This window comes from Mus musculus, chromosome 18, assembly GCF_000001635.26.
Source record: "Mus musculus strain C57BL/6J chromosome 18, GRCm38.p6 C57BL/6J".
Taxonomy (NCBI): domain Eukaryota; kingdom Metazoa; phylum Chordata; class Mammalia; order Rodentia; family Muridae; genus Mus; species Mus musculus.
The window spans coordinates 16962560-17217820 of record NC_000084.6 but is presented as its reverse complement, the minus strand read 5'-3'; the positions used below and the strand labels follow the sequence as shown (position 1 = coordinate 17217820).

The 255261-nt window shown below is 37.6% G+C and overlaps 2 long non-coding RNA genes and 1 other non-coding gene across 4 annotated transcripts; all 3 read right to left on the bottom strand.

Moving 5' to 3' along the window:
* Window positions 1–80261: 80261 nt before the first annotated feature.
* On the bottom strand, window positions 80262–182313 carry 1700001G01Rik (RIKEN cDNA 1700001G01 gene). The gene is made up of 8 exons (NR_130158.1): window positions 181957–182313; window positions 181531–181629; window positions 179167–179256; window positions 172375–172451; window positions 95474–95568; window positions 91981–92090; window positions 88114–88426; window positions 80262–80682 (listed from the first exon to the last, which is right to left on the bottom strand). It is a non-coding gene; the product is annotated as an RIKEN cDNA 1700001G01 gene (long non-coding RNA).
* Window positions 159524–167250, bottom strand: Gm41674. 2 transcript variants are annotated; one of them, XR_877202.1, is made up of 3 exons: window positions 167024–167250; window positions 160238–160337; window positions 159524–160127 (listed from the first exon to the last, which is right to left on the bottom strand). It is a non-coding gene; the product is annotated as a predicted gene, 41674 (long non-coding RNA). The 2 variants fall into 2 exon arrangements; XR_001782539.1 differs by having other exon boundaries at window positions 159524–160122.
* Window positions 182314–183029: 716 nt separating the features above from the next.
* Gm22470 lies at window positions 183030–183159 on the bottom strand. The gene has a single exon (XR_003952691.1). It is a non-coding gene; the product is annotated as a small nucleolar RNA SNORA17 (small nucleolar RNA).
* Window positions 183160–255261: the final 72102 nt, after the last annotated feature.

Here is a 255261-nt window from a genome sequence, read left to right as displayed (position 1 = left end):
TAACCTCGGGTTGCTCCAACATTTCTCTGGAGATTTTGTCTGGATGACCTGTCCATTGATGAGAGTAGTAAATTGAAGTCTCCCACTATCATTGTTTAGGGGACAGTATGTTATTTAATCTATAATTTCTTTCACAAAGATGAGTGTCCTTGTGTTTGAGGCATAGATGTGAAGAATTGGAATGTAACCTTGGAAGATTTTTCCTTTAATTAATATCTAGTGTTTTTCCCCATTTCTTTTGATTAATTCTGGTTTGAAAGTGATTTTGCTGGACATTAAAATGGCTACATTACTTTGATTATTAGGTCTGTCTGCTTGAAATGTCTTTTCCTAATCCTTTACTCTGAGGTAATGTCTATCCTTGATGTTCACATGTTTTCCTTGTATTCAGCAAACTAATGGGTTCTGGTTTTGTATCTATTATGTTAATCTGTGTCTTTTATAAAGGAATTGAGACCATTGATATTGAAATGTCAATAAACAATGACTGTTAATTCCTTTATTTTAGTGTTGTTGTTGGTGGTGGTAGTTTGTATGTGTCTGTATTTGTGTGTGTATAAGAGGGAGGTAGATGGGGGATGGTGAAGAGAGGTGAAGGGAGAAAAGGAGGAGAGAAGGGGAACAGAGAGATAGAGGGAGAGGGAGAAGGAGAGGAAGAGGGAAAAAATTACCTTCTGCTTTTGCTACTCTGAGATTATTTCCTGTCTTTCCATGGTTTTAGTTAACCTTCTCACTTTAGAATTTTCCTTCTAGCACATATAGTATGGCTGAATTTATTGATAGATATTTTTAAGTTTGACTTTATTATGGAATATCTTGTTTTCTTCACTTATAGTGATTGAAAGTTTTGCTAGGGCTGTGATATGGGCTGTGGTCTCTTAGAGTTTGCAAACATATCTGTGGAAGATCTTTTAACTTTTAGTGTTTCCATTGAAAAGCCAGATGTAATTCTAATAGGTCTACCTTTATGTCTATTGGTCTTTTTACTTTGTATCTTTTAATATTCTTTCTTTGTTTTGTATGTTTAGTGTTTTGTTTGTTTTGTTTTGTTTTGTTTTTTGTCTTTTTGAGACAGAGTTTCTCTGTATAGCCCTGGCTGTCCTGGAACTCACTTTGTAGACCAGGCTGGCCTTGAACTCAGAAATCCGCCTGCCTCTGCCTCCCGAATGCTGGGATTAAAGGCATGCACCACCACGCCCGGCTTAGTGTTTTAACTATTACATTACAAACAGACTTCTTTTTTTTTTTTTTTTTTTTTTTTTTTTGGTCCAAGGTATTTGGTATTCTGTAAGCCTCTGCTACCTTTATAGGCTTCTTCTTCACATTAGTAAAATTCTCTTCTATTATATTATTAAAAATATTTTCTAGTCCCTGAGATGATATACCTCTTTCTCTATTCTTATTATTCTTAGGCTTAGTCTTTTCCTAGTGTCCAACATTTCTTGGATGTTTTCTGTCAGGAATCCTTTAGATTTAACATTTTTCCAACAAATGTATCCATATCTTCAGTGGTTGAGATTGTCTCATCTGTCTCTGTTTTCAGTTGGTGAAGCTTGCCTCTGAAATTTCTGTTTATATTCCTAAATTTTTCATTTTCAGGAATCCTTCAATTTTTTTTTTCTTTATCCTTTCTCTTTCTACTTTCATGACTCAGACAGTTTTCTTTCCTTCAACTGTTTGTTTCTTTTTCTTTGCTTTATTTAAGGGATTTAGTCATTTCTTCTAAATGTTTGTGTTTTTCTAGTTTTCTTAACAGGATTTATTAATTTTCTGTTCTTCATATAGTTGGTGTGGTGGTTTGAATATACTTGGCCCAGGGAGTGACACTATTAGGAGGTCTAGCCTTACTAGGTTTGTCACTGTGGGAATGGGCTTTGAGACTCTCCTTATAGCTGCCTAAGAGACAGTCTTCAGTTTTACTTCAGAAAATGATGTAGAACTCTCAGGTCCTCTAGTGCCATCCTGCCTGGATACTGTCAAGCTTCCTGCCATGATAATAATGAACTAAACTTCTGAACTTGTAAGATAGCCTCAATTAAATGTTGTCCATGCCCCAGTGCTCCCACAGACAATTCCTTCTCCTCCTGCCTCATCTCTGTAACTCAAGCCCCAATCTATAGTTAACCAAAGGCCACACATGCCAGAAGACAAGGTAGGCTGAGCTAGGACTTTCCCTACTCTCTTTTATCTGAGACCCAATTCTTGCCATTGACCCTAGCACTGCAACAGAACACCAGGAGCAGATGTACCTCTTTTGTCCTGTATATACATTCTGTGGATTCATCAGACAATCTCTACCTAATCCCTCCTGCCGCTACCTCGCTACCTCCAATATGAACAAGCATTCCCCCTTGAACACGGCAGCAGAGCAGGCCTATAAAACAGGCAACATACAGCCAACACCCTCTGAAAATAAGGTGAGGGAAGAAAAACCAAGTAGCCAAGAAAAACTCAGAAATCATCCTCATCTAGATCTATAATCATCCTGACCCCAGATGCTAAGATGCCAGCATAAGAAAACAATCAAAACAGCCAGGGCAATAGGCTTCTACCAGAGCCTAGCTATCGTACAACAGCAGATCCCAAATATTCGAACACAGTTGAAGCACAAGTAAAAGAGCTTAAAACCAACTGTCTTAGTCAAGGTTTTACAGCTGTGAACAGACACCATGACCAAGACAACTCTTATAAAGGACAACATTTAATGGAGATAGCTTACAGGATCTGAGACTTAGTCCATTATCATCATGGGTGGGAAGCATGGCAGTATCCAGGCAGGCATGTCACTGCTGGAGCTGAGAGTTCTACAATGAGTCAGAGACAACCTCTGCTTCTACTGTTAGGAGTTATACAAGAAGATCAACCTACACAACTCTTACATATCTGCAGAGGGCCTCAGTCAGTCCCATTCATGCTGTCTGATTGACAGTTCAGTCTCTGTGAGCTGCTGTGGGCCCAGGTCAGTTGATTCTGTAAGTTTTCTTGTGGTGTCCTTGACCCCTCTGTCTCCTCCAATTTTTCTTCTCTCTCGTCTAAAGAATTCCTTAAACTCTGCCTAATGTTTGGCTCTGCACTGTTTCCATCAGTTGCTGGGTGAAGCTTCTTACAGATGTGTAAAAATATAAATGTTCTGAGGTATATGTAATGTTCAAATGTTTACATTGAATAATTTCATTATGGCTTGAGTATATTCCATCTCTCAAAATGTATCACTGCTTTTAAATGTTTTATTTTAAGGTTTATTGAGTTTATTCCAGTGTGTCTAGAATGGGGAGTGCACATTTCCTGTAGCACAGTTATGGGGAGTTAAAAGCATAACTCTTTGGAGTTGGTTCTCTCCTTCTACCTTTACATGCAAGTTCCATTGACCTTGGGTCATTGTGCTTGCTCAGCAAGTACTTTACTAGCTGATCCTCCACACCAGCCCTTCAAAATTTATCATTCTTTTGTAATGAACACATTTAATCTTTTTTTTACTTTTAAAACTGAAATGTAGAACGTATCCTTGCCACCTATAGTCATCACGAAGCAGTGCCCATGGAAGGAGCCTTGCCTGAGATGCACTCTGGGTTTAATACTGTATTCACAACATGACTTGACTGCTTCCTGTGAAAAGGGTGGAAAGGATCATCAGATCAAGTACATTGTGTATGTCTTCTACTCTAACACACATACCCTGGTACTCTATCAGGCTTAATAAAGAGGAAATCAGACTGACCATTAGCCATGGGGATCCATACAAGCCATCTGTGTAATGGCACAGATCACATGCCCATGATGTCAAGCATGTTCAACCTTCACTGTGTACAGCATGTCTGTGTCACCTTTAGTTGAACCTCCTTGTCAGTCTTGCTCATATTTACTTCCAGGAATAAATACTCCCTTTTGTAGTAGAATGGCTTATGTGTATCCATCACACATTTGGTGTCAGAAAATAAAGTATTACCTCCTCCCCTCACTAACACTATAGGTTTTGTGACATGCTAAATTGGGGAGTTGTGCTCACACTAACCCTCCCCCTTTCATATTTAGGTATGAAAACACTGCTGCCATTAATCTATACCAGTAGCTCAGCTCTTCAAAGCTACTTAACCTACTGCATCCTTTAACTTTCATTTCAATCCAGTGCATGCAGAATGTCCATGGCCTGATTTTTAGAGGCTATGAATATGCCACATTACATGGCAAGAAGTAATTAAAGGAGCTGATGCAATTAAGTTTGATCATAGCATTGTTGGGTGACTCCTTAGCATAAGGGTTTGTAAATGAGGGAAGGGAGATGGGAAGGGAAGACTGGGGAGATTTTTTATGGGATATGCTCAAACAATGTTAACTGCTTTTGAGAACAGAACCATGAGCCATGCAATATGGTAGCCTCTGTAAGCTAGAAGTAAAGGACACAGGTTTACCCAGTTACCAGAAAGAACGAAATCCTGACTATATCACAGGTCTAATTCCTGAGAAAATGTCTCATATGGTATTTTATTAAGTGTCTATCAGATAGAGCTAACACAATATTGTTTATGCTGCTTTAATAAATGTTTTCAAAGAAATAACCTCTGAAGAAAATGCTGTTCTTTTCTGAGAAATGTCTGCAGTGTAACTTATGACCTCAATAGTTACTGCTCATATTTACTTCCACTAAGGAAACATTACTAGGCTCAGTGAACAAACATGTCTTCTAAAAAAAACCAGAGAATTTAGCAGTGACCTCAAACAGACGCATTTCTTAGACATTTTTTATTCCCCATCTGTTGTGCTTTTTTCAAGTGATACCCCAAAAGAGGCTGTATTTATCATTCTATAACATGAAAAATCTATGTCAAAGATAGTATCAAGGGGCCACATAAGTCAAAACGGCATTTATTTGCTATGTTCTACATTACCACCTTTCTGTTGCACTGCTAACATGTCTCTAAGTAAGGATTTTAATTTCTGTAGCAGGAAAGTAAACACAGAACTAAGTACTCTGTGGCCCAAGCCATTAGATTAGATTGTTCACTAAGCTTATTATACCCGCAACATTGTAGCTCAATTCCGGGGATACATGAAATGTGTATCTTTCCTACTTCTAGCTCTCAGGTTGCAGTCCTCTAGGTCCTGTGATAGTGAAACTTTGTTAAGACACTCACTCCTTCTTTGCTTCTCAGCCCCTCTCCCATGTCTGCTAGGCCTGGAAGCAAAAAATGCAGTTTTCACTACAGTAAAGCCACCAATCCAATATTCTCTGCATAATTTATATGTGTAGCAGGGGGAAATTACCAGCATAATTCTATCATGTCACTTACACAGTTATATTCAATTTCTCTTCCCTAGGGGCAGACCCATTTTTATTTTTAAATATCATCTTTTTCATGTCTGTCTTTCATTCTATCGGATCACCAGGCTGTGTCCTCAGATCCACAAAGACAATCAGAAAAACTCTTCTAAACTGCACCTTTCTACTCAGTTCTTCTGCTTCTGTAACATCACAGGTCACCATGAAATGTAGAAGAAAACACGTTGCTCTTAGAGGATAGCTTTGTTTCCTGGGAAGATCTGGAAACTATGCAAGCTCTGAACTGTATACTAAAAGACTGTTTTACTCACACTCATAGTCCACGGCTTTGACTCTAGATGCTGATTTTCAGTATGCCATCACTGTGACTAGTCACCAGGCCAAGTGCAGTTTAAATAAACCCAGATCCACAAGGAACTGATTGCATTGTCTCTGCCTCTTGCAATCTTTTTAGTTCAGTCTTCCCCCTTTGCCTTTGTTAGGTTTGCATACTGAGAACCTAACCTGCATGCTACTCTGGGACTAAGGGTCATTTCCAGCATTTCAGCATTGCCAGCATACAGCATCTCAGGGGCTATTTTATGTCTCTAAGTTTTGGCATACTTTCTGCTAGTTCTAAAACACGCTGTTTTTTAATATTCCATCTGACAACTTAAAAAAATACTAATGAGACTAGAATACAGGGCTTGCAAACTCTACACAACAGTTGTATGGATTAGCTATATTCCTGCCTTGTTAAGCTTTTATTTTGAAGCTGTTTCCTGGGTTGATCTTGAAATTCCCATTTTTACCAAAGAGACCTCAAATTTCCAAACTCTGTCCCCTGACTCCCTGAGTAGAGAGGAACATGCGTGTGTGCCATCACACCTGGCTAACAAATTCTTTTATGGTTAGCAACCCAAACTCAGATTTCCTGGCTTATGAGAAAATAACCCATAAGTACATCTAGATTAGAAAGAATTTTCTTTTAGGTTTCCCAGCTGAAAACCCAGGATTCTTTTTACATCTGGTCTCTTGATCCCTCGGTAAATCAGGAGTTTTACAGGAATCAATGCATGTAACTAAAGTGCTTTGGTTACAACGAATGAACTTGCTCAGAATTGGAAGAAAAGCCAATTAAAATGACTCAGAGACCCACTTTGTTAACCTTTCTGTCAAGAAAAAATGGCTGGAGGTCTCTTTTATTACCCCAGAGTCCCTACTCCATGGTGTTTGGGCAAAGTCTCATATAGAACAAATACATATGAAAATGTGATACCTAGAAGGGTTGAGAAATTAGAAATAATATACTCCCAGGGTATTTACAATTTAGTGCCTCAGTCATTTCTCTAAATTCTGCCTGTGTAGTTTTAGGAATATTAAAGCTATACTTTAGAACATCTTGTTACCTCTGAGAGAGAGAGAGAAAGAGAGAGAGACAGATAGACAGACAAATAGACAGACAGATAGACAGACAGACAGACAGAGACAGACAGAGACAGACAGAGACAGAGACATAGAAAGAAACTATGCATGCATAAACTAGGAATGCAGAGATCAGTGTTGTTTTTTCATGGCACAGGTTCAAGACAGTGTAGAATGTGCTCCACTTATGTACTATTTCACCAGAAATGCCCAACACATGAAAAACACACAAAATACCTGAGAAATGTACTGACATGATACCTAAACTAATCTTATATACCCCACCTGCAACTGAACACATACAAAAAGGTCAATGATAGTTTTTATAATAACATAAGTGAATGCTATAAAGCAGAGAAAAAAGATAAGTCCTAACTCAGACATAGGAATCTTATTCTAACCATTTTGAGAAGAATGGTTGAGTTGGGTTGACAGAAATCGTTTTTTGAAAAGTTGTTTATTTGTAAAAAGTGACCTTTATAAATAAATAAGGCACATTACCTAGAGAAACCCATGAAACACATTACCAAAAAGTCTGAATTTCTAGTTATCCTGGCCAAATGTTGGTCCTTATTTTTCTCAGCTACAAAGATAGAATTAAATTTGTAGAAGACTTTTCAAGTTTTTTGTTATAGCTGATGATGGTCTAAGTAGGAACAATACTTTGTGTGTCTACATCTGGGATACAAGTGGGTTAGATTTCATTATTTAAATTATCAATGCCCCAGGAGTTTAAGATAAAGTGACTCTCCTAAAAGAGCTGTAGGTCTTAAGAATAAACCATGAGCTAAGAAAAACAATAGTTTTCCTTAAGCTTTTGAAGAAGTTCAGCAAACATTGCTTGTATATCTTTGCATCTGTCCCATTCTATGATGGTTACTGGGACAGTTTAACAGAATCTGGAATCTCTTGAGAGTGAACCTCTGACCATGCTTGTGCACATGGCCACATTAATTTCCAGGGAAAAGCCATCATAATTGTGGTGGGATCGTTATCTGAGCAGGATATCCTGGCCTGTTTAAAATGGAGAAAGCCAGCTGAGAACTGGCATGCCTACACCCACTATGCTTTTCTGGCTGCAGAAGTATTGTAAGCAGCTGCTTAAAGCTCAGGCTGCCCTGTCTTTCATACCATGAGCTTTGAAATAAAATAAACCCTTTCTCCCATAAGTTGCTTTTGTCAAAGCATTTTATCATAGCAACAGAGAAAGAAACTAGGCCACTTCCACATATATTTTATCCCTTAAATTTGTAAGCTGTGCTTTGAAGAAATCCTGTAACATGACTATGCCCTCTTGACAAAAAGCATAGGTTTCATTAGCAGTGTTCTTAAGTCTACTCTTCGCATTCCATGACTATAATTTGCTAGCAAATTGTCTTCTTCTCCTTCCTCTTCTTCTCCTCCTCCTTTTTTCTTTTTTCTCTTCCTCTTCTTTTATTTGCTTACTTGTTAATATAAATATTCTGGATATAGAGCCTTTCTGATGAGTAATGAGCCTTTGAATCCTAAAATGACTTTCTTCAAAGTGCAGTTAAGCATAAAGTTGCTATGCACTAAACAGAAACTCATTAAATCTGACCCCACTGATAGAGGTAAGACTTTTTTTTCAGACATTTGTAATCATGTATTACTTCTAGGCCATGGGCTGTCACATTTAGTCTCTCCTCCAACTAATTTCATATTGGCCAACTTGAAACAACAGAGATTTATGGCATGGAAAATGTTTTAAAATTAAATCAAGAAGATAATTTGGGTACAGAAAAATCTACCAAATATTTTAAGGCTGCCTTTTCAATTTTCCAAAGTTATTATAAAATTATGAGTAGATATTTTGTAATAATTGGAATATCTTCTAATTTTCAAATTTTGTAATCTTGTCTATAATTAAAACAAAATAAAATGAGATAGTCAAAAACTTCCACCATGAAGGGACTCAAAGCTGAAACAATGTACATCTAAAACATTTACATCGTTGAAATACATTTTTCTCACTAATTCCAGACATTTGCATATTATATTAATTTTTAAACTATTCATGAAAATTAGAGAGAATGAAAAAACAAATACATTTGAATAGAGCTATGAACATCTCTGGGACAATATTTTATTAAATTTGCTTAATATTTTAAGTAATGAATATTATATGTTTAATCAGAGTTCCTAGATAGCTATCTCCAATTGCATCCTATTTCCTCTTCCCCTGGACAAAAATGCTCTTAATATTTTAGGGAAGTAATCCCTTGTGTTTATTTCAATCTCACTATTTAAAACATTTAAAATGTCAAAAATGTTTATGGCCTACTTACAGAATTTTGCTTTCTATGCCAAGCAATACAAATTTGGTTACCTGTAAAAATATAGTGGGTTGGTGTTTTTGATGTTCATGCTGTCTGTGTTATGTAGTGTGGTGCATCTGAGAACCACGCATTACAATAATAATACCTATCCATTTGTCTGAGTGGCTGTGTTATGTGGTACTTTAAATGTACAGAAATGTATACTCTGTTTAGGATCAAGACAATGTCAAAATAACATCCTTTTGAATTTCTCCCTGCACATATATAATACAGATATATACCTGGCACCAGAATCTGAAATCTAATAGGTCCTGCAAATGTGTTTCTTCATGAGTAAATGAAACAAGTTATACTATAAAGGCATCCTCTAGCATTCTGTAGTAAATTTTGTGAGAAAGGGAGAAAGTACCTGAGGAGTATGAAATGCTGTTTATTGTTTTTTACTTTCATCTCTCCCATTGCTAGGAAAGATAAGCATATATTATACATAAAATGGATGGTTGCCTTTCCAGCTCTAGCCAGGAGCCTTCATGACTACTTTGCCATATTCCCTAGCTGTATTGCAAACTTTTAATCTATGTTTTTACCTAATGACTATCTAACTTTGTGAATACTGATTAAATTAGATATTTTATATAATTCCATTTGGTAACATATATGAGGAATATATTCTTCTAGCTTAACATGATTAGTTACCTACTAAGTTGGTTGATAGTGCTTTCTGTTGAAAGAGCAAACTTAATATTTATTTTAATCAATCTAGCAAATCAATTCGGTGTTGCTTTTATGTCTTGTTAAATGTGTATTCCCATACTTGGGACTTTCTAGAAGAGTATTTTAAATATTAACATTTGGAGTTTTACTTATGTATCATTGTTGTCCTAGATTTGCTTTTGTGTCCTACTATGATATATAATTGCTTCATAGTCTGCAATGATTATATTAGTTTCTCTTACCTGTCAGCTTCCCATAGAAGTGGATTTATACTTTGCCATTTTCTGACCTCTTGCCTTTGTTTGGATAGTCTATTTGTGTCTTAGTATCAAAAATATGCAACCTTAATTAGAGTTACTTTATATCTTTAAAAAATGGTGCTGAGGATTAAATTCTGAGTCATGAAAGTACTCTACCAATGAAGCACACCTTCAGCCCAGTTGCATAACATTGGTTGAGATTTATGTTTACTTGAAAATGAGATTATATTTACAATATTATTGTCTTTCTGGTGAACCTTTTTATAAATCATGTTTTAATTGGTTCCTCCTTATGTCTCAGAGAAATATTCTGTAATCTTAATATGAGAGGTTTGAACATCTATTACTAAAGTTACTCCTGGGAAAAATATAGAGTATTTGCATTATTTTTATAACTCTTACAATATATGTACTAATTATTTTATTAATTTTAATTTGCCACTTATCTGTATACAAAGTTAATTTCTTTTTCTTCTTGTTTCATAAGGTGATCCATTTATTTTGTCTAGCTTTGGTTACTAGTTAAAATCACTAGAATTATGCAGAATTGAGGTATTATCAGAAATTACCCTGCCTTTCAGCTGAATTCGATAGTTCTTACATTATTCAATCAGTTTGCTGTTGTCCAATATTTGTAAAACTACACATATCTTTTTCAGAGTATGAATATTTTTCCAATTTTCTAAGCACAATTAATGATTTGAAAGTTCTGTTGTGAAGATGGCCTAATCGGCCATCACTGGGAAGAGAGGCCCCTTGGTATTGCAAACTTTATATGCCCCAGTACAGGGAAATGCTAGGGCCAAGGAGAGGGAGTGGGTTGGTAGGGGAGCAGAGTGGGGGAGGGTATAGGGAACTTTCGGGATAGCATTTGAAATGTATATAAAGAAAATATCTAATTAAAAAATTACAGAAAAAAAGAAAGTTCTGTTGTATCGATGCATACTAAGCAATGTGTAAAATTAAGTGACCTGTGACATTATCTACATTCTTCTGTATCCCATGGGAATAATTGGAATAATTACAATTAGGCTCACATAAAAGCATATATGCATACATAAAAGATACAGTTTCCTTCATTATTTGTTTATTTATTTACTTGGTGTGCATGGGCACAAGTGTAGAATGGAAAGGGCAGACTGTGGGAGCTGGTTCTTTCAACCCACCTTGTGGATCTTCAGGAATGAACTCAGGATAACCTGGCTTAGATACTGCCACAATCCTTTCTCCACTGAGCTCTGCTGACTCCAGGGAGATCAAATTTTAGTTTCTCAATATTTGTCACAGTGATAATGAGTTTTAGCATTACTGAGCTGTGTTGTTTTCAGTAGTGCCACAGCCATTTGTGACATATTTTGTTTCCAGGAAACTCCTGTCTAGGTTAAAATGTTCAAGTAAGCGTGGCTTAAAATCTAACTTCCTAAGTCAAGTTTTATATATTTCATTCACCAAAAATTAGAATAAATTTGAAAAAGCAAGATCTAATAACTACACTTCATTATATAAGTCACCTAAAATGTAATAATTGAGCTCATAAAAAACTAAGGAAAAGACCACACTGGGAGGCTGTTTTCCCATCACCCTTTAGGCTCTTCTAAACAATTTTGGCAATACAGGAGTGCTAACTTCAATCAAGCTAAGATGATGATTTATATTTTATTAATGAAAGGGGAAATGTGAATCACTGAAATGATAAAAAGATTCCACATTCCACGTTACTATTGTTCCACAGTATTTCTTTTAGAAGAGTCTCTGAAGACTAACCAAAGGGCGCTATTTGAGTAAACTAAGTGTATGAATGCCCTACAGAGCTGTTAGAGAAATGAAGGTAATTTCCCTTTGCCCTTTCCTGCCATTCTTTCTATTACAGCTTTATGGAACATTATAATATTTCTAAAGAAAGAGCAAGATGCTCTTCATAGCTTGAATTACTGTGCACATAAAGATTTAAAGGTTAGCCTTGAGGGACATTATTACACTCAGGTCAATAATACCAACTAACCTTCCCCATATCTATCAGAAATAAATAAAAGTTCTCCAATGCTGATTTTTCCTCTAACTAAAAGTTTTTGGAGAACTGAGGAACTTGGTATTAAGCTCCCTGGAGGGAGGCTTTTATATAAGGAGAACAAGAACATATGGGAAACCAGCAGTTCCCCCCACACTGTCTCTGGCTTTAATTTAGAAAGAAGGTGCTGATAGGGCTTTTCCAATCCAAAGAAATTTCCAGAATAACCAGGCTGCCAAACTGGTTGCTGTTGTTTTCTAGAGTGGGCTGCTTGGGGACTGGCTCTTAATAAAATTGTTTAAGGGCTTTGAAAGACAGGTTTAATAAAATGAACTTTATTGTACTTGTAATGAGATTCCTTCTCCTTCATTCCATAAAACAAACAAAAAGTGGAGCCTTCTATATAAAGATGAAACAAGTTCTATTAATCATGAAGGTCCACACCACCAATATGCTCGACCAGAGGAAGGCCCTTGATATTATCAATGGAATTTATGCTGACTGATGAGATGATTAGGGACTCTGTCTTATTTTTAACTGATCATCAATTCTACCTATTCGGGAGTTTTAATTCCTTTAGTTCCTTCAGCCCTCATAGGTCCTTCCTTAGGTCATAAGTTACAGACAGGTCAACAAGGTGCTCTACCACAGGTGAAAATCTAGTTCCTGTCAAAATATGATCTCCGAAATATTCTGACCCCCACAGCTGGATAAAGAAACTCACTGGGTCTGGTTTCCAGAAGAACCAAAAGGACAGGATTGTCTATACATTCAGGTACTTCACAAGTTGCTACCTGGCTCAAAGATCCAATCAAACCAAAGATCAAATCATTGGGCAGAACGTGTATCAATGAGAGAACCTCTACCACCTCAGCAAGGATACAGTCAGACGTAGCATGAACTTCTGTAGGCATATTCAAGCCTAAGCATTTATTTGAGAGAGAAGAGATGTGACAAAGGCAGATGTTTCTTGTCCTGTAACCAGAGAAAGAAAATTTAGCTGTGCTGCAGAGTAGCATGGGTCCTAGTGTCTAGCAGAAAGACAGAAGCATTACTTCAGTAACCCCAATCTGAAGAAGGTGGCTTTAGATGACCACCATTACATGTGCCTGCCAGTCAGACATGATAGCCTAGCGCACAAGGGAGAATATCTACAAGTACATGACCCACCACTAATGGACATTCTCCAGCATGATGAACACAAACCATCAGTGTTATAGTCAGAGAGGTATATTGCCTCCAGGAAAATAGCAGAGCATACTTAGCACTTATATGGGAACTAAGAAGTTTAGCAACTTTTTTGTGTTACTTAATGTGGGTGGTACATCTTGAACCAAATAGAAACGGAGTGCTTGAATGTGGTCAACAGATTTGCTTATATGTGTAATAAAATTATTGGGTTTGTAAGTACTGACTACAAAGTGCAGAGCCTGGTGCATGCTACTTGAGGAAAATATATGTCACATACTTCCCAACAGATCTGCAAGTGGGCTTTCTCTCTATAATGTCTATCATCTGATAATTTGTTTTAACCTTAAACACATGTGTAAATGTGAATACTATATTCAGTGTTGCAAACCCAGCAGCCAAGTGGATTAGACATCAGTGGGTGCTCTTCTCTTCCTACCTTGGTTCCTTTCCAGAATTAAGAAATCAGGCTGACAGTGAGGCAGTAGAGCATATCCATAAGGTGTGGCATTTGCTATCATAACTGCCAGGGAACATTCAAGGAACTTACTTTCAAGATGGATGTTGGCTGAGACAACTGGCATTGGAACCAGAAACCTAGTCAGGAGAAAAAAAGGCCCCAGTGATCCCTGGGATTCTCTTCTTGTCCCCATTGATTCATAGCTTATAGACTAAAAGAAATTTCAAGGGGAAAGGATGGAATGGTGATAAGATAGATAAAATAGATTTTAAAAATTTTAAAAAAATGTTTTAAGTATTGTGAGAGACTTGACCCTCAGTCCTACAACCTGGGAGCTTCCCAGGGACCTGATGGGGAAATGAACACCAGAAAAGACCGATGAAGTTTTAAAGAATACCCCCGCCCCTCCCAAAAAAAGTGAGATTCTCTCCCTGAATCCCACCTTTGTGCACGCTTGAGAAACTGTACAGGAGTCCTTCCACTCAGGAGCTCCTGTTCAGTCTAATGTAAAATCTTATGTGAGGACTAAAAGTAGAAAAACTCTGTGTTTTAAAGAAGAAATAAGAGGCTAGAAAGATGGCTGGGAGGTTAAGAGTAATTTTGCTCTTTTAAGGGAACTAGTCCAGTTCCCAGCACCTTGGTATTGGTTCTCAACTCTCTGTAACTTCAGTTCCAGGATATCAGATGCACACCTCTGACCTCCTTTGCCACCAGAAATCTATGTGATGCAGAGATATACTACAAGTAAAATCCCTGGACACATAAAAGAAAATTTAAAACATTATTGAGGAAAAGAACATGATTTCTAGGCTAGAATCAATTTCTAAATTATAATTATATATCCACATACATAGATTATTTTGGGAGAATTTATTCTTTTCTATACACTAACATGGTTACATACATACACACATGCATACATACATACATACATATATACATACATACAATAGAACATATGTGGAACACCCTCTTTCCCCCTTTTATCTCTTTCTGTGTCCCTTAATGAAGAGTTTATATTAAACTACATAAGTTCAACTCTCTTTACACTTAGTACTTGTGTTCACTAAAATGTGGATTTTTTTTTGCCTGGATTAAAAAATATTTTGTTATATAATTTTCTAAAATTTTATACTATTGTTTTTTTTATATGCAAGCCCTCATTGCCCCCTGGAAGTGACATATGGTCTTGTATAAAGTGGAATATGAAACCCAGTCTGTTTTTTTCTCCATGAATCAACAATTACCTGGCACCCCTTTTTGGTCTGCTATATATTAGTTCATAATCAAGTTCCTACATTATCAAAAATTAGTTTCTGAATTTTTGTTTGCAATTGGTGAATTTGTATGCACCATTGCAACATGAAAGTATTTTAAGTATCATTGCTTTGTAGGAGTATAAATTGATATAGTCCTATTGCACTCTAATCAGGTATTATGTAGTAAATATAAAGGTAGGCATATTGTACAATCCAACAATTGCATTCAAAAAGTACATCCTAGGAAAAATCTGTGTGCAATATTTACATTGCATACATTAATATACATACATAGACTATTGACTAAAGAAACAGAATACATACAGAAGGCCTTCAGTTATGTTAACTATAATAGCATGAATAGTAAAGTATGCACTATGGAAAAACGTAAGTGTTTAAATAAAAATGAAAAGCAGGAAAATGGTATGTGAAAAAAATTTAGGACTCTGGTTTCAGAATGAAACACATAAATGCTTCAGAAGAATTACCAACACAATCAGATAAACATGCACATATATGGCAAGTCAACTATAAAAAAAAATAAGTGAATGGTGAAAAATTCCAGACTCCAAATCCAAATGAATCCCTTATGTTAGATTGACTTTATAGTGTAATCAATTTTCAAATATATTTTCCATAACAAAATTATAAAGCTATTCATTGAATAGATGCTATGTACTTTACAGAATAGAAAGGATTTTATAAATATCAAATATATTCTTTATTCTATTATTTATATAAAGTAATAAAATCCCAGGACTGTGACCCAAAGATCAAAACTAGTAGAGGCTCTTAAAATATTTCTCTCTCCTCTCTCACATGGATCCTGAGTCTTGAAAGGAGAGATTTGATGGAGTCAACCTTTCACTCTCTGCACAATGTCTTATTGTGGGTTTATGTGTTAGTTCCTATCCACTTCAAGAAGCTTATTTTATGAGGGATTATTAAGAAACTGATTAATGGGAACAGTGATGTGTCATTAGGAGTCATTTTGTTTCAATGTTCCTCTAGCTGAATAACAGCAGTTGATTTTCTCCTAAGCCTGTGACCTATCTAGCCTCAGGTGCTTGGTCATTTTAGCTTGCTTTAGTCAGGGATAGATCTCTCTCTTGGGTGGGTCTTAAACACAGTATTTTAAAGAGTGGTTGGTTCCTCACATACTATCTGTGCTGTGATTGCACCATTATATCTTGCAGGCAGGTCATTGTAAGTCATGGGTTTTGTAATCCCATACCAAGTACCTTCTATTACCATGAATGTTAACAGCAGGGGTGAAGCTTGTAGTGGGGTAAGCTAGACATTGGAAAGATTTTAAGAGCCAGATGAAGTAGATGACCTGGAGGTAACATGTCTTCCTCATACAACAGAATTGATGCACAGATAACATCACACAGAATTGTATCAAACATAGGACCTGCACAGATACAGTCCAAGGCATGCCCCAGGACCAGGAGTAGTTGGCCAGCAAAAACAAAACAAAACTAAACAAAAATTAAACAAAAACAAAACAAAACAAAACAACAACTTCACAGGTTGCAGGGATTTTTTGTTCTATTTGTTTGCCTTTGAAGGGGTGTGCGTTTTGGCATCCTTTGTCATATTGGCATTTTATTTTCATTATTTGATTTTTGGGTGGTTTTTGTTGTTGTTGTTGTTGTTTGAGGGGAGAAACACATGAAGTTGCTGGAATCACAGAGGGGTTGGAGAGCGAAATAACACATTCAAAATATATTCTATAAAAAATTAAAATATTCTAGTGAAGGGAATGACTGTCTTTTAATTTATATTCAGATTCTCAATCATGTGCCATTTCAACGGGACATTATGAGAGCTTGGGACACAAGGGTCAGTCTTTCTATATTACTGTGATCTGTAATGTGAAATGTCTATGAAACTTTCTTTAACGTCAACAGGAACTTTAGGAAACATTTCATTGAAATTAGAATCTAAACTGCATGATCTGCTCTCAGACACTTCCCTCTGAATCAACCTTGCAAGCTCATGACAGAATGATAATTAGTAATATTCAAAAATTAATTTTTGGTTGTCAGTATATGCCTAATATATACTCATCTCTACCTTTCAGTGCATTCTTTCTAGCTACTAACTTAATTGTTCCTGAGGACATTTCTACTGTACCTTAGCCAATTGTGGTAAGAAAACCATGCTCTAAACTCAAAGTGAAATATAAAATTTATGAGACTAAACATGTTTTATTTGTCTCAAGTCATCCTTGGAGATGTATTAGTGAGAAAGCTTTAGGGATATAGAGGACATCTGTATAGGATCATAATCTATAAAATAGGAATGAGCACACGATATACTCAGGAAATCAACCATTTAAGTAAATGACTTGATAAATAAATTTAATAAACTCTTTGATAACCTCTTTTAACTCCATGAGTTGAATATTTTCAATTCATGTTTATATTTGTGAGAATCGTGAGTTTCCCTATAAGTTTCATATTGATAATGTTAGGGTCAGGGAATAAATCAAACTTTGCATTTTGTACATATATGTTGTACCACAACTTTAATTTGGAACTTTCTAAATATGCCATTCATGATACCAGGACAATAACCAGTAGCTGATGGGTTTCTTCCACACTGAAAATGGGGGTAGAATAAGTTGATTCTGCAGGTAATATCAGATACACAATGGACATCAAAAACTTCAGTGCAGAAAAAGAAAAAAATAGACCATGAAATAATGTTTTATATTAAATGCAAATTGCTTCAATAATTCAAAGAATAAATTTAAGCTACAATTGTAAAAATATATGAATTTTTTTCAAAATTATTGCTATTAATAAGGCATAAAATTACGCATGTAAATTTTGTTTCTTGTGTACACCATTGATTAGACAGTTCTTTAGAGGGCCAGGGTAATACAGTTCTGGGTGAGATTTTTGTTCTATCTTGGTATGTTAGCAAAATTCTAAGATTTACTGAGCCATGGTTTTCATCTAACAAATGTTTCCTATCATGGGCCTGCAAAGGTTGACATTAGTATGAGAAGTAAAGTCTGTACTGAACACTCTAAGTGTCTGAAAATGGTGGCAACTTGCCAAGAGGAAGTAATAATCTCAGTGAAACCTGAGATGCTACACTCAGAAGCTTGTCTTATATTCAATTCACTTGATTGCAAACCAACTAGATGACTGGTGAGACAGCTCTGTAGCTGTGCCTAGGAGAGACAATCCAGAGAGGATTACCTGAGCAGGTTAGGGCACACTGTCCAACAGGCTGAAGGCCCCACTAATAGAATAAGGGGGAGGAGGACATGAGCCAAGCACAGTCATGCTTGTGCCCCTGTGAGAGAGTGAGAGCCAGAGCTAAAGCCAAATAAGCATCTCTTAGGATTTTTCTGTTAGGCCTTTTTCACAGATATGAGGCAGGGAAAAAACCCATAATGCTTTTGGGCTTTGGAAGCTATGCATAATTTACTCTTTACTTTTTGAATAATAATAATAATAATAATAATAATAATAATAATAATAATAATAATAATAACAACAGTTTCTTTTGTTTGGTTTGGTTTTGGTTTTTTGAAACAGGATTTCTCTGTATAGCCCTGGCTGTCCTGGAACTCACTTTGTAGACCAGGCTGGCCTCGAACTCAGAAATCCGCCCGCCTCTGCCTCCCAAGTTCTGGGATTAAAGGTGTGCACCACCACATCGGCATAATAACAGTTTCTTGTACCTCAGTATTAGGAGACCTCAAATGAAAGAAACAGAGATATTATATTAACGACTTAAAATTATGATACAACATGTATGTTAGAAGAGAAAAATGATAATAAAAGAAACCTGTATTTTCTCTGAGAATGTTTCTACTTTGGTAATAAAATTTTAGTCACTATCTCCATAGATGACACATTTATAGGTAATTATTATTTACCATTTTTCTAATAGATATCTCATTTAGTTAATTATGTGCAAATCTTCATATGCTTAACTTTTATCATTCGTAGTAGAATAAATACCTTAGTGCTTTAGAGTAGCTCAGAGCCACAAAGGCACAATGAGACAAACACCTTAGATGGAAAGGTCAACTCGGGATAGAAGTAATTCCTGAAATCAAGATTTGGTGTAGCAAAGATTGAGAAATGTGGGAACACTCAGTTCTAAATTGCATGTCTCAATTAAACCCCTCCTGACTCAGGTCTCAGGGATCTATATGGAAGAGAAACTAGAAAAATGTAAAAGGCAAAGGGGATGGAGAACCTCAAGGAGACATGTTCTCTAGACACAACAATATGCACTCGTTGAGTCTATAGAAGCATGCCCAGGTTAAGCTAAAAAGGGTCCCATCACTGACGGACGATATAAACATGCATGGATTCCCACACCTAAGAAGCAATCCGCAATTGGTACTTCACTACAAAAGAAAAATTATTCCATAGGATATACTGAATATATTAACTACACTTAATGATAGGCCCCATGCTCAGCAGTAGATAGTCAACTCAAAATGAAGTGAATTATCATTTGCAGACTCTTTGTCTATTATTGCTTTGTTTTGATTTTTTAAGTCATACTGAGATTTTGCTTATATATTATTTTTTCTCACTTTCTGTTTTTATGGGATTTAGTTCTATGTTTATATTTGGCCTTTGAAAACCAATTCTGATTTAAGTTTTTTTGTTTGCTTGCTTTCAAGAGAGGGTATGGAGCCAATTGGGCAGGGAGGGGAGAATCTTGGAGGAGTTGGAGGAAGGAAACAATGATTAGAATATATTGAATGAAAAAGACTTTTTCAATTGAAAGAAATTATTGTTAATATTTAAAATCTTATTCTACAACTGCAAATATATGTATGTGTTAGCACACTACAATTTAGTAAATTATAATACTTTGTATTGATTGATTGTATTGTATTTGTATTTGTATTGATATATTGACAAATTCTGATACTAATTGGTACTGTCTTTTACCAAAAACTTCATGGTGATGTTAAACCAACATTATCAGGCAAATATGTTTCACCTGGATGTTCCTCATGGTTACCCTGATGTAAGGAATTCCTACTGGCAATGACTGCAGGCTATCTGCACAGTCCAGCAAAGCAGAGTATTCACTGTGAGCTTTGGCCTCACACTGATATACTTCACCACACGCTCTCTAACTTTCTTTGATCCAAAATCATCTTAGAGTTCACCAAGATATTTTCTCAGACCCAGTGATGGTGTATCTGTCTATCTAATGTGTGGCTTCTATGGTGTTCAGGAGAAATGTTAACCAACTGCTTATGTGGAATGATTTTTCACTGTAGTGAGAATTTCTAGAATTTTTGTTTCCATAAAAAACATAAAAATATTATAAGAATATGTTTTCTTTTTAATCCCAGGACATGGGGTTGCTGAAGACTGTCTGCAGCAGCTGACTATGATTTCCCTCATGCTCTAGCAGAGGCATGAATTTGCCAGGTGCAGATATTTCTGTGATTCTCTGATGTTTGGAATTCAAAGGACTTATCAGAGGGTACATAAATGTGAGGGCTCTTAGAGCCATGGTTGACGATTGTTGATCATTCAGGAGGGCTGGTTGTGGCTTGTAGTCATGCTCAAAGAAGAAACAAGAAAGAAATTAGATTCAAGTACTTCTATTCCTTTTTCTCCCCTCAATCCTTCCTTCCTGTCTAGTGATAGAGGGTAGAATCAGGGGGATAAAGGGTAAGAAAAAGAAGAACCCATGAAATTTTGAAGAACAGCTACAAGCAATAAAAAACAAGAAGGAAAGAAATTAAAGTATCTCCCTCTTTCTCCTCTCTATCCTCCTTTTCCTCCTATCTAGTGATAACATAGGGTAAGGGGTGGGGAAGTAAAGAATAGGAAAATGAAGAACCCATAAATAGCAAAGATCAGCTACATTTCACCAAGCAGAAAGGGAGTCCTATAATGTTTCCTTGTCTATGGTGTGAAATTCCTGGTCTAAAATGCTCAGGAAATCAATAGCTAATGATTTTATAACCAATATTGTGCATCTTAACATCTGCAAACTCCTATTTTAGAGAAATTATGATTGCTTTTACTAGCTGTTTCTAGTCTTTATTTTTTTCTAGGATTATAGGTCTCCCTCTAGACTTTGACTGATATGAACACACCAATTGCACTACTAGCCCCAGATGTTTGCCTTACTGTAGTTTTTTCTCATTAAAATAGCTAAATTCTGTATATGTGACTATATATACTTCAACCATATGTATTTTAAAACTGTATATGTTGGTTATCTAATTATAAACATATACAAACTAACAAAAGTTCACTACCAACAAAAAACTCATAAGAGTAGTAACCTCAGCTTTTGGCATGCTTTCTTCTCTCTCAGGAGAAAACAAGAAAGAAGCTCTCTGGTTTGGCAAGAATTCCCAAGACTAATAGCATAGTGTGCTCTGCTTCCTGCAGAGAAGCACAAGGTTTCACTGATGAGTACAAGTGTTTCTGATAGCTTATCCCTTAAAAGGATCAGGTAGAACCAACCAATTGTCTGAGTTCCCATCCTGTGCCTGTCAGTTCCATCCTGGCAGTACCCAGCAAGAGCACAGAGTTCTCACCCCTCACTTACCCTCATGATTCCTTTCAGGACCTGCCTCTTGCTCATGTCATTTTTCATTTTTAGCATCTAAAAAAGTCTTAAACATGAGTTCAATATTGAAAAACATACATCTCAAGGCTCTTTCCTATTACCAGGTCAATCATGTCTCAGTATGAAAATTCTATATCTGCATTTACAATTAAAATAGTAGCATGCAGAGAGGGCCTTCATCGCCCCAATCTACACGAACACACCTTCTGATATATTTTTAGCTAAGTAAGAAATCAAACTACTGACTATTTTCAGTGTTTATGGAATTGCCATTTTTGTGTGCTTTTTATAAACCATACTTTCTAAATATAGCAATGTGAATTTGCTTCCTCCAACATCCCTTGGCTATCATAAAAAGTAGTGAAATTGTTTTTATTCTTCTTTTTCTACAGCTCTTGGTTGTGAACTCTAACTGAATACGTCCAGTCATAATCTATAGCTTTCCTCCAGTGGTTATTCTAATCAGAAACCACATTACATGGACTGTAATTTTCCAGGAAGAAAATGCACCATAGGAGTCATACCTCATTCTCATTTAACTTCAGAAACCACAGTAAACAACCAAGATCTGGCAGAAACTGATTCACTATTTTGTGAATAAAGAGAAGTTAAATGTATCATTTTCTATGCATGCATTTATTTCATTTATGTCAGGAAAGACTGAAATAGCAAAGCCAAGTAAAACAGAAAAAAATATTTACCAAAACAAGAAAATGCATATTGCATTGCTAGCCATCCTAGGTCCTTGTCTCAAGAGTGCAATCTTTATGATTATATGTGCATTTTCTAAGCTAAATCATCTGTGTGTTTATTCTTAGTCTATTCCTTTTGTGGGATATACAGGCTTTCAAATACATGCCTATGAAGAAACATGTGGAAAGTTTTCAGAGAACACTATTTGTTGACAAGCACTTTGGGAAATTTTATAGGCAGAATTCAACATTCAATGTATTGATCCCCATTCTATTAGGCCTTTGAAAGGTAGAGGCTATTTCTCATGCTGCTGCAAAATCTCAAAGGTTGTGTATTATGAAGTAGATGTCAAACAAAGGTTTCTAATACATTCTAGATGTCATAGTCATCAATTGTCATCAGGACACTTGTCCAGTTTTATGCAGCCCAGGTAAATAAAACGGCACACACGAATGTCTAAATAAATATCAGGCAGGATTTCATGCTTCTAAACTCATGAGTCAGAGCCCTAGAAGGACTGCTTAGAGAGGCACTGTGGAGAATCCATCAGCATGCTATTTTATTTTTATTATAATTTTGTAAGTAATTTGGAATGCGATTCCTTTCCCTCCCTGAGCCAATTTTCTTTCCCACTATACATACTCATTTCCTCACTCCCAAGGTACACATCATGGATTTTATTGTTTTCCTTCTGAAGGATGTATCTAAACTTTACTATATATGCAAGCCTTTAATATATAAATAGTATGTGTGCACATGTGCATGCACACACACGCACTCACACAACATGACATGGTAAAACTTCCCTGACTTCTTCTTTCTCTTTAAATGATCTGTGTATCTATATAAACGTAATTTGCATCTATACTTTTATATTTGTAATTCATTTCCCTACCCAAGTGTTGCCTTACTTTTCCACTGTCTTCCTAACTGAACATATGGTGGTGCTCTATTTTGCTTTCTGGCAAACAATTGTGCATTGTAAACATCCTCTCAGCTGCCTTTTTGAATACATCATGTTAGAGATTTCTAGGTTATACATCATGCAATAAAATTGAAAGCATATATATTCTTTTCTTGATCTTGAAATAGACTATTACTTAAATTTGTATCTACACAGCTATTTTCTTAATCTTTAGAAAAGTTAATGCTATTAGGCAGGCTGGGTATAACATGATATTTTATACTGACTAGTGACTTTGGTCTTTTATTTCCACTTTTCCATGTTCTTTTAGTATTCCTTAAATAAAAAAAGCATTTATTTAGAAAAATCAAGTAATTTGATATACATTTTCACTTTTACCAATTCATTTCACTTCATTAGTATTAGTTGTAATCTTGGATTAGTAGCTATAAATACCATGATCAATTGAATTGTTAAAAAGAAATATAATATTTGCCATCAAAGAATTTACAATTTAAAAAATAGAACGATATGTTCAGAAAAACCAGATGATTGATTGGCATCTACAAAAATGAAATAGCATGAGGTTCTCATGAGGGCCTTTCCTGAAAACCTTTATAGGTGTGGATGACAAACTCACAAACATAAAAATGTGAAAAATAATGGCAGATTTTCCTTAAGGAAATTTTAACATTATGATTTCTACTAAGAAACAAGGTCAGAAAAAAATCTTGTGAACATTTTGAATTAGAATGGAATTGACACCAAGGATGCATAAGTGTCTAGCATGCCAAATCCTTGGGCTACATGTACAAGTAGGATAAAGTTGAAGAAAGTCAAATGATAGTCTGATGCTTCTGATGTGGAAATGAGCATGGACCTGGCTGCATACCTCCATAGCCATGAGAGCAGATGGCTCCATAGCCATTGGGAGATATGTTCATAGCCATGTGAGATCCCTGCATAGCCATGGGAGATACCTCCATAGCTATGGGAGTTACCTTCATAGCCATGAGAGATGATGTTTCCATCCTATGGCAATAATTGAGGCTGTTTTGTCGTTCTGCAAACTCATCTAATGCCCCTTTTTATTCATCTTCCATAGTTTTGGTTAAGAAGGTAAAGGGGTCTCAAAATATTTGGGATCTTTGAAATCATCTACATAGCACTACTTTTGTACTTACCACAGCAAAATACCTGAGCTTGGGGAAATTTTACAAGAAAAAGGTATACGTAACTTAAGCTGAAAGGCTGTATGTGTAATGAAAGCTTTCTTTTGGTTTGAAATTTTCTCTTTATTAAAAATAAATTCTGCTCTAATGCAGGACCACTCAGGAGCTCACAGGCCACAGAAGCAGCAGAGCAGGTGAACAGCTTCGTATGGGCCTACATCTGCACCCAGGAGGTGAGGCTGTTCCTCAACTCTCTGTGCACCTTCCCTGCCAGGGTAGAAGAGCTTGCCTCCAGGGTGTGCTCTGACTCAGGGAAGATCTTAATTTTTCTCTCTGGTGACTTTCTAAGGAGGGTGTGTCTGTGATGATAAGTCTCACCGGAGAGGACACACACACAGGACACACTCAGATCCTTCTGCAGCATAGCTTTAATCCATCTCGAGAGAAAGATGATTAGCTTCTGGGGGAGGAGGCCCAGAACACAGGAAACTCGGTCCTTAAATAGACCACAAGAGGGGTTGGAGACGTATTTCACCCTGACTGGCTGCTCACTATCAGCCCCGATGACGCCACGGGACAGGCAGGGCACAAGGAATGGAAAAATACCCCAGCACATATGCAAACTATTTGTTTACCAGTTAGAACACCGGATATCAGCGATATCTTGTAATGGCGATTGTAAGGGCGGCTCCTCACAGGAGGGTACACTCAGGAGCACACAGGCCTCAGAAGAAGCAGAGCAGCTGGGACTGGCTCCTATGGGCCTACATCTGCATGGAGGAACTGGGGCTGTTCCGCAGTCCTCTGTGCACTGGGAGGAGCTGGTATCCCAGGAGTGCTCACACAGGCTTATAAGCTCACGGGAGGAATAAGCTCCGGCCAGAGACAGAAAGAACATCTAACACCAGAGATTACCAGATAGCGAAAGGCAACGACAAGAATCATACTAACAGAAACCAAGACAACTTGGCATCAGCGGAACCCACTACTCCTACCACAGTGAGTACTTGATACCCCAACACATTGGAAAAGAAAGTTTCCGATTTAAAATCATACCTCATGATGATGGTAGAGGATATTAAGAAGGACATTAATAACTCCCTTAAAGAAATACAGGAGAACACAGCTAAACAGGTAGAAGCCCTAAAAGAGGAATTACAGAAATTCCTTAAACAATTATAGGAAAACACAACAAAACAGGTGAAGGAATTGATCAAAACCATCCAGGATCTAAAAATGGAAGTAGAAAGAAAAAATAAATCACGAAGGGAGACAACTCTGGAGATAGAAAACCTAGGAAAGAAATCAGGAGTCATAGATGCAGGCTTCACCAACAGAATAAAAGTGATAGATGAGAGAATCTCAGGGGCAGAAGACTCTATAGAAAACATTGACACAACAATCAAAGAAAAGGCAAAAGGCAAAAAGATCCTAACCCAAATCATCCAGGAAATCCAGGACACAATGAGAAGACCAGACCTAAGGATTATAGGTATATATGAGAATGAAGATTTTCCACGTAAAGGGCCAGTAAATATCTTCAACAAAATTATAGAAGAAAACTTCCCCAACCTAAAGAAAGAGATGCCCGTGAACATATAAGAAGCCTACAGAACTCCAAATAGATTGGACCAGAAAAGAAATTCCTCCTGACACATAATGATCAAAACACCAATGCACAAAACAAAGAAAGAATATTAAAAGCAGTAAGGTAAAAAGGTCAAGTAACACATAAAGACAGACCTGTCAGAATTATACCTCACTTCTCCCCAGAGACTATGAAAGCCAGAAGATCCTGGGCAGATGTCATACAGACCCTAAGAGAACACAAATGTCAGCCTAGGCTACTATATCAGCTAAACTCGTAATTACCATAGATCAAGAAACAAAAGTATTCCATGTCAAAACCAAATTTACACAATATATTTCCACTAATGCAGCCCTTCAAAGGATAATAAAGGGAAAACTCCAACACAAGGAGGGAAACTATGCCCTAGAAAAAGCAAGAAAGTAATCTTTCAACAAACCTAAAAGAAGATACCCATATGAATAGAATCTCAACTCTAACAACAAACATATCAGGATGCAACAATTATTTTCTTTAATATCTCTTAATATCAATTGACTCAGTTCCCCAGTAGAAAGACATAAGCTTGTTAGTCTATGTCTTTCTACTGGGGAACTGCTTGACTGGCTATGTAAACATGACCTAACATTTTGCCTCATATATGAAACTCACCTTAGTGACAAAGACAGACACTACCTCAGAATGAAAGGCTGGAAAACAATTTTCCAAGCAAATTGTCCCCAAAACTAAGCTGGACTAGCTATTCTAATACCAAATAAAATCAACTTTCAACCATAAGTTATCAAAAAAGATAACTCATCATACTCATCAAAGGTAAAATCTACCAAGATGAACTCTCAATTCTGAACATCTATGCTCCAAATGGAAGGGCATCCACATTCAAGAAAGAACTTTACTAAAGCTCAAAGCACCCATTGCAATGCCAACAATAGTAGTGGGAGACTTCAACACCCCACTCTCGTCAATGGACAGATCATGGAAACAGAAAATAAATAGAGACACAGTGAAACTAACAGAAGTTTTGAAATGAATGGATTTAACAAATACCTATAGAACATTATTTCCTAAAACAGAAGGATATACCTTCTTCTCAGCACCTCATGATACCTTCTCCAAAACTAACCATATAATTGGTCACAAAACAGGCTTCAACAAGAAGACTGAAATAATCCCATGCATCCTATCAGATTACCAGAGACTAAGACTAATCTTTAATAACAACATAAATAATAGAAAGCGCACATATATGTTGAAGCTGAACAACACTCTACTTAATGGTAACTTGTTCAAGGACAAAATAAAGAAAGAAATGAAAGAATTTTTAGAGTTTACTGAAAATGAAGCCACAACATACTCAAACATATGGGACACAATGAAAGCAGTCCTAAGAGGAAAACTCATAGCTCTGAGTGCTCCAAAAAGAAACTGGAGAGAGCACACACTACCAGCTTGACAGCACACCTAAAAGCTCTAGAATAACAAGAAGTAAATACACCTAAGAGGAGTAGAAGGCAAGCAATAATCAAGTTTAGGGCTGAAATCAACCAAGTGGAAACAAAAAGAACTATACAAAGAATCAACCAAACCAAGAGCTGAATATTTGGGAAAAATCAACAAAATTGAAAAACTCTTAGACAGAATAATTAGAGGGAACAGGGAAAGTATCCTAATTAACAAAAACAGAAATTAAAAGGTAGACATAACAACAGAAGCTGAGGAAATCTAAAACATCATCAGATCCTACTTCAAAAGTCTATACTCAACAATACTGCAAAACCTGGATGAAATGAACAATTTTCTAGACAAATACCAGGTACCAAAGTTAAATCAGGATCAGATTAAAGATCTAAATAGTTCCATATTCCCTAAAGAAATAGAAGCAGTCTGGGCTGGAGAGATGGCTCAGCCGTTAAAGGCTAGGCTCACAACCAAACATATAAGAAATAGAAGCAGTCATTAATAGTCTCCCAACCAAAAAAAGCCCAGGGCCAGATGGGTTTATTGCAGAGTTCTATTAGACCTTCAAAGAAGACCTAAATCCATTCTCCTCAAACTATTCCACAAAATAGAAACACAAGGTAATCTACCAAATTTGTTCTATGAAGCCAAAATTACTCTGATACCTAAACCACATAAAATCCCAACAAAGAAAGAGAATGTCAGACCAATTTCCCTTATGAATATAAATGCAAAAATACTAAAATTCTTGCAAACTGAAGCCAAGAACACATCAAAACGATCATCCATCATGATCAAGTAGGCTTCTTCCCAGGGATGCAGGGATGGTTCAACATACTGAAATCCATCAAAGTAAACCACTATATAAACAAATTCAAACAAAAAAACCCACATGATCATCTCATTAGGTGCTGTGAGACCATTTGACACAACCCAACACCTTCCATGATAAGTCTTAGAAAGATCAGGAACTCAATATATTTAAAACATAATAAAAGCAATATACAGTAAACTAGTAGCCAACATCAAACTAAATGGAGAGAAAATTGGGGCAATCCCACTAAAATGAGGGAGTACACAAGGCTGTCCACTCTCTCCCCACTTATTCAATATAGTACTTGAAGTTCTAGCCAGAGCAATTAGACAACAAAAGTAGTCCAAAGGAATACAAAATTGGAAAGGAAGAAGTCAAACTATGACTATTTACAGATGATATGATAGTATATATATAAGTGACTCCAAAAATTCCATCAGAGAACTCCTAAACCTGATTTTTAAAAAATTCAGCAAAGTAGCTGGATATAAAGTTCTTCTACTTAAAGGATAAACAGTCTGAGAAAGAAATTAGGGAAAAAAAACACCCTTCAAAATGGTCACAAATAATATAAAATACCTTGGCGTGACTCTAAGAAAGTGAACGATCTCAATGAAAAGTACTTCAAGTCTCTGAAGAAAGAAATTAAAGAGGATCTCAGAAGATGGAAAGATCTCCCATGCTCATGGATTGGCAGTATTACTATAGTAAAAATGGCTATCTTGCCAAAAGCAATCTACAGATTCAATGCAATTTCCATTAAATCTCCAATTCAATTCTTCACAGAGTTAGAAAGGGCAATTTGCAAATTCATCTGGAGCAACAAAAAACCTAGGATAGCAAAAATTATTCTCAACAATAAGAGAACCTCTGGTGGAATCACCATCCCTGACCTCAAGCTGTATTACAGAGCAATTGTGATAAAAGCTACATGGTACTGGTACAGTGACAGACAGGTTAAAATCAATGGAATAGAATTAGAGACTCAGAAATGAACCCACACACCTATGGTCATTTGATCTTTGACAAAGGAGCTAAAACTAGTGGAAAAAGACAACATTTTCAACAAATGGTGCTGCCTGAAATGGAGGTTAGCATGTAGAAAAATGGGAATTTATCCATTCTTATTTCCTTTTACAAAGCTCAAGTGGATTAAGGACCTCCATATAAAACAAGAGATACTGAAACTAATATACAATATAAATGAAAGTGGGGAAGAGCCTGGAACACATGGGCAGAGGGACAAATTTCCTGAACAGAACACCAGTGGCTTGTGCTGTAAGATCAAGTATTGACAATTGGGACCTCATAAAATTGCAAAGCTTCTATAAGGCAATGGGCACTGTCAATAAGACAAAAAGGCAACCAAAAAATTGGGGAAAGATCTTTACCAATCCTAAATCTGATAGAAGGCTAATATCTAATATATGCAAAGAACTCAAGAAGTTAGACTCCAGAGAACCAAATAACCCTGTTTAAAAAATGGTATACAGAGCTAAACAGAATTCTCAATTGAGGAATAACAAATGGCCGAGGAAAACCTAAAACAATTTTTTAGCATCCTTAGTCTTCTGGGAGATGCATATCCAAACAACCTTAAGATTCTACCTCACACCAGTCAGAATGGCTAAGTTCAAAAATTCAGGTGACAGCAGATGCTGGCGAGGATGTGGAGAAAGAGGAACACTCCTCCATTGCTGGTGGGAATGCAAGCTGCTACAACTACTCTGGAAATCAATTTGCCAGTTCCTCAGAAAATTGGACATAGTACTACCAGAAGATCGAACAATACCACTCGTTAACATATACCCTGAAGATGCTCCAACATGTAATAAGGACACATGCTCCCTATGTTCACAGCAGCCTTATTTACAATAACTGGAAGCTGGAAAGAACCCAGTTGTCCCTCACCAGAGGAATGAACTCAGAAAATGTGGTACATCTATACAATGGAGTACTACTCATCTATTTTTTTTTATTTATTTATTACATGTAAGTACACTGTAGCTGTCTTCAGACACACCAGAAGAGGGCTTCAGATTTCGTTACAGATGGTTGTGAGCCACCATGTGGTTGCTGGGATTTGAACTCTGGACCTTCGGAAGAGCAGTCGGGTGCTCTTACCCACTGAGCCATCTCACCAGCCCCCCTACTCATCTATTAAAAACAGTGAATTTATGAAATTCTTACTCTTTCTTCATAAAATTTCTTTTATTCCATCTATTAGAGTTTAACTCTCAGTACAGATTTTTTTGCTGTAACTTTATATGATCATTAGATGGTAAATAAACAATGGATAGATTATAGGGGGATGACAAATAAATAGTGGATAATTGATAGAGATAGATAGATAGATAGATAGATAGATAGATAGATAGATAGATAGATAGGCAGGCATAAATGGTAGGCAAATGGGTAGATGATTAAATAAATAATAAGTACATAGTTAAATAATGGATTAGTGAATGTATGGATAGATGATAGATGAGTGGGTGGAGAGATAGATGATAGACAGATATATAATTAGGAATAGGTTCATGAATCTTCTCTCAGTGATAAATATTATGAACAATACGAAAATTGGTCTCAGAAATATATAGTATTAATTTTATCAGGAGATTATTACCCACCTCAATGGCTTATCTTCTCAAATGAAAGAAACAAGCAAACACACAGCCGTTATATTTTATATGTCTTAAGCATCACCATAATTGGGCAACTGTCTAACCTCTATGCTGCTTGAATCTCCTTTTCACCAATAACTTCGAGTTACTACTTACTAATTTCTATGTTCCATCCTGGCTGCACTTAACTCTAGTTAGTAGCCTCCTGGGACATGTTCCTTTAGCCCCTTTAAATGACAACTCTGCTTCTCTCTCTGGCACACACCTCAGGCATCATCTCTCCCCCATCCTTCCTCCTCAACAGTCCCAAGCCCAGAAATCCTAAATCCTGCCTCTGTCTCTCCTCTCCTTCATAGCTATTGGTTGCTGGCAACTTTATTTACCAATTAGAATTAACTAGAAGCAGGTTCCCAGAAGCTACATGCAGACTTTCTGAAAACAGTTTTGGTGGACCCAATTAGCATTCAAATATAATCAGCTACAAAAATATGCCAAAATATATACATTCCTATCTCTTATGTTTTATGTTTGAGTTTACAGTTTGGAATTTGTAGGTAAAAGCTATAATTTAGAATACTAAGTTCATTGAATAAAATTGATGATTAAAAATCACTTCAGTAAGTAAGAAAGTCCAGTAAAGTAATAAAGGTAACTGACAGAGGGAAAATGTCATTAATCCTTGTAATCAAGTGATTTCATTATGAAGCATCACAGGAAGAATTATCCAGGCATCCATTCAGCAAGTATTTTTGAGCTCTCTCTAGCTGCTAGTAAAACTATATTTTGTATAACTTGTTTTATGCCACTCATAGTAGTTCTATGAGACTGAAATTATTAGCTTTCTTTTCAAAGAGTAGGGAAGGAATGAAGACAATTAAGCTATATAAGAGAGGTCTGAATCATCTTTTAATCCATCTCAGGGATTTATTTCTAACCTATTATTCTGTATTAGCACTTTTGTTCTGTTTATTTTTAGGCTCGTTGATTGATTTTACACCAGTAGTTCCTTGAAGGGTTTTTAAAAGGATTTTCAAATTGCTATAAATCCAAAAGTTAAGAATATTGAGTAATACGCTGATAAATACCTGCAATTCTGTAAATAATTAAAAAAAATACATAGTACTAGAGACATCCCATATATTTAGATGAAGAACTGTGTTTGGTACCTGTGATGATATGTGTTGTAAAAGTTATTGATCAAGTATTTTTTTAGATTTCTCACATAATTGGGAGTTCATAAATAAAACAAACAGTCCTGATTTCACTATATTATAAACTGCTACTGTGTGAGCCTTTATGGAATCCAGTTTATACACATAGAAGAACAAACAACTTGTAAAACTGAGGAATTGTAGTCAAGAATAACATTTATTTGACTCCCTTGTTCAATCTCGATGTTGCACAAATGCAGACTTACAATCTTTTGCAGTTTTTAAATCAGATCCACTGGTTATTTGAAAAGGTCAGCTTCCTAATTGGTATTATGAAGCCAGCTGGTGAGCCATCTCCTGGCTAGATCAGGTCTAGCCCAGCAGGAGCAGGGTGAGGAATGTGTTTAGTGGAAGAGATAGATTCCCCTTTGTGTCCTTTATTTCTTGTAGTGGTAACTATAGTCACCAATACCTACTTACTTTTGTTTAAGCAAAGTATCTTTGGATGCCCAAATGATTTTTTCTGGATCCTGTGTCCCCATGCTAAACAAAAAATTGGGCAGCTTATCACGGTGAATACGAAAGGAAGTAATTGATTCTTTGGGCTGAAATTTCTTCTTGCTTAATAAATATGTCCCTTTAGCAGCAAAGCAAAATAAGAAGGAGTCATTGGAGATAGCTTGAGCACAGCCAGGGCTATGCTGCCTGTCACCACAGGCTTATCTAACATCCCCAGCACTCTCCACATTTTCCTCAGCACTCCACAAACTCCTTCAGGTCTGTGTTTGGAATAAGAAGTCTTCTTGCTCCACAAATGTTAAATTTGTCTTAGAACAATTAAATAAATAAAATTTGCCGTAATGCAGAACTCTTTATTTTGCTTTGCTACATTTACAAAAAATGTTATGTAAGGATATGCCTTTAGAGAGAAATATGCTGCTAACTTTTAAATTATCCTGCATGATTATAAATATAGCCCTGCATCCACATCAGATAGAGTCTAACATTACCTGTCCACAATATGCTGAAGCAACACATCGTGGCACACCAGTAGATTCATTATCTTAATATTAATGTCAAAGTCCTTAGACAAGGATGAAGATATGAGATGACACCACAATCTGCTTCTGTGAAAATTTGTGATTTTTAGGTTTTTGGAAATGTTTTTCTATCCTACTGCTATTGGCAAAATGTGAATGTGTCTAAAAGGTATAATGACCCTTACAAAACAGAATATGATTCAAATAGAGTTATAAAATAATACTTCAGACAAACTTTCTTTTGTTCATTGGATATTGGCTGTCTTCTATTTGTGTTAATTTATGCAAAATTCTATGGCACATCATAAGAAAAAGGCACTGGATTTGAATAGAAATTTAGTTTATTTTTTATTGCAACAAAAAAGCTATAACTAAAAGATTAATATCCAAATTATTTTCATCAACTTAAATATTTGTTAAAATTGTTCTGTATTACTCCTTAATCAAAAATTAATTAATAATTACCTCATTGACAAAACATTTGATATCTGAATTCCAACTTTGCTTTCACATAAGCTGTATTTTTTGTTTTAATGTAAAATGTAAAGAAAATGGGTTAAGATTTATAACACCTACATCAGTGGCATTTGCTGTATAGTAGAAAACACATTGGAGTATCATATTAGCCCACATATTATACATAAAAACTTTATGCATATGTATAGTATGTATATATGATCTGGCATTCTTCAAAGGCCTGGGGAATCTGTTATGGTAGTGGCAAGAGGCTTTGCTGAATACTATATATGCTGAAACCTTGAAAGTCAAGATCTTAACAATAATGAATCAGAATCCTTAGAAAAGGCTAATGTTTACAATATCATTCTCTTCTGTACAGGGGTTTTAAGGTATTTGGATGTAAATAAGGTCAGTACAACAATTAATATTCGATTTCGTATTCAGATATGTCCATTTAAGTGCACATAAGAGATAGAACAGTAAGTAGAGCAGAGATCAAGATGTGTAAAGGATTATCAGGGGTGAAATCAAACATAGTAGATCATATATAACTTGGAAGCAGACAAAAGGCTAGAAGGGTAAAGAAAGATAGATGATGTAGAAATAACATAAGAAATACCTAATCAAGGAATTAATTTTAAATAAAAAATTATTACCAAAAGAGAGGCCATAATACTGTTCTAACAGAAATGTGACTGTACCACAAACAAAACACAACCGTCTTTGAAAGCAATAAGCCATAGATTAACAACAGAAAATTATAACTTAAGCATGTTAGCAAAACCTATTACATGCATGTAGGACTTAACGGCAGTGATCTCTGGTGGTTGGTACTCATACCACCTGTGTCAACATTTCCCACTGAGTGCTGAGTTACCTAGACTTTGGTAAACAGAATATGGGAGGTGATTGCTATGTGACACCTAACAGGAAGCTATTCAAAATACCACCTGGATGTGATTGTGCACACTTGTGTTCCCAGAGCTCTCCAGATGCCCAGGAAAAGCAGGATCATGAGTTCCAAATAAGCCTGCAGTTTAGAATCATAGAATGCTCCCCACTCCTCTCTTTCTCTCTCTCCTTTTCCCCCTCTGTCTCTCTCCTTTTTTCCCTCACTCTCTCCCTCTTTCCCTCTCTCTCTCTTCCTCTTTCCCTCTCTCCCTGTCTCTATCCTCTCTCTCTTTCTCCCTCTTTTCCTCCATTTTTCCCTCCTTCAAAGCTTTCCTCCGTCAGTCTCCCACTACCTTCTCCACCTCCCTGACCCTCATCTCTCTTTCCCTGCCTACTCCTCTCCTTCCTCATCTGCAGACATCACCAGTTAAGAATCATCAGCTATCCTGTTGTATTCTACTCATAGATATAAAGAAGCATGTATGAAACAACCAGTCACTGAAGCCTCCTGTCATCAGTCAAGTGAATCTTGCAAGTCGATCTAGTCTCTTAAATGACTGCAGACTTGTTTGGCACATGTTTCTGGATCCTTATGGACCTCTATGAGCCATTGTCCTCCACTGAAGGCACAGTCACACCACTGATTCTCAGACAATGTTTGAGATGAGAGCTATTCATAGCTTTACATTTTAAAATTTAGAGTAATTTCTCACAGTGTAAAGAAAATTAATATAAAACATAAAAGAGCCATACAATGTGCTCAATATGTAAGAAAGTCAATGAATGGCAACTCAGAGACAGGACATTTTGTAATAAGTAAACTTCTAAATAGTTGTGAATGAACAAAGCAAACATGACCAAATGGATATAAGGAAAGAAGGGGAAAGGATATAATAAACAATAGAAGGAATTTTATCAAAATTAGATATTATAAATAATATCAAATATTTAGTTATGGTTCCTATATGAGTATGTATATGTCTACAGAGAAAACACACAAATTGTATGTAGGGTTGGAGATCAAACTCAAGCACATTGGCATAACAGGCAATCATATTACAACTGAACTACATGCCCAGCAGAAAGAAAAATTTTTAATTAATGCCAATTATACATTTCTTCTGTTTACTGAATATTTTATGATTTGTTTGCATTGAATATTTTTAAATTTTTAAAAAAGTTTTGCACTATGTACTTTTTCAATAATTCACAAAATTTTAATTTGTTATCTCCTCAATACATAGAGTCCTGAAGATGACATCTTCCAAAAGCTGCAGCAGTAATAGAGAAGACATTTAAAAGTGGTCTTCTCTATGGAGGAGACTCTATGAAGGAGTCTTATTGTTTTATTCATTCCACAGGATATTTACATATCAAAAGTCATAGCATATACTTAGCTGAGCAAAATGCAGGACATCATAACTAGAATATATTTTAGTTACAGAGTCAGTGTTGCTGTAACATTTTATTCCTTATAAGTTATTAAATATCCATCTAGGAAATGTTCGAAGTTTATTTTAATATGTGTGTGTGTGTGTGTGTGTTACTTATTTGTGGGCTCAAAGATATGGAGGAATTAGTTGATCTTTGTCAAAATCAACTGTTTGTTCTACATACTCATAGACTTTCCTTTTTAATGATTAAGATCGTCATCTGTTATACACCACTCCAAGCATGCATTCACACTGCAGTTGTTGAAATGTGATACATTAGAGAATATTAAGTGGACTATTTGGTTTCCTGGAGAAGATTTTCCCAATGTTAGGATTATGTAATACAATTTCTGTACAACAAATATAATTTAAATAATATTTAAATAAAATACATTAAAAGAAAATCAATGGCAGAGAATTCAGTGAAACAAAGCCTAAATTGGAGATCCACTGTGGGAAAGAGAAGGATCTACCTTTCTGAGATATTGCTTTACAACCTCCTTCAGCCTATATAAAACCCAAGTCTAGGACATGTTCTTATAAGAATCATGGTATTTACCGTAGTCACTCTACAGCATTTCTTTAAAATCATGTCTGTGATAAAAGCAAAGGGGCTGTGTTTTATTTGACATTTTCATAATTTTATTTTTTCACTCATTCTTTTATGAAAAATAGATTTTTCACACAATATATTTTATTTATGGTTTGCTTTCTCCAAATTCTAGCTTCTACCCACCTCTCTTCCCATCCAAATCCATTCTCTGTCTGTCTGTCTGTCTGTCTCTCTCTCTCTCACACACACACACACACAAAACAAGCGTATATCTTTCAAAACCTACTTTAATAAGGATTCTTAAACATTTCAGCCTCCCTTATATCTTACCTACCAAAGGTAGGAGAGAAAAGCGGTTAATATGACAAGGTGGGTGTGGACCTGTTTAGATATATTTCCTTGGAGCAATTCTGATCTTTTTTTTTTTAAAGTCCAGTCCACTAGCAAAACACCAAATACTAATCAGCAGCAGTTGATCAATCCAGAAGAAACTGCAAGGCTCAGCTACTCAGCACAAGTCCATTGAAGCAGCTGGAAGCAGTAGAACACGAGAAATTCTTTAGTAGATTTTTATGAAGTTATGACAAGTAAAGGTCAGAAAACAAGAGGAACCCATGCCAGAGCCTCCTCTGCTGTTTCTTGGGTTATACTTCTACTATTTCCAAACATCATGCGTCCTCTCTAGCACCGATTCCAGGAAAACATCACTTACTCTTTCACCAGGCAGCTCCTGGAAAAACATCTGTGTTTGTTTCTCACAAGACCATCCCCTCATGTGTCTGCTTCAGCAAAACATCCTCTCATAACACAGTTTCAAGGAAAACTTCACAAGACACAAGTGAGTCTCCAATGGAACCAGAAACTCCCACTTCACACACATGCATGCACATACACATACAGACCCACTTTAACTTACATATAATTAGCAGCATTAGGAATGGAAATGGAAACAAAACTACTAGCATAAACCTAAGTAACACAGTTCTACCATCTTTTATCCCATAATTTCCAAATTAGTTCTATGATTATGGTACCTCTGATTTCCTCATAAAACAGAACTCTTTAAGTTAAGCATATTACACGACTAAATGAATTAAGCCTTCCAGAATATATTATAGCAGTAGCCACAGAAAACAGATAAAACAATAACCGGATGAGAGTAAGGGTGAACCCAAAGGGGCAGCTGGACATGTAGCCTTTGTGCAAGACCATGAGCTTCAGTCTGAGATAAAATGAGGGAATAACAGAGGATGGGAAGGCAGAGAAGGAAGGGACGAAAGAGTGGGAGGATAATAGGAAGAGGCAGGATCAGGGAGGAGAGGAGGCTGAGAAAGATATTTGATTTATGACTTTGGTAGCAATCAGTAAAGGCGTGGACAGGTTAGACATTTCCTGACATTCATGTCTGGTAATTTTGATGGAATGCAGTGACTTCATTGGTTTTACAAATGTGTCTGGCATAGAAGATGTCCTCAGTCTTGTTCACTGTTAAAGTTGAGTTGTGCAGAGGAGAAAAATGGCACTGACTCCAAAGCCAGACAATTTTCTACTCAAACTATGACTCAATAATTATATCTTTAAATTTAGTAAATCAAAATTTGATCCTCCAAAAAAACATGAGCAACATAGATTTATCAGGTGACTGCTTTAAAAATGTTTATAAACTGCTCAGCCCTGTGCTAAACACAAAGAACGCTCTTTTTAACAACTTTGTAGTACAGTGTGAATTTCATCATAGGTACAATGTAAAGTCTTGCTACTTCTCATTTTTTCCCCATTTTAATATTTTGACAATTCCTTGCCTTCCTTCAAGGAATTGTTCATGCCTTTATCCTCTCCCATCACCTCCCTTAACTCCTGCTCAACTCCTTTCTTTGTAGTTCTATTTTCATGTGTTTTTAGTGTGATTTTTATGCAGGTATCCATAGATGCTGTGTATCCATGATTGCAATGCCCATGCTGTGTGTGTACTCATGATTGCAGTGGCCAAGTTGTAGGTATGTGTATCCATAATTGAAATAGTCATGTGGTATGTGTATCCATGATTGCAGTGACCATGTTCTATCTAAAGGACAGTTGTTCACCGTTCTGCTTCTACTATAGTCTTTCCACTCTCTTTGTTTCCTGAGCCTCAGAGCAGATGATATAAATGTCCCATGTAGGGAAAGAATTCAATAGTCACCGTTCCTCATACTTAACCAGTTATCAGTCTCTGCATTAATGGCAACTGTTTTAGTTATTGTTCTCTCACTGTGAAGAAAACCATGACCAAAGCAAGTCTTGTAAAATAAAGAATTTAAGCTGAAGGCTGGCTTAAAGTTTTAGAGAGTCAGTTCATGATCACTATGAGAGAAAGCAGACAGGTATGGCACTGGAGTAGTAGATGAGAGTTTACATTCTGATCCACAAAGAGACAGCCACTGGATATGACATGGTCATTTATTGTCTAGCTCTGTGACATAAGACCCTAGAAAGTATTAAATAAAAGTTTGACTCTATTAACTTCACTGGGATCCACCAACCAACAGATAGTTAAAAATGCCACCAGATAGTACCTAAAACCTCTAACGGAGTTATAACTGCCTTGCAATAAACGGTCGTCACATGCTTTCCCACTAATGTATTTATGGAAATACCTGTATTCATGAACTTGAGTCTTTAACTATAAAAACTTTAAAAAACCATTTATACTTTGGAAGATGTTATTTGAAGCAATTTGAATCCATGTCGCTGCTGGACCCTAGTCACTCATTTCACCCAGAATAAACTCTTAAGCCCTTTGATTTGAGAGCTGTACTTTTTTTGTTTGTTTCTTTCTTTTCTATTATTAGATATTTTCTTTATTTACATTGCAAATGCTATCCCCTTTCCTGGTTTCCCCTCTGAAAACCCCCTGTCCCCCACCCCTTCCCTGCTCACTCCACTCTCATCAGTAGACAGAGCATGGAAACAGAAACTAAACAGTGACACTGGTGAGAGCTGTACTTTTATATAAAGGAGGAGAAGAAGGAGGGAGAGGAGGGGAAGGAGGAGGGGGGAGAAGCGGGAGGAGGAGGAGATTAACAACAAGAACATGAAGAACAAGAAGCAGAAAGAGAAAGAGAAAAAGAGAAAGAAAAGAAGATTACTATGTGGTTTTTCTAAAATTGGGCAAATCTTCAAAAGTTAGGTGTTACATTCAAAAGGCTTACATTATCATAGAAGTTGTTTTAAAAACAGTGTATCCCTCCAGCCTAGGGTAGCCTAGGATCCACAATCCTTCTGTGTCAGCCTCTTGGATTGTGGAATTACAAGTGTAAGACTTCTCCCTTTGCTCAAGAGACCACTGAACAGAAATAACTCTATGTTCAGGACCTTTCCTTGTAGTAGAAACTTCCAAACTTTATACTATTTCATTTACAGACCAAGTGAAAAATAAACATAAAAACCTAAAGTTAACAATTTAACAAATACAGTTTTAAAAATCTTGATGATTGCAACTGTCTTCTGTCACTCATTATCAATTAAGATTCATCAATTAACCAGAAGGTTCATTAAGTTTCCTCAATGGTAGAAGTAATCCCAACAAACATTTGCATGATTTTCTGTGAAAATTAACCTATACTAAAGGAGTTACATGTAAATTGAAGTGGGATGTCTAGAGACACCAGAGAGTACAGAGTAACAAAACAAGCAATTGTAACATGAAGGAGAAATGAAGGGGGGAGGGGTGGAAAGAATGGAAGGAGTCAGTAAAGATATTCAGTGTTTTCCTTGTAATTACTCATCATAGAATTCTGACAATTAAAAATTCTTGAATTTAACCTTCATCTCTAACATTTGTTTATCTCTCGAATATAAATATGGTTTTAAACATATGCTTATATATGAGCCTTCAGCTGTACTTTTTTGAGGTAAACATAGCACTCACAACTTTCTGTAGAAGGAGGTAAATAAATAATAGTCATGGATGTGCAAATGTATTATAAAAATAGCCTACAGATATGAAACTATGTGGTGTTATTTTCTTATGAGTTCTATGATAAAATAATAACCAGTAAGTGTGTGCAATCATTTTTATCTTCCACTGAGTTGAAATTAATTATTGCTCCTAATTGATTACAATTTTTACTAAATATAGATGTGGGAAGCCACATGTGCCGTTGCAGGGTGGTGTTGGCTATCGCTGGCCACCACGCATACATAGGCAGTAAAGTTTTTTTTTTGCCAAAATGAGGTTTTGAGAGTTAACCAATCAGATGAGAGACAAGTTAACCAATCAGATGAGAGACAAGTTAACCAATCAGATGAGAGAGAAGTTAACCAATCAGATGAGAGACATGTTAACCAATCAGATGTGAGACATGCAAATGAGGTGGTAAGCATAACCCATGCATAACCAATCCGGGTGTGAGACACACCTCTCCTAGGCCTATATAAGCAGCACCAGTTCTGGGCTTGGGGTCTCTTCGCCTCTGCAATCAAGCTCTCCCAATAAATGTGTGCAAAAGGATCCTGTTGCAGCGTCATTCATGCTGGCGAGCCAAGGTGCACGCAAGATATAGACACATAAATATGATTAACTATAAATGTATGTAGGCATAGAGACTTATTTTCACATGCAAGCCTTAGGTTTCATGGCCAATCCTTAATCTTTTTCTTACAGATAAATATATTTGTTTTCATCAATTATTAATTTTTAGAGAATGCATTCAAAATTGTGTGTTTGATATTTCCTATAACTGTTAAAGGTATCAATGTTATTATTTGACAAGCAAAGCAATTGGCAAGATTAAAGAGGTTACCTATTGTTTTATGTCCATAAAAATCGAGCTAAGGGCTTGTAGGTTCTGACAGTGTTCTTGGCAGAATTTCCACAATAACATTCATAATTATGAATTGTTAGAAGTAGCTCTATGTTCACAATAAGGGTTTAGAAAAAATACAATATATCCATGAACAGAAAATCATTTAAGCATCCAAAAGGATCATGAAGAATGACACAGACACTTGTAGGCTAGGTACATTCATATATACTTTATGATGATTGTGATTATCTGTTAGAAAACCAGCTTCAGGTCAAAAATAATATTAGATTTTTAAAGGTTACCATAATGTTTTCACCTTGTTCTCTCTATTTTTTCCATTTCTCAGTACTACTAGAACAGCTTTGGTGTTTATACCTATAAGTTTTCAAATTAGACATTTTTCAAGAAAATGTCTATTCTTGGCTCATCTCAAATTTTAGTAAACCATCTTCCCTATTCCACCTGTGCTTTGGCATTTAGAGAAAAATATATTGCTGAAGAATCCTAGCAGGAAATAGTTCTTCAAGACAGCGCATTACAGAGTGATGTGAAATTAGTCTTCTGGGAATGGCTTTATGAAACGAAGGCACGGGAAAGGAAATGTTCTTTTATGGTTAATCAAGTTGTTTCAATAGCTGGATTCAATGCATATTTCAATAAAGTCTAAAACCCTGCCCTTAAACAGCTATTATTTGATCTCTCAACCGATTATTTCTAATAGGCCTGTATTTTTATTAGAATGACCATTCTACTCATAGCTGATATGTTTCAGAATATATCTAATTAATACACATCTCTTCTTTGCACCTTTATCATCCTTCTTACTCTGGCATTTCTCTACCTACTAAAAGTTCACAATTGACACTATGAATTGATATTAACTTTAATAGTGGGATTGAGTGGCACACAGAAGATAGCCTGGTGAGTCAACTGATAAAGTAAAATAATAAGGACCTGGATTTGAATCCTCAGAACCCACATTAAAGCTGGGTATAGAAGAAGATGCCAACAATCCCAGACCTTGCAAAGTTGAGGAAGGATGATTCCTGGAATTGCGGCTGGCCTGCCGTTGTGCCCTAAGTTATGAATGCTGGCTTCAGTAAGATGGAGGCAAGCTGCAGAAAGGGCTCAGTGAGTAGGGTAGTTATGCAAGTATACCTACTTAAGTCAGTAACTCTAGAATCTGTGAAAAAATCTGGGCCATGTTCCTGTCATACATGTACTGACGTAGCAGAAACAGGAAGCTTCATGGAATTCACTATTCAGATTATCAGGCCACTTAGGCAAACTTCAGAAAAAGGAAGAGAAACTGTCTTAAATGCAAGGTGGAGAAGAGAATGAAAAAGGTACACAATATTAAGCTCTGGCCTTTACACTTACACACACTTAAGTATAACTGCATTCCATTCACTTACACAAACATACACACATACATCTACACATGAGAATGTATATAAACATATATGATGCATACAACACAAACAACACAACAACAAAGACACAAACAACAGACATACACCAAGTAAATATAAATAGATAATAGATAGATGAAGATGATGGTGATAGATAGACAGAAGATAGATAGATAGATAGATAGATAGATAGATAGATAGATAGATAGATAGATGGATGGATGATAGAAGATACATGATGGGTAGATAGATGATAACGAATAGACAGCTGATAGATATGATTTAGAGATAGATAGCTACATAAATAGAGATAAAGATAAAAATAGAGCTTGGATAGAGATATATAGATGATATATACACATAGACATGTCATAGAAAGCAATTGAGGCAGATACCTAACATTGACCCCTGGCCTCCACATGCACACATAAATGAGGTTGAGTGTTAACAATCATTTTTTTAGATTTAAAAAAGGTCGCCAGGGAGGATTCTCTCTGCATTATGTATTTAAGGTGTTCATTTAATTTTGTTTCTTTGTCTTTTGAGACCTCTACCTGGAATAACAGAAAGGAAAAGCAGGAGGGTAGGAAGCATAGGCCGCTTCAAGGGTCTTTGAAACAGATAGTACTTGATTTTGCAGCACATATAATGATGGATAACAGAAAATACTCTGGTCTTGTGAATTCAAATGGGAAAAGTGAAGTCAGTCCTTTTAAAATCTCTGAATACAAACTGTTCACCCAATTAAGAAGGAGCATTTGCTTTCAGGCAAGCACGTAGGAAGGGACAGATAATTGCAGCTGTCTATGTCAACCTTGCAAAAAGCTTTCTAAAATTATTAAGCATTCAGAATTTTTTTTTAGCCTGCAAAATTTTCATGAACTCTACTCACACTTATTAAAATCACTCCTTGGCCATTTTCACCCACTCTTAGAATCTTCCATTTCATTAATTCAACACCTGGCAACCACTTTCTTGAAAAAGATAATGGTTTCTTTTTCTCACCAACATAAATTTCCATCAAAATTAAAATGAAAGATGCTAGAAATCTGTCCCAGGGTATGTTAAGTTTCCCTTAGGATTGTATCTAAAATGTTATTAAAATAGCCATCCTTTTTATATTTTTCAATGCTTTTACTACATATGTCAAGAAACAGATTGTACACAGATTGTCAGTGAAATGATCATTTACTTTGGTGTCATATAGACACACTGCATAACTAATATGTGTTTTGAAGCTGTATTCCCCCATTGCTAGGACTTTTTCTTACAGTTTAGAGTGTTTTTCATGGCTCAGCCACACACAGGAAGAATTTGTAAGGAATCATAAATAAGTATGAACAAATACCTTCTCATATTGCTTCATGTACACTTTGCTGATGTCCCACAGAGACTGGACAGTTTCCACAGTGGTAGCCTTTGAGAGTCAGGTGCATCTGTGCTTTTCATATTTGTTGTTGAGAGCTTTACTCCTCATGGAATTTCCATGTGTTTGTGCTTCCAGCCATACTCTATCCGGAGACTGACAGATATCAATTGCTACAGGAATGACTAGCAGACTTCAACCTCATGCCAGTGTCATCCTGAAAAGGTAATTCACTCCTAAGACATTTCCACATTTATATTTCCCACACCAATTTGGAAGCTAAACTGAGCCAGAAAGCACTAGAATTCCTCTTATTGCAAATCATAAACTTTAAAAAAGAATTGGGACCATGGCAGTGGCCTTGAAATTGGCTTTGGTTCAGTTGCCATTGTATGCTATTTTATTCTCTAACTCTTAGTGCCAACCAGACTCCTACTGGGGACTGGCACAGTCCTCTGGGTATTCCTGTGAGTAACACATTTAAAATTCACACTCTGGCCTGTCCATTAGCCATTGCTGGAAACAATTTTTGCACCAGAGAATGCAGCAAACTATAGTAATGAGAAATCTCCTTCCAACTGGAAGTGAAATCTGAAAGGAGCTTTGGTCACCATTTCTAAAGAGATTATAAAATAAGGCAGTCCTAAGACTCCTTAGCAATTCATTTCATTGGTGCCAATGCCCTTATAAAAGTCAAACCTCTGGCAGGTGATATGCAGAGCTCAAGTCAAGGATGACTTCTAGCACAGGTCTTGTATAATATGTGAGAGGATGCTGTGCAGTAACAATGGAGCTGATAGTGATGATGGTAGCTCAAATCATAGTCTTCTGTGGATATCTAAGGTGAGCTCCTATATTTTAACACATGGCCAGAATATATGCATGCCCTGGTCATAGTTCTGTCTTTGTACGAAATACATTTTAAAATGTTTCGGTTAGTCATTTCTTATGGTAGCTACATAATAATTTGCAAAGTAACTTTAGGTCTGGTGGCATATAGAAAGTACATCTGAAGACAGTTGAGAGTAAAGAGCACTCAGTATATTTAAAAAGTGACAAAAGCCTTCTGATACTTTGGGCAAAAAATTCTATTGAATATTCTCCTATCTGGAATGTAGATCACTATGTAACCAATATTACAAAGTAAAGAAGACTCAAAGATTTAAGCGCAATTAATCATACCTCTGCTCTGTTCGTAGCTAAAACCAATTTGATGGCACTTTGTTTTCAGAGATAAGCCAAGTATACAACTGTCCAACATGATTTCATCTTTCCTTGACCCTGGAGTAATTGTGGTGTGTGTGTGTATGTGTGTGTGTGTGTGTGTGTGTGTGTGTGTGTGTGTGTGTGTGTTCATGTTGGGTAATGCACATATGTGTCTATGTTCCCGGAAGCAAGAGATCAATCCCAGCTGATCTTGTTGAAGACAAGGCCTCTTCACTGATATGAAGTATTTTAAGCCAGAGTAGATGTCACTGAATCTGAGGACCTGCGTATCTCCTTCCTCCCATTACTATGAATACAAGCATCTGTGCTTGGCTTCCAGGAATCAAACTCAGAATCTCATGCTTGTGCTGGAAAACACTTTATAGAATGAGATACCTCACCTGCTCTTCCTTACATTTTTTTTTTTTATGGCTCAATTATGGTTGCTTGCCCTGTGTACGTTTCGGGGCCTGGAAAGTTCAGAAAATACTCTTTAGAGGGTTGTTGTGAGGGACAAGGTAAAGTTTATAGACTTTGGACCATGTTCAATTCTGCAGTATCACCTAACCCATTCCTTTGCCACCAAAAGCAGCCAAAAAATGAACCCTCCTACCTGCAGGAGAGATGTCACATGGCAAGATCAGCAGCAACCTTGTTCCTCAGAGGCCAGCTGCTGAGTGGGCTATTTCTGGTAGCAGTATGAAACAGGAGGCAGGCAGTGCCAGAGTTCATTATGGAAAGTGCATGCCAAGAGAAAGTGGTACACAACAGCTGGAAAACATGGGAGAGGTTCCGATGCACATTCTGGAAGTATTTTGAGAAGGCTCCTTAATATCAAAGGCAAAGCTGAGCTTTGAGCCTTAAGAGGAATGGAGGCATAACAGGCTATGACAACTAGAAACCTTACCTTCCAAGAAACTTATGTGAGGAAAGATGTTTAATGGTATGGTCTCTTATGCTGCCAGGATCTCCTATCCCTTTGAACTTGACATATTCTGATATCTATTTCCATCAGGAAAAATGACTGACTGGACAGTAGAGAAGCAGCAAGAAATCTAGAACCACACGGAAGTTGGTAAATACTCACATCACATTGCTATAAACATTGAGAAAGTAGGGATGAAGCATCATCCCTGATTTAGAGTCCTTGAGCTGGCAGTGAGTTCACAGTCTCAACAGATATATGGGCCTCAGCTTGCATGCTTGTAGAGGCATGTGACAAACTACCCATGGACAGACAGACACACACAAAATTATAACTGTACAAAGACACAATACAGCACACAGAAACAATGCATTTTAATACAAATTTGGCTCAGTTTATGGTATTTATCTATCTATTTATTTATTTATTTATTTATTCATTTACTTATTTTCCTTTCTCTAAGAGTCTGGCCTAACTATTCCATATGCCAGAAAGATTTTGCTGACAGGACCCTGACATAGCTCTCTCCTATGAGTCTATGCCAATGCCTGGCAAATACAGAAGTAGAATCTCACAGTCATCTATTGGATGGAACACAGGGCCCCTAATGAAGGAGCTAGAGAAAGTACCCAAGGGTCTAAAGGGGTCTGCAACCCTATGGGAGGAACAATGATATTAACTGACCAGTACCCTCCCTCCAAGAGCTGTGTCTCTAATTGCATATGTAGCAGAAATGGCCCAGTTGGCCATCAATGGGAGGAGAGGCCCTTGGTATTGGGAAGATCATATGCCCCAGTACAGGGAAATGCCAGGGCCAGGAAGCAGGAGTGGGTGGGTTGGGGAACAGAGTGGGGGGAGGGTATAGGGGGCTTGGGGGATAACATGTATTATATAAATGAAGAAAATATCTAATAATAATAATAATAATAATAATAATAACAATAATAATAATATATATTTTTATTTTTTAATTAATATTTTTTATTACATATTTTCCTCAATTACATTTCCAATGCTATACCAAAAGTCCCCCATACCCTCCCTCCCACTTCCCTACCCACTCATTCCCATTTTTTTGGCCCTGGCGTTCCCCTGTACTGGGGCATATACAGTTTGCGTGTCCAATGGGCCTCTCTTTCCAGTGATGGCCGACTAGGCCATCTTTTGATACATATGCAGCTAGAGTCAAGAGCTCTGGGGTACTGGTTAGTTCAAAATGTTGTTCCACCTATATGGTTGCAGATCCCTTTAGCTCCTTGGGTACTTTCTCTAGCTCCTCCATTGGGAGCCCTGTGATCCATCCAATAGCTGACTGTGAGCATCCACTTCTGTGTTTGCTAGGCCCCGGCATAGTCTCACAAGAGACAGCTACATCTGGGTCCTTTCGATAAAATCTTGCTAGTGTATGCAATGGTGTCAGCGTTTGGAAGCTGATTATGGGGTGGATCCCTGGATATGGCAGTCTCTAGATGGTCCATCCTTTCGTCTCAGCCCCAAACTTTGTCTCTGTAACTCCTTCCATGGGTGTATTGCTCCCAATTCTAAGGAGGAGCATAGTGTCCACACTTCAGTCTTCATTCTTCTTGAGTTTCATGTGTTTAGCAAGTTGTATCTTATATCTTGGGTATCCTAGGTTCTGGGCTAATATCCACTTATATTGTTATAATAACAATAATAACAATAATAATAATAATAGAATTTTTTAAAAGAATAAAAAAAGAGTCTGGCCTAGGACATTTTTATAAGTAAACAGTGCAGTTTTAGATATTTGCTTTCCTTTCACTGTGGCCATTTGGAGCTGCTTTAATGAGCCAGCGATCATAATAATAGTTCATTTGTTAGAACACCAACTGTAGTCAAAGGTAAGGATGTTAGGCCCTCTAATGTCCTAGCAGAGCTAGCTATAGCTCGGGGTTTCCAAGCCAGGGGTAGCAATGTCACACTTGGAGAACTCATGAAGCTGGATGTTTGAATGTTCTGCTTGAGGCAGCCCAATAGTCAGCCTCTGGATAGTTATATCCATCTGCTCATATTGGATAAAGGAAAGGCATAATGTCTCTTCAATGAAGAGTGTGACAATACGCGCTTGAATTCTCACACCCAGCTCTCCTGTATTGCATTACCAGCTCACAGTACGTGTTAGTGGAAGTATGACTAAGGCTCAACTTAATCTGTTGTCATTTGTTTTTCTGCAGTGTAAAGCAACAGAGGACTAAGTTCAAATGTCAGCTGACCTGTGTCCCTCCAGTGCATGTGTGAAGGGTAGACCATTCTCACATCTTCCAATCTTGAGTGATACCAGGAAACACCTTAAACCTGGGCTGCATGACTTCAACCATTGACCTCATTTTCAAATGACTTTATTTCCCTATACCTGTCTAGGACTCTCACCCAAATTTCTCTCTTGTTTTAAAGATACCAGTGATGAGATTAAAGATTCTGTGTAACTCAGTACTCTCATTGAAACTTCATTGGAATGCAAAAACTTTATTCCAAATAAGGTTATATTCACAAACTGATGAGTAATCTTATATTGCAGTTTGCTTCTAAAAATGGCTGAGCTGGGCAAAGAAGTATAGAGGAAATAAACCAATCATTTATTGAAATAAATGAAATAAACGAACACATTACCTCAGTCAAGAGAAGATGACTAAGACTAAGCTTTGGTGTGGCATATGACAGAACAAAACATATTCACACATAAACATGTATTTGTCTGAATATATATGTATATGTATACATATATATACATATATATGTATAATATATATGATATTTCTAATGAATATAATATATATTTATATATATATACAATCAGTAATGCAAAAAATAGATTTTCTTTTCTTTTTGTAATGGACCATGTTGCAATTGATTTGGAGGCTTAGAGCATCCTTCAGAATTCTTATTGAATCTTGCTCATAATCAAAATATTTGGGACACTCAGATGTAGAAATATCATCAGCCTTTTGTGGTTTGAAGTCTAGAGACATATTGCTTTGAACTTTCCCTATTTGTGCAGACTTATTTTTCATTAAGAATGATGTCAAGGGACTCAGGAGATAGTACACAAAGTCTAAACAGTGCTTGCAAGACGCCCATGTAAAAATGCTTAGCTTGGTGTCTTGCACTTATAATGTTAGGACTAAGTAGACAGGAGCAGCAGGAGCCTTCAGCTCTTTAGCTAGCCTGTCTTACCTCATTGATGAGCTCCAATAACTAACATGTTTATCTGAATGAAGGTATGGACCATTCCTGAGAGTGATACAAAAAATTGTTCTCTGAACTCATACAAACAAGTGTATGTACATGCACACACTATTAGAAAAAGGGATAGCACATTTCCTGAGATAATATAATTGTTGAACAGATAATTTTGAATCCCACAAACGAGGAACTGTACATGCAGCAGAAAGGGAAAGGACTAAATCAGAAGCCATGCTACTTAGTTTCATAAAGGTAGGAAAAATACAGGAATGCACAGTATATGCCAGTTAGTGTACAAATATAAAGATGGCCCCTTAATCTTAATCCTTTATTTGACTAGGAATGTTTAAAGCAGTAACAGGCAACTTTAACCATTCTTTCACCTTCTCTTGAGTCATTTCTGTCTTTTCATGGCACCTGGACTCTAGGATGTTTTGCCTCAAAAATCTGAGCAAAGAATTCACCTCAATTCACTGATATCAAAGTGCCGGTCCCTTGTCATATTTACATATACACATACACATGCACACACACACATGCACACACATATATATATCCCATCCTTAAATCAAATCCATCTTGTTTCAAAAGTAAGGTTTAAAATTTGGAATTTAAAATCTGCTTATCACTTAAGTTATTCTTAACCAGAAATAAGCTCTACCTCCAAATTCATGTTAATAAAACAATTTAAAAATGTAAATATAATACTACACTGAATGACACAATTTGTATCTATGTATTTAAGAGTATGTGTGAAGATGTGTGTAACAACAATTAAAGGAAAATAGTGTATGAATTTAAAATGGAACAAGGCAAGCTGAAACATGGAAGAGTTCAGAGGCAGAAAGGGAGGGAAGAAATGAGGTAATTTATAATTACAAAAATATCTTATATCTTGAAATATAAATAAAAATCTTGAAAGTAGAAAAATCAAAACAAAAGCTCTCAGTGCAATGAAAGATTTCCATGGTGGCCACTTTAACTTAGGGACAAGGGAAAGTGTTTCCCCTTTGAATGTACCGAGTCATAAGCAAGGTTGTACAGTACTTGGAGCAAGCATATTGTTTATGCACAATGATATATATTGCTTATGAAGTTAATTATGGGTTTTTTATGTAAAATGTTGTGTTCTCTCACAGATTTTTGGTACATGTGATCAAGAATATTAAATATGAAAATAAGGAAAAAGCATTTAACATTGTTGAAAAGTAATTAAAAATATATTTTACCATATGGTTCTCTGTTATTAGTTCAGTTTGGCAAAGAAAATTCTGGAAACATCTACTATACTCCATCATTTTAAAAGAGGTCTAATGTTCACATATGCCACTTAAGCCATGAACAAAGTAAATCAGTTTGAGAGACTGATTTGTCTGAATTTAACCTAGATACAAAATGAGACAATGAGAATGTCCTTACCCATGTGTAAAATGATGTTAAAAACATTTATCTCTCCTCAAACATTACACAGGCAGCACTTTTTCAAGGGCGCAGTTAAGGACTACACATGTTCTTTCCTGATTCAAAAAGTTGAATTTCCAATGAGAATTTAGAGGCATGGCCACTGTAATTAAACTTGAATGCAGTCCTGAGGGTTGTAGACTCATAAAGACAAGAATTTCCTTAGGTTGTGTGATGACTGTTCCTAGTTATCACCTTGAGTATATCTGGAATAAAGTGCAATCCAGAAATGGAGAGAACACATGTGACTCAGATCTTGAGACTGGAAGACATATGCCTTCAATCCAGATCTTGGGACACACCTTTAATCTGGGCCATGCCTTCTGCCAGAGTCAAAGGACAGTGGAAGAAGATAGGATCTTCTTCCCTTACCAGCCAGCACCCCTGTTGGAACTCCTTCATCAGGATTCCAGCTTATACAGACAACATGAAACACCCAGCCTCATAGGATACTTGATACTACTAGATACTTGGATATCACATTCACAGCTGGATATTGTTGGGTTAATTGGACTGCATTATGTAAACCACTCATATATATGTTCTGTTACTTTAGAAAAGCCTAATGCAGATGGATGGAGAGTAAGAGACCAGAGCAGCCTTTCTGTCAGGTAAGGAAAGAGTTAGCAGACTGAACCCAGAATAAAGTGTTTCTAAAAACCTGACCATGCTAATATGATTTCAGACTTCCAACCTCAAGAACTCTGAGGAATACATATTCGTTTATAATGTGTTACAGCAGCTCAAGCTAAGGAAGTGATTTAGAAGGTAACACAATCTGTGTTATTCCTTTAATGATATGAAACATGAGAGTTTTCTGCTTAATTAAAAGAAGCAAATCAAACACATGGTTTTTTATTTAAAATCCTATGTAGTTTGTATAAACTAGAGATGTTCATTTTTGTTTATTCAATATGATTTATGAATTCATGACAAATATTCAAAGGAAACATTTTTCTTTAGGTGACACAGAGCTTCTTAGTGCAAGAATATACTGTTTGAAAAATAAAACAACTAATGGGAAAATACAAAAAGCAGTGGCTTCACAGCCAATAAACACCATAGCTTTCCAAGTGGCAGTAACATCTTCCACATTGTCAGGGGCAATGGTCCATTCCGATAGATAAGTTTGTGCTCTGTTTCTGTGTTGGCCTTTGCCTCCCACACTACTGTAGGTGGAAAGTGCTCTTATTCAACTGGTTTTCTCAAGATTGCATGTCAAATGTAAGTCCCAAAAGATCAGGCACAAAATGTTGACCCTCTATTTATATTGATCAAGTGTTAAGTAGTCAAGTAAGGGTAAAGGTGGCTGCAGAAGTCATAGGAGAACTTACTAATTTTATTTTGTTAACAGTCATACAGGCAGCCTGCCTTCTAAATGTTTATGTCGAGACTGTAGATTTGAGCTGCCCTTGATATTCTACCACCCGAGTCATATGTAGATAAATGAATGGATGCATGTGTGCATAGATGGTTAGTCAGGGTTTTTATTGCTTCAATGAATATCTCTATGACCAAAGATCCAGTTGGGGAAGAAAGGGTTTATTCAGCTTAGACTTCTATATTGCTGTTCACCACCAAAGGAAGTCCGGCCAGAATGTCAAACAGGTCAGGAACCTGGTGGATGGAGCCACGCAAGAGGGCTGCTTATTGGCTTCTCCCCCTGACATATTCAACCAGCTTTCTTACAGACCCTAGGACCACCAACCCAGGAGTGGTACAACCCACAATGGGCTGGGCCTTCTACTTATTTATTGATAATTAATAAGTGTCTTACATATAGCTAAATCTCATGGAGGTATTTCCTCAATCGAGTCTCCTTCCTCTCTGATGACTAGTTTATGTTAAGTGGACACAGAAAATTAGCTATTCCAGATAGATAAATAGATAACAATTAGCTGTGCAAATGAATGGGTATATAATTCTGTGACATTAATAGGACAGCAGAAAATTTCGGCAATAAATTATTTGTTTTAAAAAAGATTGCGATGAATTTTAGCATTAAAAACATAAAATATAATCTCAAATGATGAATTTCGTCTGAGAAATCAAATTATAGAAGCTTCTTATTGATGTTGATAATAGTTTATTTGGAAGTTCATAACTGGTCAGAGTACTAAGAATAAGCTACTATGAGTGCTCAGCTGTGAATGCGACATGGATATCAGCACCTGCTTAGGTAAGGAGGATAGAAAGAATTAATGTACCAAAAGGAGGGGGGTTGTGAAGTTCTGGATTGTGGATATGATGTGGATGTTGTACACATGGATTCACAGCACATGTGGTCATTACACAAAACCTATACAACAGCAAAACACTTGAAAAATGTAAGATAAAGGTGTAAGAATTCTCATAATCCTAACTCTGACTGAGGAATCTGACATCTGCTACGAAGAGAAAATTACTTTTTACTAGGTGGGTTGCTATTAGTAGGCTGTCCATGCACCAGTATAGATGACTGAACATCTTATTTACTGTTCATATAGGCAACACTAACTGGACTGAGTGGCTTATTTATGTATTGTATAAGACCTGAAGTTTGGAAAGAGAAATGAGGAGGAGCAGGGAGAGTTGGAGACCAAGAGTGAGGTGGATATGATTGCATACATGCATGAAATTTTTAAAGAACAGAAAGGAACCATGCATCCAATCAGCATTCAGATGTTCAGAAACCCTAAGGCTTTCTTTGTATGTGGAACTATGTCATTGTGAATAATCATACCCATCACAACCTGACTTCACAAACTCTCCCTTAATTGTGTTCTAAGACAGCCAGGATGGCCCATTGGCTGTACACTGTGTAGTAAGTATTCTTGATTGACAACTTGGTGACATCTGGAATTAACTAAAACCCCAAAGTGGTGGTCCCACCTGTGAGCGATTTGTGCTTAGGGTGAAATAGAAAGATCTGCTTCGAAGCTGGATCTTTGAGGTAGGCAGACATATTGTTAATTCCGATCTTTTGAACCTAGTAAAACACACCTTAAATCTGTACCTTGTGACAGTAGGACATAACTTTAGTCTTGACCAGAACTTCAGCTGGAAGCCTATATAAGAACATAGGAGAAAGAGGCTTTTTGTTCTTTGTCTGCTTGCTCTTAACCTTGGTATCAAATCTATTTCTTCACTGGCTTTAGAGCTTACTTCTTCAGAATCCCAGTGTATAGAAAGACAAGCTGAGACATCCAGGTTTGTGAACTGATCAACTTCTGGATTCTTGGACATTCTGTGCACAGCCAACCATTGGAGGATTAGTTGGACCACAGGCTGTTAGTCTCTCTCTCTCTCTCTCTCTCTCTCTCTCTCTCTCACACACACACACACACACACACACACACGCACTCACACACACACGCGCGCGAGAGAGAGACACAGAGACACACACACACACACACACAGAGAGAGAGAGAGAGAGAGAGAGAGAGAGAGAGAGAGTCATTCTGTAAGTTCTCTTAAAAACCCCTGGTACAGAACGTAAGATCAGCAGTAGGTCTCAGGGTCAGTCATGTGGTCTAGGATAATGGAATTTCCCTGTGTGTTTGTCCAGGGTCTTCTGTATTATTTGAAGTCACTTGTGTATCTGCTCAAATTTCATGTCACAAAACTTGTCTGACTTTTATAATTAAATTGTGACCCCTTGTAGCCTCCCCCAGCCTTGAAGCAGACTGATTCAGACCTCGCTGTCACTGAGTATGAGACCACCTTGGGTGGAACCTTCCGACTTAGATGGCTCTATTGTTCTGTCACCTGCAGCTGCTTTTCTCCAAGACACTGCTACTTGCTGAGAGGCCCTTGAGATATTCTGAAGACAGCAAGCAATCCAGTAATTTACACCTACTTGCCAAAACAGTTCTGTCCGGCAAATCGCCTACAGGCTGGCGATGGGCATCAAGAGGGGATCTGCAGGGGATGGCCCTCCCTTCCTTATAGGCACAGACTCTTAGTAAACTTTGGGTCCTTGAACAGAAATATGTCTTGGCCTCCATTATTTCTCTCGTCGTTCTCTCCCATACAGCTCCGGCCTCCCACTCAGGAACCCAGTTAGTGTGGCCGCAGGTGGCTAAAACCCCTGACTCTTTCTCTGCTATAATTTATCTATGTTTATATCCTTTGAACATTTTGTCCCCTATATTACTGATATTACTGAGTTCCATGAATGACAAGAATTATAACTCTCTTGCACACTCATAGGCTGTGATCATCATTTGCTTCTACATATTTTTTAAATGAAAGAATGAAAGAAATGTGTCCCCCCAAATGGAATTATAAGAAACTCTACTCTGCTGGACAGGCTCTACCACTCTGACCCTAAAAGGCATACCTCACGCCAAGTAGCAGCATCCCAGATTTAGCACCACAGCCATACTGTCTAATGTTTTATAAATCAGGTACAAAAAGAATATCTCCTCTAGTACAATGTTCATTTTAAATAGCCAGAGAAGACTTAACCTCATCTTATTCACCTATCAGAATAATTTCAACTGGGGATAAGTCTTACTAATGCTACACATATCAATATTTACCAAACTTTATTGCAGGTAATGCTTGTTTTGGAAAAGAACAGGAATATGTATGCATGTAAACATACACATACATACATATACATGCACATATACGATATACATATGCATATATACATCCATGCACACACACATACATATATATATATATATATATATATATATACACACACACATATATATACATATACATACATATGGATGTACATACACATATAATTTTGATATAATATATAGTTGTTAGGCAGGTTTAAATTTACATATTTATACTTCTTATAAATGGACATTCCTACAAGTCCTATTTTTACAATTTCATTGAGATATGATCAATGTGCAATAAGCTGAATATTTTTAAAATATGCAATTTTGTCAGTATTGATATACAGATAGCTCATAAAACCATTGCCAGAAAAGAAGTATGATTTTCCATTATCCTCCAAACTGTGTCTATAACAATTTTTATCCAATTCTAGATAACCACTAATCTGCTTCATGTAACCAGTTTGCTTCTGAAGAAACTTAAATAAAAGAAATAAGATATGTGCTCCCTTTTGTACAGCTTATTTTTTATTATCATGAAAAGACATACAAAGATAGGAAAAGTACAGTTTTTAAAAGAACAAAATTAATTTGCAGGAACTATTCATAGGAAAGTCTATTCTTCAGCATTACAGGCACAGACTTTGAAACCATAGAGTTAAATATGCCCAAGTATAAGAACAAAGATGTAGCATCTGGGTGTGGTGGTGCAGGCTGCGACCCCAGGACTTACAAAGCAGAGGCAAGCTGATCACCACACCTTTGAGGTCAGCCTTGGCTACCAAAGAAGGTCTTGAAATAAACAAGTAAATAAAATCAAGCACTAAACAAAACAATAAAATGGTATAGGTATAAGGTGAGGAGAGAGAATATTTTTAAATTAAGAATCAAGTTGCAACCATAGCACGAAGAAATGCAATTGCAGTCATAAAAAAAAACCCAACAGAACTTAAGATGTGAACAAGTAAAGAAAATATTCAGCAAATTTATAAGGAAATTTAACACTCAAGAGTCTGATATATAGGAATAAAATTAAGAAAAGAAATTAATATTTCCTAGAGAACACATACCATGCTATCAAGTGTACCTACATATGCTCATTCGAATCCAAGGAGGAGAAGAGGAAAAAAAAAAAAGGAAAAAAAAGAAATACTTGAAAAAATAAAGGCTAAAATCTTTCTATATTTGATGAACACATGCGCGCGCACACACACACACACACACACACACACAATTAACTCATCCAAGTATTTAATCCAAATACTTCAATCAGCTTCAGGAAGGTTAAACCAAAAGATACACACTCTCAAGGCACATTATTGTCAAAAATCAAAGAAAAAGCATGAAAAGAGCAATAGCTTGTCAACAAGCAGACTTCTAATTTTTCATCAGAATCCATGGAGAACAGAAAACAGTGAGATGACACAATTCACTTGATAAATGCTGAAAAAAGGAAAACCATCAACCAGAAAGCCTATGGAATAACAAAATTGCTTCAGAAAAGAGGACATAATAAGATAAAACCAAATGTAAAAAGGCAGTGGGAGTTAATTCACCCAGGACTTCTTGAAAATAGTGACAAATTTGGTAGTATACTTTCACTTAATTTTTAAAATTTATAATTTCTGTGTGTCAAATGGTGTGATGGAGAAAGTGAAAAAAATAGCCTTCAGAAAGAGAAAACAATGTATCTGCAGCTCCCATACTGTTAGGGACGGTTACTCAGCATCTGTTAGGATCTAGCATCTATTCCTATCATTCAACAAAAGGACAAAATACACTTCACAATCTGTAAAGTGTCCAAATAATATATTCATTTAGAGCAAGAAGGAGAGTAGCCATTAAGCCTATGAAAGGTGCTTGAGGTTGCTAAGTATGCAAATATGGGTCTCAAAGAGATATCATGCACATTATAAGAACAATGTATGTCAAAATATTAAGAAATCCCAAGTGTGATGACACTGCTGGAAGCCTGGCATGGTGGACATTGAAGCCAGTGTGATGCAAAGGGCTTGGTATTTTCTCTCAAAGCTAACATATCACCCACGAAGCACATCATCCATTGTCACTTCTCAAAAAAAAAAAAAGTCACCAGTTTTAATGAGTTACTCTTTTTTTTTTAAGATATAAAAGAGCCTGATATTGGAAGAAGAATTGGTTGTATTTATATCATGTCTTTTGCATGAATTTTATGTGAAACTTTGAAAAAGTAGAGAGGGGCCAAGTTAATTTAGAAGAGCTACTAGAAATATTACATATTGGTATATTTATTCTTACTTGACATAGCAAAAGCATGTAGATTGCTGTTCCTAGTTTAGACGTGTGTGAACAAGGACATGACCTGGACTGTCTCAGAATCTGTATTGCCTACGTTCTATGTTTCTTGAAGTGCTCGGAGTTGATCTGAATGTTGTCCTAGTGCAAGTGACTCATTCCTTATCATGAGAAGCACAGTGAAGAAATAATGACATGATAAGGAATCCTTTCTGCACTCAGGCAAGAGTTCTGCACGTAGATACGGTTTACGGGAGTTCTGCTTGTAGATATGGTTTACAGGTTGCGTGCTGGATTTAGTTTTGATTTTTTTTCCCACACAGACTTGTTTCTGGACTTTACATCCAGTGGGGGAACGATGCAAAGGGCATCATGTTTCAATGCAGCTTTTTCTCCAAAGTAAAATGGTAAAATACAATTAGAGAAGGTGGTGGTTTGACTTAGAAACGTCCGTCACAGAATCACGTATTTGAATACTAGCTCTCTCGTTACTAGTGCTGTTTAAGGATGTTATAAAATGTTTAAAACCTGGAGTCTTGCTAAAGGAACTACAACTCTGGGGTGTGGGATAAGTGTTTATAGCCTAACCCCATTGTAAGTCCATTCTCTGTCTCCTGTATGTAGATATAAGATGCGGTTAGATGGCATCCTGGTCAGGCTGCATACTTCCATGCCTCCCCTGCCACTACAGACTCTCTCACTAGAACCATAAGCCAAATAAACACTTTCTTTTATAAGTAATTTTGGCCATGATATTTATCGTAGCAAAATAAAAGAATAAATACAGATAGAATATAGGCAAACAGAAGAAGTCAGTTCTAGCTACATTTTTAGCTACAATAGAAAGAAGAAAGTGTAGATGTTTTTCTCACTTGACCAGACATGGCTGAGGAATTTAATCAACATATAAGATGGTATCTGAATGGGTCAATGAAAAAATGTAAACTTCTTGAAGTAGGCTGATTAAAAGTTCCCAATTCTACCCATATTTATTGTTTGTCATAGAAGCCTCTAGTGTTCTCCTTTAATCCTGGAACTAGAGTTCTCAGACAGTAAGGACAGATTATAACCAGAAATGGAAGCAGGTATGTCTGTCTTTGGGTTCTAAAAAAAAAAAAAAAAACCAGCAACAAAGTCAGTGTAGTAGATTCTTTTGGGTGTTAAAACATTTAATTTGCTTCAACGAAAGTTAATACTGAATCTTCTGAATATGAAGTAACCAGTAACCCCCGGAGCTCATGTCACTAGCTGCATATGTATCAGAATATGGCCTAGTCGACCGTCAGTGGAAACAGAGGCCCATTGGTTGTGCAAACTTTATCTGCCTCAGTACAGGGGAACGACAGGGCCAAGAAGTGGGAGTGGGTGGGGGAGTGGATGGGGGAGCATGTGGGGGACTTTTGGGATAGCATTGGAAATGTAAATGAAATAAATACCTAATTAAAAAAAATGTAATTGTTTAAAAAAAATGTTTTTGTAAAACTTGAAGCAGACATGTTCCTTCTTTTCTCAGGTACTCCCCAAATAGGCACAGTTTGCCTCTGACCTCCACTGAATACCTGTGTGAATTTTACTGTTCAAGAGCGTACACCCTTTTCTGAGGCATGGGTAACTGTTTTTGCAGAGACATTTCTGTACTAATTAGATGAATGTAACTGATATCATGACAGATATATACTTCAAATATAGTCTACATTTCTCTAAATTGAAATTAGTTTTTCTACCACTTGTACTAACCAGACAGAATTGGACTAGATTTCAGACTAAAACTTGTTCTTGAAAAGTTAGTAAGTTCTGAGTTCCTGTATCTATATGTTCAGTAAATATATTTTAATAAATGGTATATTTACTAAGATGGAAGAAAGACTGATCTGCAGCTATTCCTAAAGTGTGTATAGTAGTCACTAGACATAGGTGGTTACTTATTTTTTATTAGTTTTTTTTTTTTAATTTTGATTAACCATGTTGTTTTTGGTAGTTTAAAAATAGTAACTTAAAACATTACATTCCCAGAACATAATTACTGAGTAAGCTGGTCCCCAGACCTGTGATATGTCAACTACCAGATGTTAAGGGAAAGCATGTTTTTCATCTAAAATTTTAATGTAAAGTGAAATCCCTTAACTGTGTATGATTTTGGTATACAATCTTAAGGCAGGCTACAGACACACTACCACTCATGTATTATGAAGTACCTGCAGAGACTTTTCCTTTTAAAGAAAAGCCTTTTGTTGTCCTTTGCCATAATTAGAGAAAAAAATCTGCATTGTATTTGGTTCTCAAAGCCATGGATTGCTGAGTTAAAGTTATGTGTACTCCAATTATATTTAAAATGATTTCTGATTATTTTGTGTTTTGCCTATATATACTGTGCCTGGAGACCCATCAAGACAGAAGAGAGCATTAGGCCTCCTGAAACTGGAGCTATAAGAAGTTGTATTTGTATCATATTATTATATTTTATTTCTTTTTGTAATTTAGTGGCTTTTTTGGGGGGTTTGTGTGAGGAGTGGGTGTGGCAGCAGTCCCAAGATGGCGCCCGGGACTGTAGCTAAGTCTTATGACTTGCACCTGACTTCTTCATACACCTGAAAATAAGCCACAACCATCGTGAGAGCTGCGCAGGTGCACCAGGATATTGGCGAATCCATATTTGGTGGAGACATGCCCCTGCGGCTCTGATTGGCCAAAGCTGCGTGCCTGGTGAGGTGAAGTGGCCTGCAGTAAGTGGATGGGGGCTGTGAGTATATAAGAGTGAGAGGCCCAGGTTAGAAGAGAGAGAGAAAGTTGAAGCGAGAGAGATGAAGACTGAAGTTTGCTGAATAAACTGTTGTTAGAAGGACTGGTGGTCATGTCGTTCTTGCTGGTCGAGAGCAGACGCGACAGGTTTGGATTTTGACAGAGTGTCATGGAGTCCAGTATGGTTTAAACTCCCTAATGATGACAGGAATCTTGATTTTCCTGCCTTCATCTCCAAAGTATTCAGAGTAGGTTTTTGCCACTTTGCCTGGCTTCATGATATTATCTTTTCTATTATGTGACTTAAAAAATAGTCTAGAATCACTTAAGCAATACATATAGTAAATGGCCTAATATGCTATGGTCACTAAAAGAAAACAAAGCTCTTAGTAATATTTAATACCGTATATTATACAAAAACTTTTGTTAAAATAAGAGCAGATTAAATAATTTATGCTATTCTGAACCTCACATCATATCTCTGAGTGTTTGGATCGGTTAGAAAAAGGCATACTCAAAACATTACCAATATCTTTCCCTGTGATAGATCAGTTGGTTCAAATAAAAGAAAAAGATGGTAAGAATGGATAGGCCAAAGGAAAGTGTCTTTCCTACAGTGAAAAATAAAGGCTTTAAATTAACAAATTTATTTTTTAATGGGAAAAACCATAACAAATAAAAATGAAAATATTTAGATAACTTACAGTGACATTAATGTTATATTGTTTATCTCTATTTGATTACTTTATCTTAAACCTAAACATAAATTTTATAGTCATAATATACAGGTAAGTGTGCCAGGTAGACCGCAAGGGGTTTCAAGTTTCAAGTTGTACCATTTTCTCAATGAAGGTTTTCTTGCAGTTCTCTTCCAAAATCGTTACCACTTTGTTCCACTTTGTTTCTCAATGCTTGGGACAATAAAGATGTTGCCTCGGGATGGTAGACACAGTGCAAAGCCCAGGAGTTTCATTTTAATGAACATTACACAGATTGCTGCCTTTCTCTTTGGTGTTTTCTTACTGTCCCTTCCTCTCGCAGGAGACTACAGCCAGCCATCAACAGTCTTGTTCTGAGCAATGTCTTGATTGCTGCTTCTAGAGCATGGCAGAAGAACATGTTTTAAAAGCTGTGGTTGACAGAGTTTATACCTCACAACATCATTTATAAAACTTTTCAACAGCAGACTGGACCTCTGATGGTAAAACCGTGCTTAGTGATTAGCAGTGGAGGTACTGGACTTTAAAAGGCTTTTCAATTATACTCTGAAAGGCACTGATACAATGGGCTTTCATTATGCAGGGTGAAGTCCACGTGTTCCACCCATTTATCAAGCTCTTCTTTTAGAGTCACTCACAAAGATTGACAGCTGGAAATTTGCTAGACTCAAGACTTACAAAGTAATATATTTGTAAAGGGAAACCCGATGTCAAATGGAAATTGCCTTTTTTATTTTTGCTTTGAGTAGCCTAATGAACAAACTTCAAAAAGTTCTTTAAATTTGACTCCAGCTTATCTAAAGTAGATCCAAGGGCATCCATAGCTCTTTGAACTGACAAAAAGCAGAATTTTTTCTTCTGTAATAGGCCCGAAAGGACTGGGAAGCTCAGAAGTGCAGAAGTGGTACCAGTGCACCCTGGGCAAGGAATTACGTTAAAAAAAAAAAAAAAAAAAGATAGGCATCTCAACTCTGAACTGCTCTCTAGCCAAGAACAGAAGTAGATCACTATGAATCATTTCCAAGTCAAGCCAGTTGCTTTGTACTCTGCCATTGTCAGAGATTCTCAGTCTCAGTGGAAAAGGGAAGAGGCTTGGCTCTGGTAGTGTGTGTGTCTGTGTGTTTGTGTGTGTGTGTGTGTGTGTGTGTGTGTGTGTGTGTGTGTGTGGAAAGGAAAATGGATTAGCTTATAAACATAAGTCTGAGTTATTTTCTACAGTGGTGATTGCCACTGTGCTGTTTGGAAGAAAAGTAAAAGCAAGTATTTAGGACATGGGAAAATATGGGGCGACAGCTCAGTGACTAAAGGGCTCACTTCGCAGGTTTGAGGACCTGTGTTTGATCTCCCGAATCCACACTTAGTAATCAGGCATAATGAAGTGCCTTTGTAACTCCAGCTTTGAGAAGGTGATGGCAGGCGAAATCTTGGAGCTGGCTAGCCAAGCACCCTGTCCTATTGGCAAGCTTCAAGCCAGTGAGAGGGGTAAAATTCAAGCAAGACACGTGAGACTGTCCTTTGGCTTTCCAACAAAGATACACATTTGTGTACCTGTACCCTCCTGAACTTCATACACATACACAGCAAAATTCAAACACACAAAGTAGGTAGAAGCTTTCAGTGTTGCCAGTATAACAGACTTAAATTTGTTAAGGACTGTGAACTTGTTTGCAAAGGCAATACAGTACATCAGTCTGACAGTGGGCATTCTTCAGAAGGAATAGTTAAATAGTAGAGGTCCCATGCTGTCAGCACCAAAGACTGCTTTATCTCAGTGGAATCTATCCTAGAATCTAGTGTCATCATCTGGGAATAGGCTACTAAAACCTGAATGACCCTCATTAGTCTTTACTCAGAAGATGAGCTCATGTGCAGACAAAGCATCTAACCCTCTGCTGCCCGCTTCCAGGGCTGAGGCGATTCCCCCACCGCACCCTAAACACATACAAGCTAACTCATCAAAAGAACTTTTCCAGTCCAAGAGAATCTCTGAGTTTGATTGCCTTGTTGGGTATATAAACCCAGTTAGCACACTTCATTGACATTTCAGGAGATAAAGCTTGCTGCTGTGTGAGCATCTCTGAAGTCCTAAGGGTTTCTTCACAGATCCACTGATAACAATATACAAAACTTAAAATTTTCAGTCAATTTTCTCTTATGATTAGATGGAAATTATTGCCCTTTTCTTTTTTAGTAATATAATTTTGATAATTAGCTCTACTGTTCAGTTGGCTAACCTTGTGGAAAGGAAATACGTCATCAACACTTTCCAAGCAAACAGTTTTGTTTTGTGTGGTCTCTGCCTGCTCTTCCTCCCTGCTGTTCTCCAGTGTCTGTGTGTCCGCCATTCACTTCTTATTTACTGCCTTGTAACAACTCAGGAAACAATAGTTTGGAATCCACATAATATGAATGTAATTGTCAGAGAGTAGATTATTTCAGTTCTTCTCAGAAGCATTTTGCTTGGTTGCTGACCTTCCACAACCTTGCATTCAGACCTTTTGGATGCTCCTGGTGCTTCTGGAAATAAAACCCCTCTGTGGACAGAAGAAAGGGCTGTCTTCTGGGCGACTCAGCTTATGCAGGCTTTGTGGGGGAAAAACCCTCCCAGAATAAATACAGGTTTCCCAGGGCACTGGGATTGCACAACCACTGGCATACTTCCACCTTCCCATAAAAAGAACTTCCCACTCACCCCTTTTTTTTTCTGAAGAGAGTAAAAGAGGACTGCATGTCTTCTGTCTTTCACACACAAGTTTCCCTGCCCTTTCGACTCCCCACTTTTATTGCCACCTGACAGAAGGAGATGGAGGCAGGCCACGGATCAGCAGCCAGTGGCACGAGTTTCTGCTCCTGAGAGAGACACCATGAGCCATTTAGACTTAGATGAGTCACTAGAACTGTCTTATATCAGTTTTCTCATTTATAACCTGGACACAATGACTTAGACCATTCTCTTCTCAATGTCACTAAAAGCTAATTTTTCAATTAGTTTTAAATATAACATAAAATTCCATTGTATAATGACACATAACTAAAAGCTAAAATTCAGACTGGTGTCATAATCATGGAATGAAACAGTTCACCATGGTGATTAATTATTAATAGGGGAACATACACCTTTCTGATGCTTATAAAAGCTCATAAAATATACACTAAAACTGTTAACCTGCTTTTTTTATTAGATATTTTCTTTATATACATTTCAAATTTCAAATGCTATCCCGAAAGTTCCCCATACCCTCCCCCGCCCTGCCCCCCTGAAACCTCTACCCACCTACTCCCAGTTCTTGGCCCTGGCATTCCCCTGTACTGGGGCATATAAACTTTGCAAAACCAATAGGCGTCGCTTCCCAGTGATGGCCAACTAGGCCATCTTCTGATACATATGCAGCTAGAGACACGAGCTCCTGGGGTACTGGTTAGTTCATAATTTTGTTCCACCTATGGGGTTGCAGATCCCTTTAGCTCCTTGGGTACTTTCTCTAGCTCCTCCACTGGGGGCCCTGTGATCCATCCAATAGCTGACTGTGAGCATCCACTTCTGTGTTTGCTAGGCCCCTGCATAGCCTCACAAAAGACAGCTATATCAGGTCCTTTCAGCAGAATCTTGCTAATGTAAGCAATGGAATCAGCATTTAGAGGCTGATTATGGGATGGATCCCCGAGTATGGCAGTCTCTAGATTGTCCATCCTTTTGTCTCAGCTCCAAACTTGGTCTCTGTAACTCCTTCCATGGATGTTATGTTCCCAATTCTAAGAAGGGACAAAGTGGACACACTTTGGTCTTCATTCTTCTTGAGTTTCATGTGCTTTACAAATTGTATCTTATATCTTGGGTATCCTAAGTTTCTGGGCTAATAGCCAATTATCAGTGAGTACATATCATGTGAGTTCTTTTGTGATTGGGTTAACTCAATCAGGATGATGCGCTCCAGGTCCATCCATTTGTCTTGGAATTTCATAACTTCATTCTTTTTAATAGTTGAGTAGTACTCCAATGTGTAAATGTACCACATTTTCTGTATCCATTCCTCTGTTGAGGGGCATTTGGGTTCTTTCCAGCTTCTGGCTATTATGAATAAGGCTGCTATGAACATAGTGGAGCATGTGTCCTCCTTACCGGTTGGAACATCTTCTGGATATATGCCCAGGAGAGGTATTGCAGGATCCTCCAGTAGTACTATGTCCAATTTTCTGAGGAACCGCCAGACTGATTTCCAGAGTGGTTGTACAAGCTTGCAATCCCACCAACAATGGAAGAGTGTTCCTCATTCTCCACATCCTCTCCAGCATCTGCTGTCACCTGAATTTTTTATCTTAGCCATTCTGACTGGTGTGAGGTGGAATCTCAGGGTTGTTTTGATTTGCATTTCCCTGATGATTAAGTATCCTTAACATTTTTTCAGGTACTTCTCAGCCATTCTGTATTCCTCAGGTGAGAATTCTTTGTTTAATTCTGAGCCCCATTTTTATTGGGGTTATTTGATTTTCTGGAGTCTACCTTCTTGAGTTCTTTATATATATTGGATATTAGTCCCCTATCTGATTTTGGATAGGTAAAGATCCTTTCCCAATCTGTTGGTCTTACTCATTGTGTCTTTTACCTAGCAAAAGATTTGCAATTTTATGAGGTCCCATTTGTCGATTCTCAATCTTACAGCACAAGCCATTGCTGTTCTATTCAGAAATTTTTCCCTTGTGCCCATATCTTCAAGGCTTTCCCCCACTTTCTCCTCCAGAAGTTTCATTGTTTCTGGTTTTATGTGGAGTTCCTTGATCCACTTAGACTTGACCTTAGTACAAGGAGATAGGAATGGGTCAATTCGATTTCTTCTACATGATAACCTCCAGTTGTGCCAGCACCATTTGTTGAAAATGCTGTCTTTTTTCCACTGGATGGTTTTCGCTCCCTTGTCAAAGATCAAGTGACCATAGGTGTGTGGGTTCATTTCTGGGTCTTCAATTCTATTCCATTGGTCTACTTGTCTGTCGCTATAGCAGTACCATGCAGTTTTTATCACAATTGCTCTGTAGTACAGCTTGAAGTCAGGCATGGTGATTCCACTAGAGGTTCTTTTATCCTTGAGAAAAGGTTTTGCTATCCTAGGTTTTTTGTTATTCCAGATGAATTTGCAGATTACCCTTTCTAATTCATTGAAGAATTGAGTTGGAATTTTGATGGGGATTGCATTGAATCTGTAGATTGCTTTTGGCAAGATAGCCATTTTTACTATATAGATCCTGCCAATCCATGAGCATTGGAGATCTTTCCATTTTCTGAGATCTTCTTTAATTTCTTTCTTCAAAGACTTGAAGTTCTTATCATACAGTTATTTCACTTCCTTAGTTAAAGTCATGCCAAGGTATTTTATATTATTTGTGACTATTGAAAAGGATGTTTTTTCCCTAATTTCTTTCTCAGCCTGTTTATCCTTTGTGTAGAGAAAGGCCATTGATGTTTGAGTTAACTTTATATCCAGCTACTTCATTGAAGCTGTTTATCAGGTTTAGGAGTTCTCTGGTGGCATTTTTAGGGTCACTTATATATACTATCATATCATCTGCAAAAAGTGATATTTTGACTTCTTCCTTTCCAATATGTATCCCCTTGATCTCCTTTTGTTGTCGAATTGCTCTGGCTAGGACTTCAAGTACAATGTTGAATAGATAGGGAAAAAGTGAGCAGCCTTTTCTAGTCCCTGATTTTAGTGGGATTGCTTCCAGCTTCTCACCATTTTTTACTTTGACATTGGCTACTGGTGTGTTGTAGATTGCTTTTTATCATGTTTCGGTATGGGCCTTGAATTCCTGATCTTTCCAAGACTTTCATCATGAATGGGTGTTGGATTTTGTCAAATGCTTTCTCAGCATCTAAGGAGATGATCATGTGGTTTTTGTCTTTGACTTTGTTTATATAGTGGATTACGTTGATGGATTTCCATATATTAAACCATCCCTGCATCCCTGGGATGAAACCTACTTGGTCAGGATGGATGATTGTTTTGATGTGTTCTTGGATGCAGTTAGCAAGAATTTTATTGAGGATTTTGCATCGATATTCATAAGGGAAATTGGTCTGAAATTCTCTATCTTTGTTGGGCCTTTCTGTGGTTTAGGTGTCAGAGTAATTGTGGCTTCATAGAATGAATTGGGCAGGGTACCTTTTGCTTCTATTTTGTGGAATAGTTTGTGAAGAACTGGAATTAGATCTTCTTTGAAGCTCTGATGGTGCGCTGCACTAAACCTGTCTGGTCCTGGGCTTTTTTTTTTTTGTTGGGTGACTATTAATGACTGCTTCTATTTCTTTAGGGGATATGGAACTGTTTAGATCATTACCCTGATACTGATTTAACTTTGGTACCTCGTATCTGTCTAGAAATTTGTTCATTTCATCCAGGTTTTCCAGTTTTGTTGAGTATAGCCTTTTGTAGAACGATCTGATGGTGTTTTGGATATCTACAGGATCTGTTATGTCTCTATTTTCATTTCTGATTTTGTTAATTAGGATCCTGTCCCTTTGTCCTCTAGTGAGTCTGGCTAAGGGTTTGTCTATCTTGTTGATTTTTCTCAAAGAACCATCTCCTCATTTGATTAATTCTTTGAATAGTTCTTCTTGTATCCACTTGGTTGATTTAGATCCTGAGTTTGATTATTTCCTGCCTTCTACTCCTCTTGGGTGAATTTGCTTCCTTTTGTTTTAGAGCTTTTAGGTGTGTTGTCAAGCTGCTAGTGTAAGTTCTCTCTAGTTTCTTTTTGGAGGCACTCAGAGCTATGAGTTTCCCTCTTAGAAATGCTTTCATTGTGTCCCATAAGTTTGGGTATGTTTGGATTCATTTTCATTAAACTCTAAAAAGTCTTTAATTTATTTCTTTATTCCTTCCTTGACCAAGCTATCTTTGAGAAGAGTGTTGTTCAGTTTACACGTGAATGTTGGCTTTCTATTATTTATGTTGTTATTGAAAATCAGCCTTAGACCATGGTGATCTGATAGGATGCATGGGACAATTTCAATATTTTTGTATCTGTTGAGGCGTGTTTTGTGACAAATTATATGGTCAATTTTGGAGAAGGTCCCGTGAGGTGCTGAGAAGAAGGTATATCCTTTTGTTTTAGGATAAAATGTTCTGTAGATATCTGTCAAGTCCATTTGTTTCATAACTTCTGTTAGTTTCACTGTGTCCCTGTTTAGTTTCTGTTTCCACAATCTGTCCATTGATGAAAGTGTTGTGTTAAAGTCTTCCACTATTATTGTATGAGGTGCAATGTGTGCTTTGAGCTTTACTAAAGTGTTTTTAAAGAATGTGGCTGCCCATGCATTTGGAGCATAGATATTCAGAACTGAGAGTTCCTCTTGGAAGATTTTACCTTTGATGAGTATGAAGTGCCCCTCCTTGTCTTTTTTTATAACTTTGGGTTGGATGTCAATTTTATTAGATATTTGAATGGCTACTCCAGCTTGTTTCTTCAGACCATTTGCTTGGAAAATTGTTTTCCAGCCTTTCATTATAAGGTAGTATCTGTCTTTTCCCCTGAGATGGGTTTCCTGTAAGCAGCAAAATGTTGGGTCCTGTTTGTGTAGCCAGTCTGTTAGTCTGTCTTTTTATTGGGTAATTGAGTCCATTGATATTAAGAGATATTAAGGAAAAGTAATTGTTGCTTCCTATTATTTTTGTTGTTAGAGTTGGCATTCTGTTCTTGTGGATGTCTTCTTTTAGGTTTGTTGAAGTATTACTTTCTTACTTTTTCTAGGATGTCGTTTCTGTCCTTGTATTGTTTGTTTAGGGTTTTTTTGTTGTTTTTGTTTTGTTTTGTTTTGTTTTGTTTTGTTTTGTTTCTGTCATTATCCTTTGACCGGCTGGATTCATGGAAAGATAATGTGTGAATTTGGTTTTGTCGTGGAATACTTCGTTTTTTCCATCTATGGTAATTGAAAGTTTGGCTGGGTATAGTAGCCTGGGGTGGTATTTGTGTTCTCTTAGTGTCTGTATAACATCTGTCCAGGATCTTCTGGCTTTCATAGTCTCTCGTGAAAAATCTTGTGTAATTCTGATTGGCTTGCCTTTATATTTTACCCAACCTTTTCCCCTTATTGCTTTTAATATTCTATCTTTATTTAGTACATTTGTTGTTTTAATTATTATGTGTCATGGGAAATTTCTTTTCTGGTCCTGTCTAATTGGAGTTCTGTAGGCTTCTTTTATGTTCATGGGCATCTCTTTCTTTAGGTTTAGGAAGTTTTCTTCTATAATTTTGTTGAAGATATTTGCTGGCCCTTTTACATTGAAAAATCTTCATTCTCATCTACTCCTATTATCTGTAGGTTTGGTCTTCTCATTGTGTCCTGGATTTCCTGGATGTTTTGAGTTAAGATCTTTTTGCATTTTGCATTTTCTTTGATTGTTGTGCTGATGTTCTCTATGGTATCTTCTGCACCTGAGATTCTCTCTTCCATCTCTTGTATTCTGTTGCTGATGCTCGCATCTATGGTTTCAGATTTCTTTCCTAGTGTTTCTATCTCCAGGGTTGCCTCACTTTGCGTTTTCTTTATTGTGTCTACTTCCCTTTTTAGGTCTTGTACAGTTTTGTTCATTTCCATCACCTGTTTGAATGCATTTTCCGGTTTTTCTTTAAGGACTTCTACCTGTTTGGTAGTGTTTTCCTGTTTTTCTTTAAGGACTTATAACTCTTTGGCAGTGTTCTCCTGTATTTCTTTAAGTGAGTTATTAAAGTCCTTCTTGATGTCCTCTACCATCATCATGAGATATGCTTTTAAATCTGGGTCTAGCTTTTCGGGTGTGTCAGGGTGCCCAGGACTGGCTGAGGTGGGAGTGCTGGGTTCTGATGATGGTGAGTGGTCTTGGTTTCTGTTAGTAAGATTCTTATGTTTGCCTTTCGCCATCTGGTAGTCTTTGGAGTTAGGTGTAATAGTTGTCTCTGGTTAGAGCTTGTTCCTCTAGTGATTCTGTTATCCTCTATCAGCCGACCTGGGAGACTAGATCTCTCCTGAGTTTCAGTGGTCTGAGCGCTCTCTGCAGGCAAGCTCTCCTCTTGAAGGGAAGGTGCACAGATATCTGGCGTTCAGATCTGCCTCCAGGCAGAAGATGAAGCCCGGAAACAGGGCCTGTCCCAGAAGCTGTGTGGCTTTTGCCTGTCCCAGAAGCTGTTAGCTTCTGTAGTCTCCACTATCACATGTGCAGACTAGTCTAGGAGGGATATGGGAACCAAGATGCCTCCCCAAGGTGCTCCTGTAAAGCCCTCCTGGGATGACACCTCTCCTCTGGCAAGGAATGTGTTGGATGTCTGAAGCCAGAAAAGGGGTCTGCCTCAGAAGCTGTCCTCTAGGGATGTTGTGGGTGTCTGAAGATTCTGTGTCCAAGGTTACCTGGTGCTGGCGAAGACCAGAAGGGACTTGGGACCCTGGTCAGGCTGGGTTTTCTGCTTCCCTAATGTTGTCTCAGGTCTCGTGAGATTGGAGTGGAACAGAAGTTGTGTTCCACTCACTGGTGGTCCTAAGATTGCGTGGAGAGTCCTCTAGGGACCTTAGGGGTGTCTGCTAGACACTGTGCCCATTAACCTGGTTTTTAACATTGAAACAATATATCAAAAATAAACATGAAAAGTATTCCTTTTGATTACTTAAAACCACTACATTCCTTAGGGAAGAAGAATGGCATGGATAGATATAGCATGACAATAAAAACACAAATATAGTAAATTCCCAACACATGCAAATAATCATTTTTGTTCTGAGTTGGAAACAGCCTGATATATGTGTGTGTGTGTGTGTGTGTGTGTGTGTGTGCGCGCGTGTATGTGTGTGTATTTATATATCATATGTATATATATATATATATATATATATATATACAATTGTTACATATAATATTATGTTATATATACTATATCCCACATAATTATATATCAAATATTGTATAGTATATAGCATATTACATATAATTATATATGTATATATTTCATATTATATATTGTAATATATGATTATGTTACATGTTTGTGTGTGTGTGTGTGTGTGTGTGTGTGTCTAAATGTATATATGATCACTTGCCTACTTTAGGAAAAGCCTATACCAATTACCTCACTCCAGTGTTTAGAGTATGTCCTCCTTAAATTTCATTTATTTCTTTTAGGAGATTACCATAAACTATAAATAAACTGGTCAGGTTAAGATGACCTAGCAACTCTAGCATATTCTAATGTAAATTATCAACATGTTGGTGTATGATAGATGTTACAATTCACTTAAAACTTATATGTAGAAAAGATCACAAAGCCTGACAATATCATAGGGGGAGAATTCTATACTGAAGAATTCCCAATTCATCTTTGCTTATGTTTCACATGATTTTATCATGTCTGTCAAATAATTTTATGACCTTCCTTGAATTTGTCCTCCCAGATAAAATGACAGTCTCCAGCTCATCTGTTTTCTGTGGTGTCAAATTGAGGTCTCCAAAAACAGTTGTTTCTTGGCAGGTGCATCATTGGAAAGTGCTCACTCACCATGGCAGGAGCATGGACCTGAAGCACAGTGACAGCGAAGGTGATGTCCAAGGACAGCTCACAGCAACAGTTACTTCTTTCCTCAGACATGGAGGAAGGAAATATAAACAGGGTGCAGATAAACAGGAAGAGCAGATAATAATAATAATTCAAAATTGAATAATTGAATCAATTCTCCATTGGATTTTACAATACCACTTTGCCTCCACACCAAGGCAACAAACCAAATGCAACTAAGCTATCCATATATCTGAAAGCTGCATTTGATTTTGAGAAGCCCAAGATACAATTATTCTTTTCAAACCCAAAATAGTACATACACTCTTCTTTAACTGCTTATGATTCTTGAATGTTAATCCTTGAAGATACCATGGATAGTCAATATTACTTTCTAGGTAAATACACTAAACAATCAGGTTACCTTCACACAGTAATGGGAAATATGACAGAAATAAAGGGTTCCAAAGTGTGAAGTCTGACCTTCACTAAAGCAAATACCATGTTTAAATGCAATAAGAACTTATTTTATATCTCTGAAGGACTGATTATATGATATAATCTTTTCAGCATACTCCTTCTTTACATATTTCTTCAGAATGTCTTTAAACTTTCAACAACTGATGCTTCCAAATCCTGGAGTTAGAGAGGAATACTGGAGTCATATTCTAAATGGCTCAATGACATAGCTCAAGTGCTATGGAAATCTTGTCAAGGAAGACATCTAGCAATTTCTCCCCCCACCCCCCATCCCACATGTTTTGTTTTGTTTTGTTTTGTTTTTTACCAATGATTTAGAAAAGTGGAAAACTGTGCTATATACTCAGTCCAGTGATCACCTGAAGATAGGGGTTAGAAATCTCAGTACCTGTGAGGTAATTTCTAACCTGAGAAATGAAGTAGCTCAGGAGGAAGCAAAATGATATTTTTGTTTAGTGAAATGCCAACCACAAACCTTGGAACTCTTTACTTGTGGCACATTTCCATGGCTGTTTGGAAAGGACCTGAAGGTGTACTATACTTCTGTGGGAGTCTACCTCAAACCACTTCTGATGTGTGAGCACCACAGAAACTTTACTGGAATATGCATCTCCTGGATCCCAGGGAGAATAAGTTCTGTAGGTCCTCCTAGAGCTTCTATCATGGATGAGCAACACCCATGAATGACTCATCACAAAGGACAAGAATTTCAAAGCCCAGCATCCCTTACCTCTGGCAGTTTTCTTAACCCATAATCTGTACTGGAAACCTAGACATATTACCTAGACCAAGGAAAATGGCAGACTAAGTTCCAGTTTGGCCTATTTATATATGTTGTTCCTGTAACTACAGAAATGACAGGGAATATAATCCTCTGAAATGCCAGAAATGAATGCATTACAGAACTCCATGTGCAGGAGTCAACATGGCAGAAAGACTTATGGTTGAAATAGAGAACTGATCATAGAGAATGCAAATTGGCCTGAGATTTGTAAAATATAAATAGTAACTATTCAGGTGGATGAAGTGATAGGTGATTCCAGCAGAAAGAAGATGATATGGAAAGCATTGATAATGGTTTGGGGCAAGACAAATACCTGTGGGTAATAAGAGGCATGAGGTAAGAGAGAGGGGCAAGAAATGATGCTAAGGAACTACAGTAGAACCAAATGTCTTAACTTTTATGAGGTGTTTGCTGAGGTTTTTAAAATATTTTTAAAATAATGATGATATAATGCTATCTATACTGTATAATGATAATTCCATGTCCTGTTTGAATAAAGTAAATAGCCAAGAGATATTTGAGAATAGGAAAATAAGCAAGATAATTTTTGGACAAGTGAAAGGACACAAACACTAGATGGACTGGCAGAAGGGTGGCCATAGATTTGAAAGATGCCATAGTCAAAACCAGAAGAACCCAGTTGTTAGTGTGAAGACAGAGGGGTGCAGAGGCCTGTCTTAAATGACTTAAGGAAAAGCATCAACTTAGCCTGAATTTTTCTCCAAATTGCTTTGTTTTTATAATGACTCCTGAGAGATCTGATATCCTAATTATACAGACTTTGATGAGGGAGGAGGGGAAGGGTGAAGGGGAAAGGGGAAGCGAGGGGGAGGGGGAGATCGGAGGGGGAAGGGGAAGCGAGAGGGGGAGGGGAAAGGGGGAGGGGGAAGTGGGAGGGGCAGGGGGAAGGGGGAGGGGGAACGGGAAGGGGAGAGGGGGAGGGGGAAGCAAAGAGGGAGAGGGAAGGAAGGGGAAGGGAGGGGGAGGGAGGGGGAGAGCTGAAAGCTGAAAGCTGAATATCTTCTCTTAGTTTAGCCCAAGTCAGATTTCAATGTCAGCTAGCAAACAAGGAGAAGGAAGAGCAAAGACTCTCTCAACTTTGTCTCATAGAATTTAGGTTACCTAAAAATATTTCTTGCTTTGCTTGGAAAACTGGTGAAGGCAAACATTAACAGCGAACCTTTGATATGTGATCTATTTGATGTCAAACTATCAATAGTAGCATACTTTTCAAAATTTTTACTTAAAAGTTCTTCTATGATAGAAAGCAGAAATCATTTCATTAAATATGTCATATACAGAAAGACACAAAGCATAAGAAAAGAGAAAGAACCTAACCAGTGTTATATTTTGTTACATTCCGTTTTGGTACTAAAATGACTCTTGCTTATGATACTTTTTCTTGTCAGTGTTCATTAACATTTGTTTGCTAATATTACTGAATAGAATAAAATTTGTCCAAGCCTTCAGTTTGCAATCCCTTTCTCTCTTTCAATCTAAAATTGGCACAAATATCAAAACTTTTATGGTAGGTATTTATGAGTATTTTGTATATTTATGGAATTGTTTGTGTGTGTGTATATGCATGGATGTGTACTGTATTTAGGTGCATACCTGTGTATCCATGTAGAGAACAAATTGAACAGTGGTCCTGATTTATCACAATCCATCCTCTTTGAGCCAGGGTCTCTTACTGAATCTGGACCTATGCAGTCAGCCAGACAAGCCCATGAAATAGTCCTCTCAGTTACAGAGCAGGGATTATAAACTCATGCAAGGTTATCCCCAACTCTGTAAGCATGAGGAAATCCACTTCTGATCCTCATGTTTCAACACCAAGCATTCTTCCCCTCTATGCTACCTTTCTAGACTCTGTTTCTGTAATGTCCTTAAAAGTGTGTCTTCTTCTAGGTTTTAGATTCTGATTTCATTGAATTCTTGATGCCATCTTTGTATGTCATCACTGTTAGGTATATCAATTTTCCAATGTTGAGGTGAACAATATCTAAATTTATTCCACAATTTATTAGCCCAGAGACTGTACATATTCACTTTACTAAAGTTCTCATAAAAGCAAAGCAACATTATTTTCTTGGCATTACACAAAAGATAAAAAAATTGAGTAGCTGATCTTTTTCTTAAAATGTCATCATTCCTCATATTGTATTATTAATCTCACATCATTTTCTTCTACAGTAGAATTCTGCTTGTTTTAAATAATATTTTCACAGTCTATACAAAGGTAAGTATATCATGTTTTCTTTAGTGTAGAATAATAACAATATACTGCTCAGCATACAGAAAATATAAGTTTACACATAGTTCTAAAAATTCAAAAACTATGTTTTCACTTTTGTGTTGGAAGAGATGTACTATGGAAAGCCATATCGTTCATCTTAATCTGGAAGAAAAAGTAAATGGTGAACATCTCAGACTGAAATCTTTTGGAAGGAATGGAATTTAGGCAGAAAATTGGGAGTATAGTCCAGCCAGGTAGAGAAAGTAAGTAGAGTCATGACAGAGTAGAGAAACATGATGGAAAGGAAGAAGGTGGTATGGTAATAAAAGAGCTACTTTATCACCTACTAGAATCTGTGAGTTACAATTGATAGGGCATGGCAGAATATCTGACTGTAAATGACCATAACTGTCCTGAAGTAAATCAGCTGTGATCAAGCCTGGAAAACTGAGCTCATCAATATTCCTTGTGTAATGAGAGTAGCTTACTGTGTTTCCTACCTTTGCCTCTCCTCTTGGGGTGTCCAGGGAAACTGGTATACAGGCTTAGGGAGGACAAGACAGAGATGTTATTCTAGGTTCTTCCTCTCCTGTCAGAGTTATACTGGGCTACCAGCCAGACCAGGAAAGGATGGAGTCTAAAACAAACAGGAACCCAGTCAGGTTGGGAGCAAGTGGGAGGCAGGGGCAAGGAGGGAAGACCTTCTCTGATGATTTTTAGTGAATATCTTTGAGACCATCTTAGCTTGTTTGTATTTCTTTATTGTGGTGTGTGGGTTTGAACATGCACCTTTAATTTTGGATGAACCTAGGGTTGTATAGTTTTGAGGAAAGGATGTGAGAATTTCCAGGGAGAGGAAGGTACATTGGCTGAAGGCTAAGGCTGTAGAGATGCCTCATTAGCATGGAGAGGCATTCCAGGTGCTTGCTAGATCTTTTGAGCTGAGAAAACCCACCTCTAATCTCAGCCACACTTTTGCTGGAAGCCTATATAAGTTCATGGAAGAAGGAAGCTTTGCTCTTTGCCTGCTTGCTTTGCCTTGGTAGCAAGTCCATTCTTTGACTGACAACACAGACCCAGCTTCTTCAGGATTCCAGGATATTCATAAAACCAACTAAGACATAGAGCTTCATGGATGGAGCTCCTAAATCCTTCGATCTGTTCATAGACAGACATTATTGGATTAGCTGGACCACAGTCTGTAAGTTATTCTAATGTATCCCTTTTCTGTATATAGATGAATTCATTCCATAAGTTTTGTTACTCTAGAGAACCCTGATTAATGCAGATAATATGATAGGATTCCTTCCTTGAAAAGAGAGTAGCTGGCATAGACAGATGTTTTCTTACATCTCTCAAGTAAAAGGCATGCCACAAATAACCACTGGTAAAGAAAGACTGGCATGCTTGTGTGTTAGATGGTTTTCATGTCCACATGATAAAGGGTGTATCCTATAGAAAAAGGATAGAAAGTTCTGGAAGACAAGAGAAGAACTAAGAGCATTCATATAACATCCTGAAGTTGACCAGTATTGACACAAAAATGGAAAGTCAAATTCACAAGTAGTCTGATAAGTAAACCTGAAAATTCTTGCTAATGGAAATTCAGTTATACTTTATGTAAGACCAGTGGGTAGAGGGGAAAATCTGAAGAAATAGTGGTAAATTTCCTTTCTTGGTCAGCAAAGTGTACAACAGACCTGGAAGACATCTTTATTTAAAACCTCCATCCAAGCAACTGAAATCAAGTTAGTTATTTATAATTCTCACAGGCAATTTTGAAGCCCTTTTCAACTATTTTTAAAATCATTTTTCACTTAATGTTGGAGTTCACATACACTTTCCAAGGCAGCATGATTAGGTAGAAAGGAGTGAGCATCCGTTTGGTTCCGTAGACTTTCATACTTAATCCTGTCTGTTTCTGTGACACCACACGTGATTGATGCTGCTAGGCATCCTTGGGGTGACCTCACATAGTTAAGGTGCTTTTATTCTATCCCAGCTTTCATCACCTCTAATGGGACCCTCAGTTACACATTCTCTTTCATTCTTCGTTTTTTTTTTTTTTAACAGAAGATACGCCTGAAGCACTTTCTGTGCTCATACAATCTCTCCTTTCAACTTTCTCTCTGAGAAAGAACTTTCACAAACTAGGTTAGATAAGAATATCTCAGCTGTAAATGTTGACAGAGAGAAGAAGCTCTGCAAGTTGAGAAAACAGCCTTAAAATGCCCAGTATGGTTCCTTTGAAAAGCACGGGCTTGCTGTCAAACTCCAGGGTCACTACTTTTCCATCTCACTTTTCAGAAAGGAAGCTCTTCAACTAATTGTCATATAAAGAGGACTCCAAGCCTATAATACTCAACAAAGTACACCTTAAAGCATAATTACCCTACAAAATGGTGCTGAAAATATTAGAGAAGTAAAATGCCTATCCTGCTATGGATACAAGTTGGTAGAATTAGGGGCAACTTGTCTCCCTGGGAATGTTGACTCTTACACTATTATGGACATTCTATCAGGTGATCTGAATAAATACACACATATCCCATGACTCAGAATTCATAAATATGCCCTTGCCAAAATTTATACAACAAAGCTCTCAGCTGTTTATCCAGAACTTGTGCTGGTAGGGTATCTAGAATATCCTTGATGTACCAAACTATAAGTAGATGGGTAAAATGTAGTCTGTTCTCTTCTATAATTATAAGAAAAATAGACACACATATGGTTGGTACTCAGATGAGTCTTAAGAACACAATGTTTCATGTGAGCTAAAAGGGTATATCACAACACTGTTTATGTAAACTGAGCTACATTGCAAATAAAACAATGTACATTTTGTGAAAATGAATAGCATAAAGGCCAATTAAACACACTGGAAAGTTAACTATGTGAAAAATGTAATGAAATTTTAATTGGACAAGAAAATAAATTTATCACATTTTATGTGATAAATGTCAATTACTTTCTTTCACACTTTATTCCTGGTTTCTCCTCATTAGTTCATTTTTTACTTAAACAATTTTTATACAATATATTTTTTCATAACCCTTCACCTCCTCCAAATTCTTCCAGATCCTCTCCATCTCCCTACAAATTCAAGTTCATGCTCTCTCATTTTTGATGGTATTTTCTTTTCATTTGCTCTCTTCTCCATTATACCCAGTTTCAAAATAAAAAATAAAAATTCCCAGGAAGTAGATATCCAAAATATAGGGCAGGACTGGGACATGACTCAAGGGGTAAACTACTTGCCAGAAAGCATTAGCATGAGAATTCATACCCCCAGAACACACATAATTGCTGAGTGGTCACATCCGCCAATTTGTAATCCCAAACCATGGTGGGCTCAGACCAGAGATTCCTAGAGTCGGTTTTTTATTGGGCTTGCTGAATCGGTGAATTCTGAGTTCAATTGATAGGTTATGCCTCAATACATAAGGTCAAAAGCAATTGAAAAGACATTTTACACCATCTTTAAGACCATACATGCATGTATACACCATTTGCACACTCACCCACATATATGTGAATACACAAACACAAGTCCACATGACACACATATACACATGAAATGTGCAAGGTGAAAATCTTTGAACTAATAGATGGTAGCCATGGCTGCCTATAAAGTGGCAACTATATAATCACAGGTAAGATTCATTTTAATGCTGAAGCACTATGTATGCTGCCATGATTTCCCAAACATTTGACTAATAGAACCATTCAGATGTTCATTTAATATGTACTCCAAACACTCCAAATCCTTTAAATGGTAAAAAAAAAAAAAAAAAAAAAAAAAAAAAAAAAAAAAAAAAAAAAAAAACCACTAAGTCTAGTGTATGGGCATATCACAAAAATATAAAAATGGTACATTTTATGAGAAAATTGTTATTGGCTTTCCCATGAGCAAACAAATAAAAATGGTTTTAACTTGTTTTCTGTTGACTAGAACATTGCTTTTAACTGGGATTTTTATAAAATAAAGGGTCATCCTATCATACCTAAAAATGAGGATGCATAAGCTACAGGAGTAAATATGACTTGCACAACTGTTCAAATTAATTAGTGGTAGAAATAGGTCTTGAAATTGAGTTGGCCAGATGCCTGATTGTACACTCTAAGCCATAACAGCATGTGTTGATATTTATTTATTTTTAAGGTAAATGGTAGATTTTAAAGTATATACAAAGTCGTTGTTTTTGCTTGTTTGTTTTCTTTCTTTTTCTGTCGAACATAATCAAGACTTTAGTTTTTAGAAAATAAAACAAATAGATAACTTGGACCTGGTCACTTAAATGGAGAAAAAAAGGATCCATTTCCAAATCATAACCTCCATTTTCAAATCATAACCTATATCTTGTTTGACCTCATTTGACTGTGTTTACTTATTGCTTAAGAACAGATTCATTTCCCATGTGAAGGATCAGATCACCCAGATATCTGAGAAAATTGTCACAACCTTCCATTTGCTTAAGGCTGTAATTATCTCAAAAGCCTGAATTCAAAACTAGTGGAGCAACTAACTGTCCTTTGGGAGAAAAAGAAGTTGATCCTTGTTACAGTCAGTGGCTAGACTATGTGGAAGGATCTCAGGTTAAAAATAACATTGTCTATTCTTAAATGATGCTCTAGAGGTTTCTATTCTCAGAAGGACTCTGAATAAAATTGTTTTCAGAGTAAGTTCAGTTACTAAAGCATAACTAGATGTACTGAGGATGAGTTTGACTGAGGAGGGCATAATATGATAAACAAGAAATATTAAGATCTATTTCCAAAGTGGAAGAAAATAGGCAAGTTTCTTATGAACTTCTTTTGTTTAATGTCTCAAGTAAAAAGATATCAAACATAATGTAGTTTTCTTATTCAGAATGACAGATAATGAATCATAAATGATTCACAGGAAGTTATTTTGAATTATAAATAAAAGAAGATATGATGATATGTGTGATTCAGATTTAAAGGATGGTATATAAGAGAGCTTCATCATTCAGCATTGGGCAGTATTGGCTGCAAACTGAAGGAGATTTTTCAGTTGAAATCAGTCTCTATGTACAGCTATTTTTACTTAAATGTGCATCAAAACTTTTACTTCCATCCCCATCCCTGTCCCCCCCCCCCAAAAAAAAACACAATGGTCAGAAGATTCTGAAAATAAGAAATTGTTTATGGACTCAGGGAACTAAAGAAGGTGTTTGTCAATTTAAATGAGATAAGATAAAGAGAGAGGTGAACCAAAGAGACTATGAGACCAGAGACTATTCGAGATCTTTTTAAACACTCCTTCCTTTAAAAAGCACACAGGTACCATGACACTGCCAGGAAATTCCAGCACAAAACCCCACATCTCTGAACTGGAACAACTGTTTATTTATCTTCACCTGTTTTTTTTTTTTTGGCTTTCATGGGATGGGTGGCTGGATACTTAAATTCATCATAATGGCAAACCAGTGGACTTCATTCTGCCCAGCGTTCTGTCTGGAGTTCTTCATTGAGATTTTTTTTCTTTCGTGGAGACTATTTTTTACCCTGAAAGGAAAAGCAGGATTCCATCTTCTCTTATTTTTCAAGAAGTGAGCTGATGCACCCTCCAAAATGCCTTGACAATGTTGCCTTTCGTGTCCTTTGCATGATGTTTTTAACACGCAGTATGTTCTAATCAGTTTTCCATTTCAATGTTCAAGTGACAATGTAGACCAGGAATTGTTTCTTTGAGCAGTCTTTAGTGTTTTCTTAGTACATGCTGCATTGGAATGCCTATTTGCATTACAATCTGCACCAAAACAAATTAAAAAAAAAAAACATAAACAAAAAACTGCATTTCCAATGAAACACCTAAGAGCACATTGAATTTGCAGAAGCATTTTATAAAAGACAAGGGTCTTCTTTAAGATAACGAATGAAAGTTATAAATTAAAATGCAATACAATGTATATACTTATAATGGGATGCAAAATTGAACATTAATTTAGAATATTTATGTGGGATGACTAAATAATTCATAATAAACTACAATGTTGTTAAATTACAATGTTAAAGTAAGCATTCTATAAGCATCCCAAAATCTAGAAAAGATGCAATACATTTCTCTTCACTAGCATTATAAACACTTTTACAGTTGTCCTCACATTTTGTCTAAATTCTTTTTATGTGACAAACTTATAATATCTTCTAAAATTATAGACAATTTTATTTTTCCTCAATAATGGGTACAGTAAAGTTTACTTATTGTTATTAAAGGATGTTATCAATTTGTTGAAAACTGTCAATTTCTTTCATAATTAGACTCCTATTTGGAATAATTTAATATTTCAATATAATAATTAATACATTAATATACATATATTAACATTTATAACTCTTTACCATTTTTATATTGTCATGATTGGGAAAGGATTTTCATAACCTTGGTCTTGAACCTTCTAGTAGCATTGATTGGCTATGTGGAGTATGTTCTAAGTGAGAGGAACTATAGTTAAAGGGAATGGTAAAACGCTTGAGTTTATTCCAGTCTGTTTTCAGATTTCCCTTACCACAGTCTCCCAAGTGCCAGCAGCTAATCAAAATCAACCAATGAAAGAAGACATGCCAAAGAGAAAATCTGAAAGTGAAAGTTGTGCCAAAGTGAAACTAATTCCAGTGAAAACTATATCAGTTTGGAAGAAGGAAAGTATTACCATGGAGCACAGAGCTAAGGCCCTTTCCTGAAATTTAGTAGGGCTTCATGCAGATAAGGAGCCTTGAAACATGTGTCTTTGCAATCATAGGTCTACCACCTCAGCCAAGAGCAATAAGTTGGTTCCAGGACTTAGTGTCTGTGGTTGAGACTTGTTCACTACAAAGTTGCTATTGCTTCTGATGTTTCCACTAAATTAGAAAATAATATGTTTAAATAAAGAAAACATTGTTCCTTGCACTAATGTTTGAAATTCAACTGTGAAATAGCATAGCCTTTAAATTCTTTCATTTATACTTAAAAGTCGGTTTTAATGATAAAAAATCTTTTCATACATATTTCTTATTTTTTTGTAGAATATAATTACATTATTTCTCCTTTCCTTGCTCTCTCTCCAATCTCTACAGGATATCCCACCTTGCCCATGGCCTCTTTTTCATTCATCATTGTTACATGCATATGTGTGTGTATACATATGTACACATACAATCCTAGATACATAAACACAAAAACAATCTGCTCAGTTTGTATAGTATTACTTGTATGTAGCTGTCAAGGCTGACCATTTGGTATTGGATAACCAACTGGTGTGCTCTTCTCAGTGAAGACTATATCTCCCACTCTTGTCTCTAGTTCTTCATGTAAGGTTGAGGTTTCCCGGACTTTCCCGGATCTATTCTTGCATATCTATTGTTGAGGTCCTAATTCTACTAAAGTTTAGGCAATTTTCTTGATAGAAATTTATGAGTGTAGTTTTATTAGGAGAAAAAAATCTCACAGCACATTCCCTGATCTTCTCTCTGGCTCTTATACTTTTTCTGCCTCTCTTCTGTAAACTTCCTTGAGCCTTATGTGGAAAAGTTGTATTGTTGATAGTTATGGAGACAGAACTCCACATGGATATATTCTACTTGGTGGTATTTTTTTCTGTAATATTCTACATTTTTCACAAAGAAAGTTTTCTGTATGTATGCAGTGGTAAGTATAAGAACATACATTTATAACACAGGTAGGTATTATGCTAGCTTATTTTCCCCATTAATTAATTAAATTATTCACTTTACATCCCAATTGCAGTGCCCCTCCTCCCAATACCCCCTCACATAGCCCCTTCGCATCCTCCTCCCCTTCTCTGAGAAGTAGGAGACACCCCCATGCGTACTAAGCCACTCAGGCACATCAAGCCACTGCAGGACTAGGTACATCCTCTCTCACTTAAGCCAGAAGAGAAAGCCCAGTTAGGGGAACAGGATCCACAGGCAACCCTTACCAAAAATTGGGCTTCTATTGTTTACTGTTGGGAATTTGTTAGATTATCTTTGGCTTTTAGAGGCAGCATTGTGAAATGGAAACTTCATTTAAACTATATATACATATTTATACACAGATTTACATGTATTTTAAGTATTTTAGGTAAGTAATATCCTTATGAGTATTTCAGACATCCTTACTGTTATTTTCCATCTTTTATTTTCCATTTGAATTTTAATGATAGAAATCTTAGTCCCCATGGTTACATTCAAGATAGATGACTTGCTTTTTTTTTCCAAATTAAACATAATGTACACTCTAAATAACAACACTAATAATAAATTTAACAAAAATTCAAAAACCAAGTAAAAACCCAAGATGAATGTGGTGGTTATAGATTAACAACATGTACAAATTCTAGGACTCAGTTTAACTGTAGAAAAGAATATTTTTTTGTGAGAAAATAAACAAAATCAAATGTGAAATTTGTAGGGTACTACATTATGCGGTGCTTATATTATTTTGAGAATCTAAAGAGCTAACACTTTTTATTGTTTTATAACAATGGTTTTATTAAATATTTAGGAATTTCATATAATGCACCCTGATCACATTCACTTAGGAGTCATCCAGGTCCCCGTACACATTTGCTTTTCCTCTCCTCCCCCCAAGAAAGGAAAAATAGAAATAAGAGGAGAAGAAGAAGGAGAAACTAGACACTGAGTTCAATTAGTGTTGCCCATGTACATCTTTATCACAGTCTTTAGAGCTCTCTTCTATGGCTTCCTGTCAAGAGTGTTTTAATTTGGGGGAGAAGGGGAAGTCCTCACAAAATCCTTCAGTGTCTCTAATACTCAACTGAATTTGTAGTCATCTGCACCACTGCAAAAGAAGTTTCCTTGCCTATTACAATCAGCTGCAGCAAAGCTCACACTTATCACAGGGCCTCAAGAGGTGCCATAGATCATAGATGTTAACATGGCCTCCTATAGGAGCACAAACCATGCATATCCACATGAACCACAGGCACCAATATGACCTGGGAGAGCAGCATGGATAACTGACACCTATATGGCCTCTGGTGGCAACATGGACCGTGGAAGTCTTTCCAGGCAACCCAACTCAGAAAATGAACAAATCTCCACTTCAAACATTCTGTCATTGCCCAAGCCAGTGCAATTGTATGGCTGGACCTGAAGTTTAGTACTAGAGCCTGCACAAGCTTCTGTTGGCCCTACTCAACAGGAACATGGTCCTGTACCTCTTCAGCATCACTCCCACACCTGTCCCCAAGTGGTGGTGGTGGTGGTGGTTGTTGTTGCTGCTGCTTGTTGCTGTTGTTTGATTGATTGGTTTTTGGTTTTGTTTGTTTAGGTTTTTGTTTTTGATTTTTTTTGTTTGTTTTTTCCCAAAGAGCTTTACATGCAAATACTTATTGCAATGAACCATTGGTCTGGTTCAAGATTGTGGTTTCTGAAGCACCATAAATACTGGATTATCATTGAAATTCACCTTGGATACCCTGTTTTTTGGCCAGAATCAGAGTGATGCTGTGGCTAGGCAGGGTATCGGGAGGCAGAACCCAAATACACTCCAAGCTGCTACATATCTCCCTGACCTTAGTACCAGCTGCTTTGAGGCTCACTAGGTAAAGCAAATTTGCTTGCACCCACTTGCCAACACCAGAGCCCTATATTCTCCCCATCCCAGATGAGTGAGTAGCTCTGGCTGAGTGTGGAGTGTGGTTTCCTGCAGAGGAGGGGAGAGCACGCAGGTCTCGGGGACAGGTGTGGAGTGTGGTGGCACACAAGGATAAAGGACTTGCCCTATTCAGTAAGGACATGTTCTTTGTCTGTTATGGTCTGGTGGGGGAGAGGCGTCCATATCACTCGCATCCTCTTCCAGGCTGTTTCACTGGTTTTGCACCCATGGCTCTGCTCTGCTCTGCTCTGCTCTGCTCTGCTCTTTCCAATTTTGTGAATTTCCTGAGTCCACTTTTCAAAAGCATCTTTCCATAGGACCTACTTATTTTTAGTTGTTCCAGAGGTACTGTGGGCAGTGCAGAGTCCTGTATGGGTCTTTCAGGCTCCTTGGAGCCCAAGTGTGCCTATGGTCACTGACATCTTACCTTTTGTCCACTTGTTTTGACATGGACAATAAAATTATCTGTGTTGAATTTGATAAATAAAAAAGAAGGAACCAAAGAAGAAACAAGCAGATGGAATCCTGTGTGGAAAGCACAAGGGAGAACCTTGAATAAGGGTGGAAATTGAAAACCCACCCAGGCGCTGTGGGTGTTCCCTGGGCTCACAATGATATAGTTAAGGAACAATGAAGACTGCTGTAGGCAATGACTGAGCTCATTCACACATTTAGGCAATTGTGAGAAAATGATCATTGACAAGAAAAGAGTGAAAAATAACCTTGTTTTGTTTCACCCTGTTCTGTTAGTCAATAAAGAATTATTGAGCTTTTTTACATGCCAGAAACCTGGAGGAAAACATAATAATGAGACAAGCCCACAGTTTTGCAAGAATAAGTCAGTAACTAAAAACCAATGAGTTGCTAAAGCAAACTAAGATAATGGTCAGTCCTAGTGCTGTACTTGTCATGATTATAACACTACATTGCAAGTGACTCATCGGTCTCAAAATCACACATTGCTACTGAGTCTAAAACCACCAGGCTTGAATTTATTGGAAATGACTATAGAAATTATTTAAATGACAATATGTAAAACCATTGAACAAATTCTTGTAATGCATACTCAGTGTAATTATGTTTTTGCCAACTTCTATTTGTTTATTTAAATTGATTAAAAAAAAACAAAATGAATGAAACCAGGTGAGATTAAGATATATTAAGATCCAATGTTGAAGAGAGGTCTTTCTTGGGAAATCTGATAAAGAACACTGGAAATACCTCACAGACACACAAAAGTGCTCAGAATATCAACAGAATTGAGCTGCTACTAATTCTTCCCAGAGTATCATATTGTTCACCCTGAGAACTTACTTGCTTGCCAACTGCATGAGTCCACTCAATCCAGAAAAGGTTTTTATTCACCTTAACCTTCCTTCCCTTGGTTATGAATGGCCAGCTCTTCATCATAATCTTACTAATCATTGCCTCAGAACCTGGGATATAATCAGTCCCCGAGATTGATAAGAGTTCACACTTGGAGTACAGAATAGAAGAGAAGTTATCTTCTGCAAAGTCATCTGCATTATTCCTCCAAAGAGTACAACAATATAAGAGATTATTCTTTTTCAAACTCAGTGTGGAACTAGCCTGACTGTATTTTTGTGGGTTGTATAATTACCTTACATCTTAGATATAATTCTTTATGATTGGCTATTATTTTAATGAAGGTGCACCATTTTAAAGTACTAAATTTGCTTTCTAAAAACTAAATATATGTATAAAATTGAGTTACAAGATGATGAAGAGTATTTGCTTAGCTCTCCCACTTGACATATTGTTAAGTTCAAAAGCAGAATAAATAAAAAATTTGCATAACATAGCTGTAAATCATGAGGAAAATTAGTCATCTAAGGAAATATATTTATCATTTTGAGGAGCAGAAACTATGAATCTCTGTCTCAAGAAACTGGTATACAGTAACAGTTACAGATTTGTAAATTATAATAACTAGAAGGGATTGATCTATGCCACAGAAAGTGATGCAAGGAAGGTGGAGATCCCATGGTGAATGCAGAAACCTGGAAGAAGTAACTGTTAGTATTTCCTGAGCATTCAAACTCTGTAAAACTCTATGCTAGGGCTGATCATGTATTATCTAGTGTACTCATAGACAACCAAGGTGATAGGTATTAAGATAATGTACAATTTCAGCAGAGTTTAGCTACCTATTCAAAGCCATACATTTTGTCTTGTCTTGAATTCAAACAGGGCCCTGGCTACAATTCCTGTTCCTCACTTCTTGCTCTGCTCTCTGAGCACACAAGATCAAGCTAGAAGGTCAAAAGCAAGCATGAGAAATGGAATTTCATAAATATGAAGCTAAAGCTGAGAAAAATGAATATAATGTATAGAACTGAACAATAGCCCACACACATTATCACGAATCCTTCAACAAGTATTTTTTAGACACCAGTCACCCATGATCGGAAGTTAGGTTTTAAAGAATTTTAAAATCACAAAACTATTCTTAAAAGATGGTTTATAGAAAGCTGGCAATCCCAGCATTTGGGGAGTTAAGGCAGAATTATAAATTCTAGATGGCTACAGAGTAAGTGTCTCAAATGTGCATCAATAACTGTATAGAAAATAAATAATTAAAAAGAGCCAAACTCTTCAGGAACATATATGTGTTTTTAAACTGCATTATTTTTGGCTGGAAATGGGAATTTGTGGTTTTTTTTATTTATTTCCTTTTTTCCCCACATTTTCACATTTTACATATTTTTCTCCTCTTATAGATTTCCACCATAGTAATTTCTTTTAGCTTACCTTGTTATTTTATTCCTGTGTTTGAATTCAATACTTTTATTCTTGGTTGGGAAATGTTAACCAGTATAATCCTGTTAATTATAACTTATTGAATTCTGTCTAAGACTATGAAATGTTCAGAAAAATCAACTGGACAATTATACTTCAATATCTTTGTTTCACCTACAATTATATGTAACTGCACAAAATAGGTCACTCTATAAAATATTAACCATGATGCTTGTAAGAATGAATTATAGGAATCTTCTTGTCTGATAAGGAATAAGTTTGTTTGTTTGTTTGTTTGTTTGTTTGTTTGTTTTCTGGATTGCCAGTGTCCCCAAGGATAACTTTGAAGAGCTACAAAGTCTCATATGTCTTTCTTCTTCCTGGGTAGGGCAGAACTCCTTAATGTGGATATAGTGATAATATAGTGGATTATCAGTTAGTATCATGATTATTACTCCTAGGTTGAAAATATTTGGTAGTGGAGTCATCTTAGTTATCTTTTCATCACTGTGCTTAGTACGTTGCCTACCATGGAGTTCACAGTCAGGAACTTTTGCTTTTCATGACATTGTTATTAATTATTTTGGGAATTCCACTACATGAACCTTGATTCCCACTCACTTCCAAGTCCTCCCAAGTCGGCCCCCACTCTGCTGGCCTCTCCCTGCCCCCCAAAAGAAGACAAGAAGAAGAAGGAGAAGAGGAGGAGGAGGAGGAGGAGGAGGAGGAGGCAGGGGACAAGAAAAAAATATGTCTCTGGAGCATGGTCAAACAGTAGGTGGCTAGATCCTTAAAGAACACTGAGGATTTCCTCACCTGCACCTCTTCAGAATCCATCAGCTGTGGAGAACTACACTTTAGGATCCTTATCACAACTTTTAGGATTCCCCTTCAATAGCTTTTTCTCTAGGCTCTTACTTATTTGGATCAGCATGAGGGTTGTCACAGAGGTCTTCTAAGTCCTTCTTTGTCAACTGTGATTCTGTAGTCAGTAATAACAGCAAAAGTAGCTTCTTTGCCCTTTACAGTCACAGGAACATGATCATGAACTTCTACAAGGTTTCTGGTGACAGTATGGATTTCAGACACCCACATGATCTCCGTCATATGCCACATACCTCAGCATGATCTGCAGTGGCAATAGAAACCACAGACATCAATACAGCTCTATGCCTCAGAATTGGCCACAGATACCATCATAGTCCTCAGTGGCAACACAAGCCAAGAACATTAATATGACCTCAGGTGGCATCTGGCAGCACAAACCACTCATATTAATATGTCTTTGGGCAGCAGATAGAACCCAGATATCTGCACGGCCTTCCATAGTAACATGAGCTACAGGAATCAACATAGCCCCAGGCTGCAGTAGAACCATGGACCCAGATATAGCCCTCTGCAGCAGCATGAACCATGTGTATCAATGTAGCCTCAAGAACTGTTCAACAATTGATGGGATGGAAGAACAATTACTAGTCTAACATGTTTATGACATTCAACAATAGCATAAAATACTATATAAAATATAAAATTCTATTAATAACAGCTTATTTTTTTCTTAGTTTGGTAAGATGAATGTTGATTGTTTTTCATAATTAGACAAATAAAATTGGCATAGTCTAAAACAGTCAAAAATGGTCTTATTATTGGGAAGAAATTAAAATGTTCTTGTGATTACAGAAGAAGAACACTTGATGCTTTTCTTTTCATGCCCCCCACCTGAGAATAAATAATTGAATATACAGATGAGATGACAAATGACAAAGTGGCAGATGATAAATAGGCAACTGGAGGTCTATAATTAAAAGTATATATAGACATATATATATATAAGTATGTCTTTTTCTGTATTTACTAATTTTGAAAAATGTCTAAGAAACATTCCAAGATATCTTGATCATCAAGTTAATATTTGCAGAGGCATATTTCATTTAAAAATATTTGCAAACATCACCCTTTTATTTTATACTCCAGTTAACTTGCAGTGTCGAAATATTTTCACAGGGTAGAAATTTTCTCACTACTTTTGTAAAAGAAAATTTTAGGGTAGTTTGTGACTAAGTCACACTTTAGGCAATTTCACAACTATTTTGCAACTGAAGGGTTTATTGAAAAAATTTTCTTTATAAAGTGTCAAAAATGACTAGATTAAATTATTAATACACATGATCTACATAAGAAAGTATGGAAGTCAACATTTTTAAGATTTATTTGTATTTGTGTGCATGTGTACACATATGTGTATCACATGTGTTCAGGTACGTGTGAGAGACAGAAGTTTCAGATACCCAGAAGCTGAGTTACAGGAAGTTGTAAACTGTCTGCTTTGGTATAAAACTCAGGTCCCCTGGTAGAGCAGTCACTGTCTTAACCACTGAGATTCCTCTCCAACCCAATAAACTAACATCTTGCTGCTATGTCAGAATTGCTCAATAAATTGATAAAATAAAATAGAAAAAAAAGAAAATAGAAGTCCTGGACCAATTCTAGATTCACTATCAAGGCAGTGATCTTGGAATCCATATTCTAAGAGGAAAGCAGTTGATTCCTAAGTATATTTGACCTACAATAACTAGCTGGCCATAAAATGTTTGCCTTTAAATAACATCAGAAGCAGAAAAGGAACTAGCTGAACTAGAGACAGAACAGATGATATTTGTCACAATTTAAGATTTATGTTGGAAACTTAAGCGCAGGCTCCTGGTACAAATTTAGAATATTCCATTTTACCTTGAGAAACAACTCATGTCTGAACACAAATTTTGGAATCAAAACTCAGTAGTAAGTGAAACTTTGGGCATATATATTTACAATATAGAGAATATACAGGACAAAGAGATGAGAACTAAGGTTAAAATCAAATATGAAGAAGAAAAGATAACTAAATCAAGGCAAGGGAGGATCCCCAACACCAAGGTTTTTTTTTTTTTCTTTTTCTGAGAGCTCTTACAAGTCAACTAAAGATATACTTTCACTGTGATTTCTAAGTAGAGAATAATTTCAAATTACTATTTATTATCTGGAAAGCATTGCAAATATACAAAACCAAGTTCAAAGTTTCTGGGAGCATTTGCTTCCTCATCAGAGTTTGAAACTAGAAATAAATGAAGAATAATAAAATTGAAATACCCAGCTAAGTATTCATTACTATTACCACTGTTGCTATACTACTGGCATGCTCCACATTTTGCGAAGACTGTACTTATACAGAAAACAGTGCATTATTTCAAGTTCAGATTTAATTGGATTATATCTGGCTGCTCCAGTTATAAGTCTTCTTCAACTTTTCCCTCAGCCTGGACATACATGAACTTTGGATTAAATAATCAGCCCTCATAGCAAGTCTTATAAGAATTTGATAGGGAAGTTAATTGATAAAATGATTAAGTAACTGAACAAAGACCTAATAAATTTTGTCAACTACAAAGAAATCGTTTTTCTTTTATTACTATTGGCCAACATATGACAAAATAAATAAAATTATTTTTATTCCATTTTATGTTCTGATTGTCAGTGATTTTATAACTAGTGATGTTTAAGTTGTTGAAGAGCAAGGTCATTTGGGAAAATAGCAAAAGAGTAACCATTCTTTCTGAAAATACATTGAAAAGCAGATGTTAGGGCCACCTGGCAACAAATGCCATTTCCATGTCACCAGGCAAGAATAAAGTATCTAGCTTGGTCGCACATGTTCCCTTTCCCTATCCTCTCTCATTACACTAGGGCCCCATGGGTGTTCCTCTGGAATATGCACATTCTTTGGAAGAAGATTACCTTCCCCAATAGAGAAAGACTGTTCTTTCATTGAGGGTATAGAAGGAGTTATCAGACCCTACTAGAACCTCCTCCAAGCAATCTCTTGAAGTCTTTTTTTTTTTTTTAGGAGAAAGTGGGTAGTTAAGGCTCCAGGCACAGACAAATGAGATGTTACATCAAGCAATCTGACTGTCTTGAATGAATGGAAATAAAGAAGGAAGGGAGGGAGAAAAGGAGAGAAGAGGGAGGAGGGGGGAGAGGGAAAGAAGAGGCAAAAAGTAGAAAGAGGAAGGAGTGAAGGAGGAAGAAAGAAGTCACGAAATAAAGTAGGTTGAAAATCCTATATTTCAGATAGTGAGTCAGAAGAGAGTGCCATTCACCAGAGACCTAGCTCAGGTTACAGTAGAAGAGGAATGGATCCTTGATCAAAGAAGTTGCCTGAACTTGCCAAGAAGTTCCTAGACTAGCTTTCGAAGGCTTCTACAGGAATTATCAGAAATACCAGGAGTGCACATCAGGCAGAAACTCATTTTCATCTCTTGAGATTTCAAGGTTGGGCTTCACATTGAGTATTTAATTTCAAATCTAACTGGATAGTACTCCAAGCTGAACTAAGTAGAATGGAATTGGTACCTAGCCCAGTATTGGCCTCTTCCATAAAGCACTGTGTGGTCTCTGTACCATTCAGAGTCCACTAAATGGTAGGGATGCTTCCAGAAGGTCTTCATTGGATGTCATCCCTCCCAAAGGACGAATCCAGCTAAAGAAAAATGCTTAGATAAAATTACCATTTATTCTCAAACATACTCCTTAGCCAGTCCTAAGTTACTTAGGTCCATCTCAAGGCAACTCAGTTCTCAGTTTCCACAGCTCCCTCCATGGGAGTGAGCCATGTCAGAGCCTATTCTCTTCCCCAGGTTTGGTTACCTTAGCTCTTCCCCGGGTATATATCCAGATATTGTCCTTCAATAAATGTCCCAAATGCTATCTTCTATCTGAGTATGCATTTCTGTAAATCCAACCTCTGAAAATGTGGCCTGAAAAACAGGACAATTAGCGCACACTGTGCAGGCAGGTGAGCTAAACAAGAAACCTAAGTGCATAAACAAAATGTAAATATCTCATTGTTTGCATTGATATTCAAGATATCATATACCAGGAGTTTATACTTGCTATTGCTTGGATCTAGAATACACCATCGATCATGTCTTGAAGGTGTGATCCCACCATGTGGTGCTGTTTACAGCTGGTTGACCCTTTAGAGATGGGTCCAATTATAGGAATTTTGACTATTGAGACTGTGCTCTTAAAAGAAGTCCTTAATCCTGTGCCTTTTTTGCTCACACTTTGTTACTTAGCAAATCAGACATAAATTAGGTCTCCTCTACATGTTCTTGCTGCAATATAAAACAAGACCAAGTGGCCACAGACTGAAATTTCTAATGTACTTTTTTCTTTATTTATGTGTTGCTTAAGATATATTACTACAGTAATAAAAATATCAGAATGTAGGGTAATACTAGTAAAGTATCTTGTATTAGGATTTTACAGGTATATATAAGAATGTTTAATACATAGGTCTGCTTAATTGAAATCTTCACTTAAATCAGACACATAGTCAAGTTATTGATAATTTTCTTAATTATATACAATTTCTTACATTAGCCATCTCTTCTCACTGTCAGAACTTACTTTGCAATACTTTAGTATTGATATAATTATAGAAATACATATTTATTTAATCTTTCCCCTGAGGTCTCTTACTTAATATTTAAGTTTTAATTACATATCCACACTACAAGGAAAATGAAAAGGGCTTTAAAAGATTCTAATTATAAGCCCATGTGTTAGAAGCAAGAGGCAATTTAGAGAAAGTGTTCATATTTCTGTTTCTATAGAAGCAGTAAAAGCATTCTGACTTTCCCATTCCTGGTGTGTATCAAAAGGAAATGATGCAAGAGTACAAAAGGACACCTGCACACTCATATGTATGCAGCACTATTAAAAGTCACAGCTGCAGGTAGCTATCAGTGAGTGAATGGCTAAACATGTACACTTATTTTAAATATCTCTATCTCTATACAGACATAGATATAGATAATAGATAGATAGATAGATAGATAGATAGATAGATAGATAGATAGATAGATAGATAAACACACACAATGAATATTATTCAGCCACAAAGAAGATTAGCATCCTTTAATTTATGGGGAAATGATTAAACACTAGGGATTTTCATGTTAATAAAAATAAGCTAGACACATAATGACAATTATCAGGTTTTCTCTCACATGTGGAAACTTATGTAAAGAAGAAGAAAAACATTCAAATGGAAGAGATTCTGTAGGATACTAAGAAGGAGGAGCAAGGAGAGGACTGGACAGTAGAAAGGGAAATGACAATGTGTGTGTGAGGGTTGGCAATAGCAAGGCAAGTCTATTATTTTGTACATTAATAATAATTAGTATTTCATATGACAATTATAATATATATTATAATAATATATATAATATATGACATATAATAATATTATAATATATATGCTAGAGATTTTAGTGAATAATTTAAAATTTCAAATATTTCTTCTTGCATGTGCCTTTCAAACCACACTCTTTTCTAGAAGTAGAAGAAAATTGTGAGAGGCCCTGCAGCTTTAAACCTGAAATGGGGGCAGTTCCATCCTCTCAATATTGTACCAGTGGATGAGGTTCACTTTAGTCATGTCTGTGTTGTGGCAGCTGATGCAGCGTCCCTGTGTCTGCAGGACCTCCTGTGAGTAGCTGCAGGCACTGCTCTGGTGTCTATTCACTCAGCCTCTTCATTAACCTATTTTCTAAATATTCTGGCTCTCTCTGCATAGCTTTCATTGTCTGTAAAGATTAAAATCACTTTATCCAATAGGCCTATGATGCTATTTCATACAATTATAAGTAGAAAAATACATGTATATTTACATGTTCTATATAGTCCAAGTTATTACACAATGGAGCATTACTTAGCCATTAAAAGAAAACTTCATGAAAAATGCAGTTAAATGGATGGAACTAGAAAAATATCATCTAAAGTGGGAGATCTCAGCTCAGAAAAACAAATAATGTATATTTGTTTCTATGTGGATACTAACAGTTAACTCAATGGTAACCCAGTGACAATCCATAGAACTGCAGAGATTAGGTAAAGAGTAAGGGACTTGGGGTGTAGGTACAGATAGATCTCCTAAGGAAAGGTTTCCATATAGTTATGGATGGGTACAGAGGGCTAGAATGGTAAGATCAAGTGGGGAGGGGGTGGAAGATGGGTAAAACAAAGAGGATACAGAAAGAGACAGCTAAAATTAAGAAATTTCTTAAAACATATATACATATGAAAGTGATCTAAATGAAATAGTCAAATAATGGAAAAGACAGAGAGCTAACTGGCCATCTCTTATCACCAAGGTTTCTACTACTGGGATTGTATTATATCTATTTTGTTTGTTTTCCAAATGGTTCCCATAAGAATATCCAAACAACTCAGACTGTTTCCAAGACTGTAGGTTGATTTCCACAAACTGAATGCAAGGTATGACTTACGAAGACAACACATACATAATTCATAGAACACCAAGAAGTCAAGCTGATACATGGTTCTACACCAGATAGAGCCCTAGAGCTGAAATAAGTGGACACATTCCCCAGTTCTTAACCCAGAGGCAATCTCCAATTGATAATCACTTGCAAATGAAAATGTAGTTTTCTCCAAACAAGTTTCATTGGGGAAACAAACTTTATGGGCAGACTGTATGTGCCGCTTACACGACCAACAGGAAGTGGACTCAGTGGTATCTTTGGAGATTTCTTGTTTCACAGGGTCATCTTAGGACATTTTTAAAATCTCATTTTTAATTAATTTAATTTTATTTATGTATTTTCTCTTTTTGCTTTTAATATACACATCCTCTGCATATATTATGGCTTTCAGTTGAAAGTTTTTATGGTATTCTTGAGTATGCAAAACCAGCGGGCCTCTGTTTCATGAGCCTTCTTTTAGGATCTTTGCCTTCTTTTGTCCTAATCTGATGTGTTTTTGTTGTCTATTTTATTTATCTTATTACTATGCCTTAGAAGCCTCTTTATAAAAGAGAGAGAGACATAAAGGGAGTGAATCTGGCTAAGAGAGGATGTGGAGAGAAGCTGGGAGGAGTAAAGAGAGAGCAAACCATAATCTGTACTCTTAGCCTGCGGGAGTTAAGGCTTCTGATTAAGCCTGAAGAGTGATTAGACTTAAGAAACCGGCACTTGATTATGGAGTAATAATTATAAGGACCTTCTCATATAGTCCAAGTCTCTTTTCTTTTAATCCAAAATAGATTATTTTCATTTATTATTTGTCTGTTAGATGAGCTCTTCAATCAAAACAAACAAAATTCCCAGCTCACCTGAACAATCTGTAGAGAGCTTGGCTCCTCCATTTTTTGAGCTGTTGCTTGAAATGAAAATTTCACATAAGCTTGCCTGCATCGTCTTACAGATTCTGAAAAAGAAATACAAACAGTTTCAAATATGCTCAGGATGCCACAGAAAGGTGAACATCCATCACAAAAAATAAATAAATACGTAAGTAAAACCGAGTGTTTGACCAATTCCCATATGCTTCACAAGATAATGAATGTGTTGAAGCCTGAGGATAATTAATGTCAGCTTTTTTACACAACTGTTTTTACACCTTCATGAATTCTACTTTTAATCATTCTTGCATATTACAAGTGATGTGTGTTTCCTTGGTTACACCACAGAGAATAAATATGACCTCCACTGAAAATTTAATTAAGGAGCATAGTTCATAGGACTCAGTCCTTAGCTTATATCAATCCATTTATCACCTAAAAGATCTTAAGCCATGGCACCTAGCCCCTGAGAATTCCTTTACAGGGTGTAGGTCATATAGGTCACCCACTCCTTCATTGGCTGTGCAGAAGGACTCCACTGTATGGCATCAGGGAAATCCAGAGAAATGTCCATGTCCTCAGGTTTAGTATCAGGAAATGTCCTCATGTGTAATGAAATTATTCAAGGAATTGTGGATTTGACATGGTATAATAAATACAAAACTGTTATATCAAAATTTTATATATGTTTACATATTTAATTTTATATATGCTTACATCCATTATTTAAATGGATGTGGGTAAGATACCAAATTCAGAAATTATTCCACAATAGATAAATTATGTTTCAAAGATTGTACTTAAATTCTCATTTTACATTACTTTTATTCTACGACATGGTGATCTGTCTTTCTTACTATCTACTTTCTCATGTGTTTGACCCCAAGAGAGCATAGAACAGTACTTTAAAGCTATAGCCTGCAGCCTCCCTACCTCTAGTCTTACATTTTCTTATCTCAACCAGAGTGTGCATCATTCTTAATTCTTTCCTCTTCCATGTCTTTCATGACCTATTCTCATGTCTATCTTACTTATCATATGCTTATTCTCTCTATAAACTCTGCGCCACATCCAGTGCTATCTCTAGTCCATATTTCTGTGATCTTTTATATGGAAAAAGTATTTGTTACTAGTCTATAAGTTCTGTATTGTGCCAGGTTTCCCATGAATGAATTTTACCAACTCCAAAGCTAAGTAACTTTGTGACTGTTGAATTTGTCTAACCTTACTTCCTATTTACTCTTCCCTTTGACCTTAAACTCTGCAAAGAGTAGATTGTCTTTTTCTCTGAATACAGCAATACCTGTTCTGCTCTACAAACTTTAAACATATAGTACTTTTCAGACATATTACTATTTTAACATGACCTCAACTACATAATTCTTATTACCACAGTTGGCTGTTATATATTTCATTTTTATAGCATTTAATAAAACAATTATATCTATTGACTGCAATTTTTGATGTTAGGAATGACAGATGTTGGTTATATCAACTGCTAACCTATATATTGGGTTTTTATAAACATAAAAAATAACCCATAACCATAAACCATATATAATGGTTTGCTTATCAGAGCTTGTGAAACCTCTTTTAGCACAGAGAAAAAACTGTCACATTTTAAAAATGATAACATATGAAAAAGTTTTGAAATACTTGCAAAAAATATACTATTTATGCAAGAAGGAAAACAGAAGGAAGCAAGGAACAGAATAAAGAAAAAAGGAAAAAAAGAAAGGAAGAAAGAAAAAAGAAAGGAAGGCAATTCAGAGAGGGAAATGATGTAAGAAGGACGGAAGGAGAGAGAAAAGTCATTGCTCATTTGAAAATCAAGTGTAACAGATCATGTTACATTTTATCCAAAAAGTCAATCAATATTCAAGTTAATACAACATGGTACTTACTTCATCAATAATTGCTAAGTAGGTGAATGTAGTAATATTTGCTTTTTATATTCATAAATAAGCATTCTTTTTAAATTAAGGTATATCTAATAAAGACAATTTTCAAGTGTAACTAAGAAGGGCTGTAAAATTAAAAGAACTCACTAGTATTTGGAATCAAAATAATTATAATCAAAGTTACTAAATCTGGTTAGAAATGTGCCTTTAATGGTGACCCCAGGATGAATCTTGATCACTCCCATATTTATAACATATTTACATGATTTCAAACTGACTTAGCAAGTCAGTAGTTGAAGTTTCCTTTTATGTTGCAAAAAGAAACAAGTGATTTCTCATGCACGGTCATTTGTTGAACACACAATATCAGTGAGGGGATGTGATTTTCTTTGATTGTCAAATTGGACTGAAAAACTCCTGGGAGGGTCATAAAGCACACATTTGTGTGTCTGGAGAAAGTTTCCAGACATCATCGACTAAGGGGAGGCCTTCCCTGAATGTGGGTGGCAGCATATAGCAGATGAAATAAAGAATGAAAGAAGAAAGAAGTCAGCTTGCAAAAATGTTACCCTGCCTCTCTCTCCCTCTCGTGTGTGTGTGTGTGTGTGTGTGTGTGTGTGTGTGTGTGTGTGTGCTGTGTAACAAGAAAAGATCAGAGACACAAGGTGTTTCATAGACACTTGAGAGTCTGAAGCTGGAATACAGAGTCTTTGTATTGCTAAGATAATGAATCTAAGGAACCGTCAGGAAAGAATGTGTACTTAAGAATATCACTTGAAAACGGGAGACAGCACATACTAAACGGGAGACAGCACATACTAGCAGCTTGACAACACATCTAAAAGCCCTAGAAAAAAAGGAAGCAAATTCACCCAAGAGGAGTAGACGGCAGGAAATAATCAAACTCAGGGGTGAAATCAACCAAGTGGAAACAAGAAGAACTATTCAAAGAATTAACCAAACGAGGAGTTGGTTCTTTGAGAAAATCAACAAGATAGATAAACCCTTAGCTAGACTCACTAAAGGGCACAGGGACAAAATCCTAATTAACAAAATCAGAAATGAAAAGGGAGACATAACAACAGATCCTGAAGAAATCCAAAACACCATCAGATCCTTCTACAAAAGGCTATACTCAACAAAACTGGAAAACCTGGACGAAATGGACAAATTTCTGGACAGATACCAGGTACCAAAGTTGAATCAGGATCAAGTTGACCATCTAAACAGTCCCATATCACCTAAAGAAATAGAAGCAGTTATTAATAGTCTCCCAACCAAAAAAAGCCCAGGACCAGATGGGTTTAGTGCAGAGTTCTATCAGACCTTCAAAGAAGATCTAATTCCAATTCTGCACAAACTATTTCACAAAATAGAAGTAGAAGGTACTCTACCCAACTCATTTTATGAAGCCACTATTACTCTGATACCTAAACCACAGAAAGATCCAACAAAGATAGAGAACTTCAGACCAATTTCTCTTATGAATATCGATGCAAAAATCCTCAATAAAATTCTCACTAACCGAATCCAAGAACACATTAAAGCAATCATCCATCCTGACCAAGTAGGTTTTATTCCAGGGATGCAGGGATGGTTTAATATACGAAAATCCATCAATGTAATCCATTATATAAACAAACTCAAAGACAAAAACCACATGATCATCTCGTTAGATGCAGAAAAAGCATTTGACAAGATCCAACACCCATTCATGATAAAAGTTTTGGAAAGATCAGGAATTCAAGGCCCATACCTAAACATGATAAAAGCAATCTACAGCAAACCAGTAGCCAACATCAAAGTAAATGGAGAGAAGCTGGAAGCAATCCCACTAAAATCAGGGACTAGACAAGGCTGCCCACTTTCTCCCTACCTTTTCAACATAGTACTTGAAGTATTAGCCAGAGCAATTCGACAACAAAAGGAGATCAAGGGGATACAAATTGGAAAAGAGGAAGTCAAAATATCACTTTTTGCAGATGATATGATAGTATATATAAGTGACCCTAAAAATTCTACCAGAGAACTCCTAAACCTGATAAACAGCTTCGGTGAAGTAGCTAGATATAAAATAAACTCAAACAAGTCAATGGCCTTTCTCTATACAAAGAATAAACAGGCTGAGAAAGAAATTAGGGAAACAACACCCTTCTCAATAGTCACAAATAATATAAAATATCTTGGCCTGACTCTAACTAAGGAGGTGAAAGATCTGTATGATAAAAACTTCAAATCTCTGAAGAAAGAAATTAAAGAAGATCTCAGAAGATGGAAAGATCTCCCATGCTCATGGATTGGCAGGATCAACATTGTAAAAATGGCTATCTTGCCAAAAGCAATCTACAGATTCAATGCAATCCCCATCAAAATTCCAACTCAATTCTTCAACGAATTGGAAGGAGCAATTTGCAAATTTGTCTGGAATAACAAAAAACCTAGGATAGCAAAAAGTCATCTCAAGGATAAAAGAACTTCTGGCGGAATCACCATGCCAGACCTAAAGCTTTACTACAGAGCAATTGTGATAAAAACTGCATGGTACTGGTATAGAGACAGACAAGTAGACCAATGGAATAGAATTGAAGATCCAGAAATGAACCCACACACCTATGGTCACTTGATCTTCGACAAGGGAGCTAAAACCATCCAGTGGAAGAAAGACAGCATTTTCAACAATTGGTGCTGGCACAACTGGTTGTTATCGTGTAGAAGAATGCGAATCGATCCATACTTATCTCCTTGTACTAAGGTCAAATCTAAGTGGATCAAGGAACTTCACATAAAACCAGAGACACTGAAACTTATAGAGGAGAAAGTGGGGAAAAGCCTTGAAGATATGGGCACAGGGGAAAAATTCCTGAACAGAACAGCAATGGCTTGTGCTGTAAGATCGAGAATCGACAAATGGGACCTAATGAAACTCCAAAGTTTCTGCAAGGCAAAAGACACCGTCAATAAGACAAAAAGACCACCAACAGATTGGGAAAGGATCTTTACCTATCCTAAATCAGATAGGGGACTAATATCCAACATATATAAAGAACTCAAGAAGGTGGACTTCAGAAAATCAAATAACCCCATTAAAAAATGGGGCTCAGAACTGAACAAAGAATTCTCACCTGAGGAATACCGAATGGCAGAGAAGCACTTGAAAAAATGTTCAACATCCTTAATCATCAGGGAATTGCAAATCAAAACAACCCTGAGATTCCACCTCACACCAGTCAGAATGGCTAAGATCAAAAATTCAGGTGACAGCAGATGCTGGCGAGGATGTGGAGAAAGAGGAATACTCCTCCATTGTTGGTGGGAGTGCAGGCTTGTACAACCACTCTGGAAATCAGTCTGGCGGTTCCTCAGAAAACTGGACATAGTACTACCGGAGGATCCAGCAATACCTCTCCTGGGCATATATCCAGAAGATGCCCCAACAGGTAAGAAGGACACATGCTCCACTATGTTCATAGCAGCCTTATTTATAATAGCCAGAAGCTGGAAAGAACCTAGATGCCCCTCAACAGAGGAATGGATACAGAAAATGTGGTACATCTACACAATGGAGTACTATTCAGCTATTAAAAAGAATGAATTTATGAAATTCCTAGGCAAATGGATGGACCTGGAGGGCATCATCCTGAGTGAGGTAACACATTCACAAAGAAACTCACACAATATGTATTCACTGATAAGTGGATATTAGCCCCAAACCTAGGATACCCAAGATATAAGATATAATTTGCTAAACACATGAAACTCAAGGAGAATGAAGACTGAAGTGTGGACACTATGCCCCTCCTTAGATTTGGGAACAAAACACCCATGGAAGGAGTTACAGAGACGGAGCTTGGAGCTGAGATGAAAGGATGGACCATGTAGAGACTGCCATAGCCAGGGATCCACCCCATAATCAGCCTCCAAACGCTGACACCATTGCATACACTAGCAAGATTTTATTGAAAGGACGCAGATGTAGCTGTCTCTTGTGAGACTATGCCGGGGCCCAGCAAACACAGAAGTGGATGCTCACAGTCAGCTAATGGATGGATCATAGGGCTCCCAATGGAGGAGCTAGAGAAAGTAGCCAAGGAGCTAAAGGGATCTGCAACCCTATAGGTGGAACAACATTATGAGCTAACCAGTACCCCGGAGCTCTTGACTCTAGCTGCATATATATCAAAAGATGGCCTAGTCGGCCATCACTGGAAAGAGAGGCCCATTGGACTTGCAAACTTTATATGCCCCAGTACAGGGGAATACCAGGGCCAAAAAGGGGGAGTGGGTGGGCAGGGGAGTGGGGGTGGGTGGATATGGGGGACTTTTGGTATAGCATTGGAAATGTAAATGAGTTAAATACCTAATAAAAAATGGAAAAAAAAAAAAAAGAATATCACTTGAGTCTAACTGCAGAGGAAAAGGCAAAGCCAGAGCAGACAAACAGACGACAGGTCCAGATTGCCTTTCTCTCAGAGGAAAATAATTTCAGTTCAAAATGTTGAGCAAATTGATCATCTTGCTAATGAAGCCCACTCCTGTGCTTCCATTAATGTAATAGGCTTCAGGTCAAAACAAGATCTTCTCTTATTCTTTTAGAAGTACTTATTGCTTGCCAAACGTTATGCTAAATGGGATTTTAAAATGACTTGGCTAGCTTGATTTTATTTTTCCAAAATGAAAATTAGTGGATGTCTTTGAATGCCCTTGACCATATAGAACTAACTACGTTTTCTATCTCATCAACTAAGATGAAGAAAAAACTTATAGACATAGCGGATCTTGTGGCTTCAAGAAGGGATGGAGATCCTATGTAAAAAGTGTCACCTATCACAAAAGAACTGATTCACACTTCTTCCAGTCCAGCAAAGTTACTGTTATATATGAGCCAATAAGAACAAAAGACAGTTAGTACTTTGAAACACCATGAATCAGAAGAACTTCCTTGAAGGTGAAATTCCAGAACTTGTAATAATTGTTAACCATGGGCACTTAGATGAGTTCTTAAACACCCTGTCTTATTTCTTGAGGTAAGAAATAAAACCAGACAATAATAATATACACTCTAGATTAATGCAGTTCTACTGAAGATAAAGGGGTAATAGAATGGAGAGGCTCTTATAACCTGTGAAATTGGAATATCCACACAATATGATACAATGAGACTCAGTGGTCTTCGAGGATGTAAAGCAAGATAGCTGGAGCATGTAAGTTATTGTTCCTATCTGACAGAATCGTGTGTCTGCCTTCACGTGTGTTTGAAATCCTTGTAAGAAAAATATAATAATATTTTATTGGGACTTAAATCAGGAATTCATAGTTTTTCCTAATGAAACTCTTCTTCACATCTGTTGTTCTACAAAGCATGAAGAAGTTAAAGAGTAGTTGCATAAATAAATAAATTTGTACATAACATTAGATCTGTGTATAGGGTTAGTGAGATATATATATATATATATATATATATATATATGGAGAGCCACTTGTATTAATTTGTTTACCTAAGTAATTGTGAATTGTACCTACTCCTGAGAAGTATGAACTAAGAACCTGTACGCAGCTCATCTGATTTTCCTCAGTGGTTAAATTGTGCAAATTTCTGCTATAGTTTCATTTTCAAGTTATTATTAGCCACCATCTAGCACCGGAAATGATACTAGGAGACCTCATCAACCCCTTACCACTTTGCAAATTATGATATGCTATCTATTTTAGTCATTTTGTTTCTAGAAAGTGCTATAAATTACATTGATATGTAAATTACAAAATGAGGTCTTCTACCATTGATATCTGAGATGCTTATTTTGAGCCCTTACAAACAATACTGCTATAATCTCTGGTGGAAAAATTTGGAAGTAAACGTGAGATCTCAATTGCTGGAATTCATTCTACAAGTATAATTGCTAGGATGAGCTAGAGGTGCATGTTTAACACTTTGGTTTTCTTTTATGACATCTGTTTTCAAAATGGCTGGCACAGCTGACAGTGCCACCTGCAACACATGGGTGTTCTAGTTTCTTTACATTTTTAGTAACATTACTGTTTTCATTTCTATAATTAGACATTATGATAAAATATAGTTACAGCTGAGCATGTTCTTATTTGATATTTTCTTTTGGCCAGTCAAAACCCACACTTAGGTGCCATCCATAGATTTTCTTCAAAAGAAAGTATCTTTATGCTTTTGATATATTCTCCAATTGCATTGCTATATTTTTTCATGTTGAATGAGATTACATGTATGAGACTTTTCCTCCCCTCTTTGTATTTAAGCAGTGAGAAAATATGTTTAAGAGACAATGAGAAAAAGTTAAAAGACTGGAAAAGGTTAAAGAAAGAATTTTGTGTGGATTCAACTTTTCAAGTTTCAAGCCCTTTTCCTAGTTTTAAGTTCTAACAATTTTCCTATTCCTTTTAAACATAAATATTTTAGCCTTTTGTGTTTATCAATTCTGTTTTGTGTTAGCATTCATTTGAGTTGTGTGATTACTTGTTTGCTTTCTATTTATTTTTAAACTATGGGCATCTACCTAATGCCAAGTTTCCCTAAGAACATTTAGGCAAAGATAATTTTTCTCCATCAACCCAAAAAAATTGTTGAAAGATCTGAAGAAGAATTTTTATAGATCTATTTCTGAGTTTGTTATTTCAAATCAGCTTGTCAACCAATGTCACATAGTCTTTATTACTATAATTATAGAAGCATTTAAATGATGACCACTGCTTAGTTCACTGGCCAAATATCTACTCCAACATAATGTTGAGTACCAGTGGTGAGGTGGAGCTAACTCAATTTCATTACTCTGAGCAATGATTTCTGTACCTTTTCAATAGATATTATCAAATTAAATGGTTCCCCTCTTTTCTATCTCACCGGAAACTTCTTATATATATATTTTTTATACCTATCAATATCAGCATGGCTTTTCTTCATCTCTGGTTATTGAGATAAATAACTTCATTGACTTCTCTCATCTTCAGCTAACTGCATATAGATCTTAAACCTCACTTTACAATCTTGTATATAGCTTATAAAGTATTAAACTATATTTACTTCTATTTGATTTGTTAATAATTTGTTTATGTTCAGTAGTTTATTGGCTCTATAATTCTTTCTTTTTTGTTTCTCTTTCTCTCTCATTTGGCTTTTCCTCTTTTTCTATTTGTATATTAATCTCTATCATTGACTTTGGATAATACTAGTTTCCTAAAACAAATGTGAAAGTATTGCTTTTTCTTCTAAATTATCTAAAGCTGGCGTAGATTTCTTATGTAAACAGTAGTAGTAATTAGTGGAAACATCTATATGTTATAATAGATTTATACAATTTAAAATTGTAAAATTAATTAGTTTTAAATACAGTGAGATCTCCTGTCTGATGTACTGCTAGACATTTTTTTTAATTAATTGATCCCTTTGTTATACATTGCTTTAATAACTGCTTGATCATGGTATCAATTAACAATGTCTTTCTCTGACTATATCAATTTTTTTTACTACGTTATCTGAGAAGTATGCAAATTCTGGGATTTATTTTGATTTTTTAAAATAATTTATTTAATTTTCATTTTATTTAGTGGTTTTGCCCCTATTCATGTTTGTGTGATCATGTTAGATTCCTTGGATCTGGAGTAGCAGACAGTAGTGAGCTATCATGTAGGTGCTTGGAATTGAACCCCAATCCTCGGGAAGAGCAGCCAGTACTTTTAACCACTGAGTCATCTCACTAGCTCCCTTATTTTGATTTTTGCTAGTATATTTTTCATATTATTTTATTTTATTACTACACTTTCAAGTTCATTTTTATACATCATGGTGTTACACGGTATTTTAAATTCAGTTTTCCATGCAGTATAATAACTATTAAATTTAAAAACATATGTATTTACTGCAATTATTAGCATAGTAGGATTACAGCATGCCATGGGGGCATGCTCTTACTTCTTTGTTATTCTCCCTTCCTATAAGCCATTCGATCATTTTTAAAGTTCTGCTTTCAGTCTTTTTATTTTTCTTTATATGTACATTTCCATTGGATGTTTGTGTGAATTACTATATAAAGATAATTATTCATCATTAAACTATCTATTTTGTCAGCCAAATACTATGATATATACCTTTATATTCATTTATTCTTTCATTGGTAGTTATCTTAAATATTCCCTCTATATAAAATTAGACCCACCTCTAACAGGAAAACAATTCTTAGAGAGCCATGAACCATGTATTTAAAACTAGAGAGATGTAAAATCAACCATGTATTTTTTTTTCACGTATTGTGAACTTTCTGATATGTTGAAACTTCTTTTTTATCATGTCTTTGCTTGCAGAGTGTTTTTAGTCATTTTGCCAGAGTAAATCTGCTGCAAAGCTGTAAACAATTTTGTTTTACTTCAGCTGAAAGATCTTGATTCCCCCTGCATTTCTAAGTAACATTTTCATGTTACATTTTGTTCTTGGTGGATTGGTAGGTCTTTGCCTTCAGCTCTTGATAAATGTTGCTTCATTCCTTCTGTGCTGAGGAAGTGTTGTTTCTCTCTTACTGCTCAGGAGGTACTTTTTCTTCATGACTAGTTTGCAGAAGTTTTACCATAGTGGGTCAGAGACTGAATTTCTTTGGATTCATTATGTTCTTAGCTCATTCACCCTTAGCATTCTTTATGCTTATATATTTTGTCCAACTTGGAGAATTTTAATCTCACTTCTTTTAATATATTTTCAGCTCCCCCATTTTTTTTAACCTCCTTGAGCTCCTGAGGTAGAAGAATAAGGAATAAGGTGGAGAAATAGATCAAACAAAATCCACACACAAAGTGCAAAAGTGGAGAAAGTCTAGAAGCCCTTCCTCACCTGGGCTTCATAAACAGAACCTGCACTAGGAAAGTTGAAGATGCCCAATTATGGGAGCAGTGAATCCTATGCAATAGCTCATAAAAGATCAGGAGGAGCCCTTTCTTTTCTATCTTGCTGTAAGGCCTTGGCCTAGGTTTGGCACAGTTACATTCTCATCTGTCTCTGTCCTTTAGTAAACCCTTCTCCTTTCCTATAACTACTTGTGTGTTCTCACAGCTCATTGTAAAAGAAAACAAGAGCTTCGAAATTCAGCTAGAGTCTTTGGATTCAAATCCATTCCAGTAACAATTCCATGCAGTAGGCTGTCCTTTGTTGCTTTCTATATTATCTGCTAACGTCATATCAGAAAACCAGGAAGCCAGCAATGGAGGTTGGCACTATTTGAAGGACTGACATGGATTTGCAGTGGGGGTGGTGGAAGAATCAATGGACAGAATAAAAAACCTAAGAAGCCACAGTGCTGATAATCAAGGATGAGGATAGGTAGACACCTCAGCTCGGGTCCAGGAGCAACCTTGCCCGTTCTCTGTCTCTCTGTCTTCTGGAATGGATGATGTACACACACCTACTCTGAAAAAGGAGACCTTCACTTACTTTCCATTCAAATTTCCTTTGCAGACATCTTCAGAGATACATCCCCAAATGATGTTTTGTAGTGTGTATTATTTAGCCCTGCCAATATGACACACAAAGTCACTATTACTGATTTCTTTCCCAACATAGAAATGTATGCAAGATGAATATGCTCTAGAGACAAAAATGTAGTATAATAACCGTAGGTGAGAATATTGAGCTATGCAAGAAGGTAAGTTCCTAAATGAGTCTCAGCAATTAGCTTTCCCTGTCATCTTCCCTGCAGTTCCAATCAGAGTGTACCAAGAATAAAGTAGTGTGAGATAGTGAAGAACCATTAGAAACATCCAAGCTTCATTTCCTCTAGGATGGAATGTCCGCTTAGACATCTGAGCAGTCTCTAAGACCCATCAGAGTAGAAGGCTGAGAAAAGGGTATATTGTGGTCTCTCCACTGAAGCGCACTGAGGTACATGGTAGAGATGCATCCTTACCCACCTTCTGTAGCTTCTTTGAGCTACCAGGATTTGGTTTATTAGAATACAGTTCTTTCTGCCTTTCTATGAGTTATAAAGTTGTTTCAACTGTAGGAGTGGCTCATCTTGTTGCATGCCTACAGTAGCAGCTAAATTTATGTAAAACCAACTAACACAGTGGTTCTCAACCTGTACATCACGATCCCTTTGGGATGGGGGGGATGGGGGGTCACCTGTCAGATTTCCTACATATCAGATATTTATATTATGATCCATAATAGTAATCAAAATACGGTTAGGAAGTAGCAACAAAAATAATTTTAGCGCTGGGGTCACTACATTAGGAACTGTATTAAAGTGTTTCGGTACGAGAAAGGTTGATAAACACTGTCCTAGAAGATCTAGAACTCTATGCAGAAAATTCTGCGGTATTTACCATCATCCTGTACATCTGGCAAGGGATGGTTGGTTTTCCTCACAGGTATTGGCAGTAGTGCTTAACATACTGTAGAATTGAAATTTGCTAAGCAGGTCAACTACAGCAAAAATAAAGTCAATGCGCAGGCTGATGAATATGCAAATTATCCTGATTTGGGTGATTAGTTTACAATAAATATGTTTATGAAATCATCAGGTTCTTTAAGTATATACAGTTAAAAAAATCAGTATCACTTTGGAAGCGGAGCTTCTTGGGAAATGAAGGCATCACTATAATCAAACAGCAAAATAAAACTAGTTTCTATTTTTAAAAATGCTTTATCTCTAACTCAAATACACACACACACACATATATATGCTTGTTTCTATAGAACTCATTCTTAGTGAATCTTATATCTCTGCATGTCTGTATTCATGAAACATACACACACACACACACACACACATACACACACACACACACACACACACATACACACACACACACACATACACACACACACACACACACATACACACACACACATACACACACACACACATACACACACACACACACACAGAGAGAGAGAGAGAGAGAGAGAGAGAGAGAGAGAGAGACTGCACTGATCAACTAATATTATATTAGTTTGATGCTTATCTTGTTCTTCTCTCTGCTACATATGGAAATTGAGTCTTATATAGAATGAGGTATCATGGGTGTTGGCTAATACTAATGTACTAATGCTGACTTTCCACAAAAAATCTTTCTATATTCAGTGTGTTCAGAGAATTCAAACATTGTAAGAGTAGTCACTTTTTCAGAAGTATATGCAGCAACTGTAGAAACACCAATCTGTGCTACCTCTTCAGGCTAGAGTTGAGTAAAAGCAGTAAAAATCTCTAAAGCAGAATGAACTGGCAAAGCCTGAAATTACTGTTTACTTGGCTTCCAAAAATGCATCTGTGTCCTATGTTTGGCTGTAATTTTTCCTTCAGTTTTGGTATAAGAAACGTTTTTTGATGAATGCTGCAGGGCACATTTTAGCAAATAACTCTAACAAGAAGCAGTGACTTTTTGACAGAACTTGTGACTCCATAGAGAATACTCTTAAAGTAATGAAGAACAGTTTGACCTTTCATGGAAAGTTCACAAACAGGCTGTAAGTAACAACAAAGTCTTCACATCAGAGAAACAGCATCTATGATGGAGATTCAAGGAACTGCCTGCTTCCTCAAGGAGCCTTCATTTTGCATAAACAAATGTATCTGTTTTCTCACTGTTAGTTCCCTGGCTGATAAAGCTAAAGTCACTGTGTTTAAATCCCATTTCTGTGGATATTTTTCTTTCATTTTAGCAAGTTCTTGAGTAATACTCATGAGTTGAAATTGGTTTTGAAAGAATGCCAGCAACCAAATTTTTCAGCTAGCAACCATACAAAAAATATTTTAAAAAACGAAACATTTGATTCTAATGCTTTTCATGAGCCACCAAGCTTCTTTTTGTCACTGATTATCAAATCAATATTTGTTTTTAAGATGAAATTTTGAAATTATGTTGACATGGTAAAATTTAATCATTTTCTCCTTATTTCTCCTTTCTCCTTATTTCAGTAAACAAAGAATTTTATTTGTGGGTGATCAAAATGAAAATTAATGTCTATTGATATAATAGTGCTCTATAGCTATGAAGCAGCAGACTGCTAAATGAAAGGAATATACCTTTCAAAATTCATGCTGGAAATACATCTGAAGGTTTGAATTTGTACAAGGGTACAAATGTATTATTTATTTATTTATTTATTTATTTACGTATTTATTTATAAGACATTGCAAATCAATCCCAACATGTGTATTGTTCTGTCTCCAGCTATCATTAGGACACATCAGATTGCATCCTGGCAGGATAAGCAAGAGAGAAAATGAGCTGATCAGTGACTGAAACATTATGACAATGGACAAAGAAAAGGTTCCCAGATATACTATATTTTTCGTTCAAAAGGCAGTTATTGGCCACATTTGAAAAGATTGCTCATGGGTTTCTTAGGGATAGCTCAGCACTTTTCACAACCCCAGGATCACAGAAAGATCACCATGCTGTGATAGGTGGTTTTTGACGGAAAACAAACTTCTATAAAATGCATTGGCTTCTAGTAGCAGTAGTCATGAGTTACCTCAGTTCTTGGGATCAGACATTACTCTGGAAAGAATGGCTCAATGCATTCTGGGATATTGTGGGGAGAGACTTGTACTGGCCACACTGATGAGTAATTGGCACAAAGATTCTCCCACAGTGGAAGAATCGTAGCCAACCAGTGGATTCTGGCTGTTGTGGGGAACTTCAGCTACTCTCCACTGGCTTCTTCCCTGTGGGTGTTTTAGTATCTCTCTAGTATATATTTTTGGGTTCTCTCCAGAAATTGTGACCCAGGAGGTAAGACCAAGAATTCAGGTCCTTTAATGATCTTGTTTCAGAATTCACACAATGTTACATTAATTGTGTCCTACTGATCACCAGTTAGCAGTGATCCACTGAGTAAAAAAGATTGCACTATGTAAATATATTTAGAGAGACTCCTTGAAAGAAGGAACAGGTGTTGTTTAAGTATGGTAACCATTTTATATGTCCCATAATTTCAATTTATGTTTTCACTCAAGAAAGTAAAAAACTGTAGACAAAGCAAGACATCTCGACTGCCATTCTGTGGGGCTGACCCAGCCACAGTGGCCAAAGAGTTGCACTCTCAGAAAGGGAGGAGGGCACTCAGTCTTCCGAGTCCATTGCTGCTGTGGAGTACAGAGGCATGAGCAGGGAGGGGCAGTCAGGTTTAGGCAAACTGCTCTGGAGTCAGTGTGGCACAGTGGCTAGGAGTCACTCTTGACAAGTAAGATGACAATAGATATAAATTTTCCCTAAAAATATATTGCATGTTTTAAAACTTAAATTTTATTTAGAAAGGAGAGGTAACATTAAAGTTCATACAAGTTTGAGAGAAGTTACCATTCACAGTAGCATATAATAAGTGTTCCTTCTTAGGAGCTCAAAAGTATTGTTCACATGTACAAATGTATTGTTGATATGGTCACAGTAATTTTTTATTCTTACTTTAAAATATATTGTTTAATGTTTCCCAGGTTTTATTATACTAGCTGCAGAAATCTCAAAATAATGGAAAAGCTTATTGTGGTCAGATTAACAAACCTGTCTTAAAATATTTACCAACAGAAAATAAGTTTAAGATCAAGCTACTTGCTAACTACTCATTTTAATAACACAACTTGTGATTTCCAACAGTTATAGAAAAATACTTTGACATCATTTAAATGTGTAATCAAATAAACAGTTACCTAATCAGGTACTAATATAATTTTCTCAAATTGTTACTCCTTAATAAGTGTCCTTATTTTCAGTTGTTGAAATACTCATTAAATATGGCAATGTTTACTTCATAGCATTCATACCTATTTTTATGCAAACACAACTTCTAAACCATAAGCATATTTTAAGTGAAATGAATGATAAAAGTTTATCAGACTAATTGAAAAGAGAAAGAGCACAAACTGCAGACAATCAAAGGGAGGTGCGGGGAGGAGAGACCCGGGCTAGAAAAGAAGTGATGTAATAATGAACAAAACTGACAGCCTTGTGTGATGTGCAAACCCCAAAGCCTTAAGGAGCTCTAAGATCCAATCTTCCTCATTATTTAGAGTGAAAGGAGACAAAATTTGAGAAAATAAAATGCAAATGAGCAGATTTTTTTCATTTTTCCCCGTAGGTAGCACTGCAACTGCTTCTCTAATAACCTTTATGAAGTTAAATTTAGAAAATAATTTTAAGCCTTGTCCATGAGTAAAGAAATAAAGGTGATTGGAAGGCATACTTTTTAAAACCATATAAAGATTAAATGAAAGAACAAATGGATAATTATCAGAACTCAAAAAAGTTGAAAATTAGATGTTGCAGCTGGTAAGATCTGTTATTGTTATTGGTTTATGTACCTTCTTTTCTCTATTAAACCTGCATTTCCACTGGGGAATGCTTCATCTTGCAATCCTGTCATAAGAACACAGCCTGGAACATAAACACTCAAGAAACACTTGCTAAATTAATTTTTTTAATTGTCTCATAATTTGCAAGGAAGTAGAGAGTCTCAGGTGACTGAATATAAAATTTGCCTATCTTTGCTAAAAGCTATTTTGTGAGTTTGGTGTTGAGTGGTCTAGTTTTCTCTTACTGTTTACTTTTTTAAGGTTCACCTATCTTTTCTTTTTCTTATGGGTATATGCACATGAATGGATGTGCCTGGAGAAGCCAGATGCTTCAGATGCCCTGGATCTGGAGTTAGTTCTGGTTCGGGGCTGTCTGACAATGGTGCTGGGAATCAAACTTGAAGCCACTGCAAGAGCAGCAAGCACTAATTTTGTAATATACTTTGATTAGTTTGCTGGGAATTTGATGCATGTATATAACCCACACCTTCCTAGCTTCTCCCCCATCAACCTCATGACCTTTGTCTTTCTTTTTCCTTTTGGAGCCTCATTGATTGAGTTCTGGCGGCTCATCTGCTCCTGAGTGTGGAGCTATGCACTAGAGCATTGCTGATCTACCAGAAACCACACTCTTCAAGCATTTGCCTCTCCCTCCCCACAGAAGCCATCAGCTGCCAAGAGCTGTTCAGCTAGAGATGTGGACTGGCGAGCCCCTCCCACCTCAGTGATGGAATATTGGTTTATTTGATCTTGCTCATGCAACTGTAGCAGCTAGGAGTTCAGGAGTGCACCAGTCTCTACAGCCCAGGAAATCTTTGAACTTTTGATCCCCTGTCTAAGCCTCCTGAGTAGCTGAGATTACAATCCTGACCCACCAGGCCCAGCTTTTTAATTTGTTGTGCTTTTGAAGTATCTGCATCCACTACTGGGAGGTATTCACAGGCTGCAGAGGGAATGCATTTGCTGTGAACTACTTTTTCAGTCCAAATCCACAACTAGGCTTTAGTGGTATAGAGAAGAGCATAGCCACTCTTCTGATGACACCCCTCCCCACTTTCCCATATCCATCTCTTAACTCCTAGATCACCTTTAACTCCACAACATGCAAACATGCTATGCTGCCTCTCATGCCCCTTTCCTAGAAGTTCTTGATCCTGCTATTTAGAGCATGATTTCTGCAGATCACTTTAAAAAGGAATCGGTTCTAACATTTGAGAAAAACCCATACCTAGGCACATAGCCTATAGGCATTTTATGTACAGTGGCACCACCCTCCTAAATGTCCATAGTTTTCAAGATGGGTGTCTCCATTTCTCTAGATAGCAAACTTTCCTTTCCATACTCAGATTCCCTAATTTCCTTAGTTTGTCATTGTGAGACAATGGAGTTTGTTACAGAACAGCTATAGTGTTGCATATTCGCTTTCTTCATCCTATTAGCTACATTTGGAACACTGGCTGCTACACTTGTCTTTCTATTTTTGTTTCTCTGCCACTGGTATTGTTACTTCCTGTTGAGCACCACGGGTTCCTCATATCACACCTATTGGCTGTACAGTGGAGCATAGCACTGACTGATCTTTACCAAGGTTCTATTTTCAGGCAGCTATCCCAAAGGCCGCATCTTCTTCTAAACCAGGAAGCATTTTTGCTTAATGCCTGCTATAAAAAATGTTGGACTGGTGAGATGGCCCAGGTGGTAGAGGCAGGTGCTACCAAGCTTGATAGCCTTCATAATCTGGGGTCAATTTTCAGGACCCACATGGTAAAAGGAGACAACTGATTCCTACAAATTTTTCTCTGACCACTCTACATGCTTCATAGTACATGTACACCCAGAGAGATGCATGCATAATAAATATTTTAAATGGTAGTCACCAAGTGTACTTCCCTGTACATGCAGTTCCTCATTAGATTTATTGTGCTGGTTAAATTTGTGGGACCAATTGTTACCAGAGTTCCTGAGCTGCTAGCTCATGTTCAGCACAGCAACATGAAGCCTTAGAGCTTTCCCTGCTCCAGAGACTTTGATAGATAATCTTACTGCCCAGGATCCCTGAAGGGTAAGTTATTTTCTTGTTGTATCCCTGACTCACTTGGTCCTTTATAGAATCCTGTAATATTCCCTTAACCTTCAGTACTCAAGAGTTCCCCTGATTCGTGTTCTGCAAGGATACTTTGTCTCAGAGTTAGCTTCATGTGAACCCAACCTCCAGTATGTGACTATTACCTCTCACATATCTAAAATTGTACTAGAGATTTTATCTGTTATTGCAGATTAGGTCAGTCATGTCCCTCATCATCTATATGGATACATGTAGATGCTGCATGCACACTTAGTCACTTAACACCTGAAAATGTGTTATGTGTGTGCATAAGGTTTCTAGAACCTCACATGCATCCTAATCCTCAGATCCAGCCAAGAGTATGTTTTGTTTAGAACTCAATAGCCACTGTACATGTCTACATCTACACCAAAGACTTTTCTTTAATATGTTTTAGATTTACTCTATTTTATGTATTTGAGTATTCTAACTATATTAAAGTATGTGTGCCACATGTGTGCCTGGTCCTCAGTTTCCTAGTAGTGTCTTCTTGATATTCTTCTGTTGTGTATTTGGCATACTAGATCTCTGCATTTATATTTCAGAGTGTTCCAAACATGAATTAAGAGTGAAAATACCTAATATCTTACTCTAACCTGAAACTGCTTGTTCAATTTAAACACTACTCTGCTTGAATGAGATTTCATTTTTATGTAAATTTGAAAACATATAATAAAGTCTCCAGGATATCATGGAAGTAAGTTTTCATTTATAATTCAAGTAATTAACTACCTGACATCGCTTTGTCTCGCCCGAAATGTTTTCTAAGAACTACTTAAAGATTGAGCAATGCAGAGGGTGGAGAGACATCTTATTTATAAAACTCATTTTTCATCAAATTTTGGAACCTGAGTTCCATCCCAGGTATCCAGTTTATGGAAGAACATAGTGGACTTTCACAAGTAGTCCTCAGACCTCTCGAGGCACACCATGGTATGCTGAAGTTCTCCCCATACTCACAAATAAATAAGTGTAAAAATAAATAAATAAAATATAAAAGGAATGTGCATCTAAATATTTGGAAGAACTTCAAATATTGATACAAAGCAATGATGGAAAGAATAATGCAAAAAGCTAAACTTTAGGATTTTGTGAAAACTAGTAGCTTGTGTTCAGTTCCTTCAGTGCTTTGACAGATCCTGCATTCAAATACCTTTATATGGTAACCCAGAGACTTTAATTTCACTAGCAGCATCAACGTAAAAATTGGAGTTCGCTTTTCTTTGTTGGAGAAATAACTTCTATATGTTGGTCCTTTAAATTTTCGCTTAACTTTTCTTTGTGTGTCTATCAGCCATTCACTGGCATATCCCATGGTGTTCATAGCCTGTCACTGGGCTGTATTGGGGGACTTAGCCTTCCTTAGGGTATCTCTGCTTTTCTCCCACAAGTGTCTTTATGCAGTAAAGCAGAGAATCCATAATCGTCATTTACTCTGAATTTGGGCATCTTAAAATGCTCTGGTTACATTTCCCTACTACATCCCAATTAAGATTCCTTTGCGGAATGTAATCATAGACAATCAGAGTTGATGTAGTGATAAAAAGAGTTCCACACATCCAGTATTCACATAATCATTGGCACAAAGTCAATCTTCAGTAATACTAACTGTCATATGGTAGTCATGTCCATGTGAATGCAGAACACTTATACATTTTTCATATTGCTAATTATTTACTAAACCTACCTTGGTCATTTTCATTTCAAAATTAATACTCTGAAACCCTTTGAGAAAATCCAAGGTTTTCAAATATTGAACTAACTTAACTTTATGCCAAGTCACAGTCATTTGAAGAAGCCTACCTGTGAAAACTTAGAACATTGTAAGAACATCCTGCTGAATATGGCATTCTTGCAGTGCAGGAGCTTGAAATTTACAAGACATTCAAATAAGGTTGTTAGACATTTTCTTACCTTCAATGCAAAGGTAAACACAGAGGGGGAGAGAAGAAAATGACACTAAACTGTTGAGAAAAGGAAGAGAATGTTCGACAGGCATTGGAGTATATGTATAATTTCAAGAGACAGAGATTTGAAGAAGGCTATTCATGCAAAAGATAATGTGTAATGTGTACATATATGCCTGTGAAAACTAAGAAATTAGAAAGTAAAAGAACATTAGGTTGCCTATTCAAATTTGAATGCAGAAATACTTAAAAAAACATAAGTTACAAAGTTAATTAAATCCTTACTTAAATGATATATACACATGATGAAACCAATTTGACCAATCTCTATTATCATTTTTATCCAATTATAAAACTAAACAGAAGTCATAGGTTAGTAAAGGATATAATATCTACTTGGTTCTGATACATTAATGCAATTTGCAACACAGTCATTATAGAACATGTGTGCATAGAAGAATGGGAAAAAAATCTCTATTAGCTTCATCTGTGAAGTGGTTACTACCCCCCCACCATTGTTCTTCCTGTCACATACATCTCTACCACAAGAGGGTAGAGAGACCATCTTGTGATCATGTCTCAGAACAGATACAAAACACAGAGAGACCATAAAAATGACCCAACAGGACACTCATCGTTCACACCAATGACCATTGCCAAATCAACTCGCTTGGCTCCTCATCCTCTTCCACACATATCATAAATTAAATTTATTATGGTACCAGATTATAGAAATATCCACATTCTCCACAACAAAACATCCTTAAGCTCTAATAGACTTTCCGTAAAGTCTGAAGAAAGAGCCATTCATATCTCAGTCCTTCGTTACTAGCTTCCCACATGGTTGCACTTACTGCAAAACATGAATGATTGTGATTTTCTTGAACTAAGTATTTGTCCCTTACATCTTTGATGAGTAGTCCTTAACCATGGATTTGTATTCCAAAGAATATTAAAGCAACTGCAAAAGCTAATTTCTAATCTGAATGGCACATGAGAAAAATTCCAACTAAAGAACTCTAGGTCATTTTGTTCCAAGGTCAAATGTAAGTTATTGTAAGTTTGCCATTGGAATATCATCAAGTCTTCAACAGGATTCATTTGCTTTTTTGACTTGTAAGAGTCTGGAGACAAAGAGTAAACCAATGACCTGCCCCAGTCAAGCATGTTTCAAAATTCTGGGGTTTCTCTGGTATTCCTAAATGAAAGAGTTTATGATTACATTTCTCTTTCATATTGAGATACAAGTAGGTTATAAAATACCACCTACAATATATCTTGTATAAAATACTGACATATATCTCTTGGCTGAACACAAATGACTCTAATATAAAAGAACCATTTTATACTTTGGATGCTGAAATCGCTTATAGAAAAAAGTAGAATTTAAAGTAGACATGGAAATGAATACTGGATTATTGATAAAGAACATAATGTTTCCATGAGTAATTTGATTAAATGATTAACCTGAAGATACATCATCAACCCTCAAATATCCATTTATTGGAGCAGGAGGAAAAAGGAGAAATCTATTTGCCTGAATCAGTACTTGACTAAGAGCCAATATTGTATTATAAACAGGAATGCACTGGTAACTACAGAAGATTAAGTGTCAGAGTATCATAGTAAAACCAGATATGTCTGCATCTTAAAGTTCTAGTACTGGGCACTGAAAACAAAGCAAAAGGTTCTAAGGAAATAAGCATTTCATTAAAGGAGGTCAGCATGGCAGCTATGCTAAAACAGAAGTATACTGACTCCAGACTTATCATAGGTACCTTGACCTTGAGTTAGTATTCATTTGAAAGTCTTAAAAGCTAGAACAAATCTACATAAGTACATCCAAATATAAAGGTGGTCCTGTCCATGAGAACCAGGGGAACGGAGGCAAAAGCAAGCATATCTATAAAATAGGTAGCAATTTGTATTTGAACTTAAATAATTTTGATATAAAATAAAAATAAAAATATTCTACAAGTGTAAACAGCAAAAATTAATCTGCATAACTCAAAGTTACTAGATTTTTTCACATGTCGCTTAATTAAGATAGCCAGAACATTTACCTGGATCCATTTCAAAGTATGTTTTTATGTTATTAAATAGTCCAGATTTTCTCTGCCTCGTGTCTTCTAATAGCAGTGACATAAATTTGGGGAGGACTAATTAGTGAAGGCATCAACATATATCTCAGAAGAATAACCTTACCACTTCATTTTCTCAGCCATATGGCTGAGAGATCACACTAGGCATGACCTTTCCAGCAGTGAGGTCAGAATTTCATTTATAAATAGATAATTGGAAATTCATCCTTCTGAGCTTCTATGGTGCTGAAGAACTAAATTTTTCAGAGGGAGCTATTTAAAGACCAAAAGAAGAACGCTCTTGATTGAAAACTAAGCCTGGAGAATTCTGAAATAAAGTAGAAATTACATGAAATTATGTGTTTGTGTGTGAGCTACTTTCTACTCCTTGAAATATAAAAACGAACTGTAGAAGAACCAATTCAAAAGTATACAGACAAGGTATCACAATTGAATCAAATCACCCACAAAGCTTTTGAAATACTACAAATGTTTTCCTTTATTTTGGAGGTTCCAAAAAAATTACCTGTTTTCCTGCACCAGCTGTCAATCCTTGCTTGAGGACTGTGTCATGATACTGATTTTACATGTCTCACTCTAAATAATTAGAATTAATTAGACTAGGATAGGATTTAGCTCTCTATCTATTTTTCTATGATGTTCAGCCAGGGTTGAAACCTCATCTGAATAATGGGTGTGATAGAACTGAGATCTTGATGAAGAAAGGACTTCTTTAAGAAGCAGGTAGCCCTGTGCTGTGAGTTCCCCTAGTACCCCTAACCTGATAACACTTAAAAACCTAACATGTTTTTAAATTTTTTTATTAGATACTTTCTTCATTTACATTTCAAATGCTATCCCAAAAGTCCCCTATACCCTCCCCCTGCCCTGTTCCCCTACCCACTCACTCTCAATTCTTGGCCCTGGCGTTCCCCTATACTGGGGCATATAAAGTTTGCTACACCAAGGGGCCTTTCTTCCCAGTGATGGCTGACTAGGCCATCTTCTGCTACATATGCAGCTAGAGACACAAGCTCTGGGGCTACTGATTATTTCATATTTTTCTACCTATAAGGTTGCAGATCCCTTCAGCTCTTGGGTACTTTCTCTAGCTCCTACATTGGGGGCCCTGTGTTCCATCCTATAGATGACTGTGACCATCCACTTTGGTATTTGCCAGGCACTGGCAAAACCTCACAGGAGACAGCTATATCGGGGTCCTTTCAGCAAAATCTTGCTGGCATATGCAATAGTGTCTGTGTTTGGTGGCTGATCATGGAATGGACCCCCGGGTGGAGCAGTCTCTGGATGGTCCATCCTTTCATCTTAGCTCCAAACTTTGTCTCTGCAACTGCTTCCATGGATATTTTATCCCCTATTCTAGGGAGGAATGAAGTATCTACCTGTTGGTCTTCTTGATTTTCTTGTGTTTTGGAATTGTACCTTGGGTATTCTAGGTTTCTGGTCTAATATCCACTTATCAGTGAGTGCATATCAAGTGACTTCTTTTGTGATTGGGTTACCTCACTAAGGATGATATCCTCCAGATACAACCATTTGCCCAAGAATTTCATAAATTCATTGTTTTTAATAGCTGAGTTGTACTCCATTATGTAAATGTACTACATTTTCTCTATCTGTTCCTCTGTTGAGGGACATCTGGGTTCTTTCCAGCTTCTGGCTATTATAAATAAGGCTGCTATGAACATAGTGGAGCATGTGTCCTTATTACCAGTTGGAACATGTTCTGGGTACATGCCCAGGAGAGGTATTGCTGGATCTAGCGGTATTACTATGTACAGTTTTCTGAAGAACCACCAGACTGATTTCCAGAGTGGTTGATAACACTCACTTTAACCAAAGTCACTCCCGTCCCAAGCTAATCCAGTGGCTGGGTGAGGACATAAAGTCTTCCTGGATCCTCTAGAGCTTCCTCTAGTTGAACAAGAGCTTTTCAAATTACTTATCAAAGTTTGACTTGTTACCCCACCATTCACATGTGTTATCTCTACGAATAGAATTCCTATTTCTTCTGCTTTAGAGGAACATCTATGGCAACAGGCTTACATGTATATGGGGGTCTTTTATATATGCCTGCTCCCTCATCTTTTATTTTCCTTTTGTGGTCAAACAAATGACTTGTTACTTTGGTATTCATTTTCTGGAAACTTGTTTAAGTTATGTCAATAACGTTGTTACGTCAATGTATAAATACATATGCAGGTTTCACATACATACATATATATTTATATATACACACATATAATATGCATATATATAATATATTATATATACACATATGTATATACACATATATTATCTATATACATATATATATATATATATATATATATACATACACACACACATCTACATCTTCACAAGGACTAAGAACTAAGGATCTGCAGATAAATGAAAATGCTTTTCCTGGCCTTTTTATTTATTCCTTGCATAGTAGAGTGGGCATAGTCTCCAAGGTAGAGGGCTTGATTTGATTCAACTTCAGAGAGAGAGAGAGACAGAGAGAGAGAGAGAGAGAGAGAGGGAGGAAGGGAGAGAGAGAGAGAGAGAGAGAGAGAGAGAGAGAGAGAGAGAGAGAGAGAGAGAATGTTCAGTGCTCACAGAGCTTCAGTAATCTTGGGACCATGGGGCCTGTTTGATAATTGGAAAAGTCATAGATGGCAGACTACAAGGAGTCAATGTTTTCTCACACAACAGAGTTGTTATGCATGTGAATTCACAGTTTTCCTCCATTAGCTCTATATAGACAAAATTCCAGCATTGAGAAATGGGCATGAAGTCTTTTTGTTTGTTTGTTTGGTTGGTTGGTTGGCTTTTAAGTGGATATTTTCTTTATTTATATTTCAAGTGTTATCCCCTTTCCTGGTCTCCCTGCCTCTCAGAAACACCCTATGACACCTTCCCTCCCCCTCTTTTATGAGGGTGTTCCTCTACCCACCCACCCACCCACCCTCCCACTCTGACCTCCCCGACCTCAATTCCCCTATACTGAGGCATCTATCAAGCCTTCATAGGACCAAGAACCTCTCCTTCCATTAGTGCATGACAAGGCCATCCTCTGCTACATATGCAGCTGGAGCCATGTGTACCCCTTTGTTAATGGCTTAGTCCTTGGGAGTTCTGGGGGGTCTGACCCTAGAAAAGCAACTATTGATAGTTGATAGCTACTAGAGAGAGAAACAGAGAGACAAGGAGTAGTTAACACATCCACAAATATACAGGCAATAAAACTGTACTTGATGGGTTTTCGGAAAATGACGAAGAAAGGAATTTAAATTGGTAGAGAAAGAGAAATGGATCTGGAAGGAGTGCAGCGAGGGATAAACATATCAGATATATTGCAGGAAATTCTCAAAGAATTAATAAAAATGAGGAGAATATAATGCTACTATGTTTGAAAATAGAACAATACATACATACACACATACATACATACATACATACATAATAGATAAACTGAATGTCCCTCCCTTAAGATGTTGTTGTCATAGTGATAACGAACATGGGCACACATGTGGAATATAGTCTTTTCACTCTCATAGCCAAGTACAATTGGGTTAATATTATACAAAATGTATATATGTAATGTATTTCTCCAAGCTGCCTACAACTATAAGGTTTTAAAAGAGTTACAGCTTTCAATGCTTAGAATAATTCTGCTCTTTCAGGGTTATTTGCAAATATTTCTCTAGTCATATTAGGTACTCTTTGAATGGAGGTCACTGCATTGCTATGTATCCATAATGCACAGGAAAGCATCCACAACTAAGGACAAACTGGCCCAAAAGGACAGCAGTGCTGAAGTTCAGTCAACTTGGCCTTCAACATGGGACCTATACACAGTGAGCATATCTGAGCAGGGGAGTGAGAGGGATTCAGCTGTTCATCCATTTTTTCAATGTGTGAAAAACGTATTCTGCATACTTGTTCCAATTAACTAAGTCTAATTATATATACTTTTTAAAGTGGGAGGACAAAGACATCCATTAAATAAAACCTAAAGACAGCTCTTTTTTGATAAGAAAGATTAGATTTAAGGGAGAAAGACCTATATCCTAAGAAGAATTTTATCAACAAAATTATAAACCCATATGACAAATACATCGTGGCATAATAAAGCTAGCTCTACTGATTACTCATTAAAGACAATTGAACAGTCATAACTGACTTGAGCGCCTCAAGAGCTAGCATTCATGTTTAAATGAAAATAAATGGCTCCAGGTCCCTCTTTGTAAAGAAAAGACGACGCACTGCATGCTATTGTGAGTGTGGAACCTGTTACACAAGCCAAACCTTTACAATATATTCAGTTCATTCAAAGCATTTTAGACTCAAACATATTATCTACATCTGTTCATTTAAAATTCTTTCTTTATTTAGTCATTAAAAATATATTAAAACACGTATATACACTCCCACATCAAATCCTAACCAAATGGTTCCAAGAGAGATGGGTTCTGTCATCCATAGAAAATTTATGATTCCATTCTGAGGCCCAAGGTAACACAAGATTAGAAGAGCTATGTCTAAAAGAGCTGAATTCAAATTTTCAGTGCACTAGTGAATAAACTTGACTACTTTCTATTATCTAGGTAAATATTGTGTTTGTCTTTTAAACAGCAATTGTCTATTTGAACTTGTCTGAAATTTAAGACAGTATAAATAATACTATTTCAACAAATTACAGGTGATCCACTATTAGGGCTAGAAAGAGAGATGGGGGTTAAGAGCAGTTACTATTTTTACAGAGGATCTGAGTTCAGTTCCCAGCACATTTGTGAAATGGCTCGCAACCACCTACAACTCCAGTTCCAGGAGATCCAATTTCTCTGGCCTCCACAGATTCCTACACCCAAATGCCTTTATCTGAAAACAGATACTGACCTACACAAATAAATATTAATTTAAAAACTTAAATCCATCAAAACACCCAAAAACAAATAAACAAAAAGCACTATGAGGAACTACAAATGCATGGGTTAGAACAACCCAAACTCAGTAACTACAAATTCACCCCTTACCTTCACACATTCTTGTCAATCCTATTCTGATTCTGCTTTCACTATTTACACATTTTATGGAAACAAATAATTTATTTAAAGTATGACAACAAAGTACTCTTACAGCTTGGGCAGTTGCTTGTCTTGTCACCATAAAGGAATGAATGATGTTGGTTATTATTTGAGGTAAGAAAAAAAGTTAGCAGAAATTGTTAATTATTTAGCAAATATCTCTCTGAGATATGATAATATATTTTTGGTTAGAATATGAAAAGATACTATAATTTATTATATTTTATTTAAAAATCAGTCTAATAAAATCTTAAAAATTTCTCAGTCTATATTTTTATTCAATCATAAAATTTGGAGATCTATTAATTGGATAATTCATTTAGAAGCCTATGTTAAGAAGTTTTATGTTTTGAAAAACTGATTACCTCCTGACAAATCTGATCACTGAGCTAAGTGAATTAAGCCATTGGTTGATTTATGATCTCATAGCATCATGGGAGGTGATGGAGATCTTCAAATGGTAAGGCTAGAAGTAGATAGCTATAAAGTTAACTTCTTGGGTTCTACATTTAGTCCTTCTCTGTGTTTCTTGGATGCCATCACATAGACAGCTCTTATCCATCAGTGCCCTTCAGGCATGATGCTTGGACCTCATCACATGCTTAGAAACTATGGAGTCAGTCAGTCATGGACTGAAAACTCTGAGACTGGTCCAAAGTAACTCCTTTCTCTCTTGAGTAATGTTATTGGATGTTTTGTTCCAGTGACATACATCAGAGTACTACAGTCTGTAATTTTATTTTCCACATTTTCTACTTTTCTACTTATGTTTCACTGTCTAATTGTATCCTGAGCACTCTGAAATATCTTTCCTTTACTTCTAAATTGCACCTATATAAGAACAGGACATGTTTATGATACATAACAAAATATATAGTCAAAACATTTTAAAGTAATAGAGAAATCAGACATATGAATATATTATTTCCAAAGAAAATTAACTTTAAAAACTTAGATTATCTTCACTGAAGCATATAAAGAGTTTCCCTTATGGAAGTACTTGGGTTAAATCAGTAGACAACCTTATAAAGTAGCGTGTCTCTGTATGATTTTTAAAAGTGCTTCTATTATGGACCTTGTCAGGATAATTTTAGAACAAGATGGAAAGATGTTCAAGGGACAACTTTTCTCACTATGCTCCCCATGAACTTATATTGAGAGGACAAAGATGCTACTGAGAGAAAAGTTCCAAAGTAGCAAAGCACAAAGTCAAATCTTCTGCGAATAAAAATGATTCTTTCTTCAAGAGACTTAAAGAGACTTGAGATGTGTAAATGGGTTATGACCTGCACTATCATTCATGACTCCATTTGAAATCATGACTCTCACAGAAATTAAAGTTAATTTTTGATGCCTACAAATATATATATATATATATATATATATACATACATATGTGTGTGTGTATACATATATATGATAATTAGGTGCAATTCCATGTTTCAACAACAAATGTTACAACACAGAGATGTGAGTCCGTATTCTCTTTTATCTATGAAAATAGATACATCCATAGGTATAAAATCTATATGAAAAAATAGGTTTAAAAAGATAAATTTTGAGAATGGGACTGTTCCAATGCAAAAATTAAAGCACAAGCTCACAAAAATTGTTTAAAAAACTTAATCTATTTTTTTATCTCAAAGTTATATTATGCTTTTTATTTAGTATAATACTTCAAATATCCAGTTTTCCAGTGAAAATATCTTCAGTATTTTCAAGATATTGTGTTTATGCACTTAATATTTACTTTTCACTTGGTTATTTCTAACATCAGAATATTTCTAATTATTTACTTAGAAATTCATGTTATACTAAATTCTTCATACTTATGCTTCTTTTTTGCATCATGTTTATTTCAATAATAAAACTGTCTAAAAGCCTAATAAATGAATCAATGCTCACAAATATCTTCAATATTTCAATATGTATTACCTGACTACTTAGAAAAGGTAATTGAAACTTATTTACATTCTAGGTGTGATGTGTAAATGTTACTGTGTTGCACATGGTATTACTAAACTATAAATATCTGTGGTACAATTTAGTTATAGAATACAAAGACTGTAAGTTTTACCTGAGCTAAAACCTCCCTTCCTGCTGACTAGCTTTCTTATTGCTGAAAGGAGCTATGTAGACTGCTTTAGGAAAATAGACACCTTTGTTCTTACTCAGTTGTCAGACAAAATGTTCCTATTGATGTAATAGTGTAATGACTAGTGTAAAGGCGACCAACTAGATTCTGGTTTGCTTTGAAGCCAGATTCATTGAAGGTATGAAATATTCTAGATACCATAAATCTAGTCAAGAGCCCATTCTAGAAAAACCATATGCCCTAAGAAGAAATATACTCCTGATGTTTTGATGTGAGTGGATTTACAGACAGGCAGCCTGCTAAATTACACAAACAGATTAGTGCATCTTATAGTTTTCTTCAGAGAAGCTTCTTGTACAGTGAGTAACTATTGAAGCAGGAGCACAGTGCAGATAAAAATCATGGGAACAAGTGACTATTGTATTCAGCCCTAAGTAGGACATCTATCTATGTCACCCTTTGAAAGGTGATGGAAAATTGAAGAAGAGGAGTGAAGAAAAACTTAAAAAAAAAAAACAAAAGAGAACTGTTATGAACTATTACGAACTATTAAGAACCACTATGTGTCTTTTAGATACAGCATAGTTATTGTATCCACAAATGCACAGCCATAATGGTTCCATAGTAAAGGTTTGTTCAATGTAGGTGTCATCAGCATTCATCATGGATGAGTGAGGAACTTGTGGTATCCCATATATCCCTGAATGGCTATTGCAGTTAATTGTTGATGAGAAAGGGAAGGCATAGATCTCAACTATAAAGCCATTGCACATTTCTCTTGTTAAGAAAATAACCCAGTCACCCTTGCATCTGAAAGAAATTTTGATTGAACAAATTGGGTCACTAAAAACTGTGATAGTTTGATATATATATATATATATATAAACAATCTTCAAGGTTTTGACAATGTTAATACTTTTATCAGAGAATGTAGAGAAAACGTTCTATTTTCTCACAGAGCGAAAGAAGTAGTACACCTTCCTCACTGAACATCATTCACTTGTTTCTCTTATGAATTTTTCACCCTAAATAAAGAAGTCATGTAGTTACATATTTCAAGACAGGAGAAAGCATAGACAGAAAACAAAATAAGACATGAATCCATGCTATAAAAGTACAGTTGCCTAGTTTTATGAATTACTTGAATTATCTGAGATAGGAAAATTAGTCTAAATATCATTACAACTTCCTAGGTGATAGTGCTAATTTATGAAGTGGGAAATGAATGGCTAGGCCGTTATTTGCTTGAAACAATCTTTGAAAGAGTTATTTATATTTTCTGTACTGTGAATTTCAACATTTTTTTTTACCTTCTCAAGTTCTATACAGAGAAATTTAAGATATTGCATAAAAGTTTTTGATCAGCAACATATTCAATTACATGTGTAAAACTACCATAGCTTAAATAAGAACAATTAATGTTTCTTGGTAATAGGAATTCTAGAACTATACAGATGTTGAAATTTGTTCATTACTGAACCAGGGGCTGGAAACTAGGTCACATTAACCGAATGCATTGTGCAAAGTATCCATGTAACAGAAAAGGCTGAGGACGGAGATGGTATCATTCCTCTCTGCTGAGCAAGGATGAAGTGCCAGTCCTGGTGTCAATCTTTGACTGACTACTAATAAAGAAACACTCCTCCCTTCATGCTACAATGAAAAAAAAAAAAGAAGAAGAAGAAGAAGGCTGACTTTTATCACAGATCTGCAGTTGGAAAAACCACTTTTCTCAGCAGTGCCACAGGAAACTGCCGAGTCAGCAAAAAAAAAAAAAAAAAAAAAATCTAGCTACCTATGCTTCTCTTAATCACTATTACATCAGGAGAGACCTAAGAGAACTGAATCATTTCTTCCATTTCTAGTAAAGGCCACAGTTGTCCCTTCATCACTGTTATTATAGACCAAAAATGGAACCTGAACATCTATCCTTATATATCAATATCCCCCAAATAACAGCCTAAACCCGTAGATGCCTAGATCCTTGTGCCAGAACAGAGTCAATCAGCACACAATCTGAAAAAAATGACCAACAATAACAAAATTTCATCCTCAAAACAAACAAAAAACCACAAGAACATCACAATCTGAATGAGGCAGTCAATCAGCAAATATTCACAGTTTGTAAACTACCTAATAGTCTGTGTTGTTTTGGCAGCTGGATTAAAAAATGCTTCAATGATCATTTTAAACTATAGTTTTCACAAATGAACATACAGGAGGTCTTAAAGTGAAAATAACAAAAATGTTAGTAGGAACCAACTAGAAATTAGAAATCAAAAGGACAGTGTTTGAGCTCTTATGTAAGGGACTCAACAATAAAATGGGGGCAAACAGGAGAGAACTTGTGAACTGAGTGTAAAAGAAAAAAGAAACAAAGAATAATCCAAACACAGCAATGCAGAAAACTTGTTCAGGGAAAATTTAAAACATATATTTATGAGTCTATCAAATAATCTGATATTTGTACTTTTTGGCTCTCAGGAAAGGAGGATGAAGATAAAATTTTAAAAAATCAAGTAAATGGTACATTTTTTTCAAGTTTGGCAAAAACAGTAACAAAGTAAACTTGTCAATGTAAGGTTCTGACTTTATCTTCAACATGATAAACCAATAATTACAGATCAACAGAAGTCCCATACCTGTAGAAGACAAAAGAAATACTGTTAGAGTGTCTAGAAAAGTTAGGAAGAAAAACAATCCACCAAACCAAAGGCAAAACAAAAATCAAAAGTTCTATACATTTCTTGCCAAAAACTATACAGAGTAGAAAAAAATGAAAACATATTTTCAACAACTGAATCAATCAATATTCTGTCAACCCATGATTTTATTGTCAGCAAGACAGTGTTTAAAGTAAAACCAAAATAAACATACTTATGGAGAAAAGAAAAAGGAGAGAAAAAAAAGGAAAAGGAAGTATTGACTGGTAGTCTGCCCTAGAAGAATAGTTAAAGAAGTCCTTTAATAATGAACAAATCTTAAAAGAGAAAAACTTGGAATATCTGAAGAATATTCTACTTTGCTTTGTTACTGTGATAATCATCATAACCAAAATCATCTTTGAAGAGGAAAAAGTTTATTTCATCTTAGAGTTGTAACTATCATTGCAAGAAACCAAGGTGGGAACTTGGGGCAGTTTGATGTAAGCAGTAGCAGTAAGAATGAACTGAAGAAGAGAACACAGATGAGTGGTAATTACTGGTTTGCTTCTGCTGACTTGCTCAGCACTTTTCTTATACAGTCCAGAAGTATGTCTAGGTATGGTACTACCAACAGTGGGCTAGTCCCTTCTACATCAATTGGCAAATAAGAAATTCCTCCACAGTCCAGGCTGATGAGATAATTCAATTGTTTTCTCCTCTTTCCTGGTGACTTGAGTTTGTATCAAGTAAAAAAATAAAATAAAATAACAACAACAACACAAACACAAAAACATAACAAAACAAAAAAGGCAAATAAATGATTAAATAAGATGTATTTTCTTTGATCCTTTGAATTTTCTAACTTATACTTGACTTTCCAATAAACTATGGTAAATTCTGCATATATAGAAACCACAAAAAGACAAAAAATGCCCAGTAAAATACAAAAATATCAAAAGTTAATTCTACATATAGGTTAAACTTCCTTCAGGAAGGGAAAAAGAACATGGGGGAGAAAAGTAGAAAAAAATAACACATTGCAAACATAAGAATCAAATTATCACATCAATACCTAAAAGTAATTGTTCTCATAAAATATATGTTTTTAGAATAGTAGGCTTAAGCAAAGATCTATGTTCTACTAGAAATTCACTTCAAATATATTTACAAAACTAGTTAGATTGAGAAAAAAACTATGAAAAAAAAACTGTAGCATGCAACTGTGAATCAAAAGAAACACAAGGAAATCCAAGGATAACTGTGTAAATATAAGAAACAGTACAAACCAGAGGAAAAAATAAATCTTACAGGCAGAGGGATATTATAAAATATCTTAAGATGCCAGAATGCAGAGAAAACATAGCAACCCTAAAATATATGTGTAGGAAACAATGATATTCAAAGTTTGTGAAACTCCGTATTTTAAATTTTTATTTAAAAATAATATATTTTGATATTTTTCTCCCTAACAACTGCTCTCAGATCTTCCTGCCTCCATCCCCCCTTAAATTCATATTCATTCTGTTTCTATCAAAATAATTTAAAGTCAATACCAACCTAAAAAATAAAATGAAAAATGAGACAAAAAACACTGAAACCAACAAAAACACACACAAAACAAACACCACTGAATTTTATGTTGTCAACTACTTCTATGGAGCCTTCCTTGCAATATGGTTGATATGCCCAGTTGATACCCTACCAGGTTTCAACTGCTAGCATCTTAGTGGTAGGAATCTCTACACAGTTTCTCTTCTCAGTGCTGGGATTTTGTCTTGTTTGAACCTGTGCATGACTTGTGCTTGTGGTCATGATCTCTGTAAATTCATATGTTTATCAGTCCTGTTATGTCCTTGGTCACTACTTCAGGCTCTTCCAATGTTTATTTCTCTCCTTTCTCTAGATCCCCGAGCCTTGAGGAGAGACATTTAGTAAATCCTTGACCAGATATAACCTACTCCTGGTTTTAGAATTATTATTTGGTGGCATGTCTTGTTGGCAGCTGGGCAGTGGTGGCGCACGTCTTTAATCCCAGCACTTGGGAGGCAGAGGCAGGTGGATTTCTGAGTTCAAGGCCAGCCTGGTCTACAAAGTGAGTTCCAGGACAGTCAGGGCTACACAGAGAAACACTGTCCAAAAAAAAAAAAAAAAAAAAAAAGATGTCTAGTTGGGTCATTGTCTCTCTTGTTATATGTTAATTGCATTTAAATTACTTTCATTTATGTATCTATTTTAAGAAGCTTCTATGGTAGTCCACTTGCATATAGCTTCTCTAAAGGCATAGTGGTAGTAGTTATTCCCTACATTTCTTCCACACCCTTCTCTCACATCCCTCTGCGTTATTATCCTTCTAGTTTCTCATTTATTTCTATCACACTACACTAAGATACAGATCCAATCCTTTCCCTTGGTCCTTTACTAGCTACATATCCTCTTTGTTTATTAAGAGTGAAATACACATATGTAAAGCATAAGAGATAATAGCCATGCTTAAGACAAAATACACATTTGCCTTTTGGCACCTGGGTTACCTAGCTCAGGTAGAGCATTGCTAACTCTGTTCATTTACCTTCAAATTTCATCATTTTCTTGTTCTTAATAGCTGAATAATATTCCATTATGTAAGTGGACTATCTTTTCAAAAATCCATCCATCAGCTGATAGACATGTAAGGTGTTTCCAATTTCTTGCCATTATGGAATAAGCAGCAATAAAAATGGATGAGCAAGTGTGTTTGTAGTAATGTAACAGGCCCTAAGACCAAAGAGCAACTGACTCTATAATGCAAGTCTCATTTAGGCCATAAAGTTTAGCATACAGATGGCATCACCTACCAAATAAAAATAAAGACATAATTTAATCCATTTAAGACTGTAGCTCAGAGTGTTTTAAATATATTGACCTTGAGCTTTTGTTGTTGTTGTTTTATTTTGTTGTTTTTGTTTTTGTTTTTTTGTTTGATTGGCTTCTGCAGTTCGGCTTTTGGTTAGCTGTTCTTTCTAAGTGAAGTATGTTACACCAGAACAAGATTTTTGTGCCTAAAATCTCACTCTGACTAAGACCCAGGGCTATTCTGGGACCCCAATACTCAGTGTAGTTGTATCTGGCTAATAAAATTTTTTTATTGGCTTAAGTGTTGTAGACTAGTTGGCCCCTCAATCCGCGGGAGAATCAGGTAGTCAGTGAAAAAGTGACAAACAGACGCGAACACAAGGGAGTGTTGTATCTGAATGTAATTTTTCAAAGCGAGCATCAGACTTATATTACAGAAGGAGACAAGGAAGTTAAGTGATACATTAAGATCATCCAAGGTACACTGAAGTTATCTGATGCAAAATGACTTTTACAAAAAAAACAAACAAAAAACAAAAACAACAACAACAGCAGCAGCAGCAGCAGCAGCAGAGGAATGCATACATAAAAGCTATCAGGAACCAATTGGGGTAAAAATCAATGTTAACAACTGGGATCAAAAGCAGCCTCACCTAAGGTCAGCTTAATCTTAGAAGCCAGGGGCAAGGGCTTCATGCTCTTGCCATAGTTCCAATTCTAGTCTATTGTATAGTCTATTTCCTCCCTAGGACATTGTAAATTCCTGTGTATGGGAGTGATTCAGCTATCTATTGTTCTAAGTATGCTATGTAGACTAGCCCTGAGATTACTAGCTCTATTCTAGTAGAATGGAATGCCTGATTTCCATCAACACTGTAGGCATTTTCTCTGAATGAGTAATATTCTTACAAAGGTCAAAGCCCAAGGTTGGCTCAACAATTTCCTAGGATATTGGAACACTAGTAAAGGCTAATCTAACTTAGCTATATGTCAAAATCAATCCTAAGAGGCACTTATTGAATATTGCGAGGCAATATTGAAGGAAAGCACACAGATCCATTCACCAACTGAAGCAAAGACAGATTTGGAGCATTTTTTTTACAGGATGCCTCCGGGAGACTAAGTTTCCATGAACTTTTCGCCTTGGGACTGCGTCCAAGCTTTGGGGCCTGTCAAGCAAGTCACTACTGGAGTGGGTATAGCACTTAAGCCCATGTCTGAGTAGTGTTCTCTGGTGGACACCCCACAAATGTAAGATACAGATTCCTTTGGGTATATGCCCTAGAGTGGTGTAGCTGGATCTTGTAGTAGATCAATTATCAGATGTTTGAGGAACTTCACAGTGATTTCCGTAGCTGTACCAGTTTGCACTCAGCTAGCAATTAATAAATGTTCCTGTTCCCTGATCACTGCCAGTATATGTAATCATTTCTTTTGTTGATCTTGGCCATAATGACTGAATAAAATCTCAAGATATTTGAATTTGAATTTCCCTCATAGCTAAGGATGTTTAACATTTTTAAAATGTTTATCAGCCACTTGTGTTATATTTGGGGGGAACTCTCTTTTTAGTTATACTCCAGTGTTTAAGTTATTCGTTTCTCTTGATGTTTAAGATTTTTCTCTTATTGGTTTTTAAATAATATATTTTAGATACTATCAGATATGCACTTGGTAAAGCTTTTTTTCCTCATTCTGTAGGTTGCTGGTTTGTTCAAATGATAAGTATTTTGTTGTTGCTAATGGTGGCTTTTATTTGTTTGTTTGTTTGTTTGTTTGTTTGTTTAGGTGGGTGAGACCTCACCTTTACCAATTATACATCTGACCTCAATATTACTATCTTGGTTATTATTTTGGTTTAGGTTATCTCAAGATATTTTTCAGGCTTTTGTGAACCATTCTGTTTGCAGGTTTCTTTCTCGGTATGTTTTGTTTTTATATTTAGAAAGGTTACTGATTTTGTGCATTAATATTGTATCTGCTCCTTTGCAAATGATGTCTGTCAGCTGTAGAGATTTCCTAGAAGGGTCTTTAGGGGGTTTTGTAAAAATAACTTTTATTTGGCAGATACAATTGTCATCTCAGACGCTTACTGCTGAATAAGTTCACCCTTTCCTAGTTCTATCTGTACTCTGGCTGGCTGATTCAACTCAACTCTTCTGGCTCAAACTCCTGATTCAATCTGTCTTGTCGTGGCTTCCCAATGAATTACTCTGCTTGGGAGATCTGCCTCTGAATTCTACCATCTGATCTGTATTGACTGCATGAACAAAGCTCAACTTCACTACTCTGCACTCAGTGCACTGCCTCCCAACAGACTGACAGAACTACTGAACTGCCTTGAACTCAGCTGATTCACTTCCCAACTCCCTGTGTTGCTCTTAAGTAGCTTCTCCTTCCTGTGCTGCTCTCCTAAGAACTGGATATATCCTATCTCTGATTCATTCTGTCAATCCTTTCTCTGATTTGTCAGTTTGTCTGCCATGCAATTAGAGTTAACTTTCAAACTTGGCTGCTTATTTCTACAAACTGTTTCTACCTTAAAGGTGGGTCCAGCCAGAGGGATTAAAGGTGTATGGCTTGTCTGTATTCCAGTCAGAACACAGACCCTAGGACTTTGGATATGATCCCTTGCCAAGGTAGCCATGTTGCTAGACTAATATTCCTTTATAAGTTTTCAATGTATAAATTCATATCATCAGCATAAGGATATTTGTTTCTTCCTTTTGTATTTAAGTCCCTGAATCCTTCATCTGTCTTATTGCTGTAACTAAAGTTTCAAGTACTATGTTGAATAGATATGGAAGGAGTGAATATTTTGTCTTGTTCCTGATTTTAGCAGAAATGCATTGGGATTCTTTCCATTCAGAATGAATTTGACTGTGGGATTACTGAAAATTGCCTTTATTATGTTGAGGTATGGCCCTTGTATTCCTAGTCTCTCCAGAACTTTTATCATAAATGAGTAGTATATTTTGTCAAAGGCTCTTGCTAACATCTAATGAGATGGGTTTTTCTTATCTTTTAAACTTTTTATGTGTTGAAGTTTACTAATTTTTGTATGTTGAACCATCCCTACCTTTCTAGGATGAAACTGATTTAATTATGGTGGATCATCTTTTTGATTAGTTCTTGAATTTAGTTTGTAAATATTTTATTGAGAATGTTTGCATCTAACTTCATAAGGGTCTATAATTTTCTTTTGTTGTTAGGTATTGGGTGATTTTGGTGTCTGGGTAATATGTATGTCCATGTGATTCTCTCAATTTCTTCATACAAAGGATTAGTCAGTTCTTCTTTATAAATGTAGATATGTATTGAATCCATCTGTTCCTGGATTTTCTTTTCCTTCTTTTTTTCTTTTGGCTAGGAGACTGTTTTTATTACTGCTTCATTTTCACTAAGGGTTATTGCTCTGTTTAAATTGTTTAAATTATTTAATTACACATTGCTTTAATATTAGTAGGATATATCTGTCTTATATGTGTGTGTATATGTGTATTCATATGTAATGGAAAACACAAAAGAAATGAATGAGTTACTTTATATACTATATTTTATATATAAAAATATTATATATATATGTATATATATATATATATATATATATATATATATATATATATATATTAAAGTTTGGTAAAATACAGTTATTTTTTAAGTATGTCCATGCGATTCTCTCAATTTCTTCGATATTTATTGTAGTGTTTCACTTTTTATATTTAATTTTATTACATCTAAATAGATTATTTGGACCTTTAACATTTGTTTGTTAATAAATTTGTAAGGAAATTTTCATTTATTTTTTTGAAGAATCAACTCTTCATTTCACTGATTATTTGTATTTTTAATTTCTCTTTCATTGATTTCATCCTTGAGTTTATTCCTTCTCATCTATTCTTTTATCAGTATTATTTCTTTTCCTTCTAATAGAACCATCATGTGTGTTACTGTGTTATTAAATCATTAATATGAGATTTCTCCAGTTTTCAGTGTAGGTACTTTGTCCTATAAACTTGCCTCTAACAACCTCCTTCATTTGATCCCATAGGGCTGGTTATGTTGTGTTTTCATTTGTAAAAAAAACAAAAATAAAAAACACTAAATCACATGTAAAAACACAGACCCTTTAGAATAATATCTGACTTTTAATGGAGACTCTGAAAACCAGAGGAGCCAGGATGGATGCTCTACAAGCAATGAAAGATCAGAGATGTCAGTCCAGAATTCTATGCATAATAAAATTATCAACTGTAACCTATGAATAAATTAATCCTATAATTAAATCCAAATTAAGCAATTTCTATCCATCAATACAGCTCTACAGATGGTACTATTAGAAAAACTTTAGTCTGATGACAAAGTTAAGTACACCAAGAAGACACAAGGAATAATTTCAGAACAGTAATTCAAAAGACGGAAGGGAGACTCCACACCACAACAAAATAAGAATTAATGAGCTCTGCTTATTAATAACTCACAATATCAATGGTCTCTATTCCTCAGTAAAACTCCATAGAAAAACACGCTGGATTGGAAAAAAGGATCCATCTCTCTGCTGCATCCAAGAAGTATACCTCAGTATCACGGATAAACACCACCCAAGGGTAAAAGAATAAAAAATGTATCCTAAGCAAATGAGCCCAATAAGCAAGAAGATATAGCTACTGAGATACCTAATAAAATAAATCTCTAGCAAACATCAGTGGAGAGGGAAGTACACTAAATACTAATTAAATGAAAAACTCTCTCCAAGTGGGTATTGCTATTCTAACTTTTTATTATTTTAAAATGAAGGATGACAAATCATGCAACCTGAATTATTCAATGCCTTCATTGTAAACAAACACTGCTTAATACTAATAGTAAAAATTCTGTATATGGATAAATGAAGCAAAGGTTTGATGTAATTTTTTTTACTAGTTAGAAATGTGTGTCCTTATAACAGATAAGTGAGACCTGAAATCAATATTTTGCTCATATGCATGAGATTCATATATTTTAAATAAAGAATTTGATAATAAATAATATAAAATTGTCAGTTTTATCAATCTGAATGGAGACTGCATTAGGTTCACATTAGTAGACTTAGAATTATGTGCTTACAATAGACACATACAATTAAATTCAGTCAAATGCATGTACATTGCTTGTGTGGCTACTTCATATCAATACTTCATAAAATTCCATTAAGTTAAATTAAGCCACATAAAAATAATACTACTTAATATTTAATTCAATCTGACAGTAGGCAATTTTAAATGATCTATAAAGATAAATAGTAAGCATCAAGCTTCCTGCATGTAAAGCTAATTTGTGCAATTTTTACATTAGAAATTCTCAAGCGAAACCCAACAACAATGTATAGGCTAATTTGGTTAGCAAGCCATATATTAAAAATATAGAAACTAAATAATTTCTCTGGAAGTTCTAGTTCATAAATGTTATAAAATCATGGAACATCAGGTGCCAATTGGTAATAACTTAATTAGTGAGACCATCTCCACCTTCATAGTTTGAGAAAAGGCATGCTTGTTAGACAATCTTAAAATAGAACTCTTAGCCCAGGTCCTTTGTGCTAATAAGAGATGTCACTAATGCCAAATTAGAGATATTACAAATTAAAGTGGCAGCCTCAGAATATGCAATTATATCTACTGTCTACTTGGAATCCAGTTAAAATGTAAGTGGGTACAGAGATTAATGAGTTTATAGCATCACTAAAAATGAGTGGAGCCTCTCAAAAGCATAATTTTGTCAACGTAGAAGAAAAGAAACTATGAAACTACATTGGCAAAGCAAATCAGAGAGCCCCCAAAAACATCATTCAAGGAAGTTACCTTTAATTTTCTGACTTTCATCATTTGTTTGTGTGAGAAGATACCTTGATCCCTTTACTCATTACACAAGCAAAGCACTCCAGTCTTTATTTCCATTTCCATATGATGAAACCTGAGTTAGCTCAACATGCAGAATCCAGGATTCAAAGATATGTTCTCACGGGGCAGAAATGAAAGATCAACAGTAGTAGAAGAGGAGAAATCCAAGCTTAATCTAGCATAACTAAACTTGACTAGTTTCTCAATATGGTTAAAAACCAAGGATCAGAAATACCCATCCATGTCTTGAAGAAATATTCACCTATTAACTCTCATTGTATCTCCAGCTGCATGCTTCAGTCAGGTGGTCTCCTACAAGTTACTAGAGATGTCCTAAGGGTGGAAGCACACACTTCTTAGAACAATCTAATAGCAAGGTGATTGGTGCCTTGAAAAATTTATGCCAGTGGGGAACTAACTGGGAAATCTGGATGAGAAAGCTGACTTTCAGATAAACCTTCCGTTCCCCACTGGTGTACATGGCTTTCCATATACATTTCTTCCCAGAGCCTTTGCTTTGAAAGCACTGATCACTGCTTTTATTCCTAAACCAATGAACCCAAGTTTTGCAGTATCTTTATAGTATAATTTAATACCTCCTAGGTATCTGGTAGGCAACTCATAACCATTCCTTTAAATGTGTAATAGATTTTCCTGCTACATCTTATGTATCCAGTGAACATCAGAAATATTTTGTTATAGATCAAAAAAAGTCTGTTTAGAGTTAAAGTGGAATTATTTTTAACTAATAGGTTAATTTTAAGAGATCTGGGAAGTATGAAGTATTACTATCTCTGAAGATAGTAATCATTTGTACTTATTCTATCCACTTTCCATATCTTTCAGTTGGGTTTGTAAGTTTTTATGTAGAAGAATTGCACATTTTCTCTCAATTTACATTTCTTATGATAGTTAATATGGATTACGAACTTAATTGAATTGATGCATAGGTCATTGATAAAGCACAACTCTGGATGAGCCTACAAAAGTGATTATAAGCCTAGATTATGAAGACTTGTGTATACTCTACTGTTTAATCCATCAATGGATGGTATACTAAATAAACTGTAGAGAAAATAGTTCAATAGAAGTATGCCTTCTCCTGACATGTCTAACCTGGCTCTTTACCTTCTTGACTTTGGTTGCTACTGGTGGTGGATTGAATTGCTCTGCCCCACCATACTTTTCTGTCACAAACGACAAAAATTTCTAAAACCAAGAACAAAATAAGCACTGCATGCTCTAAGCTGCTGCCACCCTGTGTTTTAACATATAGTCAAATGGCTCTCCAGCATAACTAGAGATTTCAGAAATGTTAGTAAATGTTTTATCATACCTTACAACTGAAACTGTCACATAGCGAAGATGTGGCATTTTGTATAGAGATTTTCTCCATACTTATTAAATAAACAGAAGCATTTCCCGCTTTACTTTTATTACTTTTAATTTATTTATTTGCTTTATTATTTTGCTTTTAATGATCAACTTTCATCATTTTCATATTTTGAATTATCTCACTTAGATATTTAGATATCCAGCCATAATCTACAACTTACCTATACTGAAATCCATCTTAATTTCCAATAGTCTGATCAAAATATTTCACAAAAAGATGAAAGCACTATTATTAGATTTACACAGTTTTTCATGAAGTACACTCAAAAAATTTTTTAAATGTTATGAAATTCTCTTTAAAGCCAATATGTAAAGGTTGGTCCAGGAATGGTTGTCTGATAAGAGATTCTGTTTCCACAGAATATAGTTCATTAAGGGAAGTACCAGAAATTCTGAGATGAAATGCAGGCTTATAAATAGAGTTCATGGATTGTCATTTCTTAATATAGAAAAGAACAGCATTGGAATGAGTCAAAGAAATATAGCTGTTACCTAATGATCTGGTCTTTTAAGACCCTATATGGAATGGATAAGTGAAGAATGAAGTAGAAGTTTTTGATTTTGAAGACTCCTGTGGTGTTTTGATGAGGCAGGATCTATGGGAGGACATGAGATGTTTGAAGAGAGTACAAAGAGGACTCATTGGACAGTGACAGGACACTTGCATAGCTAACCTTGCAATGCTTCATTGGTCTTCAGTCTTTCTTTGTTGAGAGAGGCACAGCAGTTCTCCTGGCATCTGGACTGGTTCTTGTTGCTCGCATTGGCTCATGCCTATTCATGGAGGCCTGGCAGTTTCTGCTGAATCGTGTCACCACAACAGAACTGTTTGGTATCCTGACTCTACTGAACTGGGCTGCTAATATACTGAAAAACAGAGATTGGAATCACTCCCAAAGAACTACCTCTAAATGGGTCCACATCCTCTTGTCCTATTTTCCAGTTTTTTCTCCTCCATATTTGGACAGTGGACAAAAAGGGAGATCAAAGACATTGAGAACCCTCACTAGAAGTAGTTTTTTAAAAAATTCTAAGCCCTGTCAAACATATTTTTCACATGCTTGGCTAGAGTCACACTAAGATATTTTATATTATTTGTGACTACTTTGAAGGGTGTCATTTCCCTAATTTCTTTCTCAGCCCATTTATCCTTTAAATAGAGGAAGGCTATTGACTTGTTAAAGTTAATTTTATGTCCAGCCACTTTGTTAAAGTTGTTACTCAGCTGTAGGCATTCTTTGGTACAACTTTCAGGGTTATTTATGTATACTATCATATCATCTATGGATAGTGATATCTTGACTTCTTCCTTCCCAATTTGCATCCCTTTGATCTCCTTGTGTTGTCTAATTGCTTTGGTTAGAACTTTGAGTACTATATGGAATAGATAGGGGGAGAGTGAGCAGCCTTGTCTTGTACCCGATTTTAATGATAATGCTTTGAGTTTCTCCATTTAGTTTGATGTTGTTTATTGGTTTGCCATATATTGATTTTATTATGTTTAGATGTGAGCCTTGAATTCCTGATCTCTCCAATATTTTTAACATGAAGGAGTGTTATATTTTGTCAAATGATTTTTCAGCATCTAATGAGATGATCATGTGGGTTTTTTTTTTTTGCTTTGAGTTTGTTTATAAAGTGGATTGTATTGATGGATTTCTGTATGTTGAACCAGCCCTGCATCCGTAGAATGAAGCCTACTTGAGCAAGGTGAATGATCATTTTGATGTGTTCTTTGATTTGGTTTGCAAGAATTTTATTATGTATTTTTGCATCGATATTCATAAGGAAAATTGGTCTGAAGTTCTCTTTTTTGTTGGCTCTTTGTGTGATGTCAAAGAAAGTATTAGGTAGTGAACCTTCTGTTTCTATTTTGTGGAATAACTTGAGAAGTATTGGTATTAGATCATCTTTGAAGGTATGATAGAAGTCTGTACTAAGGCCATCTAGCCCTGGCATGTTTTGGTTGGGAGTGTTCTAATGACTGTTTGGATTTCTTAAGGGATTATGGGACTGTTTAGATGATTTATCTGATCCTGATTTAACTTTGGTACCTGGTGTCTCTCTAGAAAATCATCATTTCATCTACATTTTCCAGTTTTGTTGAGTGTAGGTTTATCTGATGATCATTTTTAGAGGCACTCTTTCCATTCCTGATTTTGTTCATTTGTTCATTGTGTTCTTTGTGCCCTCTAGTTTGTATGGCTAAGGGCTTATCTGTCTTGTTGATTTTCTGAAAGAACCAGCTCCTAGAACATCAAGTCTCTGAAGAAAAAAAATTGGAGAAGACCTCAGAATATGGAAAGATATCCCATTTTCATGGAGTGGCAGGATTAACATAGTAAAATTGGTCATTATACCAAAAGCACTCTAGAGATTCAATAGGAGCCCCATCAAAATACCATCTCAATTCTTAATGGAGATAGAAAGAGCAATTGGAAAATTCCTTTGGAATAGAAAAAACAGGAAAGCAAAACCTATTTTCAACAATAAAATAACTTTTGGGGGAATCACTATCCCTGACTTCAAGCTGTATTACAGAGTGATAAAAAAAACTTCATGGCATTGGTATAGAAACAGGTAGGCCAATGAAATAGGATTGAAGACTCAAAAATAAACTCATACATTCATGGTCGCTTGATCTTTGACAAAGAAGCCAAAACCATCTAGTGGAAAACAGAAAGCATTTTCAACACATGGTGTTGGTTCAACTGGCAGTCAGCATGTAGAAGAATGCAAATTGATCCATTCTTATGTCTTGGTACAAAGCTAAGTGGATCAAGGACCTCCACAAAAAAAAAAAAGAGAAAGAGAGAGAGAGAGAGAGAGAGAGAGAGAGAGAGAGAGAGAGTAGGGAAGAGCCTTGAACACATGGGCACAGGAGATAATTTCCTGAACAGAATGGTTTATCCTTTAAAATCAACAATATACAAATGAGTCCTCATAAAATTGAAAGCTTTTGTAAGTCAAAGAACACTGTCAATAGGACAAAACTGCAACCACAGACTGGGAAAAGATCTTTACTAACCCTACATCCAATAAAGGGTTAATATCCAATAAATACAAGGAACTCAAGAAGTTAGACTCCAGAGAACCAAATAACCCGATTAAAAATGGAGTACAGAGATAAACAAAGAACTCTTCACTAAGGAATCTCTAATGGCCGAGAAGCATTAAAAGAAATGTTCAACATCCTTAATCATCAGGGAAATGCAAATCAAAATGACCCTAAGATTTTACCTTACACCAATAAGTATGGCTAAGAATCAAAAACTCAGGTTATAGTAGATGTTGGTGAGAATGTAGAGAAAGATCAACATTCCTCCTTTGTTGGTGGAACTGCAAGCTGGTAAAACCACTTTGAAAATCAATCTGGCAGATCCTCAGAAAATTAGTAGTTGTTCTACTATCTGAAGACCCACCTATACCACTACTGGACATATATCCAAAAGATGTTCCAACACATAAAGAGCACACATGCTCCACTACTCTTGCAGCAGCCTTATTTATAATAGCTAGAAGCTGGAAACAACCCAGATGTCCCTCAATAGGAGAAAGGATTCTAAAAATGCAGTATATTTACCCAAGTTGTACTACACAGGTATTAAATACAATGACTTCATGAGATTCACAGGCAAGTGGATGGAACTAGAAAATATCATCCTGAGTGAGGTAACCCAGACACAAAGAATACACATGGGATGTACTCACTGATCAGTAGATATTAGTGCAAAAACTCAGAATGCCCAGGATACACCCCACAGACAATATGGAGCTTAGGGAGGAAGACCAGGGTGTGGATGTTTCAGTCCTGCATAGTGGGGGAAACAGGATGATTGGTGGAGGTGAATGGAGGGGGTCCTGGGAGGGAGAGAGGAGGGGGAGAGTAAAGGGGGGCAGGATCAGGTATTGGAGGGGATGGGGGAAATGTACAGAGGATCAGAACATTGAATAAAAATATGTAGCAGTGTGGGATGGGGAACTGGGAATAACCACCAGAAAGTCCCAGATGCCAGGAAAGCAAGAGGCTCCCAGGACCCAGTGGATATGACATTAGTTGAAATACCCAACAAAGGGGAGAGAGAACCTATAGAGACCATATCCAGAGGTTAGGCATGGCTCCCAACCAGGGATAGAGCCATACACTCATCTCAAAGTTTTAACCAAGAAATGTTCCTACCCAAAGGAAAAACAGGAACAAAAAATGGAGCAGAGACGGAAGGAGAGGCCATCTGGGAGCCGCCCCACATAGAGATTCATTCTGTCTGCAGACACCAAACCCTGATACAGTTGATGTTGCCAAAAGATGCTTGCAGACAGGAACCTGGTGTGGCTGTTCCCTAGGAGGTTCTGCCAGCACCTGACCAATGCAGGTGTGGGTGCTTGCTGCCAAACATCACACTGAGCTTGGGGACTTCAGGGGGGGGTGTGGGGGAGGACTGGAGGAGCAGAGGGGGATTGAATCCCCATAGGAAGAATGTTGTCAGTTGGCTGGACCACCCATAGATGTCAGATACTAGACCACCAACCAAAGAGTGTACATGGAGGGATCCATGGCTCCAGATACATATGTAGCAGACGATGAACTTGTCTGATATCAATGGGAGGGGAGGCCCCTAGTCCTTTGTAGGTTTGATGCTCCAGTATAAGGGGATGCTGGAGTGGTGGGGCAAGAGTGGATGGGTGGGTGGGGGAACACCCTCATAGAGGCAAAGGGGAGGGGAGAGAGAAAGAGGATGGGATGGGGGCTTTGTGGAGGGGTAAACAGGAAAGGAAATATCATTTGAGATGTAAATGAATACATTAATTAATAAAAAAAAGAAAAGAAAGGACAAATCTAAGCCTACAGGAAAACAACATTTCTCACAGCAGAGCTAAGGATATCCTTCAACTTTGGTTTATTAGCCTATGCATACTTTCTTCTCTATTAAATGCTGTGAATTAAGGAGAAAAGACTAGTTCTGAACTATTTTGTGTTTTGGTAAATTAAGCAAATACAGTCATATTAATCGATCTTATAAAATAACTGATTCATAATCAGTTGCAAGTCTCAGTTCTCTGGGAAGAGCATTTTATTCTCAAGTATTTTGATTCTGTTTAGAATTTAGCTTCATAAAATACCTCTGGACTGAAACAAGGTTGTGAATGTTGATAATGAATCTCTTTGAAAACTCTTGAGCAATTACCAAGACTAACTTTGCCATATTTCTGGCCAGGCAGTAAGTGGAGAACTGACTTTCAGAGATCTGGAATGGCTTTCAAAAGCTTGATGTGTTTATCCATCTTTCCCTGTGGACTGACAGTCTGAGAGAACAGCTGCATCAAATTTCAGAAAACAAACTTCTGAACCATAAAGCCACTAGCTGCCAGGTGAATTAGACCAACGCACCTTTTGAAAGAGAATCACAACTTCATATAACAATGTGCTGAAGCTGCTTATGTTTGCACATCACAGTTAATATTTGCAAACATAGATACTTTTACATGCCTGGAAATCACATGTCGAACTGCTACTAGTGATAAATCCTAGAACTGGATCTGTCAGCCTCTCTGATAAAACAGTAAAGCAGATGCAGGGCTACTTTATTTACGGTCTAAGGAGTGATCCTGTTTGTGATGAAAACTAGCTAGTCTCTCCCTTGTTGCTTGAAAAAAAAAATGAAGTCTCAAGCTTTCATCCCTCCACATACTCATCATTTTCTCCGTAAATATCACAATGGCTTTCTACTATGAACTAGCCACATGAGTTAATAGGCCTGGTGATATTTTAGCAGTTAAAAAATTGGCAAAGTGTATTAAAATGTTTGCATGATTAACTCATTTTGCTTTTGTTCTAGCAGGACTTTTCATAAAAATATTCCAAAGCTATCCTGATAATTAATGGGAAACATGTGACACAAAGTCATCGAGGAAACTTTCTCTTGTCATTTCCTCTGAGCCCATCCACATTTGTAAGTGGATAGCTGACCTCCAGCCAGAATGAATAGGGCTGCCTACTTTTCACATTGTAAATAAATTTCAGCTCCTTTCTAATGCTTTCTATATGGTTAGCAGATTTTGACATGGGGGCTGGAGAGATGGCTCAGCAGTTAAGAGCACTGACTGCTCGTCCAAAAGTTCTGAGTTCAATTCCCAGCAACCACATGGTGGCTCACAGCCATCTGTAATGAGATCCAGTGTCCTCTTCTGGTGTGTCTGAAGACAACTACAGTGTACTCATATAAATAAAATAAATCTTTAAAAAAAAGATTTTGACATTATAAAACTCAAGGTGTTTTAGTAAGAAGAATTACTTGAAATGTTAAATTGTTCCTTACTGGTGTTATGACACAAAATAAAAATGCTTAAATTCTTTATATCAACCAACCTGCATAACCCAGTGGGTTAAAAGCTATGGGATATCAAATGTGCTATGATCTTTACCTAATCTCCTAAGTCTCATTTTTCATTAGGAAAATGGGGTCTACAATGGCAAGTACCTCTTCAGAGTATTGGTGAAAGGAAGAAGAAGAGGAAGAAAGAAGGAGGAGAAGGAAGAAGAGGAAGAGAGGAGGAGAAAGAGAAAACTGAGGAAAGAATATGCAGCATTTTACAAATGTTTGCAGTTGCTAACTAAATGTGGAAATTATTATATATTGACAATTATCTTGGTATTATCCATACTTTAAAATTTTACAACAAAAGTTCAGCATTGAGGCTAAAAGAGGCCTTTACAGCCCATATAGAGAGAATATCTTCTGTGTTGCATGGGTGCATCACCTGTCAATTAAAAAGCCTATGGCATACAGCTTAGGTAGGAAATAGAGTTGGGGCATCCAGAAAGCAAAAAAGGATTCTGAGAGAGCGTGAGGCTGGAGATTTGCTAAAGAGATGTGATGAGACAGATGCATAGCAGCTGAGCACAGGTAACTATATTACCTGAGCAAAAGTAATGGGATAGGTGTTGAAAAGAAAAATGGGGATAGTTTGGTTTAAATGGGCAAATGTATTGGGCCATTTCATTTTTGTTTCTAAATAGTTTCAAAAGGTATAGATATGTTTTATATGTCTTGGTTATAGATTAGTGGCTCATAAGTTATTGGTTATGATTAAAAATTTGTAACATTGGTAACAAAAAGTTGGCTTAAAACTGGTAACTCTGGGTTAGAGTAATTTAGAACTACAACATGCAGCATGAGACAATCCATGGAAACAGGTCTCTAAAGATATGCCTAAATTGGGTAATTTTCTATGTAATTCTTATCCTAGAAACCCGATTTATAAAAGATAAGATTTAGGGTAGTGTCTTTTTGAAATATTGGCGGCTATACCTTCTTGAGTTTGTGTGCAGGAACAGGCAGCCAAACTTTGTAGCAAGTAATGTTTTTGAAGTTCATTAAAAAAAAAAAAAGATTGTTTTCACTGTTAAAATTGGGTTTTGCTTCTCAAAATTGTGGTTGTACTCTCATGTTACAAGATAAATTGAAGGCTTCTCCCAAATCACAGCCACCAGCTAAATCGGCTCCTCCAAAATCTATAAAGCCTCCTGAGTGGCCTAGTCCACTACCTCCCCCTTATCCACAGCCTCAACCCCAGCTGCCAAGGGAACCCTAAACCCCTCGGGGTGTCGAGAGGTGGACAGCTGTGGATACATGGAGCCACAGAGCACAGAGTCCGGGTGGAGTCTGGACCCGCCCAAACTTTAAACCCTTCAGTACTGGTCATTTTCCTCTGCTGATCTTTATAACTGGAAAACTAACCACCCCCTTTCTCAGGATCCCCAACACCTCACAGGGTTGGTGGAGTTCCTTATGTTCTCTCATCAGCCTACTTGGGATGATTGTCAACAGCTGTTGCAGATGCTCTTAACAACCGAAGAGTGAGAGAGAATTCTGTTAGAGGCTAGAAAAATAGCCCGGAAGCCAACGGGTGGTCTACACAGCTACAAAATGAGATCAACATGGGATTCCCTTTGACTCGCCCCAGTTGGGACTGCAACATGGCTAAAGGTAGGGAGAGCTTGAAAATCTATCGCCAGGCTCTGATCTCCTAGGTGCCTCAAGACGGGCCCACCAATTTGGCTAAGGTAAGAGGTAATGCAGGGGCCAATCGAACCTTCCTCAATGTTCCTTGAAAGGCTTATGGAAGCCTTCAGGCGGTTCACTCCCTTTGATCTTACCTCAGAAGCCCAGAAGGCCTCAGTGGCCTGGCCTTCATAAGGCAGTTGGCCCCCGATATCAGAAAGAAACTTCAGAGATTAGAAGGTATATTACAAGAGGGAGACAGTTATGCAATCTAGTGAAAGAGGCAGAGAAAGTGTGTGTGTGTGAGAGAGAGAGAGAGAGAGAGAGGCAGGAGGCAGAAGAAAGAGAAAACAGGAGGAATTGTAGACAAGAGAGAAATTTGACTAGAATCTTGGCCGCAGTGATAGGAGAAATAGAAAAAGACAAGATCTAGACAGGAAATCTAGACAACAGAAAACTGAGCCTCAGCTAAAAAGGCTCAGCTGTGTCAGACTGAAGTTACTTATTTGGGATACACCCTTCGAGACGGGAAGCAGTGCCTAAAGGAAGCCAGAAAAAGACTGTAACTCAGATCCCCACCCCAACTACACCAAGGCAAGTAAGAGAATTCTTGGGTACCACTGGCTTCTACAGACTCTAGATACCTGGGTTGGCGACCATAGCTGCCCTGTTGTACCCCCTAACCAAGGAAGGGGAGGTGTTTTGTGGACCCCATATCACCAGAAAGCCTTAAAAATATGAAAAAGGCCCTACTGATGCCAGCCTTTGCCTGACCTAACCAAGCCTTTCACTCTATGTAAAAGGGAGAGCAGGGGTTGCCAGAGGAATCCTTACTCAGACTTTGGGACTTTGAAAAAGGCCAGTGGCTTACCTATCCAAGAAGTTACACCCTGTTGTCAGGGGGTGGTTTTCTTGCCTGAAAGCTATTGCTGCCATAACACTGCTTGTCAATGATGCTGATAAGCTCACTCTGGGACAGCAAATAGCTGTAGTGGCACCTCATGCTCTTGAAAGCATTATCCAAAAGCCCCCTGACTGATGGATGACGACCAATGGTCCTGTGACACATCAGAGCTTTTTGTTGACTGAACCAGTGATCTTCCACCTGCTGTCCTCAATCTCACTAAACTACTGTGTGAGACTGCACCTACTCATCACTGCGCTGAAATGGCCTGAGAGTTCGATCTGGTACATTGATGGCAGTAGCCTCGAGGTTAAGGGTAAGCAGAAGGCGGGTACAGCAGTATGATGGTGAACAGAAAGCAAGTGATCTAGGCCAGCAGCCTCCCTGAAGGGATGTCGGCCCAGAAAGCTGAACTTGTGACTTTGAGACAAACTCTGAATGGCAAAAGAAAAGTCTACACTGACAGCAGGTATGCTTTTGCCACTGTACGGAGCAATATACAGACAAAGAGGGCTGTTGACATCTGCAGAGAAAGACCTTACTAAGATGCTGTAGCTAAAGAAAATCAGATGGCAGATCTAACCGCCAAACAGGTGGCCCACACCCCTGAGCACTATCAAGTTATGGACAGTATTTGACCCACCTGGGGGCCAAGAAATTAAAAGGTGTGGTTAGGTCCTTTGACTACTATGTTACAGGACTCTCTGACTTGGCAGAAGAAATAGTCAAAAGCTGCAAGGCCTGTGCTATGACGAGGTAGAATTTCTAAAAGAAATCTTCCCAAGGTAATTGGGTCCAATAAGGGACCTGTCTTTGTTGCCCAGGTAAATCAGGGACTGGCCAAGATATTGGGGAATGATTAGAAGTTACATTGTGCATGCAGGCCCCAAAAGCTCAGGACAGGTAGAGAGAATGAATAGAACCATTAAGAAACCCTTACCAAATTGACAGCGGAGACTGGCGCTAATGATTGGATAGCTCTCCTACCCTTTGTGATCTTCAGGGTTAGAAACATCCCTGGACAGTTTAGACTGACCCCCCTATAAATTACTCTACAGGGGGCCCCCCTCCACTGGTAAAAATAGCCTTTGTACATAGTGCTGACATGCTGCTTTCCCAGCCTTTGTTCTCTAGGCTCAAGGTGCTCCAGTGAGTGAGACAGCAAGGGAAAAAGCAGCTCCAGAAGGCCTACCCAAGAGAAGACCTGCTAGACATCTCCACGCAGAAAACCTTGAGACTCCGGTGGAAAGGCCCTTATCTTATACTCTTGACCACTCTACTTTCTATCTTTATGGGACCCCTTTTGATTTTGCTTCTGCTTTTAATTATAGGTCCATGTGTGTTAAATAGGCAAGTCACCTTTATTAGAACAAAAATTAGTGCAGTGCGGCTTTTAGTTTTGAGACAACAGTACCATGCCTTAAAGGATCAAGTATGTCAGGGAGAACATAGTGTCTAGTTCTAAGATTAGAAGTACTAACAAGTAGAAGTGGGGAATGAAAAAGTAAAACGTAAAAACAAAATTCTAGGCCCTTAGGCCCAGGCTTGGGAATGTGGCCTTTGTGACTCAATGCTCCAAGGTATGCTAATCATAAAACAGATAGCAACATCCCTCCACCCACCCACTTCCTGCGTTCAAGGAGTATTCATTCAAAGAAAGTCACCCTGACCCACCCTGACCATTGCTGGAACCCGCTATGCAAAGGTGCTATTGTTAGGGGCTCTTATCCAGAAGATGTCCCAACCGGTAAGAAGGACACATGCTCCACTATCTTCATAGCAGCCTTATTTATAATAGCCAGAAGCTGGAAAGAACCCAGATGCCCCTCAACAGAGGAATGGATACAGAAAATGTGGTACATTTACACAATGGAATACTACTCAGCTATTAAAAAAATGAATTTATGAAATTCCTAGGCAAATGGATGGACCTAGAGGGTATCATCCCGAGTGAGGTAACCCAATCACAAAGGAACTCGCACAATATGTACTCACTGATAAGTGGATCTTAGCCCAGAAACTTAGGATACCCAAGATATAAGATACAACTTGCTAAACGCATGAAATTCAAGAAGAAGGAAGACCAAAGTGTGGACACTTTACCCCTTCCTAGAAATGGGAACAAAACATCCATGGAAGGAGTTACTGAGACAAAATTTGGAGCTGTGACAAAAAGATGGACCATCTAGTGATTGCCATATGCAGGGATCCATCCCATAATCAGCTTCCAAACACTGACACCATTGCACACACTAGCAAAATTTTGCTGAAAGGACCCAGATATAGCTCTCTCTTGTGAGACTATGCCGGGGCCTAGCAAATACAGAAGTGGATGCTCACAGTCAGCTATTGGATGGGTCACACGGCCCCCAATGCAGGAGCTAGAGATATTACCCAAGGAGCTAAAGGGAACTGCAACCCTATAGGTGGAACAACAATATGAACTAACCAGTACCCCGGAGCTCTTGTCTCTAGCTGCATATGCATCAAAAGATGGCCTAGTCAGCCATCACTGCAAAGAGAGGCCCATTGGACTTGCTAACTTTAGATGCCCCAGTACAGGGGAACACCAGGGCCAACAAGGGGGAGTGGGTGGGAAGGGGATTGGGGGGAGGGTATGGGGGACCTTTGGGATAGCATTGAAAATGTAAACGAGGAAAATACCTAATTAAAAAAAAAAAAAGAAACTGTCTTGAGAAATAACCCCTACAATTACCAGGTATTCATCGTGACTCTTGTGGCTTTGCATTTCCTTGTGACTCCTCACTGGTATTTTTGGTATTTTCCAACAACGCCCTTCCCACCTCCTTGAGTTGTGGTTTCTTCCTTTAGATACCCCCTGACCCAGCTACTCAGGGCCCCACGGTCCTCTACCCCTGCGTGGTGTATGACCGTGGGCCCAAGAGCGCTCTTGATTAAAAATCCTCTTGCAGTTTGCAGGAAAAAAAAATGGGGATATAGTATTATTAAAAGAAATTAGACAAATAGAAAAGAATTGTTCACTTTACTCTTAAACAAAATATGGTAATAAGATGTTAGACAAACAGGGATAGATTAATGAATCTACAGTTAAAAACATTTTATAGGCATAATCTTTCATTTTGATTTTTTTATACTTTAATGCAGAATTGAGGTAAATTTTTCTTACATTAGTGCAGATTTTGCATATTAATGCATGTTTAAAGTTTTCATTGGTATAAATCTTTGTATTTTGATACAAAATTTAAGGTTAAATTTATTATAACCTAATATGTGCATGTTTCAACTCTTATATAAGTATTATGCCTATGCAAATCATTTAATAATACAAGGTTTAGTCTCAGCCCTTTTAATGGCTCCTATTGCAAATTGTTTAAAATTATTAATACAAATTCATAATCAGATAGTCAAACTCATGGTCATATTAGATATTAGTTTAATTAATTACAATAAAATTATTTCAAGGTTATTCAGATATTAAATAACTATAATAGGCAATGTTTGACAATTTGGATATACTACAGATAGATATTTGGTCTTCACAAACCTCAGAGATCCAGAGAAATGGCATTTACAATTATTATATTATTAAAGCTCTTTTGACTATGAGATAAGTCTGTTCCTGCCAATATCCACATTCCACTTCAAAGAAGATGATGAGCATCAATAACCTCCATATGGAGTTCCTTCAATTGTGGCAAGGTATACACCAAGGGGGAAAAAATGCCTGTGCTTTAACTACAGACAAATCTGTCCAGAAAGGACAAACAGACACAGGGAAGTCAATTGCAAAGCTCTTCCAAGACAGGGAAAGCAAGTCCTTAACAATTACTGCTTCACCTAGGGTCTGTCAGATATTCTGGGTAAGAAGGATAAAGATAGATGCTCCACCATTATAGAGAATATTGGGGACTTTCCAGGTGGTCAGCTGTCTTTGTTACTTCTGTAATTTCTGGAAGCTATTTTGCTGTGCCTCCCACATACTCCTGTAATATTCACTCTTTCTCAGGTCTCTGATGGGATTACTAGAGAGTCATAGTCTTACTATAAGCTTAAGTTGTTTATGATATAAAAAGATGTTCAAGGTCTAAGATGTTTTAGGCTGATAATGAAAATTAGAATAGAAATTGAATTAAATGCAAAACTATAATAAACCAAAATAGGATAGAAAATAGAATATTTTCTAAAGTTGCCAAATACTCTATATTGGAAACTGTAAATGAATATTATATCTTATAGTTTTCACAATTGTTTTATAATTGTATTCAATTTATATTTGAAAGCAAATGAAACTGTTATTGGACTAAAAAGGAAAACTGTAGTGAGAATATCTTGTGTACTTTATGGATGCATCACCTGTCGATTAAAAACAAAACCTATGGCCTGTAACTTAGGCAGAAATAGAGCTGAGAAATCCAGGAAACACAAAGGATTCTGGGAGAGATTCAGGTGGGAGATTTGCTGAGGAGATGGGACAAGATGGACGCATGGTACCTGAGCACAGGTAACCAGCTATATGGCAAAATGTAGGTTAGCATAAATGGGTTATCTTTTGATATGGTCTAGTCAGAGCAGAACCTCACTATATGACCAAGACAATTTCAAATATATTTTGAGTCTGAGTCTTATTTCTGGGAGCATAGGGCTGGGAGGAAGAACCGGCCTTAACTTCAACAGGCCCTAATTGAAGAAATCAATATCCTGTGGCTTTTGATTTTTAGTGATAATGGCCAGTAAATTCTCCATGAAGCAATAATGTATTTGTTTGAAGAGAAAAGGCATAGTTTGTTTGTGGGTTGAGTAGAAAAGAGGGTGTGTAGTAAGTGCTTAGAAGAAGGGACATGTCAGGGAAGTCCAGTGTTCCATAATTCCCCCATACATCAGACAAGAACTTCACAAAAGGTTAGTTTATTAAGTTCCACTTCTTATACATATTCTATGTCAAGTAATGCCGCAGGATAGGCAAGAATTGGGGTTCGCTCAGAATTGAGCTGATATTCCTGCCTGAGTAAGAGAAGAGCACAGTAAACAATCTCTTCATGTGGAATTGGCAATGAGAAGAGAGGAGTGAGGACATGAAGAGTATGCAAGAAATTGAAAATCAGTGTGGTTTAAATAACAACCAGAAGGTATATTAATTAAGCCTGAATGAGGGAAAGTAGATTAGATAACTCAGACTATAAAGACACTGGCCACCAAGCTTGTCAACTTGAGCTCAACTTGTGATATCCAAATGATGGAAGAGAACCTGAGTTCTGCAAGTTGTTCTTTGACCTCCACATGTTCACACAGTGTGTATGTACACACACACACACACACACACACACACACACACACACACACACACACGCACATGCACAAACACCTAAAATTAATTTAAAATTTAAGGAAAACAAGAATTATAGAAAAGAAAAACTATTTTTTAAAAAAGGCAGCAGTAGATATGAATTTGGAAAATTGGATCTCCTAGCATGAGGGTGTGTAGAGCCATTGAAATTATAGAGGAGCTATGGTTCAAGGCAGTGACAATATCTAGGGTATGCTCCTGGGATGACATGTAAAAGGAAATTTCATAAGGACAACATCATAAGGAGAGGCCATCAATAAATTGTAGGTGAAGGTACTGGAGTTTAATCAACAGCAATATTGAAAATATTTAGTAACATGCCAAGAATAGTATTGGAGAGTAACAGCTATGCTCGGAGGAAGAAAAATGCATAAAGGTCTTGAAATTTAATTTCTGGTATGCCTGAGTTTTTAAATAACATAAAAGAATAGATCAATGAGGTAACACAATGCCCTTTATTTGAATTGACTTGTGGAGGGGGCTTTCCGTGTGGCCCATTCTTCACACCACTAAACGTCAGAATCTCTAGGTTTTTCTTTGTGTGCTCTGGGCAGTGTGCTTTATGTTATTGACCAAAAATCCTATTTAGAGTTCAGTTATTGCAATGGAGAAAACATGATACATGACAAGCTATTTCATTCTTTATGGTCAGCTCTGTAATTTTGAGAACCAAAACGGGTGAACTCTAAGAAGTGAGCAAGGGAGAGTAAAGGATAGTGATAGTGATCTCTCCTGCTCTTTAAAAAAAATCTATGGATATTCTGACACCAAATGCTTTTGCCTTATGGTTAAAGATCTTTAGTAAACATGTCTTTTAACTCTATGATATAATGTCAGTCACCACATTGAAATCCAAAGACATAAACCCAATTATCTAGTGGGAATACAATTTAATCAAGGGAGTGTCAAATTTTGTTCTCCTACTTTAACAAAATTTTTCATAATATGTTCTTCCAGTTTCATTTGGTAAATTTTTGCTGTCATGGGCAAGGAGCTAGACCAAAATCAATTGTCCAGTGTAACATTCTGACAATGTGAACATAGCATAGGGAGGTTGCTATGATTGTGCAATGCAACATCAACTGAGAGTTGTTTGATAGTCCCACATTTCCTCTCATAAAGATTATGATCTACTATTTACAACATGCTATCAGCTTTAATACATTGCAGTATTTGCTGTCAAGAGACTGCTTACAAATAGATATTATGATGTGACTGATCTGTTTTCATTGCAGTCATGTTATCTAAAACAATAGGTTGCATTGTCTCTCTCTATATATATAAGTAGAGAAGAAAGATATGACATGGTGTAAATTGTAGTTATCTTTTACTAATGCATATCCACTTAGGATAAAACCAACAAAAAGCATGGATACATAAGTATGAGGAATATATATATATATATATATATATATACACACACATTATACATACTATGTATTCATGCATATATACATATATATATATACATATATACATATATACATATATACGTATATATATATATATGTATATATATATATATATATATATATATGAACTTTAAGAGATGCTTTGTCATCCTATAATAAAATCTTACTTTCAAATGCTTCACTGTAACACTGTAACATGGGCAGCATCACACAATTTTTTTTTTTTTTTTTTTTTGTCGAGACAGGGTTTCTCTGTGTAGCCCTGGCTGTCCTGGAACTCACTCTGTAGACCAGGCTGTCCTTGAACTCAGAAATCTACCTGCCTCTGCCTCCCAAGTGCTGGGATTACAGGCATCTGCCACCACTGCCCAGCCAGCACAAATTTTTAAAATGACTGAAAGAGGTGAAGGTATGTCAAGCTCAGGGTCAAGATTTAAGAATTTTTGATTTATGTTTCTTTGCTAAAACAAAAAGCTAACATCTAAATAAATTTCTTGGTATAGAAACCTATGAAATTACAAAAAGAATTTGAGTTGGTCAAAGTATAAATAATATAAACAATATTTAATTCTATCATATAACTCATTTAAGGCATTGGTGGAAAGTGAAATTTCTTTAGAAAATAATAGGCAAATTCCAATTGTGCAAATTACTCACCTCAATTATCATAGTCAAGTGTGTGTGTGTGTGTGTGTGTGTGTGTGTGTGTGTATGTATGTATGCGTGTATGTGTGTGTGTGTGTTAGTCTGTGTGTGTGTCTTACTCTCCTATTGTTCTGATAAAACACCATAATCAAGGTAAATTATAGTAGGAAGGGTTTATTTGAGATTTACAGTCTCAGAGGCATGAAAGTTTATTACCATTATGGCTAGGAGGAAGGACAACAGACAGACATGACTACTGGAGCTGAGAACTAAGAGTCAAGGGCTTACATATCAAACCACAGACCAGAAGGAGAAAACAAACCTGGGATGGCAATGTGCTGTTAAACCTCAAAGCTACCCACAGGGATATCCCTCCTCCAGTAAATCCGTATCTTGTAAACCTCTCTAAATAGCATCATCTTCTGGGAAGCAAGTATTCAAGTGCCCCAAAATTATGGGACTCATTTCATTTAAAACTTCCACAGCATATATAGGTATGTTCATGTATCAGTGTTCATGTGTGAATATGTATACCATAGCACATATGTGGAGGGCAGGTGTAAATCAGTGCTTGTCTTATAGTTTGAGACAAAGTTTCTTGTTGTTCACCATTGCATAAAACAAACTAACTGGCCTTGGAGTTTCTGGAACTTCTATTCTTCCCTTTTGCCTTGGGTATGCTAGAGCCACAGATGTCTACTCACACATCTCACTTTTAAATGGGTTCTGGGGACTGGAACATTAGTCCATGTACTTCTATGGCAGTTGCATTTTCCACTCAGCCATCTGCCTAGATCTCACATTCCCATTTAAAAACAAGAACAATGAAAGGGGGACATATCTCAGAATTCTCTATCATCCGTTGCTTAACCACCTTCCTGCTGTTCACAACTCTGAACTTTTTGAGCCCTGGACCACTAGAGATATTTAATTCATATGTGTTTGGCAAGTTCAACTTTAAGTTGAATAATACACTCTTGTAAGATTCAAATGTGTATTACTGCTACCAAAACAGTAATAATATAAGTCCAACATCTAGTGTGCAAAGCTGAAAGATTCTATCAAAGAGCAAATAAAAACCAACAGTATAAAGTAAAAGACAGCTACTGCTTCCTGAAATCTCTGCCAGCTCTAACGCTGGGTCAAACACAGCTGCCAACTGCTCATGCTTTTGTAGCTCCATAGCATTTTGTCTCTTCTCTCTCTTGGCAGTAAACTCCATTGCATCTTACAGATCCCACAATAGGACTAAAACAAAAATGAAAAATTGCCATTGTTCCCTCAAACTCACTACATCTGTGAGCTCATAGCAGAAACTCCACGTGGAGCCCAGTTCTTTTTAAGTGAGTTGATTAAACTCATAACCAACAAAAACATTGATGGAACATTTTCAAGCTCACTATCATCCCTACCAAAACTGTGCATAAGGCAAAGCTAGCAAGGAGCCATGAAATGAAAGATGAAAATATATTTTATCCTTGCACCAAAAACAATGCTCAAGTTCTTTCTCTTACACATCAAATAATTAGCCTCTAAGTCCAGTCTCCAAAGCGCAGATATCCAAAGCAAGGCAGTAAACTCTGAGTATTGAGCATGGACTCCCTGATTCATACCTTTATCCAAAATTCTACAAACAAGAGGGAACCTCAGCTCAGAAAAATTAAACCTTCTACACAGGACTAATACAAAATGTAAAACGAGTACCCATGTGGTACTAATTCTGTACTGCCTAGTTAGAAATAGGATGTTAAATGTCAGTTAAACTCACAAACACTTGGAATAAAGACCAGATAGACCATTCACACTTTCTTAGCACTTTTGTTTTGGCCAATGTAACATACCCAGAAGTGGTAGCACACTTGGTAGCATGTTCCTTGGTGCCTTGGATACATATGAGTGCAACAGAGGGAATACACTCCTGGGAAAATAGAGGGAATTCAAGCACTGAAGATGATGGAAAAGTGAAATAGAAGAAACCTGGTCCAGAAAAATCATAGAGGTCTAAAATCTTATATCCAAATGCATGGGGAGCAAAGAACACATTGTCTTATTTTGGCCACAGCATATTTGTTATTCCTATCACATGCAGAAGAAATTAATCATCACTAATACAGCAGAGAAGACTCATTGTCTCATTTTATTACCCACATCAGAAACAATTATGGACTTCCTTTCACAGGTGCTCCTGTGAGAGGATTTCAATATCATATGAATTTCAAAAAGCATAATAGCACTGGATAACATAATTAATCCGCCCCATCCTGCTACCTCATCCATCTTTTGAGTTCTACAATTTTATTTAAGTTTTTAAGGTAACGTTGGGAATCTCTACAAATGTTTAAAATTCCCAGTTTCCCTTTTCAAATATTTGATAGGGGTTCCCTTCCATGTTCATCTGGAGTCTGATGCCTACAGCCAGTGAACAGTGAGAAAAGGTGATCTTCATTTCAAAAGTCTATGTAATATGGGGTTATCAGTGTCATCTTTCTTCCACAGTAATGCCTGAGAATGATTCTAAGACAGCACTCAGTTATTCCAAGTCCCCAAATAATTGTGATGAGTGCTTCCAGCTGTCCTCATATCAAACATGATGTAGAACAAGAAACAATCTTCTCTATAGTGTTGTTTTGAGGAAAGAAGGTTATTGTTGAAGCAAATCAGACTCATGGCTAATTCAGACATTGCTCTGAGCATCTACTTCTGCTTGACTTTATATCATAGGGGAATATGAATCAATTTCTTAAAGCTTGTATCAACTGCAATATCAATGTTCTTTGCTCAAAGATTCTACTATTTCCACTTGACTCTGATATATTGCCAAATATACCCACTTCTTTCCTGAATATCTTTACAGCTCAATATTTACCTTTCTATGCCACTACACCCAAGCATCTGTTTTGTGCTATTTGCAAGTACCTGTAATTCACTAAATACCATTCCTTTTTTTATTTGTATCCTTGGTCACTCGTAAACCCCTGGCTTTTCTTATCCCCACAACTTTATTTAAAATCCTTCATGTGGAATAAGAAATAGTTTGGTGGGTAAAGAGCTTGCTGTATTAGCATTAAGGACTTAATATTTTATTTGAAACATTCATGTTAAAAAAACAAAAAGTACAAAATAAAGAAACAAGTTTGGTGGCATGGTAATTCCAGGGTTAGGAAGAGTAGTAGATGGCTACAGCTTGTTTGCAGGCCAGCTTAGTCCAATAAGCAAGCCCCAAGTTTATCTGACAGACAGTATTTCATTAAAGATGCTAGATGGCTCCTGGAGAATGGAACTCAACATTGACTTCACACACACATACACACACACACACACACACACACACACACACACCCGTACACAATTGTGCATCTGCACACAAAGGAGCATATATATATTACACACATATGGTGCTATAAGTATGCCAATACCTTCACAGTTATCAAATTTAGTGACTTTATCTTATTTAAAACCACTGAGTTCCATGGTCCTCTTGATGGCATTTCTCTATAGCTTTAATTTTTTTTTGCCTTTTTTTTTTTTTTTTTTTTGCTTTCTTCTTATCCCAAAAGCCATTTTAGTGTTCTATCTAGAGTGCTCTTCTAACCTCAGAAACCACCAAGATTCTCTGTCAATTGTACTAAGGTTTACATTCTTCTCTTTTTCTCACTATTGACCTTATGGTTTGTGAGCAAGTGCCTTGAAATCTTAACCCATAGTGTCAAAACTCACTCAGCAACTGCTAACAGATTTCAGAGAGCTCATAACTAAATTGGAAGTCATTATCTCCTTCATCCAGTTTATGTTCTTTTCACTTCCATTTCTATCCAATAAATACTGTGTGCTAGAGTCTTGCTATTATCCCCTTTGCTCAGCACCTACACTAAGTCAGTTTCTTCAACAGCACCCTCAAAGATCTCTCAGCATCACACTCAGGCAGAGCCTTCGCACCACTACACTCAATTTGAGCCCTCAATATATTTTCTTTACATTGTAAGTATGAATTCATTTTCTCAGTCTTGTATAATCTCCTAAATTTCTGTCTAAAATACTGTCCTGGTTAGTTGGCCCCGTGGCTTTCTTCTCCACTCACACAAACTGTTCGTCTGACAACTACCAAATTACTACTCTCAAAACTTGACTTGACTACAAGAACTTTAAAAGTTGTATACAAAGCTATCAGAAGTCATCATAGGAGAAACTAATAACTAGTAAGTGATCTTCCTGAGATGAGTCTGCTTTGGATTAAAATCCACGAAGGATTTTTTTGATAGGCAAGGCCCAGGAGAAATTTATTTTAGGAAAGATTCCTGCTACTAATATGCTTTTCCTGTTATTATATACATAACCGTTGCTAGGATTAGCCTACCCTTTTGAGCAGATCTCTGTAGAACAAGGAAAATGCACTATCTTATAGTGATGTTTATAAATAAACAGATAATGATTCTATAGAATTCCTTATTTGATTCAAATAAGTTTATGAAAAAAGTTTTTAAAGACAGTCTTATTGCTAGAAAAGTATAATAAAGTCAGAATCAAAATTAGAATGTGCCCACTCCTTAAAATAGCAAGTAAAATCTGGAAAATAAGAAATATAATGAGCTTTCATAATTTTACTAAAAGGAAAAATAGACTGGGACAAATTTGTGTTCAAGGAAAAACATTTATGTCCAAGGATAAAGTCATGTATGTATATTATGATAAGACAAGGCAATGTAAAAACTCTTGTTCTGAACCTTTAATGAATATAGTATGACAAAATACTACTTTGAACAATATCAATGTCCTTCTGCAACTCCCATTTTATGTAACATTTTTATCTCTAAAGAACTTTTTGTCTAAAAAGGTATAAAAAAAACCAGAGGAAAGAACGTTGTTTGTTAATTGCTTTAACTTGGGGAGCTTTGCCCCATCCACCCATCCATCAATCCAAATGTATATATCTGTTTGTCTATATGTTTGTGTGTAGGTATATGTGTATGTGTGTAAACATACGTGATACCTATGGAGATGATTGTGACAGATAGTCAGGCCTAGCCAGAGTGTGGATGCATGAATGCTTAAATGCATATGTGTCTGTACATATTAATTTGTTTCCTTTCCTTCCTTTCTGGTTCAGAAAAAGTTAACCAGTTAGTCCGGAGAGGTTTCTGACTGATTATTAGGCAGAGAAAGGAACACCAGCAATAAACCTTTTAACTTAATCTCCTGTTGTTTTAAAATGAGGTGCTAAACAGTTTCTTGCCTTAGAAGAACTCAGACAGGCAGGTCAGCTACCAAGTGACTTAAACTTAAGGCAGGTAAAGATTTTATTATTATACAACCTTAAATATCTCATAAGTCCAAGTCATATCTGCTGTGATCATAAAAAGAAAAAGAACTATAAGAATATGTTATGGTGGGGTTTGGGGGAAAGGGGTGCTTCAACAGACCCATGCCAAGGCATGCCTTCCCCCCGAGAGACAAGACATATACCTGTACAGCACAGAATAGAGTTTATTTAGGGTACAGGGAGGGGAGTTAAGAGAGTAGTAGAGGCAGAGAAAGGCAGAGAGAAGGCAAGAGCAGATAAGTAAAGGCAGGCCATGGCTATGTGGAGAGGGGGCAGGGGAGGGAGGGAAGGGGAGCAAGGGGACAAGATGTAAGAGAGAGACAAAAGCATAAGAGAACAAGAGGGAGAGGACAGGCCAAGCAGCCCCTTTTATAATGGGCCAAGTCTATGTGGTTATTGCCAGGTAACTGTGGGGAGGAGCATGCCTGGCTGCTGCCAGGAACTCTGGGATGAGGGGGTGGGATTTAGACAGAATACCAACATTTCCCTAGTTTGGTTTAGTTAAAAAAGGAAAAAAATTAGAAAGAGGTGATGGTGAAGCAGGAATAATGTTTTTGGTGATATCTGGCTGCTTCATGCTGACATTGGGCAGAGGTGTCTCTGGGGAAACTAGAGCAATGGGTATGGGGGTGTTTGTCCAGTCTTTGAAGAGTTGGCTGTTTCCTTGCTCTCCAGGGCCTGTGGAGACATCTGAGGATAGGTCAGAAGAACAGGTCCAGGAAAAAGTGTCTGTGTCTGAGAGGAGATTGGAGCATCTGAAGGCTGCTTCTCTGGAGCTGTCCTGGGTGTAGTAAGTGCCTGGACTTAACAAGATGTTGAAACACATTATATGTACAGAATAAGATTAAGTGCATTTGGGAGAAAGAAAAAAATCTTTTTTAGGATGTACAATTGAAACTCAGAGGAATCTCACCCTTTGGAATAGGTAGCAAGTGGGAACTTTGGACAGATGTACTTTTCTGGATGGAGGCTCTTTGGTCCATGAGAGGTAGATCTGTGTAGGTTTCCAGTGCCTTATAAGTTTATAAAAGAGATAACATGAGTTAACAACATGAACAATCTTTAAGATGAGCCTTTTGTGGAGCAGAAGGAGCAAGATTAAAAAGTTGAATTGTATAGTGGAATGTTTTATTAGAGTTAGGCAAATTTATAAGAACTCAGATAAGATTAGAACAGTGGCATAGCAAGAAGAGGAAATATGAAGTATTTAAATAATGGAAACTGAGTTTATATGAGGAGATAACAGATTACATGTGAAAGCTTTCTTCTAGCTGTCAACGTAGTCAGAAGTCTAAGAAATAAACCACAGTCTAGCAGTTATATTCCAGTTATATATTATTTAAAAAATGACAGAATCCACTAGCCAACTCTGTGTCTCTATGGTCTCAATGGCAACTTGGGCTATCAGTCTGGCTTTCAAGCACAGACGACCCAGGGTTTTTTCCTCTGTGGATGGATACATGTGACATGAGAGATGGCTTACCTTTATTTTAGCTAAGTCATTTGACTCAGAGTATCCAGTTTTGTCCACTGCGTGTTTCAGTGATTATCGTATCACAATCCAGGCAGTATACTATAGCTATGTCCATATTTTCTGAGACCTCATGGGAGAAACTGCTAGATGCTTTTAGAAATTCTGTCTGTCATAAACTTAATAGTTAACAAACTTCTGACAGGACTGAGGGCTATAGAGATTGGTTATAACTGAATAGAATTTAATAGCAGTAGTCAAGACAGGATAGGAATGAGAATCTTAAGTAACTTTGACAGGTTGTTTAGGTAGAGAAAAGCACATTGTTGCATTAGCAACGAGACATATGGCTAGGTCCAGAGTAAGAAAGCTGACAGCAGTGGCATAAGATTGCGGTGACAGAAAATGAGTTTGTCTAGGTAGGTTCAGGCCTGTGACACAAACTGAGCATGCAGGTCATGAGAACAGGCCGGTGTGGGAGCATGGATAGGTAAACACTTGGGCATAGGAGACATTTTCCATTTACCAGACTGCTGGCAGTATGTGTGGAGATCCCTTAAAATATACATTCCCATAATCAGCTTCCAAATGCTGACACCATTGCATACACTAGCAAGATTTCGCTGAAAGGACCCAGTTATAGCTCTCTCTTGTGAGACTATGCTGGGGCCTAGCAAACACAGAAGTCGATGATCACAGTCAGCTATTGGATGGCTCACACGGCCCCTAATGGAGGAGCTAGAGAAATTACCCAAGGAGCTATAGGGAACTGCAACCCTATAGGTGGAACAACAATATGAACTAACCAGTACCTGAGAGCTCTTGTCTTTAGCTGCATATGTATCAAAAGATGGCCTAGTCGGCCATCACTGCAAAGAGGCCCATTGGACTTGCAAACTTTATATGCCCCAGTACAGGGGAATGCCAGGGCCAAAAAGGGGGAGTGTGTGGGTAGGGGATTGGGGGGATGGGTATCGGGGACCTTTGGGATAGCATTGAAAATGTAAATGAGGAAAATACCCAATTTAAAAAAAATGCAGTTAGAACTACTATCCACTGGCTAGTATTTGCAAAGTATTGTTCACTAAGATTCAAGAAATATAATTTACTTTTGGAATAAATGTAATGTCTGTGATGTAATAAATATAAATGTAATGTATGCAATATAATAAATATAAGTGCAATACAAATATATATATATATATACATTCCCATTGCAGCACCATTCCCAATTGCAGCACCCATTGGGGGGTGGGGGGGGGGTAATTGGATTATTTGTACTGGCATCCCAAGAATAATTCAATGACCAAAAATGCCCGTCAGGCTAGAGGCCCAAGTCATCACTAGGGCCCCCTAGACGCTACACAGTAAATCCTGAACTTATTAGCAAGGGCCCTACTCTAGACCTAGGGGTTTCTTAAATGGCTGCAAGAGCCTGTAGCAGGAGGGGAGGGAGAGCTACTTTTGAGGGGGTATGGTCACCCAAGGATCGATGTCCTAACTTGTATGTTAGCTGGGAGGCTGGCCATAAAAACCATGGCTGTGGAATGACAACCCTTTAGCCCCCAGAAAAAAGCTGGCCAGGCCCTATCTGGGAAATTAGGGTCCTCCCTGCTGACTGGAGAAACTCCTTATCAATCAATATGTTGGGGTGTGTTTGTGAACTTCTGCAGTCTGGTAGCAGGAAATTTGGAACTGAGTGGTTGGTTTGGGCCCCTTTGACTGTGTCAAATCTAACAGATGGGACCTCTGGCAGGACGAGCAGGTACCCACTTTTCAGGCTGAGAACCAAGTGTAAAGCTAAGCAGCAGAGGGGAAGGACAAGAACTGAAAAGAAAAGGACAGTTAGACAAACATTATAACATGACTCCAGCCAGTGCTGAGGCCGAGCTTTTATAGCATTCTAGGTACTAGCAGAGAATAGGGTCAGTTCTTAGATCAGAGACAAAGTGATTAAACAAGGCAATGAACCAAAAGATCACACCAAGTAGTAATCAAACAGAAACAAAGTCCCCAAGTCACTGGGTCTGGGGGCTTCTCAGGATTGCCAAGACAAAAGGGAAATCACACCTTCCTTGGCTGTGTTCACCTTGATCCTTGCATCAGCTCAAATGTGAATATTCTTATCTGAGCCTACTTCCTTGAGCCCAGTACTTGCCAAATTTCTATATGTGGTATTAAAAGCTCTCCACATTCGTGGGGTTGGGGTAGGGGCCAGAAGGACAGCAAGTAGGGTCTCCAGCAGGCAGGTGAACCTGTTGAACTAGTCTGCAAAAATGAGGGAGGGAGGAAGGGAAAGCCTAACGCTCCCAGCCCCATGTTGCTGAGCCAGAGAGCGGTGAATGAAACTCTCTCTAAGGAGAGGGGAATCTCACCCAAGGAAAAAGTTCTAAAAGCATCAGTGAAAAACTAAATGTTTCCCATCCTCAAGGACACCACAGGGGTAGCTCCGAGCTTAAGAACTCTTCCCTGGAACCATGGAGATGGGAAGGGATGGGGGCCTAGCGAGCATGGATCTCTTGTGGTAGCTGAGGTGGGATGCAAACCTAGTTTCAAGATTCGAGTCATGGCAACAAATGATGTGTGTATAAAAAGTTAAAGAGCTATAAGAATATGTTCTGGCCCTGTGTGGGGGAAGGGGGTACTTCAGTGGGCCCATGCCAAGCCATCCTTTTCCCCTGAGAGATCAGACACAGGATGGTATAGTATAGAATAGAGTATATTTAGGACATAGGAAGGGAAGTTAAGAGGGTAGCAGAGGCAGAGAAAGGCAGAGAGACGGAGAGAAAAGAGAAGTGGGGGCTGGCCATGACCAGGTAAAGAGCGGGGGGGGGGGGGCGCACAGGGCGTGGGGGAGGGAATTCGAGAGAGGGGAACAAGCAGGAAGCAAAAATAAGGGAGACAAGAGAGTACGAGAGAGGGGGCGGGGCAAGCAGCCCAGTCCCTTTTATACTGGGCCAAACCTACCTGCCAACTCTGGACAAACATCACACAACCTTCTAGAGACATGTCGCCCCTAATGTCAGCGTGAAGCAGCCAGATATCACATACGACACTATTTCTGCTTCACCATCACCTCTTTCTAATTTTTTTCTTTTTTAACTAAACCAAAATGGGGGAATATTGGTATTCTGTATAAACTCCACCCCCAGAGTTCCTGGCAGCAGCTAAGCATGCTCCTCCCCATAGTTACCTGGCAACAGCCCCTTCTCCCACAGCCTGCCAGGACATATTCTTATACCTCTTACCTCTTTAACCTTTTATGATCACAATACCTCCACCAATGCTCTTTCCTCTTCTGCTACTTCAAGAAGTATCTAACAAGAAAGAACAACCACCAGGGCTGCCCGGCTCCCCCAGCACAAAACCCCAATGCAAAGCTAAACTTTATAATGTTTTAGGTAGCAGCCCCCCAGCACAAAGCCCCAATGCAAAGCTAAACTTTATAATGTTTTAGGTATACCTGACCTAGCTAGTAATTTCTACTATACAGGCAAGTTAATGTAAACCTTGCACCTTTGCTGTCTCCATTTTTTTTTTTTGCACCACAATTGTCTGATGACTATGTTTGTACTTTATCAACTAGACCTTGTATTTCGAGCAGGCGAAAAAAAAAACCATATATATATATATCCTTTTTTAAGTAAAAAAGAAACAGATCAATAGCCCAGCTATCATTTATTAAACTTTATTGCTATTTTCCTTTCTAGCTAAGCTCAGGATGAAATCTAGTTTTCCCTCTTTGTAAAAGATCACCTTATCATAATGCAAATCTTTCATTTCACTAGAAAGTATTTTCTGATCTTTTATAGAAGAGGAAACTCAGTACTAACTTACTTAGAAGCAGTTTCAAAACATTGTAAAGTAAAAGCCATAATGAATAACTTGTCCATACTTTGTATGCCGACTCATTTTTGAGCAAATCTTAAAAGCAATGCATAGGGATTTAGGCAGGGGACTTCCAGCAAGATTAATGGAAGTGAGCCTCCTTAAATCTCCTGAACAGCTTTGAAATTTCCATGTGCTATCAGTGATGGCTTTGGACTCAAAAATTCTGCCTTTGGTTTCAGGCTGCACATTTAAGAACACAATGGATGCGTTTGATATCGACAACCTGTGGCCTCAATTAATTAATAGGATATCGAATTTTGAAGATAAGCTAGAGACAGTCATATCTGGTGCTGAAATTCTTTCTGCGGAGTTGCTAGAGTGATCAAGCAGCATGCATTTGAAGATGAGAACACCTGCCTCCTGGATATCGATTTTAGTTTAAATACACAGAGACAAAGCCCAGTATAACTCTTTTCAGCAGGTGGAAAGATAAGAATATACTTTTTTTTTTTTTTTTACAGAAAGAAAATGCCATCAATTTTATAGTTTCCTAGATGCCCCAGTAAAGTCTGAATGTTTGGTAACAGTTGGAGGATAATGATGGAAATGAGATTTCACATTTATTTGCTGTGGAGGACCTAACGTTAAAAGATTTTTAGTTGTGACTTGATAATATTTACTACCCATGGGATGGCTCTGCCCACAGATGGAGCATTTGTGGAAAATTTTCCCACATGGGAATTTTTATCTACTTAGGATAAGAATAAGAATATCAATAAATTTAAAGAATTTTTGAAGAATTTTGAAGAATGACACTGGCTGAATATTTCTAGAACTAACACTTCCCTTTCAGATATCTTCTATATCACCAACATAATCCTGAAAACCCATAAGATGTTCTAAAAACTCAGTGCCAGGTCCATCCTGATTAGCTCTGGAAAGTGGCCCAACTGTAAGTGACTTTTAGCATCTAGTTCCTAAAACCATTCAGTATCCTGTTCTTGATGGGCAAAAACTGAAAATCATATTTAAGAGACTGTCTCTTTGTCACCATATGTTTGGCAATATTCACCAGTAGTCCCCATCACTTAGACCTCTTCTATAACAATTAATTTTCATTAAATGTAACATTGATTTATGTCAAGAAACAAAGTCCATGGCAAACATTTTAGCATAAACTATAATATCTATATGTACAGAGGCAGCACTTCTAATTCAGAATCATGCGAAGACGCCAACCTAAAGGAAAAGGACATTCCCCTTGAAATGGAGAGGACAGGAAATCCCCTAAGAATATGGAGGCCTAAGTATTTAATGCTTCAATTTGTACAGTAACCAGAGAGAGAGAGAGAGACTTTGCAATACTACTGTTATTTAGGTAGTACATAGAATCTCTCTTTGTCTTAAAGATAACCATATTCTCTGATTCAAATTATTTAAACTGACATTGTTCTTATGCAAATATGTTACTGACACACATGCACACACACACAAGCATATGGCATATGTACATATACATTCTTATAAACACATATCTATATAAAATCTAAGGAACACAATAATGAGGAAAAACATGTGTTATCTCTCTGATGTCTTAATTCACTTAATATAATTTACTCCACCTTATATACTGTTTCCCTGCAAATAACATGACATTTTTCTTTATGGCTAAAGAAATCTGTTATCGACAGATATCACATTTTCAGGATTTATTCCTCTATTGCTAGATACCTACTCTGGTTCTATAACTTAGCTGATATGAATGTTGATGTAATAAATATTGGTGTACAATAAAAAGCAAAGAGCAGTACCACATACATGTATTAAATATCCACAGGAAACTCCATGAGAAAGAAAGGGAAAGTTCTCAGATTGAAAGCAGATGTCATGGTAAGGGATTTTCATAGAAATGTGGATTGTCTTTGTAAAAGCACCAGTGAAATATGTCTGAGAATTACAGTTGCTGTGTTCTTTTAATGTAACAGTTAACATAATGCAGACTCCTTAGTAATGTCACTGAACACAGAGGTCGAAGATGATAGGGTCTTTCTGGAATTTTTGCACATGAGAGGCAGGCAACAGGAATAATAACTGTGACAGAATAATCTTTCCAAGGCTTCCGCAACAACATCTTACTTTCTGTTAAAGTGATAAAAAGTGGCCTAAACTGACCAACTTAGAAAGGGTTTAATTCATCTTGTACTGAGGGGAAGCCAGGACAGGCACTTAAGCAGGTATCTAGAGACTGAAATTTAAGCAGATGCCATGGAAGAATGCTGTTTGTCGTATTGGTTTCCCATGCCTTGCTCATACAACACTGCCTAACCAGCAGTGGTAGAACTGCCCACAATGGCTAGAACCCTCCCACATCAATAATTAATAATAAAAAAAAATTACCCCACAGACTTGGGCAACAGGTCAATCTACTAGGAGCAGTTCTTCAGTTGAGACTGTCTCTTCCCAGGTAACTCGAGCTTGTACAAAGTTGACAAAAATTAACTAGCACGCTCCCATGTAAATCATTTTTACATGCACAGATTTCTTCTCTTCATTCTCTGAAATATTCAGGAAACTTGTCAAGTTCTAAGTTTAATCTAAATGCTCATGTAGATCAAACACAGGTCTGAGAAACCATATTCATCCTAGTTTTGTGTAAGTGCAGAAAATGTATGACTTCTTAGTTGACATGATTTAATTAATTCAGGTATCAATATTGTTGGTGCTTATTATGAGATACTTAAATTGTGATATAATGAAATATAATCTTATAAAAAGTTTAACCTGTGCTCTTTTGAGAGCTTTGCAGAATAATTATGCCTGCTTGCACAAGGTGCAGTATAATGATGAGACTAATAGATTTTACAATTTTGTGTTCTTTCTGCCTTATATTGTATCTGTGATGACACATGGCTATGTGTTAAACCTCTTGGACATTTCTCTGTGCTTATATTAGTCTTCTCCCCTGGAGTGTAGTTTTACTTTAAACGTAAACCTATACAACTTCTATAATGTTAGCATTGTACCTAGAGGAATGACTGTGTGCAGCTTCATCTTCTTGTTGCTTTAACTGTGTGTGTGTGTGTGTGTGTGTGTGTGTGTGTGTGTGTGTGTGTTTGATGCATTTGGTCTGCATTGTTAGCTGTTTTATGCAGCGAAATGAGACCAGATTTCTTTGAATACAAAGAATGATTTTAAACTTGGAGTAGGAAGTGAAAATTAATTCCCATGGGATACTATTATGCTCTTTAGATTTCATATTCCTGACTGGAGCCACTATTACTTTTCTTAAATAGAATAAAATGAGGTGACTCATCTTTATCTAAAGGACACAGTGAATTGACAAGATACAGTAGATAACAATTGGTTTTTTCCTTCCCAGGGACCTCTGGGAATTTGGTTTTCAACACTCCCATAACACGTGCACATATACTTCGGGCTTCTGAGGGAAGCTTGCACACTATATGACTGCACGCTCTGGTCACATCTCAATAATCTGCATGTATACACTTGAGCCTTGACAATCCTATAAAAATACTTAGTAGAAAAATTTTAGACAGTTTCTAAAGAACTTTAGTCTCTCCTTAGGTGAAGGTTTATATGATGAAAGACAGGAAGCTGTCAGATCCTGGGACCATTGACTAAAGAAGTGAAGGAGGGGGATTATAAGAAAAGGTAAGCATGAGTCAAAGCACACAGCAAGCAAAAGACCTTTGAACAACTCTTGGATTGTCTCACCCTCTATAGCTGGAGAGATGTAGCTGGAGCAGAACTCAGAATGTCCTCCTGGCCATTGGACGAGTATTATCACATGGAACATTGTCATCCTGCCTCCATGAAGCCCTGGCCATACTGATTGGTTCCATCAAATCTACTACTTCCCTCTTACATTGACAGTGATGAAAATGTATGAATTTACAGTTCTAATGAAAGTATGTAAAGTCAAGCATCTAATTATAGTCTCAAAATGAACCCTATAAAACCAAAGCCCTGATGAGACATATCCTAAAAAATTTATGAAGAGGAATGTGAGAAGCACTGAATCTCAAGAGTGAAATTTTACTAACAAACTGAATAATACTTCCAAATTTCATAATACTAATATTGTATTGATGACACCTACTTGGCTTACTTAATTGCTTTTGTTTGCATAGCTACTAGTAGCATTCTCTGTAGGGATGTCCTGTAAAATGTTTTATTCTGAGGGGCTTAAAGTGATTTTTTTTTAAATATAAGGCATGGCCCATAATCAAAATCTACTCAATTTCATGACCTGTGTAAATGATAATCAATACAATGTGAACTCAGAACACATGTCATGATGGGTAGAACTGATATATCAGAAATTTAGGTGTGACATCAGATTTTTTCAAAGCAACCTAATTTGCTAAGAAGATAGTTCAGTAGTTTAGAAGACTTGCTACTCTTACAGAACATCCAAGATTACTCCAGGCACTCACATTGGGCAAGATACAACCTTCTGTAACTCCAATGTCAAGAGATCTGATACTGTCTTCTGAATTTTATGGAAATACAACATACATAGGTATATGCTCCTCCCACACACTACATAATACATACATACATACATACATACATACATACATACATACATACATACAAAAGCATAATTAAAACAAAGCATTATTTCATCTAAAAGTACTCTCACTGTCTTTATAGTAATTACATCATTTTAAAAATACTTACTTTATATTTATGTATATTATGTGACCTGCATGACTCTATGTGTATCACACATGTACAAGATCCCACAAAAGCACAACTCCAGAAACTGGAATGACAGGCAGATAGGGGCTGCCATATGGTAGCAAGAAACTGTTGCTTCTCTGCAGGAGTACTAAGCCTGCCTCAGTGCAGACCATTTGTCTCTGCAGCTTGCCATCATTTTTAAAAGAATTGTCTAATGTATCAAAATTATTCTCAGACTCTTTTATCTCTATTTCATTTGGCATTAGTCATTATAAATGGTTCTATAGAGACATTTTATACACATGTGTGATGGACTTTGAGCATGTCTTTCCTGTCATCCTATCTTTTTTTCTTTTTCTTTCCTACATCCCTGAGGTTTCCATTCCTTCCCCTAAACAGAGCTGATTCTACTTTTGTGTGTATGTATATACATACATTACTATCGATTTAGATAGAAAATCTAGTTCCCACAAATGAGAGAAACCATGGTAATTGTCTTTCTGAAACTTACTTAACTCAATTTATTTAATAATCTCAGATTGTATCTGGTTTCCTGAAAATCACATAATTTTAGTCTTCCTTATGTCTGAATTTTAATGCATAGACATGCCATGCTTCATTTATTCACACATCTGTAGACAAAAAGCTAAAATGGTTCCATATCTTGCTATTGTCACTAGTGCAGTAATACATACCAATTTGCAATATCTATGGTATGACGACTTGGAATCCAGAGGAGAGTAATAGATTGGATCCAGTTCTGGTTGGCGTTTTGGAACACCTCCATACTAAATGTCGATAGTAGCTGAAAAAGTCTTTGTTCCCTATGCAAGTGTATAAAAATTCTTTTTACCACATCCTCACCAGCTTATACTGTGACACCCTTTCTTAAAGACTGTTGTTCTGACAGAGGTAAAATGAATCTCAAAGCTGTTTTTATTTGTATTTTTCTGATAGATGATGAGGTTGAAGTTTTTTGATGCTCATAGGTGAATTATACACTTCATCTTTTGAAAGATGTTTGTTCATCTCTTTATTCCATTTGATGATTAGATTGATTCCTAGTTATTTTAGTATTTTTTTAGTTCTTTGTGTACTGTAGATGCTAAGTCACTGTCAAGTGGGTAGTTAACAAAGATTCTCTCCCATTCGGTTGACTGTCTCTTCAATCAGTGACTTGCTTCCCATGCTCTTTTGTACAATACAAGTCTTGACAGAAATAACTGATCTAAGCTAGTTCTATTTTAAGGAAGACTGGATCACAAGGAAAATGATTAATATTTATGCTCACAAATAAAAGAGATAGAGAGTTTGGGTTGTTTATACTTAGTCACAAGACATTCCTGAGACCTGGGACAAGGGGAGAGATAAGGTCCCAGGATGCTATGTGGGCTGAGACTCCTACCAGTGGGAGATATGGACCCTCAAATGGCCACTTCCTGTTACATATGTGAAGGCCCTCTAGGTCTATCTAGCCCATGCTTACTCCTTGGTTGATGGTTCAATCTCTGGGAGCCCCCAAGAGTCCAGGTTAGTTGACTTTGTTGATTTTCTCTGTGGAATCTCTGTCCTCTTCAGGTGTCCTCAGTTCTTCCTGCAACTCTTCCACCAGCTTCCCAAGCTCTATCTAATGTTTGGCTGTGGATCTCTGTATCAATTTTCATTGTCTATTAGATGGAGCTCTCAGAAGAAAGTTATGGTAAGCTCCTATCTGCAAGCATAACATAGTTACCATTTACACGGACCCACCAACAACTGAATCAGGGGCTTTCTCTGAATCTGTTGCCTGCATGTGAATCCTTCCTCTAGCTAGGTTGCCTTGTCTGACCTCAGTGGGAGAGGATATGACTAGTCCTGCATGACTTCATGTGCTGGCTGTAGCGGGTGTGGTATGTGACATGAGGCATGGAGGGCTCCCCCCTTCTCAGAGGAGAAGGGGAGGGGGAATAGGGGAGGATCTGTGTTACAGGGTACTGGGAGGAGAGGGGTGCTGATATTGAGATGTAAAGTGAATAAACAAATTAATAAAAAGATTTCCAGTTTTGATTTTTGCAAAATAAAATCATTTCGATTTTTCACCAAATCTATTGTCTTCTTTTGATAATATTGGCATCTCAATGTTATTAATTATTTCAACTGAGAAATATACAATGTGTTCATAGAAATCTTATTTTTAACATTTGTAGATTTTATTATGCAAGTTCTTCACTATTCTAGTAAACTCCTCTGAGATTTACTGCAAATGGAATTTGATAACTTCCTTTTTGGATTTTTCAAGACTAAATTATAGAAGTACAGTTAATTTTATGTCTATCATTCTTCCTTCCCTAGATTCAACTAGTTCCAACAGATTGCATATGGTATCTGGAGGAGTTTTCTAGATCTAATATCACACCACACATGAATAGTGATAATTTAGAATTTCCTTTTCCAATATTGCTGGCTTTTTTGTCTTTATCTTCCCTAATTTTTCTTACTAAAATTTCTAAGAATTTGGTGAACAGAAATACATTAGTGATCCTAGAGGGAAACTATCATTCCTTTACAAGTAACTGTGATAATTCTCTGAAGGCTTCTTTCATACATGGCATTTATTTTGTTGAGAGAGCTATCAACTATGTCTATTTTGTTAAGTATTTATATAAGCTAAGTATGTTGGAACAGTGCTAAAGGATGACCTTATGCATCAGTTGAAATGAGCATGTGGGAATATTTTCCAACTCATGCTATGAATGTAGCACATGGTTATTTTTTGCAACCAAACCCATAAGATGAGGTATCTCATAAGTAAAAGTAGTAGAGACTCTACAGGCCACTGACTTAGCCAGACCTTAAGATTAAGATTCCAAAGAAGACTGTAAAAGTCTGAATGCTTAGTCCAATGCATACAAGGAAGAAAGGGCTTCATTTTTTTCTGCATGAAAAGAACACGGGAGAGGAGCATTCTCCCCAGTATATTCACAAAGAAAGGATATAGCTATGAAATTTATGTGAGGCTCTGGTCCAGAACTAGTTGTCTTCTGATCACCAAAACTGTTAACCTGTCTGTTTTCCATCGTTAAAGTAAACCATTTGATCAGCATGTTGAAGTGATCAAAATCCCAGCTTGGCTTCAAACCTAAAGAGCAAAACATGTAGTTGACTGAATCACAGAAGAGGCAAAGCACCAGGTAACTCTTGCTCAGGACAAAAGATGAAAAGGCACCTGAGACTGACCTAAAATTATGTCAAACATCCTTAAAGTTCATGAATAAACACTGCTTGGTCACTTTGCATATTCTTTCTAGTATGCTGCTAGTTCACCAAGATTTTATTGAAAAATTTTAATCACTGTTCATAGGGACATTACTCTGCAGTTTCCTTAGTGTCTAGATAATTATCTACCAACTCCACAGCACCAGGCCCTAGATCCTCATAGTTGCAGTGGACTACAGTAGTTCTACGCGTTTAAAGTATTTGCATGGAGAATTGGTTCTTCTTTCATTTCTCCAGAACCATTATTTACTTTCCACAGTATAATTTATAATTTTAATAATTAGAATCTTCTATTTACTTTTCTTATTTTATATTTTTAAACACTTATTTAGAAAAGGGGAATAGTAGAAAATTTTATTCATTAATTAATAATTAATAGCTTATTTAAAGAAAACATTTTTTTAAATTTTTTCCCCAATTTTTTAATAGGTATTTTCTTCATCTACATTACAAATGCTATCTCAAAGTCCCCCATAACCTCCCCCCACCCAACAATTCCCACTTCTTGGCCCTGGTGTTCCTCTCTACTGGGGCATATAAAGTTTGCAATGCCAAGGGGCCTCTCTTCCCAATGATGGATGGCTAACTAGGCCATCTTCTGCTACATATACAGCTAGAGACAAGAGCTCTGGGGGTAATTCAAATTGTTGTTCCACCTATAAGATTGCAGACACCTTCAGCTTCTTGGGTACTTTCTCTATCTCCTCCATTGGGAGCCCTGTGCTCCATTCAATAGCTGACTGTGAGCATCCACTTCTGTGTTTGCTAGGCCCGGGCATAGCCTCACATGAGACAGCTATATCAGGGTCCTTTCAGCAAAATCTTGTTGGCGTAAGCAATGGTTTCTGCATTTGGTGGCTGATTATGGGATAGATCCCCAGGTGCAGCAGTCTCTGGATGGTCCATCCTTTCGTCTCACCTCCAAACTCTGTCTCTGTAACTCCTTCCATGGCTGTTTTGTTCCCAATTCTAAGAAGTGGCAAAGTGACTACTGAGGCATATAAAGTTTGCAAGACTAATGGGCCTGTCTTTCCACTGATGTCCAAGTAGGCCACCTTCTGATACATATGCAGCTAGAGACACGAGTTCCGCAGGGGGTGGGGGTGGGGGGTGGGGGGTGGGGTACTGGTTAGTTCATATTGTTGTTCCAACTATAGGGTTGCAGATCCCCCAGCTCCTTGGGTACTTTCTCTAGCTCCTCCATTGGGGGCCCTGTGATCCATCCAATAGCTGACTGTGAGCATCCACTTCTAGTACTCCATTGTGTAAATGTACCAGATTTTCTGTATCCATTCCTCTGTTGAGAAACATCTGGGTTCTTTCCAGCTTCTGGCTATTATAAATAAGGATGCTATGAAAATAGTAGAGCATGTGTCCTAATTACCAGTTGGCACATCTTTTGGTTATAACCCAGGAGAGGTATTGCAGGATCCTTCGGTTGTACTATGTCCACCTTTCTGAGGAACCACAAGACTGATTTCCAGAGTGATTGTACAAGCTTGCAATCCCACAAACAATGGAGGGGTGTTCCTGTTTCTCCACATCCTCACCAGCATCTGCTGTCACCTGAATTTTTGAACTTAGCAATTCTGACTGGTGTGAGGTAGAATCTCAGGGTTGTTTTGATTTGCATTTTCCTGATGATTAAGGATTTTGAACATTTTTTCAGGCGCTTCTCAGTCATTCGGTATTCCTCAGTTGAGAATTCTTTGTTTAGTTCTGAACAGCAGTTTTTAATGGGGTTATTTGATTTTCTGGAGTCCATCTTCTTGAGTTCTTTATATATACTGGATATTAATCCCCTATCTGATTTAGGATTGATAAAGATCCTTTCCCAATCTGTTGGTGGCCTTTTTGTCTTGTTAACAGTGTCTTTTGCCTTACAGAAGCTTTGCAATTTTATGAGATCTCATCTGTCAATTTTTGATCTTACACACAAACCATTGTTGTTGTATTCAGTAATTTTGCCCCTGTGCCCACTTCTTCGAGGCTTTTCGCCACTTTCTTCTCTATAAGTTTCAGTGTCTCTAGTTTTATGTGAAGTTCCTTGATCCACTTAGACTTGACCTTAGTACAAGGAGATAAGAATGGATCAATCTGCATTCTTCTACATGATAACCGCCAGTTGTGCCAGCACCATTTGTTGAAAATGCTGTCTTTTTTCCACTGGATGGTTTCAGCTCCCTTGTCAAAGATCAAGTGACCATAGGTGGGTGGGTTCATTTCTGGGTCTTCAATTCTATTCCATTGGTCTACCTGTCTGTCCCTATACCAGTACCATGCAGTTTTTATCAAGATTGCTCTGTAGTACAGCTTTAGATCAGGCATGGTGATTCCACCAGAGGTTCTTTTATCATTGAGAAGAGTTTTTGCTATCCTAGTTTTTTTTTGTTCCAGATGAATTTGCAGATTGCCCTTTCTAATTCATTGAAGAATTGAGTTGGAATTTTGATGGGGATTGCATTGAATCTGTAGAATGCTTTAGACAAGATAACCATTTTCACTTAATTGATCCTGGCAATCCATGAGCATGGGAGTTCTTTCCATCTTCTGAGACCTTTTCGATTTCTTTCTTCAGAGACTTGAAGTTCTTATCATACAGATCTTTTATGTCCTTAGAGTCAAACAAAGGAATTTTCTATTATTTGTGGCTATTGTAAAGGGAGTTGTTTCTCTAATATCTTTCTCAGTCTGTTTATCCTTTGTGTAGAGAAAGGCCATTGACTTGTTTGAGTTAATTTTATATCCAGCTACTTCACTGAAGTTGTTTATCAGGTTTAGGAGTTCTCTTGTGGAATTTTTAGGGTCATTTATATATACTATCATATCATCAGCAAATAGTGATATTTTGACTTCTTCCTTTTCAGTTTGTATCCCCTTGACCTCATTTTGTTGTCGAATTGCTCTGTCTAGGACTTCAAGTACTATATTGAATAGGTATTGAGAAAGTGGGCAGCCTTGTCTAGTCCCTGATTTTAGTGGGATTGCTTCCAGCTTCTCACCATTTACTTTGATGTTGGCAACTGTTTTGCTGTAGATTACTTTTATTATGTTTAGGTATGGACTTGAATTCATGATCTTTCCAAGACAATTATCATGAATGGGTGTTGGATTTTGTCAAATGCTTTCTCAGCATCTAACAAGATGATCATGTGGTTTTTGTCTTTGAGTTTGTTTATATAGTGGATTACGTTGATGAATTTCCATATATTAAACCATCCCTCCATCCCAGGAATGAAGCCTACTTGTTCAGGGTGGATGATTGTTTTGATGTGTTCTTAGAATTGGTTAGAGAGAATTTTATTGAGTATTTTTGCATTGATACTCATAAGGGAAATTGGTCTGAAGATCTCTTTCTTTGTTGGTCTTTATGTGGTTTAGGTATCAGAGTAATTGTGGCTTCCTAGAATGAATTGGGTAGAGTACTTTGTGTTTCTATTTTGTGGAATAGTTTGAGAAGAACTGGAATTAGGTCTTCTTTGAAGGCCTAATAGAACTCTGCACTAAACCCATCTGATCCTGGGCTTATTTTGGTTGGGAGATTATTAATGACTGCTTCTATTTCTTTAGGGGATATAGGAGTGTTTAGATCATTAACCTGATCCTGATTTATCTTGGGTACCTGGTATCTGTCTAGAAATTTGTCCATCTCATCCAGGTTTGCCAGTTTTGTTGTTTATAGGCTTATGTAGAAGGATCTGATGGTATTTTGGATTACTTCAGGATCTGTTGTTATGTTTCCCTTTTCATTTCTGATTTTGTTAATTAGGATGCTGTCCCTGTGCCCTCTAGTGAGTCTGGCTAAGGGTTTATCTATCTTGTTGATTTTCTCAAAGAACCAGCTCCTGGTTTGGTTGATTCTTTGAATAGTTCTTCTTGTTTCCATTTGGTTGATTTCGCCCCTGAGTTTGATTATTTCCTGCCATCTACTCCTCTTGGGTGAAATTGCTTCCTTTTGTTCTAGAGCTTTTAGGTGTGTTGTCAAGCTGCTAGTGTATGCTCTCTCTAGTTTATTTTTGGAGGCACTCAGCGTTATGAGTTTTCCTCTTAGAAATGCTTTCATTGTGTCCCATGAGTTTGGGTATGTTGTGGCTTCATTTTCATTAAACTCTAAAAAGTCTTTAATTTCTTTCTTTATTCCTTCCTTGATCAAGGTATCATTGAGAAGAGTGTTGTTCAGTTTCCATATGAATGTTGGCTTTCTATTATGTATGGTGTTATTGAAGATCAGCCTTAGTCCATGGTGATCTGATAGGATTCATGGGACAATTTCAACATTTTTGTATCAGTTGAGACCTGTTTTGTGACCAATTATATGGTCTATTTTGGAGTAGGTACCATGAGGTGCTGAGAAGAAGGTATATCCTTTTGTTTTAGGATAAAATATTCTGGAGATATCTGTTAAATCCATTTGCTTCATAACTTTTGTTAGTTTCACTGTGTCTCTGTTTAGTTTCTGTTTCCAGGATCTGTCCATTGATGAGAGTGAGGTGTTGAAGTCTCCCCCTATTATTGTGTGAGGTGCAATGTGTGCTTTGAGCTTTACTAAAGTTTCTTTAATGAATGTGGTTGCCCTTGCATTTGGAGCATATATATTCAGAATTCTGAGTTCCTCCTGGAAGATTTTACCTTTGATGAGTATGAAGTGCCCCTCCTTTTCTTTTTTGATAACTTTGGGTTATTCGATATAACCCAATTTTATTTAATAATATTTTATTTGATTCTACTCGATAATAGAATGGCTAATCCAGCTTGTTTCTTCAGACCATTTGCTTGGAAAATTGTTTTCCAGCCTTTCTCTCTGAGTTAGTTTCTGTCTTTTTCCCTGAGATGGGTTTCCTGTAAGCAGCAAAATGTTGGATCCCGTTTGTGTAGCCAGTCTGTCAGTCTATGTCTTTTTATTGGGGAATTGAGTCCATTGATATTAAGAGATATTAAGGAAAAGTAATTGTCCTTTCTGTTATTTTGGTTTTTAGAGTTGGGATTCTGTTCTTATGGCTGTCTGTTTTATATTTGTTGAAGGATTACTTTCTTGGTTTTTCTAGGGTGTAGTTTTAGTCCTTGTATTGGTTTTCTCCTGTTATTATCCTTTGACAGGCTGGATTCGTGGAAAGATATTGTGTGAATTTGGTTTTGTCATGGAATACTTTGTTTTCTCCATCTATGGTAATTGAAAGTTTGCCTGGGTATAATAGCCTGGGCAGGCATTTGTGTTCTCTTAGTGTCTGTTTAACATCTGTCTAGGATCTTCCGGCTTTCATAATCTCTGGTGAGAAGTATGGAGTAATTCTAATAGGCCTACCTTTATATGTTACTTGACCTTTTCCCCTTACTGCTTTAATATTTTGTCTTTATCTAGTGCATTTGTTGTTCTGATTATTATGTGTCGGGAGGAATTTCTTTTCTGGTCCAGTCTATTTGGAGTTCTGTAGACTTCTTGTATGTTCATGGGCATCTCTTTCTTTAGGTGTGGAAAGTTTTCTTCTATAATTTTGTTGAAGATATTTGCTGACCCTTTAAGTTGAAAATCTTCATTCTCATCTACTCCTATTTTCCTTAGGTTTGGTCTTCTCATTGTGTCCTGGATTTCTTGGATGTTTTGAGTTAGGATCTTTTGCATTTTGCATTTTTTTTTAATCTGTCCATGTTTCCTATGGAATCTTCTGCACCTGAGATTCTCTCTTCCATCTATTGTATTCTGTTGCTGATGCTCATATCTATGGTTCCTGATTTTCTTCTTAGGGTTTTTAAGTCCAGAGTTGTCTCACTTTGGGTTTTCTTTATTGTTTCTACTTCCATTTTCAAATCCTGAATGGTTTTGTTCAATTCCATAAGCTGTTTGGTATTGTTTTCCTGTAACTCTCAAAGGCATTTTTGTGTTTCCACTTTAAAGGCTTCTAGCTGTTCACCTGTGTTTTACTGTATTTCCTTCTTAAAGTCCTCCATCATCATCATCATCATAAGAAGTGACTTTAGATCCATGTCTTGCTTTTCTGGTATGATGCTGTATCCAGGACTTGCTATGGTGGGAGAATTTGGTTCTGACGATGCCAAGTAACCTTGGTTTCTGTTGTTTCTGTTCTTATGTTTGCCTCCTGCTATCTGATTATCTCAAGTACTTGCTGTCTTCAATATATCTGATTGGAGCCTGTCTTCCTATAATCCCAGATGATTCAGCACTCCTCAAAGTCCAACTCTCTCAGTGATCCTTTGATTGTGGGCTCTTCTGAACCTGAAATTCTGGATGTGTCAGAGTTCTTGGCAGTCAAGTTCCTCTGAGACACTGAAATACTGTTGTGACCCAGCTCCTGTTATCTTGGGATCCTCTTGTCCTAAGATCCTGGGCTTGTTACAGTGCCTGCAATTAGAGTCCCCTTTGAGGAGCATGGAGCTGTCTGGTCAGTGTGCCTAAAATTATGTGGAGAGTGGAGGTGTCCGCAGATTCCGTGCTGAAAGTGACCCGACGTTGGAGCCAACTGGAAGGGACTTGTGCCCCTAGTCAGGCCAGTTTTCTGCTTCCTTAATACTGTCTCAGGTCCCAAGAGATTGGATTGGAACAGAAGTTGTGTTCTACTTACCAGTGGTCCTAAGATCGTGTGGAGAGTCCTCTAGTGACCGTGGGCATGTCCACTGACTCTGTGCCCAAGGTGACTCCATGCTGACGCTGACTGGAAGGGCAAAAAAAAAAAAACATTTCTAAAACTCTACTTTGGGAAATACACATCATAGAGTTAGTGAGATAGTTTAAGGAACATACTGATCTCATTAAAATATGGGATATATGAATAAACTCTATTCCAGGAAGAGAAATTTTGAATACTGTTCTTGCTTCTGCTATATCAGAAGTTGAGGACTGTGGTAAATTATTTTACAAAGCTTCAATTTTCTTATCTGCAAAATAAAGGAAGGTGTCAGGCTTTTCTCCAAGAAGACTTAGAAGTTTTATCATTTTTATTTAATTATATTTTTATCATTACCATGTGTTTTTATTTACCTTGAGCAAATTACAGGGATTCCTGTGGCTATTTTAATGATGTCGAGTAGAAGAATTGTAACTGGCTTGCCTGATGAATATAAAGAAATACCAGAGAAATGTCTGTCTCCCTGCCTTCAACTACCAAACTATTGAAACAATAGATGCCAAAAAATTAGTACCTTCCCCCAAGAATCTTGGGTTGGGAAATGGAGAAAAGAAAAAGAAGTAGAAGAAGAAGAAGAAGAAGAAGAAGAAGAAGAAGAAGAAGAAGAAGAAGAAGAAGAAGAAGAAGAAGAAGCAGCAGCAGCCTAGGCTAGTCAAAGAGGAATATACCCTTTCAGAAAGAGATTTTCCACATTTCTGAACACTTACTTCATTGGAATTCAGAGCCAAGATAATGGTGGTCACTGATAGGCATAATCAAAGCTGGACCAGCTTTGGTCTCTTGCCTTCTGTTTAAACCTTACCCCCAGTAAGATTTCAGAGATAAACTTAAGGGGTCATTAGATTTCTTTACTCTTCTCCCAAGTGTAGACATACTAAGTACATTTCATCTTTTTCTGTTTTTTTTTTTAAGATTTATTTTATTAATATATGTAAGTACACTGTAGCTGTCTTCAGACACTCCAGAAGAGGGAGTCAGATCTTGTTGCGGATGGTTGTGAGCCACCATGTGGTTGCTGGGATTTGAACTCTGGACCTTCGGAAGAGCAGTCGGGTGCTCTTACCCACTGAGCCATCTCACCAGCCCTCTTTTTCTGTTTTCAATGTTAATGTAGGTCTTCTTTTTGCCTTATTAAAGTCAAATGTCTGAGCAGGAATGATTGGGCAGCTAGAGTCTGGTAACAATATTTTGTAAATTATTTATATACATGTATATAATGTACTTTTATAAAATAATCTTTTATGTTTCATCCACATTTTTAATATTATTTAGAAAACCAAATTTGGGAATCAGTCTTTTATCCATAATTTTCTATTTTTATTTAATTCATCAATGCTATAAGAGTTATCTTTCCTTCTGTCTTTGTATTTAGTTTGTTCTTTTTCTTACTCCTTATATTTTAAGAATAGATTATCAATCCAAGACCTTTTTTGATTACTCATTTATGCAAGCTCATACTTTATAGTCCAGATTGGCCTTGACCTTGGAATTCTCCTGCTTCAGCATCCAAAGGTATATAATTTCAGATGCATCTCAATGTGCTTTTTGTTGCTTATTTCCCCCAACTTTTTATTGGTTCATTGTGAATTTCATATCACGCACTCCAATCCTAATCACTTATCTCCCCCTCCCATTGTACCCACCCTCTACCCTGGCTACCTTCCCTGCAACAGAGGGAAAAAAATCTCATTGTGAAAGCTGTAGTGTGTCACAGTATACCCTTTGGTCCACATTTTTTTGTTTGCAAATATTCATTGCAATGAGTCCTTGGTCTGGTATAATGTCTCTGCCCCTACCATCTATTTCTATTGGAACCTCACTAGGACACCTCTCTGATATCTTGTTATTGCCATGTGTCATGAGATCCTGCAGTTAGTTTTGTATCTATAGGACTTGACCGGCCCCTTCAATCACTCCAGTAGTCCAGCAGTTGGGTAGAGATGGGCATCAGTCAACTTAAAGCCCTGGGTCTGAGCCTGAGAGTTATCTGAGCTGTACAGTCTATGGGTTCTCCTGCTTTCAGACCCTCAAGACCAGCACACCAGCAACCCCTGCTACCAGGGCAAACCATACCCTGCTGCACATGTGAGGTGCAGTGCTTACTCTCTCAAGTGTTGCAGCCAGTGAGGGACATGGACAATGCACTCACTCTAAAGACCCCCAGAGTCAGCTCTTTTGACTGCCATAGATATAGAGGTACAAGGGAGGGGAGGAAGACATCTTACCATCTTCTGTGCCACCACCCAGCAGACAAGAAGTAGGGACAGCTTTCCCACACTTTTTCTCTAGGGTTCTGCTCACCTGAAACCCCTTCATCCACAGTCATCTTGATTGTGCTCCTCAGGAAGGGGCAGACACAATTCTCCTGCTCTTGTGATCCAGTCAGGACAACTTCACCACCTATAGCCAGTAGTGAGGGAAAAAGGGAGTGGAGGAGAGCTCTCCTTCAGCTATGCTACCACATAGCATACAAGAAGCAGAGCTGGCTCTCCAACGTGATTGACCCCGGGGAAAGCTCACAGAGAATCCTACATCCAGGGCAAGAGATACTGTGTTGCCCAGGTGAGGTTCAGGACATGCTCTCCTGCTCTCCTGACCCAGGCCTGGGTCTCCAACCTATTGTGGTAAGGGGCAAGATGGGGTTGAAGGTAGAGGTTTATCTCACCTTGCCCATGTCACCATATGGTAGACAAATGACAAGGCCAGTTCTCTCATGCTTCTGCTCACCTTTAGAGCTGTCTTGCCAGCATCCCTGACACCAGGGTCAGTAGTACTGAGGTTAGATGCAGCTGCTTTCCTGAGTGCTGTAGTTTGTGAGAGGCAGGACCATCTTTCCTGGTCTCATTACCTCAGTGCCAGGTCTCCTATATGCCACAGGGGTTGAGACGGAAATGGAGGAAGAGGGTATCTCTCCCTTTTCCAAGCCACCACACAGTCACATCACCACACAGGACTTGAGTGATTGGGCAATATTTCCCATGTTCCTACTCCTGAGACAGGCTCACGTGCAAAATGCTCTCCTGAGTACTGCAGTTGGTGGGGTCAGATCTTCTCCTCTCATGCCCTCATGGCCAGCTCTCCCATGATGCCAAAATGAGGGGTGGGGCCAATTATGCACAGCCACCAGACATAAACATGTCCCCAGACATCACCAGGGATGTCTGCCTGGCCATTGGTGGTAACAGACCCCTGCTGTTAACAGACATAGCCCCCACTGGCAGCACAGGCCAGGACCTCACCATGGTCCAAGGTAGGTGGCATCTCAAGATACTTAGACTGTTCTTCACTACCCTCAAGTTTCTAGTTCTACCTCTCTTCATTGTGCTTATACCCTTCTGTTTCTCTTCCTCTTTTACTTCCCTACCACTTACTTGCTCCTTTTAGTGGCACCCAGGGTCTCTGAGTGTCTGGGGTCATCTCAGGAGTGGACTCAGAGATGTTATGACCAACTTGCATTGTGGCACAAGGCAGGGGTAATTTTGTGCATGCCCTGCCCCTCCAAAGCCTGTGTGACACCTAACTGGTAGCCATCTCAGATTAACTCCCTCCTGACACCGATCTGGTGGGCATCTCTGTCTTGCTTCTCACATGGCCCACTAGAGTAGTCCCACATGAGTGTCTTCTATCTCAGGCTCTCTCCTTCTCAGGGCCTTCAGTCCTAAGCAAGTTTCTTCTAGTCTTTGGCTTGCTCCTGGTTCTGAGGATTGTCTGGGCCTATGTGGTACTGGACTGATGGTTATCTGAGGCTTGTTCCTTGTTCACTGGACTAGTAGTCATCTGAGACTCTCTGTTTTTCAGGGACTGTTAGGTTACTAATCATACAGGTTCAAAGGTCAGAACAGTGAGTGTAGACATAGCCTCTCTCTTTTCTGACACCTACAGATGCACATGTGACACAGCACTAACACCTGCAACCCTCCTAAGGATAGGTTTATTGCTTTTAAATATAAGCATTTATACCTTTACATTTTTCCTTTATCCCTGCTCTCATTCTGTCTCATATGTTCTATTATGGCTCACCTATCCATTTTCTATTGTAATTTTCTCTTTGATCTTTTTTTTGACAATTCAAGTGATTTGTTCAATTACCAGTTTTGTTTGTTTGTTTTCTATCTTTCATTTATGTTTATGTAATTTCTAAGGTCATTCATTACACTGTAGCTAGAAAGGATTTTTGAAGAGTCTTCCTACCTTCTTAAAGTTTATTGAGGTTCAATTAGGAACTTAATATTCTGTCTATTCTGGAAAATGTCCTACGTGCTTAGAGAAGACTCAGTGCTGTTGGTAAAATTGGTTCATCTCTCTATTTTATGTGAACTCTTCTCTTGTGTTAATCAAATGCTTTATTCTATACCTTTCCTCTCCACAACTATCCTAGCCATTATTGTAAGTAGGGTATAGAATTCTCCAACTGTTATTGTAAAGCTGCCCTCTTTCATTTTTTTAAAAAAACTTCGTTAGCATAGCTGTCCTTCTTTGATTACTATTTGCAGGTAACAACTTTTGAATTCTTTCACTTTTAACCCATTCCTGCCTTTGATTATAAAATCAGTTTCAAGTCTGTACAAAATGGCTGTTAGGTGCTTTATCAGTTCTTCCAACCTATGCCTTTTGATTGGAGCGTTTATTCCATTCACACTTCAAGCAATCACTGAGAAGATATTTATTTGCTTCATTATAACTTTGTCTTCTACATGTAGCATTTGTTTCCTCATTTTCAGTTTCACTATTTTCAGTTTTAATGTTTTGTTTGATAACCTTCAGAATGAAGGAGCTCCTAGAAATTAGTTAAGCGCAGCTCTGCACAAGTCAAGGAAAGTATTTCTAGACATTCTGTGCCTCAAATAATAAGCAATAATTCTTTAAATTCATTAGTCTAAAAAATGACATAGAAATCTTGTGAGACTTAAAACACAAATTTACAAAAATATTATTAATTAAGATTAGTAATAATATTTTATCTCAGGAGTAATGTAGAGAGAAAAAGTTGAAGTAAAATAATTTATTTGAATACTTATCATTTTAGGGAGCTTCTTCATTTCTTTATGTACCTACAAGTTAATGTCTTTCTGTTCCTCTAGATTCTCTTGAATATTTCTTATGTGAATTCATCTATGAGTCACACTTTCTAAGAATGCAATGATTTCAAGGACATCAATCCAAATGTCTCTGTTCAAAGTCCAGCTCACTGGGCCATCACAAACATTTCAGGGATGAGTATGCAGCTTTCTTTGGAATTGTGTTCCTCTCTAAGTGAAGTTAATAGCCTGGATCTTGGTACTTTCTACTCGGACTACATGATGTTGAATTATTTTAGATAATTATTTTAGATAATTTCTCATTAAGCCCTCTGGACATGTACTGGCTAGTTTTGTGTCAACTTGACACAGCTGGAGTTATCACAGAGAAAGGAGCTTCAGTTGAGGAAATGCCTCCATGAGATCCAACTGTAAGGCATTTTCTCGATTAGTGATCAAAGGGGAAAGGCCCCTTGTGGGTGAGACCATCTCTGGGCTGGTAGTTTTAGGTTCTATAAGAGAGCAGGCTGAGCAAGCCAGGGGAGGCAAGCCAATAAAGAACATCCCTCCATGGCCTCTGCATCAGCTCCTGCTTCCTGACCTGCTTGAGTTCCAGTCCTGACTTTTTTTGTGATGAACAGCAGCATGGAAGTGTAAGCCAAATAAACCCTTTCCTTCTCAACTTGCTTCTTGGTAATGATGTTTGTGCAGGAATAGAAACCCTGACTAAGACAGGACACAAAAGCTACAAATATTCTTTATCCTGTGCATCCATTGTTCTCAGGTATGGTGTCAAAATTCTACCTTCCTTGAGATTATTCCTGAAAATTTAAAGAACCTAAGATATTCTATACTGCTGGTGCATTTCCTTTGAAAGGATTTTAACTCCAGTTTATTATGCATACGTTTTTGTCTAATGTTCCACATGGTGTATCATGGATTTCCATGGGCTACTTACCACAGCAATAGGGTCTTCATTCCAACTCATTGTCAGTCTGTGGCTGTGATGACCCGTTTCTGAATCCTATGTTAGGTCTAAATTCTTAAGATCACTCCAGGTACAAGTGTTTTAGTCCAGGTGAGCTGTTGCCTCTGGAAGTTAATTTGGAAGTGTCCTTGGACTCAAAACTTGACTGCAGAACATAAGGCTGAACACAGATGGCAAGTGAATGGTGAAGTGGCCACTGAGCATCCTCAAATGCACTAAATGGGGAGATAGTCTGGTAGTGAAAATAAATGGCCTATCTCCTCAGGAGCTCTGGGCTTAGGAATGCCCTCCAAAGTAGACTTGGAGAACAGAGAACTTTACAACTACCTAAAGTCAATACTGACTACATTCTTTTGTAAGGGAACCCTTATGTTATTACTATGACTTGCAAGATTTTTGTTGCCTGCAATATGTATATGTGCAAATTAAACAAGTATCTCAGCAATATGGTTGCTGTAACCAAATATGAATAATGACAATACAAATGGACATAGTGAATTGAAAGATGGAATTCTCATAGGACACTACCGCAAAGAACTACGGGCATCAAACAATGGCTGAAATAGGTGTCCCCTAATTACTATAAGTGTTCAGTCCTGAAATCATATACATACAAGTAACACTAAATGAACTCAGTAGGTTTCATGTGCATGTGTCTTATGTGTGTGTGTGTGAGAGAGAGAGAGACAGACAGACAGACAGAGACAGAGACATAGAGAAACAGAGAGACATACACAGAGAGAGACAGAGAATAATAATTAAATCATGAATTTGAGAGAAAGACAGGGAGAAGATGGGAGCTGCTGGAGGAAGAAGAGAGAGAGAAAATGATGTAAAGAGTGATACTTTTAAAAATGCAAAAATAAAAGTAATTTGAATGAGCAAAAAATCACCAGTCACAAAAGAAAAATATAAACTAATAATAAAATGAAATGAACAAATATTAAGCAACGGGTCTCTACTAGGTCCTAATCTTGAAAACTCTTAAGTAGAACAGTCTTTACAGTTTATTGAATCCATTTTCTTGCCTTCAAGCAGAAAGACACAACCCAAGACAGCATGTGGATTTTCAATAAATGTCACCTGTTACTGGAATATGCTTGTGGGATTTGTATGTATAAATTACAGTTATGAGATATCATAATCATAAAGGACAATGATGTATTTCTAAAACCACTTTAGAAGGCAAGGAATCATATGAAAGAGTACAGACTTTGTTTCTCATTTTGAAAGGGCATTGCTAATTACTTCAAAACTTGATTTTGAACAAAGCTTATAGCACCTTAATGAGACTATCTCAAATACCTGTTTTGAAAACGTTTGAAGTGTTTTATCTTTGACAAAATAGCCGTGTTCTGTTATTATTAGCAAGGATATACAAAAGAGAACAAAATCCACTTAAACACACATACACACACATACATACACATACATACACACACACAGCACATGCACATGCACATACTTCTCACAACTAAAAATGATATTTTTTGACATTGTCATTTGGCTTTGTGCAAACACACAATGTACAATCCACAGTAGTATTGAAATTTCTGCTTTAAGAGGCAGGAAGGATGATCAATGTCCAACAAATAACAAAGGATATTCTAAAAGTCAGAGAAAGACTTCTTTCAGATTCTGAAAGGGTAACCGCAATAGAGGACAGAGACAGAAAACACATTAAGTAACTTCATATATCATCGTTGCCAATACTATACAGACATGTCAGGAATATTTTAATTCAGGGTGCCTTTACATTTTGCAGAACCAGAGTGAAAGAAAACCTGCTTCAGAAGAGAAGGCACCTGGAGATAGATGCTTTGTTCTGGCAGCTGAAATGCTGACCAAGAAAATCAGTTTGGTTTGACCAAATGATGTCATTCTCAAACTGTTTCCCAGAGAGTTCTGAAGTTGTGCCATTTGAAAGACAAAAAAGTAGAAGTTAGATGACAACCTGGGTACCCATTTTGCCCAGGATGTGAATTAAGTTCTTCATCAAATTTTAAGCTATGTGTGTGCACACAAGGGCATGCTGAAGTGTGTGACACTTTCTTTGCCATGAATTCATAGTGCCTAATCCTATAGAGAGGTTTTGGTAAAGTATCACACTGGGACCAGTGTTATAAATTACTTTCCTCTTAATTCCCCAATCCAAAAAGGAACTTGGTGTTTCATCTGTAGCAGACTACAACTGCCAATGTGACATGACAGATTAATATGTGAAATTCAAAGCAAATGAGAACTGCTTTTGTGTGTGAGTTTTCCTTTTATAACAAAGGTCATTGTGCTTCCAACAAACACTCTCCTTAACTTAGTAAACAAATCTTATTCTCTCCTGCTGGGAGGTATTTTATACTTCTAATAGGAAGCATTTTATACTTTATTTTCCCTTTTGCAAAATATATTTAGTCTTTTGTGTAATTACATTTTGTGTGTTTTCAATTCTTTTATTTTTGTATAATATTAAGATAACAGTTTAACAATCTTTTAATTTTTTTGCTTCCAGTTATATATCCCAAGTAAGTACATTTGACACTAGCCACAGCAAATATTTTGCCAAAAGAACTTTAAAAACCCATTTGGAAAATACAGTCAATAAGGTATTTAAATCCTGAGGTAGATAGACTAACAAACACATTCCTGCAACATTTTTGGTTCAATACTTCCAAATTCATAGAACTTTTGAAAATCCTGATAGAAATAACATAGAAAGATGAGGCACAGACTATCATAATATAGCTATAATTTTAGTTGAATTAGCTTTAAATAAGCAAAATTATCCTTATGAAAATGAATTATATAACAAAAAGAAACTACCAAACTTCTCATATTTGCATGTGACTGTGAATAGCCCCTTTTTCCATGGTTATCTGGAAGTAGCTTTGGCCAATAAGGGCAGGGAGTGGTGATTCTTGTTGACTCTCCTGCTTATAGTCATCAAGCAGTGTCTGCATTACTTGGATATAACCTACCTGGCATCTACTTGCAAGGATCCTCGCCTTTAGCATCTGTTATGGTGCTACATAAAGTCCATCTGGGATATGGTTTTCATAATGTCACTGGGTGCAGGAAAATAGAAGAAAAGTGAGTCACAGTTTGGGCTAAGTGCTTACTGCAGGAGCTGACTTGCATGCAGAGATACAAAAATCAATGCTTCGTTCTGTGGTTTGAATGTGAAATGTCCTCAACAAGATCATGTTTTGAAAACCCAGTCTCCAATACAGAGCTATTCTGAAGGCCATGGAGTCTTTAGAAGATGGATTGCAGCCGACATTCCTAGGATTGACCTTGTGAACCTAAGATCCTGGTTCCTGGTTCTGACTATCTCTTCTTCCAAGTCTGGTAAGATGTAAGATGCCTCTGCCACCATGAACTTCACCATATTTTCCTCACCATGATGGGTTGAAATTCCTCTGATATTCTGAGCCAAAATAAACCTTGCCTACCTCCAGTTGTTTCTGTCAGATGCCTTTGGACACAGCAATGGAAAAATCAGTGAGCACAGACTTTGTGATCTTCTTGGTCTACTTGACAGAACACAAATTAGGAAGCAAGTTCTTGCTTATATAATTGTAAGTGTCAAAAGTGGTAACTTCAGGTTGATCTCAACCTTGGACCACTTTCATGTTCTAAATAAACATTAAATACACCTTTCTTCTTTTAAAATTTTATTTTAGAATTTTGCCCAGGTACTTCTTAGCTGTCTGCAGCATCTAATGTTTGAGTAAATCACAGATTTATGTCACACTTTTATCTCCTTCCTAGGATGTTCTTGCTAGCTTTTAAACACAAAACTTGAAAAGATCAGATCCTCGAAGAGGGCAAGGAGCTGCCAAAAGTCATCATCCAGCACTGTACCTCTGCCTGCTCTTTAGATCCTTTGGCATCACGTCCTTCCCTGAGCATCTCCAAATGGACTGTTCAATCTATCCTAACTTCTGAAACATTTTATGTCTACTCGTCAATTTGTTGTGAAAGACTCGGGTCATGTTCTACGCCTTTCTCAGTCATGCCTTCCACCTTATTTTTTGAAAATGGGATAAATTTGGCTAGATGGGTGGGCTAGTCAACAGGAAAATTCCCCCTCTTTCCTCCTTCTAAGTCCTGGACTGAAGCCTCCATGCCTGAGGTTTATGAGTGCTAGCAGATCCAAACAGAGGTCCATGTGCTTGTGCCACAAAACTTTACCAACTGAGTGTCACCTAACCCTTCATTCCTTAAATTTTTGTATACGTTCTTGGTTTTTTAGAGATACAGAGGATGAAATATTGAGTATAGTACTAATAAAATAAAAGCCACCTGAAAATATACCATCACAAAAGAAAAAGACAACAACCCTGGCCCCTTCAAACTTGATTTTTCACAGTCTTCATTATCTTCTAATTTTGTATATCTTGATTGAGTAACCCCATCAAACAATTAGAATGTTAAATAGAGGTAAAATGCTACATATGAAAACAATTATTGTGAACAATTACTTCATTATAATCTCAAAAGTAAATTATTCATTGAATATGCTTGAGTCTGATTGGCTAAGACACCCAAGGCTTTCCTTGGGAAAATATTTATTTATAGTACCATCTTCCAGCAGCTCAAGCCTTAATAGTTTCTTGACCAAAGGCAACCTCAAAAACTCAAGTCAGCCTTCTTCCCTTTGTCCATATTTCTTTAGCTTCTTGTTTGAGTGGGAGAATATGGATGGATCCTCATGTAGGGATAGGGTAGGTAAACAAATGGTTTCCACAGGAGATAGCACATTTTATATTTATTAATGGAGAGTTAATTCACTCCAATAGATGCTTCCAAAATGTTTGCAATGTGTCAAACAACCACATTTCTTATGTTGAATTATTTCCCTCTTCTCTGCACTACAAACTCCTATATATTCAGTAAAGTCAATTGGAATTATCAAGATGGTACAGTTGGTAAAACCTTTACCTCTCAATCATGAGAAGCTGAGTTCAGATTCTCAGTTCCTACCTCACTTAAAAGCCAAGTAAGGCAGCACACACCTGTAATCCTAAAACTGGAAGGAGGAAATAGAAAGGTCTCTGGAGTATGCTGGCTAGCCAGTCTAGTCAGTGGAAGAGTTTTGAGACCCAGCTCACATACACACACACACACAAATAATAAGAGATGTTAAACTATGGCCTCAACATGCACGCATCCACATGGACACTTGCAAACACATGTTAAAATGTGTTTCCACATCTACATATTCACATTAACATCAGGGAACGGGGAAGTATAGCTTCCTTCAGCACTGGTTGGTCTACCCCTGGCCTCCCATAGGCTTAGGCTTTTTTTTCAATGTTACCATTCCCTCTTAGTACATTTTGAAATTAGAACAACCCTATTTATCCTGCTTTTACCTTTTAAAAATTGACATTTTAATTTCTCTCTCTGTGTGTGTGTGTGTGTGTGTGTAATTTTCTTCCCCTTGCTTTCCTTTCCATAATCATCTCACAATTTTTATATATACACACATACACATATGTATCCCCAAATAATAAGTGCTACCTATACAATTTGTGTGTTACTTGTATATATGTTTTCAGGATGAACCATTTATTGTTTTGGGTAACTATTTGGTATGAAGTTCCCAAAAGACTTTCTCCTACTCTCTCAGCTTTCCATATTCCTTATTTTCTGTAGTTCTTTATATTTGGTTACTGGGCTTCACTACCCCATCCACATCAGACCTTTAACAATGGTATTAGAATGCTAGACAGCAGACATATTTGACTATCTTTCCTAGACAGGAATGCATATTCAATGGGAATCTTTCTCCTAAGAATTAGGAAATGAGGTAAATGTTGCCATCTTAGACAAAGATTAAAAAGCATCATAAAATAGACATGAGTACAATTTTTAGTTTGCAAAATCCAACCAACTAATCCAGAGCCTCTCTGCTCATGTACAGTTAGCTGAATATTAGCTCTCTAACTTTCTGTAGGAAAGGGCCCATGTCTGTCTTATATGTTCCTCTACAAGTCCCATTGGCTATATGCAGACTTTACAAAGACCATCATTCTTTTTCTATAATAAGCCTGAATCATAAATATTTTTCACCAACAGTCTCAAGACCACAGCTCTTGATAATTCAATGCATTGATGATGCAGCATGACAGTCTAAGGACTTTATTCCCCTGGGAAGCTGTAATGTAGTCCATTTTAGATAAGAAATATGCATGCAAAGCTCCCTTCTGGCCCTCAGGCTCCTGGGCAGGCCACTGGCAGAATTCTTGCATACCAAGCACTATCCTGTCTTCCTGCTTCTAGCATCTCCATGACCCCTGCTGACCTCACCTCTAAGTGATTTTCCTTGAAAGGATAAGAACAAGAACAGCGTGCCTTTGGCTCCTCAGTGTAGTTCTCTTTCTCAAGTCCAACTGGAGAAAAAAGAGGTGTCTTATGCTTTTCATTAGCTTGCTTGTTCAACTCCCCTCAGAAGAAAAGGCATATTGTCCATATCAGAAAAAATGGAATGGCTGAAGCAAAGTTTGTAAATATACTCAAGAACACACCCAGGAAGAAGCAGCCAGAATAGTCCATTTCTGGTGTTGCAGTAGCCACTCCACTGTGAATTTTAAGTGCCAGCTAGCAGTAGCTTGGTCCCTGTGTAATTTTGTATGAGGGAAGTGAGAAAACAGAAAAGCATGGTTCCATGTGTATTTCAGCTGGCACAGCAGTTGTTTCTTCTTTCTGTAAAGTAATGAATTGACATTCTGATTTGTAAATGTGTCCTTGGAGCTTTGATAATGTGAGTCTTTGACTGGAGAAAAGGATTCTCTAAAAATAGACTAACAATAGAAAAGTAAAAAAAATCAAATCTGGGTAATGTTACCTAAGACAGCCTTGGGAAAACACCAGGAGGCTGCTTCTGCATCCTTTCGTAGGGGTTTTCCTATACTCTTCAGCCAAGTCAATTTGTACAGGGCCTGAATGGCTACCAACTAGATGATTAACCTAGATAAATGTCTCCAGAATTGTACAGGTTACAAGTATTTCTCCAAACTTTTTCTTGTGAAATTGGCATTGCAACACAAAAGGGTAGCTATGAATGTTTACATCCATTTTCCTTCAGATTTATTTGCAAGCTTGCACACGTGCCTAGGTGTGTGTGCATATATGCCTTGTGTATATACTTACCTAAGGAACAGTTAAAGGCTGTTCAGAGCCTTTGAGAGGCCAAAGCCTCTTAACAAACTGAGCCACTTTTTTTAGCCCCTCCTTCCAGTTTCTAAGTAGACAATCCAACACTGTTTTATTTACTTGCTTGAGGTCACAAAACTAGTACTAACTAGTCTAGCCACAGGATGGTCAAAATTCAGACTGAGTATTTTTAACAAAGATCCATCCTTCAAGCCTTTCTACCTCAAATATGCCACGCAAAACATAAATTAGTAAAAATATAATAACTGGTTGTTGTGGGAATTTCTGGGAAACTGAGTTACTTAGCCACTTTCAGCTGGGGTGAGAACAATGTATTATATCTCAGGATCACCAGCCTTTTATATGTGGAAGATCAACCATTATCAAACAGAACTATACATACAAAATCATGTACATGGCAGCAAATGGTAATGGCTGGGCAGGGTTAAATTTCTGTTATGAGAAATGGGACAGATCACTTCTAGGGAATTTCCATTGTTTTTAACATGTAGCATTTTGGGGATTTCTACCATACTTCCTCCTCTTCTTTGACATAATCCCGTATGACCTTTCTAATGGAATCTTCTGATATTGACAGCGGATCTAAAGTTGAACTGCTCTGTCCTGTTTCTGGTGACATGAGCTAGAATATTCATAAGGTGTGAACCAAATATTAGTCAGGATAATAACTGAAGGTCCTTGCAGCAGAAGGGAAGGTAGCCATGGGTTTGAGAAGGCCTGGGTCTCAATCCAGTAAGATCCTTTGGTCTTGTCTCTAGGCTTGATTTGTCCTAACAAGTGCCTAACTTTCTCCTCTCAGGATCCTTGATTGTTTTGCATAGAAACAATGTTCTCCGAGGAACACTTGTATGTTACCTGTTCCCAAGCCTGATTATGTCTAGCCCTCTATGATTAAGTAAGAATATGGTTGACACGGATTCTATCTGGTTCTGTAGGGTAACTATATCCTGCTGGATCAATGTGAAATTGTCATTATTTAGGTTGTACAGATAGTTACATTGGACCTGTTGCGTCCAAAGCAGTATTGCCCCTATGGCAGTAGCCCCCATGAAGATCTTTCCCAGTATTTGGAGTGATACAGGAGTCCTCTTTCCCCTTGTGGTAATGTTCCCAGTGATTTGTCCAGGAAGAAAAACTGGACAAGAATATCATATCATCCTGTAATAACTTCTATTCCCAACCCCCAACATATGCCCCAGACTCTCCCTGTAGAACTGTGACAAAAGTAAACTCTTTCTTCCATAAGCTGCCTTTGGCCATAATATTTTATCACAGAAACAAAAAAAGTAACTAGTACAAAATATTGTAACTTACAAACCTCACTGTATCTGCAAAGGAGAGGTGAAAACATCTTAAGTCTTCTATGTAGGATTATTTCAAGGAATCTGTGCATATGTTGCATGAGTAAGAACATATTCCAAGAATTTCATTTAATTTTTATGTTTACAAACAAACAATGAATCAATTAATTGTGTTTCCTGCAGTTGTTTCATTCTAAGCAAACAGCAGGAAGTCCCATGATTTCAATAGACATTAGCAATTAAAGGATCCAAAAAATTAACACAGAATGCTGCTTTTTTTTTTTTTTTTTAGCTTAGCAGTCAGAAAAAATGGAGGGGTATCCTACCATAAAGTATGTTCTACCAAAGTAGCTGAAAGAGGCTTCATCAGACCTTCACCCCCAGCTCCAGTTGTATCTCATTGTCCTACATCTTTTGTTGTAAAAAGCTTTCACAGAGCATTGCCTCAGCCACTTGTCCTGGCACCTCTATTGCATGCCATACAATGAATTGGGTCAATATACTTCCTATTCTCAGCCTTTTCTTCTCACTCAACAGGATGCTGGCATCCTTCCAAACCTGCTGGGTCTCAATCCCACTTTCATAGGAATTTTTTTAAGAAGTCAATGAGAGGGAAAAAATGTTTCTGGATAGCTCTAGTGACATGGCCACAGGCAAGGGCTGGTGGGTAACATTGGGTTATTTGCCACATGACCGACCAGATGTGGACTTTGCTATTTCTCACTTTAACATAGCAACCAAGTCCTTCAATCACTGAGATCAGAACTAGTGCTTTAGGGTAAAAATAAATAAATAAGCTGGTGGACATATAGCAGCTAATGCTGTGAACACAGAGAACAGCAGCGAAGGCAGAAGCAACCCTGCTGCGGTTGAAATTGGCTAATCAATTTCTGATTTTTTTCTTTATGTTTTAACAGTTAACAGATTGTGACCATGAAATTACTGCTGTACTAAGAGACCTGCTCTAAGTAATATTGTTCCTGCTAAATTAAAACTTACTTCATATGTTCCAGATAAGAACTCTAGGGACAAGCTACTCTACATCAAGAGACAAAGAGGAGAGTTTACTCAGTAACAAGGAGAAATTCCTGGCTTTGGGGTGTAGAAATTCCTTAATGGGCTCTAGAAAGTATTCTTCCTCATTGTAGCCTATGGACAGTATAACTTATATGAAGAACCTCATTTTAGAATTGGATAAAAGATGGAAATATAAACCTATCCAGCTTGGAATGAAAAGTATAAGTGGGTCTGAATAATTAAAGTGAGCAGACTTCACCATATTGCAGCCCAACCTCGGACAACACACTGGCCCCTGCTATGTAGGAAAGCATTCTAAGGCATTCTTGGGTCCTTTGTCGACTTTTGACAAGTCAAACAGAGGACTAACATTTTCAGGGCAAACACCAGCTGTGCACAGCATAAAGAGTGAGCATCTTTAACAGCTTTAAGACACTGCAGAAACAGATTAGAAGCAGAGAATGCATGCATGTAAGCTGTGGCATCCTGAAGGTCTGTTTTCACTTTGCTGATGCTCAGTAACAGGGTTGTCATCGTTTATGTTAGCACAGGATGCTTGAATGCCAAAGGTGTGAGAGAAAGGAAGGTTGCTGGAGGCAATTCTATCTCTGTTACTTGCATTAAAAGAGAAGTGAACATCCTCTTACCAAATGAGGAAAATACTCATTTTCTTCAGCAACACTAGACATTCACAGCTTTGTTCCTTTCTCCTAACATCTCCCAAATTAGCTCTAGACTCCTATAGCTGCACCACACAGCATGACCTGGGCTTTGTACAAAATCCACTGTGCAGCTACATCCTCTGTGCACAATGTACAAATATGGCCACAGCTTTACAGGGGCATATGCCCTACAATTGGTTTTATTTATAACCAGAAATTAGTATTGTCAGTTTTACCAGGTAGGAAGGAAACATTCTGGTAAGTGAATAAAAAGCTGATCAAAGACTGACTGTCCCTAGAACACAGATTGTTTAGGGCAAAAATTCCTGGTTTTATCAGTAGAAAGGAATATAATTGGAGTAGAAGTGGCAAAATCCAAACACAAGTTATATTGAGAACAATATATTTTTAAAAACTGTGGATGATTCAAATCAACAAGCAAACCCACTCCTGAGACCAATAGAAAGAATGAACGAGGGAGGAATTGAAATTGGTTAAGAAGGTGGGTAGGATCCGGGTTTAACAGCACATAGCTGCAGTCACAGCATTCAGAGACTAGGACAGGGCATTATTGAGTTTGAGCCAGACTACACAAGACAGGATGTTCCTGGCCAGCTGATTTGTAAGATTTTGCTTTAAAATTAAAATAAATTTAAAATGAAATTCGAAGACATGGTGAAAGAGAGAGATTATTCCCTAGAGACTGGGAGAAAAAGTTGTAACCTGAGGCTTAACAAAACTTTGTCCCTCACTGCCTACCTACCTTTTAAATTTGTTATCCTACACCACCACACCCCACTTCCTATATGTGCTTCCTATACAAAGAGTGCCAGAGCTTCTTTCTCAAAGATAAGCAGATGAAATTTGCACTGGAGAAGTCCAGTTTAAATGGCAAAATAAATGAAATTTTGTCTTCTTGTCAAATACTCGTCACAGATATTTCCTGAAATCAAACCATTTCAAGAACACTGCCTCTTGATAAAAAAAAAAAAAAAAAAAACAAGAATCAAAGGAACAAATAACAAACAAACAAAAAACAGAATAAAAAAGCCTCATAACAAACTAACATATTTTATTGTTGCTGATATTTTTTAAATATCTGAATATATTAATCCTACAGAGTACTGTTTTGTATTTTCAATTTTATCTATCTGGCCTAATGTAGAATTTTGTTTTTGTTTTTGTTTTTTCAGTAACAGGAAGCACACTACAGAACTTACTCTCTACAAGCCCTAATGTCCGCACTCACTCAAACCCACTCCCTTGATGCTATGTGACTATGACCTAAGCAGACCTATGTCTGCAATCCTCAGCCTGGTAACAACCTCCAAGAACAGAGCTCTTCAAATCAGCTTTATGATTAAAAGGAGGAAAATCTGTCACACAATCATGAATGCAAAAGGGTAGGAGCCAGGGGGGAATACAGGACTGTAGTCAGCATACTGGGAAGTCCCATTTTCTCCAACATTACCTAGTAGTATAAGCATAAGAACAAGGCTGGATGAATGGTTTTGAAAGCACAGATAAATGTGTGCGATAGGTTTTTACTTTCTCATTAATTATTCTACTGGCGTATTGAAAATCAGAACTGAGAAAGAGTAAACTGAATTGACAACTATTCATCTATTAAAAGAACTCTACTATGTAAATAAAAACAATATTACCACTTTTGTTCATTTGGTTGGTTTTGGACAGGGCTTCATGCATCCCAAAATGTCCTCAAACCTACTATATAGTCAAGAATGACCTTGAACTTCGGATCTTCCTGACTCAAATACCTGAGTGCTAGGATTACAGCTAAGTGTTGCAACATATGATTTATGTAGTCTAGTGGCCAAATCCATAGTTTTCAGGATGCTAGGCTGCCACCAAGGGCATATAATATTTGTAGAGAGCAGAAATAAATATTATATTCTCTGGGATTAGACTTACAAGTGGTTGTGAGTAACCATATGGACATTGGGAAACAAACCTGGGTCATCTGCAAGAGCCATAAGTGCTTTTAATAGCTAAGTCATCTCTCCAACCCCAATACCAAGTACTTTTATGAACCAATGCCTTCCCCAACTTAAAACCCATCCCATGGGAAAGACTCAACCACTGACACTATTAGTGATATTCTGCTATGCTTGTAGACAAGAACCTAGCATAACTGTCCTGAGAGGCTTCATTTAGCAGCAGATGGAAATAGATGTAGAGACCCACAGAAGTCTTGTGGAAGACTGGGACAAAGGATTGAGTGAGGTAGAGGGGTCAATAACACCACAACAACCTCCAGAAGCAATCCATAGGTACTCACAAACCAAAGAGCATACAGGGGCTGGTCCTAGGCACTCTACAAATTTGGAGCAGATGTTCAGGTTGGTCTTCATGTGGGTCCCCAAATAAATGGAGTGGGGACTATCTCTTACACTGTTGCCTGCCATTTGATCCCCTTCCCATCACTGGACTATCAGACTGGGCCTCAGTGGAAAAGGATATATCTAATCCTGCTGGAAATGGACGTGCTAAGGTAGAGTGCTACCAGCAGGGGGCTTCCCTTTCTCTGAGAAAAAGGGAAGGTTAATTGGGGGAAGAATTTATAAGGATGGATCTGGGAGTAAATGTGTTTGGGGGGGGGTTCAATTGGGATGTAAAGTGAATAAATAAATTAATGGAAAAATAATTTTTAAGAAGTCATCAAATGGAAAAAAGACAACCCTGAGTGGTCTGATGGTTTCATGAACTGAAGCAAGCAAATAGAGAAGATTTAAACTCTCAAAGTAATGCTCCACAGAAAAATACAGTGTTTAAGGAAACATAGTACCCTATTTCAAAGTATAAAACCAGAGCTAATGTAACCAACATAGCATAGTACCATCACAAAAACAAACATGCAGATCAGTGTGCTAGCACCGAACAGGGATGCGAACTAAACCCTCATAGCCATTGCTGGGTGATTTTGCATAGCAGCAGCAAAAGCAAACATCTGTAAAAATACAAATATGTTAGCAGATAATCTTGGGAAAACAGAATAAAAGCATATTTGTATCTTTCCTCATCCTGCACTGAAATCAATACAATATGGGACAAAGACCTGAAGACAGACCTTACAGAGTTAAACGGCCTAAAAAAAAAACATGAAGAAATACTAAAGGTTGTATTGTCAAGTACATTATAGTTTACAATTTTATAGGTTTTAAATTATTATTCTGACTAAATCTAAAAACAGGAATGTGGGACAGTGAAAGGCAACCTGTTTTCTGGTAGAGCTAGGTTTAAATACCAGAGACTCAGTAGATTAATCTGCACCGGTCAGAAGGTTGGTTTGCCATACTCCCAGACACTAGGCTCCCGACACAAGGCTCCAACTCCAAAATTCTCTGGCCAACCGTCATGTAGGCTCCACCCCCACAGTTACCTGGCAACAGCTAGGTATGCTCTGCCCCACAGTTACCTGGCAACAGCCAGATAACCCCAGCCCACTATAAAAGTAGCTGTTGCCCCCTCCTCACTCTCTTGCTCCCTCTCTTACCCTCTTGCTCTTACTCTCTTACTCTCACCTCTCACCCTCCTGCTCTCCCTCCCTTCCCCTTCTCTCCACTTGGCCATGGCCAGCTTCTCCTTCCCTACTCTTTCCCTCTCTCTGCCTTTCTACAATAATTGCCAGGACAGCCAGGGCTATACAGAGAAACCCTGTCTCCAAAACAAAAAACAAAACAAAACAAATATGGGCCTTCTCTGCTCTTCAGGAACCACCATGATGGAGCAATGGAGCAGGTCTTCCCCTAATGAGCCGTGCATCTAACCTCCCACCAGGAAGCCTCCCTGCTCTCCAGCCAGTCAAACCAAGCAGCCCACCTAACTAGCTTGCCTGAGCTAGCCAGACTGTTTCCTTCCGATGGTAACCTGACAGAGCTCTCTTCTATCCTTTTCCTTTCAGCCCCTGGGCCACCCAAGGGTCCCACCTGTTCTCAGCTCTTCTGTGACATACAGCAGCATCTGGGATGGCTAAGAGTAAGAACCTGTTGTCCCTGGCCTCCATGTGGCCCAGAAACCCCAGAGCTCTTCCGCAGTGCCCAGCTCCATCTGTGTTGCCAGAAAGTCAGAGCCCCATTCCAGCAGGTATGCAGGGAACCCAAACTGCTCCTCCCTCACACCCAGAGTGGGATCCTGTGGCTTGCCACAGTCCAAAGCCCACCCAGTAGTTCCATGGGGTCCATGGCACAGTCAAACTCCCCATGTCTGCCTTGCCCAGTGGCCCTAGCCCTGAACAGGTGAGGAACCCCATTTTTTGCCCCAAAGAAGAATATGTGCTTCATTGAACTCTTCCATCTTTACATATCCATTTTTCTCTAACCAAGTATACACCTCACATTGACACTGTCCTTTATATTTTACAGCAGTGGAAGAATCACATGGGGACATCTATTCCTCAAGCCCTACACCCATAAAAATGCACTCAATTATTTTGAAAACTTAGTTTCTGGCTTAAGAATTTCACAATTTTTCTCCTATCTCAGCAGAATGTGAAGAAGTAGCTGATCGGCTATATTTTAAGATATCAGTAAGTCTGAGGGATAGAGAGAAAACCAGTAGAAGAACTTATGCCTTCTGTTTTCTTTTAAAAATTCTATAAATATGAAATAGTGTGAACTCTATGCCAGGCCCAATACCTCAGGATTGTCAGCAAGGACCTTAAATGAATTTCTTTTTTTTTAATTGTTTTATTAGATATTTTCTTCATTTACATTTCAAATACTATCCCGAAAGTCCCCTATACCCTCTCCCCACCCTACTCCCCAACCCACCCCCTCCTGCTTCTTGGCCCTGGCATTCCGCTGTACTGGGGCATTTAAAGTTTGCAAAACCAAGGGGCTTCTCTTCCCAAAGATGTCCAACCAGGCCATCGTCTGCTACATATGCAGTTATAGGCATGAGCTCTGGGGGTTCTGGTTAGTTCATATTTTTGTTCCTCCTTTGGGGCTGCAGACCCCTTCAGCTAATTGGGTAATTTCTTTAGCTCCTCCGTTGGGGTCTGTGAGCATCCACTTCTGTATTTGCCAGGAACTGGCATAGACTCACAAGAGACAGCTATATCAGGGTCCTGACAGCAAAATCTTTCTGGAATATGCAATAGTATCTGCAGTTAGCGGTTGATTATGGGATGGATCCCCAGATGGGGCAGTCTCTAGATGATCCAACCTTCCCTCTCAGCTCCAAACTTTATCTCTGTAACTCCTTCCATGGGTATTTTGTTCCCTATTCTAAGGAGGAATGAAGAATCAACACATTGGTCTTCCTTCTTCTTGACTGTCATATGTTTTGAAAATTGTATCTTAGGTATTCTAAATTTCTGGGCTAATATCCACTTATCAGTGAGTGCATATCATGTGAGTTCTTTTGGGATTGGGTTACCTCACTCAAGGTGATATCCTCCAAATCCATCCATTTGCCTAAGAATTTCATAAATTCATTGTTTTTCATAGCTGAGTAGTACTCCATTGTGTAAATGTATCACATTTTCTGTATCCATTCCTCTGTTGAGGGACATCTGGGTTTTTTCCAGCTTCTGGCTATTATAAATAAGGCTGCTAGGGAACATAGTGGAGCATGTGTCCTAATTACCAGTTGGAACATGTTCTGGGTATATGCCCAGGAGAGGTATTGCTGGATCTTCTGGTAGTACTATGTCCAGTTTTCTGAGGAACCACCAGACTGATTTCCAGTGTGGTTGTACAAGCTTGCAATCCCACCAGCAATGGAGGAGTGTTCTGCTTTCTCCACATCCTTGCCAGCATCTGCAGTCACCTGAATTTTTGATCTTAGCCATTATGAATGGTGTGAGGTGGAATCTCAGGGTTGTTTTGATTTGCATTTCCCGGATGATTAAGGATTTTGAACATTTTTTCAGTTGCTTCTCAGCCATTCCTCAGTTGAGAATTCTTTGTTTAACTCTGTAACCCATTTTTTTTTAGTGGGATTGTTTGAATTTCTGGAGTCCAGCTTCTTGAGTTCTTTGTATATATTGGATATTAGTCCCCTATCAGGTTTAGGATTGGTAAAAATCCTTTCCCAATCTGTTGGTGGTCTTTTTGTCTTATTGACAGTGTCTTTTGCCTTACAGAAGCTTTGCAATTTTATGAGGTCCCATTTGTCGATTCTTGATCTTACAACAGAAGCCATTGCTGTTCTGTTGAGGAATTTTCCCCTTGTGTCCATAACTTTGAGACTTTTCCTCACTTTCTCCTCTATAAGTTTCAGTGTCTCTGGTTTTATGTGGAGTTCTTTGATCCACTTAGACTTGAGCATTGTACAAGGAGATAAGAATTGATCAATTCGAATTCCTCTACATGATAACTGCCAATTATGCCAGCACCATTTTTTGAAAGTGCTGTCTTTTTTCCATTGGATGGTTTCAGCTCCCTTGTCAAAGATCAAGTGACCATAGGTGTGTAAGTTCATTTCTGGGTCTTCAATCCTATTCTATTAATGTACCTGTCTGTCACTTTACCAGTACCATGTAGTTTTTATCACAATTGCTCTGTAGTACATCTTGAGGTCAGGCATGGTGATTCTACCAGAGGTTCTTTTATTGTTGAGAATAAATAGTTTTTGCTATCCTAAGTTTTTTGTTATTCCAGATAAATTTGGAAATTGCCCTTTTCTAACTCAGTGAAGAATTGAGTTGGAATTTTGATGAGGATTGCATTGAATCTGTAGATTGCTTTTAGTAAGATAGGCATTTTGACTATATTAATCCTGCCAATCCATGAGCATGGGAGATCATTCTGTCTCCTGAGATCTTCTTCAATTTCTTTCTTCAGAAACTTAAAAGTTCTTATCATACAGATCTTTCACGTCTTTAGTTAGAGTCATACCAAGGTATTTTATATTATTTGTGACTATTGAAAAGGGTGTTGTTTCCCTAATTTTTTTCTCAGCCTGTTTATTCTTTCTGTAGAGTAAGGCCACTGGTTTGATTGAGTTAATTTTATATTTAGCTACTGCACTGAAGCTGTTTATCAGGTCTAGGAGTTCTCTGGTGGAATTTTTAGAGTCACTTATATATACGATCATATCATCTGCAAATAGTGACATTTTGACTTCTTCCTTTCAAATTTGTATCCCCTTGACCTCCTTTTGTTGTCAAATTGCTCTGGCTAGGACTTCAAGTACTATATTGAATAGGTAGGGATAAAGTGGGCAGCCTTGTCTAGTCCCTGATTTCAGTGGGATTGCTTCAAGTTTCTCTCCATTTAGTTTGATGATGGCTACTGGTTTGCTCTATATTGCTTTTGCTATGTTTATGTATGGACCTTGAATTCCTGCTCTTTCCAAGACTTTTATCATGAAGGGGTGTTGGATTTTGTCAAATGCTTTCTCAGCATCTAACGAGATGATCATGTGGTTTTTGTCTTTGAGTTTGTTTATATAGTGTATTACTCTTGCGTGCGCTCGACTGGCCAGGAAGAATGACGCTGCAACAGGATCCTTCTGCACACGTTTATTGGGAGAGCTTGATTGTAGAGGTGAAAAGACTTCGAGCCCAGAACTGGTGCTGCTTTTATAGGCCTAGGAGGGGCGTGTCTCACACCCGGATTGGTTATGCACTAAGCCTCATTTGCATGTTCCTCATCTGATTGGCTACTCTCTCTCAGTACCTTACAGAACCTCATTAAGCATACCTCATTTGCATGTCTCACATCTGATTGGTTATACTCTCAGTACCTTACAGAACCTCATTATCATGCCTGGGCCAGGCAGTGTCTTTGCAAAAAACTTTACTGCATATGTACACATTGGTTGTTTGTCCAATCTTATGCGTGGTGGCCAGCAGTAGTCAGTGCCACTCTGCAACGGCACATGTGGCTTCCCACATCTCCCCCTGTTTGTTTTAATAAAATGAGGCTGGACTAGGCCTGTGCAATTATGCCCATCCGCCGTGGCTCCTGTTTTAGGTCATTCCTCTAATGTCACAGCCTTACCCGTCATAGGGTAACCCTATCGCCACCGGGCCCCATGTCTTAGGTTGGACTGTGCACGAGGAAAGTTGCCCGTCTCTGGATATGCAGTGCTGTGTGACAATAACTGCTAAATGACCTAGGGCGAACTCTGCAAAAGAGGCCAGCCAAAAAATGAATTAGTGGGGAAATCATGATCACCCTATTGATGAGCAAGGGCTGATCAATGATCGTTGAGTCTCTCTCATCTAATCTCATGCTGACTAATTCTTGAGCATAGATAACCAAATTTCAGTGGAGGTGCCGTTTTCAATAGCTAAAAGTGCCTGAGTTATAATCACCTTGTCACGTTTTTGTTGAGTTCTGAATTTGCATACCAATCAGAGCGTGAACACCAGTCCACAGCATATGGCAGCACCAAACAAAATCACTCCCACCCATTCCTTAAAGTAAGAAAAAGCAGAGGTAAGCCAAGAGGTAAAGTCTCCAAGGGTCACTGGTTCCACTCTGGTCCCATTAAGGTTCAGGATCTGCATCTGCAGCCTCGTCTGCAACCTTCCCAGCTCCTGCGACCAGTTCCCCTTCAGTTAATTCGATAGGTCTGTACTTTTAATAAAAGAATTATTAATGTACCTATTGGGAGTAATGCACACATGCAAAGTGGATGCCACACAACTCATTTGTATGACATCTATCATCTGTTCCATGTCATGTTGTAAAATATCCACTCTCTGATTCACTAACATTAACCCTGAGGTGATATGAGAATCCACCCTTTGCAGGGTAAGCAATGCCTCAGATGTTTTTTCTGCTATCTGACTTATAGTGTCAGCAGTATTAATTTGATCTGCCCAATTAGAGATAATCTTTTTCTTAAAAAATATACAGGGTGTAAAAGGTTTATCCACATTATGCACAAAGCATAATGTATAATTTAAATGAAAACTAGTACTCTTATACACCCGTGGCTCTTGAGGAGTTTGTCGTGCATAAGGCACATCCAAAAAACATTCCTTTGCAAAAAACAAAGGCTAGGTAGAAGAATTGGAATGTACCGGTAGAGGTACTGGCCATGATCTTACTATGGCCCATAAAGGTATACTTATCCTGGTTTCAATCATCAGGAGCAGGAGAATCATCTTGGGGTTCATCTTGCTCTTTCAGGGTCCTTGTCAGTCGCGTCGGGACCCAAAGTGGATTTTCTTCACCCTGTGGAAAAACACAAATAGCTCCCCGGGACCTGATTAAGATAGGATCCGGGCCATACCATTTATTATCAAGGACATTTTTCCATTTGACCATTTCATTGGGCGATTGAGGCCATTGTCCATGCCTTTCAGCTGGTGATCTTCCAGCATCATCTAATTTTAGAAAATTAAGAGTAAATATTGCAAGGGATAGAGCCATCTTTGGCGTCATAGCCTCTATTTCCCCTTTCTGTTTTTGCAAATATTGTTTCAGAGTGCGGTGGGCTCTCTCAATGATGCCTTGGCCCTGTGGATTATAGGGCAATCCAGTAATATGTTTTACTTGCATTTGTTTGCAAAATTGGCTAAATTTAGAAGAAGTATATGCAGGACCATTATCTGTCTTTAACACTAGGGGCTTGCCCCATGCAGCCCAAGCCTCTAAGCAGTGAGATATGACATGAACTGCTTTTTCCCCTGTCAAGGGAGAGGCATGTAGGACACCAAATAGGGGTGTTCCAGGGTGATTGAGTGGGTTCCACATGACCCAGGTCTAATTGTTTTTGTACTAATTCTTTAGCTGCTTTTAACTTCTCAGAGGGTAAAGGCCACTGAGGCACCCACACCATGTCCTCCGTACGCCATGGAATGGGCAAAGGCTCCTCAGTGGCCCCTAGAAAAAACTCAGCCCTTTCTTATCTACTTTTTCTGTGGCTTTAACTGGTGAAATTCTACCTTGTAAGTTTTTTCCAAGACCTAGTCCAGGTATATATCCCATTCCTTTCATCATTTCCTTGCTTTTCTGAGAGTAATCATTAGTCAATATAAAGTTCATGGCTGACAACACATCTCTTCCCCATAAGTTTACAGGTAAAGGGAGTACATAAGGTTGAAAAAGCCCTGTCCTTCCTTCTTTATCTTTCCATTGTAAGGATTTTGCACTTATAGTTGGGGTAGCCTCATATCCTAATCCTTGTAAGCTATGTGACGATTGATTAACAGGCCAAGAAGCGGGCCACCAATTACTGGATATAATGCTTTTATCTGCTCCTGTATCCATTATACCTTGAAAGGTTTTTCCTTCTATTTGTAATTGTAAAGTGGGACGATTATCCAAATCTAAAGATATGTAGGCCACATTCGTTCCTGTAGAATCGAGTCCCTTATCCCCTCGGGAATCCTGGCTACTAGGGAACATGTTATGCAAACTAGGAAGAATCAGTAATTGAGCAATGCGATCTCCAGGAGAAATGGCTACAATACCTCGGGGTGCAGAACACATAATCTTAACTTGTCCCTCATAATCTGAGTCTATAACTCCGGGATGTATCATCAATCCTTTCAAAGCAGAAGAGGACCTACCCAACAGTAGGCCCACTGTATCCTTTGGTAAGGGACCTCTAAAGTCTGATGAAATAGGTTGGCACCCCATTTGAGGTGTAAGAATTACTCTGGAGGTGGCACAGATGTCCAATCCTGCTGAACCCGGAGTGGCTCTCCTCCGTCTCTGGGTGGCCTCATGGACACTGTGGTCTGAAATGCCCCATACATTTGGGGGCCCTGAGGACGGGGGCCCCTCACCCCGTTTTTTGGCTGTTGCACTTTAAACTGAGGTATTGGCCTTCCTTTTATATCTCTGACTGATCTACATTCATTTGCCCAATGTCTTCCTTTCCCACATTTTGGGCAAGTACCTGGTTCTGTCTTTTCAAATCTATTCTTTCTACCCTTTGTACACTGCTTTTGCATATGACCTGTTTGTCCACAATTATAGCAGGTTATTTCTTTTGCTTGCGCCATCAAAACTGCGGCAGCCAGCCCTGCATTTGAAAGAGGTCCTCCTATTTCTCTACAGGCTTTCATCCATGCTTGTAGCCCTTTCCCTTTCCATGGTGTGATAGCATTTCTACATTCTTTGGTACATTGCTCATAAACTAATTGTTCAATTAATGGCATTGCGGCCTCAGCATCACCAAATATACGTCCTGCCGCTTCCATCATGCGAGCCACAAATTCAGAGAATGGCTCATTAGTTCCCTGAATAATTTTTGTCAAGTTACCAGATACCTCTCCTCTATTAGGCAATGCTTTCCAAGCTTTCACTGCTGCCTGATTAATTTGATCATAGACCTGCACTGGGTATCCTAATTGATTGTTTGTCCATATACCCTGACCTGTAAGCATTTCAAAGCTCCATGCTTGTTGCCCTGCAGTAGCATTAGTACGGGCCTGACTCAAACACAGATCATGCCATATAGACTTCCAATCTAGATACTGTCCCATCGTAAGACATGACTTTACCACACTCATCCAGTCAAAAGGAGTCATGGCATTGTGAGCCAATCTATCAATTTGGGACTGAGTAAATGAGGCATTAACTCCATAGGTCCTTACTGACTCTGCTAGCTCTTTTACTTGTTTATGCAATATTGGTTCATAATATCGCTGTTGAGCATGATCCTGAAAAACAGGAAAAGCCTGACATATTTTTTGCAACCCTTTAGGAGTGCAAAAAGAGTGACCATTGCCAATTGCTTTCTTATCTGCATAAGGCGGAGTAGGTGGGGGAGCACTGAAACTCCTCCCTATTGGACCAGATCTTTCTGCCTCATACTCCTCAGCAGCCTCCTTCAAATCTTCCTCCTCTCCTGTTGATAATTCGGAATCCTCTGAGCTAGACAATTCTAACGACTCAGAGTCCTCGAGAGGAGGGTAAATTGACTTAATTTTCTGCTTTTTACTATTTTTTATACTATTTTTTGTATCTTTACATTTTGGGAGTTGACAATTAAAGCCATGATATAAGATCAAGGCAAGAAAGATAGCAACCCCAGCAACAATTATCAGATCTATTTCGTAGGAGAGCATGCCTCTCACATTAATTTCTTTCTACTTACCGGTACCGCCGTTCCTCAGCTGAAGAGTTCTGAATCCACTCCGGATCCTTCTCAGCAGTCTGTTTTGCAGGAACAATTCATTACCACCATTCCCCAGCTGAAGAGTTCTGAATCCACGCCGGATCCTTCTCAGCAGTCTGTTTTACGGGAACCTTTATGAACTGCTCCTTCCCCGTGATGCAGTTCTGAATCCTCCCTGTAGCAGGGGGTCTTCGCTCGTGCCTGAAGATGATTCTTGTCCCGGGTTTTCGGCACCACTTCTTGCGCGCGCTCGACTGGCCAGGAAGAACGACGCTGCAACAGGATCCTTCTGCACACGTTTATTGGGAGAGCTTGATTGTAGAGGCGAAAAGACTTCGAGCCCAGAACTGGTGCTGCTTTTATAGGCCTAGGAGGGGCATGTCTCACACCCGGATTGGTTATGTACTAAGCCTCATTTGCATGTTCCTCATCTGATTGGCTACTCTCTCTCAGTACCTTACAGAACCTCATTATCATGCCTGGGCCAGGCAGTGTCTTTGCAAAAAACTTTACTGCATATGTACACATTGGTTGTTTGTCCAATCTTATGCGTGGTGGCCAGCAGTAGTCAGTGCCACTCTGCAACGGCACATGTGGCTTCCCACATATTACGTTGATGGATTTGCATATATTAAACCATCCCTGCATTCCTGGGATGTAGAGTACTTGGTCATGATGGATGAACATTTGATGTGTTCTTGGATTTGGTTTGCAAGGATTTTATTGAGTATTTTTGCATTGATATTCATAAGGGAAATTGGTCTGAAGTTCTCTTTCTTTATTGGGACTTTGTGTGGTTTAGGTATTAGAGTAACTGTGGCTTCATAGAATGAATTGGGTAAAGTACCTTTTGTGGAATAGTTTGAGGAGAATTGGAATTAGGTCTTCTTTGATGGTCTGATAAAACTGCACTAAACCTATCTGGTCCTGGGTTTTTTTTGGGGGGGGTGGTTGGGGGACTATTAATGCCTGTTTCTATTTCTTTAGGTTAAATGGGACTGTTTAGATTGTTAATCTAATCCAGATTTAACATTTTTACCTTTGTCTTAGTCAGGGTTTCTATTCCTGCACAAACATCATTACCAAGAAGCAAGTTGGGGAAGAAAGGGTTTATTCGGCTTACATTTCCATACTGCTGTTCATCACCAAAGGATGAAGGACTGGAACTCAAGCAGGTCAGAAAGCAGGAGCTGATGCACAAGCCATGGAGGGATGTTCTTTACTGGCTTGCTTCTCCTGGCTTGCTCAGCCTGCTTTCTTGTAGAACCCAAGACTACCAGCCCAGAGATGGTCCCATCCACAAGGGGCCTTTCCCCCTTGATCACTAATTGAGAAAATGCCTTACAGCTGGATCTCATGGAGGCATCTCCCCAACTGAAGCTCCTTTCTCTGTGATAACTCCAGCCTGTGTCTAGTTGACACCCCCGCCAGTACATCCTTGTATCTGTCTACGAAATTGTCCATTTCATCCAGGTTTTCCAGTTTTGTTGAGTATAGCCTTTTGTGGTAGGATCTGGTGATGTTTTGAATTTCTCAGGTTCTGTTGTTATGTCTCCTTTTTCATTTCTGATTTTATTAATTAGGATACTGTCCCTGTGCCATCTAGTTTCAAGTGAATTTCTTCTGTAAAGCTTGGCTTCTATGTTATTTGCATTTACAAACTACTAGAATCAAAAATAGTTATTTAATGTTGGCTTGGTTACCTACCTGCACTTCAGTTGTACTCACTGCAAGAAGCTGTTGTTGGTATTGTCTTTTTTGGTGAAGATCATTATCACTGGCCATAAGGATCCTCAACATTTGAAACACAGGAATTGTAGTTTAGAATATCCATAAAAATTAAGGCATTCATCTGTCTTGGTCCATTCTCTGCTTTTAGAAGAGAACAGAATACAATAATTTTGATAATGAGAAATGTACATTTATTTAGTGAACAATCCTGGAGCCTAAAATTTCAAGATGAATACAGCAGTTCTGGTTGGGCCTTCATGCTTCATCTTAACATCATTAAGTTATTACATGGGTAGTACCAAGCAAGGGAGAACTCGCCCTATTTGATAACCAACTATACTCTCAGTAACAGTGTTCCACAATATTGTCTATAATTCATTTGTGAGGACATGAGGGCTGAACTTTTGATATAATCATATTTGAAAGAGTACTTATCAACATTGCTTAACTGATGATTAAACTTCTAACATGTAAGATGTGATAGGATGCATTTAAACCATAATGGTATCCCTATCCCTTTAATATTTCAGCTTTTTAATCTTACCTTTAACCAGGTAGGATTTCCTTTTATCTTTTTCAAGGGAATGAAGAACAAATGTGACAGGTGAGAAATCTATAAAGATTCTTGTATCTTGAGGTGTAAACCAAAGGTAGAAGGACCAAGTTGTGCTGGAAGAAACTGCAGGTTGTAAAAATATGTTTTATCATTGGTGGCTTTTCTAATAAAATGACAGCCCTATATAGTGGCAGGTAAACAGTCCTGCAATGGGAATTAGGCTCCATGTTTGTATAAGTCATAATATCCATGGGCAATATGCATCTAGCAAATGTCCATTCAGAATATACCAGAATAAACTGAGTGGACTAATACTTAATCTTGGCTTTAATTGAAATAGATAAATGTGTTGGGCAATACATTCCAAATGAAGTGAACCTTTGTCAGCTTTCCTCATATAAAATCACCAAGAGCCACTGAGAAGTTTTGCACAAAATATTTATTGCCTTTTAAGTCAGTTTTGTGTATAATGTATCACTTTAAATCTTGAAGGGCCTGTTTGTTTATTTGTTTGATTGTTTAAGGGAATTTGAGAGGTCCTCTTCACCTGGGGTTGGTTTAGTTTGGTTTTGTTTTGTTTTTTGTTTTGTTTTTGAGATGTCGTATTGTAAAGCAATTCATTGTATAGCCCAGGCTGGCATTCAGTTCTCTTTACTCAACCTTCTAAGTGATGGGATTACAGGTAGGTAGAGCTCAACATGTCCTTCAGAGGATCTGTGGAATATCTCTATCCAGCCACCACTGTAGACAGATGAGTTAGTTAGAAGATTATGTCACACTTGAAACTGGATAAGGTTTCCCCAGTTTGGGGAAGGCTTGGGCAACTTGACACTTGATTTGGGTTCTCTTTTCACTTCAGATTCGTTTGATTCATGAAATTCCATTGTCCAGGAACTTATTGATGATCTCACTAAGTTTTCTAAGACAATGTAAAAAGTTCACAAAAAAGGCAAACATTCTGAATTTATGCTGTTTTTTCAAACTTATGGGGAGCCACCCTTCTCTCCCTCTTCCCTCTCTTTTTCCCTCCTCTCTCTTTGTGTGTATGTCTCTGTCTCTGTTCCAGTCTCTCTGTGTGTCTCTGTCACTCTGTTTCTGTCTCTGTCCCTGTCTCTCTCTGTCTCTGTCTGTCTATCTCTCTGTCTCTGTCTCTGTCTGTCTGTCTGTCTCTCTCTGTCTCTCTCTCTCTCTCTCTTTCTCTCTCTCTCTGTATTACATATGAGTGTTGGAGTGTTGTCTTGGGTGCCTGCCAATACATACATGCAGACACAGACAAAAGGAGAACTTCTACTGTCCTCCTCTTTCTCCTTTCATCATATTTCCTAGAGCTCTCTCATTGAAATGTGAAGTTTAGTTCTTGGTTAAGATGACTTGGCAGTGAACTCTCAAGACATGCCTTCTTTGTCCTACAAGACTTGAGTATCATGTAGGTGCACACATTTCCAGCCTTGCATGTGGTTGCTTGATATTTAAATATAATGATCATGCTTGCAGAGTGAGTATTCATACCTATTGAGTCATTCCCAAGACAAAAGTGCCTTTGCCTACCAGATAACAGTCATACAGTCATACAATCATACAGTCATACAGTCCCTATGTCTATACCATCTGGTCTTTCCCCCATATTTAGCATAGTTCACATCTGAGTTTAAACAGGTTGTCTCATGTCCTTTGTTAATGATTAGTGTGCAGTTAAAATTAAAGGAATAATACACCTCATCCTATACATTCCATGTACAAACTCTTTTTCATCATGTGGAAAAACATTGATTGCCCTCAGAATGCATACCTGTGCAGAAGTTATTATCTGCCATTTCATAGAGCAAGTGTGAAAGAACAAAACAAAGGCTTAAAGAAAATATCTTCAAAGAAACCCAGTTGAAATGAGAGTCAGGATTCTAAGGGTGTGATTTTTTTTTCCAGATCAACCCCAACCTATCTTCATTGTATGCACAGGTACAGCTCTCAATCAGCTTTAAGTTTACCTGGTAAGATACATCTAATGATGTCTCAAAAATGTCTTCCTAATTTCAAATTAGTAAATACATAAAACCATGTAATTACTACCCATTTAATTTGTAAATCCCAATAAATATTTTTGTTGTCTCAATTGGAAAGATTTTGCAGTCTATATTTGTGCAGCAAATGAACTACTGCTTTCTCCTGCCAGGGCTGCTTTAGTCAGTTGGAAAATATTATAAAGTCAAATAGCATTTTGCACAACCCACAAATCACTGGCATACATAACTGAGCAGTTTCCACCCTAAGATCTCTATCTTCTATAGAGCCTGCTTATCAGGGCAAAGGCTAGTCTACACAACAGTAAAGGGCTGATGAAGAGCTTGTATCTATTTAGAGAATCTGAGTTTATAAGGAAAGAGGAAGTTGTTTCTCTTCTGAGAAATATCTTTGAAGGTTTCACTCCTGAGGGAAGTCTAAGTTATAAATATCTTGCCTCTGCTGGTATACTACCCCTACCCCCCACTATTCTTTTCTTCCTAAATAGACTTATCTCTGAAATCCCTTCCTTCTGCCGTAATGCCCCAGATTCTGCCAAATAGAGCTGCATTTTGTTAACAGTAATTCTCTTTTAAAAGTCAGATACTTTTGAGTGTCTTTGCCATTTGATTAATACTCTCAATGGTATCGTAGAGAAATTAAAGTTTTAATTTGTGGTGATGATGGATTTTTTTCTTTACAATAGCTAAACCAAAGTATAATGTGATAGTCTCAGAATTTAGTATATAGAATATTAAATTCTACATTTTAGAAATGTAAAACTGTTGCCCTCACCAGACCCTACAGATTCTAACTTGTCTTTCATATTAATATAAACTTCTAAGAATCTAGTCTACATTCAAAAAATTATCTCTAGGAGAGTATAAAGAATGTTGTTCAATCCTAAGACATTGTGTCCCCAAGAGATGTACACCCTACATGGTTCTATGTGTGACCCATTTTCATGAAAGGTTAGACAACTTGAATATATAGCCACTGGATCTGATAGGAAATGGATACAATAGAAAGATAAGTGAATACTTGATGGCTCAGTTCCCAAGGCAGCATTGACATTTCAAATTTCCACCAGAGTTTCTCATTGCACCCAAAAATTACCAATTTCAGTTATCCTCCTCCTCTTCCTTTTTCTTCTCTCCCTTATGAGATTCCTCATTTTCCTCCTCCTCTTGGTTCTCTTCCTCTTCTTTTTTCTTCTCTTCATACTACCAGAAAAGTAGTTTCTTCTTTTTCTTATTCTTTTTCTTCTACAAAATTCCTTCCTCTCTTAGTTATATAGTCTAAATTTGTATGAGCAACATACTATTTCCTGTTTCTCTAATGAATCCAATCATTAACTCTAACATACACCAAAAGAAAACAAGAATCCATCTAATTCTTCCCAAAGAATTTAAAATTATATTTCTTAATATAAAATCAAGCAGCATTCTAAGGGAAAAGTAAAGGAACACTATTGTTAAGAATTGGCATATAAGTCTATATTTCTCCTTAAAAATTGCATTGAGGGATGGAGGATTGAAGAACACTTACTGCTCTTTTAGAGGACCCACATGGCAGTTCACAACTGTCTATAACTCTATTTCCTGAGGATGTAACATCCAGATAAGGCACTCATACAACTGAAATATAAATAAAAAATAAACAAACAATCTTTTTTTAAGGCACATTAATCAAGAAGACTATATCAGGGAACAACTGCCACAGTCTAGGCTTTCCTAAACTTTGTTCTAGATTTCCTTGTTCTTTAGATTTCCTAAACCTAAATCTTTTGAATATATTAATTGAAATTATTGACATTCTTAGAATTCAATATAAACTCCTAAACAAAAATTTTAATGGATGTGTTAAAGAGAGTTGCCAGGCCTGGCATGGCTACATAAGGGAAGGTGTGAGTGCTGCATTAATTAGCCAGGGTGAAGTTAGGGACTTTAGGATAGAGAATTAAAGTGGTCTCAAGAAGAAAAGGTATGTGGGAGAATGTTTAGAAATACAGTCTCATAGATTGCACCCCAGACCATTGAATTCAAATCTTCTTTTCAGTAAAGCACAGGTGGTCATGAGAGAAGCCATATTTTACTTCACATCAGGAAATACATCTGGGAGAACTTCAAAACCTGTATGCTGTGAATATCCTTTAGGTCAATGATGTGAAGTATTTTGATTCTATGTCTGGATATGTGTAGAAAGAATATCTTGTGTATTGGATGAATGCATCACCTGTCAATGAAAAATCTTATGGCCTATGATGTAGGCAGGAAATAGAAGTGGGTCATCTGGGAGGAGAAAGGAGTCTGGGAGAGAGAAGGCAGGAGGATCACTGCTGAAAATGATCATCTCACTGATGAGATGAAAGCATAGTATCTGAGCACAGGTAACCATCCATGTGTCAGGGTATAGGTTAAAATAATTGGGTTGTTTTAGTTATTATTTATTCAGGATAGAGCCTAGCTATATGGCCAAGGTACTTGTAAATATATTCTGAGTCTGAGTTTTATTTTGGGAGCATGGAGCTGGGAGGAAGAACCATTAACTACAAACATATATGCATAGACATTTTAACTTAGAATTGTCTTCCAGAAGTAAATAAGTTTTATGGGTAATAGTTTACATTTAAAAATCTTATACATAGGACCTCTCAAGTTTATAAAACAAAACTAAATTCCTCAATGCAGTGGTTGGTCTGTGGGTAGATGAGAGCAGATACTCTTTCAACAAATTATAGAACCAAGTTTCAAACAGTTTGGGAGTTTCTATGTTCAAAGCTTATGATAATATAAAATGTGTGATTCTTCTCCCCAGGTGGTGTCTTACTTAGAGTATTAGTTATCTCCAAAGCAACTGAAGAGGAAAAAAGGATAACCATCCATGCTGACTTACTATTTACTTATATTCTGTCTTAACTAGGACTACTGTTGATGTGATAAAACATCATGATGAAACAACTTGTGGAGGGATAGGGTGAGGTTTATTTTGTTTTAACTTTGTGATGGTTTAAATATTCTTGGCCCGGGAAGTGACAATATTAGGAGATATGGCCTTCTTGGAGTAGGTGTGGTCATAGAGAAAGTGTGTCACTGTGAGCATAAGCTTTAAATCCATGCTCCTAGCTTCCTCAAAGTCAGTCTTCTGTTTTTCTTCACAACAATATGTTGAACTCTCAGCTCCTTCTGCCCCATGATTGCCTGGATGCTGCCATGCTTCTGCCTTGATGATAATAGATTGAACCTCTAAACCTGAAAGGCACACATATTTAAATGCTGTCCTTATAGAGTTGCTTTGGTCATAGTGCTTGTTCACAGGACTAAAACCCTAAGACAGATGTTATTACCAGGCCTGGGGTATTCCTGTGATGGGCCTGATCATGCTTTGTTTAGAAGAATTTGTTTAGAAGATTTGGAGACTTTGGATTTGGAAAGCAATGGAATGAGCACAGCAGAAACTTTGTTCTTTGCTTTAGTCTTGTGAAGAGTGTTTTAATGAAAAGGAGCAAGCAGAGATAGGAAAAATATAAAATGTATGAAATAATAAGTGAAATGGAACTGAATCTGGTGTTCAAGGAGATAAAGAGACTAAGAAAGTGGTATTATCACTATCATAGCAAGATCCCATCCAGCTAAACTTAGTATTTGTGCTTGCAGTTGAACAAGAACTAATTTGGACTTTTAACCTGAAATGAACTACAATTAAGAAATGGAGGGCATATTTGTGTTCCAGATCTTGAGGCTGGAAGACACGGGCTTTTGATGTAGAAGAGTATCCATGAAAAGTTTAGGCCTCAGGAAGGAATTACACACTTTTAATCCCAGGAGTCAAAACCAAACAGAGCTCTGAGTTCAAGACCAGCCTGGAACAAAACAAATTCTAGGTGAAGAAAAGCTCAAATCCAGGCATGGTGGTACATGCTTTTAATCCCAGCATTCAGGAAAGAGCCATGGTGATCTCTGAGTTCAAGGTCAGTGTTCAGAGCAATTTCTAGCACTGCCAAGCTTGGGCACTTGAAAAACTTGGAAAACAGAAAGCTGGTGATAATGTGATGGAACAAGTGGCCCATGTTCTAGCTTCTACAAGCAGCTGAACTCTGCAGCTTTGGCCATGTGGAACTGGCTTTAGAGTCAAGAACAGTCGGAATTACTGGGGCAATTAATGATGGGTAGTTGAAGCTAAGAAATCAGAAATGATTAAGAAGAAAACAATATCACTGAGGTGAAATCTTCTGGAAAGTAATTTTTGAGATCACAAAGAATCCATATTCCAGAGATAGCCAAAGTTGTATCTCATGCTGCTGCTGGGTTTAGTAATGTAAAAGAATCAGCCAGGCAGGACTGGTTTTGTAGACATGGAGAAATCATGAAGAACAGCTGAGGTTTGGCACTGTGAGAGACCAGGAAAGGCCATTGGTAAAGTGCAGCCTCAAAGTTGACAGCCCAGGAATGAAGGGGGTCATATAAAAAGTTGAGGCTTAGCACCATGAAGAGACCCTAAGAGAGCTATTGGTGAAGCTCCGTTGCAGAAGATCTCAGCACATTGAAGATATCAGTATTGTGGGATGATCACTAAGAACAACAGTAGCAGTGGAGTGGAGTCAACCAGAGCCTAGATTGCTACAGTGGGCAGAGCTTGAGAAGTGATCTCCACAAGCCTTTCAGAGGAGCCCAGAAGATCGTATGTAGAAATGAGACACTGGAACAAGATGCTGTAAAGTTAACATTACCTTGGATATCCCACATTGTTAAAGATGTCAGAGCCCTGGAATACCTGCCATGGAAAGCTGCCAACAGGGAGTAGAATGAGTCCAAGGGAATGAAGTTGCTGTTGAATTGTGCTGTAGTAAACAAAGATGAAAGGAGTTGGATATCTAAAGAAAGCTTTGACATCAGTCATGGAGAAGCAGAGTTTGGAGTTTGCCCAACTGGTTTCCTGTCTTGCTTTTGTGATTAGAATTAAGTGATTGGATGAATCTCAGAAGAGACTTTAAACTTTGGACTTAACATTATTGAAACTGTTATACCTGTGGGATCTTCGGAAGGTGGACTAAATGTACTTTTTATTATGCTACTGATAGGTGTGGCCCCCATAGTGTTATGTTTTTGAACAAGCCCATGGGTGCCAGAGAGTGAAATGTGGTGGTTTGAATATGCTTGGCTCAGGGTGTGGCACTATTAGGAGGTATGACCTTCTTGGAGTAGGCGTGGCCTCGTTGGAGAAATTGTGTCACTCTGTGCATGAGCCTGGAAGTCAGTCTTTTTCTGTATGTCTTCTGAACAAGATGTTGAACTCTCAGCTCTTCCTGTGCCATGACTGCCTGCATGGTGCCATGTTCCTGCCTTGATGATAATGGACTGAACCTTAAAACATGTAAGCCATCCCCAATTAAGTGTCATCTTGGTCATAGTGATTGTTCACAGCAGTAAAATACTAACTAAGACTCTCCTCCATATCACTCCTCATCATTAAAGGAAATCAAGACAGGAACTCAAGCAGGGCAGGAACTGTAGGCAAAAACATCAGCAGAGACCATGAAGCAGTGCTGGTTACTGGCTTGCTCCTCATGGCTTACTCATCCTAGATTCTTAACATGGGACCACTAGCCCAGTGGTTGTCAAAACAACTATAGGCTGTACTCTCCCGCATCAATAACTAATTAAGAAAATTCTCCATCAGTTTCTGTAATCCTAATCATATGGAGACATTTTCTCAATTGAGGCTGCCACCTCTTTGATGATGCTCACTTGCATGAAGTTGACATAAAACTAACCAGGACAGCTTACCCCTTGTCATAAACACTTGACTATTAAGGCATCTTTTTCACTTTTTTGTCATCTCCAAGATCACACACTAATATAATCATCAAAATGTAAAACACTTTAAAAGCTTAAAATCTCATACAGTCTTATAAATTCAAACACTTCAAAACTAGTCTCATTTTAAAAATCCAAAGTCTCTTATAATTAAAAAAGAAGGTCTCTCAACTGTGGGATCCTATAAGATATAAAATAAGCTAACTCCTTTCTTATTTCAGGAGGAAAGAATAAGATCACATTCACAATCTGAACAAAGCAAAACAAAACTTCAATAACTCAAATCCATTCAAAATCTTCTGGGTTCCTCCAGGAGTTTGAGTCAATTCTCCAGACATTACTTGTCTTTCAGGTTCTAGCTGTCTCCAGTCCTAGCCTTACCACTTTTCTTGGTGGTCATCTCTTAGTAGTTATATTTCTCAAATGTTGGGGTCCCTTGTAGCAACTAAGCTGTATTTTCACCAATAGCTTCTCTAGGACTCTCTTCAGGGACTCTGTCCCTGCTACACAGTGCCAAGCCTCAGTTTCTCTCCCTGATCCTTTTATCTCTTCCAAGTCAGTACCACCTGGCTGACTCTCACACTGCCAAGTTTTTGGGTCCCAGCAGGAAGTACAACCTTAGCTTCCTCTGAAACACAACTTCTGTGTGCTGAACCCAAACACCTCCCAGAAGACTTCACATCAATGATGCTGATCCCTTCTTAATCAGCTGATTCTACAGCTCCAGCTGGTAAGTATTCATTTTTCCAGCAAAGCAAATGTTTTCCTTTAGTGGTTCTTGTCTATTATAAAACATAGCCAATTTTTCAATTGCATCTGACCAAACATCACAGATTCATCATACAAAAAGCCTGGTAGTGTCTTTGATTCCCTTTGAGACTTTACAAGTTAGGCTCTATTGTCTGCACTTCTCTCAACAATTTTATCTCTATCTTTTCAAATACAGCATGGTCAGGACTGTCACAGCAATACCCTATTCCTGGTACCAATTTCTGTCTTAGCTATTTGATTGCTGTGATAAAGCACCATGACCAAAAACTTGGGGAAGAAAGGATTTACCTGGCTTACTCTTCCATATCCTCATCATTGAAGGAAATAAGGACAAGATCTCAAAAAGCACAGGAACCTGGAGGTAAGAACTGATGCTGAAGCCGTGGAAGGTTGTTGCTTACGAGCTTGCTCTCTAAGTCTTGCTTAGAAGGTTTTTTTATAGAACCTAGGACCTTTCTTATAGAACCTAAGCCTTGGGGTAGCCTTAGCCACAATGGGCTAAACTCTACTACATCAATAACTAATTAAAGAACAGTTCTAGAGGCTTGGCTACATCCACATATAATAAATGTATTTTCTCAATGGAAGCTCCTACCTCTTTGCTAACCCTAGGAAGTTGACATAAAAGTAGCCAGGATGCCTGGTAATTTTGATTGACTACTGAACCCAGAAGCAATTTCTTTTTTAATTTCATGACTCCCACCTCAATTATGCCATCTACAGTCAATAAAGCCATCTGTACATTGTGAAAACACAAGGCAGAAAAACAAGAAATGAATAAAAAGATTTATTCATAAGTGACTTTAAAAATTTATATAGGCAGTTTTTCAGAGCCATTTACTCGCTAGAAGGTGAGTTCCAGATGCTGCAAATCGAGATGCAATTTCTACTAAATTTGTCTTTTCAGCAGGTTGGAAAAAGTACAAGCAATGAGTTTCACATGGATCAAAGGCAGAATTTTTGTTCTCAAGGGAAGATTTCTTTTACTTTCTTCCTTACCTTTGAGCTACAGACAAGCAATAAGCTGAAAAATGCATGCAGCAAGTTGTCATAACACAAGAGAGTAGGTCAGTGAACACAGTACCATAAACACAATCACAGTAAAGCACTCACCTAATAAATTCATGGCATGTCTTAAAAAGCCTGTGCTTCCCACCAACCCACTCATCCCAATCCAACCTCCCCAGCCATCCAGCCACACACCAAGAGGGCTGGAGTTGGGCACAAGAAGTCTAGCAGTCTTGGGCTCTGACCCACTAGGTCAGAGCTTCATCTTTGTACTGATCCAGGCCTCCACTAGCACAGGGCCCAGAGCAGCACAAACTGCTCCCCACACCACAGCTCTGTTTGCATCCTAAGACACCAGCTCTAATCGAACACATACAGGAGGTCTGTTCAAACCCAAGATACACAGCTCCACCTGGCACCCTGGAGGCCTGCTCCAAGGCAGGACACTGAGGCCAACCAATGCCAAAGACAGATGGCAAAAAGCATGCTCAAAAACATAACAGAAACCAATACAATATGACACCATCAGAGTCTAGCTCTCCTACTACAGGAAGCTCTGGATATTCAACAAATCTAAAGAGCAAGACTGTGACCTTAAATGAAGTTTTATGAAGATGACAGAGGGTATAAATACTTCCATTAAAGAATACAGGAAAACAGAACCAAACAGGTAGAGACATTAAAGAGGAAACAAATAAGTCCCTTAAAGAAATACAGGAAAATATAATAAGACAGTCAAAGGATTTGAATAAAAATGGTTCGAGATCTTTGTACTAATCAAGTTATACATGGGATACTGAAAGGAAAACTCTGACACAAGAAGGGTAACTACACCCCAAAAAAAAAACAAAACAAAACAAACAAACAAAAAAAACCACACATACACACACAAGAAATTGATGATCTTACAGCAAAACCAAAAGAAGAGAAACACACACACATGCAATACCACCACCAGCCTAAAAATAACAGGGACTAACAATTATTGGTCATTAATATCTCTTATCACTGGACTTGATTCATAAATAAAAAGACACAGGATAATGGACTGGATTTGTACACAGGATCCATCATTCTATGGCATACAAGAAACACACATCAGCAACAAAGATATATACTACCACAGAGTAAAGGGCTGGAAAAAGTTTTCCAAGCAAATGGAAGTAGGAAAAAGTTCAAATATCTAATAAAATAGACTTTCAAAAAAAATAATAACCAAAAGGAAAGGGGAAGAAGACTTCATATTCATCAATGGAGGAATCCAGCAGGATGACATCTCAATTTGAAACATCTTTGTCTCAAATACAAGGGCACATCATATTTGCCAAAAATTTTTCTTAATAAAGATCAAATCACACATTGAATTGGACATAATAATAGTGGAGTACTTCATGACTCAACTCCCAGCAAAGAAAGGTCATTAAACAGTAACTAAACAGAGAAATAATGAAACTAACAGATGTTATGAACCAAATGGACTTAACAGATACCTATAGAACTCTTCACCCCCAAACAACAGAAACTGAGGAAATCCAAAAATAATTTGTATTGCACGAATATGGAAAATCTGAATGGAATGGCTGAATATCTAGACATATTATATATATCAAAGTTAAATCAAAATCAGGTAAACTACTTAACAGTACCATAGGGAAAAAGAAGCAGTCACCAAAGTCTCCCAACCAAATATAAAAGCCCAGGGTCAGATGGATTTAGTGCAGAATCCTACAAGACTTTCAAAGAAGAGCTAAAACCGATACTCCACAAACTATTCCACAAAAGAAACACTACCTAATTTATTCTATGAGGCCACAGTTACCCTGATACTTAAACAACACAAAGACCCAACAAAGAAAGAGAAGAAAGAGAAGTTCAGTCCAATTTCCCTTATGAATATCAAGGCAAAAATTCAACATAAAATTCTTGCAAACCAATACAAGAACACATCAAGAAAATCATTCAGCATAAAAAAGCATTCTTCATGCCACTGATGCAGAGGTGGTTCAATATATGAGAATTCCTCAAAATTATCAACTATATAAACAGAAAGACAAAAATCAATGGAAACGGGTGCCCTTGGTCCTGTGGAGGCTTGATGTCCCAACATTGGGGGATGCTAGAGAGGTGAGACAAGAGTGGGTGAGTAGTAGGAGGAACACCCTTATAGAGGCAAAGGAGAGGGGGGAAAGGGGGAATGAGATGGGGAGCGTCTATGGAGGGATAGCCAAGAAGGGTGATATCATTTGAAATGTAAACAAAATGATTAATTTTTTAAAAAGGAAATATAGTAGAACACAGATAAACAGAAGTCCTTAGAGAAAACACATAAATGTCTTAAAAATATACAGGGGGAAAAAAGCAATCAAAGGTGAAGGAATTGAACAAAACTGTCCAGGATCTAAAAATGGAAATAGAAAAAATAAAGAAATCACAAGGGAGACAATCCTGGAGATGGAAAACATAAGAAAGAGATCAGAACACACAGATGTAAGCATCACCAACAGAATACAAGAAATAGAAGATAGAATCTCAGGCATAGAAGGTACCATAGAGGACATTAGCACAATGGTCAAAGAAAATAAAAAGTGAAAAAAGCTTTAAACCCAAAACATCTAAGAAATCCAGGACACAATGAAAAGATCAAACCTGAGAATAATAGGAATAGAAAAGAGCAAAGTCTCCCAACTCAAACGGCCAGCAACATATTCCACAAATCACAAAAGGATACTTCACTAACATGAAGAAACAGATGCCCAAAAATGTACAAGAAGCCTACAAAATGCCAAATAGATTGGACCAGAAAAGAAATTCCTCCCATTACATAATAAAACACCAAATGCATAGAACAAAGGAAGAATACTAAAATCTGTAAGGGAAAATGGTCAAGTAACACATGAAAGCAGACTATCAGACTTACACCAGAATTCTCAACAGAGATTTCAAAAGTCAGAAGATCTTAGGCAGGTGTCATATAGACCCTAAGAGAACACAAATGCCAGCCCACGCTACTATACCAAGTAAAATTCTCAGTTACCATAGATGGAGAAACCAAGATAGTCCATGACAAAACCAAACTTAAACAATATCTTTCCACTACATCAGCCCTACAGAGGATAATAGAAGAAAAACACCAGCACAAGGAAGGAAAGTACATCCATAGAAAACCAGAAAATAAAACTTCTCACAAGAAACTCAAAAGACGAGGATGAAACAAACATAATTCCATCTCTAACAACAAGAATAACAGGAAGCAAGAATCACTGGTCTTTAATATCTCTCAACATCGAGGAAATTAGTCTGAACAGGTGAGAGGGTGCGCCAGAGAACCTGACAGCTTCTGGAACAGGCGGAAGCACAGAGGCGCTGAGGCAGCACCCTGTGTGGGCCGGGGACAGCCGGCCACCTTCCGGACCAGAGGACAGGTGCCCGCCCGGCTGGGGAGGCGGCCTAAGCCACAGCAGCAGCGGTCGCCATCTTGGTCCGGGACCCGCCGAACTTAGGAAATTAGTCTGAACAGGTGAGAGGGTGCGCCAGAGAACCTGACAGCTTCTGGAACAGGCGGAAGCACAGAGGCGCTGAGGCAGCACCCTGTGTGGGCCGGGGACAGCCGGCCACCTTCCGGACCAGAGGACAGGTGCCCGCCCGGCTGGGGAGGCGGCCTAAGCCACAGCAGCAGTGGTCGCCATCTTGTTCCGGGACCCGCCGAACTTAGGAAATTAGTCTGAACAGGTGAGAGGGTGCGCCAGAGAACCTGACAGCTTCTGGAACAGGCGGAAGCACAGAGGCGCTGAGGCAGCACCCTGCGTGGGCCGGGGACAGCCGGCCACCTTCCGGACCAGAGGACAGGTGCCCACCCGGCTGGGGAGGTGGCCTAAGCCACAGCAGCAGCGGTCGCCATCTTGGTCCTGGACCCGCCGAACTTAGGAAATTAGTCTGAACAGGTGAGAGTCTGTACCACCTGGGAACTGCCAAAGCAACACAGTGTCTGAGAAAGGTCCTGTTTTGGGCCTTCTTCTTCGGCCAGGAGGAGGTCCAAATACAAGATATCTGCGCACCTTCCCTGTAAGAGAGCTTGCCAGCAGAGAGTGCTCTGAGCACTGAAACTCAGAGGAGAGAATCTGTCTCCCAGGTCTGCTGATAGACGGTAACAGAATCACCAGAAGAACAATCTCTAAACAGAGTCAACTATAACTACTAACTCCAGAGATTACCAGATGGCGAAAGGTAAACGGAGGAATCTGACTAACAGGAACCAAGACCACTCACCATCACCAGAACCCAGCACACCCACTTCGCCCAGTCCAGGGAACCCCAACACACCTGAGAACCTAGACCTAGATTTAAAAGCATATCTCATGATGATGGTAGAGGACATCAAGAAGGACTTTAATAAATCACTTAAAGAAATACAGGAGAACACTGCTAAAGAGTTACAAGTCCTTAAAGAAAAACAGGAAAACACAATCAAACAGGTAGAAGTCCTTACAGAAAAAGAGGAAAAAACATACAAACAGGTGATGGAAATGAACAAAACCATACTAGACCTAAAAAGGGAAGTAGACACAATAAAGAAAACTCAAAGCGAGGCAACACTAGAGATAGAAACCCTAGGAAAGAAATCTGGAACCATAGATTTGAGCATCAGCAACAGAATACAAGAGATGGAAGAGAGAATCTCAGGTGCAGAAGATTCCATAGAGAACATCGGCACAACAATCAAAGAAAATGGAAAATGCAAAAAGATCCTAACTCAAAATATCCAGGAAATCCAGGACACAATGAGAAGACCAAACCTACGGATAATAGGAGTGGATGAGAATGAAGATTTTCAACTCAAAGGTCCAGCAAACATCTTCAACAAAATTATTGAAGAAAACTTCCCAAATCTAAAGAATGAGATGCATATGAACATACAAGAAGCCTACAGAACTCCAAATAGACTGGACCAGAAAAGAAATTCCTCCCGACACATAATAATCAGAACATCAAATGCACTAAATAAAGATAGAATACTAAAAGCAGTAAGGGAAAAAGGTCAAGTAACATATAAAGGCAAGCCTATCAGAATTACACCAGATTTTTCACCAGAGACTATGAAAGCCAGAAGAGCCTGGACAGATGTTATACAGACACTAAGAGAACACAAACTGCAGCCCAGGCTACTATACCCAGCCAAACTCTCAATTATCATAGAGGGAGAAACCAAAGTATTCCACGACAAAACCAAATTCACGCATTATCTCTCCACGAATCCAGCCCTTCAAAGGATAATAACAGAAAAAAACCAATACAAGAACGGGAACAACGCCCTAGAAAAAACAAGAAGGTAATCCCTCAACAAACCTAAAAGAAGACAGCCACAAGAACAGAATGCCACCTTTAACAACTAAAATAACAGGAAGCAACAATTACTTTTCCTTAATATCTCTTAACATCAATGGTCTCAACTCGCCAATAAAAAGACATAGACTAACAAACTGGCTACACAAACAAGACCCAACATTTTGCTGCTTACAGGAAACTCATCTCAGAGAAAAAGATAGACACTACCTCAGAATGAAAGGCTGGAAAACAATTTTCCAAGCAAATGGTATGAAGAAACAAGCAGGAGTAGCCATCCTAATATCTGATAAGATTGACTTCCAACCCAAAGTCATCAAAAAAGACAAGGAGGGACACTTCATTCTCATCAAAGGTAAAATCCTCCAAGAGGAACTCTCAATTCTGAATATCTATGCTCCAAATACAAGAGCAGCCACATTCACTAAAGAAACTTTAGTAAAGCTCAAAGCACACATTGCGCCTCACACAATAATAGTGGGAGACTTCAACACACCACTTTCACCAATGGACAGATCATGGAAACAGAAACTAAACAGGGACACACTGAAACTAACAGAAGTGATGAAACAAATGGATCTGACAGATATCTACAGAACATTTTACCCTAAAACAAAAGGATATACCTTCTTCTCAGCACCTCATGGTACCTTCTCCAAAATTGACCACATAATAGGTCACAAATCAGGCCTCAACAGATTCAAAAATATTGAAATTGCCCCATGTATCCTATCAGATCACCATGCACTAAGGCTGATCTTCAATAACAAAATAAATAACAGAAAGCCAACATTCACATGGAAACTGAACAACACTCTTCTCAATGATACCTTGGTCAAGGAAGGGATAAAGAAAGAAATTAAAGACTTTTTAGAGTTTAATGAAAATGAAGCCACAACGTACCCAAACCTTTGGGACACAATGAAAGCATTTCTAAGAGGGAAACTCATAGCTATGAGTGCCTTCAAGAAAAAACGGGAGAGAGCACATACTAGCAGCTTGACAACACATCTAAAAGCTCTAGAAAAAAAGGAAGCAAATTCACCCAAGAGGAGTAGACGGCAGGAAATAATCAAACTCAGGGGTGAAATCAACCAAGTGGAAACAAGAAGAACTATTCAAAGAATTAACCAAACGAGGAGTTGGTTCTTTGAGAAAATCAACAAGATAGATAAACCCTTAGCTAGACTCACTAAAGGGCACAGGGACAAAATCCTAATTAACAAAATCAGAAATGAAAAGGGAGACATAACAACAGATCCTGAAGAAATCCAAAACACCATCAGATCCTTCTACAAAAGGCTATACTCAACAAAACTGGAAAACCTGGACGAAATGGACAAATTTCTGGACAGATACCAGGTACCAAAGTTGAATCAGGATCAAGTTGACCTTCTAAACAGTCCCATATCCCCTAAAGAAATAGAAGCAGTTATTAATAGTCTCCCAGCCAAAAAAAGCCCAGGACCAGACGGGTTTAGTGCAGAGTTCTATCAGACCTTCAAAGAAGATCTAACTCCAGTTCTGCACAAACTTTTTCACAAGATAGAAGTAGAAGGTATTCTACCCAACTCATTTTATGAAGCCACTATTACTCTGATACCTAAACCACGGAAAGATCCAACAAAGATAGAGAACTTCAGACCAATTTCTCTTATGAACATCGATGCAAAAATCCTTAATAAAATTCTCGCTAACCGAATCCAAGAACACATTAAAGCAATCATCCATCCTGACCAAGTAGGTTTTATTCCAGGGATGAAGGGATGGTTTAATATACGAAAATCCATCAATGTAATCCATTATATAAACAAACTCAAAGACAAAAACCACATGATCATCTCGTTAGATGCAGAAAAAGCATTTGACAAGATCCAACACCCATTCATGATAAAAGTTCTGGAAAGATCAGGAATTCAAGGCCAATACCTAAACATGATAAAAGCAATCTACAGCAAACCAGTAGCCAACATCAAAGTAAATGGAGAGAAGCTGGAAGCAATCCCACTAAAATCAGGGACTAGACAAGGCTGCCCACTTTCTCCCTACCTTTTCAACATAGTACTTGAAGTATTAGCCAGAGCAATTCGACAACAAAAGGAGATCAAGGGGATACAAATTGGAAAAGAGGAAGTCAAAATATCACTTTTTGCAGATGATATGATAGTATATATAAGTGACCCTAAAAATTCCAACAGAGAACTCCTAAACCTGATAAACAGCTTCGGTGAAGTAGCTGGATATAAAATTAACTCAAACAAGTCAATGGCCTTTCTCTACACAAAGAATAAACAGGCTGAGAAAGAAATTAGGGAAACAACACCCTTCTCAATAGCCACAAATAATATAAAATATCTCGGCGTGACTCTAACGAAGGAAGTGAAAGATCTGTATGATAAAAACTTCAAGTCCCTGAAGAAAGAAATTAAAGAAGATCTCAGAAGATGGAAAGATCTCCCATGCTCATGGATTGGCAGGACCAACATTGTAAAAATGGCTATCTTGCCAAAAGCAATCTACAGATTCAATGCAATCCCCATTAAAATTCCAACTCAATTCTTCAACGAATTAGAAGGAGCAATTTGCAAATTCATCTGGAATAACAAAAAACCGAGGATAGCAAAAACTCTTCTCAAGGATAAAAGAACCTCTGGTGGAATCACCATGCCTGACCTAAAGCTTTACTACAGAGCAATTGTGATAAAAACTGCATGGTACTGGTATAGAGACAGACAAGTGGACCAATGGAATAGAATTGAAGACCCAGAAATGAACCCACACACCTATGGTCACTTGATCTTCGACAAGGGAGCCAAAACCATCCAGTGGAAGAAAGACAGCATTTTCAACAATTGGTGCTGGCACAACTGGTTGTTATCATGTAGAAGAATGCGAATCGATCCATACTTATCTCCTTGTACTAAGGTCAAATCTAAGTGGATCAAGGAACTTCACATAAAACCAGAGACACTGAAACTTATAGAGGAGAAAGTGGGGAAAAGCCTTGAAGATATGGGCACAGGGGAAAAATTCCTGAACAGAACAGCAATGGCTTGTGCTGTAAGATCGAGAATTGACAAATGGGACCTAATGAAACTCCAAAGTTTCTGCAAGGCAAAAGACACTGTCTATAAGACAAAAAGACCACCAACAGACTGGGAAAGGATCTTTACCTATCCTAAATCAGATAGGGGACTAATATCCAACATATATAAAGAACTCAAGAAGGTGGACCTCAGAAAATCAAATAACCCCCTTAAAAAATGGGGCTCAGAACTGAACAAAGAATTCTCACCTGAGGAATACCGAATGGCAGAGAAGCACCTGAAAAAATGTTCAACATCCTTAATCATCAGGGAAATGCAAATCAAAACAACCCTGAGATTCCACCTCACACCAGTGAGAATGGCTAAGATCAAAAATTCAGGTGACAGCAGATGCTGGCGAGGATGTGGAGAAAGAGGAACACTCCTCCATTGTTGGTGGGAGTGCAGGCTTGTACAACCACTCTGGAAATCAGTCTGGCGGTTCCTCAGAAAATTGGACATAGTACTACCGGAGGATCCAGCAATACCTCTCCTGGGCATATATCCAGAAGAAGCCCCAACTGGTAAGAAGGACACATGCTCCACTATGTTCATAGCAGCCTTATTTATAATAGCCAGAAACTGGAAAGAACCCAGATGCCCCTCAACAGAGGAATGGATACAGAAAATGTGGTACATCTACACAATGGAGTACTACTCAGCTATTAAAAAGAATGAATTTATGAAATTCCTAGCCAAATGGATGGACCTGGAGAGCATCATCCTGAGTGAGGTAACACAATCACAAAGGAACTCACACAATATGTACTCACTGATAAGTGGATACTAGCCCAAAACCTAGGATACCCACGATATAAGATACAATTTCCTAAACACATGAAACTCAAGAAAAATGAAGACTGAAGTGTGGACACTATGCCCCTCCTTAGAAGTGGGAACAAAACACCCATGGAAGGAGTTACAGAAACAAAGTTTGGAGCTGAGATGAAAGGATGGACCATGTAGAGACTGCCATATCCAGGGATCCACCCCATAATCAGCATCCAAACGCTGACACCATTGCATATACTAGCAAGATTTTATCGAAAGGACCCAGATGTAGCTGTCTCTTGTGAGACTATGCCGGGGCCTAGCAAACACAGAAGTGGATGCTCACAGTCAGCTAATGGATGGATCACAGGGCTCCCAATGGAGGAGCTAGAGAAAGTACCCAAGGAGCTAAAGGGATCTTCAACCCTATAGGTGGAACAACATTATGAACTAACCAGTACCCCTGAGCTCTTGACTCTAGCTGCATATGTATCAAAAGATGGCCTAGTCGGCCATCACTGGAAAGAGAGGCCCATTGGACACGCAGACTTTGTGTGCCCCGGTACAGGGGAACGCCAGGGCCAAAGGGGGGGAGTGGGTGGGTAGGGGAGTGGGGGTGGGTGGGTAAGGGGGACTTTTGGTATAGCATTGGAAATGTAAATGAGCTAAATACCTAATAAAAAATGGAAAAAAAAAATATCTCTCAACATCAATGGACTCTACTCTTCAATAAGAAGACATAGTCAGACAGACTGGATGCATAACCAGGACCCTGTGTTTGCTATATGCCCCCACCAAGATGACCTCTCAATTCTGAACATCTATGTCCCAAATGCAAGGGTACCCACATTTGTAAAAGAATTATTAATAAAGCTCAAAGCCAACATTGAACCTCACACAATAATAATGGGAGAATTCAACACCCCACTCTCATCAATGGGCAGATCTTAAAAACAGAAACTAAACAGAGATACAGTGAAACTAACTGAAGTTATGAACCAAATGGATATCTACAGAACATTTTACCCTAAATCAAAAGAATATTCTTTCTTCTCAATATCTCATGATACCTTCTCCAAAACTGATCATATAGTCCGACCCAAAACAAGCCTCAATGGATACAAGATTGAATTAATCCGATGCATTCTATCAGAGAATAAAGATGGTCTTCAAAAACAACAGGAAGACCACATACTCATAAAAGAATAACTCTCTACTGAAAGATAACTTGGTCAGTGAAGAAATAAAGAAATTAAAGACAATAGAATTTAAGTGAAAATGAAGCCACAGCCTACCAAAGCTTATGGGACACAATGAAAGCAGTGCAAAGAGGAAAACTCATAGCTCCGGGTGCCTTCATAAAGTACTTGGAGAAATTCTACACTAGTATCTTAACAGAACATTTGAAAGCTCTAGAACAAAAAAAGCAAATACACTCAAGAGGAGTATACAGCACGAAATAATCAAACTTGGGGCTGAAATCAACCAACTAGAAACAAAGAGAACTATAGAAAAAAATAAATAAAAAAATCTAGGAGCTGGTTCTTTGAGAAAATCAACATATAGAAACCCTTAGCCAAACTAAAGGGAACAGAGACAGTTTGCTAATTAACAAAATCAGAAATGAAAATAAAGGTATGACAGAAACTGAGGAAATTTCAAAGAAAATCAACAGATCCTACTACAAATGCCTATACTCAACAAAACTGGAAAATATAGAAGAAATTGGTGATTTTTTAGATAAATACCAGTTTCCAAAGTTAAATCAGGACCAGATAAACCATCTAAACTTTCCCATAACTGCCAAGGAAATAGAAGCATTCATTAAAGCCTCCAAATCAAAAGAATCCCAGGGCCAGATGGTTTCAGTACAGAATTCTATCAGACCTACAAAGAAGAACAAATACCAATACTCCTCAAATTATTCCACAAAAATAGAAACACAAGGAATACCACCCAATTTGTTCTATGAAGCCACAGTTATGGTGATTCTTAAACCACACAAAGACTCAACAAAGAAAGAGAATTTCAGACCAGTTTACAAACCAAATCCAAGCACACATCAAAATGATCATTTACCATAATCTAGTAGGCTTCATCCCAGGGACACAAAAAAGTTCAGTGTATAGAAATCCATTCACTATATATATATATATATATATATATATATATATATATATATATATATATAAAACTCGGTCACAAGTCCCTTCCAGTTGGCACCACCACCGGGTCACCTTGGGCACAGAGTCGGCGGACACCCCGAAGGTCCCCTAGAGGACTCTCCACGCAAGCTTAGGACCACTGGATGGAGGTCCAAACACAAGGTATCTGTGCACCTTCCCTGTAAGAGGAGAGCTTGCCTGCAGAGAGTGCTCTGAAAACTGAAACTCAGAGGAGAGAGCTAGTCTCCCAGGTCTGCTGATAGAGGCTAACAGAATCACAAGAGAAACAATCTCTAACCAGAGACAACTATAAAAACTAACTACAGAGATTACCAGATGGCTAAAGGCAAAGGTAAGAATCTTACTAACAGAAACCAAGACCACTCACCATCATCAGAATGCAGCACTCCCTTCTCATCCAGTCCTGAGTACCCCAACACACCCAAAAAGCTAGACCCAGATTTAAAAGCATATCTCATGATGAAGGTAGAGGGCATCAAGAAGGACTTTAATAACTCACTTAAAGAAATACAAAAGAACACTGCTAAAGAGTTACAGGTCCTTCAAAAAGAAAAAAGAAAGAAAAAAAAAAGCATGAAAAGACAACCAAACAGGTAGAAGTCCTTAAAGAAAAACAGGAAAACACATCCAAACAGGTAATAGAAATGACAAAACCATACTAGACCTAAAAAGGGAAGTAGACACAATAAAGAAAACCCAAGTGAGGCAATGCTGGAGATAGAAACCCTAAGGAAAAAAATCAGGGACCATAGATGCCAGCATCAGCAACAGAATACAAGACATAGAAGAGAGAATCTCAAGTGCAGAATATTCCATAGAGAATATCAGCACAACAATCAAAGAAAATGCAAACTGCAAAAAGATCCTAACTCAAAACATCCAGGAAATCCAGGACACAATGAGAAGACCAAACCTCAGATAATAGGAATAGATGAGAATGAAAGTTTTCAACTTAAAGGGCTAACAAATATCTTCAACAAAATTATAGAAGAAAACTTCCCAAACCTAAAGAAAGAGATACCCATGAACATACAAGAAGCCTACAGAACTCCAAATACACTGGGCTAGAAAGAAATTCCTCCCGACACATAATAATCAGAACAACAAATGCACTAATTAAAGATAGAATATTAAAAGCAGTAAGGGAAAAAGGTCAAGTAACATATAAGGCAAGCCTATCAGAATTACACCAGACATTTCACCAGAGACTATGAAAGCCAGAAGATCCTGGACAGATGTTATACAGACACTAAAAAAACACAAATGCCAGCCCAGGCTACTATACCCAGCCAAACTTTAAATTACCATAGGTGGAGAAATCAAAGTATTCCACAACAAAACCAAATTCATACATTATCTTTCCATGAATCCAGCCCTTCAAAGGATAACAGAAAAAAAATTACAAGGACGAAAACCATGCCCTAGAAAAAGCAAGAAAGTAATCCTTCAACAAACCTAAAAGAAGACAGCCACAAGAACAGAATGCCAAATCTAACAACAAAAGTAATAGGAAGCAACAATTACTTTTCCTTAATATCTATTAATATCAATGGACTCAATTCCCCATTATAAAGACATAGACTAACAGACTGGCTACGTAGACAGGACCCAACATTTTGATACATACAGGAAACCTACTCAGTGACAAAGACAGACGAGTAAAAGGCTGGAAAACAATTTTCCAAGCAAATGGTCCTGGGAAACAAGCTGGACTAGCCATTCTAATATCAAATAAAATCGACTTTCAACCTAAAGTTATCAAAAAAGATAAGGAAGGACACTTCATATTCAACAAAGGAAAAATCTACCAAGAACTCTCAATTCTGAACATCTATGCTCCTAATGCAAGGGCACCCACATTCATAAAAGAAACATTACTAAAGCTCAAAGCACACATTGTAACTCACACAATAATAGTGAGAGGCTTCACCACCCCACTCTCATCAATGGACAGATCATGGAAACAGAAACTAAACAGAGACACAGTGAAACTAACAGAAGTTATGAACCAAATGAATTTAATGTATATCTCTAGGACAGTTCATCTGTAAAAAAAGAATATATCTTCTTCTCAGCACCTCATGGTACCTTCTCCAAAATCAACCACATAATCAGTCACAAAAGAGGTCTCAACAGATACAAGAAGATTGAAATAATCCCATGCATCCTATCAGATCACTATGGACTAATGCTGGTCTTCAAGAACAACATAAAAAATAGAAAGCCAGCCCAGCGTGGTGGCGCACGTCTTTAATCCCAGCACTAGGGAGGCAGAGGCAGGGGGATTTTTGAGTTTGAGGCCAGCCTGGTCTACAAAGTGAGTTCCAGGACAGCCAGGGCTATACAGAGAAACCCTGTCTCGAAAAAAAAAAAAAAAGAAAGAAAGCCTACATACTCATGGAAGCTGAACAACATTCTACTCAATGATAACTTAATCAAAGAATAAATAAAGAAATAAAGACTTTTTTACATTTAATGAAAATTAAGCCACAACATATTCAAACTTATGGGATACAATGAAAAAAGTGCTAAGAAGAAAGCCTATATCTCTGAATACCTCTAAAAAGAAACTGGGGAGAGCATACACTAGGAGCTTGACGCACATCTGAAAGCTCTAGAACAAAAAGAAGCAAATACACCCAACAGGAGTAGACAACAATAAATATTCAAATTCAGGACTGAAATCAACAAAGTAGAGACAAGAACAACTATACAAAGAATCAACAAAACCAGGTGTTCCTACTTTAAGAAAATAAATAAGATAGATAAACTGTTAGTCAGACTAACCAGAGGGCACAGAGACAGTATCCTAATTAACAAAATCAGAAATGAAAAGAGAGATATAACAACAGAACCGAGGAAATAAAAAAAAAATTCAGATCCTACTACAAAAGCCTATATTCAACAAAACTTGAAAATCTGCATGAAATGGACAATTTTCAAGACAGATAAGAGGTACCAAAGTTAAATCAGGATCAGATAAATAATCTAAGCATTCCCATATCTACCTAAAGAAATAGAAACAGTTTTTCATAGTCTCTCAACAACAACAACAAATCCAGGACCAGATGGATTTAGTGCAAAGTTCTATCAGAACTTCAAAGAAGATCTAATACCAATACTCCTCAAACTCTTCCACAAAATAGAAACAGAAGGTACTCTACCAATTAGTTCTATCAAGCCACAATTACTCTGATATCTAAACCACACAAAGATCTATCAGAGAAAGAGAATTTCAGACCAATTTTCCTTATGAATATTGATGCAAAAATACTCAATAAAATTCTTGCAAACCAAATCCAAGAACACATTAAAATGATCATCCATCACGATCAATAGGCTTCATCCCAGGGATGCAGGGATGATTCAACATATGGAAATTCATGAACATAATCCACTATGCAAACAAATTCAAAGATAAAATCGCATGATCATTCCATTAGATGCTAAGAAAGCATTTGACAAAATCCACAACCCCCTTCATGATAAAAGTCTTGGAAAGATCAGGAATTCAAGGCCCATACCTAAACATAGTAAAAGCAATATACAGCAAACCAGTAGCCAACATCAAACTAAATTGAGAGAAACTTGAAACAATCCCACTAAAATCAGGGATTAGACAAGGCTGCCTACTCTTTCCCTAGCCAGAACAATTAGACAACAAAAGGAGGCCAAAGAGGTACAAATTTGAAAGGAAGAATTCAAACTATCACTATTTGCAGATGATATAATAGTATACTCAAGTAACCCCAAAGTTTCACCAGAGAACCCCTAACCTTGATTTGAAAAAAAAAAAAAAAACAAAAAACTTCAGCACAGTAACTAGATATAAAATTAACTCAAAAAAATTAGTTTCCTTCTCCTACTCAAAGGATAAACCGGCTGAGAAATAAATTAGGGGAAACACTCCCTTCATAATAGTCACAAATAATATAAAATAATTTGGTGTAACTCTAAGCAAGTGAATGATCTGTATGACAAGAACTTCAAGTCTCTGAAGAAAGAAATCAAAGAAACCTCAGATAGCAAGATATCCCATGCTCATGGATTGGCAGGATTAATATAGTAAAAATGGCCATCTTGCTGAAAGCAATCTACAGATTCAGTGTAATCCTCATGAAAATTCTAACTCAATTTTCCGAGAGTGAGAAAGTGCAATTTGCAAATTCACCTGGAATAAAAAACCAAAACCCTAAGATAGCGAAAACTATTCTCAACAATAAAAGAACCTTTGGTAGAATCACCATCTCTGACCTCAAACTGTACTACAGAGCAGTTGTGATAAAAACTGCATGCTATTGGTACAGAGACAAGCAGGTAGATCAATGGCATAGAATTGAAGACCCAGAAATGAACCCACATATCTATGATCACTTGATCTTTGACAAAGGAGCTGAAACCTTCCAATGGAAAAAAGACAGCATTTTCAACAAATGATGCTGGTTCAACTATCAGTTGGCATGTAGAAGAATGCAAATCGATCTATTCATTTTTAAAACAATTTTTATTAGATATTATTTCATTTACATTTCAAATGCTATCCCGAAAGTCCCCTATACCCTACCTGTCCTGCTCCCCAACCCAGGAACTCCCACTTCCTATTTTTATCTCCTTGTACAAAGCTCAAGCCCAAGTGAATCAATGACCTCAACATAAAACTAGATACACTGAAACTAATGGAAAAGAAAATGGGGAAGAGCCTTGAACACACGGACACAGAGGAAATTTTCTTGAACAGAACAGCCAATATCTTACACTCTAAGGACAAGAATTTACAAATGGGACCTCATAAAGCAAAGCTTTATGCAAAGCTTCTGTAAGGCAAAAGACACTGTCAATAGGACAAAATGGCAACCAAGAGATTAGGAAAAGATCTTTACCAATCCTACATCCAATAGAAGACTAATATCCAACATATACAAAGAACTCAAGGAGTTAGACTCCAGAGAACCAAATAACCCTATTAAAAATGGGTTACAGAGCTAAACAAAGAATTCTCAATTGAGGAATCTCGGATGGCTGAGAAGCACATAAAGAAATGTTCAACATCCTTAGTCACAGGGAAATGCAAATCAAAACAACCCTGAAATTCCACCTCATACCAGAATGCCTAAGATGAAAAACTCAAGTGACAGCAGATGCTGGCGAGGATGTGGAGAAAGAGGAACACTTCTCCACTGCTGGTGGGATTGCAAGCTTGTACAACCACTCTGGGAATCAGTTTGGTGGTTCCTCAGAAAGTTGGACATAATACTACCTGAAGACCCAGCTATACCACTCCTGGGCATATAACCATAAGATGCTCCAATATCTAATAAGCACACAAGCTCCACTATGTTCATAAAAGACTTATTTATAATAGCAAGAAGCTGGAAAGAACTGAGATGTCCCTCAACACAACAATGGATACAGAAAATGTGGTACATTTACATAATGGAGTATTACTCAGCTATTAAAAACAATGAATTCATGAAATTCTTAGGTAAATAGATGGAACTAGAAAATATCATTCTGAGTGAGGTAACCCAATCACAAAAGAACACACGTGGTATGCACTCACTGAAAGCTGGGAATACTCAAGATACAATTCTCAGACCACGTGAATCTCAAAAAGGAAGACCAAAATGTAGATATTTCGGTCCCTCTTAGAAGGGTGAACAAAATACCCATGGAAGGAGTTACAGAGACAAAATGTGGAGCAGAGACTGAAGGAAAGGCTACACTGAGACTGCCCCACCTGGGAATCCATCCCATGTGTAGTCACCAAACTCAGACATTGTTGTGGATGACAAGTGCTTGCTGACATATAGCTGTCTCTTGAGAGGAGCTAACAAATAAAAAGGTGGGTGCTCACAGCCAACCACTGGACTAAGCACAGGATACCCAATCAAGATGCTAGAGAAAGGACCCAAAGAAATTAAGAGGTATGCAACCCCATAGAAGGAAACAATATGAACCAACCAATACCCCTAAAGCTCCCAGGGACTAAACCACCAACCAAAGAGTACACATGGAGGGACTCATGGATCCAGCTGCATATATAGCAGAGGATGGTCTTGTTGGTCATCAGTAGGAGGCAAGGCCCTTGGTCCTGTGAAGGCTCTCTGCCCCAGGGTAGGGGAATGCCCGAGCCAGGAAGTGGGAGTGGGTGGGTTGGGGGTGGGGTACAGGCGATTTTCAAAGGGGAAACCTGGAAAGGAGATAACATTTGAAATGTAAAGAAAGAAAATATCTAATAACAAAATAAAAGAATAAAATTAACTCAAATCTGTTGCCTAAATCTATACACAAAAAAAATAAATAAATAAACCTCTGAGAAAGAAATTAGGGAATCAACGTCCTTTGCAATAGTCACAAATGATATAAAATATCTTGGTATGACTTTCAAGCAAGTGAAAAATCTGTATGACAATAACTTCAAAGTCTCTGAAGAAAAAAAAAAATCAAAGACGACCTCAGAAGATAGAAAGATCTCCCATATTTATGCATGGATCAGCAGAATTAACCTAGTAAAATGGCCAACTTACCAAAAGCAATTGACTGGATTCAATGCAGTACCCATCAAAATTCAAAATTTAGGTGAGAGAAGATGCTGGTAAGGACATGGAAAAAGAGGAAAACTCCTCCATTGTTGCTGGGATTGGAATCTGGTACAACCACTCTGGGAATCAGTCTGATGGTTCCTGAGAAAATTGGAAATAATTTTACCTGAGTACCCAGCTATACCACTCCTAGGCATAAACCCAAAAGATGCTCCAATGTATAACATGGATACATGTTCCACTATATTCATAGAGGCCTTATTTATAATAGTCAGAAGTTGGAATCAATCCAGATTTCCTTCAACAGAGAAATGGATACAGAAAATGTCATACATTTACCCAATGAAATTCTACTCAGCTATTAAAAACCATGAATTCATGAAATTCTTAGGCTAATAGATGGAACTTGAACATATCATCCTGAGTGAGGGAACCCAGTCCTCAAAAATCACATATTGTATATACTCACTGATAAATAGATATTAGCCAAAAAGAAGTTTGAAATACTCATTATACGATACACAGTTCATGTGAAACCCGAGAAGAAAGATAACACCAAAGTGTAGATGCTACATTCCTACTCAGAAGGGGGAAGAAAATAATTTCAGGAAGTTGAGGGAAAGAGGGATCTGGAAAGGGGAGGGGGGAGTAAAATGATGGCTGATTCAGATACTGGAGGAGATTGGGGAGAAGTACAGAGGGTCAGGAATTTGCAAGGAGGTGTGTAGCAGTGGGAGGAGGGCAAAGTCGTGGTAGCCACTAGAAAGTGCCAGATTCCAGGGACTCAAGAATGGCAGGACATTAGCCAAAATACCCAACAAAGTGGAGAGAGAATCTGTAGAGACCACACTCAGTGAATAAGTACAATCTGTGGTTCAGGAATGGGGCCACTCATCCACCTCAAAAATATTAATCCAGAATTCTTTCTGTCAAAAGTAGCACAGGGACAAAGAATAGAGCAGAAACTGAAGGAAAGACCATCCAGAGACTGCCCCACCTAGGGATCCATCCCATCTGCAGACACCAAACCCAGACACTATTGCTGATGCCAAAAATTGCTTGCTAGTAGCCTGGTATAACTGTCTCCTGAGATGCTCTGCCAGAGCCTGACCAATATAGATGTGGATGCATGCAGCCAAACATGGGATTCAGAGCAGGGATCCCAATGAAGAAGTTATGGCAAGGACTGAAGGAGCTGAAGGGTTTTGCAACCCCATAGCAAGAACAATATCAACCAACCAGGTCCTCCAAAGCTCCTGGTGACTAAACCACCAACCAAAGAGTACGCATGGAGGGACTCATGGCTTCAGCTGGACATGTAGCAGAGGATTGTCTTATCAGGCATCACTGGGATGGAAGACCCTTAGTCCTGTGGAGGCTTGGTGACCCAGGATAGGGGAATGCTAAGGCACCGAGGCAGGAGTGGGTGGGCAGGTGGGATACCACCCTCATAGAGGCAGGGGAAGGGAACAGGGGATAGGCTGTTTGTGGAAGGAAAACTGGGAAGGGGGATAAAATTTAAAATATCAATAAAGAAAATAACCAGAAAAAGAAAACAAATATATAATAAAAATCTAAAGATAAACAAAATCTATGAAATAAAAATAAAGAAAAAGTAAGTATCATCCTGAGTGAGGTAATACAGACCCAAAAGACATGCATGTTATATACTCACTGATAAGTGGATATTAGCCCAAAAGCTCAGAATACCCACGATAAAACTCACAGACCATATGGGGCTTAAAAGAAGGAAGACCAAAGTGTAGATGCTTCAATCCTACTAAGGAAACACAGGGACGAAAAATAGAACAGAGACTGAGGGAAAGGCCATCCAGAGACTGCCCCACCTGGGGATCCATCCCATCTGCAGACACCAAATCCAGATACTATTGCTGATGACAAAAAGTATATTCTGACAGGAGACTGATATGGCTGTTCTCTGAGAGACTGTGCCAGCACCTGCCTAATACAGATGCAGATACTTACAGCCAACCATTGGACTGAGCCCAGAGGCCCTGATGGAAATTAGGCGAACCACTGAATGAGCTGAAAGGGATTACAACCCCATAGGAAGAGCAATATCAACTGAACAGACCACCCCAGAGCTCCTAGGTACTAAACCACCAATCAAAGAGTATACATGGATGGGTCCATGTCTCTAGCTTCATATGTAACAAAGGAATGCCTTATCTGGAATCAATGGGAGGGGAGGCCTTGGTCCTGTGGAGGTTTGATGCCCCAGTGTATGGGAATGCCAGAGGGGTGAGGGGGGAGTGGGTGGGTGGGTTTGGGAGCACCCTCTTAGAGGCAAGGGGAAGAGGGATGGGAAGGGATGGGGATTTGTAGAGGGGAGACTCTGGAGGGGGACAACATTTTAAACATAAATAGATAACAGTAACCAATAATAAAAAAAGAACTCAAGAAGTTAACCTCCAAGAAGCCAGATAACCCAATTGAAAAAATGGGGTACAGAACTAAACAAAGAATTCTCAGCAGAGGAACAGGGAAACCTTGAATGGCAAAGAAAAACTTAAAATAGTGTTCAAAGTCCTTAGTCATCAGGGAAATGCAAAACAAAGCAACCCTGAAATTCTACCTCACACCAATCAGAATGGCTAAGATCAAAAACTCAATCGATAACAAATACTGGTGAAGATATGGAGAAAGCACTCTTTTATCGCTGGTGGGATTGCAAACTTATACAACCACTCTGGGAACCAATATGGCAGTTTCTTAGAAAATAGAAAATAATTCTACCTGAAGACCCAGCTATGGCACTCCTGGACATAGAAGCATAAGATGTTTCGCCATTCTCCCAAGGACATGTATCCACTATGTCCATAGCCACTTTATTTGTAATAGCCAGAAATTGTAAACTGAATGAATTCCCATCATCCAGGAAATAAAGGCAGGAAGAACAAAAGTTTAATGTCATTCTTCAGTATAAAGTGAAATCAAAGCCATCCCAGGCGGCCTGAGACTCTGTCTCAAAGACAAAATCAACAACAACAAAAATTTAAAAACAACAACAACAACAAAAATGATACAAAAATTTCAAACACTTGTGATTTAGAGTATCTCATATTTTTTATTTGTGCTAGATAAATACATATTGTAGTTTGACTAATTTTTTAAAAAAGCTCATTTCACTAGACATACTTTTAAACAAGTAATTATAATTTAGATTCGTAGCAACATGCCTTTGTTGCTGGGCACTGGGAAATTTGTTACAGCAGGTCCAGTGTGTGCAGCTTTCCTAAGTTAGCCAGAAACTTAACCATCAAATACTACAGTGATAATGAAACTCAAGGCTCAAAGGACAGGACAAAGATTATTCCATATAATGTATTATGCATCAATAGTTTCAGGCAGGCGAACACCACAAGCCTTTCAGGCCATGACAACAGAGTTAGTGAAAGGAATATTAACTCTTAACTGATTTAAGAAATGGAAAAATAGAAGAAGAAAAAAAAAACAGAGACCAAAGAGTATATTCTCTTATTTTCTCTCTCCCTCCTTTTTCTCGTTCCTCTTTCTGTCCCCACATTCTCTCTGTCTCTGTCTCTTTCTTCTATCCCCTCCTCCCTTCTCCCTCTCCCTACCTCTCTTTCCCCCTTCCTCTTTCTCCTCTTTTCTCTCTTTCTCTCTCCTCTCCCTCTCTCTTCTCTCTCTTCTCCTTTTCCTCCTCTCTACCACTCTCTCTCTTATCCTCTCTATCGTCTCCCCTCTCCCTCTCTTTCATCTTCTCTTCCCCTCTCTCCCCCTCTCCTCTCTTTCTCTCTTCTTCCTCTCTCTTCTCCTCTCCCCCTCTTTCTCTTGCTCTCGTCTCCTCTCTCCACCACTGTGTACGTACATTTTATTTGCCATCAAAGAACAACTCAACATCAAAGTCAAATATATATTCACTATAGTTCATCCAAGATACTTACCTGTCATGCAGAGATTATTTCAAGTCACTCCTTCATTGCTATTATATCCTTACTTCAACCCTAATTATATGCTTATCCCAATTTTGACATCAATTCTATTTCAACAGTTTTTACCTAACTTTTCTTACACATAAAATCTACAGGGGCCATAAGATGGCTCAGCAAGTAGCACTTGGTACCCTTGCAGAATGCATAAAACTGGTTTCCAGCACTCACATCATGGTTGTAAGCCACCTATAACTCCAGATCCAGTTCTCCTGACCTCCATAGATACTGAGCGTGTATACATGTACATACACATATTTAGGCTAAGCACTCATATACATAAAACTATTAAAAATTAATTTTCCTTAAACAGACTTCAGACCTGAGCGTGGTGGCGCATGCCTTTAATCCCAGCACTCGGGAGGCAGAGGCAGGCGGATTTCTGAATCCGAGGCCAGCCTGGTCTACAAAGTGAGTTTCAGAACAGCCAGGGCTACACAGAGAAACCCTGTCTCAAAAAACAAAAACAAAACAAAACAAAAAAAAAAAAAACACCAGACTTCATTATGCTGAGTGTATTGTCTCACATGCCTAATTACAGCACCTAGGGTGTAAAAGAAGAAAGATGAAATATTCAAGGTTACTTTCAACTTTTTAACCAGCCCTAAGTCAGCCTGGGGTACAGAAAAATATACTTCCTCCCCAGTAAATAGAAGTGGGGAGAGAGAGAGAGAGAGAGAGAGAGAGAGAGAGAGAGAGAGAGAGAGAGAGAGAGAGAGAGAATGCTGTTACCAACAACCAAGTTTTTTAAATGAAGATTTGCCAGTTTCTTTGTCTGGCTCTCATTTCAGAAAAGTTTCATTGGCTGTTTGACTAGGAGAAGCATCACTCTTTCTAGTATTCTAACTATAATACTATGGCCTGTTCTTTCAAACCCATTTACATGATTTTTCTCAAGTCGTATGACCAGTACCCAGAGAGGATATGTTGAGTTCTTTTGTTACCTGTATGAAAGAAATGTAGCAGGTATCTTTCTTAATGCTTATTAAGAAGGGTGTCATATGGAAAATTTGCATATAGTATTCTTAGGGTCAGAAAGATTGAGAGAAATCAGATAGACTATAATCTATAGTAGACAAACTATAGATTTTTTTCCACGAATTTTTAAAAGTAGTTCTGCTAAAGAATGAAAGTATAGAGCTTTCAACTGTTACTCTTCCAGGAAAAGCAGATCACTAGTTTCCCTGTTGAATTTATACTTTTGTAAGTAATTTAGCATGTAGACCTTTAAATACAAAGCAAATCTTGTCTTTGCATATAAAAAATGATAAGTTAAAAAAATTCCAACATAATTAAGCAATCAGTGATTCTGTGGTTCATTACCTTAGTAAGGATCTTTTGGTTTTTCAGGTTTTCCCACCAGACATGGATTCTAAAGGTAGCTCTTTGCTCCCTTCCTCTGAATTACACTGGACTCAGAATGAATCTTTATATCAAGTTTATCTCACCACAGATACATGCATGCTGCTATTTATATAAAGGCTAAAGAGTCATTTATGAGAAAGGAAGCTAAAGGAAAGCATCAGTTGATATTTTTTTAAAGGTTAGCCTTGGGACACCTTGGTCAGAGCATTAGCTTACTTTCCTACATTCTCTGTCCCCTGACATGGACTTTTACCCGCTCTGTTCCAGCATCTCCACAAGGGAAACCAAGAAATTGAACATTGCAATCCAGTAGTACACGTCCAGCATTCCCTGGCACACAAGTAATATTGCAAAAGAATCATATGAAAAAGCCATCAAAGATACAAATAGCTAGCTCCTTTATCTTACATCCACAAAATGACATTTGGCATCAATCTGACAAACCAAAATATTAGCCCTACACCCATTTCCTTACAAATAAAAACACACAATTCAGTGTTCTATTGTTCATGTCTCAACAAACATTTGCAAGCTAGACCTGAAGTCATGCATTTCACCTAAATTATGTTTGAAATGGGTTTCTTTATTCAATTCATAACAAATGCTTTCCAGATGAGAGTTAAACTCAAAAATAGAGGCTAGAATTTAGAATTGTTTGGTTGGATTATAGAGTTTGTAGCCTACGACAAAATGAAGACTGAAATCTGCAAAACATATAACAGCTCTCAACCTCTGTTCCTTTGAGAATGCTCATTATGAAGGCTATAGGATTTCTCTCAACTCCTAAAATTTCCAACTATCACCATTCTCTTACAAACCAAATAAGAAACACAGCATTCTTTGGATAACAGAGAATAAAGTTCAGAATGAAAGTCTGGGGATCAGTCTACTAGCTGAATGGTCAGGGGGCAAGCAAGCAAGCCATGAACACTTCCTAACTACATCCACTGCTCTCTGTGTTCTAGATTTTCTTTCTCCTGTATTGTCAGATGGATAGTATCTCCCAATTAGGGGAAGAATAAAAGGCACAACTACACAAGCTTGATGCTGTCACAGATTCTTTTCAAAATCAAGAATCAGTGGAAAGCCAGAAAGCCATTCTTTAGTCACATCCTTGTCACACATCTGACCCAGTCTCAGCTCAGTGCATATATGCTGCAGTTTCCTGACAGAGAGACAAGGGAGACAAAGGAATGGAATTTCATTGTCTACCAATAAGTCAAAAAATTGCCCTTACTTCAGTTTCTATCCTGTATAATCACGCTTAATCTCAAGCCCATTCTTTGGTTGAGGGGCATCTGGGTTGTTTCCAGTTCATGACTATTATGAATAACACTGCTATGAACATAGTAGAGCTCATGTTCTTGGGGTATCATGGAATATCTTTTGGGTATATGTCAGGAGCAGTATAGCTGGGTTTTCAAGTAGAACTGTTTCCTGCTTTCTAAAAAATGTGCCAGATTAATTTCTGAGTAGTTCTACAAGTTTGCAATCCTATCAGCAGAGGAGGAGTGTTCCCCTTGCTGCACATCCTTGCCAGCATGAGCTGCTGCTTGAGTTTTAATCTTAACCATTCTGATAGTAGAAGATGGAATGTCAGGGTCATTTTGATTTGCATTTCCCCAGTGACTAAGGACTTTGATCATTTCTTTAAATGTTTTTTGGCCATTCAAGATTCCTCTGTGAGAATTTTGTTTAGTTCTGTACCATATTTTTCAACTGGGTTAGTTCATTTATTGGAGTTTAACTTCTTCAGTTCTTTATATATTTTGGATATTAGCACTCTATTGGACATAGGGTTAGTGGAGATCTTTTCCAATCTGTAGTCTGCTGTTTCATCCTGTTGACAATGTCCTATCTCACAGAAGCTTTTCAGTTTCATGTGATCCCATTTATCAACTGTTGATTTTAGGGTATGAGCCATTGGTGTTATGTTCAGGAAATGGTCACCAGTACCAATATTTTCAAGGCTATTTTTCACTTTCTCTTCTATTACTTTTAGTGTACCTAGTTTTATGTTGAGGTCCTTGATCCACTTGGACTTGAGGTTTGCTCAGGGTGATAGGTGTAAATTTATTTGCATTCTTCTACACGCAGACATAAGTTACAGCAGCACCATTTGTTGACGATCCTTTCATTTTTCCACTGTATAGTTTTGGTTTCTTTCTCAAAAATTATGTGTCCATGTGAGTATGAGGTTATTTCTGGTTCTTCAGTTTGATTCCTTTGATCAATCTGTTTCTATACCAATATTATACAGTTTTCATTACTATTGATCTGTAGTACAGTGTGAAATTCAGCATGCTGATACCTCCAGAAGTTCTTTGATTGTTCAGAATTATTTTAGCTATCCTGAGTTTTTGGGTTTTTTTTCCCATATAAAGTTGAGAATTTTTCTTTCAAGGCCTATAAAGAATAGTGTTAGAATTATGATAGGCATTGCATTTTATCTGTAGATTGTTTTTAGTAAGATGGCCATTTTCACTATGCTAATCCTCCAGATCCATGACCATGGAAAAATCTTTCCATTTTCTGTTATCTTCTTCAACTTCTTTAGAGACATGAAGTTCTTATAATAGAGGTCTTTCACTTTCTTGGTTAGAGTTACACAAAGATATTTTATATTATTTGTGGATATTGTGAAGAGTTTTGTTTCCATGATTTCTTTCTCAGCCGTTTACCTTTTGTATAAAGGATGACTACTGACTTTTTTTGAGTTTTGTATCCAACCACTTTGTAGAAGATGTTTCTCCGCCGCCATAGAAATTCTCTGGTAGAGTTTCTGGCGTCAGTTATTATACTACCATATCATCTGCAAATAGTGATACTTTGTTTGACTTCTTCCTTTCCAATTGGTATCAGTTTAACCTACTTTAGTTGTCTTATTGCTCTGGCTAAAACTTCAAGTACTATTTTTAAGAGAGAACAAGAGAGTCATCCTTGTCTTGTCCCTAATATTAGTGGAGTTACTTTAAATTTCTCTTCATTTAATTTGATGTTGGCTATTAACTTGTATATTGCCTTTATTGTCTTTAGGTATATGCCTTCTGTTCCTGATCTCTCCAAGACTTTTAACATGCAGGCATGTTGGACTTTGTCAAAGGCTTTTTCAGCATCTAATGAGATGATCACATGTTTTTCTTTCAACTTATTTACAATAGTGGATTTTCATATATTGAACCACATTTGCATCCCTGGGGTAAAGCCTACTTGATCATGTTGGTTGATGTCTCTAATGTGTTCTTTGATTTGGTGTGTCAGTATTTTATTGTATATTTTTGCATTAATGTTCATAAGAAAGTTTGGTCTAAATTCTCTTTTTTTGTTGAGTCTCTGTGTAGTTTAGGTATCATGGTGACTGTGGCCTTATAGAATAAGTTTGGCAAAGGAGTATTGGTATTAGCTCTTCTTTGAAAGTCTGGTAGTATTCTGTACTAAAACCATCTACCCCTTGGCTTTTTCAGGAGGTAGGGGGTGGATCATTGGGAGACTTTTAATGGCTGTTTCTATTTCCTTAGAATTATAGGACTATTTAAATAGTTTGCCTGATCTTGATCAACTTTGGTTAGTGGTATCTATCTAGAAAATTATTGATTTTGTTTGGATTTTCCAGTTTTGTGAAGTACAGGCTTTTTTTTTTTGGAATTAATTTTTTATTAGGTATTTTCCTCATTTACATTTCCAATGCTATCCAAAAAGTCCCCAATACACCCCCCCAACTCCCCTATCCACCCACTTCCACTTTTTGGCCCTGGTGTTCCCCTGGAAGTACAGGCTTTTAAAGTAAGAGCTAAAGTTATATTTTAATGCTCTCAGTTTTCTGTTCTCATGTCTCCCTTTCAATTCGGATTTTGTGAATTTGGAGACTGTTTCTTTGCTTTTTAGTTAGTTTAGCTAAGGTTTGTCTATTTTGTTAATTTTCTCAAAGAAACTGCTCTTGGTTTTGTTGATTCTTTGAAGTGTTATTTGCACTTCTAATCAATTTATTTCAGCCCCAATTTTGACTATTTCCTGCTCTCTACTAATCTTGGTGTGTTTGCTTCTCTTTGTTTTTTAGAGCTTTCAGGTGTACTTTTAAATTGTTAGTATGAGAACTTGCCAAATTCTTTATGAAGGCACTTAGTGCTATGAATTTGCCTCTTAACACTGCTTTCTTTGTGTCCCATAAGTTTATGTATATTGTGCCTTCATTTCATTGCATTCTAGAAAGTCTTTTCTTTCTTTTTCCTTCCTTCCTTCCTTCCTTCCTTCCTTCCTTCCTTCCTTCCTCCCTCCCTCCCTCTCTCTCTCTCTTTCTTTCTTTCTTTTCTTCTTTCTCCTTTCTTTCTTTCTTCTTCAACCCCGTAGTGATTGAGTATAGAGGTGTTCAGTTTCCATGGCTATGTGGGCTGTCTGTTGTTTCTGTTGTTGTTGAAGTCCACCCTTAATCTGTGGTGATCTAATAGAAAGAAAAGGGTTAGTTCAATCTTCTTGTACCCGTGAAGGCTTGCTTTGTGACTGATTATATGGTCAATTTTGAAGTAGGTTCTGTAAGGTGCTGAAAAGAAGTTATATTCTTTTGTTTTGAGGTGAAATGTTCTGTAGATATCTGTTAAGTTCATTTGGTTTGTATCATCTGTTAGTTTCACTGTTTCTCTGTTTAGTTTCTGTTTCTATGACCTGTGCATTGGTGAGAACGAGGTGTTCAAGTTTCTGAGTATCATTGTATTAAGTTCAATGTGTGATTTGAGCTTTAGCAATGTTTAATTTGAGCTTTAAGAATGTGGGTACCCTTGCATTTGGGGCATATATTTTCTGAATTGAGGTGACATCTTGGATTTTTCCTTTGATGTGTATGAAGTATCCTTCCCCATCTCTTTTGATTACTTTTTGTTGTTGTTGTTGTTATATATTAGAATGGCTATTCCAGCTTTCAACTTGAGTCTCTTTTCTTGGAAACACTTTTGGTAACCCTTTACTGTGATGTTGTATCTATCTTTGTTGCTATACTGTGTTTCTTGTACGCAGCTGAATGATGGATTCTGTTTTCCCATCTACTCTGTTAGCCTGTGTCTTTTTATCAGTTAATTGACTCCATTGATTTTGAGAGATATTAATGATCAATGATTATTTGGGGTTTTTTATTTGTTTTTTATTTTTGTTTGTTTCTGTTTTGTTTTTGTTTTTTGAGACAGGGTTTCTCTGTATATCCCTGGCTGTCCTGAAACTCACTTTGTTGACCAGGCTGTCCTTGAATTCAGAAATCCACCTGCCTCTGCCTCCCAAGTGCTAGGATTAAAGGCGTGGGCCACCATGCTGGCTGTTCCTATTATTTTTATGCGGGTGGTAATAGTTTGTGTGTGTGTGAGAGAGAGAGGGGCGGGGAAGAGATTTTCTTTTGGGTTTGCTGTGAAATTATTTTTTTTATTTCTTATGCTTTCTTGAGTGTAATTAATTACCTTCCCTGTGCTGGAGATTTCTTTCTAGTATCCTCTGTAGGGCTGGATTAGGAGAAAGATATTGTTTAAATTTGGATATGTCAAAGAGTATCTTGGGTTCTTTCTCCATCTATAGTGATTGAGAGTTTTGTTGGATATAGTAGTCTGGACTAATTCATGTTGTTTCTTACAATCTGCAAAAATCAGTCCAGGCTGTTCTGACTTTTAGAGTCTAGGTTGAGAAGTTGGGTGTAATTCTGATAGGTCTGCCTTTATATGTTACTTGGCCTTTTTCCTTGCAGCTTTTAATATTCTTTCTGAGTGTTGTGCATTCAGTGTTTTGATTATTATATGTCAGGAGGGCTTTGCTTTCTGTTCCAACATATTTGGTGTTCTGTAAGCCTCTTGTACATTTACAGCCATCTCTTTCTTTAGATTGTGGAAATTTTCTTCTATGATTTTGTTGAAGATATTTTCCAGCCTTTTATTCTTGGAATCTTCTTCCTCTACTTGTATTATTCTTAGGTTTGGTATTTTCATAGTTTTCCAAACTTTCTGGATGTTTTGTGTTAGAAAATTTTTTAAATTTGGCATTTTTTTATGATGATTGCATCATTTTCTTTTTCATATCTTCTATGCTTGAGATTCTCTCTTCCATCTCTTGTCTTCTGTTATTAATGCTTGTGTCTGTAGATTCTGTTCTCTTTTCTAGGATTTTCATCTCCATGATTTCCTCTATTTGTATTTTCTTTATTGCTTCTATTTTTATTTTCAGATTGTGAACCATTTTATTCATTTCCTTCACCTGTTTGGTTTTATTTTCCTGTATATTTTCATATTTATTTCTTTCCTGTTTAAAGGAATCTATCTGATTGTATTTTCTTGTATTTCTTTAAAGGATTTATTTATTTCCTTTTTAAGAGACTATATCACCTTCATAAGATGAGATTTAAAGTATTTGTCTTACACTTTGGGTGTGTTAAGATATCCAGTTCTTGTTGTAGTGAGAAATGTGGGTTCTGTTGGTGCCTTATTACCCTGGGTTTGGTTGATTGTGTTCATGTGCTAGCCTGTAACCATCTGGTATCTCTGGTGTTGGCTGGCCTAGTAGTCAATGGTGGTAGCAGGCATCTTAGACTGCAAGTACAGATGGTAGTCCCTAATGGCAACAGTCTTTTTGTTATCTTGTGTGGAAGCAGGCCTCCAGGAAATAATACAGATCTGGATGTCCTGGTTGTCCGGGATAGCATTAGGACTCCAGGAAGGCAGGCTCAGCTGTGACCCAGGGAGAAGGGTGCAGATCCAGAACTGCAGGATAGTTATGGACAGGAAAATGGAGCACAGAGGGGATGAGGCAGACTCAAAGCTTCTGGGCTTCCTTGGGGCCCACCAGGGGTGGAGGATGGGTTAGATCATGAGTATCTTACCCTTTTGTCCCTGAATTGTAGCCTGGGGAGAAGAATTTTCTTTTTTTTTTTTTTTTTTTTTTTCATTTTTTTTTATTAGGTATTTAGCTCATTTACATTTCCAATGCTATACCAAAAGTCCCCCTTACCCACCCACCCCCACTCCCCTACCCACCCACTCCCCCCCTTTGGCCCTGGCGTTCCCCTGTACCGGGGCACACAAAGTCTGCGTGTCCAATGGGCCTCTCTTTCCAGTGATGGCCGACTAGGCCATCTTTTGATACATATGCAGCTAGAGTCAAGAGCTCAGGGGTACTGGTTAGTTCATAATGTTGTTCCACCTATAGGGTTGAAGATCCCTTTAGCTCCTTGGGTACTTTCTCTAGCTCCTCCATTGGGGGCCCTGTGATCCATCCATTAGCTGACTGTGAGCATCCACTTCTGTGTTTGCTAGGCCCCGGCATAGTCTCACAAGAGACAGCTACATCTGGGTCCTTTCAGTAAAATCTTGCTAGTGTATGCAATGGTGTCAGCATTTGGAAGCTGATTATGGGGTGGATCCCTGGATATGGCAGTCTCTACATGGTCCATCCTTTCATCTCAGCTCCATACTTTGTTTCTGTAACTCCTTCCATGGGTGTTTTGTTCCCACTTCTAAGGAGGGGCATAGTGTCCACACTTCAGTCTTCATTTTTCTTGAGTTTCATGTGTTTAGGAAATTGTATCTTATATCGTGGGTATCCTAGGTTTTGGGCTAGTATCCACTTATCAGTGAGTACATATTGTGTGAGTTCCTTTGTGATTGTGTTACCTCACTCAGGATGATGCTCTCCAGGTCCATCCATTTGGCTAGGAATTTCATAAATTCATTCTTTTTAATAGCTGAGTAGTACTCCATTGTGTAGATGTACCACATTTTCTGTATCCATTCCTCTGTTGAGGGGCATCTGGGTTCTTTCCAGTTTCTGGCTATTATAAATAAGGCTGCTATGAACATAGTGGAGCATGTGTCCTTCTTACCAGTTGGGGCTTCTTCTGGATATATGCCCAGGAGAGGTATTGCTGGATCCTCCGGTAGTACTATGTCCAATTTTCTGAGGAACCGCCAGACTGATTTCCAGAGTGGTTGTACAAGCCTGCAATCCCACCAACAATGGAGGAGTGTTCCTCTTTCTCCACATCCTCGCCAGCATCTGCTGTCACCTGAATTTTTGATCTTAGCCATTCTCACTGGTGTGAGGTGGAATCTCAGGGTTGTTTTGATTTGCATTTCCCTGATGATTAAGGATGTTGAACATTTTTTCAGGTGCTTCTCTGCCATTCGGTATTCCTCAGGTGAGAATTCTTTGTTCAGTTCTGAGCCCCATTTTTTAAGGGGGTTATTTGATTTTCTGAGGTCCACCTTCTTGAGTTCTTTATATATGTTGGATATTAGTCCCCTATCTGATTTAGGATAGGTAAAGATCCTTTCCCAGTCTGTTGGTGGTCTTTTTGTCTTATAGACAGTGTCTTTTGCCTTGCAGAAACTTTGGAGTTTCATTAGGTCCCATTTGTCAATTCTCGATCTTACAGCACAAGCCATTGCTGTTCTGTTCAGGAATTTTTCCCCTGTGCCCATATCTTCAAGGCTTTTCCCCACTTTCTCCTCTATAAGTTTCAGTGTCTCTGGTTTTATGTGAAGTTCCTTGATCCACTTAGATTTGACCTTAGTACAAGGAGATAAGTATGGATCGATTCGCATTCTTCTACATGATAACAACCAGTTGTGCCAGCACCAATTGTTGAAAATGCTGTCTTTCTTCCACTGGATGGTTTTGGCTCCCTTGTCGAAGATCAAGTGACCATAGGTGTGTGGGTTCATTTCTGGGTCTTCAATTCTATTCCATTGGTCCACTTGTCTGTCTCTATACCAGTACCATGCAGTTTTTATCACAATTGCTCTGTAGTAAAGCTTTAGGTCAGGCATGGTGATTCCACCAGAGGTTCTTTTATCCTTGAGAAGAGTTTTTGCTATCCTCGGTTTTTTGTTATTCCAGATGAATTTGCAAATTGCTCCTTCTAATTCGTTGAAGAATTGAGTTGGAATTTTAATGGGGATTGCATTGAATCTGTAGATTGCTTTTGGCAAGATAGCCATTTTTACAATGTTGGTCCTGCCAATCCATGAGCATGGGAGATCTTTCCATCTTCTGAGATCTTCTTTAATTTCTTTCTTCAGGGACTTGAAGTTTTTATCATACAGATCTTTCACTTCCTTCGTTAGAGTCACGCCGAGATATTTTATATTATTTGTGGCTATTGAGAAGGGTGTTGTTTCCCTAATTTCTTTCTCAGCCTGTTTATTCTTTGTGTAGAGAAAGGCCATTGACTTGTTTGAGTTAATTTTATATCCAGCTACTTCACCGAAGCTGTTTATCAGGTTTAGGAGTTCTCTGTTGGAATTTTTAGGGTCACTTATATATACTATCATATCATCTGCAAAAAGTGATATTTTGACTTCCTCTTTTCCAATTTGTATCCCCTTGATCTCCTTTTGTTGTCGAATTGCTCTGGCTAATACTTCAAGTACTATGTTGAAAAGGTAGGGAGAAAGTGGGCAGCCTTGTCTAGTCCCTGATTTTAGTGGGATTGCTTCCAGCTTCTCTCCATTTACTTTGATGTTGGCTACTGGTTTGCTGTAGATTGCTTTTATCATGTTTAGGTATTGGCCTTGAATTCCTGATCTTTCCAGAACTTTTATCATGAATGGGTGTTGGATCTTGTCAAATGCTTTTTCTGCATCTAACGAGATGATCATGTGGTTTTTGTCTTTGAGTTTGTTTATATAATGGATTACATTGATGGATTTTCGTATATTAAACCATCCCTGCATCCCTGGAATAAAACCTACTTGGTCAGGATGGATGATTGCTTTAATGTGTTCTTGGATTCGGTTAGCGAGAATTTTATTAAGAATTTTTGCATCGATGTTCATAAGAGAAATTGGTCTGAAGTTCTCTATCTTTGTTGGATCTTTCTGTGGTTTAGGTATCAGAGTAATAGTGGCTTCATAAAATGAGTTGGGTAGAATACCTTCTACTTCTATCTTGTGAAAAAGTTTGTGCAGAACTGGAGTTAGATCTTCTTTGAAGGTCTGATAGAACTCTGCACTAAACCCGTCTGGTCCTGGGCTTTTTTTGGCTGGGAGACTATTAATAACTGCTTCTATTTCTTTAGGGGATATGGGACTGTTTAGAAGGTCAACTTGATCCTGATTCAACTTTGGTACCTGGTATCTGTCCAGAAATTTGTCCATTTCGTCCAGGTTTTCCAGTTTTGTTGAGTATAGCCTTTTGTAGAAGGATCTGATTGTGTTTTGGATTTCTTCAGGATCTGTTGTTATGTCTCCCTTTTCATTTCTGATTTTGTTAATTAGGATTTTGTCCCTGTGCCCTTTAGTGAGTCTAGCTAAGGGTTTATCTATCTTGTTGATTTTCTCAAAGAACCAACTCCTCGTTTGGTTAATTCTTTGAATAGTTCTTCTTGTTTCCACTTGGTTGATTTCACCCCTGAGTTTGATTATTTCCTGCCGTCTACTCCTCTTGGGTGAATTTGCTTCCTTTTTTTCTAGAGCTTTTAGATGTGTTGTCAAGCTGCTAGTATGTGCTCTCTCCCGTTTTTTCTTGAAGGCACTCATAGCTATGAGTTTCCCTCTTAGAAATGCTTTCATTGTGTCCCAAAGGTTTGGGTACGTTGTGGCTTCATTTTCATTAAACTCTAAAAAGTCTTTAATTTCTTTCTTTATTCCTTCCTTGACCAAGGTATCATTGAGAAGAGTGTTGTTCAGTTTCCATGTGAATGTTGGCTTTCTGTTATTTATTTTGTTATTGAAGATCAGCCTTAGTGCATGGTGATCTGATAGGATACATGGGACAATTTCAATATTTTTGAATCTGTTGAGGCCTGATTTGTGACCTATTATGTGGTCAATTTTGGAGAAGGTACCATGAGGTGCTGAGAAGAAGGTATATCCTTTTGTTTTAGGATAAAATGTTCTGTAGATATCTGTCAGATCCATTTGTTTCATCACTTCTGTTAGTTTCAGTGTGTCCCTGTTTAGTTTCTGTTTCCATGATCTGTCCATTGGTGAAAGTGGTGTGTTGAAGTCTCCCACTATTATTGTGTGAGGCGCAATGTGTGCTTTGAGCTTTACTAAAGTTTCTTTAGTGAATGTGGCTGCTCTTGTATTTGGAGCATAGATATTCAGAATTGAGAGTTCCTCTTGGAGGATTTTACCTTTGATGAGAATGAAGTGTCCCTCCTTGTCTTTTTTGATGACTTTGGGTTGGAAGTCAATCTTATCAGATATTAGGATGGCTACTCCTGCTTGTTTCTTCATACCATTTGCTTGGAAAATTGTTTTCCAGCCTTTCATTCTGAGGTAGTGTCTATCTTTTTCTCTGAGATGAGTTTCCTGTAAGCAGCAAAATGTTGGGTCTTGTTTGTGTAGCCAGTTTGTTAGTCTATGTCTTTTTATTGGGGAGTTGAGACCATTGATGTTAAGAGATATTAAGGAAAAGTAATTGTTGCTTCCTGTTATTTTAGTTGTTAAAGGTGGCATTCTGTTCTTGTGGCTGTCTTCTTTTAGGTTTGTTGAGGGATTACCTTCTTGTTTTTTCTAGGGCGTTGTTCCCGTTCTTGTATTGGTTTTTTTCTGTTATTATCCTTTGAAGGGCTGGATTCGTGGAGAGATAATGCGTGAATTTGGTTTTGTCGTGGAATACTTTGGTTTCTCCCTCTATGATAATTGAGAGTTTGGCTGGGTATAGTAGCCTGGGCTGCAGTTTGTGTTCTCTTAGTGTCTGTATAACATCTGTCCAGGCTCTTCTGGCTTTCATAGTCTCTGGTGAAAAATCTGGTGTAATTCTGATAGGCTTGCCTTTATATGTTACTTGACCTTTTTCCCTTACTGCTTTTAGTATTCTATCTTTATTTAGTGCATTTGATGTTCTGATTATTATGTGTCGGGAGGAATTTCTTTTCTGGTCCAGTCTATTTGGAGTTCTGTAGGCTTCTTGTATGTTCATATGCATCTCATTCTTTAGATTTGGGAAGTTTTCTTCAATAATTTTGTTGAAGATGTTTGCTGGACCTTTGAGTTGAAAATCTTCATTCTCATCCACTCCTATTATCAGTACGTTTGGTCTTCTTATTGTGTCCTGGATTTCCTGGATATTTTGAGTTATGATCTTTTTGCATTTTCCATTTTCTTTGATTGTTGTGCCGATGTTCTCTATGGAATCTTCTGCACCTGAGATTCTCTCTTCCATCTCTTGTATTCTGTTGCTGATGCTCAAATCTATGGTTCCAGATTTCTTTCCTAGGGTTTCTATCTCTAGTGTTGCCTCGCTTTGAGTTTTCTTTATTGTGTCTACTTCCCTTTTTAGGTCTAGTATGGTTTTGTTCATTTCCATCACCTGTTTGTATGTTTTTTCCTCTTTTTCTGTAAGGACTTCTACCTGTTTGATTGTGTTTTCCTGTTTTTCTTTAAGGACTTGTAACTCTTTAGCAGTGTTCTCCTGTATTTCTTTAAGTGATTTATTAAAGTCCTTCTTGATGTCCTCTACCATCATCATGAGATATGCTTTTAAATCTAGGTCTAGGTTCTCAGGTGTGTTGGGGTTCCCTGGACTGGGCGAAGTGGGTGTGCTGGGTTCTGGTGATGGTGAGTGGTCTTGGTTCCTGTTAGTCAGATTCCTCCGTTTACCTTTCGCCATCTGGTAATCTCTGGAGTTAGTAGTTATAGTTGACTCTGTTTAGAGATTGTTCTTCTGGTGATTCTGTTACCGTCTATCAGCAGACCTGGGAGACAGATT